Genomic DNA, 288,358 nt, shown 5'->3' with positions numbered 1-288,358 from the left:
GCGTACATAGGAGCCAGTGCCAAAATTAAGACCAGGGAAAACCTGATCTTAACTGGGCAAAACAAGGAGAAATGCATTATTTCTCCACGTTTTTGCTTTTTCCATGTGTGCTGCACAAAGCAAACTGCTATGGATTATTTATGTACAGGAAGGTCACTATCAAATGGCTCAAGAAAGTTCTCTGGCTGATTCCTTTGAATACCCAAAGAACGGTTTTACAAACCTTGATAACGTCCAGATTGGACTATGGAAATGTTCTATACCTGGGATCAGATAAATCAGTGATCCATTGCATAAGATCATCCGGAATGCGGCTGCCCGCCTTCTCCTTTGACTGCCTAGACATACTTCTGTCTCTCCCTTGCTCCATGAACTTCACTGGCTCAAGGTCAATGAACGTATTAAATTTAAGGCCTTTTGTTACATGTTCCGAGCTAGGCATGGCCTCGTCCTTACATACATCCAATGTCTGGTGTTACTTTATGTCCCCAATAAGCCACTGAGATCAGCTAACCTTGCCCTATGCACCATGCCCAGGTTTCGCTTGGCCCGCATGAAGGGTCGCTCTTTTGCATATTTGGGCAGAAAACTCTGGAACTTCCTTCCTTTGGCTCTTAGGAACTGCCACTCTCTACTCTTGTTCTGCATGAATTTGAAGACTTTGCTCTTCAACTGCTCTTAATGGACCAATGGATTCGTTCTGGGCTAATGCACCCTGTGGCTGTTTTGCTCTAGTGCCGGTAGAGACCCTTTTGGGTAGCTGCGTGCTCTATAAATTCACTAAATAAATAAATAGAGTAGATTTACCACACACACCAGTCCAAAGTTTCAATTTTGGACTTACTCACTTTTTTGGTTCTTAAAATCCTTCAGCTGGGAAAATCTGTATGCTGTAGCTGGGCAGGCTTTATACTTATTCTTTTTCTTTGTGGCAAAAATGTTAGGGCACAACAAATCTTGTTGTCTCGCCCAACGAGAATGCACTTTCCCTGGGGAAGGATTATCACCATGTCCCTGTCCTGGAAGTGGAAAACATGATTTGGTCCCAAATTTCATCAACTATTGAGAAATTTCCTCATAACCACTTCTCCCGCACTAGGGTCCTCCAGGCAGGCTTCTAGGCACTAGGTCTCTCGTATTGCTCTTGAAGCGTTCATTTCACAGTTGTCTGCTCAGCATTCTGGGAGTCTGGAGTCCTACTTTTTGTGTTCTGGTAGCAGCAACAGAAGGTCAACCACATGACCCGTGGAGAACAGTTCCAGTCCCTGGGGCCAGTAAGATGCAGAATCCCTTGGGTCTTCTTCCAGCTTCCAGACAGGGTCTTCTTTCTTCAAGTATTTTTTTTCAGGGGTAGTAATGTTCGGAGGAAGTGGTGGTGAGGTGAAAGTCTTATCCCGTGCACTAGGCAGTGATTGGAAAATTTCTTCGACACAATACTGGCAACTTTCTTACCTCAATATTCTTTTGCACCCTTATTTTCTCAGTTTACTGCAAACTGTCCCAGAGTCCCTCAGCAAAAGTGACCCCAGCCTTGCTCCAGCTGCCTCTCCTTGTAGGTATAATTATAACACTATGGGGCAACCCAGTATCCCTCAGAACCTGGGCAGTAATTCACTAGATACAAATGATTCTGTCGGGTGCTAGAGTAAACTTCTTGAGGTAATAGGAATACTCAAAAAGACTATGCAAACAATGAGAAAATCAATTGTAATACACACACAAACCATATAGGGTATTTAGGAGCTTTTATAAATTGCTTCATTTATAGAAATACCCATATTTTATATTTGGAAAGCTGTCAGAAAATATATACATTGTGACAAGTAAAATGTGATAAAGGTGACATTGGTGCTCAGTGCTGTGGTGATTGGGGAATATATACAATGGTGATTGGGGAATGGAGGTTTAGGGGTTGTGGCCAGAAAAAACACTATTTCACAATTCTCTGCGGACTGGATTAATGTGTCTCATCGCAGGGTATCTCAACTGGTCCACGATTCAGAATGTCGACGTTTCAACCCAAGGTCTGCACTAATTGGGTGTCAGTGCGGGTCTTCATCAACAGCCATATGGGGCACAGGAGGGCTCATGGAGTGCCAATGTGGACATTCACAATGGTAAGGCTGTTGTCCTAGCAGATGTCTGTAGTCTCCTTCACTAAGTCGCACTATATATAGAATATGTAGAGGCTGTATGATTCAGGTCTGAACAAATGATCATGATTCAGGTTGAAGTTCAAAAAGGGAGATGAGGTACTGTGATTCAAGTCTCAACACTTGATCAGGATTCTGATCTGTAGTTATTTTCGATCGTGACTATCAATTCCTTCCTGTCACGGTAGCGCTGAAATCCGCTACGGCTTAGTGAAGGAGACTACGGGCTCCTGCTAGGACAACAGCCCTACAATTGTGAATGTCCACATTGGCACTCCATGAGCCCTCCTGTGCCCCATTAGGCTGTCGCAATTCTGTCCAAGCCTTGATGAAGACCCGCACTGACACCCAATTAGTGCAGACCTTGGGTTGAAACATCGACATTCTGAATCGTGGACCAGTTGAGATACCCTGCGATGAGACACATTAATCCAGTCCGCAGAGAATTGTGAAATAGTGTTTTTTCTGGCCACAACCCCTAAACCTCCATTCCCCAATCACCATTGTATATATTACACAATCACCACAGCACTGAGCACCAATGTCACCTTTATCACATTTTACTTGTCACAATGTATATATTTTCTGACAGCTTTGCAAATATAAAATATGGGTATTTCTATAAATGAAGCAATTTATAAAAGGTCTTAAATACCCTATATGGTTTGTGTGTGTATTACAATTGATTTCTCATTGTTTGCATAGTCTTTTTGAGTATTCCTATTGCCTCAAGAAATCTCCTTGTAGGTAGTCCCCTAAGTAGATGAGGTTTCTTTTTGTCTGCCAATGATAGAACTGCTGCTCCTTTCTGTAAGAGCACAGTCTAGGGAGGCTGTTGGCATGAATTGTATCAATTCTTTCTCCCAGGCATTTCGACTGCAAAGGAAGAGCAATGAAAGCTGCTCTTTGTGATGCCAACTGTACCTCTTCTCAACCCAGAAGACTACTCCCTGCCACCTAGCCACTGTTAACACCACGCATGCCTCCCTGGTGCTGTAAGCCAAGCCATTATCTTTCAGGAGATGGTTAACAGCCACCCAGGGATGTGTATTCAGCCCTGTGGACCAGGACTGTGAGTAAACCAGTTCTAAACCAGTTTACTCTTAGGCACCACAAAGAACAATTTTATAATGTTACTTCTCAACTAAAGGTATCAAAAATCTACTTTCACCATTGAATTACATTTTTAATAATACATGGAAAACACCTTTCATTTACTGTTCTATCATTTTAAACAGACGAAGATATGATAAAAATTGCATTTTTTCATAACTAGCCCTGTTCATGGAAAATATAGCTTTACGTACACAGTGAGAAAAAGCATTTAGGGACTATTCACTAACGGGCATGCTTTTTCTCAATACCTAGCATGTCTCATTTTATCTATTAAGTAACACACTTTAGAGATGACTAAGCTAACATATAAAATAGGTTTTCCTACTTGGCAAAATCACCTTTCTCTGGTGTGTGTCACTGCAGTGCTTACAAACTGCAGTCCAGACAGAGCACAGTGTTGTTCTCTGAAGGCATACACTTCGACATATATAATTAGGTGTTAGAAATGACCATCTTTTGCATGGTATACCCCCATATATTTGCTTTCACTACCCTATTTTTTTTAATTAAACATTTTATTAGGTTCAGCAGTATATATACATTCATGTTCATCAGTTCAGCATTGTACAATACAGCGTAAAGGGGAAAGTAGCATTTACATAGTCACAACATTCTGAATTCTATCACGTCTCATTTCTAATTCTATTGATGGGGAAATACACATGCTGCCCCTGTAATCGTTCTACTTGCCCCATTTCTTATCCCACTGCTTCGGGCACCCTCGTATTGTGAACACTTCCTTCTCTGCGATCATACATTTTTCGAGTTCTTTCATCCACGTCCGAACACTCGGCACGTTAGCTGCCCCTCATCCCCTAGCGATCTCTCGTTTGACAAGGGTGTACCCCAGTGTGGCCAGTTTTTGTTCTGTCTCAGTAAGGTCCATGGCCACCCAGATGTTCAGTAAACCCAGCCCTGGAGTGAGATTCACGTCTTTCCCTAATGCCGTCTGAAGATGGGTTGTAGCCCCCTCCCACAGTCGCAGAAGCGCCGGGCACTCCCAGACTGTGTGATAGAAGGTAGCCTTTTGGGCGCAACCCAGCTGACAGAGTGGATCAGCTCTAGCACCTATCTTCACCAAGGTCACTCCTGTGAGGTAGGACCTATGAAGAATTTTAAGTTTTATAAGTCGAAATCGGAGGGTAATCGCTGCGTCTTTAGGGGACATCAATGCCGCCTGGCAGTCCTCGTCATTTATTGGTCCTAGTTCGTTCTGCCACCGTTCCCTAAGTTTGTGGAATGTGTTTGGTAGGTTATTACATAGTTTTTATAGGTTAAGGAGATTGTTTTTGATTGTAGGGGCCCATCCAGAAGCCGGTCTTCCAACAGGGTAGACTCCGGTATATTCGTAGGATCGGGGAAGGCTGTGGTGAGTGCATGTCTAATTTGTAAATATCTAAACAGTTCTCCATGCACCATCTGGCTTTGACCCTGAAGGTCCTCAAAGCGAAGGATCGACCCCTTTTTGATCAAATCCCCAACTGTCGAGATCCCTATCGTATCCCACCTGCCGAAGCCGGGCTGATGACAGAGGGAACCCAATCCCTGTGCATACCACAGTGGTGACGCCTTTGTGAGGATATTAGACCAACCCAGTCAGGAGTTCGCCTGATGCCAAATCGCCACTGTGTGGGAGAAGGGCCCAAAATATCGCCCCTTCTTGACCTTCGAGTACAGTGCCCCCAAGTAACCAGCTCTACCTGTTTGATATTATCTAATAAGTATGCAGGGGCATCAGGGGATCGATACATCCAGTGGTTCACCACAACCAATTGCGAGGCCCAGTAGTAAAGTCGGAGATCCAGGAGGGCGATTCCCCCATCATACCAACCTTTCATCAGTTTTTTGGTAGCGATGCGGGGAGCCTTGCCGTCCCAGAGCAGAGTGCGAATCTCACCCTCCACCGCCGGAAAATAGGCCTCTGTGATTCTGTAAGGGCAATTCTGAAGGATGTACAGGAAGCTGGGAAGGGCCAGCATCTTGAACAAGGTCGCGCAGCCCTCCAGTGATAAGGGCAGGGATCTCCAATGTTTGGCATCTGTCCTCAACCGAGCTAATGGAGCGGCCAGGTTACAGCTATAGAAGAGAGTTGCGTCTGGTGTTGCAAATATTCCTAAATAGTGGAAGCCTTCCGCTGCCACCTCCACCCTGCAGTTTAACGGAAGACGAGGAGTTGGGCCCTGAAGTACAAACAGGATAGATTTGCTCCAATTGATCTGGTAGCCTGAATATTTCCCAAAGTTCGTAAAGATATCGAGGACGCTACATATGGATTTATATGGGGAGGCTACTGTGAGAAGGTGGCCTGATATGCAGTGCTCACTATTCTAGTGAACACTATGTATCAGTCCAGCAACCCTTATTGATGATTGGTTGTAAGTCAACCTTATAGACCAGCTATCCTAGTAGCGTGGATACGAGCAGTCTAAGGCTAAAGACTCGAGAGGGCGCGTTAAGCCAGCTGTTTACCACACATATACCCCTTGAATACCAAGTGAAAGGACACCACACAAGTGTTATGAAAATAAACAGTTATTTATTTAAAGATCACAACAGCCCTGTACTCTTTATGAGGACAGGGTACTAAGCACAAACCAAAACTCTTACAAAAATACTTAAGTTAGCACAGTATATACAAATGCCCGAGGGGCACGGAAAACCATAGACTCTGAAAGTGGAATGCGAAATTCCTAGCAGGTAAGTACAGTACTAATAGCTTTTGGAATCGCTAGGACTTGACTAGGGAATCGTTAGATTATGTCTAGGAGGCCTAGGGGACTCGGGTGCAGTGTGTGCACTCTCACGCGAGATGCGGGACAAAAGTCTATGGTAGCTAGGAATTAGAAAGTTAGTGTTCTCGGGCGAACCCGACCTGGTAGGGAGAAAACGAAAGTAGATTCTGACCCTTGGATAGTGAGGCTATGCTGGGGCACCGAAATGCCGAAGTTACCTAGCCCAGGGGCTGCAGCTGCATAGGTCTGAAAAGACGTCGGGAATCCTCGTAGACGGACCAGGAGCCGGAAGAAAAGATGCTGGCCGGTGACCAGTGAAGAAAGTTCAGTCGGATCCAAGCCTGGATCTTGAAGATAGATGACACCTGAAAGCAGAGGGGACCAAGTTCGAGACTACTAGCCAGTAGTCAGTGGGCACCAGGAGGGCACCGGATGGTAGCCACCTCGACAAGGTGAGTGGGTGACGCTGTAGCTCGAAGATCTCGCGGACCAGGAGGCGTTGTCGGCGACCAGGATGGAGGATCGAGCTGTCCCACGAAGATGGAAGCTGTCGGCGTCGCTGGACCCAGGATTGGGCAACAAAGCCTTGGCAAATTCAAGCCCACGCGGTGGACCTAAAATGGCGTCTGGAGTGGACCAGGAGGGTCCGGGGTGCCTCTCTTGAACAAGGAAGCAAGGGCCAGCCTGGAGCAACCAGACCAGCAGTCGTGAAGTCGTTGGGCGTCGTTCAGAAGGCCACAAGCCAGCCGGCTAGTAGCCAAACAACGCGGTGCACAGCAAACAGCAGAAGGGCCCCACGCCGATCGTGGAGATGCAGGGGGGCTGATCTTGGGTGCTGGAGCTGCGCAGGGTCGGGGCTTCTCGGACCCCAAAGCACTCACCAGTGGAGGACACGGTGGGCTTGCAGTAAAGATGTCGTGCAGTCTTGGCGATCGTCGGTCCCTTGAGGTCTCGTCGCACTCACGGTTCTCAGCTTGGCTGTAGAGGTGAGTAGAGGTCAGAGGTGCCAGGGAGCCGGGTCTCGTCGAGCTGGGTCGTCGGATTCGTGATGAAAGACTTGCAGCAGACCGCAGTGTTCTTTAGGATGGTGCCCGCTTGATGCAGGGTGACTACTCCTTAGCCACAAGGGAGAATCTTGAAGAAGAAATCGTGAAGTCCTTTCGAAGAAAGTGGTATCTTGATTCCAAAGATGATCTAATTTTAACAGGGGGCCCGCTCCCATCTTTATACTAAAAAAGGGGGCTGACCCGGTGACTAGGTCCTGCCTATGGGTGGGACTAGGTGGGGGGTGGTTACACCCCTCAGCCATGCCGGACTTCCCCAGGCCAGGGGCTGGTGTGCCCCTGGAACTGGTTCAGACCGGCCTATGCGTAGTGAGCACCGGGGTGCCACTCAGCAGTCACCTTCCTGTAAAGCCCTGCCTACCCAGGATACACAAAACCATGTCTGGGACGGTGCTAGCACCGCCCCTGACAGGAAACCCTTTGTCCAGGCTCCCCTCACTGGAAGGACTCCCAGCTGCAGGGGGTCAGACTCGTGTCTGTGGTGGCAGCATCCATTTTGTGGAGCTGAGGCTTCAGTTAACTTTAACCGGGGTTCACAGTTACATACATGTCGTGTCCCTCTAGAAGGGTGGAATGCTAACCCCGTCGCCAGAATTGGCGAGGGGTTAGTATTCCAATTCGTATGACACCTTACTCGACATGTTTTGATAAAGCAATACCAAAGATAGCATTTAACCGCGAGGATTATAATGCACTTAAGAGTATATGGTATGCGATATCATGGAACAGCTATTAGGACTTGATTCCGCAAGCTGCAGACAGGCTCAGCTCATGCCAGAGCACCATCTCACACGATTCCAAGCACTCTGCCTTCAGGATTGTCAAGGCCTGCCATAGGAGTGACTGATAGGAATCTGTGTGTCCATTTTAGGGTTAGGTATAGGTATACTATACCTACAGCAAAGGGTGATTACACGACTTTGCCCCAGCTGTCATGCAGCCAGTTGTGTCAAATTTAGGAGGCCAGCCAGGGGTGGCACAATACGTGCTGCAGCCCCTGGCAGCCCTGGGTACACCTATGCCCTGAGTTACAGGGTCTGATAAGGTGGCCCAGTACCAATTGGTAGATGCACCTAGGGTACATGAGGTAATTTAGAAAGAGAACAGCCAGGCTGTGGGTCTGATTGGCAGGCCCACAGCCAGAGAAAGTCGTAAACCAGTGAAACAAAAGCAAAAAATCTGGGTGATCATAGGATTGCAGACCCTACTCTCCTACATGACCCCCCCCCAAACTTTGGGACAATAAGCTAACCTTGACCAGGTGAGTCTTCTTGTTCTAAGTGGAAATATCTGGAGAGCCCATCGGCATTGCCATGATCAGTACCAGGTCTATGTTCCACTGTAAAGTCCATCCCCTGTAGGGAAATGGACCACCTAAGCAGTTTGGGGTTTTCACCCTTCATCTGATTTAGCCACAAGAGGGGCTTATGGTCGGTCTGAATCTTGAAGTGAGTGCCAAACAAGTATGGCCTCAGCTTCTTCAGGGCCCAAACCACAGCAAAGGCCTCCCTCTCAATAGCTGACCAATTCTTCTCTCTGGGGGTCAGCCTTCTGCTTATAAAAGCAATGGGCTGATCCTGACCATCAAAATTCAGTTGAGAAAGAACAGCTCCCACACCCAACTCAGAAGCATCTGTTTGGACAATGAATGGTTTGGAGTAGTCTGGACTCTTAAGGATAGGTACTGTGCACATGGCCTGCTTTAGGTCATCGAATGCTTTTTGACAGCCTGCTGTCCACTGAACCTTTTTTGGCATTTTTTTACTTGTCAGTTCATTTAATGGTGTCACAATGGAACCATAGTTCCTGACAAATTTTCTGTAGTATCCAGTCAGGCCCAAGAAAGCTCGAACCTGAGTCTGGGTGGTTGGAGGAGCCCAGTCCCTGATTGACTGTATTTTGCTCTCCAGTGGCTGAACCTGGCCTCCACCTACAAGGTGGCCCAGGTATACAACCTGTGTCTGCCCTATCTGGCACTTGGTGGCCTTGATAGTGAGGCCTGCTGCTTGCAGAGCCTCTAACACTTTCCTCAGGTGGACCAGGTGATCCTCCCAGGTGGAGCTAAAGACAGCAATATCATCTAGATATGCTGCACAGAAGTCATCCAGCCCAGTAAGGACTTGATTCACCAACCTTTGGAAGGTGGCAGGTGCATTTTTCAGACCAAAGGGCATTACCACAAATTGATAATGCCCACCAGGGGTTGAAAATGCTGTTTTGGGTTTGGCATCCTCAGCTAACCTGATTTGCCAATACCCAGCTGTTAAGTCAAATGTACTTAAGTAGTTGGCAGAAGCCAATCTATCTATAAGTTCATCTGCCCTTGGTATTGGATGGGCATCAGTCTTAGTGACTGCATTGAGACCCCTGTAGTCTACGCAAAACCTCATCTCTCTCTTACCATCTTGGGTGTGAGGCTTTGGCACTAGAACTACTGGGCTAGCCCAAGGGCTATCTGAGGGTTCAATGACTCCCAATTCCAACATTTTCTGCACTTCAGTTTTTATGCAGTCTCTAACATGATCAGGCTGCCTGTAGATTTTACTCTTGACTGGCAGGCTGTCACCAGTGTCAACCTCATGGGTACACCAATTGGTCTGACTGGGTGTCAGAGAGAACATATGTCTGAAAGACTGAAGAACCTGTTTACAGTCTTTCTGCTGATGTTCAGAGAGGCTGCCACAAAAGACAACACCATCTACTGACCCATCATCAGGATTCTGAGTGAGCAGGTCTGGGAGAGGGTCACTCTCTTCCTCCTGTCCCTCATCTATGGCCATGAGCAAGCTCATGTCCTTCCTGTCGACATATGCTTTGAGCCTGTTGACATGGAGTACCCTATGGGGACTCCTGGGAGTTCCAAGGTCCACCAGGTAGGTGACCTCTCCCTTTTGCTCAAGAATTGTGTGGGGCCCAGACCATTTGTCTTTGAGTGCTGCTGGGGCCACTGGCTCCAGCACCCACACCTTCTGTCCAGGCTGATAAACAGTCAGGACAGCCTTTTGGTCATGCCAAGCTTTTTGAAGTTCTTGACTGGCCTTAAGGTTTTCTGATGCTTTCTCCATATACTCAGCCATCCTGGAGCGGAGACCAAGTACATAGTCCATTATGTTGGTTGCAGGCTTTTTGAGAGGTCTCTCCCATCCTTCCTTCACCAAACACAAGGGGCCTCTCACAGGATGCCCATACAAAAGTTCAAAAGGGCTGTAGCCAACCCCCTTTTGTGGGACCTCTCTGTAAGCAAACAGAAGGCAGGGCATCAGGACATCCCATCTACGCCTGAGTGTTTCAGGTAGTCCATGAATCATCCCTTTTAGGGTCCTGTTGAACCTTTCAACAAGCCCATTGCATTGTGGGTGATAGGGTGTAGTGAATTTGTAATTGACACCACACTCCTTCCACATAGCAGTTAAATAGCTTGACATGAAGTTTGCACCTCTGTCAGAGACAACCTCCTTAGGGAAGCCCACTCTGGAGAACACTCCAACTAGGGCCCTTGCCACCACAGGGGCTGTGGTGGTCCTAAGTGGAATAGCTTCAGGATACCTGGTGGCATGATCCACTACCACCAGTATAAACTTGTGCCCTGATGCTGTCTGGGGTTCCATTGGACCAACAATGTCAATCCCCACTCTTTCAAAGGGCACCCCCACCACAGGCATGGGTATAAGGGGGGCCTTTGTTGTGCCACCTGACTTACCACTGGCTTGGCAAGTGACACAGGAGCGACAAAACTCCTTGGTATCCTCATTCATGTGAGGCCAGTGAAAGTGTGAGACAAGCCTGTCCCAAGTCTTTGTCTGGCCTAAGTGTCCTGCCAAGGGAATCTCATGGGCCAAGGTAAGTAGGAAACCTCTCTGAGACAAGGGTACAACCAGCCTCCTGGTCATGCCAGGCTTGGGGTCTCTTGACTCAGTGTACAGGAGTCCATCTTCCCAGTATACCTTGTGGGTACCTGTGGCGTTCCCAGCAGCCTCAGCAGCAGCCTGCTGTCTGAGGGGTTCAAGAGAAGGGCAGCCTAACTGGTCCTTCCCCAGGTCTTCCCTTGAGGGTCCCCCTGAACCCAAGAATTCAACTTGATCAAGTTCAAACTCTCTAGGCTCAGTTTCCCTCAATTCCTGCAGGTCAGCCTCCTCTGAGACTTGATCCACGACCTGGGGCAAGGGGGAAGGCACAGCCTTAACCCTACTGCTCTTTTTCTTGGAAGGTGTCTGGTCCATTGTTCCAGGATCCAGCACCTGTTCAGTGGGGCATCTTCTGGCCTGTGACCTAGTCACAGCAAACACATGTGCTGGCAAACCTAACATTTCCAGATGAGTCCTCTGCTCCACTTCTGACCATTGTGATGACTCCAAATCATTGCCCAACAAACAATCCACTGGGAGGTCTGAACTAACTACAACCTTCTTTTGGCCAGTTACCCCTCCCCAGGAGAAAGCTACAATTGCCATACTATGATTGGTAGTGACATTGCTTGCATTGGTCACCAGGAATTCTGTACCTGGCATGATCTGTCCAGGGTCCACAAAGCTAGGTGTCACCATTGTGACACTGGCACAAGTGTCCCTATAGGCCTGAGCCATCTTTCCATTAATGAAAGGTGTCTGTCTGTATTTGCCCAAAGTATTGGGACTTATATCAGGGGACATATCCACATCCCCTGTACAAACAAGGACAGCCTGAGTGAGTGTACCAACTAAGTTGTCACACCCCTCAGAACCCAGGGTTAACCCTACTAAACCCTTGGGAGGTGCACTACCACTGCTGGCTGTACTAGGGGGCACAGGTGCCTTAGGGGCTGCAATGGCAGGAGTCTGCCCTCCTCCTTTCTTGGTGCACTCACTAAACCAGTGAGTTTTACTTTTGCAGTATTGGCACCACCTTTTAGATTGGCCTTCTTTCTTCTTTTGGGGAGCCTGACCCCCACCCTCTTTGGGTTGTTGGGGACCTGTCGAAGACTTCTGGTCATTTTGTTCCCCCTTAGAATCTTTACCCTTCTGGTCTGCTTTCTTCTGACCACCTTGATTCTGGCCCTGGTTCTGTTTAACTCTTGTTCTAACCCATCTGTCTGCCTTCTTTCCCAATTCTTGGGGAGAGGTCAGATCTGAGTCAACAAGATGCTGATGCAACAACTGGTTCTGACAATTGTTTAAAATTTGCTCTCTCATCATCAAATTGTACAATCCTTTATAATCAGTAACCTTACTGCCCAGCAACCAGCCCTCAAAAGCCTTAGTGGCACAATCTACAAAGTCAGCCCAATCTTGAGACTGAGTTTTCTGGGTATCCCTGAACAGCACCCTGTACTGCTCAGTGGTTAGGCCAAACCCATCAACCAGTGCATTTTTCAAGACTTGGTAATCATTAGCATCCTCCACCCTTGTGGTGAGGAGCTTGTCTCTTCCTTTACCCTCAAAGGAGAGCCACAAGATAGCTGCCCACTGACTTGGGGGAACACCTTGCACAGTGCAGGCCCTCTCCAAAGCAGTAATCCATTTGTGGATGTCATCCCCTTGTTTAAAGGGGGGCACTATCTTACCAAGGTGTTTTGTATCAAAACTCCTTTCCCTATTGCTAGGTACAATGCTGCCACCAGTGGGGACTGTCCCACTCAATTGTTGCTCTCTAGCAAAGGCAAGCCTCTCTTTGGCCAGGGCAAGTTCTTCCCTTTCAATCCTCAGATTGGCTGCCTTTTCCTTAGCTTCATACATTCTCCTCTGGGGAGATGTCATTCCCCTTTGAGAGGAACGTTGAGAGCCATTGGTATGAAGGGATCTGATAGAGCCTCTTGATAGAGATCTATCTCGTCCATTCCCAATGTTAAGCTGACCTGAGAGTGGCCCCAAGGGTCCCCTAGTGCCCATCTCATGTCTGCTTAAGTTGGACCTGGTTAGTCTGCTGACTTCTACCTGTTCCTTTTCTGCCTCATCCCCTGATACCAAATCATCATCCTCATCATCAGCATCATCTGCTTCCTGAAGAGGATGGTCCTGGGCATCAAAGGGACCCTGTAAGGAGGGCATGTTGCCATCTGAATTAGAAGGGTCTGGGTTACCAGCCCTCCTTGCATCATGAGTCTCTAAGAGACCAATCAGAAAGGCAGTTGTGGGGTTAGACCCCTGCTTAATCTTCCTAGAGGTACACACTTGTCGTAACTCATGGAAGCTAAGCGCAGTATATCTTGAAGGGATGACCTGTGGAGGGTCAACTGACACAAGGGGAACCTCAGTGTTTCCTCCTTTGTCCGACATACTGTTTCTAGTGTGGTGTAAGTGATGCACCTACCTACACTATGTGTTTACCTACTGATCCCTTGCTAAGAGTTGCAGCCAAGGTGTGCTAAGCCTTGAGGAGCTACAACAGCTGGTTCAGTAGAACTCAGAGTATTCTAAGCTTTAGTTATATGTACCTAACAGTACTTATGTGATCTTTCAACAAGATATTCTTAGGATACGTGTGGTAAAACAACAGCAAGCTCAAATCCCAACCGCTGCTCACCAATGTGAGAAGGTGGCCTGATATGCAGTGCTCACTATTCTAGTGAACACTATGTATCAGTCCAGCAACCCTTATTGATGATTGGTTGTAAGTCAACCTTATAGACCAGCTATCCTAGTAGCGTGGATACGAGCAGTCTAAGGCTAAAGACTCGAGAGGGCGCGTTAAGCCAGCTGTTTACCACACATATACCCCTTGAATACCAAGTGAAAGGACACCACACAAGTGTTATGAAAATAAACAGTTATTTATTTAAAGATCACAACAGCCCTGTACTCTTTATGAGGACAGGGTACTAAGCACAAACCAAAACTCTTACAAAAATACTTAAGTTAGCACAGTATATACAAATGCCCGAGGGGCACGGAAAACCATAGACTCTGAAAGTGGAATGCGAAATTCCTAGCAGGTAAGTACAGTACTAATAGCTTTTGGAATCGCTAGGACTTGACTAGGGAATCGTTAGATTATGTCTAGGAGGCCTAGGGGACTCGGGTGCAGTGTGTGCACTCTCACGCGAGATGCGGGACAAAAGTCTATGGTAGCTAGGAATTAGAAAGTTAGTGTTCTCGGGCGAACCCGACCTGGTAGGGAGAAAACGAAAGTAGATTCTGACCCTTGGATAGTGAGGCTATGCTGGGGCACCGAAATGCCGAAGTTACCTAGCCCAGGGGCTGCAGCTGCATAGGTCTGAAAAGACGTCGGGAATCCTCGTAGACGGACCAGGAGCCGGAAGAAAAGATGCTGGCCGGTGACCAGTGAAGAAAGTTCAGTCGGATCCAAGCCTGGATCTTGAAGATAGATGACACCTGAAAGCAGAGGGGACCAAGTTCGAGACTACTAGCCAGTAGTCAGTGGGCACCAGGAGGGCACCGGATGGTAGCCACCTCGACAAGGTGAGTGGGTGACGCTGTAGCTCGAAGATCTCGCGGACCAGGAGGCGTTGTCGGCGACCAGGATGGAGGATCGAGCTGTCCCACGAAGATGGAAGCTGTCGGCGTCGCTGGACCCAGGATTGGGCAACAAAGCCTTGGCAAATTCAAGCCCACGCGGTGGACCTAAAATGGCGTCTGGAGTGGACCAGGAGGGTCCGGGGTGCCTCTCTTGAACAAGGAAGCAAGGGCCAGCCTGGAGCAACCAGACCAGCAGTCGTGAAGTCGTTGGGCGTCGTTCAGAAGGCCACAAGCCAGCCGGCTAGTAGCCAAACAACGCGGTGCACAGCAAACAGCAGAAGGGCCCCACGCCGATCGTGGAGATGCAGGGGGGCTGATCTTGGGTGCTGGAGCTGCGCAGGGTCGGGGCTTCTCGGACCCCAAAGCACTCACCAGTGGAGGACACGGTGGGCTTGCAGTAAAGATGTCGTGCAGTCTTGGCGATCGTCGGTCCCTTGAGGTCTCGTCGCACTCACGGTTCTCAGCTTGGCTGTAGAGGTGAGTAGAGGTCAGAGGTGCCAGGGAGCCGGGTCTCGTCGAGCTGGGTCGTCGGATTCGTGATGAAAGACTTGCAGCAGACCGCAGTGTTCTTTAGGATGGTGCCCGCTTGATGCAGGGTGACTACTCCTTAGCCACAAGGGAGAATCTTGAAGAAGAAATCGTGAAGTCCTTTCGAAGAAAGTGGTATCTTGATTCCAAAGATGATCTAATTTTAACAGGGGGCCCGCTCCCATCTTTATACTAAAAAAGGGGGCTGACCCGGTGACTAGGTCCTGCCTATGGGTGGGACTAGGTGGGGGGTGGTTACACCCCTCAGCCATGCCGGACTTCCCCAGGCCAGGGGCTGGTGTGCCCCTGGAACTGGTTCAGACCGGCCTATGCGTAGTGAGCACCGGGGTGCCACTCAGCAGTCACCTTCCTGTAAAGCCCTGCCTACCCAGGATACACAAAACCATGTCTGGGACGGTGCTAGCACCGCCCCTGACAGGAAACCCTTTGTCCAGGCTCCCCTCACTGGAAGGACTCCCAGCTGCAGGGGGTCAGACTCGTGTCTGTGGTGGCAGCATCCATTTTGTGGAGCTGAGGCTTCAGTTAACTTTAACCGGGGTTCACAGTTACATACATGTCGTGTCCCTCTAGAAGGGTGGAATGCTAACCCCGTCGCCAGAATTGGCGAGGGGTTAGTATTCCAATTCGTATGACACCTTACTCGACATGTTTTGATAAAGCAATACCAAAGATAGCATTTAACCGCGAGGATTATAATGCACTTAAGAGTATATGGTATGCGATATCATGGAACAGCTATTAGGACTTGATTCCGCAAGCTGCAGACAGGCTCAGCTCATGCCAGAGCACCATCTCACACGATTCCAAGCACTCTGCCTTCAGGATTGTCAAGGCCTGCCATAGGAGTGACTGATAGGAATCTGTGTGTCCATTTTAGGGTTAGGTATAGGTATACTATACCTACAGCAAAGGGTGATTACACGACTTTGCCCCAGCTGTCATGCAGCCAGTTGTGTCAAATTTAGGAGGCCAGCCAGGGGTGGCACAATACGTGCTGCAGCCCCTGGCAGCCCTGGGTACACCTATGCCCTGAGTTACAGGGTCTGATAAGGTGGCCCAGTACCAATTGGTAGATGCACCTAGGGTACATGAGGTAATTTAGAAAGAGAACAGCCAGGCTGTGGGTCTGATTGGCAGGCCCACAGCCAGAGAAAGTCGTAAACCAGTGAAACAAAAGCAAAAAATCTGGGTGATCATAGGATTGCAGACCCTACTCTCCTACAGCTACGTACAATAAAATGTTATCCACATATAAGGATATCCGGTCCTCCTGACCCTCCGCCCACCTCAGACCTCGCACCCCAGCATCTCTACGGATTCAGGCAGCCGGTGGTTCCAACATAAAAGAGAATATCAGAGGGAAAAGAGGGAAAAGAGGGCAGCCTTGATGAGTTCCTCTCCTCAATGTAAACACCCGTGAAGTATGGTTATTAACTCTCACTTGGCCCAGTATGTCAGTATATAAGAGTTTTACCCACCCCATATATTTCGGGTTCACTACCCTATTTTTGCTGAGATTCTTTTTGTTGGCTTTGGGACTCTTCTACCCAATGGAAAAGTGATTATGCTCTCCCTTTCAAACATGGTTAAGTTGGTACACACCTGATTGGATTATTTCATGTTTGCTAATAAGTCCCTATTATATGACTCTAAGTGTACCCAGGGCTTGTATGTTAAATGCTACAAGTGGATTGCAGCACTCATTGTGCCACACACTAAAGTAGAACTGTAAAAACATGTCCCACTTCCTGCCACTGCAGCCTGCAGTTCAGTTTTTAACTGCCATTTTGACCTGGCAAAACAAACCCTGTAATAGTCCTACACCTTCAACCCTAAAGTAGGCCTTAATTACTAATAGGGCAGGATGCATGGTATTTAAAATTTAGCACATGTATATTTCATGTTTTACATGTCCTGACAGTACTTTTTCGCTGCGGCAAGGCTAGCTCGCCCATAGACTAACACTGGGGTGCCTTATTATATTTAATGTGTGATAATGTCAGTTTGGGAACAGCTGGAGAAACACTTCTTCCATTTATTTGTTCTATAATTTAAAATCCTTTTTAACCCGTTGCAGGTGTCGGACAGCCCCCGGCCGTCCGACGTCACAGTGGGCGTGTGCGGAGGATGGCCAGGGGCAGTCCGAAACAAGTCCACTCATGAATTCCCCAGCACAGCGGCGGAATTTGCGCCACAGTTAAGGGGTTAATAGTAACACAGCATTTTTATTTACCATTTTGAAAATGTCACTTTTAGAAAGTTGGCATTTTCCTGCCTAAACCAAAAGTACCTTTCTGCCAGGGTCATGTGATTGTTATTTTCACTCCTGTGGTGTGCTGTGTATTCATCCCGGACTTTTGACAAAGGGCCCAGGTTTGGGGAAGGGTGTTGCTCTCCTAAGATGGATGGGCAGAGGGGGTTATACCTAGCCCCTTCCTGACTTGAGAAGATGCCTACCTGTCACTGACAATTGCAGCTCACACCTGGGCTTGTGTGTCCTATGTGTCACTAGACACACTGGAGCCAAACCTATGGAAAAGGGAAGAACCGACCAGAACCAGTTTGAGGGTTAGACAAAGGGGGTGACCCCCACCTAAAGGCTGGCACTGGGTAAAAATGTGTCACCCTCAGAAGAAGCCCTGCCCTGCTGTGTGAAGAAAGAGAACTGAACTTTCTTACCTTGAAGGCAGGACTCCAGAATTGACTATAGGGTCAGTTGGAGGACCCAGTTGGAGGACTCCTGTTTGAGATACAGGACACAACAAGCTTTCAGAGGTTTTTCCAGCTTACCAGACCTCACCTGGCCCCTCAGCTGGCCTCTGTGGGAGTGAGTCCTGACCACCCAAGTGCTGCCCTCAAGGTCCTGGACCCTTGACTGGAGTCAGAGTCTACAAATCGATAGGGTCTGTTCAGCCTTTCGATTAAAAACAAGCGCGTATTGGACACGCACGTATTTGAAACCAAGGTTGTTTATATATAAACATGCACTACTGTTGTAAAGTGAACCAACTCCTCCCTCCACCCACTTCCCGGTCTGCCACCCTGACACCAACTGTCCATCCCAATATATGTAGACTATTGTCTCTATGCGTCCTTTCTTAATGTTGCCAAGTGAACCAACGCCTTCCCCCTCCCTCCACCCACTTCCCAGTCTGCCATCCTGACACCAACTATCCATCCTAATATTTGTAGACTATTGTCTCTATGCGTCTATTGTAGTTGTTGCGCAGCAACCCAATCGATAGGGTCTGTTCGTCCTTTAGATTAATAACACGCACGTATTTGACATGCGCGTGTTCGAATCCAACGTTGTGTATATATTATAAACATGCACTTATTCGAATTCAACGTTGTGTCAAAATTTCAAATCAGTCGATGAAAAACTTTCGTAGATTTAAGATTTTTATCAAAAGCACATTGACATTTTTATGTGTCTGTTTGTGCTTTCGATTAAAAACACGTGCGTATTCGAACATGCGCGTATTCGATTCCAACGTTGTGTATATAAAAACACTCGCATATTCGAATGCAACTTTGTGTCAAAATTTCAAATCAATCGGTGAAGAACTTTCAGAGATTTAAGATTTTTATCAAACGCACATTGGCATTTTTATGTGTCTGTTTGTGCTTTCGATTAAAAACACGAGCATATTTGACACGCCCGTATTCGAATCCAACGTTGTGTATATAAAAACACTCGAATGTTCGAATACAACGTTGTGTCAAAATTTCAAAGCAATTGGTGAAGAACTTTCATAGATTTGAGATTTTGAACAAAGGAACAGTTACATTTTTATATATATATATATATTCACTGAAAAAACCATAGGTTTCACACCAGTTATAGTTAGGTGGAAACTTTGCTCGCATAAAACCATTGAAATTCCCACGTTATAGTTAGTTGGCCTCACTATAACTTGCGCGTGCAATGCACTGCTGATGACGTCACATATTACATCACTCATGACATGGTCAGTGACATCACTCATGACATCACTGATGACATCTCAAATGACATCACTGATGACATCATCCAGTGAATGTGTATCTTTCTGAAAAATAAATATTTTTTATATATGTATATCTAAAGGTTGATGAAAGAATAAATGGGTAAATAAATGTCTAAATGGATGCTTTTTTTGTGTAAAATTGATTGGTTAACTGACTTATTAAATGTATCTTAGTGAATACATACCGCTTCTCGCTATATATAGTTTCCATGCACACTACTGGCAATCAAACACCCAAATCTTGATGGGATGAATGCTTGCACATAGTTTAACCAGTGGCAATCCCTTGGGGTAGCATTACAACCAGTTACTTTTTGCCCACTCTGCCACTCTCGACAGAGGCTCAACTAATGCAAATCAGTACTGACCCTGTTGGTATGTTATGTTAAAATTAATTTCTAGAGCGCACGCTCACCAAATGGTTTCTTGGCGCTGTTCATCATGGAACCAGTCCATCCCGAAACTTAATCATCTCACCCTTCCACCCCTTCATGCTGCTGCCCACTGTTTCTTTAGTTGGAAAATTTGAGATTCACCCCCGACTCACAATGACAAAATGATTGCCCTGTGTCCCTATTCCAATAAGCGGTGTGTGCTCCATCCAAGCCAGGTTGAACTTGTAACATTGTCCAGGTTCTGCACAACTAGATTCTCACAGTTGGCACCTTTTGGCACTACTTTTTACCTTAAACTCTAAAAACCCAAAACTTTGGTACTGCTAATTGGATTGCTGTTATTGTGGTGTCATTTTATTTATTGAAATATCCTTTATGTTTATAAATTAATTTGGGATTCTTCTTGTGTTTTGTTGTCACTTAATTACTGATGGCGTTCAGCGTTAAATACTTTACGTGTCGCCTCTAAGTTAAGCCTGACTGCTTTTGTGCCAAGCTTCCAGAGGATTAAATACAAGTTTATTTAGTGACTTTTTTGGTTCACCCCGACAAGGATTGTGAGTAATCTAGGACGTGGCTTCTCACGCTCTTCAACAAATAATGCAATTTCCTACAGGAGGTGATGTAAACATATACTTCTGCACACATATGACACTTAATTTTCACACCACTAGCACATTTTATGCACCACCATATATGCCTTACTGGAAAGAAAAAAGCAACAATTCGGAACTCAATTTTTCATCATTGATTTAGAGACAGAGCACACACACTGTGGCACTTAATGACAGTGTCACAGTGCACAGAGTCATTATACCACAAAAATAGAATTCATGAAAGAGGAACAAAATTAGATGAGACCGTGTACAAAAGATGAATGTAGTGCATGGTCCTTCGATTATTCAGTGCTGCTAAGATGCCTACGTTTATATTGCTCCTTTGGGGTTTGGCACTCACCCCCATTCTGTTCAATATCTATCTTCAGCCACTGAAAGAGATGATTCTGACCCTTTCCTTTATGGCACTCCCCTATGCTGATAGCATATAAACAGGCAGCTGCTACTGAGGTTTCCCACTTAACCTCGGACAACAGTAAAGCAGAGAATGTGTCTGCACCATTCAAGGATTAGACAGATTTTCCTAAAGCTGAACAGTTATAAAACTGAGCTCCTGAATATTTGCAGAGACCTCACAGTTTGGTCAGAGAGGCTTTAGTTAGTTCAGTTCAGTAAATCTTTATTTCGATGAAAAATCATCATAAAAAGTACATAATACAAAAGGCATTATACAAAATACAAACATTCATTATGAGTCTGAACCGAAGAGTTTAAAAACACATTAAAAAAGGAGATTTTAAAATATTTCAAAGTTAATTCATTATTATTCAGTCTCGGGTTTTCCTGAGTCTTACTGACACCTTCAGAAAATTTACAATCGAGCACAAAGTACGCGTATCAGCAGCCATTTGCAAAAAGGTCAGGGCAATCGGCCTGGCGGATTTTAGCCTCCTTTAAAATGTCAACCAGAAATCTACGACGGGGCATTTGATAAAAAGAACATAAAAGTACAAAATGAAAGGTGTCCTGCGGAGACCTATTGTCGCAGCCGCGGGCACCCTTCTGCTCAACTGTCACTGTAAAACCTGAAGGATAAGCTAAAATGTGATGTAACAAGTTAAGCCTAAAACAACACATTAAAAATCTATCCTGGTGATTATACATTAAAAATAAATAGGGCTCCATACCTGCTCCATTACTCACTTGGCCATGTGCCACAACCGATTTCTTTAATGAGTCGGAGCTTAATCTTTGCGATTCAAATTTATCTAATAGCTCTCTTTTAATTCGGTTTTTACATGTAGGGGTGATGGAGGTCGGATCTCTAAAGAGTGATGAGTAGTTGATGGATTCCAAAGTCTCTTTAATGTACCTCAACCACGGAATATGGAGGTGATTGTCCTTTAGCAAGCAGTCACTGACTATTTGTCTACTTAGTTCCGCTACAGGGTTCACCCATAACCTGAGCCATATCATAATAGGCCTCACCTTCACCAGGTCAGTGATATATGGAATCCCCAGTTCTGTGTGTGTTATTCCTGCTGGGGTGCCCTGGGGTAACTTCAGAATCCTCCTTAAGAATGTATCTTCCTCCAGTTGTAGGAGCCTAACATCCCTAAAGACCCAGACCTCTGCCCCATATAAAGCTTTTGCGGTGCTTACCGCTACATATAAATTCATCACCTGTTCAGGAGACCACCGCCCCAGTCTACGAGCAAAGTTGTAAATCGCCCAGTTTGCAGATACCAGCTTTCTGCATCTTTCATCAATTAAAAGATCGAACTTTGTATCCCTGTCAAACAAAAGGCCCAAATAGGAGAAAGAGCTTACGGTTTCTAGTTTATGGGACCCTATTTTAAATGCAAATTTCCTACAGGGCTTCTTGCCGGCTATCATGACAAAGGATTTGCTCAAATTCACTGACAGGTCTAATTTGTCCATGAAATCCACAAACCCATCGACAAGATGTTGTAGGCTCAGGGCAAGCAGGACGGCGTCGTCTGCATACAGTAAAACCGGTATGTGACGGTTTCCTACTTTGAGGCAATCCACATTTAGGGCAACCAGACTTCTCTCCAAATCATTAATGTAAAGGGAAAACAAAAATGGATTAATGATACATCCCTGCCTCACTCCGCCAGAACACGGGAAGGGATTAGTACTCCCCAACCCCCCGTGTTATAGCGGACCTTGGCAGTGGTGTTCCAGTGAAGTTCCTTTAAAATGATAATGAGTCCAGGCTACTCATCAACTCCCAAAGTTTGCTCCTATTTACATTATCGAAGGCTGCAGCCAGGTTCATAAAGCCCATAAAGAGCGTGCCCTTACTAACCCTTGTATATTTTATTGTTAGTAGATAAAGATTAAGGCATTGGTCACTCGTTGATTTACCTGGCCTAAAGCCATATTGGGTGTCTGCTATGATGTTGTGCTCTTCTGTCCATGACGTCAGGCGACTTAAAACTGCCCTGCCCAGCAATTTGGCTGAGACATCTATCAATGATATTGGTCTACAGCACTGGGGATTGTCCCTACTCCCTTTTTTGAAAATAGGGACAATCAGTGCCGTAGACCAAGATCGTGGCAGACCCGACCTGATAGCTGCGTTTAAAACCCTAGTCATGATGGGGGCCCAGAGGTCGGTATTACTCAGATAAAGATCAGGTGGCGTATCATCAGGTCCTGGCGCTTTATTGCGTGTTAGCCCTCTAATTGCTTGAGTGATTTCTTGAAGTGAAAATTCTCTTCGTCAGACCGACAACCATCCCAGTCCCCTGCGGGCACAGCATCACGTTCGTGGTTGTAAAGACTCTTAAAATGTGCCACCCATTGCTCAGGAAGGATGTTATTGCTAATTGCTGGGTAATTTCTCTCATTGAAGTCCCTGTGTTCCCCAGCTTCCCTCAGATCCGCCCACACTTCTGCTTGGAGCGTGATCTTCCTCTGCTTTACCTTGGTCTTATATAGATTTCTGCATAATGCAACTTCTTGCTTGTCCCTGGGATGGGTTTTAAGGCATGACTTTAGGGCCCTAAGTCCCCTCGCACATTCAGAATCAAACCAGCGTGGCTGTGTTTCCATTTTTACAGGCCCAGTTACTTTCAAAAGTTCACCTACCATATTGGTTAGCGACTCAAAAACAGAGACCAATACCCCACAATCTACTGATGCGTCAAGACAATCTTCAATCTGACTTTTGCCTTTTATTACCAAGGTTCTATAGACCTACTCTGCATTAATTTAAGCCCATCTGAGCCTCCTCCCCTGGTCCGTTGGGCACAGTACAGTGGTGGGCGGTTGATTTCTTCGGGGTCGGGCGCTATATACTAATTCCATGATCAACGGATTGTGATCACTAAAGGGGCTCCAGTCTATTCTAACCTCCTTCACCCTATCCTTTGCAAAGAAGGATATCATCATGTAGTCAATAATAGAATGGCACCCTCTACCCTTGAATGTTGGAGTAAGGGAGCCATCCCTCCCCGGAGTCACCATATCGATTGTGTGGGTCAAGGCATAATTATCCAAAATCTTCATCAGGGTGTTTCCCTCCATGGTATGCTCAAAGTGTGGCCCACTCTCTATCGGGCATGACGACCAGTCTGCATTTACGGGGATCAATTTGGGACAAAGGTGGCAATTTAGATCACCCATGATCAGGACTGCTGGTTCACCACCCCTTCTCTGTAGTTTAGTCTCGTAATTGAGCCTATTGTCTAGTTCCTGGGTTACTGATTGTTTTCCTTCCCCTGAAACGGAATTGTAGATATTAAATATCAGTAACCTTAGCCCCTGCCCCTGGAATTCAGCCGCCTGAATTAGGTGTGACGACCATGAGGGTTGTGACCACGAGCCTTCCAACTCTAGATTGACATACAAAGCTAGCCCACCCTTGGCTCTAGCAGATCTTGCTTCGATTGCTGGGACAAAAAAGCATTTATAGCCCTCTATTTGATAGGGAGATGGGTCTACCGCCCATGTTTCCTGGAAGGCTATAATATGATAGTCATAAAGATTATTTTTCCAGTCGACATTATCAAATTTCCCCGCCAAACCAGCAACGTTCCAAGATAATACCCTCAAGCCTTCCCTTGCTGCTTTCCCGTCCTCTTTGCCCTGTATTAGTGTTATTGGGTCTGCCACCCTACTCTGGGTCACTCCCTGGTCCCCTTTGCCTATGTGTGTTAGGGGTACATCCGTCCTCTTTGCTAGCTTGCTTTCCGGGCCCCTCTGTACCCTGGATTTGTTTCCTGCCAGCTTGGTCGCCCTTTCGTGGGGTGGTTGGGGTAGTCATTTGGTTCTTCTAGGGATTGTATTGGGCTGAATCTATTTTCCCACTGTGTAAGATCCTGCCCTCTCTGCACTTCCCCTCTTGGCCAGCTACTTGCTCCTACGTATCCTGGTCTATCATGGGCATAGTACAGAGGATTTGGGGCGCGTCTCCTTGGGTAAAAATATCCTAGTGCTGAGGGACATATTGTGCTGGTATGATTTGTGTTGTGACCACCCAATATATATTTCACCAAATCAGTGTCCCTAAAATTTGCCACAATACAATCTCCTGGAACATCCTTCCTCCTACTGCCTACCCAGTTTGTTCTTCTTACAAGCAAAATCTCCCCACATTCTCCTCCCCTCAGGGGCCTGTGTATGTTTAGCCACTTTATTATTTTAGTTTTTAGCTCAGCATGCGACTCTCTCTCTCCCGCCCTAAGTGCCGGGACCCCCGTGAAAACAACAACGTTGGGGCAGGCTTCAGGTGGTAAGTTAATGCGTGATGGTACATAGTCAGTGGGAATGTCTGAATGCACATGCCTAGTTTGGGCTTTTTCTGACCAACCATGACTTTTTGCAATTCCTGGTTGTGGAAGTGTGGGATTTATACTCTGTGATGTCTTTTCCCAGACATTTTCTCCCCTTGGTTAGAGTTGCCACTTTCTCCTTGTGCTGTGACCATGGGTATGTCATGTACTTGTACTATACTACAGTGCTCGTTGCTCACACAGTTATTTCTGCCCACTACATGGTCCCCTGACCTAATCCCTACTACGGGGTGATTTGCCATTTGCTTACTATCAGTTATACCCTTGCCTTTACCCTGCTTTGCTAGTTCATTTATTGCTTTGTCTAGCTTACTTATTATTGGTTTTAGTTGGTTCACGATGAAAGTTTCCATGCGTTTTTGAAAATCTCCCATTACCTCCTCCAACCATCCCGGTAGGATTGCAGCCCTGCTGGCGTACCTTCGAACTCTTCAATCACTACTTCTCCCCTGCTTTTAGTCCCCCCTGCTGCTCTACTTTGCTTCTTTTTGTGCACTTTGCCCTTCCTGCTGGGCCCTCGTTTTTTTTCCTACTACCTACTTCTTTTACCACCTGGGTGCAAGGGATGGTATCAGCGGGGTTTTCTATAGAGCCATTTACAGACATTTCTGAGATGTCTACAGCAATAGGTTGTATGGGTGTGTTTGGGGTAGACAGGCTTCTCTCAGTTCGTTCTATCTCCCTGTTCACTTTTTGCAGCATCAGATCAATTGTGGTGGGTTGTAACACCCCATTTAATGCCACACCTAAGGGATTCTCAGTGCGAGATGCGTGGGTTTTGCTCGTAGCAGAGCGTGTTTTTCGGGTTATTAGACATGGCCGGTACTTAAAGATAAGGAGTTATGAGCCTAACCTACAAGTAACTGCTTTGAACTCCCGGCTAGTTTGATTGCTCAGATATTGGGTAAAGAGCTCCGTTTTACCCCTGCCGAGTATATGAGTGTGTGCCTTCTACCAGTATCACACTGTTCTATAATCAAAGTTAGTGAGTATCATACATTTTTGAAAGTATAAACAGTTCACAATAAAGTCAAAGTCCGTATCGCTCTTAGATTAGGGGTAAGTTCTCTTATACCTCTTTAGCAGACTACAGGGGGGTGGCCCAGCCCAGCCTCTTCTGGCCGCTGATGGTCGCAGATGGTCCCGCCCTTCTCCCGGGCGCGCCTGCGCGCGTCCCACGGGTCAGGAGGCGCTCCGGTGTTTGTAGGAGCCTCAGGGCGCACCCTGCAACGTCCCAGGTGCGCCTCTGCCACCGGAGCACCTGGGAAATGGAGTCCTGTGAGCTGGGAGCTGTGGTTGCCCGCCCGGCCGTTCCCCTCACGGCGCTCGGTGGGCTGAAGGATGGCGGTAAGGCAGGAAGTGTGGGGCTGTGCAGCTCTCCTCACGAGCTGCCAAGCAAAGTTCTGTCCCCCACGGAGCTATCGGCGCTCCGGTGTTTGTAGGCGCCTCCGGGCGCAGCCTGCAACGTCCCAGGTGCGCCACTGCCACCCGGGCACCTGGGAAATGGAGTCCTGTGAGCTGGGAGCTGTTGTTGCCTGCCCGGCCGTTCCCCTCACGGCGCTCAGTGGGATGAAGGATGGCGGTAAGGCAGGAAGTGTGGGGTTGTGCAGCTCCACTCACGAGCTGCCAAGCAAAGTTCTGTCCCCCACGAAGCTATCGGCGCTCCGGTGTTTGTAGGCGCCTCCGGGCGCAGCCTGCAACGTCCCAGGTGCGCCTCTGCCACCGGGCCACCTGGGAAATGGTGTCCTGTGAGCTGGGAGCTGTGGTTGCCTGCCCGGCTGTTCCCCTCACGGCGCTCGGTGGACTGAAGGATGGCGGTAAGGCAGGAAGTTTGGGGCTGTGCAGCTCTCCTCACGAGCTGCCAAGCAAATTTCTGTCACCCACTTTAGGAAACCTACACGTTCCTGACACCAAGGCTAACAAGCATTTGCAGAGCTAAAAGGTCTGGCTGTCAGCCTTTTGGGTTGGTATGGTTTGTCATGGTTTTTGTAAAACATTATTTTTGGAGGAGCTACCAGGCGCTCGCCAATATTCAGAAAAAAAATACACTAAAAGCTAAAAATGTTATGGTCACACATTGCCAAAGTAGCCCTGGCACTGAAGAAAGCTACTCTGTGTGCTGATATACAATTTGCAAAATAAATACAAAACACACTTTAGCCTCCTGTATTTTGTTTCAGTGGAAGAAGGAACTGGTCCCATAACCAGCTTTGAGTGAGAGGGGAATACTCATCATGTTAAACACACCCCTAACTTTCTCCATGGGCAGAAATATTTTGTCATGCTAGATTTTACTGAGAATGGTGCGCTGTGGGACAGTGTTTCAACCCTTATGTGTTGCAAACGTGGGAAGGGTTGCCCTTGTGACGAAGTGTTCAAGAGTCAATACTATCCACTGGCTACTAAATTGAACAAAAGAAGCACTTCACCCCCAGTTTCTGAAGACACTTTATTGACCTGTGACAGTACAGAATAAAACTGGACCTGCTCTCTGTAACCTGTGAGGAGACCCAAAGGGTTGTACCGGCTCCCACTTGTTCCCATTACTAAGAAGTCGACTTGCAGGGTCAGTTGGCTGATTTATTGTATGGCTACAGGGGCATAAGCTAAAAGAAACCTTTTTCCTAGAGCATCCAATGGATCATTTACACCGAGAGCTGGCCAGGGCCTTGCTGGTGGCCTCTGCTGTATATGACCAATACAACGCGGTCGTTACAATGACCGCGTTCTTAGAATGCATACCATTAGATCATTAGAACCATTAGATCGTAAGTCTTTAGAACGACTTGATGGACGGGCGCTCGCTGGAATAGTATTATTTACTATTTCTACCCCAGTTCGTGCAACAGCAGGGAAGGTGTTGGATTGTAAATCCAATACCAGTGCGCCCCCTACAGCAAGTCATTGAAATGACTTGAGATGTAATGGTATCCGTGGTAACAACGCGGTTGTTGTAATAACCGCGTTGTAATGGTGCTGCCGTTGTGGAGACAGCGCTGTAAACGCTGTTTCCCCCTCTGCTAGAGTGTGTCTGAGTCCCTAAGTGTTGTCTGTGAGGTCCTGGGCGCCTTAGAAGTGGGTAAGTGGAACTACCTCTGAAAGTCTGAAAATGTTGGACTTCTGAGACCTTTTAGAGCTTCAGTATGACCTAGCACCAAATATATCTGACTTTGATGCAACTTTGTCACCTAGAGCTTCAGTCTTGCCCAGCTTGAGTATATTAGGGTCTATAAAAAAGACCAAGTCGAAAGGCAAATATTTTGACCTGGTAAAGGGGTAAAAAGTATCCGCCGGATGAGTGGACATCGTATGCTGTGAAATTTTTAATTATTTTTTTCTGAGCTCTTCCTGTCGAAAACAGTGACGTCTGTGGGGGCTCATCAAGTGGTTATTCAACTTTAAAAGCACTATGGTGGATACAGCCTTCAACCTTGCCACAGTGGATGATTTTGGCTTGCATAAAAAAGACTAAGCTAGAAGGTAAAAACTTTGACCGGGGTACTGCTTGGTGCATCCAATTTACGCTCCATCGCGGTCGGTCTGAAATTGCACCTAGGCCCTGGTCAACCACAAACCGGGATTTCTGGTTGATCATTCATTTTTTCTTGGAGCTTTTTGACATCATCTTTAAAAATGTATATCACCAGTCCAACTTATTGAATTTCTGTTGTCTTGGTGTCAATTTTTTCATTACATTTTTCAGTTGATTTGTTACTTTTAATTGAGTTGTGTTTTGATTTGTTGACTGTTTTCGTCTTGCTTAATACTTTGCGCGTTTTCCTAACTTAAACCTATCTGCTCTGTGCCATAGCTACCAGGGGTTGACGCCAGGTTTAAATTATTGAAACTGTGTGTTTAAACTTACTGGCGTTTGGGACTTGTTTCTGGGAGGGACCCACATCCTCCCCATCTAATAACCTATTTTATTACAGCATCGAATTGTGGGGAGTGGTATTGGAAGTTGGTAGTGCCCTGAGGTCCTAGTGTGGTGCTTTTGAGTTTGTAGAAGTATTGGACGAACAGTGCGGTCCTAGTACATGGTGGTGAGTGGTGGTAGTATGGTACTTTGGGCTGGAGGTGCAGTTCTACTGGAATGGTACTGTTACTATGGCGTGTGTTTGTGTGTATGGTGCTCTCAGGGGATATAATATGGCAGTGAACAGGTGAAGTTTAGTGCTGGTGCAAAGTACTTTGGTATTGAGGGTGATAGTGCAGTAATGGGTTTGGGATGTATTGCTCCAATGCGACTTTGTGGTGCTGGTGTAATGTCCAGGAGGGATGTGGAAGTGTGCTGCTGTGAAGTAGTAGGGATTTACTGTGATGATATAGTGGAAGTAATGTGGTAATTGTGGGACTGTGTTTGTGGTGATACTGTGGCGGTGTTCAGTGTGGTGCTGTTAAGTCGGGTGTGTTGGCTCAGTGGACTAATTTATCCACTGCAGGGGCCTGTGTTTGACCTCATGGTCAAAGGTTCAAATCCAGGCGGGTCCACTCAGCCTTTCACCCATCTGAAGTTGATAAAATGAGTACCATTTAGTTAGGTAAAAATAAACATCTGTTATTCCGTGCCAAGATACCACGTTGGGGTGAACGTGCATTTTACGAATACGCATGTTATGTTATGTTAGTGGAGTAGAGTCCTGTTGGAGAAGATAGTGTGATGCCATTGGGGTAATATAGGTGTTGGGTGACTGTAATAAAGTGCTGACAGTAGTAGTGCAGATTGGTTGGTTGTGTGGGGCTGCTAGGTGATGGTGTAGTGTCTTTGGTGATTAGTGGTGTAAGGTGGTAGTGCATCAAGGGCAGTGGTGGTGATTGTTTTAGCTGTGTGCTGGTGAGGGATGGCAGTACTTCAGCACTGTGAAGGTTAATTATTGTTGAAGTCCTAGTGCAGTGCCTGGGAGGACAGCACACAACTAGAAGGTGATAGTTTGATGATGCCAGTAGGGTAGTGTAGAAGCGTTGTGTGTGGTAGTGTGGGTAGGGTTGCCACCTTGGTTGGTATTACCAGCCTGGCCAGTGCCTTTCTGTGGAGGCCAGCAGTAGTGTTGGTCATGTGTAGTGCATAGTCAGGGTGGTTGTGTGCCGTTAAATAACTGTAGTGCAGTGCTGCAGGTGGTAGCTTGGTGCTGTGCGGGGTTAATGAGGTGCTTGCTGAAGGTTGGAGTGCGGTTATAGTGCAGTGATATCATGGTAGTCCAGTTAGAACTGCGACACTTCCGGATTTTGACCAGATTAACTCCAGAATATGGCATTTTAGTCTGTTCCTTAACATCAATTACAAAAGTAGGCCCAGTAGTCCGCTTTGTCTTGAAAAGCAATCAGTAATGCATTGCAGCAGATGTATGCAGTGGTTTGTGTGTAATTACACCAATGCAGGCCATTTATGCAACCCTAAATGCAAAATGAGTTATTGATGAGATAGAATAATAGATGCCCAGGCCCTTTTATTCACGTCAAGTAAGTTTAAGTTAGCTCTCCAGAAATGCACGCGTGTACCATGTTGGTTACATGCAGATGATTGCCTTAGGTACATAACACACTGAACTATTTTCCAAGATAGAAACTTGAAACGAACATTTTACACAACGATCACTGGTAAAATGCTGGAACCCACTGTGCAATCTTTTTGGTTTAAAAGTGTGGTTTTCGAATTGTACGCGGTGCTCTTCAGTAGCCACACAAAGCCTCTAGAACAGTGGTTCTTAACCTTTGACTTCTGTGGACCCCCACATTATCATTAATTGGAATCTGGGGACCCCACTGTATCATTATTTGAATCTGTTGAAACCCCTGCACTCCCACCCCACTGCATCATTATTGGAATCCATGGACCCTGGCTTAAGCAATTTAAATGATTCGAACTGAAAAACAATACACAATAATAAGCCTTAAAATAAATACATAAATGATTAAATATTTTATTGAATTCACAAACAGATATAAAAAACCATAATGTAAAATTTACTGGGAAGGTTGGAGCGTTACTAAATTCAATTGGGGCCATTCATAACACATATTTTATATATAATTTGATACCCGTGCACTGCTTCAACTAATCAATCTGAGGATACCAACTTAATTTTTAGCCTCCAAGTTCAAATTCCTTCACATTTACAGAAGGTTCTAAAATGTTTCAATTTTGCTTTTTCATTTATACAGACTTTATACTTTTTTTTACATAATTTACTTTTTTTTAACAGCGGTTTAAAAAGTTGAGTAGGCCTGGAGTAGGCGTCACAGACCCCAAGTGGTCCCAGGACCACAGGTTAGAACCTGCTGCCCTAGGATATATTATGATGGTTCAAAACTGTGACCAACTCTTTGTATATAGATTATTATAGCAGGTGCATTCACCTTGCCAGGATTAAAGCAATAGAGTTGCTGGGTGCAGCTAGAACTTTAAAGAAGGTGCCTTAACCTTACAAGCTGCCTTACCAGCATATAGACTGGCCCACTGATATAGACACCAAGAAAGCTGTATGGTAGGGTGACCAGTATTTGAAAGACAAAAACATTTCACAAAAACAGAACGAGGACTACAATTTTACCTCAACCGAGCGCAGAGAATGAGAGCGCTCCTCAACAGAGAATTACAGAGGAGGCATAAGAACATAAATAAAATGCCTTTTTTAAAAGCCAGTAGCATGCCTGTTAATTAAATTGCTTTCTTATACCAGCTGCCAACTATCCCTGCTTTGGCAAACCTAAAAAGGCACCTCTCACCGTTTTCAGATGACCCTCTCTAAAAACAGGGACGCCTGGTCACTACTCAATGGTGGCACAGTATGACTTAAAGGCCTACTTCTATAAAAGCCCTAGCAGCCCGTCCCGACGTTGTCCGGGTATGAATTGCTGCCGGCCAGTAGTATATTGTTTTGTAGGATTTCGTTTAGATCGCATTTCTTATCTGTGACAGGCCTGTGAAACGCTCAGATTCACAGTGCACTGCTGACGCACTTAAGAGTGCGCGGTCAGTAGTGTGTGAACTCGAGTTTCCCTACTTTATTTTTCCTTGCAATATTATATAGCGCGAACTCGACAACATGGCATGAGCACAATTTACATTACAGAAGAACACATTCATTTGTGGTAGGCACGGGGAGACAAAGCGATTTGCCTGGAATCACAGGATGTTGAGCTGATGCCGAGATTCAAACGTAGCTCCCCAGCTCTAAAGTTCGCAATTCTAGAACTTGTGGCGAGAGGTGTGTCTAAAAGTGTATGTCGTGCTGGCCATCAATGAGAGAGGCCTGTGCATTTTTCAAATGGGTGGTGAAAAAATATGAGTATGTTGCTGGAGATGTGGGCCGCAGTGCCACCAATGTACTTACCGGGGGAGGGTAAACACCCATTATTCCGCAACTTTCTTTCCGCATACCATCACTCCGCATACTTTCATTACGAAAGTACCATGACTACGCAATGCCATTATAACGCGTGGCATTACATTTTATATGCGTTTACCACGCATACATTTACAACGAAATTCGTTGTCAATGCATGAATGGTAAAAGCATGTTGTTTTTTTAATGTTTGGATAAGGTAAGTATGGGTATAGGGGTATATGTTTTGGGGTACTGAGTTCTATGTTTTGAGGTACAGGGGTATTTTAAGGGTTCGGGGCTAGGTTTGGGTTTTGGGGTACAGGGGTATTTTAGGGTTTAGGGGTAGGTTTGGGTTTTGGGGTACAGGGGTATTTTTAGGGTTCAGGGGTAGGTATGAGTTTTGGGGTACAGGGGTATTTTAAGGGTTCAGGGCTAGATTTGGGTTTTGGGGTACAGGGGTATTTTAGGGTTCAGGAGTAGGTTTGGGTTTTGGGGTACAGGGGTATTTTAAGGGTTCAGGGCTAGGTTTGGGTTTTGGGGTACAGGGGTATTTTAGGGTTCAGGTGTAGGTTTGGGTTTTGGGGTACAGGATTATTTTTAGGGTTCATGGCTAAGTTTGGGTTTTGGGGTACAGGGGTATTTTTAGGGTTCAGGGGTAGGTATGAGTTGTGGGGTACAGGGGTATTTTAAGGGTTCAGGGCTAGGTTTAGGTTTTGGGGTACAGGGGTATTTTAGGGTTCAGGGGTAGGTTTGGGTTTTGGGGTACAGTGGTATTTTTAGGGTTCAGGGCTAATTTGGGTTTTGGGGTACAGGGGTATTTTTAGGGTTCAGTGGGAGGTTTGGGTTTTGAGATACAGGGGTATTTATAGGGTTTAGGGCTAGGTTTGGGTTTTAGGGTACAGGGGTATTTTTAGGGTTTAGGGATAGGTTTGGGTTTTGGGGTGCAGGGTATATTTATAGGGTTAAGATGGGTTAGTGTTTAAGGGTGTTGGGGTATTTTAAGGAGTAAGGGTGGGTTATGATTATGGGGTGCTGGGGTATTTAAAGGGAGCAGGGTGGGATAAGCACACGATATGAGACATTGCATGAAGGGCGGAACGTACCACACGCCCCCAGCGTTCGTCACGCCCACAGCACGCGCCCACAGCACAACGCAGACACGCCCACAAGGGACTACTTTGCTGGCACGGTTCTTTCACCTTTTAAATGTATATGGTGGTCGTCTGTATAGCCTATGTCCTTCTGCTGCAACTGCCCTTTCCAACGCTGTATTGGGTGTTGTGATTTGTGCTGTGGTTCCTGAAATTGCCCGCCTCAAAGGTTTGGGCTCTCTCTTTATTATATTAGGATGGATATGGATAACTGTGATTGTGCATGAGAAAGTGTAAGACTGTGACACTTACTGGGATATTTACCGGTTATACCTACTCACAGCAGCAGATGGCAGCACATGCTCATATATTCTGGTTATCAACGCTTCATTTTATGAAACCTACAGCAGAGCGGTAAAAGTCTTTGGTTAAAGTTTTAATAAACGTTTAAAGGTTCAGTAAAAACCAGAAGACTTCGAAAAATGGGAATAATTTAGACAAAGGATCTGATAGATTTTTTAATCGTGTCTAAAGTATAACTTCCAGGTTTGGCGCACTGGACGCATCCGTGCCCAGTTCACCTCTAGCTTGAATGTCCTTTGACGTCCACCTGGGTCCCTGCTTCCTTTCCCTCTGCTTAGATTCGACCTCTTCGGCATTCAGTGGCCCAATATGCAGGAGAAATCTGGCGGGCACTTTGCCTACCTAATGACTGACACGATTTATTCATTTAATCCCAGATTTTTGTTCAGGCACTACATGGAACAAAGGTGAAAACTTCTAGGCGTGAAACTGTGTGGCTTTCTTTCCACACTTTTAACTGGTGCTGTGACTATATTCGTCATTGAGAGTATAGTTTAGCAGTCCACAAATACTAGTTTATAATGTTGAATGCAGTGACATAGGGTAAAATATAATGGGCCCTTATTAAGCATGGAACGTCCACCCTCCAGCCCCCAAACGCCCACCCCTTTGATGGGAGCTATTATATAGATGCACACGATTGGTCCCCAGTGCCACTTTGCCTGCAGCATTAATGATAGCTCCGCCCCCTGTGGCTGTCACAGCCAACCAGAAGCCAGCAGGATATACAGTCTCCAATCTTTAGTGTTTGATTAAAATCCAAAATAACATAACATATATTTGTAAAGCCCACATTCAACCAAGGCTAGGTGCTAAATAACAGCTGTTTATTTTAATCCAGCTCAATCGTACTCATTTTATCGACCTCAGCAGGATGAAAGGTTGAGTGGACCCGCCGGGATATGAACTTGTGACCATGAGGAGGAACACAGGTATATACAGTGGCAGCATTTGTCCTCTAGGGGATGTATGATGTAACAACACGATCATTTAGATCGCGGTACATTACATCACTGTTTTTACAACGCAAGTCATTACAACTACTTGCGCTGTAGGGCGCTGGACTTAGGAATAGTATGATTTACTATTCCAACTCCAGCCTACGTAAAGTAGGGAAGGTGTTGAAATAGTAAATCACACTATTCCTTAGTCTAGAGCCCCCTCCAGTGCAAGTTGCGGTGACGACTTGCGTTGTAAAAGCAGCGATCTAAATGTTCTATGGTGTTTTGACCGCGTTGTTAAGGTTGTTTCCCTCCACTAGGCCACCAGAACTTGCAAAATGGCTGCCAGGACCTGCAACCGCTGCCAGTGGTTACTGAAAGAGCGTCTTGTATAGTCTAAGTGGCCTGTAAACTTCATGAGTGTGGAATATATTTCAAGTGAGTGTCAGGAGGTGAGAAGCACTGATAGTGGCAGAGGCAGCACAGGGCTGCTAAGGGGGTTGATGTCAGCTGTGCCACACTCAGCCAGACTTTGCTTCTTTTCAACCCCACTGAGCCTGAAGGAATAGAGCTCTTACTTACAATGTTGATGACTGTAACGTCAGGACTAGCGAGTGGGGTCACACACATCCGGGGTCATTTGTACCTTTGATGACCTAGAGGGACAGAAAGGTGACTGCATCATAGCGGCCGAAGATGCTTCCACACTAACATTTACTGGAGATCTTAGCACTTTAGAGGTTAAACAACCCCCGGGTGAAAGACATTCTGATCAACCTGCAATGACATGTAATCATAGTACATTGTTTTAAGAATGCAAAGATGCAAGACTGTGGAGGCACACATGCATAAACCCAGAAGCCATGGCAGCACTAGGCAACATCCTGTCATGAGGTAATATAGGCTCGTGCACAGAGCACCTCCATTTTACATATTCACATTTAAAGCCAACAGCCCTTTTTAAACGACGACTTTTAAAACACATTTGCTTGGGCTCCTTTATGGGATAATGTTCTCAGAAATACATTTTCTTACACTTACACTTCTTCGTAAGCATATTATCAGGCCCTTGAACATTCTGCAGAAGGACTGAGTTCACTTCGCAAAATGTTGTTGTCCGTTCGGCGACAGCTCTGCAAAGGTAGAATAAACAATGGCAGTCAGACTAGAACTGTAGCATAGAGAGAATGGATGAAGTTTTGTAATTAAATTGTTGCCAGCCCTTTGGTTAGACAGAGGAGCATTTCGATGGGATTGTCGAGGTTGCCCATGCTGGAATTCCGGCCCAACTGAATCTCTTTAACACCCTGGTAAGTACAGCTGCCTGCTCTACACCAAGACGGGCTCCCAGTGACACATACCCTCAGGTAAATGGGGAGTTAGATCACTCTAAGGTATTCTGGCAGGTGTGCACACACTATGCATGTTAGACTAGGAACGCTAGGTAGGAGTATAGATACAAGAAAGTCCATGGGTCGCACACTACTCCACCCACCAGCGGGTATACCCCAAGAGCATCACGGTAAATGCTGTTCTTCAAAGCGTGTGCGATTTTCGTACATTCTGAAGTGTAAAAGCAAAGTTGCAGCACCAACTCTGGACACCGGTGTTTCAGGATTATTTTCCTTCATCAGCAGAGTATAGGTAGTTTTCGGGGGTTTGCTGTGCAGGCTGCCAAATATTATCGGGTGTGGTACCTCTCACGGCGTGTAGGTGCGTTATCCGAGCTAGTCAGCCCAATGGCTCGAGGGAGCCATATTTAAATGAAAGTCCATGGGTCGCACACTACTCCACCCACCAGCGGGTATACCCCAAGAGCATCACGGTAAATGCTGTTCTTCAAAGCGTGTGCACTTTTCGTACATTCTGAAGTGTAAAAGCAAAGTTGCAGCACCAACTCTGGACACCGGGGTTTCAGGATTATTTTCCTTCATCAGCAGAGTATAGGCAGTTTTCGGGGGTTTGCTGTGCAGGCTGCCAAATATTATCGGGTGTGGTACCTCTCACGGCGCGTAGGTGCGTTAACCGAGCTCGTCAGCCCAATGGCTCGAGGGAGCCATATTTAAATGAAAGTCCATGGGTCGCACACTACTCCACCCACCAGCGAGTATACCACAAGAGCATCACGGTAAATGCTGTGCTTCAAAGCGTGTGCGCTTTTCGTACATTCTGAAGTGTAAAAGCAAAGTTGCAGCACCAACTCTGGACACCAGTGTTTCAGGATTATTTTCCTTCATCAGCAGAGTATAGGCCGTTTTCGGGGGTTTGCTGTGCAGACTGCCAAATATTATCGGGTGTGGTACCTCTCACGGCGCGTAGGTGCGTTATCCGAGCTAGTCAGCCCAATGGCTCGAGGGAGCCATATTTAAATGAAAGTCCATGGGTCGCACACTACTCCACCCACCAGCGGGTATACCCCAAGAGCATCACGGTAAATGCTGTTCTTCAAAGCGTGTGCACTTTTCGTACATTCTGAAGTGTAAAAGCAAAGTTGCAGCACCAACTCTGGACACCGGGGTTTCAGGATTATTTTCCTTCATCAGCAGAGTATAGGCAGTATTTGGGGGTTTGCTGTGCAGGCTGCCAAATATTATCGGGTGTGGTACCTCTCACGGCGCGTAGGTGCGTTAACCGAGCTCGTCAGCCCAATGGCTCGAGGGAGCCATATTTAAATGAAAGTCCATGGGTCGCACACTACTCCACCCAGCAGCGAGTATACCCCAAGAGCATCACGGTAAATGCTGTTCTTCAAAGCGAGTGCGCTTTTCGTACATTCTGAAGTGTAAAAGCAAAGTTGCAGCACCAACTCCGGACACCGGTGTTTCAGGATTATTTTCCTTCATCAGCAGAGTATAGGCAGTTTTCAAAGGTTTGCTGTGCAGGCTGCCAAATATTATCGGGTGTGGTACCTCTCACGGCGCGTAGGTGCGTTATCCGAGCTCGTCAGCCCAATGTCTCAAAGGAGTCATATTTAAATGAAAGTCCATGGGTCGCACACTACTCCACCCACCAGCGGGTATACCCCAAGAGCATCACGGTAAATGCTGTTCTTCAAAGCGTGTGCACTTTTCGTACATTCTAAAGTGTAAAAGCAAAGTTGCAGCACCAACTCTGGACACAGGTGTTTCAGGATTATTTTCCTTCATCAGCAGAGTTTAGGCAGTTTTCGGGGGTTTGCTGTGCAGGCTGCCAAATATTATCGGGTGTGGTACCTCTCACGTAGGTGCGTTATCCGAGCTCGTCAGCCCAATGGCTCGAGGGAGCCATATTTTAATGAAAGTCCATGGGTCGCACACTACTCCACCCACCAGCGGGTATACCCCAAGAGCATCACGGTAAATGCTGTTCTTGAAAGCGTGTGCACTTTTCGTACATTCTAAAGTGTAAAAGCAAAGTTGCAGCACCAACTCTGGGCACCGGTGTTTCAGGATTATTTTCCTTCATCAGCAGAGTATAGGCAGTATTTGGGGGTTTGCTGTGCAGGCTGCCAAATATTATCGGGTGTGGTACCTCTCACGGCGCGTAGGTGCGTTATCCGAGCTCGTCAGCCCAATGGCTCGAGGGAGCCATATTTAAATGAAAGTCCATGGGTCGCACACTACTCCACCCACCAGCGAGTATACCCCAAGAGCATCACGGTAAATGCTGTTCTTCAAAGCGTGTGCGCTTTTCGTACATTCTGAAGTGTAAAAGCAAAGTTGCAGCACCAACTCTGGACACCAGTGTTTCAGGATTATTTTCCTTCATCAGCAGAGTTTAGGCAGTTTTCGTGGGTTTGCTGTGCAGGCTGCCAAATATTATCGGGTGTGGTACCTCTCACGGCGCGTAGGTGCGTTATTCGAGCTCGTCAGCCCAATGGTTCGGGGGAGCCATATTTAAATGAAAGTCCATGGGTCGCACACTACTCCACCCACCAGCGGGTATACCCCAAGAGCATCACAGAAAATGCTGTTCTTCAAAGCGTGTGCGCTTTTCGTACATTCTGAAGTGTAAAAGCAAAGTTGCAGCACCAACTCCGGACACCGGTGTTTCAGGATTATTTTCCTTCATCAGCAGAGTATAGGCAGTTTTCAGGGGTTTGCTGTGCAGGCTGCCAAATATTATCGGGTGTGGTACCTCTCACGGCGTGTAGGTGCGTTATCCGAGCTCGTCAGCCCAATGTCTCAAAGGAGCCATATTTAAATGAAAGTCCATGGGTCGCACACTACTCCACCCACCAGTGGGTATACCCCAAGAGCATCACGGTAAATGCTGTTCTTCAAAGCGTGTGCGCTTTTCGTACATTCTGAAGTGTAAAAGCAAAGTTGCAGCACCAACTCTGGACACCGGTGTTTCAGGATTATTTTCCTTCATCAGCAGAGTATGGGCAGTTTTCGGGGGCTTGCAGTGCAGGCTGCCAAATATTATCAGGTGTGGTACCTCTCACGACGCGTAGGTGCGTTATCCGAGCTCGTCAGCCCAATGGTTCGAGGGAGCCATATTTAAATGAAAGTCCATGGGTCGCACACTACTCCACCCACCAGCGGGTATACCCCAAGAGCATCACAGTAAATGCTGTTCTTCAAAGCGTGTGCGCTTTTCGTACATTCTGAAGTGTAAAAGCAAAGTTGCAGCACCAACTCTGGACACCGGTGTTTCAGGATTATTTTCCTTCATCAGCAGAGCTTAGGCAGTTTTCGGAGGTTTGCTGTGCAGGCTGCCAAATATTATCGGGTGTGGTACCTCTCACGGCGCGTAGGTGCGTTATCCGAGCTCGTCAGCCCAATGGCTCGAGGGAGCCATATTTTAATGAAAGTCCATGGGTCGCACACTACTCCACCCACCAGCGGGTATACCCCAAGAGCATCATGGTAAATGCTGTTCTTCAAAGCGTGTGCGATTTTCGTACATTCTGAAGTGTAAAAGCAAAGTTGCAGCACCAACTCTGGACACCGGTGTTTCAGGATTATTTTCCTTCATCAGCAGAGTATAGGCAGTTTTCGGGGGTTTGCTGTGCAGGCTGCCAAATATTATCGGGTGTGGTACCTCTCACGGCGCGTAGGTGCGTTATCCGAGCTCGTCAGCCCAATGGTTAGATGGAGCTATATTTAAATGAAAGTCCATGGGTCGCACACTACTCCACCCACCAGCGGGTATACCCCAAGAGCATCACGGTAAATGCTGTTCTTCAAAGCGTGTGCGCTTTTTGTACATTCTGAAGTGTAAAAGCAAAGTTGCAGCACCAACTCTGGACACCGGTGTTTCAGGATTATTTTCCTTCATCAGCAGAGTTTAGGCAGTTTTCGGAGGTTTGCTGTGCAGGCTGCCAAATATTATCGGGTGTGGTACCTCTCACGGCGCGTAGGTGCGTTATCCGAGCTCGTCAGCCCAATGGCTCGAGGGAGCCATATTTTAATGAAAGTCCATGGGTCGCACACTACTCCACCCACCAGCGGGTATACCCCAAGAGCATCACAGAAAATGCTGTTCTTCAAAGCGTGTGCTCTTTTCGTACATTCTGAAGTGTAAAAGCAAAGTTGCAGCACCAACTCTGGACACCGGGGTTTCAGGAGTATTTTCCTTCATCAGCAGAGTATAGGCAGTTTTCGGGGGTTTGCTGTGCAGGCTGCCAAATATTATCGGGTGTGGTACCTCTCACGGCGCGTAGGTGCGTTATCCGAGCTCGTCAGCCCAATGTCTCAAAGGAGTCATATTTAAATGAAAGTCCATGGGTCGCACACTACTCCACCCACCAGCGGGTATACCCCAAGAGCATCACGGTAAATGCTGTTCTTCAAAGCGTGTGCACTTTTCGTACATTCTAAAGTGTAAAAGCAAAGTTGCAGCACCAACTCTGGACACCGGTGTTTCAGGATTATTTTCCTTCATCAGCAGAGTTTAGGCAGTTTTCGGAGGTTTGCTGTGCAGGCTGCCAAATATTATCGGGTGTGGTACCTCTCACGTAGGTGCGTTATCCGAGCTCGTCAGCCCAATGGCTCGAGGGAGCCATATTTTAATGAAAGTCCATGGGTCGCACACTACTCCACCCACCAGCGGGTATACCCCAAGAGCATCACGGTAAATGCTGTTCTTGAAAGCGTGTGCACTTTTCGTACATTCTAAAGTGTAAAAGCAAAGTTGCAGCACCAACTCTGGACACCGGTGTTTCAGGATTATTTTCCTTCATCAGCAGAGTATAGGCAGTATTTGGGGGTTTGCTGTGCAGGCTGCCAAATATTATCGGGTGTGGTACCTCTCACGGCGCGTAGGTGCGTTATCCGAGCTCGTCAGCCCAATGGCTCGAGGGAGCCATATTTAAATGAAAGTCCATGGGTCGCACACTACTCCACCCACCAGCGAGTATACCCCAAGAGCATCACGGTAAATGCTGTTCTTCAAAGCGTGTGCGCTTTTCGTACATTCTGAAGTGTAAAAGCAAAGTTGCAGCACCAACTCTGGACACCAGTGTTTCAGGATTATTTTCCTTCATCAGCAGAGTTTAGGCAGTTTTCGTGGGTTTGCTGTGCAGGCTGCCAAATATTATCGGGTGTGGTACCTCTCACGGCGCGTAGGTGCGTTATTCGAGCTCGTCAGCCCAATGGTTCGGGGGAGCCATATTTAAATGAAAGTCCATGGGTCGCACACTACTCCACCCACCAGCGGGTATACCCCAAGAGCATCACAGAAAATGCTGTTCTTCAAAGCGTGTGCGCTTTTCGTACATTCTGAAGTGTAAAAGCAAAGTTGCAGCACCAACTCCGGACACCGGTGTTTCAGGATTATTTTCCTTCATCAGCAGAGTATAGGCAGTTTTCAGGGGTTTGCTGTGCAGGCTGCCAAATATTATCGGGTGTGGTACCTCTCACGGCGTGTAGGTGCGTTATCCGAGCTCGTCAGCCCAATGTCTCAAAGGAGCCATATTTAAATGAAAGTCCATGGGTCGCACACTACTCCACCCACCAGTGGGTATACCCCAAGAGCATGACGGTAAATGCTGTTCTTCAAAGCGTGTGCGCTTTTCGTACATTCTGAAGTGTAAAAGCAAAGTTGCAGCACCAACTCTGGACACCGGTGTTTCAGGATTATTTTCCTTCATCAGCAGAGTATGGGCAGTTTTCGGGGGCTTGCAGTGCAGGCTGCCAAATATTATCAGGTGTGGTACCTCTCACGGCGCGTAGGTGCGTTATCCGAGCTCGTCAGCCCAATGGTTCGAGGGAGCCATATTTAAATGAAAGTCCATGGGTCGCACACTACTCCACCCACCAGCGGGTATACCCCAAGAGCATCACGGTAAATGCTGTTCTTCAAAGCGTGTGCGCTTTTCGTACATTCTGAAGTGTAAAAGCAAAGTTGCAGCACCAACTCTGGACACCGGTGTTTCAGGATTATTTTCCTTCATCAGCAGAGCTTAGGCAGTTTTCGGAGGTTTGCTGTGCAGGCTGCCAAATATTATCGGGTGTGGTACCTCTCACGGCGCGTAGGTGCGTTATCCGAGCTCGTCAGCCCAATGGCTCGAGGGAGCCATATTTTAATGAAAGTCCATGGGTCGCACACTACTCCACCCACCAGCGGGTATACCCCAAGAGCATCATGGTAAATGCTGTTCTTCAAAGCGTGTGCGATTTTCGTACATTCTGAAGTGTAAAAGCAAAGTTGCAGCACCAACTCTGGACACCGGTGTTTCAGGATTATTTTCCTTCATCAGCAGAGTATAGGCAGTTTTCGGGGGTTTGCTGTGCAGGCTGCCAAATATTATCGGGTGTGGTACCTCTCACGGCGCGTAGGTGCGTTATCCGAGCTCGTCAGCCCAATGGTTAGATGGAGCTATATTTAAATGAAAGTCCATGGGTCGCACACTACTCCACCCACCAGCGGGTATACCCCAAGAGCATCACGGTAAATGCTGTTCTTCAAAGCGTGTGCGCTTTTTTTACATTCTGAAGTGTAAAAGCAAAGTTGCAGCACCAACTCTGGACACCGGTGTTTCAGGATTATTTTCCTTCATCAGCAGAGTTTAGGCAGTTTTCGGAGGTTTGCTGTGCAGGCTGCCCAATATTATCAGGTGTGGTACCTCTCACGGCGCGTAGGTGATTTATCCGAGCTCGTCAGCCCCATGGCTCAAAGGAGCCATATTTAAATGAAAGTCCATGGGTCGCACACTACTCCACCCACCAGCGGGTATACCCCAAGAGCATCACGGTAAATGCTGTTCTTCAAAGCGTGTGCTCTTTTCGTACATTCTGAAGTGTAAAAGCAAAGTTGCAGCACCAACTCTGGACACCGGGGTTTCAGGAGTATTTTCCTTCATCAGCAGAGTATAGGCAGTTTTCGGGGGTTTGCTGTGCAGGCTGCCAAATATTATCGGGTGTGGTACCTCTCACGGCGCGTAGGTGCGTTATCCGAGCTCGTCAGCCCAATGGTTCGAGGGAACCATATTTAAATTAAAGTCCATGGGTCGCACACTACTCCACCCACCAGAGGGTATACCCCAAGAGCATCACGGTAAATGCTGTTCTTCAAAGCGTGTGCGCTTTTTGTACATTCTGAAGTGTAAAAGCAAAGTTGCAGCACCAACTCCGGACACCGGTGTTTCAGGATTATTTTCCTTCATCAGCAGAGTATAGGCAGTTTTCAGGGGTTTGCTGTGCAGGCTGCCAAATAATATCGGGTGTGGTACCTCTCACGGCGTGTAGGTGCGTTATCCGAGCTCGTCAGCCCAATGTCTCAAAGGAGCCATATTTAAATGAAAGTCCATGGGTCGCACACTACTCCACCCACCAGTGGGTATACCCCAAGAGCATCACGGTAAATGCTGTTCTTCAAAGCGTGTGCGCTTTTCGTACATTCTGAAGTGTAAAAGCAAAGTTGCAGCACCAACTCTGGACACCGGTGTTTCAGGATTATTTTCCTTCATCAGCAGAGTATGGGCAGTTTTCGGGGGCTTGCAGTGCAGGCTGCCAAATATTATCAGGTGTGGTACCTCTCACGGCGCGTAGGTGCGTTATCCAAGCTCGTCAGCCCAATGGTTCGAGGGAGCCATATTTAAATGAAAGTCCATGGGTCGCACACTACTCCACCCACTAGCGGGTATACCCCAAGAGCATCACGGTAAATGCTGTTCTTCAAAGCGTGTGCGCTTTTCGTACATTCTGAAGTGTAAAAGCAAAGTTGCAGCACCAACTCTGGACACCGGTGTTTCAGGATTATTTTCCTTCATCAGCAGAGCTTAGGCAGTTTTCGGAGGTTTGCTGTGCAGGCTGCCAAATATTATCGGGTGTGGTACCTCTCACGGCGCGTAGGTGCGTTATCCGAGCTCGTCAGCCCAATGGCTCGAGGGAGCCATATTTTAATGAAAGTCCATGGGTCGCACACTACTCCACCCACCAGCGGGTATACCCCAAGAGCATCATGGTAAATGCTGTTCTTCAAAGCGTGTGCGATTTTCGTACATTCTGAAGTGTAAAAGCAAAGTTGCAGCACCAACTCTGGACACCGGTGTTTCAGGATTATTTTCCTTCATCAGCAGAGTATAGGCAGTTTTCGGGGGTTTGCTGTGCAGGCTGCCAAATATTATCGGGTGTGGTACCTCTCACGGCGCGTAGGTGCGTTATCCGAGCTCGTCAGCCCAATGGTTAGATGGAGCTATATTTAAATGAAAGTCCATGGGTCGCACACTACTCCACCCACCAGCGGGTATACCCCAAGAGCATCACGGTAAATGCTGTTCTTCAAAGCGTGTGCGCTTTTTGTACATTCTGAAGTGTAAAAGCAAAGTTGCAGCACCAACTCTGGACACCGGTGTTTCAGGATTATTTTCCTTCATCAGCAGAGTATAGGCAGTTTTCGGGGGTTTGCTGTGCAGGCTGCCAAATATTATCGGGTGTGGTACCTCTCACGGCGTGTAGGTGCGTTATCCGAGCTAGTCAGCCCAATGGCTCGAGGGAGCCATATTTAAATGAAAGTCCATGGGTCGCACACTACTCCACCCACCAGCGGGTATACCCCAAGAGCATCACGGTAAATGCTGTTCTTCAAAGCGTGTGCACTTTTCGTACATTCTGAAGTGTAAAAGCAAAGTTGCAGCACCAACTCTGGACACCGGTGTTTCAGGATTATTTTCCTTCATCAGCAGAGTATACGCAGTATTTGGGGGTTTGCTGTGCAGGCTGCCAAATGTTATCGGGTGTGGTACCTCTCACGGCGCGTAGGTGCGTTAACCGAGCTCGTCAGCCCAATGGCTCGAGGGAGCCATATTTAAATGAAAGTCCATGGGTCGCACACTACTCCACCCACCAGCGAGTATACCACAAGAGCATCACGGTAAATGCTGTGCTTCAAAGCGTGTGCGCTTTTCGTACATTCTGAAGTGTAAAAGCAAAGTTGCAGCACCAACTCTGGACACCGGTGTTTCAGGATTATTTTCCTTCATCAGCAGAGTATAGGCAGTATTTGGGGGTTTGCTGTGCAGGCTGCCAAATATTATCGGGTGTGGTACCTCTCACGGCGCGTAGGTGCGTTAACCGAGCTCGTCAGCCCAATGGCTCGAGGGAGCCATATTTAAATGAAAGTCCATGGGTCGCACACTACTCCACCCAGCAGCGAGTATACCCCAAGAGCATCACGGTAAATGCTGTTCTTCAAAGCGAGTGCGCTTTTCGTACATTCTGAAGTGTAAAAGCAAAGTTGCAGCACCAACTCTGGACACCGGTGTTTCAGGATTATTTTCCTTCATCAGCAGAGTATAGGCAGTTTTCAAAGGTTTGCTGTGCAGGCTGCCAAATATTATCGGGTGTGGTACCTCTCACGGCGCGTAGGTGCGTTATCCGAGCTCATCAGACCAATGGCTCGGGGGAGCCATATTTAAATGAAAGTCCATGGGTCGCACACTACTCCACCCACCAGCGGGTATACCCCAAGAGCAACACGGTAAATGCTGTTCTTCAAAGCGTGTGCGCTTTTCGTGCATTCTGAAGTGTAAAAGCAAAGTTACAACACCAACTCTGGACACCGGTGTTTCAGGATTATTTTCCTTCATCAGCAGAGTATAGGCAGTTTTCAGGGGTTTGCTGTGCAGGCTGCCAAATATTATCGGGTGTGGTACCTCTCACGGCACGTAGGTGCGTTATCCGAGCTCGTCAGCCCAATGTCTCAAAGGAGTCATATTTAAATGAAAGTCCATGGGTCGCACACTACTCCACCCACCAGCGGGTATACCCCAAGAGCATCACGGTAAATGCTGTTCTTCAAAGCGTGTGCACTTTTCGTACATTCTAAAGTGTAAAAGCAAAGTTGCAGCACCAACTCTGGACACCGGTGTTTCAGGATTATTTTCCTTCATCAGCAGAGTTTAGGCAGTTTTCGGAGGTTTGCTGTGCAGGCTGCCAAATATTATCGGGTGTGGTACCTCTCACGTAGGTGCGTTATCCGAGCTCGTCAGCCCAATGGCTCGAGGGAGCCATATTTTAATGAAAGTCCATGGGTCGCACACTACTCCACCCACCAGCGGGTATACCCCAAGAGCATCACGGTAAATGCTGTTCTTGAAAGCGTGTGCACTTTTCGTACATTCTAAAGTGTAAAAGCAAAGTTGCAGCACCAACTCTGGACACCGGTGTTTCAGGATTATTTTCCTTCATCAGCAGAGTATAGGCAGTATTTGGGGGTTTGCTGTGCAGGCTGCCAAATATTATCGGGTGTGGTACCTCTCACGGCGCGTAGGTGCGTTATCCGAGCTCGTCAGCCCAATGGCTCGAGGGAGCCATATTTAAATGAAAGTCCATGGGTCGCACACTACTCCACCCACCAGCGAGTATACCCCAAGAGCATCACGGTAAATGCTGTTCTTCAAAGCGTGTGCGCTTTTCGTACATTCTGAAGTGTAAAAGCAAAGTTGCAGCACCAACTCTGGACACCAGTGTTTCAGGATTATTTTCCTTCATCAGCAGAGTTTAGGCAGTTTTCGTGGGTTTGCTGTGCAGGCTGCCAAATATTATCGGGTGTGGTACCTCTCACGGCGCGTAGGTGCGTTATTCGAGCTCGTCAGCCCAATGGTTCGGGGGAGCCATATTTAAATGAAAGTCCATGGGTCGCACACTACTCCACCCACCAGCGGGTATACCCCAAGAGCATCACAGAAAATGCTGTTCTTCAAAGCGTGTGCGCTTTTCGTACATTCTGAAGTGTAAAAGCAAAGTTGCAGCACCAACTCCGGACACCGGTGTTTCAGGATTATTTTCCTTCATCAGCAGAGTATAGGCAGTTTTCAGGGGTTTGCTGTGCAGGCTGCCAAATATTATCGGGTGTGGTACCTCTCACGGCGTGTAGGTGCGTTATCCGAGCTCGCGGGCCCAATGTCTCAAAGGAGCCATATTTAAATGAAAGTCCATGGGTCGCACACTACTCCACCCACCAGTGGGTATACCCCAAGAGCATCACGGTAAATGCTGTTCTTCAAAGCGTGTGCGCTTTTCGTACATTCTGAAGTGTAAAAGCAAAGTTGCAGCACCAACTCTGGACACCGGTGTTTCAGGATTATTTTCCTTCATCAGCAGAGTATGGGCAGTTTTCGGGGGCTTGCAGTGCAGGCTGCCAAATATTATCAGGTGTGGTACCTCTCACGGCGTGTAGGTGCGTTATCCGAGCTCGTCAGCCCAATGGTTCGAGGGAGCCATATTTAAATGAAAGTCCATGGGTCGCACACTACTCCACCCACCAGCGGGTATACCCCAAGAGCATCACGGTAAATGCTGTTCTTCAAAGCGTGTGCGCTTTTCGTACATTCTGAAGTGTAAAAGCAAAGTTGCAGCACCAACTCTGGACACCGGTGTTTCAGGATTATTTTCCTTCATCAGCAGAGCTTAGGCAGTTTTCGGAGGTTTGCTGTGCAGGCTGCCAAATATTATCGGGTGTGGTACCTCTCACGGCGCGTAATTGCGTTATCCGAGCTCGTCAGCCCAATGGCTCGAGAGAGCCATATTTTAATGAAAGTCCATGGGTCGCACACTACTCCACCCACCAGCGGGTATACCCCAAGAGCATCATGGTAAATGCTGTTCTTCAAAGCGTGTGCGATTTTCGTACATTCTGAAGTGTAAAAGCAAAGTTGCAGCACCAACTCTGGACACCGGTGTTTCAGGATTATTTTCCTTCATCAGCAGAGTATAGGCAGTTTTCGGGGGTTTGCTGTGCAGGCTGCCAAATATTATCGGGTGTGGTACCTCTCACGGCGCGTAGGTGCGTTATCCGAGCTCGTCAGCCCAATGGTTAGATGGAGCTATATTTAAATGAAAGTCCATGGGTCGCACACTACTCCACCCACCAGCGGGTATACCCCAAGAGCATCACGGTAAATGCTGTTCTTCAAAGCGTGTGCGCTTTTTGTACATTCTGAAGTGTAAAAGCAAAGTTGCAGCACCAACTCTGGACACCGGTGTTTCAGGATTATTTTCCTTCATCAGCAGAGTTTAGGCAGTTTTCGGAGGTTTGCTGTGCAGGCTGCCCAATATTATCAGGTGTGGTACCTCTCACGGCGCGTAGGTGATTTATCCGAGCTCGTCAGCCCCATGGCTCAAAGGAGCCATATTTAAATGAAAGTCCATGGGTCGCACACTACTCCACCCACCAGCGGGTATACCCCAAGAGCATCACGGTAAATGCTGTTCTTCAAAGCGTGTGCTCTTTTCGTACATTCTGAAGTGTAAAAGCAAAGTTGCAGCACCAACTCTGGACACCGGGGTTTCAGGAGTATTTTCCTTCATCAGCAGAGTATAGGCAGTTTTCGGGGGTTTGCTGTGCAGGCTGCCAAATATTATCGGGTGTGGTACCTCTCACGGCGCGTAGGTGCGTTATCCGAGCTCGTCAGCCCAATGTCTCAAAGGAGTCATATTTAAATGAAAGTCCATGGGTCGCACACTACTCCACCCACCAGCGGGTATACCCCAAGAGCATCACGGTAAATGCTGTTCTTCAAAGCGTGTGCACTTTTCGTACATTCTAAAGTGTAAAAGCAAAGTTGCAGCACCAACTCTGGACACCGGTGTTTCAGGATTATTTTCCTTCATCAGCAGAGTTTAGGCAGTTTTCGGAGGTTTGCTGTGCAGGCTGCCAAATATTATCGGGTGTGGTACCTCTCACGTAGGTGCGTTATCCGAGCTCGTCAGCCCACTGGCTCGAGGGAGCCATATTTTAATGAAAGTCCATGGGTCGCACACTACTCCACCCACCAGCGGGTATACCCCAAGAGCATCACGGTAAATGCTGTTCTTGAAAGCGTGTGCACTTTTCGTACATTCTAAAGTGTAAAAGCAAAGTTGCAGCACCAACTCTGGACACCGGTGTTTCAGGATTATTTTCCTTCATCAGCAGAGTATAGGCAGTATTTGGGGGTTTGCTGTGCAGGCTGCCAAATATTATCGGGTGTGGTACCTCTCACGGCGCGTAGGTGCGTTATCCGAGCTCGTCAGCCCAATGGCTCGAGGGAGCCATATTTAAATGAAAGTCCATGGGTCGCACACTACTCCACCCACCAGCGAGTATACCCCAAGAGCATCACGGTAAATGCTGTTCTTCAAAGCGTGTGCGCTTTTCGTACATTCTGAAGTGTAAAAGAAAAGTTGCAGCACCAACTCTGGACACCAGTGTTTCAGGATTATTTTCCTTCATCAGCAGAGTTTAGGCAGTTTTCGTGGGTTTGCTGTGCAGGCTGCCAAATATTATCGGGTGTGGTACCTCTCACGGCGCGTAGGTGCGTTATTCGAGCTCGTCAGCCCAATGGTTCGGGGGAGCCATATTTAAATGAAAGTCCATGGGTCGCACACTACTCCACCCACCAGCGGGTATACCCCAAGAGCATCACAGAAAATGCTGTTCTTCAAAGCGTGTGCGCTTTTCGTACATTCTGAAGTGTAAAAGCAAAGTTGCAGCACCAACTCCGGACACCGGTGTTTCAGGATTATTTTCCTTCATCAGCAGAGTATAGGCAGTTTTCAGGGGTTTGCTGTGCAGGCTGCCAAATATTATCGGGTGTGGTACCTCTCACGGCGTGTAGGTGCGTTATCCGAGCTCGTCAGCCCAATGTCTCAAAGGAGCCATATTTAAATGAAAGTCCATGGGTCGCACACTACTCCACCCACCAGTGGGTATACCCCAAGAGCATCACGGTAAATGCTGTTCTTCAAAGCGTGTGCGCTTTTCGTACATTCTGAAGTGTAAAAGCAAAGTTGCAGCACCAACTCTGGACACCGGTGTTTCAGGATTATTTTCCTTCATCAGCAGAGTATGGGCAGTTTTCGGGGGCTTGCAGTGCAGGCTGCCAAATATTATCAGGTGTGGTACCTCTCACGGCGCGTAGGTGCGTTATCCGAGCTCGTCAGCCCAATGGTTCGAGGGAGCCATATTTAAATGAAAGTCCATGGGTCGCACACTACTCCACCCACCAGCGGGTATACCCCAAGAGCATCACGGTAAATGCTGTTCTTCAAAGCGTGTGCGCTTTTCGTACATTCTGAAGTGTAAAAGCAAAGTTGCAGCACCAACTCTGGACACCGGTGTTTCAGGATTATTTTCCTTCATCAGCAGAGCTTAGGCAGTTTTCGGAGGTTTGCTGTGCAGGCTGCCAAATATTATCGGGTGTGGTACCTCTCACGGCGCGTAGGTGCGTTATCCGAGCTCGTCAGCCCAATGGCTCGAGGGAGCCATATTTTAATGAAAGTCCATGGGTCGCACACTACTCCACCCACCAGCGGGTATACCCCAAGAGCATCATGGTAAATGCTGTTCTTCAAAGCGTGTGCGATTTTCGTACATTCTGAAGTGTAAAAGCAAAGTTGCAGCACCAACTCCGGTGTTTCAGGATTATTTTCCTTCATCAGCAGAGTATAGGCAGTTTTCGGGGGTTTGCTGTGCAGGCTGCCAAATATTATCGGGTGTGGTACCTCTCACGGCGCGTAGGTGCGTTATCCGAGCTCGTCAGCCCAATGGTTAGATGGAGCTATATTTAAATGAAAGTCCATGGGTCGCACACTACTCCACCCACCAGCGGGTATACCCCAAGAGCATCACGGTAAATGCTGTTCTTCAAAGCGTGTGCGCTTTTTGTACATTCTGAAGTGTAAAAGCAAAGTTGCAGCACCAACTCTGGACACCGGTGTTTCAGGATTATTTTCCTTCATCAGCAGAGTTTAGGCAGTTTTCGGAGGTTTGCTGTGCAGGCTGCCCAATATTATCAGGTGTGGTACCTCTCACGGCGCGTAGGTGATTTATCCGAGCTCGTCAGCCCCATGGCTCAAAGGAGCCATATTTAAATGAAAGTCCATGGGTCGCACACTACTCCACCCACCAGCGGGTATACCCCAAGAGCATCACGGTAAATGCTGTTCTTCAAAGCGTGTGCTCTTTTCGTACATTCTGAAGTGTAAAAGCAAAGTTGCAGCACCAACTCTGGACACCGGGGTTTCAGGAGTATTTTCCTTCATCAGCAGAGTATAGGCAGTTTTCGGGGGTTTGCTGTGCAGGCTGCCAAATATTATCGGGTGTGGTACCTCTCACGGCGCGTAGGTGCGTTATCCGAGCTCGTCAGCCCAATGGTTCGAGGGAACCATATTTAAATTAAAGTCCATGGGTCGCACACTACTCCACCCACCAGAGGGTATACCCCAAGAGCATCACGGTAAATGCTGTTCTTCAAAGCGTGTGCGCTTTTTGTACATTCTGAAGTGTAAAAGCAAAGTTGCAGCACCAACTCCGGACACCGGTGTTTCAGGATTATTTTCCTTCATCAGCAGAGTATAGGCAGTTTTCAGGGGTTTGCTGTGCAGGCTGCCAAATAATATCGGGTGTGGTACCTCTCACGGCGTGTAGGTGCGTTATCCGAGCTCGTCAGCCCAATGTCTCAAAGGAGCCATATTTAAATGAAAGTCCATGGGTCGCACACTACTCCACCCACCAGTGGGTATACCCCAAGAGCATCACGGTAAATGCTGTTCTTCAAAGCGTGTGCGCTTTTCGTACATTCTGAAGTGTAAAAGCAAAGTTGCAGCACCAACTCTGGACACCGGTGTTTCAGGATTATTTTCCTTCATCAGCAGAGTATGGGCAGTTTTCGGGGGCTTGCAGTGCAGGCTGCCAAATATTATCAGGTGTGGTACCTCTCACGGCGCGTAGGTGCGTTATCCAAGCTCGTCAGCCCAATGGTTCGAGGGAGCCATATTTAAATGAAAGTCCATGGGTCGCACACTACTCCACCCACTAGCGGGTATACCCCAAGAGCATCACGGTAAATGCTGTTCTTCAAAGCGTGTGCGCTTTTCGTACATTCTGAAGTGTAAAAGCAAAGTTGCAGCACCAACTCTGGACACCGGTGTTTCAGGATTATTTTCCTTCATCAGCAGAGCTTAGGCAGTTTTCGGAGGTTTGCTGTGCAGGCTGCCAAATATTATCGGGTGTGGTACCTCTCACGGCGCGTAGGTGCGTTATCCGAGCTCGTCAGCCCAATGGCTCGAGGGAGCCATATTTTAATGAAAGTCCATGGGTCGCACACTACTCCACCCACCAGCGGGTATACCCCAAGAGCATCATGGTAAGTGCTGTTCTTCAAAGCGTGTGCGATTTTCGTACATTCTGAAGTGTAAAAGCAAAGTTGCAGCACCAACTCTGGACACCGGTGTTTCAGGATTATTTTCCTTCATCAGCAGAGTATAGGCAGTTTTCGGGGGTTTGCTGTGCAGGCTGCCAAATATTATCGGGTGTGGTACCTCTCACGGCGCGTAGGTGCGTTATCCGAGCTCGTCAGCCCAATGGTTAGATGGAGCTATATTTAAATGAAAGTCCATGGGTCGCACACTACTCCACCCACCAGCGGGTATACCCCAAGAGCATCACGGTAAATGCTGTTCTTCAAAGCGTGTGCGCTTTTTGTACATTCTGAAGTGTAAAAGCAAAGTTGCAGCACCAACTCTGGACACCGGTGTTTCAGGATTATTTTCCTTCATCAGCAGAGTTTAGGCAGTTTTCGGAGGTTTGCTGTGCAGGCTGCCAAATATTATCAGGTGTGGTACCTCTCACGGCGCGTAGGTGATTTATCCGAGCTCGTCAGCCCCATGGCTCAAAGGAGCCATATTTAAATGAAAGTCCATGGGTCGCACACTACTCCACCCACCAGCGGGTATACCCCAAGAGCATCACGGTAAATGCTGTTCTTCAAAGCGTGTGCTCTTTTCGTACATTCTGAAGTGTAAAAGCAAAGTTGCAGCACCAACTCTGGACACCGGGGTTTCAGGAGTATTTTCCTTCATCAGCAGAGTATAGGCAGTTTTCGGGGGTTTGCTGTGCAGGCTGCCAAATATTATCGGGTGTGGTACCTCTCACGGCGCGTAGGTGCGTTATCCGAGCTCGTCAGCCCAATGGTTCGAGGGAGCCATATTTAAATGAAAGTCCATGGGTCGCACACTACTCCACCCACCAGAGGGTATACCCCAAGAGCATCACGGTAAATGCTGTTCTTCAAAGCGTGTGCGCTTTTTGTACATTCTGAAGTGTAAAAGCAAAGTTGCAACACCAACTCTGGACACCGGTGTTTCAGGATTATTGTCCTTCATCAGCAGAGTTTAGGCAGTTTTCGGAGGTTTGCTGTGCAGGCTGCCAAATATTATCGGGTGTGGTACCTCTCACGGCGCGTAGGTGATTTATCCGAGCTCGTCAGCCCAATGGCTCAAAGGAGCCATATTTAAATGAAAGTCCATGGGTCGCACACTACTCCACCCACCAGCGAGTATACCCCAAGAGCATCACGGTAAGTGCTGTTCTTCAAAGCATGTGCGCTTTTCGTACATTCTGAAGTGTAAAAGCAAAGTTGCAGCACCAACTCTGGACACCGGGGTTTCAGGATTATTTTCCTTCATCAGCAGAGTATAGGCAGTTTTCGGGGGTTTGCTGTGCAGGCTGCCAAATATTATCCGGTGTGGTACCTCTCACGGCGCGTAGGTGCGTTATCCGAGCTCGTCAGCCCAATGGGTCGAGGGAGCCATATTTAAATGAAAGTCCATGGGTCGCACACTACTCCACCCACCAGCGGGTATACCCCAAGAGCATCACGGTAAATGCTGTTCTTCAAAGCGTGTGCGCTTTTTGTACATTCTGAAGTGTAAAAGCAGAGTTGCAGCACCAACTCTGGACACCGGTGTTTCAGGATTATTTTCCTTCATCAGCAGAGTTTAGGCAGTTTTCGGAGGTTTGCTGTGCAGGCTGCCAAATATTATCGGGTGTGGTACCTCTCACGGCGCGTAGGTGATTTATCCGAGCTTGTCAGCCCAATGGCTCAAAGGAGCCATATTTAAATGAAAGTCCATGGGTCGCACACTACTCCACCCACCAGCGGGTATACCCCAAGAGCATCACGGTAAATGCTGTTCTTCAAAGCGTGTGCGCTTTTCGTACATTCTGAAGTGTAAAAGCAAAGTTGCAGCACCAACTCTGGACACCGGGGTTTCAGGATTATTTTCCTTCATCAGCAGAGTATAGGCAGTTTTCGGGGGTTTGCTGTGCAGGCTGCCAAATATTATCGGGTGTGGTACCTCTCACGGCGCGTAGGTGCGTTATCCGAGCTCATCAGCCCAATGGCTCGAGGGAGCCATATTTAAATGAAAGTCCATGGGTCGCACAATACTCCACCCACCAGCGGGTATACCCCAAGAGCATCACGGTAAATGCTGTTCTTCAAAGCGTGTGCACTTTTCGTACATTCTGAAGTGTAAAAGCAAAGTTGCAGCACCAACTATGGACACTGGTGTTTCAGGATTATTTTCCTTCATCAGCAGAGTATAGGCAGTTTTCGGGGGATTGCTGTGCAGGCTGCCAAATATTATCGGGTGTGGTACCAATCACGGTGCGTAGGTGCGTTATCCGAGCTCGTCAGCCCAATGGCTCGGGGTAGCCATATTTAAATGAAAGTCCACGGGTCGCACACCAGCGGGTACACCCCAAGAGCATCATGGTAAATTCTGTTCTTCAAAGCGTGTGCGCTTTTCGTACATTCTGAAGTGTAAAAGCAAAGTTGCATCACCAACTCTGGACACCGGTGTTTCAGGATTATTTTCCTTCATCAGCAGAGTATAGGCAGTTTTCGGGGGTTTGCTGTGCAGGCTGCCAAATATTATCGGGTGTGGTATCTTTCACGGCGCGTAGGTGCGTTATCCGAGCTCGTCAGCCCAATGGCTCAAGGGAGCCATATTTTAATGAAAGTCCATGGGTCGCACACTACTCCACCCACCAGCGGGTATACCCCAAGAGCATCACGGTAAATGCTGTTCTTCAAAGCGTGTGCGCTTTTCGTACATTCTGAAGTGTAAAAGCAAAGTTGCAGCACCAACTCTGGACACCGGTGTTTCAGGATTATTTTCCTTCATCAGCAGAGTATAAGCAGTTTTTGTTGGTTTGCTGTGCAGGCTGCCAAATATTATCGGGTGTGGTACCTCTCACGGCACGTAGGTGCATTATCCGAGCTCGTCAGCCCAATGGCTCGAGGGAGCCATATTTAAATTAAAGTCCATGGGTCGCACACTACTCCACCCACCAGCGGTTATACCCCAAGAGCATCACGGTAAATGCTGTTCTTCAAAGCATGTGCGCTTTTCGTACATTCTGAAGTGTAAAAGCAAAGTTGCAGCACCAACTCCGGACACCGGTGTTTCAGGATTATTTTCCTTCATCAGCAGAGTATAGGTAGTTTTCGGGGGTTTGCTGTGCAGGCTGCCAAATATTATCGGGTGTGGTACCTCTCACGGCGCGTGGGTGCGTTATCCGAGCTCGTCAGCCCAATGGCTCGAGGGAGCCATATTTAAATGAAAGTCCATGGGTCGCACACTACTCCACCCACCAGCGGGTATACCCCAAGAGCATCACGGTAAATGCTGTTCTTCAAAGCGTGTGCGCTTTTCGTACATTCTGAAGTGTAAAAGCAAAGTTGCAGCACCAACTCCGGACACCGGTGTTTCAGGATTATTTTCCTTCATCAGCAGAGTATAGGCAGTTTTTGGGGGTTTGCTGTGCAGGCTGCCAAATATTATCGGGTGTGGCACCTCTCACGGCGCGTAGGTGCGTTATCCGAGCTCGTCAGCCCAATGGCTCGAGGGAGCCATATTTTAATGAAAGTCCATGGGTCGCACACTACTCCACCCACCAGCGGGTATACACCAAGAGCATCACGGTAAATGCTGTTCTTCAAAGCGTGTGCGATTTTCGTACATTCTGAAGTGTAAAAGCAAAGTTGCAGCACCAACTCTGGACACCGGTGTTTCAGGATTATTGTCCTTCATCAGCAGAGTTTAGGCAGTTTTCAAAGGTTTGCTGTGCAGGCTGCCAAATATTATCGGGTGTGGTACCTCTCACGGCGCGTAGGTGCGTTATCCGAGCTCGTCAGCCCAATGGCTTGAGGGAGCCATATTTAAATGAAAGTCCATGGGTCCAGCGGTGTGCGGTCCATTGCGATTGTTTCTAGGAGTATAGATACAGTTATATGTTTTCATATAATTAATGTCCCAGTACAATGTTAATTTTCTTTACCTTTCTCATTATGTGGATTACTCTGTTTTGTTTCCTTCTATTAATCATTTCATCACATACATTTTACACAAGAATCCTATTGCTTCAATAAATGTTTGGAATGCCAGTTTGTGTATTTCTTGCGTCTTCCTTTGGGCATGCTGGAATCACCTCGGGCCATAAAAGTACATTAATACAATCATAAAAAAGAACAAGCAAGTTAATAAATAGCATAAAATGAAGCAATACAATTGTGTATTCTACATTCTTTACAATTTAAAAAATATGATTTAACCATCCCTGAAATCAAATAAAACAACTTCAAAATTCATTGAAAGTTATCGATGTTAAAAACTAAGTTAATAGGTAATACAAATAACCACGTTATTTGTGCCTTCATGAATTTCTTCAACAGTCAGGCAAACATAGGGCTCTACACACAATTATTTTACAAAGCTCCTGCGCTTGCGCCACATCCCATTCAGGAAGCGCGAGACAGCAAAAACAATAGGGGGATGGGTATCGTAGTTTAAGATCCTAAAGGCTTGAAAACAGTGTCTAAATCCTAGGTTTCTACAGATTGGAATTATCCATCTTTTGCGGGACACAAGATATGCAGGGCAGAGGAAAAACACATGAATTACAGACTCTATCTCATATTTACACGCCGGGCATTCTTCATTCTTTGCATTATCCCATTTGCTAGTGAACGACATAAGTGGACGAGTCCCCAATCTAAATTGAATGTATGGTTTCAATACCTGGAGAGGATAGATCAAATCTTAATTTTTATATTTTCCCCAAAAACTAACAATTCCCCATATGTTTGAATAAATAGACATGACCCTCACAAGTCTATTATTTTCGACATCCCTGCAATTGTCTAAGCGCTAGGATATTGTTGTGGCCTGATCAAACTTGGGACTGCTGCATGGTTGAAGTCTCTCTGTGCTATTAACATTTGCGTGACGCATACATACATCTTCCATCCTGTTCTGAAGTCATAATGAGAAGTTGCAAGCCATTGCCGTACCCCAGAGCACCTGATTCTGTGTGACTGTGTTGTAGAACTTGCCCTGTCCTAATAACACATTCATCTTGGGTGCAAATTATTTCTCTATTCGGAAAATTGCGTCTTTAATAATGAGCTGCGCGTCATCATTCTCTTGCTGTGCTACTGACACACTTCCTGCCAGTGGAAAGAATGTGGGTATTAATTAGGGGTGGGCGTAACGTCTATAATTCCATGTAGCATAATCAAGCTGAATTAAGCACAAATTCTGCGAAATTTTGCAGAATTCGTTGAGAAGATTAATTCTTCATTTACTTTGTTTTCTTGCAATAATGACCCCTCTGGTCCAAAATGGATGCGAGGATGTGTTTTCTGCAAAGAAATAGCACTAAATGCAACAGAACATGAATAGCGTGGGCGAGCAGCAGCTTGCGCTCCCAAAATATGCACATGGGGTAGGATTTTCCGAATTTACATTCAACATTTAGCAATATTTTCTCTGTGCAAATTGCACCTTCACGTCCAAAATGGTTGCCAGGATGCATTTTGTGCTAGCAGCTGCTCATGCTTGCCAAATGGGCCCTTGCTGTGGGATTTCCCCCCCCCCCCCCCCCCAATTACTCTTAATCACGTGAGCGGGTGTAACCACTTTATTATTAGTAATTCTGCGTCAAAGAGGATCGCTGAGTTACCAAAATTACTCAGATTAATTATACACCTCAAAGACATCACCTGCAGTGGTCTTCCTCAACATAACATACTGATTGGCGCTTGGACGCCCCCGGGCAGCAATCGCGCTCTACAAGTCAACATACAATACAATTGATTAACTGGATAAAAAAAATGATACATTGAACAGAGTAGTGATTGGAGAGCGTCAAAAGTAACCGTGAGTCACAAATGAAGCATTAATAGTTGATGGATAGGACTGTGGCAAGATTTTAATCCCATAAATACACTTTGAAGTATCTCTATTTCGATTTAAGGTAAGCGGCCAAGTACTATGATTGCATCTCTGTCTCCCTACCAAGGTTAGCTATGGAGGGACAATGTGGGTAAATTAGCAGGTGAGAACTTGCCTCAAGAAAAATAACAAAGACACTAAAATAATCCTGTCTCAAGGAGTGTACATAAGGAATTGATGAACTCTGCCCCACCTGCAGCCAGGACCATTCCCTCTAAGAAGCCTTTAAAAAAAGAGACGAAATGTGTTCCTTTAAAAGTCATTTTCACCTATAGAACAACTTCAAGATGAAAGGATGAATGAAATCTATTATCTTACCATAGATGAACTGAAAACATCATACATATATTGTTTTTCTATGTGACATCAAAATTATTTATTTCCCCTTGTTAAACGAAAGCATACTTTGTTGAATGTATATGTTTACATTATAGTTACATCATATGTAATATGTTTACATTATGTGCAATTTACACCACTGCTTTATTTTTAAGCACTCTGCTATCCATTCGGGTCTTTTTGCTGTTACATAAAACCGCAAAATAAATTAACACGTAGATTTAACTTTCTCACCAGATATTTGAGAGGGATTCTGAAAAGGTAGGGTTGTGCTATGGGTTGGGCCGTGTGTTCTGCTGATTTTTAGCGAGCCTGGCATTTGAACGTAAGAACTATTGTTTACTATAGTAAATGGCTGTGATGTGGTTATCTTTGCCCAATCCATTTAGTGCTGATAGTATGGACGGGGTCCAGCCGGTCTTTCCCAGATGCAGGCACTCAGGGAACAGCAGGTAACTTGGAGGTGACGAGTCTCCTGGGTTTGGGGCCAGACACACACACACTGTATATCATTGTTAAACTCTGCTTTCCTTGGCACCATAATATGTGCCTCGAGGCAAGATTTGTGGTTCCCTCGCCGAGAAGCCGTGCATGATTAAATAAACCACAAGATTATAATTTATTTTTTGTGTCTTTAATGGATAGTCACACTTTTTTACAGTATGTGGAAAGTTATATATAAAAGAGTTGGCTGCTATTAAAAAGAAAGCATGCCTTCTGGGAAACTCGAACAGGAATGTATGGCGGGGAAGGTCATTGCTGTGTTTAGCAGGGATCAAAGAGTTTGATGGGTTTACCACTTGGCAGCCTCCCTGTACAATGTTTATGGAAGTCATGAGTCTGAAGGCATGAGAGGCGCGGACTCCTCCTCACACACATGGGAAGCTTCACAAACAAAGGCCCCATCGCTGCCATGCCCAACACACATCCCAAACACAGATCAGGAGAGCTTAATATCGTTAGATAAAGCTGATTGGTTTAAAAATAAACAAGCCACCGTCACTCTTCTCAGCACCCACGGGTGGGCGTGGCTTCCAGGAGGACAATCAGAGGGGGCTTGGAAGTGCTCTCATCTCCATGCAATGTTTGGCTGCTCATTAACATTGTCACCAAGACCTTTCCTGACGTAAGGGTGAATGTCACCTGGAAGAATCTCAGGATGCGTGCATGGTGCAAGAGTGGACGTGCAGCGTCCTCGCGTAAGCGCGCGCTTCTGTAAACATCTGTCCCTGCTGACGTAGGTGTCATGCCCCTGCACGCGCTCCGGGCCTACGGGCGCCGCACCGTTCTTCTCCAGGACAAGAATGGTTATGGAGCTCTAATAAATATAACATGGAACATAAAAATAATAACAGGTACGTCCAAATGGAAGAGTCGTGGACTGGCCAACAAAACTCATGCACACCAAGTTTTTGTCACACAATCAACCTTGTGAAATACTAACAAGTATATAATAGTGCACTAAGTTCTCGCACCAGACTCACACCCGAATACATATGGCGTAAGAAGGGCTTGAAGTGTGGTAGAGTGAGCCAATCAGCGCAGACAGCTGAAAGTATGCACAATATGTTCCACGCACTGAAAACGTGCAGTATATTGAACTCACTGATGTGATGCTTGCATCAGTCGTACATTTATGTGCTTGCATTGGCATTTAACAGTGATAATGTATGCACATGTATATATGTAATAGATACAGTATGTATTCTGTGCATTTACAGGTGACGTGGGATCCAGCCAGTAAAGAATGTCTCTCTCATATCATGCTGTTGGCTACTTGGTGTATCCTTCCGCCAGCTGTACAGTGCTTGCATTGAAATGCACGAGGGACTATTTTACATCTGAATCATCACACTTAATAATCGTTATGAGACACATGACATAAACCAATCATTTTTTTTCCGCCGCAGCAGGCTTTTCAATGTTTTGTTCAGGAAACTTGTGAGAGTCACATATATGTTCACCCACAGACACAAACACACACATATCAGGGCGTACACTCCAGCTGCTTAAAATAAAACAAGCAGTGGGAAACAAATAGGCATAGTTTTTAATGTGACAACACATGAAAACAAACACAGGCATGCACAAATGGTCAAAAACCAATTGTGGCCAATACCAGTACTTACAATGGGCTACTGTTCAGCCCACTGCTTACGATTGGTTGACTTTCTCGTCAATCTCATTTGCTGTGTTTTATTCACTGCCTTTCTTTCTTCTTCTGTTTGTTTATCCCCTTTGGAGGATGACTTCTACCCTTCCACTGCTTAGCTCGAGCCTGCCATACAGGGCGAGTTGTCTGGTTGCAAAAGACATATCGCCAGCTAACCAAGATCTTACATGTGCTCAAAACACGCCCATTGCGCACCATTGGTTGGCTTTGTCACTTTCATTTGCTTCCTTCATATTCAATGGTTTTCCTTGTCCATCCTGTGCTTGTCCCTCCCCTGGAGCATGGCCTCCTTAGTTGTATCCTTCTACTGCTCTCTTTTTGGCAACTACTTTTTTATTTTTACTAAAAGCACTCCACAAGCATGCATGTATTCTGCGTCCCTCCTGTGCTTCTCTCTCTCCCTCCTGCTGTGTTGCTCTCTCTCGCTCGTTCGTCTGCCTTTCTTTCCCCATGGAGTTCTCGCTCATTTTTTTTGATGAAGCACTCCACAAATTCATCAGATTTATTTTCCATCTATCTCCAAGTGCTTCTCTCCTTCATGCTGCTCTATGTTGCTCTCTTTTGTCCAAGTGCTTCGGAGAATACGAAATTGCCCAAAATTTTGCGTTCTGTGCCATCGCGTTCACAAAATGCGTGTTTGCAACATATTGCCCCCCGAGCACGCAAACAGCGATTGCGAACAGTAAAAAAGCATTGTGAACAAGCAATTCCACGCGTTTGCGAAATTTCTGCGTGTTCGCAGAGATTTTTTACAGTTTCGCAGAGATTTGTGTAACGCGATTAGGCGAATTCCGCCCACCCCTACTTAACAGCTAAGCGGTTGACAGACAATTATAGTCATAGACCAGACCTATTGGCTTTGCCAATGCTTGCTCTAACAATCTCCTCTTTCTGAGCGAACTAATTGGGCAGCATAACATGAACCCTTCATTGGGGCTTTGGCACTTAATTTTAAAAAAGTCATGTGATTCTGGACTTTTTTTGGGGGGGGGGTGGGGTGGGGGTGTTTTATATAGAGCATACTAGACCCGAGAAATCAGGTATCAGAGCACTTTACATAGCATACGTTTCAGTTCACAAGGACACATTCATTTTGAGAGGCACAGTTTTGTTAGGGGAGATTAAGTGATTTGCCCAGAATCGCTGGATGTTGAGCGTCGTAGCTGAGACTCGAACTCGGTTCCCCAGCTTCAATGTCGACCGCTCTAGCCGTAAGGCTACATTCTCTCCCAAATCCACTCCCCAACTTTAATAATATCTCTAACACTGTTCTTCTAATTTAGGTTCGTACTATATCAGATATTTCAAATCAAAATATTTTTTAAAAATCTATACACTAGGCCGTCCTGCCTGCCAAGAAGAACTAGGGGGTGCTTGTAAAGGGTACTGTGTAAATATACCATGATCAGGTGTACTGCGCAAGTCCACCACACACCAGCGTAAACAACCTTTGGCCAGCCATAATCCGGTCCTCTCGAAAATTACTTTGAGTAAACATGTTGTAATGTCTGGAGTGGAGCCATAAGGTTCATGGTTTGTTATCATTTCTCATGGTGCATGTGATAATTAACGCAAACGTGTGTTGTTCTTCATGCTAATTCTCTAAAATGTGACTTTGACCTGATCGATCCAACATCAGGGGCGTAGCTTCCATTGGTGCAGCAGGTGCTGTAGCACCAGGGTCCAAGCGCTTTAGGGGCCCACTGTGCCATGATAATTGCTATATTTCCCCTATCAAACAGAAGCCTGGAGGGGATTTCCTTCCTGGCACTGATACCAATGACACATGGTTACATCACTGTCCAGCACTGCTGATGTAAACAGATGTTGACATACATGCTTAAAACAAGGGTGTGGGGGATTCTGCATCACCCCCAAAATAGCCATGCTGGAGGTCAGAAGGTGAATGAGCAATAATGCCTTTAAATGTTATCATGCCAAAGTTCAAATGTCAGGCTCTGTCTTCTGACAAATTGCTGCTTATTCTTTTAAAATGGAGATTGTGTTTATTTTTCTTTCTCTGGCTGGAATGTGAGATGATTTTGTATTGTGAACTATGTGACAATCTTGCTGAGTGTTAAAGGAAAGGCTGAAGGATGTTTATTTCTTTCCTAACACACAACAAAGCATGAACTGTAGAAACTGTACAAATGTTTAAAAATATATCAGCAGTTAGGAAAGCACAAATGAAGCACGTTCTTTTGTAATTAATTCTAAAGTGTGATGAAAGCAAATATTTTGACAGGAACAAAACAAATCAAGACATTTTTTCTTGGTTATGTGTAAATGATAAATATTCACTGAATCCTGATTTCTCCTCATTACCATTTGTGCCCCGTATAGTGTTATATGCAAAAGTACATGTCTGTACAAATTTTGACCTGAGAGGTCCTATAACAATGAGACACGCTGTTTCGGCAGTGCATACGGATGGGTGGATAATCTCCACTAATTGGTGCATTTCTGATCGTGATTTGCATATTGATGTCATTCTCTTCAATCGGACAATAACGCCTACATGTCGTGTTTTATTTCATCGCCAATTGGGAACTCGCCTATATTTATTCTTCATGTTTAGGACTGCCAATTAACACAGTCCTTTACCGAAGCCTCATTTTGGCATACAATTTGGAACTGCGCCTTGAACTCTGGTGCAATTTATTTTGAATTGACATAGGCGTTTGATGCATTTACTGCCCTGAAGAAGTCCAATTTTAAATGGTCGAAACGCGTTGGCTGATGTTTTTTATAAACTGAACGCAATAAAATAAAGGAAGAAACTACAACCTTCTGACTGTATAGACACAGTTTTTAAAAGGAAATGCCATATTACACTGTTTTGTGACATTTTCTGAGTTAATTTCTTTGTCTGCATGTGGTGCAGCTCCAACTGTGTATTGTTGTTCTATACACCCTGTTGAAGGGAGGCATCACAGGGCAGGGGGTGCATATGGACATTTGCACACAGGGACATTATATTTGGTCACAAATTACAAAGGTGACTAACAATTGGGTGCTGCGATTATCTTTTGGCCCACTGCCCACATTTCGAGTAATTGTGCTACCACACTATGCTTAAGTAATATATTTGCAAAAGTACATACTGAAATGTCCCACTGACTACATAACACACGCGTACCACTCTCTTGCTGTCTCATTTGCTACACTTGCCCTTTGTTTGATGTGACTGGCTAGTTCCAAATTGAGGTGGCGTGTTGTGCAAAATACCAATGGGCTGGGATGCGGTGCTAGGTAATTACAAGTGGCTAAGATTAGTTCAGGCATTCCATCGATGCCTTTTTTATATACTTATTTGATATGATGGCAGTGGAAAATCCAGCACATATAGTTTTGTCCCTGAGAGTGCTTCTTGGCGCTAGAGGTTAGAAAAACTGAAAATATTGCCCAGATATAAGCAGAGTTAAGTAGCCGGGCCTAATAAAGGTGATTAGTTTACAAAGGTCTTCACCAGGAGTGGCATGTCAAGACCTGGCTAACACAGTGTTCCCAGGAGAAGAGGTAGCTGAAAGTTTTTCAGACCGTGATATCCACTGTGACTCAAGGTAATTTTATTTCCAGAGGCGTACCGTGATCACCTCACTCCAGGTCATTTTGGACGCAGTCTACAGTCCTGAACTTTTCACCTACAAATCACTGTTTCGAGGTGTGTCAACATGATTAGTTCAATGGAAGCAAAAGAACACTACAATACCCAGAATGCTTCAGGTTATAACAGAAACAGTCCAGGACTGAAAACAATATCTGCAATGACCTGAAGAGAGGGAGCCACTCCACAGAGGTGCCAGAATTTGCTTGTTGTACACAGAAAAAGAGCGACAATTTACAGGCTACAGTTCTTTAGAGGGACAGGCAAAAGGGTTTGAGCTTGCCAGGCAGGTGGGCACTTTGAAGGTAGACAAAACAGGCAGGTGCTCTGCAAAGGACTGTAATATCCACCAGAAGACACACTTTGTTGCTTTGGCACTTTGCTTTGGCCCCAAGGCTGAATTTTGGAATTCTGAGCCCAAACCTCAACCCAGCCCATGTAACTAAATAATTTTTGATTGACACGTGTAAGAAGTTTGAGTGCAGGCTGGCAAAGGAGAGGGTTGAGCACTCTTCATTTGGTTGCTTTAACATAGTTTTTTCCTCTATTTTTGGTTATCAGATTCTTTTCCATTGGAATTTTTTTTCTTTTCCATTGGATTGTTTTCTTTTTTTTTGTTGTATGCCAGAATATTGAGGTCAATTATATTGACCCGCACATATGTCGACAATATATCTTCAAAGTAATCATTCATAATTTGCTTGTCTTCATTTCACATCTACTTGCCCTGATAAATTAGTAGTTGATATTTGGATGTCTGTATAAATGAAGATCGATATTAAGAGCTCAGGAATTTGGTAGAACTCTGTCCTTTTATGCCATACTTATTTAAATCCAAATAATTACTTCATGAGCATCATAGCAAAGCCAAAACCGCAAATTATTCTATTACAGAGGTCTCCAAACATTTCTGTAATAAGAGCTACTTATGTTTAATGTAAACCACCTTGACCCATTAATATTATTAAGTTGTAATAGAGACCACATTAGATTTGTAGCAACTACATATAAGATTACTAGCAGATATAACCCCAGTGCATGAGGCACAACTGCAGGCATTCATGTAAAAAATGTTTGTTAAATGTGGAATACATATTAACCATAGCTGCAGTATTAGTATCTCTAAGGCCATACTATTTATCACTCAAATATAAGCTTTAAATGCGGTTTGTAAATGCAATCTTTTCTTTTTAAACATCATCTTAAGAGTTCTAAAAATACATACTACTTCGCCTCGAATACACACTTTTCAATTTTCATATATTAATTCAACCATGCAAAAGTTTGTAAAGTAGAGGCTGGACTGGACTCTGGAGAGTTACTTACAGGTGGAGAAGCCTGTTCTAAATTATTATTATATTATCAATCATGACTTCTACATTATGGTGTGGTTTCAAATGCTGATTTCATTTGTAATTAGTTATAATTCTGAATGCCATTAATTCTGAACTAAGGTCGACCCCTTGGTAGCTTGGCACAGAGCAGCCAGGCTTGACTTAAAGGCAATGTGTATAGCATTGGTGCAACACTTCAGACAGTAACACAGTAAAAACACCACACAGAAAGACCCTGCACCCAGTTCGAATACTAGAACAGAATTTAATAAATAAAACAAGCCTGAAATGACAAGAATCCAATCAGTAGAACATGAGTTATGCATTTATTTGTGACTAAAACAGAAACCCCAACTGTGACAATTTAGTTGTGCTGGACCGGGTCAAAGTCAAAATTTCAGTTGATCACAATGGAACGTGTCAGTCCTGTTGAAGGGTTTCTGCCTTGAGTCCCGTTCGTGTTGGGGAGGGTCGCTGGGAGGAAGGAGAGCGTCACAGGTGGTTGCCGGCGTGGTGCGAAGGGCGGGCCGGGCATCACGGATGGACAGGCTGGTCCTTCGCGGGCGATCGATGCTCGCTGTGCAAAGAGACAGGCTGGAGGCGGCTCGCTGTGCAAAGAGACAGGCTGGAGGCGGCTTGCACTGAATTTCAGTGCGAGTGGCACGTCTCGGCTCAAACTGGTCCAATTGCAGTTGAGAAGAACCCCATTGCTTGCTTTTGAGAGCCTTTGAGCCCAAACAAAGGACCAGGACCTGGAAGGCACCACTTGGGGGTCAGGAACTTGCTGCAGCTGGGTCCAGGAGCTGGCTTTTTATCCCTGAGGCTCAGATCTGGAGGCATGAAGACTATCCTCTTCATTCACTCTGAGCTCCTGGGTTCAAGGTGAAGTTGTGGGTCCAGTTCTTTTACCCCAGGCAAGAAGGCAGAAGTCAGCAAGTCAGTACAGAAGGCCTGCAGTTCTTTTAGAGTAGCAGTCCTGCAGAGTGTTAGTCCTTGGAACAGCACAGTGGTCCTTTTCCCAGCAGAGTATTCACAGGGCCAGAAGTGTACTGAAGAGTTGGATTTTGAGGTCCAGTTCTTATACACAGTTGTGACTTTGTAGTGGGGAAACATTTCTAAAGGCATGCCTTTGAGGTGCACAGATGCCCCACCTTCATGACCCTGGCTCCAGACCAACTGCAGGGTGTATGCTGCCTTTATGTGGCGTCATAACACAGCCTATTTTGGTGCAAGTGCGGCTGTAAAGAGCTCCTCCTTACCGTCCTGCCAGTGATGGCCCATCTAGGCACACCTAAGCTCCCAGGTAACCATTTCCTACGTACACCAAGCAACACTGGGCATTTCTATACAGTGTGCAACAAAGACTTTTCAATGCGACCGCAAAGTCTGCATTTTCCATCAACCAAAGTGCATTTCCAAGCAGGGATAAAATATTTTGATGGAAAGAAGAATTTATTCTACAAGGTAATTGAAAAATTCATTTTTAGATATAGTTGTGAAACCAATAAAGTATAGGAATTTAAAACAATCCAGCCTTGAGCTTTTTTGGCTAAAACAGCTTTATCAAATAGTTGTGAGGAAAGTTTGACACTTTTGTTTACCATCCATTGGAAAATGGCGAGGGAGGCAGCCGTAGACCAAATTTTATCCTGACCCAACTCAATTAATCAAGATTCAAAATATTTGCACCAGGACTTGTCCAGTCTAGGATGTACCATCTCCTGCCATATGCAACAATCCAATGTACATTCTGATGCCTCCTTCACTCTTTTGCAGAGCTTAAAATATGCACCTTGCTGGGCTAACTGTTGAGACGCAGGCCCGAACTCCAGGCATACTTGGGCTGGTGAGGTGTTCCTTGGTAATCTAAATAGATACTTAAAACAGACACTTGTATAGAATCAAGCAATTGTTCACCTTTACCTTTACAGATTTCAAATCCGTATGTAAAAGATGAAAGAAGCTTGACATTAATAAGTCTAACAATAGGTTCATAAGAGGGGTAGATAAATGTCTTTAGACGCCTAGCAAAACTAAACCACAAGATTTTATACTACAGCTTTACTCCTTGCAGGTGTAAATTAAAAGATCCCCGATTATCAAACTTAACTCCTAAATAAGTGTATCTGGAGACTGTTTCCAACTTTCCATCTAAATAACATATTGCTTGCTTTTTATAACAGTTAGCAAAGTTCAGCACCTTGCTCTTTTCCAAATTGATGACCATTTTCGCCATTGGCTACCTAGCCCAAAAGCACTGCCGGGGTGCTCTGCTATTACCACTTTTGAAGCTTCCATTTTATGTCTGCTCAGTGTGTCTCAGTTACGCCCAGTAGTACCCAAACTCCCAAAATCGGTTCCCGTTGTTTTCATCCCTTCACCAGCATTGGCTCCACTGGTGAACTACTGGATAGACCACCCCAGTATGGGCAGGGGCGGCTCTTCCATATGGGCGGAGGAGCGTCGCCCCACTGCTTTCGCGCAGTGTGAGAAGCAGAAACATAAAAGGGTATTATGAATACCATTTGATGTTTCTGCTTCTCGAACTACTGAGTTACCTTAATGGAATTCTAGCACAGAATAATACACGCACATCACATCAGGAGGTGTATTGACCTTGTGATACAACTCATTTGGACTAAACCCTGGATGTTGCTCATGAATCTATACAGGTTGTATTCTAACCTAGTTTACTATGTTACTAGTGACATGTTACCTACAGATCTCTGTAGTATATTTATTAACCAGGTGTATTTATCTTATAGATTTTGTAAACTATCACCTGCAGGGTATACACAGTTTTTGTAGAAGGAGCACTAACCGCCGGAACTACGTTACAAATGTTTATGTCTGGCATTAAATAGGAACTTTTTAATAAATCCTTAAAAATACATAGATATACATACATAAAGAGACTTTCATTCAGCCGTCTTCATCTATTTGCCTACTGTGGTGTCATTCACATTTTGCTTCCACCCACCACACTATAAATCATGGGGCAAAATATCAGCCGAATTCAGCCATTGGTTGAGTGTTGGCATTTTGTGTGTGCACATTTGCCATACAAGTAATTCCTTTAATGCCAGGGACTGGTGATCTAATTTGTCATTTTTATTTTAAAATAAACATTTTTCTCTTTTCTACCACTTTGTTTTTTCTTTTCAAGTCTTCAGCAGATCTGTGCACACTCCTACTTGCCTTTTCTGCCACTTGGAGTGTGCCACATCTCATGCGTGCTTGGCTAGTGGCTCCCATCTCGGAAACTATTCCAAGAAGGCTGCCTGCACGTGCACAAATGTGCACGTGCATGGGTAACCATCTTTGAATGGCTTTGTTATACTTTGTCAAAAGGATTTGTAAGATGGCAACCCATGCAAGTGCATACATGCCCACTTAACGCTGACCAGCTTTTTGGGGTTTATTTTACAAAAATCTATTGAAGGGAAACAAGCACTGGTAAAGCCAATAACTCAGCAACCAATATTGGACCTTTTGACTTTGTCACTGCTTGTTGAATATATATAATCTGCATATTACACATGAATCACTGGAGTATGTGCATCAATGTGAAGTACCTTACTTTTCCAAATAATTGTATAATCAATAATTAATGTTTAATAAAAAATTACTTACAATTTCAGGTGAAATATTCCTTTTTTACATACACACAGACACACACACATTAATATATGTATATAGACACTGCAGAATTCAGCAGTGTGCGATGGGGGGGGGGGGGGGGGGGTTGGCCTGTAGCCAGCCGCTGGCATGCTGCCAATTCCACTCTGCACAAGGCTGAAGGGTTGGCAGAGGGTTGGCGGAAGGGCCTGGCCTGTGGCCATGCCCCGCGGCCAACCCTCCCGAAAGGTAGTCAACCCCATGCTGAGCAGGGCCTATGGCCATGGGCAGCCAACCCCACACCATGAACAATCTTTGGCTGTGTGCAGCAGAGGGTTGGACAGAGGCCTGGACGGTGGCCAGGCCTTGTGGTCAACCTTCCCGAAGGCAGGCAACTCATCTTACAGACTGTCAACCCCACGCCCAGCACCTCCTTTGGCAACACAGCACCCCTCGTCAGCCAGGCTAGCTTGAATCCAGTGGGCCCTGGTAGGCACTGGGGGTGGGTGTTTTACGAAGGTAGGGGCCTGAGCTTTTTTTGTTCCGGATGCCTTGTATATTTTAGTGCCAGTGATTATGCCCGACATATTGCCACATTGTGCAGAATTATTGGTATTAGCAACACTCTTGAGTGCTAGGGAAATTCATAAAGCAAATAGCTGCACCCTGCAGTATTTGAGCAACATTCACATATACACTGATGGTAGGTTATTAAATGTATATATTATTTCCTTCTTATATATAATTCATTAATAGAAAAACATACAACTTACAAATGCTAAACAGAGTAAAAAATAACTACACCGTAAAGCATATACCCAGAAGAAATAAAAACAGACATCAGTCTTTAAAAATGATCACATAGCCCTCTCTACATTCAGGGTTCAGGGCCTGACTATGAGGTGTTCATATTATTCCGACCCATGTGTAAACTCCTGTTTAGGCGTGGGTCTGAATGACGAGTATGAAGGTATTTAACCCACTCGATAATTATCAGATACGTTAAATAACCCAACAGTTGTTAAATTTCGGCAGGGCAAACCTGCCAAAATCTAACAGGAGGAAACATACAGTATTTACAGTATCATATGGATTTTGGGGCATTAAACACCAAAATCCACATGTTATTTCCCATGAACTCGTAATAGTGTTATTTATTGCACTCGATAAATAACCTACCCCATGGTCACGGTATTTGTCAGTGGCTATAAATAGTGCCTTAAGTTGTAATCAGGCTGTGATGGAGTAGGCAGATCCAGGTGCACGCTTCCTATATCCAAACATTCCAAACTAGTGGCAGTCCGTCAATTGTGAGTCTACAGAAATACACTTTTGAATTGACTTTATGGTATTTTTACATGCTTTTTGTTGCGTAATATATACAAGCCACATACATTCATGGCTCGGCTAGTGCATGCACTCTTCGAGCCAACCCAGACTCTATGCTCAACTCTCTCTTTAATTTCTTATCTTGCCCTCCTCTCCTCGAGCCCACCCAGCCCCTTCCTCGTCTCTGTTCACTTCTTGGCTCGCCCACCCATGTCTGTCGCAGGCTCTCGGTAGCTGAAGTCCTGCAGAAGTCCCTCCAGGCTCCTCTGCCTCTCTCGCTTCAGTGCCCAGGAGATGAAGGGTTAAACGCGCTGGAGACGCATTCTCTCGTCGACCAATCAGCGGAGGGCTGGGCTGGGATATTCCCCGCACTGAGACAACAGGTGCTCTGTTGTGTACCTGGCTGCGGGCAGTGCCTCTGCGGGCGCGGGGCTTCGTGGCGCCTCCTTCGCTACGGAAACCAAACACGATGGGGACCGGAGTGGCGCAGGTAAACCGCTTCTTTTATGACTCACGGCGGAGCTTCTGTTTGAATGTGTAACTTACAGCGAGAAAGCCATCCCGAATGTCCTGTGCAACGTTTGCCAGCGCCCAACGTACTGCGGAGGGGAAAGAGCTTCGAAGCGCTTAGGTATTGGAGCGAGTGCCAGCCGCATTGTATTGTAACACGAAGTAGTGCAGTTTCACAGCAGCACACCCGGCACCCGGTGGACCTGTGCGCGCCACCGTGTCGTATCTGCTGGCGCTTGCTCTTTTACCGAATTTTGGTTTATTGCTCGTTTCATTCTTGGAGTCAGAGACGCGGATAATCGCCCAACTAACAACTGTCGCTTTTTGTTTAGAATTTCATGCATTTGTAAAATGACTAGTTACAAATGGTGCGCACTCGCTCCGGCTGCTAACTTGATCTGTTTTTAGACATACTTTGGTCATCTTTAAAGTTTTGGAACACACTGCGATGTATGTGGGACAGTTTGTATTTTTATATTTGCTTGGATAATCCGATGTTTTTTTTAATCTACGGTCTATACACAGAGAACGAGCTTAAAAAAAACACGGAGTGGAAAGTTAGAGATAAGAATTGGAACTGATGGCTAGGTAAGGAGGTGTGGTGGGCGCTAATGGAACGGATCCTGGCATCCCGTCCGCGAGGCAGGGGGAGGCTCTTACGAATGCACACTGACGTCACAGGAGGCACTCTTGGAGCGGGTGCTGACGTCACAGAAGGCGATAGAACCGGTACTGACATCATAGTAGTGAGGCAGGAGGTGGAACTAATGACATCACAGTAATGAGCTGGAGTGGGCACTATTGGAACCCACTCTGACGTCACAGTAGCTAGGCAGAAGTAGGCACAATTGGAGCAATGGCGAATACTGGAAAGACTTACAGTCAGTCAATCGGGGATTTGTGAAGCGCACTACTCACCCGTGAGGGTCTCAAGGCGCTGGAGGATGGGGTTTTGAGCAGCTCTGTCTCATCCGAAGAGCCAGGTCTTGAGGCTTTCCCTGAATGCTTGCAGTGTGGGGGTTTGTCTGGTGCTGGGGGGGGAGTTCGTTCCAGGTCTTTGCGCGATGTAGGGGTAGGCTCTTCATCCAGTTCTGGCTCTGCGTATGCGCGGGATTTCGGCCCGGGCAAAGTCAGCGGAGCGGAGGTTTCTCTTGGGTGCGTAGAAGGAGAGTCTTTCGTTGGGGTATCGGGGTCCAGTGTTGTGGAGGGATTTGTAGGCGTGAGTGCGCAGCTTGAAGGTCACTCTCTTTTCGACGGGGAGCCAGGGGAGGTCTCGTAGGTGCTGGTTGACGGGGTCTTGTCCTGGGATGCCACAGTGCATCTTGGAGGGAGGCGTGCTGGTTTGCCATACTCTGTGCTCCCTTTCCCCTTTTTGATCCCCCTAAATTAGGTGTTGTTCCTACCCCTCTTTTAACTTTGCCTGCGTGGATAATCTAATGCATTTGGACCAGACAGTGGCAGGTCTTCTAAGAATTGTAAACTTCCTCGGGAAGGTTTTTGCTGTTAATAAATTAATAATGAATACCACAAAAAACAAAATTTATAATTTTGAATAGGTTGGATAAACCTTTCTAGTAGGCAGCAGGGGAATAGAGTGAGGTGATGTCAAAGTATAAATACCAGGGTTGAGGTCATAACTATTCCATATCTATAACGTACTCTTAAGAAATATAAGATCCCAAACATATGAACAATTATTGAGGGTCTCTGTTGGCGAAATAGTAGCTAATATACTTTATTGGGGCCTGCTGTGACGCATTGGAATGGACTGTTCTTCGGTAACTGTCGACGTTGATTCCCTCTACTCTGCAGTGTCAGATTCGGTTGGAACTGGGCATAGCATCTGTCACTAACAGAATAGACTTGGCGGTGTCTCACTACCTAAAACTAACCCATCAAAGTCCAGATAATACCTTGACTACAATCATATGGAAATAAAGGATGACAGAGGAAGTGAGCAATTTTATATTTAGTCAGTGCCTATTGTGTTATGGCTAGGCCCGGCCGGAATTCGCTGAGTTCCGCTTCCGCGAAGTGACCAAAACACTCTGCCATGCTACGCAGAGTTCTGCAAGCGACGAAGTGCGTTATGTTGCGATGTTCGCGCTGATTTTTAGAGCTGTGTGTTTGTCCCGCACTGAAAAATCAGCGCAAACGGCACTGTGCGCGGCGCAAGAGGGCGCCACTTCCTTTTGCCGCTCGAGTAGATTTTCTACTCGAGCGGCTGCTTCCTCAACGCAAGCGGATGGTTTCTTAACAAGAGCGCTTGTGACCATCTGTGACGCCTGCTTTTTATACACAGAATATCCCAGCACTCTACTGTAGTTGATCTAGGTCAGTTGTATATTGGATTCGAAACAAGTAACAGAAATTACTAAATTGGCAAAAATTCATGTACTACCAACAAATTTCGTTCTCGTAGAAATGGAAAATTAATTTTTGTACCAAGTTTGAGTTGTATCATCAAAACAACACATAAGTCATTTCATTATTGACAAACAAGCAAGGAATTTGGCAATCAATTCGAAATATCCTTAATAGATAGAGGATCGTTGTTCAATATTAGCAACAGTTGTATATTCTCCTCTCGCAGGTTCGCAAACGACAACAGCCGACACGTGTTTCGTCACGTCATGTGACTTTCTCAAGGCTGTAACGATAATCATAATTTCTCATTGTTCATACATATAAACATGTTTGGACATCAGCCAACAATTTTTTTAGATTTAAACATGTGACGCCTGCGTTGAGAAATCTTGCTGGGAAGGTGCTCTAGCGTTGCATTTTCCTCGCTCGTGCTCCTCAGCCTAACATTGGTAAGGGCGAGCGAGGAAAAAACTGCAACGCTTTGCGGAGAGGAGTTTTTCAGAACTCCGCGTGCTCCATGGAGTGCGCAAAACTCAGAGAACGGAGAGCAGTTCACCGTCCCAGGCCTAGTTAATGCTTGGAAGCAACTTGGGGGTTGCTGATGACAAACTGAATTAAAAAAAAAACCTGTTAGGCAAAATGTGATTATGGTGGGATTTAAAAAGGACAATGCCTTGTTGGAAAATGTAATGTTTGGCCCTATAATAAAACCAAATATTTGATCAAGTCTGTTTGAGAATATGGTTTAATCAAATCGCCATTTTGGATATTACATCAATGTGAAACGGGTAAGAACCCAAAAGTAGAGTTGTTGTTGTGTAACTTAGACCCTGAAACCTTGCTTCCTCTTGTCACCCTGTGGCCAGGGCTACAAATATTGTGTTATTTGAGGAAAACGTTATCCAGCGATGATGCAATATCTGTGTTAACAAAACATGACTTCCTCTACCAAGAATTAAGGAGTGCTGGAACAACACCCCCTGTCCCAGGTCAGATCCCCTCTGACGTCATAGTTGCCCTTACTGAGATAGCCCTCAGGGGAAATTATTTGAGGAGATAGTATCTTAAAGTGAAGGAGACTTCAGTGGGTGCTTGCCTCGCCCCGGATTTGCAGGAAGTGTTTGTTGCCCAATTTGAGGATACATTTCTTGACACTGATGCCTTCAGAGCACAGATAAAAACCTGGAAAGGCCTAACTGGCGAAGTTTCGATTTGACCGTTAGGAAGAACTTCAATTGTACTTTAACTAGATTAACACTTTGAGAAGTGAATTTAAATTCACTTTGCAGTAATGAAAACACCCTCTATTTGTTTTTGCATAGTAAGATTGTTGATAGTAAATTATGCACTGCTTTAGACAATAAACCAACTCAGAAAAATCTTCTAATTCTCTATCAAAGTAACCACTTTGGGGTCTTTGGGGGCACCGTGCCCTATGGACACTTTTTGTGTATCCGCAGCAATTGCAAATACAAGGAAAATAACTTTCCACAAGCTAACATTGTCACTGAAAGTGTGCGGTCCAGGGGTTACCCAAAGAAGTTACTTGCAGGGTATTAACAAGTTCGTGGTACCCTCCCCCCTCCACCTTCCTACCACCCCCCGCCCTCCCCAGGGAGGGTGTACTGATGCCTAGACAGAAGCCGGTGCACGTGTGTCTGACGCATTCGTGTGTGTCTCCACTCTGAACTCCCAGAGCAGCAAGGTCCAGAAGACAGTGATAGCCCCGGCAGGCACGTGGTCACCGCAGGTAAATGAACAGAGCGCATTGTTCGCTTTCAAGAGGGCCCCTAGCATTAGAGATCACATGCTGGAGGAAAACCCAGCAATGGCGTCAGAACCCTCCATTACCCCCGCGTGGGGCCTGCTGTAAATTACAGGGCACTGCAAATAAAGTACTTGCAATGCACGTGTTTTGAGTTTCGCATACAAAGGCTTCAACTTTGGTTTGAAGGAACATACCAATTGGAACAGCAAAGGTGTTGTTAATGGTGTACCTGTCTGGAAATATATATATATATATATATATATATATATATATATATATATATATATATATATATATATATATATATATATATATACATACATACATATATAAATACACATATAGTCCAAACCATGCAGCAGGCCAAGTACAGAATGGTACACTGTAACAGTAGGATTAAATACAGAATTACTAGGGTTTAATTCCAAATGTACAAGAAAGATTTGCACTTTTTTGCCATTATTTACCTGCATTGTACCAATTTTTCCTTCATTCACATTAGATGGTTAGTAACCTTATTAGAAATGGCTTCTGACCTCGTATACTTCTTACTAATTCTTTGTCATTGGTGTATAGCTATTTAAACGTCGTTGTCGTTGCCTTGTCCTTCGTATTTACCAGCCATGGCACAATAAATTGTTTACATTGTGAGGGTTATTGTGTTTTTTTAATCTCTGAAATTAAGTATTTACGGAGATAGAGTTGAGCTATTTTCTGTGATGCTCAGGCCCTTTAATAGTCTTTCTTCCCTTTCTTATGGAAAACAGATTTTTATCACTTATAATGCAAATCTTGTTAGAAACAATATTTTCGTCAATTTATACAGTTAAACTCACTTTTAAAGAATATTAATATTTTAAGTTATTGTTTTCAGAGACAGGAGCCAGAGATTTTTCTTGGCACACGCTTGTGATCCTCTTAACTTAAAATGGTGACCTTCTGCACCAAATGCCAGCATTAATCCCCTGTCCACTGAGTACAGATGTGCTAATGCCTGGTATGCTCCACACATGCTTTAAGGGTGTTGTAATTTAGTCTAGTTTACCAATTTCTTTAATGATACGGAGCCCTAATTTTTGTGGTATTCACAGATTGATGGACTTTTGCGCCTTAAAATGTGACTGCTAACTAGAACTAACAAGAACTATTAACAATTCCCTTTACCCTTTATTTGTCACTTTTAATTTTCTTTTGCACTCCGGTATTATTTTCTCTCTTGTCTAATGACTGGCTTTTCCTGTGTCGTCTTTCGTCGATGAAATCTTGTAAGCCTTTTCTAAAAAATACTTTTAATCCACTAACAAGTCACGTTTTTTGACCACTCTTACACAATTGTTTGTGTATTTTTGTGGGTTTAGATCAGTTTGTAATTTTTTTTTATTCTTTATTTCTAGAATTTCTTTATAACCTTTATCTAGTCCTGATGGTGACCTGTGGATGTCTCACCTTGATGTGTTGAAATGTCGACTTCCTGCAGTGGGCAGCAAACACTTTACAATCCCCCTAATGGGGCATTATCACAAAGGCGGGACCGAAAAACAAAAACCATTGTTCCTAGTTTGAATTGTTTCTTTGACCAATATCTTTTTGATTCTCAATGATTATTTGTGTCATTGAATGTCACTTTGATCACACAAGCACTTGAGCACTGTGCCACTTATGAGCTGTTATTTTATAATTATTACCTAACAGCAACATATTGTTCTAGATTCTCTACTTTGTTTAGTTTCTGATTTATTGATGTGCGCACTTGTGGCCAGATACCTTTAAGCCTTGCCAGAAGAAACACTGCCTTTGTCAACATATCATTCGCCCAGCTTTACTGTGTTAATGGGTAAAGCTAGAATTTTCTCTAATTATGTTTATACTTGTACAGTCTGACAAGGTTGTTTAATTCACGTTAGAGCATTCAAGCTCTTAAGATCAACATCTTTTGATTGGTAGCATCAAGGGGGAATGTAGGCAGTCACATGTTGTGCTGGTGATGATTAACAGCGTTTTAATTTTTGCAAAACCGTAGGCCCCATTATGCAGTGGGGGCTACGCTCACTACGGTCGGCCACGCCCACCCCTCCTACGACTACTTAACGCGCTGACTGCTAGCGCGGCGGTAAACAGACTCCACTCTCCTGAGGCACAGCCGGGAGATAGGCTCTAGACATTTGTTTTAATTAAAATTGCTTGTGTTTTTAAAATCGTCCTGCTGCTTAGCCTCATTTGTGCACAGCTGCGCCACTACCAAATTCCCGCGTAGCGGATTCAACGCTGCCCGCGGCCCCTGCTAATTGCCAGTGACGACACTGACGGGGACTCCCTGAGGCCACGCCCACTACGGTCGGCCACGCCCACCCCTCCTACGACTCATATCCCCTATAAACATGTGCAATCACCGGACGTGCAGCGGACGAGCGCAGCGGGCACGCCGTTTGCGCGCCTAAGGCGCGCCTAAGGCAAGCCCATCTGCGCCCGTCCGCGCCGGTACCGTGCCTAGTACCAGAAACCCTGCCCGTTTTTCCTACCCTCAATATTCTAAACCCGACCTATATAAACTTGATCAATGCCCCTGCGACCAACCTACTAAAATGGATCCCAGAAACATCTATAGTCCCTTTACATGTCCCTCTTGTGGCACTCAAATACCAGCCTTTCCACTGAGCCTCACACATAACCCACCCAAACTTCCCCCTACCAAACCTCGCAGCCTGGTGGGAGTAACCCACTACTAGCTACCCCCTCTACCTCTAACAACAGGTCCCATATTATGCCCCACAAAAATAGGTCGCTTAAATGCATACTTCTTAACCCCTTCGATGCTCATGACGAGCTCAGCTCGTCATGATGCACGGTTGAGCTGTGCTGATGACGAGCTGAGCTCGTCATGAAACAATGGTATAGCTTGGGTTGCAGCACAGGAGGGGAAAACACCTAGCAGCCAAGGTGTTAATGTAAGATCTATGCCCAAACATAAACATGAGATTGAAGCCTTACTCAATGACAACAGCATTGACCTCATGTTCTTAACGGAAACCTGGGCCTCTTCGACCTCCGGACCTGACTGGAACACCGCCACACCCATAGGCTACTCGGTTGAATCCCTGAATCGTACAGGAACTACCGGAGGAGGTATTGGGATAATCCACCGATCGCACGTCAAAATAACCTCCTGCCCCCAACTTGAACTCGAAGCAGAAGCAATGACCTTTAAGATCAAAGAAAACAATCATTTGATTTTTGAGGGACTGCTGGTATACCGCCCTCCCAGACCCAGGACTCCCTTCACCAAAGCTCTACTCACCTTCTTAGAAACCACCTTTGATGCAGCCTTCTATACCATCTTGGGCGACTTCAATTTTCATCTAGAGCTAAAGAACGACTCAGACTCCGCCACCCTCATTGATAACTTTCTCAGCTTCGACATGAAACAACTGATCGACAAACCTACCCACACAGCAGGGCACACCCTTGATGGGATCTTCTCCAACTGCCACTCCATCAAAATCTTATCCATTACTCCCATACCCTGGTCGGATCACAACGCCATCTACTTTAATTTACAAATAAAAAACTCTGCAATTCAGCGCAGAAGCTACTTACCCCCCGAAACCTCCCGCCCCTGGAAAAAACTCGAATCCAACCAACTCGCCGAGACTCTGGGAAATACCTCTCCCGAATTCGACCACGGAAGCAGTGAAGACTGGGCTTCCAACTTTAATCAATGGATTATTGATGCAATGAACGAGCTGGCCCCACTTGAATTAAAGAAACCCAGAAAACGGCTAGTTACCGCTCAATGGTATACGGCTGAGGTAAAAACTGCTAAGATTAAGTGCCGACGCGCAGAACGTAGCTGGCGCTCTGATTATAGCCGTGAGAAAAAACTTGAATACTCAAATACTTTACAGGAGTACAAATCCATAATAGTTCAGGCAAAGGCCGCTTACTTCACAGAAAAAAACCAGAAATCGGCCAATTCCTCCAGGGAACTTTTTAAAACTGTGGCCCACCTAACAAAAACCCCGCGAGACACAGTATTTAACCCTGATCAGAGTTTCGTCGATGAAATGGCCACCTTCTTCCAAGAAAAGGTACAATCAGTATATGATGACCTTAGCACCATGGTATCCACCATACCTCCTAACACAGATGGACATACCGACATAACTCCCACCTGCTTTCCCAGCTTCCCTGTACTTGAAAAACAACAAGTACACGATTTACTAATCCAGATAAAATCCGGCTGTCCTTTGGATCCATGCCCCCCCTATGTGCTTCATCAAATTCCCGAGACCATCGCAAACACCCTGACTCCTCTGCTCAATAAAATCATCTCCCAAGGAGAATTTCCCAAAAACTGGAAAATGGCCTGCATTAGGCCTATCCTCAAGAAAGAATCCCTTGATCCTTTTGAACTCAAACACTATCGGCCCATTTCCTGCCTGCCCCTACCTTCAAAAATTTTGGAAAAAGCTATAAATCAGGAAATAATGCGTCATGGGGAGGAAAAAAAGCTACTTGATCCGTCTCAACACGGCTTCAGACCCCTACACTCTACAGAATCAGCCCTCATTATGGCCACTGAAAAAATTCGCAAAACCATGGATGAAGGTGGGCGATCGGCCCTGATACTTTTAGACCTTACAGTGGCCTTCGACACTGTGAATCACGCCGTCCTATTAAAAAGACTCACGTCACTCGGCTTCACCGGTTCTGCACTGGCCCTTATTGCCTCCTTCCTAACCAATCGTACTAATCAACTGGTCTGGAATGGATTGCAATCCGCTGAATTCTCTCTTCCGGGCGGAGTCCCCCAAGGCTCAGCACTGTCTCCAACTCTTTTTAACCTTTACGTCACTCCCCTAGCTGCCCTGATCAGATCCCACGGCCTACAATTGGTGTCTTACGCCGACGACACACAAATCATAGTGTCCATCTCCCAATCTATCGACGCCACTGCAGAACGATTCAGGAACTGCCTCTCTCAGGTTAAGAACTGGATGTGCAACAACTTCCTAAGACTGAATACGGATAAAACCGAAGTCATCGAGTTCGGCCATAAAACTTCCATCTGGAACGACCTATGGTGGCCCCCCGAAGCAGGAACTTGTCCTCTTCCCATAGACAAGGTCAGAAACCTTGGCTTCTTATTTGACAAAGAACTCTCCTGCAAAGCCCAGGTGAACCAGGTGACCTCAGCTTGCTTTCATAACATCAAGCTGATCAGGAAAGTTCTTCCCTACATCCCAGACACCCTTAGGAAAACGGTAATGGGAGCCCTGGTTTTATCCCGTATTGACTACTGTAACTCCCTCTATTTGGGAGCAGGAGAAAAACAGCTGTCTAAACTTCAGGCAATCCAAAACGCGGCAGCCAGAGCCCTACTGAACATTCCCAGACGCCACCCCACGTCCAAGGCTATTCGAGAGCTACATTGGCTCCCAGTCAGGCGCCGCATCCACTTCAAAGCTCTCTGCCTGGTCCACAGATCTCTCCACGGCAAGGGACCCGACGACTTCAATAACCTACTGCCCCGATACATCCCCCCGCGCGCACTGAGGTCATCCACCCTTGACCTCGTCTGCCAACCCTGAATAAATAAAGCTCGGTGGGGGGGAAAGTCCTTCTCATACCAAGCGGCAAAAATCTGGAACTCGCTACCCCCATCACTTCGTGCCCAAAAATCTAAAACGAGCTTCAGAAAAGATCTAAAAACCTGCCTCTTTGTCTAGATCAATCTGCTCCTCTGCCTCTCTCTCTTCTGGATCTGTTAGCGCCAAGACGCCGCGGCATTCGTGCGCTCTACAAATATTTCAGTCAGTCAGTCAGTCAGTCAGTCAGTCAGTCAGTGGGGTAGGGGGGTGCTGCTACTGATCGAAGAGCCAGGTCTCGAGGTGTCTTCTGAAGGCCAGTAGGTCTTGGGTCTGCCATAGGTGAATGGGGAGGGTGTTCCAGGTCTTGGCGGCAAGGTGGGAGAAGGATCTGCCGCCGGTGGTCGTTCTTCGGATTCGGGGGACTGTGGCGAGGGCGAGGGCGGCGGAGCAGAGCTGGGTGGGTGTGTAGAAGCTGAGTCGTCTGTTGAGGTATGCTGGGCCGGTGTTGTGGAGGTGCTTTGTGTGCATGGATGAGGAGCTTGAAGGTTATCCTCTTGTTGACGGGGAGCCAGTGCGGGTCTCTTAGGTGGGGTGTGATGTGGCTGCGGCGAGGGATGTCGAGGGTCAGACGTGTCGAGGCATTCTGGATGCGTTGCAGTCGTCTCAGGAGCTTGGCAGACGTTCCTGCGTAGAGGGTGTTTCCGTAGTCGAGCCTGCTGGTGATGAGGGCCTGGGTGACTGTTCTTCTAGTTTCTTCTAGTTTCAGTGGGGATCCACTTGAAGATCCTGCATTCCGAGGGTGTTGAAGCAGGATGAGGAGATGGTGTTGACCTGTTTAGTCATGGAGAGGGTGGAGTTGAGGATGACCCCTAGGTCGCGTGTGTGATCGGTGAGTGTCAGGGCTGTTCCTAGTGTTGTCGGCCACCAGGAGTCGTCCCAGGCTGAAGGGATGGAGCAGAGGATGAGGACCTCCGTCTTGTCCGAGTTCAGCTTCAGTCGGCTGTTCCTCATCCATTCGGCGACGGTCTTCATGCCTTTGTGGAGGTTGGTTTTGGTGGCGAGGTGGGAGGAGGATCTGCCGCGGCCGGTCGTTCTCCGGATGCGGATTCGGGTGCGAGGATCTTTGGTGAGGGAGAGGATCACCTGGGTGTCGTCGGCGTAGGAGATGATGTTGAGGTCGTGCTGAAGGGCGACGTGGGCAAGGGGTGCCATGTAGATGTTGAACAGCGTTGTGCTGAGGGAAGAGCCCTTGGGGTCCGCCTTGGGTTTCTTGAGTAAGGCGTTGATCTCGGCGTCCTTCCAGCTTTCCAGGAAGGTTGCTGTCTCGAAGGAGATGTTGACTACTTTCCGGAGATGGGGTGCAATGGCTGTGCGGGCTTTGTTGAAGATGTGGTGAGGGCATTGGTCTAACATGATCCGGAGTGGATGGTGTTCATGATCTCGCTGGTGTCCTCGTCATTGATGCTGGTCCAGGAGAGCAGGCAGTTGGTGCAGGTGGTGGTCGTGGGGGCGGTGGTGGTCAGGGCGGTCGTGGCATTGAAGCTGTCATGGATGTCGTCAAACTTGGGGTGGAAGAATGTGGCCAGCGAGTTGCACAGGTCTTGCGAAGGCGGGATGTCGTTGGTGTTGGAACTGGGGTGGGAGAGTTCCTTCACGATGTTGAAGAGCTCTTTGCTGTTGTGTGCGTTGTTATCTAGGTGGTCTTTGAATCAGGCCCTCTTGGCGGCTCTGATGAGTTGATGGTGTCTGCAAGTGGCGTTCTTGTGGGCTACGCAGTTGTCCGGTGTTGGTTCGTGGAGCCAGTTCTTCTCCAGTTTTCAGCATGTTCGTTTGGAGGCCTGGAGGTCAGGGTGTTGGAGTTGGTGTCGTTGTTGTTCTCGAGGTGGAAGTTCAGGTCCCCAAGGAGGATGTAGTCCGTGGAGGCGAGGGCGTGTGTGCTGATGAAGTCGGGCGATGGAGTCGCTTTACTGTGGTCAGGGTCCGGGGGGTCTGTAGACGAGGGTTCCTCTGATGGTGGTGTTGGGGTTGGTGTAGATCTGGAAGTGCATGTGTTCGGCGGTGCTGAGGGTGTCGTCGGTGTTGGTCAAGACTCTGAGGGTGTTCCTGTGGACGATGGTGATTCCTCCTCCAACGCCGTTGGTACGGTCCCTGCGGGTGATCTTGTAGCCTTCGCAATGGCTATGTCGATGTCGGGAGCTGAGGTGGGGTTCAGCCAGGTCTCCGTCAGTTAGACGACCTCTGGGGAGGTAGAGTGTAGAAGGTCCCAGAGTTCGACGGCGTGTTTGCGGGTGGAGCGGGTGTTGAGGAGGATGCATCTGAGGTAGTTGGGTTCTTTGGTTGGCGGTTTAGTGGGACGGATGCTGGTGAAGCTGCAGTTCCGACAGGTGAAGGGTCCTTGGGTGCGCATCGGGGAGACCTGGTGGCAGTTGTGATCTCGTCCGGGGTTGAGTGCGTGGAGGGTGCTGGTATTGTTGCGGAATCATGCATTGGGGTGTTCGCGGGGTCAGGGGTTCTGGCGCTTGGCGTGGTCCAGGCTTGCCTTAGGCGCACCCGCTGCGTTCGGCTGCCATAAGACGGGGAGGAGGGATTTGTCAATTCACCAAGCATCCTAGAGTACTTGGATTTACCACAGATACCAGCCTCACCATCAAGTAACAAACTGACAACAAACAAACAAGAGCAACCTTGTGCCAACTCTCTCTTCTAGAGAAAGCGAAAGCGAAACAGTTGATTTCAGAAAGCAGCTTCATAACTTGTGTTCAAGTGCTTCCGCTCTCACTCTTGGATGCTGGTGATGCTGTGCTTCCTGGCATCCCAGTCTCCACATGGATTCCCTTATGGGAATCCTACACACTGACCAGGTGAGGTAGAGTAGGCTCTGATGGAACGGATACTGACATCAGGCCATTATCATCGATGCACCCAAGATCGGGAAGACGTCCCAGTATTCATCAGGACCACCCCAAGGCTGCTCCATTTTGGTAAAGAGTTGAAGATGCGCCATTTTAAAGAACACTACATCACAGCGCAGTAACAGTTCACTTCTGATCCGAGGATCCAGCTTCCTTTCCTATCACTCATTGACTGTGTGCTTGCCTTTGCCGCTGTGCAGTGCCAAGCTGCCTTTGGGTTAGGTTCCACCTACACAGATACCACAAACATACAGTACTCCAGACTCACCAAGCATCTCAAACAACACAAGACTTACCGAGTACTGCAAAGTACATCTAGACGCACCGGGAACATCAAAGCCCTCATCAAACACCTCAAAGTCCTTTTGCATTTACTGAGCCCTCCACATTGGTTCTTTCCAGCCCTAGCACTCCACAGTGGTCCTGTACTCTGCAAACAATCCATGGTGGTTGAATGTATGACGTTACAACACAAACAATTACAACGCATGATTTTACAACATGGTTTTTACATCGCAAATACCATTACATAGCAGGATTTTACAACGCATGCCATTAGAACGCATTTTTTAAAAACTACCATTACAGTGCATTCCATTACAACACATTCCATTACAACGCATACCATTACAACACATGATACTTTTAGGGCAACAGTAGGACAAGTGTTGGATAGTGTAGGGGTAAAATTACTATTCCCAATCCAGTGAGTGCAACAGTAGGTAAGTGTTGGATAGTGTAGGGGTAAAAATTACTATTCTCATCTACCCCAAAACCCATACCCACCCTAAAAGTAAAAAATCTCTATTACTTACCTTATAATGCGTTGTAATGGCATGCATTGTAATGGTATGCGTTGTAGTGGCATGCGTTGTAATGACTGCGTTGTAAAAGCAGTGCAATGTACTGACTGTGTTGTAATGGATGTTTCCCATTGTGGTTCTGTGTTCATCGAGAAGTCCGCAGTGATACTGTCTTTACCAAGCATATGAAAGTCATTCTACACTCCCCACACACTCTGCAACATAGTTCCACTTACCAAGAACTCTGCAGTGCATCTGCACACAAACCGAGCGATCCGCACAGTCTAGGCTCTTACTGGGATTCCAACTCCTAGAGAATTTCACAGCGGTTCTGCTTGTAATAAGCATCCTTCATTAGTTGTAATCTCTCTGCAGTTCTCCCACACTGCACTTATGTACACTCCAAGCACTCAGCAGTGGTGTTTCTGCACTGCCTGAGCGAGCTCTTGTGTTTTATTTATCACACTGAGCACCCGGCCGTGATTCACTAACCCTCCCACACTACTCACAGAATTTGTTCTTGCAGAGTAATTGCAATTGCTACGTATTCTACAGTGGCCGTGCAACTCACCGAGCATTACGAGGAGTGCCCTAGACCTCCTGAGCACTTAACTGTAGTTCTGAACCCGCAGAGTCTTCCCTCATAGCTCTGCAGTGGCCTAGTAAGCTGTGGCAGCTACAACTAAAAAAAATATGGTGGGTGCGACCGCGCTAAACCCACCATATTTACTGCTCCCTCGGGTGCAGGACTTCTCTCCCTATATCAGCGTCCTCGAGCATGGAAAGGGAAGGACTTCCTTCCTGCTCAGGGGAACACAACAACCAATCTTGGAGCTGCTTTCAGCATGAGAGCAGCTCCAGGATTGGTGGGAGCAGGCTAACCCAGCGCTCATTTTGAGGATGGGGGCCTGTGCCAGCAAACCCCCGGCTGTTTCACAGCCATGGGATTGCTGGGTGCACACTGCGTATGTCGGGCTGGCCACCAGACGGCCAACCTGACATGCGCACTGCAGGGGCAGCTCAAATCTTGTAATCGCAGGATTCAGTCCACTCCCGGCACTCACACTGCACTTGTAAGTAATATAGCATGGATGGGCCATTTTAATTATTTGTGTGTGTCTGCTGCGCTCGCAGCGGGGGGGGGAGGGGTGGCGACGGTCCTTTGCTCTTGAGGAGAAGCCACCCCAGTTTGAGCAACAGACAGCTGGTTTGCGCTCTCTGCACACTTTACAGTTTTTCCGCATTCACTGGCACATCAAGGAGGTCTCTGAACTTTCTGTGCAATATTTGCTTTCAATAAGTAATAGTTATGCACTCACTTAATGGCCTGCAATGTTTGTTCCACCCGCCAGCGTATTCTTAACCCTCTTCATTGAGTGTGTACTTGCGAGCACTCTAGAAACTGGAGCAGTTAGAAATCTCTGCCACCTCTCAGTATGTTCAGCTTTCAAACAGGACTTTCTGGGGCTCCCCACACATTAACACCCTGGAAACATGAGGCAGTTAGTAATGAATAGACGATGGAAAATCCCATTCACTGGGCAGCATGCAGTAGGACTGAAAGGGCCCCGCGTCAAGGCCGGTGCCTTCAGCTAGTGGTGCCTTTTTGAACACTGGACTGCGGGGACGTGTAGACAGACCTATAAAGGAACAGTTGTAGCTGCAAGTTATACAGTGCAAAGTGCTGCAACTGACTGTCCAAGGGTGCCTCTAGGAGCTAAGTTTGAGACATTTCCCAGTAACAAAATCAGGGTTATAGGTCCCAAAGTAAAAACCAAAAGGTTGCTGAAAAAAAAATGGTAATAAATAAACTATATCACCATTTTTTTTTTCAGCTCTGGGTCTCGTGGGACGACTCTTCTCGGCTCAAATAGTGGAGCCGCTCCTGCTCCCGCCACAAGGGTGACCACCTCACTCACGGTCATTATGGACACTGTCTCTAGTTCTGAAACGTTCATCTACAAATACTTGTTTTCAGGTATGTTTGTCTAATTAGGTCAATTGAAACAAAACTACAAGATCCACAATGCATTAGGTTATCACATGTAGGCCCAGGACTTTAAAAAGTGTCTGTGATGAACTGGAAGAAAGTGGCCACGCTACCTGCCACGGATGGCCGCATGTCATGAAGGTCGTCTTCAGCCTGTACTGCACTGTCACTTAACTTGTACTTCTTGTGGGGAAGGTGAAACTTCTAGTCCCAGAATCTAGTGTGTGTTTGGCTGACCAGACAGGTGCACTTATGGTAATTGATTCTCTTATCGTTACCCTTCCTTCTGTTTAGGCATTATCTGTTTGTGTTTTGGGTCTCAGCACTGTTGAGCTGTATAAGTAATAAAATAGATAAACAAGTAAGACACCCCTCCGGTTCTCTTTCATTATAGGCCCGTCTCGTGGGGGTCACATTTAGCAAGTCCTGGTATTTTAGCATGCAACTGTTGGATTTGGCCCTTTTGGCAGGTTCAACCCTAAACCTTTTGCCTTTTCTTTGACCCGATATTGGTAGTTTTTGTCCTCTGAGCACTTTAGCACTGTGGACCAGTGTAAAGTGCGTGCGCGCTCTGAGTGCGTGTGGTGAGATTGGCCTGCTCTCCCATGGGAATGCATGGGGGATACGTGTATCTATGGTATTTCCTGGTATGAGAGGAGTGCAGGGGCGAGTTTAGTATGTGTGAACTCGGGAGAATAAATGCTGCGTAATGGTGTGCGCAGATTTATGGTGACTGGTGGGGAAATGGCACTTTTAGAAGTTGGCATTTCTGTGTGCTGTGTGTCTGCCTGCCTGATGTGAATTGCATGTCTGGCTTGTGATTGACAGGAGCTGAGAGGTGTGAGTGGCTCCAGGAGACAGGGGGAGTCAGCCCAGTGGTGAATAGAGAGATCTGCATGCAGATGTGAGGGAGGTGTTGCACCTGGGACCTGAATAAGACTGTGCCATCCCTCCACAATGCTGGCGCCGCTCCCTGTGGTGTGTTTGATCACTAAGCCCCCCACCTGACAAAGGGGAGAGGAGCTGGGCAAAACAAAGTGCACCAAAGCCCCTCTAAACCAGTCCTAACTGGTATCCCCAAGCCCTGTGCTGTGACACAAAGGAAAAGGGTGTATAAATGAAGGTGCTGTGACCCCATGAAATTGTTCTCTGGTGTGCTGGTCCTGACTTGTGGGGGGCCTGCTGCTGCTGCTGGGCTCCAGGAGGAACCGCCACTGGGGACTGCCTCCCTGCTGGAGGGCCCTGTGAGCTGGCCTACAAGGGGCCCAGCCCTTTGCCCCCCGCCCTTCCTCCTAAAGGGCCTACTCTGGACTTTTTATCCCTGAAGAAGCGCTTTACTTATTTTTGGCAGAGCGCTTGACTTTTGCCCTTGTGAGCCCTCTATTTCTGCCCAAGAGGACTGCTGGTGGCCTGCAGCGTGAAGCTGCCTTGTGTGGGATTCCTCCTACTTGGCGTTTGGAAAGCAGGAGCCCACCCCGCGTTATTGCTGCCGTCAGTAGTTCATTTACCAGTGGGTGCCCACCACGCTAATTTATGCTGGAAACCGAGCGGGAGCCCACCCCATATCGGTACCTTGAAGGCGGGTGCCCACCCCGCATTTGTGCTAATTCGTGGGTGCCCACCCCGCATTTTCGCCACTTGAATCACGGGAGCCCACCCCGTGTACTTATATTTTATTGTTGTTTAACCGCGCCCACCCCGCCAGTTCGTGCCCCTGCCTGAGAGTCGTCATGCTGCCCACAGAGACCCGGAAGACAGGCAGGAGCCAGTGCCTGATTCTGGCAGAGGCCTGGTGAGCTCGACTTCCGTTCCCCCTGCCTGGGGGAAGCCGTGCAGTGCCTCCCGGGTTTCCTGGTCAAGTCCCGGTCCCAAGAAGGGGGACCGGCTGCACTGCCCTTGTGGCGGAGCTTCCATAGGGGGAGGAGAGCCCAGCAAGCGTCTACTAGCTGGCCAGGAGTCCTGACGTCTTCAGCCTGAAGAGGCTCCTAGGACCGCGCATGAGACCGGCGCTGGAAGAAGAACCCGAGAGGAGAAGGGCCCGTTCTGAGCCTAGAGAGCTCCCAGCACCGAGTTTCCCCAGCGAGAAGGGAAGAGACTGCCAGGTGAGGAGAGGCCTGGGTGAAGTCAGGAGACACTGCAAAGCCTACGTCCTGGCACGAGCCCACCCCGCCTTCCTCAAGAGCCCGGTGAGTGGAGCTCAGTTGTACAGTGGTTGGGGGGGGTGTCGGGGCACATTGCCGGTGCCAGCCCTCTTTGACCGTGCCTAGGGCGCTGTGGTGCCTGCACTAATTTTCCAGCTGCCTCACCTGACAGTGGGCAGCTGCAATGTTGGGTATACGGTTCCTTGGAGTCCCAGTGGGGCTCGGAGGGCATAGTGAATGCCCTCACGGATGATGCCTTTACCCAGCTGCCCAGCTTGACAGTGGGCAGCTGCAACGTTTGGGGCACAGTTATTCTGTTAGAGTCCCAGTGGAGGACAGAGGGTGCCAGTGCCCATCTTTATGATTCCACAGCTGCCCAGCAAGTAGTGGGCAGCTGCCACGTTTAGGCCAGCATTCCTTAAGGGCATTTCTTAGCAAGGTAGGAGTGAGATGCACTCCTCTGTCCGGCGCAATTGTGCGCTTGTGGCTTCTGCTGTGTTTGCAGCTAGGACCTGACTATTTGGGACAGAGGACATTGGAACCCCAATGGAAAGTCAGATTGGCCTGGGGTCAGATGGGTGATGTTAGGCACCGTGATTTATACGTAATGTTAGGCCTAATGTGATGTCTACTGTGCAATGTCTTTATGCCCTGATCTATGCCCCTAATGATGTTTATGTAAATGTAAATGTATGAAACTTATATAGCGCAGGATTTACCCTGGGGCATCTCCGCGCTTGCTTAGGGAACCCGTCCTGGTATTCCCCTGTGAGATAGCCCTGGAAGGGTATCCACAAGGTGAAAGCCAGGCATCCCGCCGCGAAGGGCCAATGTGGAGATTAAGCAAGCTGTTGCCCAGAGTCGCAGAGTGTGAACCCGTGAGTCGAGAAGGCACCGGAGCGAGAATTATCGAGTCCGTGGGATTATTGAGCCCAAGACCCGCCGAGGCAGGGAATTGAACCCTGGTCCAGGGCCGAAACTCAAGCTCCAGGTCTGCCGCCTCTAACCCCTGAGCCACACTTCTCCGTATGGTTATGAGGTTAGTGCGTAGTATGGTTATGCTAACGTGTTTTATGCCTAATGTCATGCAAGGATATGTTAGGATGGTGTCTAACACTTAGGTCATTATTTTACCAGTAGTTACTGGTTGTGCTCTACATTTACTACTTACCTGTGCTACATTTATCATTTGTGATTTGTGCTGGTTTTGACAGTGGCCCACTGGGCCCTGTCATGTGTAAATAATCCCCTGTAAATACTGCCTAGTGCACAGTGTACAGGGTGTGATTATGATCTAATGTGTTTATTATAATACAAAGGCTATTTTTATATATAACCTTGTGTGGAGTTCCTTTTGTGGTGTGCCTAGTGTGTTGCTGCTGTGTGGGTGTTGCGCAAATGCTTTACACGTTGCCTCTGGGATAAGCCTGACTGCTCGTGCCAAGCTACCAAGGGGGTGAGCAGGGGTTATGTTTGGCGTGTAACTCCCTTGCTCTGACTAGAGTGGTGGTCACTGCCTGGCTTTGGCGTAAGCCTTAGCCAACCGGAGATCCCATTTCTAACAGCAACACTGTACATGCTGGGTCTTATAAGTGTAGGCCTGAAAGTCCAGTTATGCTAAACTTTGATATATGAAGGCCTCTCTCATGGAATTTGTTCAGGATGTTGAGCATAAGTCACAACGTTTACTCTGGCTCTCTCTCTGTGTAACAAGATATACCTGAAAGTATACTCAAGTAGGACAAAATGATATTAATGGTGTTGACAGATCTAGGAAGCGATACTTACTCTTGTGATCATTCCGATTGCGTCCCTGTCGGATACATGTGTACGCCTTGTTTGGATGCCATGCGCGTGTTAAAGCTTTAACTGCACAAGGTATTTCTGTTCAGTCGGCTCTAGTTGTAGACACCATCCACAGTCTGAGCTCCATCATCAGACCAAATTTTATTGAATCAATTTCCAATGGCCCTCCCATATTACGGATTTTCTGGACATCAGACTGGATGAGATACATCTTCATTCTAAGGAAATCTGAATATTGAGGAGGTGGAATGGCACCTTTGTGTCGCCAAACCTTGGGCAAAGAGCCTGACATGGACAAACTAACATTTACCCATCCTTGCCAGAGTTGGACCCACTCTCAGAAATTCTGAAATCCAGAGTAATTTTGACAATTTTATTAATAAACTGCATGATTACTTAAAATCTTTACAGTATAAGATAAAAAAAAAGAAAAAGCTTTATGAACGTCCCGACTCCCCCCCTCACATGTCCCATCCACTCATAAAAGTGAAAGTCACTTTAAGTTAAAATACTAACATATTAGTCCTGATTAGCTGTCCAAAACAGAGTTCTTTTAAAAGGAGTGATGTATAGGTTGCACCAGTGTTTCTCAACTGATAACGGGAGGCACATGAAAGTTCGGTTGAGTCAATTCATGTACCAAGGGCTGTTGACGAAAGATGGATTCTTCGTGGAACTTTAAACCAGCCCAGGTTGGATAACTGGGGCCGAAGGATTCCAGTTACTTTGCAGACAATGCCGTTAAGTGGGAGTCGAGTGCCATTTTTACTTGGTGTATGAATATCCCAACTCTGGCTATCAAACAGGTCGTGGAGACTGAGAGGCACCAGTCCGAAGCCTCTCCACAAATTCTATAGTCCGTGTTCCGTAAAATCGGAAGCAGCAAGCGATGGCGGTCATTGGCCAGCTTTGTGCAGCAGCACAACAAGTGTAGCCAGGATTCTCTACGTTAATTGCATAGACGACAGGCTAAGTGCCATCCGTACGGGCCCATTTGGGGTTGAAGTCCATGATCCTGAGGGCCAAAAGTCGAAAGTACAAAATTTTCTTTCTCGCGTAAGTGGATACTGGGTCTTGCAGGTAAGGTTGGGGTTTACCTGGAATATATGATTTGTCCAGGGCCTGAGTTAATGGATTTTGCCGAAGAGATGCAAGGTCAAGTCCAAAGGAAATGATCCGGACTTGGCGCTTAACTGCTTGGGCCCAGGCTGAGAATGGAATTTCGTGCAGGGGCAAACTCCTTCTTTCGATTTTCAATGCTGCAATAGCTTGTCCTACCTTTGAGTGCCAGGGGGAGCCCACCTCTTCAAAGATTGATTTCAGGGAGTGCTTTAGCGAATATTCAGGCGCTTTCAATACTCCAGAGTAGGGATCCACTGTATCAGTCAGTGAAAAACTGGTCCCTCTCCCTGCGTGCCTAGCCCTGGCGTCCTGGGATGTTAGCACACTGTACCGGGTTGTGGGCCGAGGTTGTTCATCATTTGACTATCAGATCTTCAACAAGAAGTGCCCTGTTGAGGTAAATGGATTCCCATGTACAGAATGTCTAGCTGGAAGAGGAGCCGTCCCATGGTGAATCCGCTGCAGACTCTTGAAGCTGGAAACCTGTTGTCTTAAGTACCATCTTCCACACCAGATCACACCTTTAGTTCCTGGGCACTTTGCCTCAATTCCACTGTCTGCCCAGGTCATTCTAAATACATGTTGTCCACAGAGAACCTGCTCCATAGATGTTGGCCAGCCATGAGAAGGCGCACCTTTGCCCTCCCTGGTCTGGCACAGTGCAGTAAGGCATGGCACCTTCTACCATATATTTCTACCAAACATCATTGTTAGCTTAGTCATAAAACCGACCCTATATGTTCCCACTTCCCTATGTCAGCATGTTTGAAATTCATCATGGCTAAAAGTATAAAGACAGAAGCTGAAACATTTATACTGGGGATTGAACAAATTGTCAAATAGATTTTGTGTTTGAGCTCATGGTAAGTTTTGAGAGTTTTATTTGGCTGGCGAGAAGACGTAGATCTGGTGTACGTGATATCGTAACGTTCTTGTGTCACATAGTGACGGCTCTTTAGCTTTTAGCTTTAGAGCTGAGCTGTACGGGATATTGTAATGTTCTTGTGGGCCGTCAAGATGGCGACTTGCTTTTAGTGCTGAGACCACTTGTGACTGTGTTAAGGATTGTAATTGCATTTATTTAGCGCTTATTACCCCTGACAAGGCATCGAAGCGCCTTTCGGCGAGTAGCATGATATTCCGGAACCCAAAAAGGATTAGTAGTGAATTAGTACAAAGAAATATGAAATTAATTTGAGTGGTGGACATGTGAATCTGTTATTTGGATTGAAAAAAAGGATAATGGAGTGAATAGAAGAGGGAAGGGTTTGCATTTATATATCACTTGTACCTCTGATGAGGTATCTGAGCGCTTTTTGGTGAGTAACTTGCTACTCTGAAACCCAAACTGGATTAGTGGTGAATTAGTGTAGGGAAAAATGAAATTAATTTGAGCTGTGGACATGCGAGTCTGTTAGCTGGATTAAAAAGGATAACGGAGGGATAGAAGAGGGAAGGGTCTAGAAACTGTGTATTTGGAGATCATAGCAGCAGGAGTAGTTTTGGGATGAATAGAGGAATGGGGGAGAGTCAGTGGAAAGGGTTTAGAAAGGCTTGTTTGGGAGATCTGAATAGGAGAAGAGGTTTAAGATGATGCACAGAGAGGGAGAGGAGAGAAAATCTAGAAATGGTTATTTTGGGGATCAGTTAGTAGAATGGGGTTTGGATTGAGCCAGAGAGTGGAGGTAGAGGATATATTGAGAGAGGTATGGGGGCGATATAGGGTAGTGCATTGGAGAGGCTGAATTATGAGTAGAGTAATAAATATAAAGATACATAAGTACATGGAAGGTATATATGTTTAAGTAACATGATTTATCTAGATTTAAGTTGTATTTAATAAACTCAGGCTTTCAAGTGTTGCTGTACTAAAAGCTAATTTATTTATTTGTATAAATATTTTATTTTTGATTCAACCGTGAAGCAATTGTAGGTGAATAGTTATGAACAAATATAGGGCTAGATGTAGGTAAATAGTGTTTACCGATTCGTAAATACCGAATTCAGTAAAAGGGGGAAAACATTGAAGGGCGGCAGGGTGTCACTTTGACACCCTGTTGCACCCCTCAATTGTTTATGGGTGCACATGTTGCAGACATACATGCCCTAAGGGCATGTGTGTCTGCAACATGGCACTGAAGCAATTTGCATTAAATTGCTTTTTGTTTGTTTTTTCGTTATTTACTACCAACGTATAGTTGGTGGTAAATAACGAATCCTAACATGGGATAAGCACTCATTTAAGTGCTCCCTACATTAGGAATTCGGTAATTTACCGAATCGGTATTTAAGAAATCGGTAATTTACCGATTCCTTACATTCCCGATCCGGTATATTACCGAATCCTTAATTCCGGCCCCCTACATAAGAAAAGCTTATTACCGGTCAGTAACGGTCGAAATTCGTTAATTTCGGCCGTTACCGACTGGTAATGGGCCACCTACATCTGGCCCATACTTATTTATGTATACATGTTAAACATCGAATAATATAGCCAAAAGTAATATGTACATTTGTTAAGCTGAACTAATGAATATATATTTATAAACATGATTATTACACACATTTATACAAAGGAGTACACCTATCTAGCAACACACATTTAATCCAAATAACTGCTTATATACACAGGGATATGCTGCATTTATGTTTGAGTATGGTGGTTATGTGGGAAAGAGCCTACTCTTGAGTAGACCTCTGAAGATAAGGTAGTTATCCATTGATCTTAAGTTCGGGGGGGTAAAGAGTTCCATAGTTTGGCTGCTTTAACAGAGAAAGATGTGCTACCTATGGTATTTTTCTTGTATGGTGGGATTTTGCGGCGAGGTGTCACTCTAGAGCGGAGGTTTCTGTGTTGAATGTGTTTGGTGATTTTATTCCTGATGAAGAGCGGTCCTGTTCTATGTATCGCCTTGTGGGTGATACAAAGTAGCTTCATGCTGCTGCAGAGGGCCTGTTCCTGTGTGCATGACTGCCAGGAAACAGTGCCGCGTGCAGTGGCCTTTCCAAGACTCGTGCTACGAGAGGAGGTCACTTTAAAGTTAAAAAGCACTTGGTTCAGACGTGGGCATATTTTGCACAGGGTTCGCTGGTTTTCTTCTCTCAGGAGGGAGGGAGTATTCGCCTGAACTGGTTAATTTGTAACCTGGTCAATTATTAATGGTGGATAATTCCTTCTCTGGCTGGAGTTTTGTCCCTATGAACAGGACAAACATGATTAAAGGTTTAGCTCTTCTGAGAAAAAAGCACGGTTTGTTGTAAGGCGCGGAGAAAGAGAAGCGTGTTAAGATTTTGTAGAGCAGTACACGCAAACTGCACCAAACCTGGCCAGCAAAATAGTCCCTCAAAATGACTCCATTTACTACATGACTCATACAGAAAGTGAGTTGTTCCAATTATTATTATATCATCTTTATAAGTAGCATATTTGCATTAATAATATTTGACTAGTATTCTTTGCTATTTTTATTATAATGAAAATCATTATTATAATGATGAAAGTCAAACCACCGAGCCCTAAACATGGCTACAAAACATGTCCTGCACTTACATTTAAAAACAAATTGTCTGTCCAAAGAAATCATAACGCAAAAACAGGACCTCGGAGAGCACATAGCTATAAATCTCTCCATCCCAGAGACTATGGGCCAGTAGTAGGTACACCCCAATGCAACAGTGAACCCCTACAACTGAATGGGTGGAGTCAGCCACGTGTGAGGAAAGGAACCTGTCATACACCTACAGTGTCCATTACACCGACAAGACCCAGAGTACCTGGCCCAAGACCCTGGATCCTCGCACACCAAAATACAAATCATACAGAAGCAGACCGCACTCAAAAAACTGCCATAACCACAAGAAATAACCATTAGACAGGTGGAGCACCATATGGCAAGCAGTGCGTCATCGTCTCGACGGACCCACATTGGAAGAATATATGATGATACCATGCATATCATTACAACGCAGTATTTTACATCGCGGTTTTGACAACGCAAGTCGTTACATCGACTTGCGTTGGAGGGAGCTGGATTTAGGAATAGTGTGAATTACTATTCCAACCCCAGTCTACGTACAGTAGGGAAGGTGTTGGAATAGTAATTCACACTATTCCTTAGTCAAGAGCCCCCTCCAGTGCAAGTCGATGTAACGACTTGCGTTGTTAAAACCACGATGTAACCATTACGCGTTGTAGTGGTTGCGTGGTAAAGGATGTTTCCCGATTGGAACCATACACCACCAAGCCAGGCATAAGACCCAGACCCCTTACTGAGAAGGACAGTCAGTAAACAAAACACCATAGCCAAGATGGCGCCCAACGGAGCGCGAAGAACAGAGCCCTACCCTCGGTCTCAAAAGACAATGCAAAGACCTAATGACAGGAAACACACAGAGCGGGTGTCCTTCCCTAAGCGGAAGCTGTATCTGTTAGAGTTTGATGCTCCTCAAATAGGCCACCGTACAGTGAGCCACGGGCCACATACCCCTCCACCCTCCCTACCCTCCCGCCCCCAGGGAGAGAGGACACTAAGGTGGCATGAGAGTAGGCCTGGGCAGGAAATTTCGTTCCGCTTGCGGAAATTGCGATAATTTGACATTTTCGCGTTCCGCGGAGAGCACGAAAATGTCAAAACTTTCGCAATCTGCTGCGAAACTGAAGTTTTTTTCTTGCTCGTGCTTTAAAAATGCGTTCTCACACCCGCTAGCGTCCCTGCGCTCGCCGACGAGTTTTCCTATGTTGGACTGTTGGTAGCCTGTCGCGCTATCCAGCGTGAGTTTGCGATCGTGAACGCGTCATTCGAGACCCCGAACAGGAAATAGGCATCGCGAGCGGGCGGGACAAGTGAAAACAAGATGGCGAGCGCATGGGCAAGTTGGCGAGACATTTTTCAACGCGATCACGCAGAAAATATCGCGAACAGGCAGGGGAAAAAAACTTCTGCATCTTCGCGATATTTCCACGTGTTTGCAGAGATTTTTGACATTTTTGCGATAATTTGAGAAAGTGAATTTTGCAAATTCTGCCCACCCCTACATGAGAGTAAAAAGATCATGCTACCCTAGCAACGTCATCAGGCTTCCAAGCTGCCAAGGAAACTCTTCAATGTCATCTGCAAGCAGACCAATCCAGAGATACCAAGTATTGCCCTATGGGCAACACAACGCCATTGTGAGGACAGGCATGCATGCTTCAACTTTAAAACAGTCAAAATAAGGAAGGTCAGAGGAGCACTCTGGAAGCACTTCCACACACTCTTTGATGCACCAAACCTGCAGGTGTAACAATGTTAGATCCCCTGGAAGAATCCGATATCACCTGGCTACACCTCAAAATTAAATCATCAGACCTGATGGTCCACCCGTGCATACCCGTATTCATCAACACTCGCCCTTTACCTCAAGAGGTTAGAGAATACAGCACTCCTCGCGGGCAGATTCATGGAACTGATGAAACATGCCACCATGGTCACGCCCACTCTTGAAGGTAGACTGCACAGGTCTACAACAGACCGAACTCGGCCATCACTTCTCCGTTTAAGATCTTGGAAAGCGAGATTGTGGATAAGTCTCAGAGTCTATGGAACCCATTGGCACACTTCTGTGTCAGAACTTGACCTTTCTGCCTAGGGAACTCTCTTGCCCCCCAAACAAAAGAATGGGGGTGTTGGTGCAAGTAGTTGTGCTGGTATGCTGTTGTACCGCTGTGCACACTCACTCTCTCTATGTCAGAGTTAGACTCTCCCGCCTTGGGGGCTCTCTAGCACTTCAAACAAAAGAATAAGAGTGCCTATGCGAGTCTTTACACTGGCATGCCATTGCACCACCAGCCTGCATACTCCCTTATGCCAGAGACCTCCCTCCTAGGGAACCCTCTGGCACCCCACACAAAAGAAGGAATGTTTTTGTGAGTGTTTGTACTGCCATGCCATTGCACCACCAGCCTTCATACTCCCTCATATCAGACCTTGGCATTCCCTCCTGGGGAGCCCTCAGGCAGGGCTGGCGCCTCCAGCATGGGGCCTCGCACTGGTGATGTGTCCTGTTGGTTCCCTGGCGATCCATTTCGCGCCCTTCAATTGAAAGAAGACCCATTCGCAGACACTGTGGGAGGCCCATTGTACATCATTTTGGCGCCCCCATAGTTTTAACTTTTAGCCCACAAGCAATTCTCACACCTATAAGACTGAAGGTGTGAGAAATGCTTGTGGGCTCAAGTTAAAACTGTGGGGGGCGACAAAAGGATGGACAATGGGCCTCCCACGGTGTCTGTGAATGGTCTCCTTGCAAGGGGCCACTTATCTACATTAGAGGGGCCTCGCACATTCCTTTTTAGTCCAGGGCCTCTCAATTCCTAGAACCGGCCCTGCCCTCAGGTGCTCATACACAAAACATGTGAGTTGTAGAGTCATGCCATGGCTCCACTAGGGCCGCATACTCCCTGTATGCCAGCGCTCCACCCTCCCTCCCGGGGAACCTCCGGCCGCCACACAAAATAATTGGGGTGTTGGTGCAGGTCTTCCTGCTGGCATTCTGGTCCACCGGTACCCTGCATAGCGCCTCGATGTCAGAACCTGAACCTTCCTCCTAGGGAGCCCTCTGGTGCCCCACACAGAAAAAAATGGAGTTGTATTGGCATGTTATCACTCCACCAGGCCCACATACTCCCTCTATGTCAGAGCTCAAAACGCCCTCCTGGGGAACCCCCTGGCACCTCACAGAACAAGTGGGGTGCCCCGTTCCACCACCAGCCTGCATCCTCCCTCACATCAGAGACCCCCCTCCTAGGGAACCCTCTGGCACCCCAGACAACAAAGTTCGGAAAAATTATTTTTCCCGATCGATACGAGTTGGCTGGAAGTTTTTTCATGTGTAAAATATGTTCCAAGAGAGAGAGAATAAAGTATTGAACCAGTTTGTTCAAAGATACATCGTCTTGAATCTTATTGGAAAGAAATAGATTAAAACCCTCCTGTTGCACCAAAGTATCAGTTTCTATCTGCGATCCAGTGGTACCGAACAACCAGGGCACAAGTCCTATAAAAAGAAGTGGGGGTGGGGGGGGGGCGGACAATATGCAAATGACCTCGTGACATCACGTGCTGGCCGTCTACCGGTGTCTAAAAACTACACCAGGACACGTGCAGCATACTTCTGTGGGTCCCAGCCTCTTGGCAGGGGGGACGGCGTCCACCCTGTGAAAAGAGTGGGGGGACACCGTGTACCTGCGTGTACCTGCGTGTACCCCCGACTCGAGCCCTACGAACAACACACAGGAATTGCAGTGCACCGACCTCGCTTTACTGAAACGTGGGAAGAGGTGCGGGGTCTGAGGTCTGCCGTTGGTTCCTTGGATTTCGTTGACTTTTGACACATTTTATACCTTGCTGGTAGCACCTCTATATGGACAACATTGTTAGACAGAAAGATGGTTCAGTGATCTGACGCTCGCTGCTGACATTTGCCGTGGTTTGCAGGACACAAGTGGACTTCCAACAGTGCCTTGGCGTCCCCACATCAGACTAAATGCAGTACCATTAAACTGAGTAAAAGCAAGAACGGTTACTTACTGCTCGTAGAAAAGGCAGAAGCGCTATGTGAATCGTTCTATAGAAAGATTTTTTTATATATAAAGTTCCCTTGTATTTAGAAACCAATATCCTACAGAGCGTCGTTGTGACCAAAGAGTGTTGGTTTTTGTGACCAATTGGTGTTGTTTGACGTGCTTTGATGCCCACCACGTGCACTGAATACCGCTTTACTCTCACTACACGGAGTACAGCAGGTGCAGTGGCACCGGGGCTCAGAGACCTAAGGACTCTACGTCACCCCTGTTTTAGCTGTTTTGTACTTTAAAACCAGCAGTTGGGGTGGGGAGACATTTCCCTTGCTCATGCCAGGGCCGGAGCTCCGTGCGCTAGTCTCGTGAACAGGCCCCGCGCGCCCGGTGAGGTCATGAGCGCATCCATCCCTCTGAGGCCGGCCTGGGCCCGAGCCAGTGCGGGCCCCGCGCGCCCGGTGAGGTCATGAGCGCATCCATACCTCTGAGGCAGGCCTGGGCCCGAGCCAGTGCGGGCCCCGGCGACGGCAGACAGTAAACAGAGGATTTAATGAGGAGCCGCAGCCGCGAGGCCGGCCGCGGAGAGAAGGCCTTTTGTTTCTACTAACCCAAACCGCGCCTTTCTTGGCTAGCCTGGCGCAGTGCGGTTTAGTCAGCTATTTTCAGGGCTCGAGTGGGTGGACGGCGTCCCCCCCCCCCCCCACTTATTTTATCGGGAGCTCGTTAACTGGAGCAAATGGAGCCACACATTCACTCTTTGGCCTCTCTAGGGCGAGATCGGAGCCCATTCAGAACGCTGGTCACGCGCTGGCTTCTCTGATGCAATCGCATCTAAGGGGTGAGCGAGGGGAGGCAATGAGTCTGATGGTGCAAGCCACCTGTCATGACGTTACTTCCTATTGTGACGTCAGCGCCCCCCCACTTCTTTTTTTTAGGACTTGTGCAATGCCTATTTTCGCAGAATGTACAGATAGTAGTCACCGGGTGGCACACACCATGAACTATTTCGCTGAGCCAGTAAAGGCCATTTCCAGGCGCCCTTGTTCTGTTCTCGGCCTGGTCATCCTTTATGTTATGTTTTTTTTATGTTATGGGGATTTGTATAGCGCTCAGCTGCCCCAGCCAAGGGGCGTCCCGGCGCTGTATGGAAGACTGGAGGCAGAAGGGAAGGACACAGAAGAGGGAAAAGAGAAAGGTCATTGAAAGAGGTGAGTCTTGATGGCCTTCCTGAAGGCCAGAAGGTCCTGCATGCCACGGATGGTTTCCGGTAGGCTGTTCCAGAGTTTGGCGGCCAGCAGGCTGAAGGCTCGGCCGCCCATCCTGGCTAGTTTAGTGCGGGGAATGACCGCAAGATGTTGTCCTCCTGAACGAAGTGACCTCCTGGGAATGTACTCTGTCAGGAGGGGGCATAGCATAGGGGGGGAGGCGGTTTTAAGGATTTTGAAGGCCAGACAGAGTGCCTTGAACTGAATCCTTTTGCCCACCGGGAGCCAATGTAGCTTCTTCAGGACTCCAGCCACTGAGGAGTGGCGGGGAAGGCCAACCAGAGCCCTGGCGGCAGCATTCTGCACTCTCTGAAGTCTAGTAATCTCTGCTAAGTTGGCACCCAGCAAGAGGGAACTCGCGTAATCCAGCCTAGAAAGGATGGTAGCTTGGACAATTAGCTGGCATGTGTGGCAATCAAAAAACTTAAGGATGGGTCTTAGGTTGCGCAGGATGCCAAAACAGGTGGCTGCCACTTTTTTGGTGTGGTGGGTGTATTTCAGTGTCAAGTCCACCCAGACTCCCAGATTTTTGACACATTCTTTGGGCTTAGGGGGTTGGCCTAAAGTTTCAGGCCACCAGCTATCACCCCAGGATTCTGTGTTTTTACCCAGGAGCAATATCTCTGTTTTCCCGGCATTGAGTTGGAGGAAGTTGGTCGTCATCCAGTTGGTGATCTCAGTGAGGGTCTGTTTGAAATGATGGGCCTTCAGACCGTTGTTATCATTGAGAGCTACCACCAACTGGGTGTCGTCTGCGTAGGATACTAGTGTCAGCCCATTCTTTTTGGCCACCTCTGCTAGCGGCCGAACATAAACATTGAACAGGGTGGGGCTCAGTGCTGACCCCTGGGGCACCCCCTGTCCAATATTATGTTCTTTAGAGAGGTAAGGAGGGGTGGAGACTTTAAAGGATCTGTTGGAGAGGAAGTCTCTGAACCAGCCCAGGGCATTTCCCGAGATTCCAATTTCCTCCAATCTAGTCAGAAGGACCTCGTGTGACACCGTGTCGAAGGCAGCACTGAGATCCAGCAGGATCAGTGCTGCCGTTCCGCCGGTGTCAAGAATAGCACGGAGGTCCTCTGTAACACCGAGCAGAGCTGTCTCAGTGCTGTGTCCAGCTCTAAACCCGTGTTGGGAGTTGTCCAAGATGGTGTTAGTTAAAAGGAAATTGGTAAGTATGGTATTGACATGTGTCTCTATTATTTTGGCTGGCCAAGGAAGAAGTGAAATAGGCCTGAAGTTTTCAGGAAGGGTTGGGTCCAAGGTGGGCTTTTTTAAGATAGGGGATACCCATGCCTGCTTCCACTTGGAGGGTATTTTAGCTGAGGAGAGGGACAAGTTAATAATGTTCCGTAGGGGTTCAGTGACCAGGTCACTAGCGTTGCTAAAGGTTTCAGGTTTAAGGGGATCAGCCGGGGAGCCAGATTTGATTTTATTACCAATTTTTTGGAAGCTCTCACGGTCAAGTGTTGGAAAGGAAGAGAGACAGGGTCTGGTAGGGTCCATTGTAACAGATCTGGGGAGAATTGGGGAATGTATCATAAATTTTCTTTATTTTGTCGGTGAAGAAATTAGCCATGTTATTGCATAGATCAGGGGAGGTGGCGGCGGTGACTGCCGTTTTTTTTGCAGTTAGTTCTTTTAAGATTTTAAAAACTGCTTTAGAGGTATTGGTACTGCTGTTGATTTCGGCAGCATAGTACGCTGCCCGGGTTCTGCAGACATGACGGTGATAGGTTTTTTGGGATTGGACATATATCTGCTTAAGGTTGGTGTCGTAGTTCTTTCTCCAGCCTCTTTCCGCTTTTTTACATTCTTTTTTCAGAGTGGCTAATTCTGAATTGTACCAGGGGCTTGCAGCGTGGGCGCGGGCCTTAGTCCATTTAAGTGGGATCAGGGTGTCCAATGCTTGGGTGATCCAGTGACAGAACTGGTCGTACCCTAAGTCGGGATCACCGCTAGGAGGAGGAGGGTTAGATATCAGGAGATTGTAGAGGTCTTCTAGGCGGAGTTTCCTCCACGGACGTTTTTGGACTTGAGGGGTGGGCGCAGGAGTGGGGGCAGGGCTGCAAGGGATAGTCATGATCACCAAATGGTGGTCCGTCCATGCCATGGGGGTGGGAGTTCCTACCACTCCGTTTGTTAGGTTCGAGAAAATGGGATCTAGAAGGTGTCCCGCTCTATGGGTGGGGCCACTCACGAGCTGATTAAGCTGGAGAGCAGCGAGATCTGCTAAAAAGGCAGAAATTTTAGGCACCATGTCCCGGTCGAGATGTATATTTAGGTCACCTATGATCGTAAAGTTGGAGGTTTTGGTTATGTTGGTGCCCAGGTACTGTAGGAGTGAATTAATAAATGGAGTGTCGGCGCCGGGGGGTCTATAGATTAAGAGGCCTGTCACACAAAATTGGGAATTGGCTTTAATAGAGAATCGTGCGCTTTCGCTGCCCTTAATATCAACTTTAGTTAGCTGGCAGGCGAGGTGTGCTTTGGCTAGAAGCGCTAGTCCGCCTCCTCTGGAATTTCTGTTCAGGGTGTGTGTAGTGAATCCCATAGGGGTGGCCAGGTTGATAACCGATTCCATGTCCTCGTGGAGCCATGTCTCAGACATAAACAGGACGTCAAGAGAGTGATCAGCCAGGAGATCATGTATGTCTAGGTGATGCTTCTGCATCGATCTGACATTAAGATGTCCCATCCTGAGGGCGATCTGAGGGGCTTGAGGTGCTATAGGCTTTAAGTTGAAACGGTTGCAGAGTTGGGAAGGGTGAGGCAGTGGATTGGAGATGTGTGCTGGGTTCCTCCTGGTGCAAGTACAGTTGTGTTGTCGAAGCCTCAGCAATTCTGGCTTCGAGTAGGATATCTTACCGCTCATGGTATGGCCACGTGTCGGCAGGGGTTCTGGCGCCTGGCGCTGCCTTGGCGCGGGCGTCTTCGGTGCGCCCTTCATGCGCCCGCTGCGCTCGTCCGCTGCGCTCCCTCTCCCCTGCCGGTAAATATACTTCCGGCTGTCCAGGTTGGGGCGGAGCAGCTAGACCGCTCACCCAACCAAGATGGCGGTTCAGATCGGGGCAGTCAGGAAGTGAGTGAGAGGCTCTGTAAAAACGGGCTGTCCCCGGAGTCTCCCTCCACTTCGAACAGTCAGCTGACTGGCGTTGGAACGAGGAGTCTGCGGTTGCCGAGTCACTCAGGGTAAGGTGTGCACAGTTTTAAAATCACTGCAGAACACAAACACAAGTATACTCAAATCTATACAAATGTTTTTTTTAAAAATATTCACCGAGTCAGTTCATCCCCTGAGATGGATTAAAGTGCAAAGTGCAAATTAAAAGGTTAAAATACACAGCAGCAAGTCGGGCCGGAGAGCGAGAGAGTATGTCCCACTCCTCCGCCTAGTCATCCATCAAATCCATCCATCAATCCATCCAGCCCGGGTTTGTTATTTATTAGATTTTTTTGCAGTTTTATATAGCCCGAAATTGACCCTAAGGTATTGGAGCGCTTTATATGAGCCACAGTTGCGTTACAGACGGACACATTCATTTTTTGTAGGCATTTAAGTGATTTGCCCAGAATCACAGGATGCTTGAGCCTTTCACCAGACTCGAACCTGGTTCCCCAGCTCCAAAGTCGGCAGCTCCTCTGACCATTATGCCACATCCTTTTCCCAGTTCACGGTTAAGTTCTGCTTGTCTCTGAAAAAGGTGGCTATTTCCCTTACTGGAGCCCAGCAGCACATTTAGGGTTGACAGATCTTGGCACTGAAAGGAGACAAGACGCTGTGGCAGCCAGGGTGTGTGGGTGACACGTTGGCACTAGAGCGTGCACTCGTGTCGAGCAGACCCTCTTTGAGCTATCTGGCGGCTTGTGCTAGGACCAGCTGGGGTGATGAAACTTCACAAGGCAGCGCAAGGGCATCCCCGAGTGATCGTGGACACCTCTTAAGGCACCCAGGGCACTCAGGTTGTAGACTCAAGGCGCTAGCAAACAGTGGTACTGGGAGGGGATGTGCCTACCAGGACATCCCTCACCTCATTAGTAAACAGCTCTGACCTGGTCTCAGTGTGTGGGAGTGAGAGTGTTTCTTGGCGCTCTGTGACTGCGTCTCTGGCTCCATGGGGTTGTTGGGGACAGCCACGTGGCACAGACATCAGAAGCAACGGGGCAGCTGAGCAGAGTATACCCTGTTGGAACTGGGCAGGGAGCATCTTTCTATCCAGGAAGGATCTCGGGTTGGAAGCGAGGTCCATGCTGGGCTTTGTTGATGGAAGGTTTTGAAAGGCTGGATTGGCGCTTCAGTCTGAATTCAGTGCTTGGTAGGCGGGCAGAAGCCCCTTGCCAGCCAATGCCAAGACATCTGAACAGTTTGAAATAACAACTACCCAGGTTGGGGCAGCATTCCCCTTCCCCGACATGCCGGTCTTCTCCCATAAGGCACTATGGGTCTGCTGCCCACGTAATACCAGGCAGACCTAATCTGCAGGAGCCTGTAGGGACTTGAAATGTGTTTATTGCCCTCAGAGAAGATTTGGAGACAAATGAAGGTGTTGGATGAAGAGGTCGTAGAGTGGGGGGGGGGGTTATTGGTGTTTCTTTGTGGTCTCTAACCATCTTCCTTCTTGTTCTCCTTGTTCTTCTGAATAACAAATAGAAGACTTCGATTTGTACCACTAATGTCAAGTGCACCAAGAAACAAGGCCTTGGTATAGTTTGGTTGCACCGGAGGGCAGAGGTCAGATGAAAGCAGCATGAGGCTATTGGGGATGGACAGCGCGACATGTTTTAGATCCATTTAAGCAAAGCCTCCGAGCCCCACTCACTGATGGTCACTCAGACCCTCAAATATTCTACATACTTATGTGCATTTAGTAGCCACAAGTGTTGCTATGGATGCTCGCCATGCAAGCCTTGTAAGAAATGTGCACAGTATTTGGTGATGCTATCTGTGACGTGCTCTGTCAAATGGTGCCTTCCAGAAAGGGGTGGTGTGTCCGACTTCCAAGGAATACCTGAACCCCTGCAGTAGTGTCCGTGTGATTCACGTAGGGATTCTAACCAGCGGATACGAATGTTGCAGTCCACAGGGGTGTTGACCATGATTCGGTTGCAGAAGATTTGTACGCGGGCCCAACCACGGCATTAAGAAGCGTTTTCCTATTGTTCGGTTGTGGTCTTTGTTCCTGCCGAGGGGATGGATTCTGGATTGGTGATCACTTTGGTTGTTGAGTTCCAAATGGGAAGAGACCTGCAAAGCAAAAGCCACTTCCAGAATATTCCCAGTGCCTTGACCTGAGGTTGCTGGCAACTCTCTGATCTGCCTACACATTGTAGTGGCGGAGATGTTGTAGCTGCTGTGTGAGTCTTTCAGTTCCTTGCTCCTAATTTTGAATTTCTGGACCTTTGCATGGACCAAAAGGACCCGAGGGAAGGATTGGACACAATACCTGAGGCAGGTAACTCTTTTTCTAGCCAGACTATGCAGGAGAGTGTAGTAGTGTGACGTAGCTCTCAGGCTAGACCCTGCACCGCACTATACCGGTGCCCCGGGACCTGGGTGAGCCATGTAGCGCACAGTGGCAGACAGCTCTGTGCCTCCTACTACGTATAGGACAGAGTAGCAGTCGTGTGTACTTCTGTCTCTAGATCCAACATACAAGGAACAGGGACTGCCACTGGTGTCTCCGTGTCCGGCTTCATGGTGCAAGGCACGGGAACATCACTCATTACTAAATCTGGTCGGAGTCAGGGGTGAAATTGTTCACTCTACACAGGTCAGGCGTGAAACTGTTCACCACAGATATCACTCGAAGGCAGCGCCCTTTGGTAGCCACAGTATATTTATGAAAAGTTTCAGTGCAAACATTCCAGAAGACATTTGTCGTAAATTCCAGGGTGCCACTAAGGGCGCCACGCCCCTAGGAGCGGGTGGCGCCGCTCAGTCTGTCAACTTGGCCAGGTGCACCAGTGTCTCAAAATATTAGAGTCCCCTCTCCACCCCATAAGGGACTGAGTATAGGAAACCACTCAAGCTACAGACCATGCCCACTTCTTGGCTACTCACAATGACATTTAGATATGGGATGATATTAATAAAAGGCTATTCGAGCAGATCTCTCCGCCACCACAACCTACGCCGCTCAAGACCCAAAACTTTACACAAAATATCTCAGCATGGACAACCCAGTGGAGTAACCAGCTAAGTGGACTGTGATCGTATACATATTGTAAAAGGGCCTGTAGAACTGCTATAAGCTGCCGGCTTACTGAAAACCACAAACTGCACAACTCCCTTTCACACTTCTTCTCCCATCACACTGCTAAACACTGCATCCCATAACACAATACCCGCACCTCGGTGGTCATCACACACGACATGGAGACATTTCCACATAGGATGAAAATAAAGACAACACACTGACACTTCCAAACACACTATATATGAAGCAGTCTGCCACTCCTGAAGGCTAGAGCTTCGGTGCTCCTAATCGGAGTAGTAAGCACTATATAATGTTGCAATACAGTGCAACACAACAAAACAAGCAAACTCCCCTTTATAATAATATTTGACCAGAGTGTCATACAATATTAAAACCCTTCGTTATTTTAATTGCTGTGTTTGGATTCTACAATATACCAGATGAAGAAAGTACGTGTATTGTACAATTTGATAAAATGATACAATATGCAATATGTTATCATGTGTACTAGCGTTTATGCCTGTATGTTTCTGATTTTTATATAAAAAATGCATTTTTAAATATTGTTAGATTTGAAATAAATTGTTTAATTTTTTTATGATATATGTGGTCATTTTGTAATACACAGTTCTTTACTATGATTAGAGATATTCAATATTCTATGGCACATTTTGCTCAAATAATATTATAAAGCGAAGTTTGTTAGTTCTGCGGCCTCAAAACCACAAGACACATTTTTAATGAAGATTCATTATCCGCTTCTTGAGTTGAACGTGGTGATACCGTTTATTTGGATGATGCAAACAATACATCGAAGATACATATAAATGCTCAGATGTTTTCAGGACCCCTGAGATGTTTGCACGAGTACAGATGCGCCGCAGTAGTGAATGGCTGCCGTTCATATCACTGCGAAATAGTAAGATGTGAGTGAGATTTAGAAGAGGGGGTGGGATCTGTTGTACTACTTTATGGATGACCATACACTCCTCTACTCGTCCACGTAAACAAACTATCCACATTTCACAAATAGCTCCTTCTACCTTTTCAGAACTCTCATTTCTGCTGGTGATGCAAACCTCATCCTTTTACTAAGTCTGGGCACTCAACAAGGTTTCATGGCTCAGTGGACTAATGCACCCCCTGCAGGAATCTGTCTTTGGCAATAGTGAGTCCACTCTAGCTTTCATCCTTCTGTGGTCGATAAAAGTGACAAGCATCTATAATCCAGCTCCTAGATTACCACAGTGAATGTGTGCTTTACACATTATAATCACGCGTTATGTACTGTGTAAAGACGAGTGTGCTGAGATGTGTTCCATGAAAGGCTGCATCACTGGGACAGAATTTATCGTTTGTTTTCCACACTAACAAAACTGAAACTTTCTTCTCTGCAGCTTGTAACACATGTACATTTTCTATTGTCCAGTGACCAAACCTTTCTGTGTGTTGCATGGGAGAGAATCATCTATGTCACCCAGAGCGTTGACCCTCACACCATCTCTTTGTTTTCAGTAAATGGAACATTAACCCTGCCCCCCTATGTATCTATCTATTGCTCTCACACAGTGGGAGCGGTCACTTCTTTACTGCTTCAGGGCGGTCTCTATATGTGGGTCCCTGTATTTTAAAAGTGTCCTAGATTTAGAGGGGGATATAGTATCATCTTGCCCACGTGACAATCAATCTGCACAAACACTATTGCACTTTATGTTTTTTTTTCAAATTGCTCAGTTTGCCACATAAGCACTTTTTGAAACCCTTGCTATGAAAATTAGGATTTCAGCGGTGTAGAGTAGCTTTCCTTCATTTACAGTTTTGAAGTTCGACTGAAATTTGTTATTGTTTCTGGGCCTATTTGAAATCAGCTATTCAGGCAAGAAAAACCATGACAGGGTAATTGCACACTGGTCTTTGTGTTGTCTTATAATATTTACTTGCAATTTTAAGCTGAATGTATGTTTCAGGCTTTAGCACGTTTTAAATGCTTAAAGCAAGTGTATTGTAGAGTTACACTTGCATCCTGCTGTTGTTTTTATCCACTTGTATTTTTATATCTGTATCAATTCCTGTGGTTTTCTTTTATGACCTATATAAAGGTCGAATAAAGATTCTTCAATGAATGATAACTCTGCTCCCAGCTGCTATTCCCAATCTTCACCACCAACTCTGCTATGGGGAATGTAGAAACGTCTGAAAGAGTAAGGGGGGTGGGGGGGGGTGAGCATCAGGAATTCTTCTTTATTGGCAAAAATCAAGAACCTTTTGGCTCCTTTTGCCAAGGAAGTAGTGACACTTGAATAGAAGGTGGAGGGTGTTGACTGATTCAAACTACTTTCCCCTTAAAGCATTATGTATAGTTGACCAATCCCCTGCAGGCACAGGTGCTAGCTGCTTGCCTAATGCTTTCTGAACTGTATTTTCTTCTGTTCACTGGACTTGCCTTCATTCACTTTGAGTAAGATCATCTTAACAAGAAGTTCTTGAGCTGGTAGCAGTTACACTGTTCCTAAGCAGTTATCAGCTACAATGGAAACATATAGAGCCTGTTATGGAACAGGTGGGTGGTGAGAGTTTAACAGAAGCATAACAGTACAAAAAACAAATAGCACATGGATCCAGATGTGCAGTGCCAGAGTTGGTCTGGAATTAAGGTTAAAGCGTGGTTAAGTTTCTTGTTGTGTGAGTTGTTCCTTGAGAGTGTTCTTGGAGAAAGGAGCAGAGATATTTAGCTCACATTTCTGCCAAGAGGGGGCAGTGCTGCCAGTAAATTGGACAGACATTTTGAAGCCACTCATGGTGGTTTGGGGGTGACGAGCAGTTATGGTTGACTGAGCTTATGATACAAGTAGGGGCGTACCCGCTTAGAAGGTAGGAAGGTCCAGGAGGAGGCATGTATGGCTTTGGGTACCAGGATTAATAACTTGCTAAGAACTTAATTTCAAGCCGACAGACAGCAAACTAGGTGATGCACGTTAGGGGTAGGCATGGGTTTTAGGCGATTATACCGTGTCATAGTGGCTAACCTTATGGGCTCAGCGAATGGGGTAAAAGAGTCCAGTGGAAGACCCACAAGAAGACTTTCACAATGGTCAAGTTTGCTAAGCGCAAGTGAGAAGCTCATAGGATAGATATAGAAGGATAGATATTTCCAAAGTCGGTAATTGGATCCAGTTGCTGTGGCAGGTTTAGTTTTGAATATTCATTGAATGGTTGAATTGTACTCTTAGGTTTCCTGCCTGGGGTAGGATATAGAGAATTAAGTGGATTGGCCAGGAGTGAAGCAGTTGCCCAAGTGGCTAGAAAGTAGAATATTTCTGCTTTGAAGGAGTTCATGCAAAGTGATGTTTGTTGATGGACAGCTGTGAGACACTGGGATGTGGGACAAGAAAGAAGGATTGGTGTACCATCCACATAGATATGATAAGAAAAGACATTGGAAATTATGACAAAGCTGGAGGAAGAGGTATAGAGCGAGTTATAGGCCACCAGTCCGATGACCAAATCTGGTCATCGGACTGGTGGCCAGACTCCCTTGGTCCCTGCCCCGCCCCTAAGCCATACGTCAGGAACCTGGGAGTAATTCTAGACAACAAGCTTACCATGTCTAAACACATAAAAAAAACAGTGGGAAGCAGTTATGGCCAGATGCGTAGCATGAGGAAGATCTTTAAATGGATCCCACTCTCAGCACGCATGCCCCTAGTCCAGGGACTCATTGTTAACAGGATGGACTATGGGAATGCCCTGTTCTCGGCCATCAACCTAACACTACTGAACCAATTGCAGGTCCTCCAAAACACAGCTGCTAGGCTGGTATTAGATCTACCTCCTCGCACCCCCTCAGCAGCATGCCTTAGATCACTACACTGGCTCCCCGTACAAAAGCGTATAAAGTTCAAGCTCTGCTGCCTAGTCCATAAGGCAGTAAATGGACATGGACCTGCTTATCTTGAACAGAAACTCAAAACTCACGTCCCAAGCAGGACGCTACGCTCCTCCAGTAAAGCCTTTCTCTCCGTTCCCACAGTCCGAACAGTAAGAAACGGAGATAGAGCCTTCAGCAAAACCGCCCCAGAAGCATGGAACTCCCTCCCCATCCCACTGAGAGCAGAGCCAGATCATATGAAATTCCGAAAACAACTAAAAACCTGGCTCTTTTAATTTCTAGCTTACCGAGCCCCCCGACCTCCTGAATATGTTGGTTTTAAGGATCCTTGTCAGCTGCCAGCACTCTGAGACCTTCGGGTGATTCACGCGCTATACAAGTGAAATAAAATGTAAATGTAAATGGGAGGGATAGAGGGAGTGAGAGCCAAATGGGACTTTTTTTGATAGATATCGGTGAATGGGGAGCGGGGAGCAGCGAGAGGCAGCAGAAAGAGTGTTAAACGAGATAGGATGAAAACACTTTAGTGCTGAGCCTCTGAGACCAAGTGTGGTTAGTGTTGCTGCTCGAGTTGGGTGATCAACTATGCAGAAAGATCAGGACATGTGAGAGGGGAGGTGATTGTGACAGCAAGAGGTTAAAAAGTTGGACACATGGGAGAGGGCAGATTCTATAGAAAAGGTCACAGGCGAAACTTTGAAGTCAACCAGATGTTTATCTCTCCACTCCACTGGACAACTTTTTGTGAGGTCCAGCTGTGGGACAAGGAAGTCATCCTAGAGGCAGAGGACCTCACTCGAAGATGCGAAAAGAGAGAGAGAAATAGACACACACATCATCATCCTTGTACGCTAACCACACACTATCATGTTGTCTATGACAATGTAGCTGTTGTAAGTAGATTAGGTAGGCAGCAGGACACGTCTTCAAGTTATTAAGATAGATTTATTAAGTTAGTACAAGATAGGACAGCAGAGCAGTAAACCTCACAGCTGGCCAGACCATCTACTGCCAAGGCTGGAATCCTCACATACCAGATAGAACACTCTTAGGTTAGACGATAGAAACACTAAGAAAGGACTGCGGACACCGAGTAGCCATATTGAAGAAAGTATGAATATACAACAGTAGCTTTAGTTCAGTTTTTCATTTTCGGAAGTCAAGTCAAGAAATTTATATAGCGCACTACATACCCATAGGGTCTCAAGGCGCTTGAGGAAGGGGAAAATTACTTGTCGAATATCCAAGTTTTAAGTTGCTTTCTGAATGCTAGGTGGTTCTGAGTAAGCCGAAGGTGAGTGGGGAGAGAGTTCCAGGTTTTGGCTGCCAGGTAGGAGAAGGATCTACCTCCCATGGTGGCTTTGTTGATGCGGGGAACAGTGGCCAGGGCTTGGTTGGAGGAACGTAGTTGACGGGAGGGGGTGTAGAAAGACATTCGTGTGTTGAGGCATTCGGGTCCGAGATCGTAAAGTGCTTTGTGTGCGTGGGTTAGTAGGCGGAAGGTAATTCTCTTATTCACAGGGAGCCAGTGGAGGTTTTTCAGGTGACCAGAGATGTGTTCTTTACGTGGGATATCAAGTATGAGCCTGGCTGAGGCGTTCTGGATGCATTGGAGTTTTTTCTGGAGTTTTGCGGTGGAACCGGCGTAAAGGGTGTTTCCGTAGTCCAGGCGACTCGTAACAAGTGCGTGAGTGACCGTTTTTCTAGTTTCGGTGGGGATCCAGCGAAAAGTTTTTTTAAGCATGCGAAGAATGTTGAAGCAGGATGAAGAGACAGCGTTGACTTGTCTGGTCATTGAGAGTGAGGAGTCCAGGATGACGCCCAAGTTCTGTGCGTGGTCCGTCGGGATGGGTGCTTTTCCAAGGGCCTCTGGCCACCAGGAGTCATCCCAGGCGGAGGGGGAGGTTCCTAAGATAAGGACTTCTGTTTTGTCTGAGTTCAGTTTCAGACGGCTGTGCTTCATCCACTCGGCTACTTCTTTCATTCCTTCGTGTAAGTTGTTTTTGGCGGTGTTAGGGTCTTTGGTGAGTGTGAGGATCAGTTGGGTGTCATCAGCGTAGGAGATGATGTTGAGATTGTGTTGGCGAACGATGGCTGCGAGGGGGCTCATGTATACGTTGAAGAGGGTGGGGCTGAGTGATGATCCTTGCGGCACGCCGCAGATGACTTCAGAGGCCTCTGATTTGAAAGGAGGGAGCCTGACTCTCTGAGTTCTACCGGTGAGGAAGGAGGTGATCCAATCCAGTGCTTTTCCTTGGATTCCGATGTTACTGAGGCGCTGTAATAGGGTGCAATGGCAGACTGTATCGAATGCTGCGGAGAGGTCAAGGAGGATGAGGGCGACTGTTTCTCCATTGTCCAGTAGGGTTCGGATGTCGTCTGTTGCTGCGATGAGTGCGGTCTCAGTGCTGTGTTTGGCTCGGAATCCGGACTGTGAGGGGTCGAGGGATTTGTTGCTTTCGAGAAAGGCGGCAAGCTGGTTGTTGACAGCTTTCTCGATGACTTTGGCCGGGAAAGGAAGGAGCGAGATGGGGCGGTAGTTTTTGAGTTCGGTGGGGTCAGCTGTGGGTTTTTTCAGAAGGGCGCTGAGTTCTGCGTGTTTCCAGCTTTCCGGGAAGGTGGCGGAGTTGAGGGAGCAGTTGATGACGTCTCGGGGTATACACCTGTTACAACGCAACTTTTACAACTACCTACTGTTACAACGCAACTTTTACAACGCATACCATTACAACGCATTGCGCTGGGGGGCGCTCTAGGATAGGGAATAAGTATAATTTACTATCCAACACCTTCCCTAGTGTCCACGGGGACTGGAGTTAGAATAGTAAATTATACTTACCACTATCCAGCACCTCAAAGCGCTATGCGTTGTAATGGTATGCGTTGTAATGGTCGCGTTGTAACAGTAGGTAGTCGTAATGGTATGCGTTGTAACATGGTACATCCACGTCTCGGAGGTGTGGTGCTATGATGGAGTCTGCTTTGTTGAAGATGTGGTGAGGGCATGGGTCAGTTGGGGATCCTGAGTGGATGGAGTTCATCAGACGGATGGTGTCCTCAGTGGAGATTGGGTTCCAGATGTTAAGGATGTTCAAGGGGGGAGAAGGTCCTGCAGAAGAATGGGTGGGTAGGTCTTCGAGTCGGTTGTCGAAGCTGTTGTGGATGTCTGCAATTTTGTTGTGGAAGAAGGAGGCTAGGGAGTCGCAGAGGGCTTGAGAGGGGGAGATGTCGTTGGAGTTTGCTGATGGGTTGGTAAATTCTTTGACGATGTTGAATAACTCCTTGCTATTGTGGGCGTTGTTATCTAGACGGTCTTTGAAGGCGGCTTTCTTGGCGGACCGGATTAGTTGGTGGTGTATGCGGGTGGCGTTTTTGAAGGCGTCTCTGGTGTTGGAGTTTGGGTCTTTTTTCCATGCTTTCTCGAGGGAGCGGCAGAGTTTCTTGGATTTTTTAAGATCATCGTTGAACCAGGAGGCCTTCTTGCTGTTTAGTTTGTTTTGATGTTTTTTCAACGGTGCTAGGATGTCGGCGCTTTTGGATAGCCATTGGGTGAGGTTAATGGCAGCTTGGTCGGGGTTAGAGGAGTGGACAGGAGGGGTTTGGAGGAGCGATGAAGAGATCTGGTCGATGGTGATTTTGTTCCAATTTCTACGTAGGATGGGTTGAGGGTGGTGGTGAATTGTGGGCTTATTGAAGAAAAAGTGAACGCAGCTGTGGTCCGTCCAGTGAAGAGCTGTGGTGTGGCTGAAAGAGACGTAGTTGCTGGAGGTGAAGATAGGGTCGAGTGTGCTTTCAGGTCTAAAATACATTATTGTACTATCAGGCTCTAATCGGATTTCCACCTCATAGAGTCGTCTTCAGAATACTAAATCCATGTGTATTTGCCACAATCTGGTAATTGTTTTTACTTTCCCCATCACTGTGTCAGTGTTCAGACTAGTTTATAGTCCAAAATTTCAGGGGTCCACACGTGGCTGTGTTTGTCACTATCACAGCTCTTTCAAATGATGAATTGGTAAGTTTGACCCACCAGGTTTTGTTTTCTGCATTAGTACTTCTGTCCAGCATCATATCATGTTGTATAGTTGCCAAACATAACGAATTGTGGTAAAGCAGTAAATCACTTTTCTGATCCCATTTCCTCACTCACAAGTTTGTTTTTTTTCTTTCAGGGTGCAGATTGTAGTTGCTGAGAGTCTAGTAGAGTACTGCGCCCTACATCTCAGGAGCCATCTAGCGAAGTGTGTGCCGCTGTGGCCAAAGCGCTCTGCGTGGAGGGCACCATCGTCTTCGAACAGGTAAGATTGTAGGGTCACTTGAGCTATGCCTAGATGTAGGCAATGTGTAGTCATTTTAGGGGGTTCACATGACAATGCAAAAATCGAATAGGAAGAGAACAGGCTATTCTATCCTCCTCGCGGATACCATTCTAAAAGACACGCCCCCTAGTCTTGTCTGTGATGACGCAATGTCTTACAACTGTCTCAGTAGGACAGACTGACTCTTTAAATGACCTTAAAGGCTGTCACGTGACTTCCCAATAGGATTATTGGCAAAGACCTTTGTTTTGTTGCAGTGAAAAACCCATTGCAATCATTAAATGATGGTGCAAAAATAACTAGTGAAAAATTCAGCAGTTTTTATAAAAGATGCAGAAGACCCAGTTCATTCACGTTTGGGTGTACATTGTATGTATTTATTTCAGCTGGTATGTGGTTGTTGCTGCTTTTTGGCATCCAGTCATGTCAGGAAATGTGTCCACTTCTGCCACATTTGCATACAATTGTGCCAGTAGTTGCTGCCTGCAGTGCTGCTGAAGGCAGATTAAAAAGCAGTGCAGATAAGGCGGTGCTTGGGAACAGAACATGAATAAAGAACCAGTGTGTCCTGTATTTCAGTGCTGCAGTGGGTCTGAGCCCTGGTGTCGAGGGTTGACACCAGAGGGGCTGGCAGCATCATCATGGGAATATTGTGATACCCTTAGGAAGCCTTCTGCTTTTGGATTGGTTGAGACGCAAGCCTATCCGACTCCAACTCTACCAAATCTGACTGGTCATGCAGAATTGACTTTACCTCATGACGGGTCACCACCTTGCAGTAGCTGCTGTCTTTTTACAATATGAAAGTATAGATATGTTGGCCCTCTATTGGGACTCTACCCGCGCTGTAGAGACATGCACAAAAAGATCCCATAAGTATTCATTACTTGTAAATCTGCAGTTGGAATTCTCTCTCTTCAGCTCATTTAGGACATGGCGCGTGCATGCTCGTCTGATGGATTGGTGGAGGCTTCGGCCTCTGTCCGCTTGGCGGAGGACAACCTGCAATATTTACAGATCGCCATCTGCTGGCAGGGATTAATATAATGGAAGCAGATCTGCTGGTGCTGTTGAATGAGAGGCGAGCCGCCATGTTTGAGCCAGGCGCGCAACACCCATTGGGCTCATGGGGCTTCAGCCCCCCCCATTGTGTGTGTAAGCCCGGGCTGACACAGCTTCGCAGGCTGGCGACCATCAAATTGCAGCCGCACCCGAGTACTTAACAGGTCTTTAATAGAACATTTACTTGTAAATTAGGCTTTTGTTGTGTTTTCTCCCGTTCTTTAGCCACTGTCTATGGTTGGAAGAATTAGCCCCCCCGAAATATTTTTAAGCCCCCCCACCCCCGAAATTTGGCTCTAGTTGCCCGCCTGGTTGGAGCCACCCGCTCAGGACTTTTGCATTGAAGGAACTAACCCCCAAAGGTGGGGGTTGTTACTGCAGAGCGACAGACAGACAGATTTTTCTTAAGTCCAAGAGTTTTCATCCTGTGTGTCATGGACATTTGAACATACTGGACTAGTGGCCATAAGGAGACACCTATGGAAAAATACTAATACTGGCATACTGGTGGTAATTTGTTGCTTGAGAGTGGGCAGCCGCGGCATTTTTGGGGCTGGAATACTGGAGGTCATTTCTGACATACGGCCCATCATAGCATATGGACAGTATCAATAGAAAAATTCTAGCACTGGAATATTGTATGAAATCCATGAGACAAGGGCCTACTGATAACAAAATGCTGGCTTTGGCACAATCAATGAAGGTAATTCATGACATAGGGAGATCTCTCAAAGCAAATTTTGAAAAACAAATTGGAAGACCTCCTGGCAGGTATCATGCCTCACCACTGTCAAAGATCACCAGCCGCCACTGCTTACTGACTATGAGCCCTGGTCCATCCTCACCTGCTGCACCATTGATAGCTACACCCCAGACTCACTTCCACTCCCTCTCACAATATCCAATCACTCGCTCCTTAATGCACTCACGTTTCTTCAATCACTCCCTCAGACTCGCTTTCACTTATCCATTCACCCTCTCAAACGCAGATTCTCACTCATGTTCGCTCTCTTTAACACTGCCAAACACTCACACACAAACCTTCACTCGTTCACTCTCAAACCCTCATATAAACACACACATGCACAGAGAAACTACATTTTTTGTACTTACCTTGTCTCCTCTGCTGGCTCCTCTGAGGCCCCATGGCAGCAGCAGAGCAGGACTCTGGCCTCTGAACACTGAAAGCAGCAAGCCACGATTCTTAATGAGGAGCCAGCCATAGCAGCAGGGCCAGGTTTGAAGAGGGTACATGTGTTGCTGGGGGTGGCTGTGCACCAATATATTTTTAATTTTTAGAATGAGTGATATGATTAATAGAGGTGAAAGATGGTACGTAAGAGCTGGTTGTACATGGCACCCCATGACGTCTCTTCCTTTTACACAGCATATCTTTGGAATCAGGTTGTGAAGGAGGGGAGATGTTAATACCTTGGAGATTCGGAAGTCAGGCTTGTAACTTGTAAGAAACATCATAGATTACTTGAACCTTGCTCTTGTCTGTTGCCCTTACTTGGAACACCTGGCCCTAAACAGCATGTTTTTAACCCAACAATCACCTAAAACTCTTTGGGCCATATGTAGGAAGCCTAATTGCGCTCGCAAATGCTGAAATTCGCAGACTGCGATTCCTTAAATGCAATGTAGGAAGCACCCAAGTTGTGCGACTTTTGGCTTAAGGAATCGCAAAATACCACCAACTTCAGGTTGGTGGTATTTTGCGATTTCTTTGAAAAATTCACTTTTTGGCAGTTTTCATAGTGCCATGTGGGTCACATACATGTCCTTAGGGTATGTATGTGGGCCACATGTGCACACATGTCAATTTCAGGGATGCAAAAGGGTGTCCTATTGACACCCTTACAACCCTAAAATTGCATTCTCAATTTGCGATTCTCTAATTGAGAATCACAAATTGAGAATGTCTTCCCACTCATTCCTATGGGCCTTCTAGCCCATAGGAATGAATGAGAAGGTATTCCTTATTTGCGAATCGCAATTTGCGATCCGCAAATAAGGAATAAGTGGGATTCGCAATAAAATGTGCTAATCCTACCTACATTTCGTTTTGCGATTCTCTAATTGCGATTCCCTGAAAATCGCAATTTGAGAATCGCAAAATGAAAATTACCTACATATGCCCCTTTATCTTTTTAATTAAAAAAATTCTAACATTTACAGATGGCAGGTAGAAGCAGAGAAATAGATAGAAGAAAGTTAGAAACTGAATAGTACTTTTAGGCACTAAAGAAAGGAGAGAAATGGAGTGCTCTACATGTTCATGTCTGCTTTGACAGTCACCACTTTCTCTGAAAGGAGATTACCCACAAAGCCCTTTGTGCAATGTCACGTGGGTGTTAAAAACCCCTATTTTTTTTTTTAAGTTTCTGTCCTGCTGTAGCATCAGAATTCTCCCATGAAACCCACAATACATGTTTGAGATCAGGGGAAAGAACCACTCATTTTATTCCCATGTAAAGCAGCCACTTCTAGAGGTGGGCGCACCACTGAAGGCTCGAGCCATATGCCTTGCCCTGGCCACTTTGAACCCTCCAGCTGAAGACGAGCCGAGCCTGTGCCCACCGTAAAGTGGTGTTAAAGTGCTCGGAAAGTGGCGTTGTAAGATTAGCCCATCTGCACTGACCCGATATCGAACCTGTGCCTCCAGAGTTGGATTGGTATTCAAAATCGGCCCGGGCACCCTAAAAAAAGTTGCCCACGTTTGTGTATTGCCTTTCCTCAAAACACTGCTTCTGTGTAATTTTATAAAAAGAAGGGGGGAGAGATACAGCAAAATGCACGGATTCTTTTACACTGGTGACTGAAAACAAGTGAGGCCACTTCTGCTGAGGCCCCCTGCCCCGCTAGGTATGCATACATTAATGGGCCGACCCTGCGAGAGAAAGAAAGTGCCACCTCTGCCTGTTGCTAAACGTGAGGTAATGAGCGCCCATCTGCCTCCTGAAAGGCCACTCAGACACCTACTGGGCCGCTGGCTGTATCCGAACAACAGCGACACCGCCCAAATGTGCCCCCAGACTGCTCCAAAAAGCAGCTAATAGTTGGAAATAGTCACCGGCCCCTCGGGCATTGCCAGAGTGCCCGCGTTACCAATCCGACGCTGTGTGCCTCCACCACATACCAAAAAAAAGCAAAGTGTGAGCTCTTTGTTGAAGTCTGGCTGTAGTGAACTGTGCAATTCACTTTGACCAGGTGGAGACCTCTAGTGCGGGATCTCTTGGCGATCTTGTTGCTTTGCTAATAATTCAAGTAACGGCCTTCACTGGAGTGTTGAGCGTCTCCTGCACCCTGCACTCCTTCAGTTTGCATTCATTCTCTTTGTAAAGTCAATGGAAGCCATCAAGTCAGCATAAAAATACAGGTTCCTTGGTGGCATGGCGGCGGCCCTGTTTTGGGGGCAGCGGAGATGAGCAAGTTGTGTCTGTCGACTACCACCACCACCACCCTCTCCCACCCAGAATAAGTCCTCTCTCGGCCACCACTGAGGTTCCCGCCTTCCCTTAACTTTGTACTTTTGTCTAGAAGGACTGGTGGGTCAGCTTAGATTGAGGTGTGATTATTTAACCCAGTGCGCTGACGAAGCTCCACACAAATGAAACACAAAGCACTGCATTTGGGTGTTAAACAGTGGAAAGGTGGAGATATCCATCCAGTGTCTGAAATGCAGAGTATTTAACCAGAAAACCTAAGCGCAATCCCGGCTTTCCCGCCTGAACAAATATCGCGATCCAAGTGCCTTGCATAACTTCACTGCGCTTCTCTTCTTTGATATTGACATTTGAAAGCGCCTTGAAACAACTCAGTTCAGAGGACCTGCTGTACAAACACCTCTCTTGTCTCTGCTTCAATAGACTATGGCCTCATGTACAAATATATTGAGCAGCTGCCAAGTCTCAAATCCACAAAAACAAAGCCTTTTTGACCACAGAATACCTTTCACAGATGCACCAGAGCTCCTTTGCAGGTGGGAACGCTCTTTCCTGCCTGTAAAGAGCTTTTGTGATCGTTAGGAATCACAGATAGGAAAGGAGAGGCGAACCCCTCCCCCGCCCCCTCCAATTGAGATTCGAAAAGGATTGTATGAATAAGGTGTGACCATAGTTGAGGTCACAAACCATTGATCAGTTACCGACCCCTCACCAAACCCCCCAACATGGGAATCATGTCAGCAATGTCCCGGGGAGCAAACTCTGGAGGGGACCGCAGCTTCCGCTGCGCTGGTATGTTCCCAAAAAGAAGACTTTTTTTCTTAAAGGAGTAACTGTCCCTGAAATGGATATGGATTTATTTTAAACAAATGTCTACCATCTTCAATGCAAATGCAAGGAGGTCTGCTGTCCCTTGCAGGTCACTATCCCACATTTGCAGCCAATCACAGAGAGTCACACATTTCGACCTGCCTAATTAATAATATTCATTAGGCAAGGCCTTTTGAGTCTCTCTGTAAATATATAATTTGCAGTGCAGTTTATCAGTACATGGGTCAGATTGCAAATTGCATTCCCATTTGTAAGGCAGTCTCAGTGCAAACCGCACATCCTTGGTTTGTGGCCGAGAACTGTGCACCAGGCCCAAAAATGTTGCTACATTTTAACAAGCCATCCATAGAGAGCACAAATAGGACACATGACAACTGACTAATGCCTTGACTCATCGCCTCTCTGTCGGGGCGCGGGGACTCATGAATGTTTCTTGGAACCATCACATCTGAGAGAAAAAGCACATGCAAAAGTGCAAGGGGTCTGAGGACACTTCAAGCACATAATTGAAAGTTGGGAAAACTGACAGGTTATGTATACTATCATATCTGCACACAAAATCTGCAAGTTTTTTTAGCACGGCTTTTAGATATAAGAGTTTTATTTATGTACGTGATCGTTTTTAATTGAATATATTTTTTGTATTGCAACGGTTTTAATTAACTATGCAAATAAAAATAAACTTGAAACTTGAACATCTGAGAGATGACATGCAGCGATATAATCAAACATACTAGAGTGGATTGATTCCCCATATTAAAAGCATACACAATTTTAGAAAGTTTGTCATATTTTTACTTTGTTGCACGATGTACATGACAACTTATTTGCTGGCTCGACTTGTGCTCTTTAAACCTATCCAGACCACTGGCTCGGCTCTCCCTTTTAATCTAGTGGCTGTCCGCCTCTGTTGAGCCCAAGAAACTAAGGGGCATATGTACAAAGAAATGATGCAGCGCTGCAAGCAATTCAGCTGCACTGTCATTTTAAAAACGCACAAATGTGCCATATTTACGAAAGTACAGCGCACCCCTATTTTTTCCCCTAGCACTAAAAAAGTTGCCTAGCACCAGCGCAGGCACCATTGTACCATGGTGCAAGGGGGCCTTGTTTATGTGCAGGAAGGGACGGACACCTTCCTGCGCATAAACAATCTTTACCTGTGCTTTGCTTCTGTTTGTGCTTGGAATGCAGCATACGTAGAAAGAGAAAAAAAAATGTATAAAAGAAAATTATTTCTCCTTGGTGCGCCATTCTAATGCCGCCCTTTCATTGGCGTTAGTTTTTGGCGCTGCCTCGCGAATAAATACAAAATGGACAAATATAGGAAAAAAAACAGGTGTGCACTTCGTCACTTCCTTTAGCTGCCCCCGATTTAGTATTTGTTGTAAATCTGGGGTAATATCAAAAAGCAATTCATGCTGAAGCAACCCCCATTGCACGCCCCTTTGGTGTAGAAAACTGCAGGAAAGGCTACCATATTAACAAGGCATCGTTTAGCAACGTAAAGTGGCTTAGCGCCACCTTGCAAATATGGAGAAATGCGTTGCGCCACCGGAGTGTTGGAATAAGTTACGCTGGCTCTGTTGCGCAACCCCTTGTAAATATGCCACTTAACGCAGCTCTAGAAAAGGAAGTTAGTGGCATGTTTTGCAACCAGTCTGTAGTAACTATAGACCCAATATTGCTTGCCCTGAGCACAATTGGGGAAACCCTCGGATTTCTTTCTCTCGTGCCCGCAGTGTCAGTGGTGAAACGTGAGCCCAGGCGGGCAAAAGCCTGGCCTGCCTCCCACGGCGTGCTGTGCACGGGCCGCACTCTGCACGTGAGGCTGAAGCACCGCTCCAGCCCCACCCCTGCCCGCCCGTCCCTCGCAGCCTGGGCTGCTGCAGAGCAGTGGGCGCGGGGCAGCCGGGATTACAGGTACGTGTGGGGGTTCACTTGTAGCCCCCCGAAACCTCCTCACCTTACCGGCGTTAGTGCCTAGTGTGGCTGCTGAAAGGACCTGCTTGATTCTTAACTAGCCCACGCACTTATCTACAGGGGTTTTGTGTGAGTCATAGCTAGCTTCTAGGCGCATTTCCACGTCCATTACGAGGGGGTGTCGGGTTTCCATGTCACCTGTGTGAGGCTTAAAAAGTGACGTCATTCGGAAAGAAAAGCGCAATGATTCCAGACAGTAGAGGAAGGGGTATGCCGATTAAATGAGCACATGCCAACGCAAAATAAGGTTGTTGAGAACAAAATAAAATAATAAATTGACCCGGTAGGGGAGGAGGAGACGGAAAGTTGTATTAAAAAGCGAACAACATTTGTAAAAAAAATAAAACAAAAAAAAGAAGGTTATTTTCGCTCCCTGCAGAATGTATGGTCGGGATTCTTTTTCTTTACCATACCCAGAGCAGACGTAAGCTTTGCACACAGACGTGTAGCCTGCTGTCTAGAAGGCCTGGCACTTTGCACTCTAACAGCGTTTTGTATTTACATTTCCCGAATTTCTCGGAAAGTATTTGGATGACTCACGGCCCCCCACATGCCAGCTCGGTATCTCGTCTGCGCGGGGGGAGGTTTGATCAGAGAATCGGGTGTTGAACCGAGACCAGCGGAGAGTGCGCGGGTGAGTGCCGTCGCCGGCAGAGGCCTTAAAGTGTTGGGGTCTGTAAAAGAAGGAGCGCTAAGTGTGAAAAGAAAGGCAGTATAAAGTGCTAACTATGATAGTGCCAATATCGGCCCACTCACCAGCCCGCTCCCCGTAACATGCATGTCGCAGAAATAACCAGACAAGACAACTTTTTTGTTGGGAGAAAAGTAGCTGCAGGTTTATTAGCATATACACATGCCAACATGGTGGGTTATCTTACAGGCGATCCAAAAGGCAAGCCGCCCCTCGCGACCTACCACCTGATGGGCCAATTTGCAACATGGCCTTAGCCAATCGTTGCTTAGCGGTAATGGGAGGAGATAGCCCCTCCCAATTCCGGTGAACCATTGGTCCACCCTCTTGCTCACGCCCCCCCCTACGAGGGGCGGAGCGTTCAAGCAACCCCCGGTTGTACAGGTTTCCAACCGCCCGTAGGATAGCGGGGCGCCGTCGTACCCCCAGGGTCCACCGCACAGACTTCCTGGGGATAATAGGCCTCAGCATCCTTTGTGCTCCTGAAGAGGGTACTCCCGGGTACCTTTCCGCCTCTGGATCGCCCTGTAACTCCGCCTGCAACACAAATAAGAAAAGATTAGAAACATTTCCCCCCCACCACCCTGAAAATGCCGGGTATGGTCCCAAAGAGCTAAAGAGCTGGGCTGCCCCGTGTGCCTTCCTGTGGCACTACGGTGGCCGCCCTCTTATTAGTGTCCCCTGCGGGGACGTGTCGGTCGGCCTGCAGAAGCAGGGAAGGAGGGGGCTTGAGGAGCTGTAGGAAGGGAGGGGGGGGGGGTGCAGGCTGTAAGAGGTACTTAAACTTTATTTTGACAAATAACAATGTTTTAAGATCTTTAAAACAGTGACGAGAGTGCGTGTGTTCCCAAGTGAAATCCGACAAACACCTCACTATACTCGGCTTAAAGCACCTGCACCCAACTATTTAATACAGAATACATTTATTATTGGTGTCTAACTACCTAAACACCCCCCTGCACCTGGGCGAGGCCACAGTCTGGCCCTGTAACTGGGGGCTCCCACCTCTGCGAGCGACCCCCCAGCCTCCCTCTGATACTCATGGCTGAAACCTTGGAGTGCGGTGAGCCCCCAGACTGGCCCTGTAACTGGGGGCTCCCACCTCTGCGAGCGACCCCCCAGCCTCCCTCTGATACTCATGGCTGAAGCCTCGGGGCGGGTGACCCCCAGGCTGGCCCTGTAACTGGGGGCTCCCACCTCTGCGAGCGACCCCCCAGCCTCCCTCTGATACTCATGGCTGAAGCCTTGGAGCCCGGTGAGCCCCCAGACTGGCCCTGTAACTGGGGGCTCCCACCTCTGCGAGCGACCCCCCAGCCTCCCTCTGATACTCATGGCTGAAGCCTCGGGGCGGGTGACCCCCAGGCTGGCCCTGTAACTGGGGGCTCCCACCTCTGCGAGCGACCCCCCAGCCTCCCTCTGATACTCATGGCTGAAGCCTTGGAGCCCGGTGAGCCCCCAGACTGGCCCTGTAACTGGGGGCTCCCACCTCTGCGAGCGACCCCCCAGCCTCCCTCTGATACTCATGGCTGAAGCCTTGGAGTGCGGTGAGCCCCCAGACTGGCCCTGTAACTGGGGGCTCCCACCTCTGCGAGCGACCCCCCAGCCTCCCTCTGATACTCATGGCTGAAGTCTCGGGGCGGGTGACCCCCAGGCTGGCCCTGTAACTGGGGGCTCCCACCTCTGCGAGCGACCCCCCACCCTCCCTCTGATACTCATGGCTGAAGCCATGGAGCGCGGTGAGCCCCCAGACTGGCCCTGTAACTGGGGGCTCCCACCTCTGCGAGCGCCCCCCCAGCCTCCCTCTGATATTCATGGCTGAAGCCATGGAGCGCGGTGAGCCCCCAGACTGGCCCTGTAACTGGGGGCTCCCACCTCTGCGAGCGACCCCCCAGCCTCCCTCTGATACTCATGGCTGAAGCCTTGGAGCGCGGTGAGCCCCCAGACTGGCCCTGTAACTGGGGGCTCCCACCTCTGCGAGCGACCCCCCAGCCTCCCTCTGATACTAATGGCTGAAGCCTCGGGGCGGGTGACCCCCAGGCTGGCCCTGTAACTGGGGGCTCCCACCTCTGCGAGCGACCCCCCACCCTCCCTCTGATACTCATGGCTGAAGCCATGGAGCGCGGTGAGCCCCCAGACTGGCCCTGTAACTGGGGGCTCCCACCTCTGCGAGCGCCCCCCCACCCTCCCTCTGATACTCATGGCTGAAGCCTTGGAGCGCGGTGAGCCCCAGACTGGCCCTGTAACTGGGGGCTCCCCCATCTGCGAGCGACCCCCCAGCCTCCCTCTGATACTCATGGCTGAAGCCTTGGAGCCCGGAGAGCCCCCAGACTGGCCCTGTAACTGGGGGCTCCCACCTCTGCCAGCGACCCCCCCAGCCTCCCTCTGATACTCATGGCTGAAGCCATGGAGCGCGGTGAGCCCCCAGACGGGCCCTGTAACTTTGGGCTCCCACCTCTGCGAGCGCCCCCCCAGCCTCCCTCTGATACTCATGGCTGAAGCCTTGGAGTGTGGTGAGACCCCAGACTGGCCCTGTAACTTTGGGCTCCCACCTCTACGAGCGCCCCCCCAGCCTCCCTCTGATACTCATGGCTGAAGCCTTGGAGTGTGGTGAGACCCCAGACTGGCCCTGTAACTTTGGGCTCCCACCTCTACGAGCGACCCCCCAGCCTCCCTCTGATACTCATGGCTGAAGCCATGGAGCGCGGTGAGCCCCCAGACTGGCCCTGTAACTGGGGGCTCCCACCTCTGCGAGCGACCCCCCACCCTCCCTCTGATACTCATGGCTGAAGCCATGGAGCGCGGTGAGCCCCCAGATGGGCCCTGTAACTGGGGGCTCCCACCTCTGCGAGCGACCCCCCCAGCCTCCCTCTGATACTCATGGCTGAAGCCATGGAGCGCGGTGAGCCCCCAGACTGGCCCTGTAACTGGGGGCTCCCCCCTCTGCGAGCGACCCCCCAGCCTCCCTCTGATACTCATGGCTGAAGCCATGGAGCGCGGTGAGCCCCCAGACTGGCCCTGTAACTGGGGGCTCCCCCCTCTGCGAGCGACCCCCCAGCCTCCCTCTGATACTCATGGCTAAAGCCTTGGAGCGCGGTGAGCCCCAGACGGGCCCTGTAACTGGGGGCTCCCACCTCTGCGAGCGACCCCCCAGCCTCCCTCTGATACTCATGGCTGAAGCCATGGAGCGCGGTGAGCCCCCAGACTGGCCCTGTAACTGGGGGCTCCCACCTCTGCGAGCGACCCTCCAGCCTCCCTCTGATACTCATGGCTGAAGCCATGGAGCGCGGTGAGCCCCCAGACTGGCCCTGTAACTGGGGGCTCCCCCCTCTGCGAGCGACCCCCCAGCCTCCCTCAGATACTCATGGCTGAAGCCTTGGAGCCCGGAGAGCCCCCAGACTGGCCCTGTAACTGGGGGCTCCCCCCTCTGCCAGCGACCCCCCAGCCTCCCTCTGATACTCATGGCTGAAGCCATGGAGCGCGGTGAGCCCCCAGACTGGCCCTGTAACTGGGGGCTCCCACCTCTGCGAGCGCCCCCCCACCCTCCCTCTGATACTCATGGCTGAAGCCATGGAGCGCGGTGAGCCCCCAGACGGGCCCTGTAACTGGGGGCTCCCACCTCTGCGAGCGACCCCCCAGCCTCCCTCTGATACTCATGGCTGAAGCCATGGAGCGCGGTGAGCCCCCAGACTGGCCCTGTAACTGGGGGCTCCCACCTCTGCGAGCGACCCCCCAGCCTCCCTCTGATACTCATGGCTGAAGCCTTGGAGCGCGGTGAGCCCCCAGACTGGCCCTGTAACTGGGGGCTCCCATCTCTGCCAGCGCCCTCCCAGCCTCCCTCTGATACTCATGGCTGAAGCCATGGAGCGCGGTGAGCCCCCAGACTGGCCCTGTAACTGGGGGCTCCCACCTCTGCGAGCGACCCCCCAGCCTCCCTCTGATACTCATGGCTGAAGCCTTGGAGCGCGGTGAGCCCCCAGACTGGCCCTGTAACGGGGGGCTCCCACCTCTGCCAGCGACCTCCCAGCCTCCCTCTGATACTCATGGCTGAAGCCTTGGAGCGCGGTGAGCCCCCAGACTGGCCCTGTAATGGGGGGCTCCCACCTCTGCGAGCGACTCCCCAGCCTCCCTCTGATACTCATGGCTGAAGCCTTGGAGCACGGTGAACCCCCAGACTGGCCCTGTAACGGGGGGCTCCCACCTCTGCGAGCGACCCCCCAGCCTCCCTCTGATACTCATGGCTGAAGCCTTGGAGTGTGGTGAGACCCCCGACTGGCCCTGTAACTAAGGGCTCCCACCTCTACGAGCGACCCCCCCAGCCTCCCTCTGATACTCATGGCTGAAGCCTTGGAGCCCGGTGAGCCCCCAGACTGGCCCTGTAACTGGGGGCTCCCACCTCTGCGAGCGACCCCCCAGCCTCCCTCTGATACTCATGGCTGAAGCCTTGGAGCCCAGTGAGCCCCCAGGCTGGCCCTGTAACTGGGGGCTCCCACCTCTGCGAGCGACCCCCCACCCTCCCTCTGATACTCATGGCTGAAGCCATGGAGCGCGGTGAGCCCCCAGACGGGCCCTGTAACTGGGGGCTCCCACCTCTGCGAGCGACCCTCAGCCTCCCTCTGATACTCATGGCTGAAGCCTTGGAGCGCGGTGAGCCCCCAGACTGGCCCTGTAACTGGGGGCTCCCACCTCTGCGAGCGACCCCCCAGCCTCCCTCTGATACTCATGGCTGAAGCCTTGGAGCCCGGTGAGCCCCCAGACTGGCCCTGTAACTGGGGGCTCCCACCTCTGCGAGCGACCCCCCAGCCTCCCTCTGATATTCATGGCTGAAGCCTTGGAGCCCGGTGAGCCCCCAGACTGGTCCTGTAACTGGGGGCTCCCACCTCTGCGAGCGACCCCCCACCCTCCCTCTGATACTCATGGCTGAAGCCTTGGAGCGCGGTGAGCCCCCAGACTGGCCCTGTAACGGGGGGCTCCCACCTCTGCGAGCGACCCCCCAGCCTCCCTCTGATACTCATGGCTGAAGCCTTGGAGCACGTGAGCCCCCAGACTGGCCCTGTAACTGAGGGCTCCCACCTCTGGGAGCGACCCCCCAGCCTCCCTCTGATACTCATGGCTGAAGCCTTGGAGCACGTGAGCCCCCAGACTGGCCCTGTAACTGGGGGCTCCCACCTCTGCCAGCGACCCCCCCAGCCTCCCTCTGATACTCTTGGCTGAAGCCATGGAGCGCGGTGAGCCCCCAGACTGGCCCTGTAACTTTGGGCTCCCACCTCTGCGAGCGCCCCCCCAGCCTCCCTCTAATACTCATGGCTGAAGCCTTGGAGTGTGGTGAGACCCCAGACTGGCCCTGTAACTTTGGGCTCCCACCTCTACGAGCGCCCCCCCAGCCTCCCTCTGATACTCATGGCTGAAGCCTTGGAGTGTGGTGAGACCCCAGACTGGCCCTGTAACTTTGGGCTCCCACCTCTACGAGCGACCCCCCAGCCTCCCTCTGATACTCATGGCTGAAGCCTTGGAGCCCGGTGAGCCCCCAGACTGGCCCTGTAACTGGGGGCTCCCACCTCTGCGAGCGACCCCCCCAGCCTCCCTCTGATACTCATGGCTGAAGCCATGGAGCGCGGTGAGCCCCCAGACTGGCCCTGTAACTGGGGGCTCCCACCTCTGCGAGCGACCCCCCAGCCTCCCTCTGATACTCATGGCTGAAGCCTTGGAGCGCGGTGAGCCCCCAGACTGGCCCTGTAACTGGGGGCTCCCACCTCTGCGAGCGACCCCCCACCCTCCATCTGATACTCATGGCTGAAGCCATGGAGCGCGGTGAGCCCCCAGACGGGCCCTGTAACTGGGGGCTCCCACCTCTGCGAGCGACCCCCCAGCCTCCCTCTGATACTCATGGCTGAAGCCATGGAGCGCGGTGAGCCCCCAGACTGGCCCTGTAACTGGGGGCTCCCACCTCTGCGAGCGACCCCCCAGCCTCGCTCTGATACTCATGGCTGAAGCCTTGGAGCGCGGTGAGCCCCCAGACTGGCCCTGTAACTGGGGGCTCCCACCTCTGCGAGCGACCCCCCAGCCTCCCTCTGATACTCATGGCTGAAGCCTTGGAGCACGTGAGCCCCCAGACTGGCCCTGTAACTGAGGGCTCCCACCTCTGGGAGCGACCCCCCAGCCTCCCTCTGATACTCATGGCTGAAGCCTTGGAGCATGTGAGCCCCCAGACTGGCCCTGTAACTGGGGGCTCCCACCTCTGCCAGCGACCCCCCCAGCCTCCCTCTGATACTCATGGCTGAAGCCATGGAGCGCGGTGAGCCCCCAGACGGGCCCTGTAACTGGGGGCTCCCACCTCTGCGAGCGACCCCCCAGCCTCCCTCTGATACTCATGGCTGAAGCCTTGGAGCGCGGTGAGCCCCCAGACTGGCCCTGTAACTGGGGGCTCCCACCTCTGCGAGCGACCCCCCAGCCTCCCTCTGATACTCATGGCTGAAGCCTTGGAGCGTGGTGCGCCCCCAGACTAGCCCTGTAACTAAGGGCTCCCACCTCTGCGAGCGACCCCCCCAGCCTCCCTCTGATACTCATGGCTGAAGCCTTGGAGCGCGGTGAGCCCCAGACTGGCCCTGTAACTGGGGGCTCCCACCTCTGCGAGCGACCCCCCAGCCTCCCTCTGATACTCATGGCTGAAGCCTTGGAGTGTGGTGAGACCCCAGACTGGCCCCGTAACTTTGGGCTCCCACCTCTGCGAGCGACCCCCCAGCCTCCCTCTGATACTCATGGCTGAAGCCATGGAGCGCGGTGAGCCCCCAGACTGGCCCTGTAACGAGGGGCTCCCACCTCTGCGAGCGACCCCCCAGCCTCCCTCTGATACTCATGGCTGAAGCCATGGAGCGCGGTGAGCCCCCAGACGGGCCCTGTAACTGGGGGCTCCCACCTCTGCGAGCGACCCCCCACCCTCCCTCTGATACTCCTGGCTGAAGCCATGGAGCGCGGTGAGCCCCCAGACGGGCCCTGTAACTGGGGGCTCCCACCTCTGCGAGCGACCCCCCCCATCCTCCCTCTGATACTCATGGCTGAAGCCTTGGAGCCCGGTGAGCCCCCAGACTGGCCCTGTAACTGGGGGCTCCCACCTCTGCGAGCGCCCCCCCACCCTCCCTCTGATACTCATGGCTGAAGCCATGGAGCGCGGTGAGCCCCCAGACGGGCCCTGTAACTGGGGGCTCCCACCTCTGCGAGCGACCCCCCAGCCTCCCTCTGATACTCATGGCTAAAGCCATGGAGCGCGGTGAGCCCCCAGACTGGCCCTGTAACTGGGGGCTCCCACCTCTGCGAGCGACCCCCCAGCCTCCCTCTGATACTCATGGCTGAAGCCTTGGAGCGCGGTGAGCCCCCAGACTGGCCCTGTAACTGGGGGCTCCCATCTCTGCCAGCGCCCTCCCAGCCTCCCTCTGATACTCATGGCTGAAGCCATGGAGCGCGGTGAGCCCCCAGACTGGCCCTGTAACTGGGGGCTCCCACCTCTGCGAGCGACCCCCCAGCCTCCCTCTGATACTCATGGCTGAAGCCTTGGAGCGCGGTGAGCCCCCAGACTGGCCCTGTAACGGGGGGCTCCCACCTCTGCCAGCGACCTCCCAGCCTCCCTCTGATACTCATGGCTGAAGCCTTGGAGCGCGGTGAGCCCCCAGACTGGCCCTGTAATGGGGGGCTCCCACCTCTGCGAGCGACTCCCCAGCCTCCCTCTGATACTCATGGCTGAAGCCTTGGAGCACGGTGAACCCCCAGACTGGCCCTGTAACGGGGGGCTCCCACCTCTGCGAGCGACCCCCCAGCCTCCCTCTGATACTCATGGCTGAAGCCTTGGAGTGTGGTGAGACCCCCGACAGGCCCTGTAACTAAGGGCTCCCACCTCTACGAGCGACCCCCCCAGCCTCCCTCTGATACTCATGGCTGAAGCCTTGGAGCCCGGTGAGCCCCCAGACTGGCCCTGTAACTGGGGGCTCCCACCTCTGCGAGCGACCCCCCAGCCTCCCTCTGATACTCATGGCTGAAGCCTTGGAGCCCAGTGAGCCCCCAGGCTGGCCCTGTAACTGGGGGCTCCCACCTCTGCGAGCGACCCCCCACCCTCCCTCTGATACTCATGGCTGAAGCCATGGAGCGCGGTGAGCCCCCAGACGGGCCCTGTAACTGGGGGCTCCCACCTCTGCGAGCGACCCTCAGCCTCCCTCTGATACTCATGGCTGAAGCCTTGGAGCCCGGTGAGCCCCCAGACTGGCCCTGTAACTGGGGGCTCCCACCTCTGCGAGCGACCCCCCAGCCTCCCTCTGATATTCATGGCTGAAGCCTTGGAGCCCGGTGAGCCCCCAGACTGGTCCTGTAACTGGGGGCTCCCACCTCTGCGAGCGACCCCCCACCCTCCCTCTGATACTCATGGCTGAAGCCTTGGAGCGCGGTGAGCCCCCAGACTGGCCCTGTAACGGGGGGCTCCCACCTCTGCGAGCGACCCCCCAGCCTCCCTCTGATACTCATGGCTGAAGCCTTGGAGCACGTGAGCCCCCAGACTGGCCCTGTAACTGAGGGCTCCCACCTCTGGGAGCGACCCCCCAGCCTCCCTCTGATACTCATGGCTGAAGCCTTGGAGCACGTGAGCCCCCAGACTGGCCCTGTAACTGGGGGCTCCCACCTCTGCCAGCGACCCCCCCAGCCTCCCTCTGATACTCTTGGCTGAAGCCATGGAGCGCGGTGAGCCCCCAGACTGGCCCTGTAACTTTGGGCTCCCACCTCTGCGAGCGCCCCCCCAGCCTCCCTCTAATACTCATGGCTGAAGCCTTGGAGTGTGGTGAGACCCCAGACTGGCCCTGTAACTTTGGGCTCCCACCTCTACGAGCGCCCCCCCAGCCTCCCTCTGATACTCATGGCTGAAGCCTTGGAGTGTGGTGAGACCCCAGACTGGCCCTGTAACTTTGGGCTCCCACCTCTACGAGCGACCCCCCAGCCTCCCTCTGATACTCATGGCTGAAGCCTTGGAGCCCGGTGAGCCCCCAGACTGGCCCTGTAACTGGGGGCTCCCACCTCTGCGAGCGACCCCCCCAGCCTCCCTCTGATACTCATGGCTGAAGCCATGGAGCGCGGTGAGCCCCCAGACTGGCCCTGTAACTGGGGGCTCCCACCTCTGCGAGCGACCCCCCAGCCTCCCTCTGATACTCATGGCTGAAGCCTTGGAGCGCGGTGAGCCCCCAGACTGGCCCTGTAACTGGGGGCTCCCACCTCTGCGAGCGACCCCCCACCCTCCATCTGATACTCATGGCTGAAGCCATGGAGCGCGGTGAGCCCCCAGACGGGCCCTGTAACTGGGGGCTCCCACCTCTGCGAGCGACCCCCCAGCCTCCCTCTGATACTCATGGCTGAAGCCATGGAGCGCGGTGAGCCCCCAGACTGGCCCTGTAACTGGGGGCTCCCACCTCTGCGAGCGACCCCCCAGCCTCGCTCTGATACTCATGGCTGAAGCCTTGGAGCGCGGTGAGCCCCCAGACTGGCCCTGTAACTGGGGGCTCCCACCTCTGCGAGCGACCCCCCAGCCTCCCTCTGATACTCATGGCTGAAGCCTTGGAGCACGTGAGCCCCCAGACTGGCCCTGTAACTGAGGGCTCCCACCTCTGGGAGCGACCCCCCAGCCTCCCTCTGATACTCATGGCTGAAGCCTTGGAGCATGTGAGCCCCCAGACTGGCCCTGTAACTGGGGGCTCCCACCTCTGCCAGCGACCCCCCCAGCCTCCCTCTGATACTCATGGCTGAAGCCATGGAGCGCGGTGAGCCCCCAGACGGGCCCTGTAACTGGGGGCTCCCACCTCTGCGAGCGACCCCCCAGCCTCCCTCTGATACTCATGGCTGAAGCCTTGGAGCGCGGTGAGCCCCCAGACTGGCCCTGTAACTGGGGGCTCCCACCTCTGCGAGCGACCCCCCAGCCTCCCTCTGATACTCATGGCTGAAGCCTTGGAGCGTGGTGCGCCCCCAGACTAGCCCTGTAACTAAGGGCTCCCACCTCTGCGAGCGACCCCCCCAGCCTCCCTCTGATACTCATGGCTGAAGCCTTGGAGCGCGGTGAGCCCCAGACTGGCCCTGTAACTGGGGGCTCCCACCTCTGCGAGCGACCCCCCAGCCTCCCTCTGATACTCATGGCTGAAGCCTTGGAGTGTGGTGAGACCCCAGACTGGCCCCGTAACTTTGGGCTCCCACCTCTGCGAGCGACCCCCCAGCCTCCCTCTGATACTCATGGCTGAAGCCATGGAGCGCGGTGAGCCCCCAGACTGGCCCTGTAACGAGGGGCTCCCACCTCTGCGAGCGACCCCCCAGCCTCCCTCTGATACTCATGGCTGAAGCCATGGAGCGCGGTGAGCCCCCAGACGGGCCCTGTAACTGGGGGCTCCCACCTCTGCGAGCGACCCCCCACCCTCCCTCTGATACTCCTGGCTGAAGCCATGGAGCGCGGTGAGCCCCCAGACGGGCCCTGTAACTGGGGGCTCCCACCTCTGCGAGCGACCCCCCCATCCTCCCTCTGATACTCATGGCTGAAGCCTTGGAGCCCGGTGAGCCCCCAGACTGGCCCTGTAACTGGGGGCTCCCACCTCTACGAGCGACCCCCCAGCCTTCCTCTGATACTCATGGCTGAAGCCTTGGAGCACGGTGAGCCCCCAGACTGGGCCTGTAACTGGGGGCTCCTGGCTCTCAGAGTGGGTAGTCCCCAGACTGATTATGCAAGCAAGATCTCCATGTATGAAGAGTAGTGAACGTCTGGGGGGCTCCCACCTCCAAGACTGGCCAGCCACCAAAGGTGGCCTGTAACTGAGGACTCCGCCCTCCTTTAGTGCCCATCCACCAGTTTGACCCTGTCATTGGGGGCCCCCACCTCTCACAGTGGACAGCCACCTGACTGCCCCTCAAAACGGAAAGCTCCCGCTTGTCAGAGTGGCCACCCACCAGTCTGACCCTGTAACTGATGGCCTTATCTCCAAAGGTGCGCAGCGGAGCTCGCGAGAAACCACCCATTGCCGTAGAATGTCGGAAGGGGTCAGAAGTAGCTGGCGTTGTCCATCCCTTGTTGACGTCCAGCCTCTCGGTGTTAACATGAGAGCACGATGCTTTGTAAAGGGAGGAGTCTGATAACAAAGTGCAGAAGGATGTTTGTGTTAAAAGAAAACCATAGCAGACTTGATAGGTTCCCAATCCCACTGATGAACATTCTCACAATGCGATGACACCGCCCAAGTAGGGGCTTGAACTGGCGACCATTCATGTCTCTACCGTACGCATCTAGTACATTTGGTGAATCATCTTTCTTGTGTTCAATGCAGAACTGTAGTAATGTTAAGTATATGTATATACGTGCCGTAACGCTGGTTGTAGGGGAACGTGTAAATCTCCTTAGACTATTTTTATCCCCGAGGGTTCCTTCCTACAAGTTCTGTAGAAACAACATCCGTGTACTACCGGTACAACAGCCTGTAAACCAAACTTGCAAACCAAGTAGAATTCAGTTTTCTGATCTTGATGAGCAGTAGTAGGAAGAATGGGAGACAGTCGCAAAAAATCGGTGCCGGGCCAGTTGTGTTTAAAGACAAGCGGCGTGGTCGATGGTTTACAGATGGACCAGTTAAGGCCAGTTGTGTTCAAAGAGAAGCGGCGTGGTCTGCACCGCGATGGTTTACAGATGGATCAGTCCAGGCCAGTTGTGTTCAAAGACTAGGGCCGTGGTCTGCACCGTGATGGTTTACAGATGGACGAGTCCAAGCAAGTTGTGTTCATACACGAGTGCCGTGGTCTTCGCCGTGATGGTTTACAGATGGACCAGTCCAGGCCAGTTGCGTTCAAAGACGAGGGCCATGGTCTGCACCATGATGGTTTACAGATGGACGAGTCCAGGCCACTTGTGTTCAAAGACGAGGGCCGTGGTCTGCACCGTGATGGTTTACAGATGGACGAGTCCAAGCCAGTTGTGTTCATAGACGAGTGCCGTGGTCTTCGCCGTGATGGTTTACAGATGGACCAGTCCAGGCCAGTTGTGTCCAAAGAGAAGCGGAGTGGTCCGCACCGTGATGGTTTACAGATGGATCAGTCCAGGCCAGTTGTGTCCAAAGAGAAGCGGCGTGGTCAATGGTTTACAGATGGACCAGTCCAGGCCAGTTGTGTCCAAAGAGAAGCGGCGTGGTCGATGGTTTACAGATGGACCAGTCCAGGCCAGTTGTGTCCAAAGAGAAGCGGCGTGGTCTTCGCCGTGATGGTTTACAAATGGACCAGTCTGGGCCGGTTGTGTTCATAGATGAGTGCCGTGGTCTTCGCTGTGATGGTTACAGATGGACCAGTCCTGGTCAGTTGCGTTCAAGGGCAAGTAGCGTGGTCTGCACCGTGATGGTTTACATATGGAGGCTGTTGGAGTTCTCAAGTTTCCCAGTTCATGTGTGAGTAAACCTTCTTGGAGCTGTTGGCCTCGTTTTATAATCGGTTAAATAGGACTAGAAATCCTAATGTGCAATGAAAAAAGCCTGGACTAGATTCACTTGCACTGGGAACTTGAGTGTTCCAGGCTATTGTCGCTGCTGGTAACGCAATGTCTGCCTCATAGTTAATCCTAAAAAGTAAGACTTAAGAATAAAATGTAAAACATTGATAAGATGAGGCCAATGATGCAATAACATTTGCCAGAATACTCTGGTGCAAACACCATTAGAGTTGGGTATCTGCTGTGTTTTTGCACCTTAATATGGTTTCGGTAGTCCGTAATCACGATGGTGAACCAGCGTGTTTTGTACCTATTTTGCCCATTGTTCTGTACAGACATTAAAGACCAGATACAATCTTACAACTTTACAAACATTTAAGACCAGATGCAATCTTAGTGGTGAATCCTTGTGCTAAAAATGTGCAAATACAATTTGCGCGATGCTGCGAATGGCGACAGGTGTCACATGAGACGCAAATGCTATTGGCGGCCATGTTTACATTTACTCACCAGACTGAATGAACTCATTGTCCCTAGAAACAGTGTTGCTGGGCTGGTGATAGTTAGATGACTGTGGCCCCTTCAGAATGACGTGCATGTGTGTTTGTATTGCATTTGTATAGTGCCTCTTACTGCTCACGATGGCCTGAAGCGCTTTCATGTGTTCCAGAGTTTACTCGCTTTGCTGTGCCTGGTATACACAGTGTGGGGTTGAAGAGTAGCCTACAAGGGAAGAGTTTGGGTGTTGTGTCTGTGATTTGGAAGGTGCTCTAGTTGACCTTGTGGCAGTGCCTAAGCAGGGGGGTGGGGTGCCAGAAAGATGGCAGAGGCCCTGAGGTGCACTTGGGGACACCCTGCATCTTGAAATAAGTGACTGATGTCCTGACATCTTCGAATGTCTTGCAGGGCTCCTAATTAGACAATGCAATTATAGCCCCCGTGTGTCTGGGGTGTAAGCAGAACTTGGGGTTCACGTCACCTTTGGGAGTGGGATTCTGTTTCAGGCTGGTTTGCAGAGGATTATTCTCATATTGAAGGAAGTGGAACGGGGTGGTGATTATCCATAACACTTATTTATGGGACGCGGTCAGTGCATGAGGCCTCCACCGCTGAGCACCAGTGCTAGCTCCTTGTTACGTCTTCTTGCATTTATCTGTAGTTGCTTTTGGGCACGCGCACGTTATTTTCGTCACTCCCAAGCTCTGCATTGAAAGCTGCAGGGACAGGATAGGAGACCTTGCACTGGGTTTCCTTTCCAGCTCCTTTACCGTAATCTTCGTATCACAAGCGTCTCATTTCTGCCAGCATATTTGTTTTCTGAAGAAACGAAGCAGGCGCACTCTTCTCTGATGTCTCACAGTAAGGTCACCAGTTCCGGTGGCAGGGGATAACTCTGTAAGCTTTGAAGAAAGAGTGCATTTGGATTCCAGTCTGTGCTGCGAAGGGGTTGGTCAGGCTGCAGAGCAGACTGCCAGCCGAGGATCACACCGAGCAGGGTCTGTAGCACTGCACAGCACGTGGGAGAGCTGTTATTATTCTTGGAAGAGACGCGGCATTGGTGGAGGGCGTGGGGGCGCCTGGGACAGCAGTGCCTGTGTGTGTGAGTGCTGCACTGAAGCATTGCACAAGCTCACACAAGCAGCTGCTCCTGCTCTCACAATGGGGCCTTTCTTCCCTCACGTGCGACCGGTGTTTACCTGTGCGTGCTGCTCGGTGACGTCCCACGGGTGCCACTGCAGTCCACATGCAGCCCGGGCGGTGTGGGTTCATCGAGATGAGAACACACCGTGCATTATTTCACCTCACCTCAGCCGGCGTGCCTGCCTGCCTTCCCTCTGGCATGGGCGACCCACAGTAGAGATGGTTGGATTGCGTTTTTTGTTGTTACCCTAATAATATGCAAATTCTCTGAACCAGATACACAAACCCAGCTTAGAAGCATCGAAATTACTCCCATGGGTTTCCTCCTCCATCTGGAAAAGAGAAGTGACCTCGTGGGAATCCACAAAGATCCGAGTTCTGCTCCTGGAAACAGTTGTAGCTTGTTAGACGTAATCCGGGCTCCAAAAATGTTCTGACGGGTTTTCAACAAGGGGAAGGGAGTGCCTGCACGAGTAAAGTGTGCTTAGATGTGCATTGGTCAGGGCAGGGCACACGTCCTATGAAAAGAAGTGGGGGGACTGACAATATGCAAATGACCCCATGACGTCACGTGCTCAACGTGTCTGAAAATGACACTGGGACACGTTCAGCTTATTTCTGTGGGGCCCAGCTTCTTGGCAGGGGGGACGGCGTCCACCCTGTGAAAAGAGTGGGGGGAAGCCGTCCATCCGCGTGTACCCCCGACTCGATACCTGGGTCAGGTTACCTGGTCCTCAACGAGGAAAACACCTTTCCTTCTGCAGAACCTCCTATTCGGTGTAGTAGTGGGGTCGGTAGTGGGGTCTGCTCTTTCTCACTTTTGTAAGACCTGCAAGACACCTGCATTTAGCAGGAATGTCGAGACTTGGGATAAGAGAGGAAACAATGAATGTGGAGTAAAGGGGAAGACTTCATTAAGAGATACAGCTCCAGAAATGTCATAGGCTACCAGCCATGCCCCCTTTAGCGACCCACTCGCCAGCTGCCCCCCCACCTCCCATTCCCCCTGCCTACCCTCCCTCATCACAGCCCATATTACACCTTCAGTTACTTCCACTCACCACAGAGTGCATGGAGTGACTGCAAATGAGTGTGATTGCTGTGGTCTGCTTTCACTTCGGATCAGTGCCGGTGGGCGTAGCTTTGGCCCGAGATGGTGAGATAAAGAAACTAGGGTATTATGTGAGACTTATACATTTGTTTGAACGTTTGATATATCATAATATTCTCAATTTCACTATTGCTTTCCTGACAGAGATGTGCCCAAATAAAGATGTTTATCAACATGGGAGAGACAGCTTTGGGTTCCCTTCCCAGGACTGTCTCTCTCCAGGGGATCCCTGCTTAGAGATCGCAACAGGCACATGATCCCAAGCATGGAGGCACCCCACTGGCCCGCAGGGATACTGTTTGAGGGGGAGCCGCTCTCCTGAGCATGGTCCTGTGCACCCCACCTTCCAGCAGGGCCGGACTAGCCGTAGCAGACACCCGCTGTTTCCCCGGTGGGCCGCCAGGGAGGGGGTCGGTTTTCGACCACTGGGGTGTTGTTTTTATTACCAGGGGCCTTTTTGCAGCAAAGCTGCAATATCGGCCCGCTGTAACAAAAGTGGCCAAAACTGTCCCTGGAAAACAGCTCAGGCCCCCCAACCCACAGGGGGGCCAACCAAGCTATTTGCCAGGGCCAGTTTCGGTTCCCAGTCCACCCGTGCCTCTGAGGCATCGCAATCTATCTTGGCCCCACCCAGGCCACCAGAGAATGTTTACGTTTACTGTTTGGTGGAAGCTGGGCATACATACATCTATGCTCCCTTTCACCCCCAGGTACAACATTTCTCCTGCCCTTTAGGGACAGATAGAGAGTGTTTACTTCCAAATAATCACCGATGGGATGCAGGAAGTTCATTAGACACAAGGGTAAAATTATCAGAGAATAAAAGTATGGGGGTGGCTCGTCCAAATATCGGGCTGTGCCTCCAGACCAGAATATACCTCACAGTCTTTCGCCCTCCCCCAATACCCCTTCTCCCCTGGGTGAAGATTGAGTACGTTTTTCTCGAATCTGCCCTCAGGCAGGTAAAAAGGCAGGAAATGATGGTCAGGAAAAAAAGCATAAATGTGGTTGGCCCCCCAAGGCATCGGGCTGTGCCTCCATCCCAGAATAAGCGGAAGTCTTTCTGCCTCCCCTAGGCATGGGGCTGTAACCCTAAACCCTGGGGGGGGGAGAGTGGGGGGTTGGACGGTTACCACTAAACTATCCTCAGAAGGGCAGAAAGCCTGCTAGTCACCAGATATCTATCTATCTATCTATCTATCTATCTATCTATCTATCTATCTATCTATCTATCTATCTATCTATCTATCTATCTATCTATCTATCTATCTATCTATCTATCTATCTATCTATCTATCGTGTGGGTGGGCGGCCTATCCTCCACCCTTAAAGCCCCAACACTCTTTCTACCTGCTTGGGACCTAGAACTTCGGTATCACCAGGGCAAGTGAGAGGAAATGTAGATTATTTTAGGCGTAGTTGTGATGTACGTCTGGCACAGTGGGGATAAATCCTAGTTTCCTCTCGTGCCATGATAAGTGGCTGCATTATTCAGGCCATGGTTCAGACACCACCCAGGTAGACCTACCAAACCCGACATTTCTGAAAACTGGACACCCAGGGGAGTCCAGGGTGATTTGCTTGCATGGATCACGCTCTGCTACATTTCCTTACCCAGAATGTTCTGCAAACCTCAAACTTTGGAAAAAATCACACATTTTACTCACATTTCTGTGAGGGAAACTTCTGGAATCTGCACAGAATCACACAATTCCTACCATCTAGCATTCACACATTCATCCCGATAATAATGGTTCCTCACTTGTGTGACTGGGCCTAGAGTGTGTTACAGGAACAGTGATCCTCACATGAAAAACTGACTAGCGTCTTCATACAGCCAGTTCATCTTTTGCTAATGTGCTGTTTCCACCGCAGGCACGGGTTAGTACAAGCACTCACAACAAAACATGCATTGTGATACAGCACACTGCCCCAGTCTGCACCCAGTGCACAGACTTAGGAAGGCACCCCGGTGCAGAGTGGGGTAGTGCACATAATCCATAATCAAGCACCTGCTGAGCTGGTTGTAAAAACATACTTTGCTAATCCAAAGTAAATGTTTAGCTTTTATTCATTAAAGCTGTGCTTTTCCTTTTGCCGCCACGTGGAAAAGCCGGCTGCCGAAACAACACTCTGAGCTATCTCGGAGCTTGTAGAATAGATGGGCACATGCTTACCATAATCTTATGGTAATTTGCAATTAGGTTACTTATAAAGCTAAATAGTGTGTGTCTTGCTGGGAAATGTAGGCGGTCTCTGAGGAGTTGTATGTGATTTCATAGAAAACAATTTCATAGAATAACATTACTTAGAAAACAGTTAACCTAAACTGTTTAATGGGAAATTTTCTGGATGAACAGCATTTACAATTTCATAGAAACCAATTTATAGAATGTCTTTTAGTTATAATTGGCTTTTGCATGCTTTATGTTTTTAAGGTGTAAATATAATGGTTGCAGATGTTATGATCGGAAACAGTTGTGTCAAATGTATTTATTTCAGTTCTTTAATTCAGGGGACATTTTTTCAGATAAATATCTTTTACATTGTCAATCAATTAATTTGTTTGTGTTTCATATGTTGAACCCTGACCACCTCTAAAGTCCTTCATAACACCCAAACTCCACCTATCCCTGAACCATAAAATCCCTCACTGCCCTTAAAAACTATCCACCCATGACTCCTAAAAATCCCCTCACCCCTCCTAGGCTCTACCTATCCTTAAACTCTAAAAACTATTTCTACTTCTAAACTTCACCCATCTCTGAATCCTTAAAACCCCTCGCCACCCTAACCTCCACCCAATCCTAAGCCCTAAAAACTCTTCAACACCCCTAACCTGTACCCATCACTGAACCTTGAAAATCCTCACCAGCTCTAAACTCCACTCATCCATGAACCCTAAAATCCCCCCAACACCCTCCACCCATCCCCGAACCCTTAAAACAACTCACACCCATAAACTCAACTAATCTCTGTACCCTAAAAACCCCTCACTAGACCCAAACTCCATCCATTCCTGAACCCTAAAAATCAATTTCTATGTCTGAAATCCACTGATTCCTAAAATCCCATGATCACCCCTAACCCTTACCCATCCCTGAATTGAAAAACCCCTCACTAGTCCTAAACACTACCCAAGTTTAATGTAATTTTATATTTTTCCATAACATTTTCTTTCCTTTAAAATATTTCCTTTAATTTTTCAGTTTATTTGTATTTAATTAAAATACCTTTTTTTATAATTGGCTTTCCATGATTTGGTTTCCTTCTTTGTGTTTTTTCAGTTTAAATTTTTCCTTTAATTCACATTCATCACTCTGAAAGTTTGAAAACTCAACTATATCCCCTTGTGATTAAAGTTTACTCCATGCAGAGATCGAAGTGGGTAGGGGAACCAGGATCCCAAGCTTTATTAATTTGATTAAAACAGGTCCCATACATTTTATTTAAAAAACAACCACTCCAGGATGGTTGAATTTCCACTGGTTGAAAGGGGAGAAGAATGGACTCCTTTACCATGATGTGAGGGAACAGTAAGGCAGCTAAACAAGAAACAAGCCTACTCTTCATGGTGCCTGCTTTCTGAAAACATTTTAAATATATGTTATTGGTTAATCAGCAAATCTAAAGGCTTGGGAGCCAGTTCAGACTTTAATTGGTGGAATCAGGAATTTGCGTTTGTGAAAATGTAAACAAAATCTTTTTGCCCATTTTGTGATAGCCTATTTACACTACAATGTGATAAGCGTGGCTCAAATCCACCGGAGTGACTTACCGCACTCACCTATAGTCACTATATAGGAAGTCAGCCGGACAGTGGAGAAGAATGAACAAAAGCTTTTATTAGGCCAAACAACACTCATATGAGAGGGCCCTGTCCGACCTCACTCCTAGGAGTGCGAACGAGAGGACCGACTCTCTGCATCACAGCAATACATTATAATGCAATACAGTTAGTAAGGGTACGCCCCTTGTGGAAAATTACCGAAAGCCGGACCAGTGAACAATGCCATCATACAGCAGGCATCTGCACCTGCAAGGGATACATCGCTATCTCTACTCAAGGCCATGGAGCTAGGCTTCGGCGTCTCTGGGCATGAGAACATTACTGATAAAGAGACTCGTTAGTTTCGGCCACAGCAAGCCGAGAAACGAAAACTGCTGTCTTAGTGAATTTCTGTATTCCTGCGGGAGGGGCATATGAGCGAGCAGGGCCCGCAGGCACAGAGGGATACACAAAATGGTGGCACACAGGCTAAGCTAAGAAACTAATATGGTCACACGTACATTTGAATATGAGTAAAGGAGCAAGTAAAATAATTCAGCATAGGTGCATATACGAACTTCATCAGTTAGCCATATGATGCTAACTCACATATCATCAATGTGTAATTGGGGTATCGAAAAGTGAATTCTATCAGACCCTCCTTTTAGCATCATTGGCTAACTATGGCCTCATTTATTTGCCAAAAGGTAGTGCCGGCACATCCATTCTAGGGGCAGAACACCTTTTTTTTTCTTTTAATCTAAAACATCTTCTGAAATAAACATCAACCAACTTGCATCAGCAGGAATTTCAGTAATCATTGAAGTAGCATATTGACCCGACACCTTCTTTTGTGGACGCAAATTCGTGGCACACATTGAACAGCAAGGAGGGAGGCAATATACACAAAGGCAACATGTCAGTATGACGCTCACTACACCTACCAGACCCATCAATGTTTTCCAACCCCATGATGAGAAGGCACCCCAGAGCCACCCCTGTAAGGACCATGTCCCATTATCCTGATGTAGTTCAGTCGCTAATCTATGTAATTTCTGTACTGCTAAGTTAACAGTCGGTGCTGAGTCAGGAATGTACACGCAACAAGATGTCCCGATGACGCGGCAGGCCCCGCCCCTATCTGCCAGGATGACGTCAAGCACCATCCTGTTCTGGATCGTAAATAATCTCATAGCCTGAATCTCGACAGATATGTTAGTCGTAATGTCAACTTCAGTGAGAACTACTTTTTCCATTACCCTGGACAGTCGCCGAATAGCCCTGCTGTTAAATATCGGACCCCAGAAAGGTAGCAAACCCTTAGAAAAATCAGTCCATTGTTGGTACGAGGTGTCCGTCTGGTCAACGTCATTTACCTGAAGCTCCCTCCTTTTACGCTGGTCTTGCGGGCCGGGAAATCTACGATGTGTTCTGTGATAATCAGAGGGTGCCACATATACAGGAGGAATCATATAAGCCAAATAACACACCCCACCCCAGCCCTCAGGTAACCATAAGTATCCATTATCTCCGCACACAAAGTAGATGCTAGGGGGTGTAACTAGGGAGGGACTGAGAGGTAGGCGTATCGATGCCGTTACATTACAAGAACTATTACCAACCTTAATGGGGCCCCTTCCCTCTATACAAAAATACGGTGGAGGACCCACCACAGCCAGGGGTATCAGAGACTTGGCACTGTTATTTCCCTTTGGGGGGTGTCTATAAGACAGGGATGAATTTAATTTTAGGAAACTTTCCCTAACTTTGTCAGTATCATTTGGTATCAAAAACCGGCCCAACTTTTTCTCACATGTCTCTATAAATTTCTGGTCAAAACGTCCGTCAGTATATACTCGTCCAAGGGAAGAGGGAGGCAAAGGACGTACTCGCATTGTCATTGTCGACCCCCTATTCTGCAGTCGGGGAGTCAAGAAATCTGGCTGTTGAAAATATTTAACAAGACCTATGAGAGTATACCACCCCACACAACTATTCACGGGTGTCAAGGGAAGTGCAAGGAATCTATCTTTTTTATAGGCAGCAGAAGGCAAAAGCCCACAGACCCAGCAGTCAGTTAAATTGGTGGTGGCATGTGCATGGTGCAAAGTCTTAATAAAAACATTTTCTTTGTAACCTTTTCTCAACATTCTTTCACCATAATCCACAGTAATCATGTTATGTTCAGGAACGGCAGTGGGTGTGGGTGCAAACACATGAACAGGGTAGGCTTTATCCAGGAAAAACAATATTCCAAGAGTCACTATAAAGGCAATTAGGACTATGATGATGACCACAACTTTTCCTTTTCGGGGAAGGGCCAACCAGGGGGAATCAGGCACAGGTCTCGGAGGAGCCGCAAAGGGCTGCTCCTCATCAGGGATGGGCCGGCCAAAGGGATACATTCTCAAAAGCGTCCAAAAATATATCAAAAGGGAAAAGGGAAACACAACAAAAAAAAACTTCTATTACAAAAAAAAAATAGTCCCAGACAATCCTCAACCGGCCAGAGGGGTTCTTCAACCCTTAAAAAGGGATCTTCTCCGTGTGTCCTTCAAAGCCTCACAGGCAGGCTTTTACCGTCCATACCTTATTCCAACGTCGCTTAACACACAGCAATTGAAAAACAGGAGCACTGAATCTGGGCCCCGCAGCACTCTATAGTCTCATAGAACACAATCTTCAGCTAAACACCAGGGCTCTTACAAGTCCATCCCTACCACTAAATCTTCGTATTCAGAGAGTTCACTAAGCCCTTCTTCCAGTGTTTAGTCCATCACAATTTCACTCTTTCTCATTTTCTTCGGGGCCGCAAATTGTAACGAGTGCTCCCTGGCACTTCGGGGTCAATGAACAAAGCAGGTGTATCTGCGGCAAATGCTGAACTCTCTGATGGCTCCTCACTAGTGACAACAGGAGTAGTAGAGCTCACTGAATTCTCAATTCCACTTCGCTCTCCTCCAATCAGTGAAGCATCCGAGAAGGGAGCGTATCTTGGTATTTGCTCATGCTCCTCGTCAGCAATGCCGTCCTTTACCCACTGGTCATAGGGCAACGGCAGCGGGACCCTCTTCACATGTGAGGCGTGGGTCCACGCCTTCCTTCCTTCCACCCGAAGTGCCGTACGTGTGGTGAGGAGCACCTGACGCGGCTCCGACAACCTGGGCTCCAGACAGGACTTCCGCTGGTATCTTCTGATGACAACCCAGTCCCCTGGGTTGATGGAGTGTCCAGGCCCCTCCGGCAACGGCTTCAGAGTGTCTGCTACCTGCTGATGAATAGAACGAAGATCTTTAGTCAAAGCATACAAGTAGTCTGTCAACAAAGGGTATTGAATCTCTGAAAAGCATTTAGGCCTGGGCACCCCCCAGACATTGGCCGGACGGCCGAATATCACTTCGTGGGGGGAGATGCCCGTTTTCGAATTTACTGTTACTCTTGTAGAGAGCAAAGCTAAGGGAAGGGCGTCTGGCCAACGGAGACCTGTACTCTCCTGTATCTTGGCCATTTTTAATTTTAGCGTGCCATTAAACCGTTCCACCAGACCCGCTGCTTGAGGGTGCAGTGCCGAGTGGAACTTCTGGGAGATCTGTAATCCTTTACATATTTGCTTAACTAGTTCTGCATTAAAGGACGTACCGTTATCACTCCAGATCACCCTAGGTAATCCAAAGCGAGAAAAATACTCCTTTATCAACATTTTTGCAGTGGAGATGGCCGTGCAGTCCTTCGTTGGAAAGGCCTCCACCCACCTGCTAAAAGCACATACAACCACAAGTACATATTTCAAGTTGTTGACCCTCTCCATTTCTATGTAATCCATCTGAATCACCTCAAAAGGGAAAGAAGGAGGTGCAAAATTTCCCACCGGGACAGGGGTACCCTTTCCAGGATTGTGCCTCAAACACACCATGCACTGTCGGACCAAGTGAGTTGCCACTTTAGAGATGTTCTTATTGCTCCACACTGGGTCCAGCAATTTACATATGCCCTTGGCACTAATATGTGCAGGGCCGTGAGCCATCGTCACTACTGGGAGGACATATGCATTTGGGAGTAACCATCGTCTCTTATCAGTCACATCTGTCCAACATTCATCCGCATCCAATCGCCCCTGCCCCTCCCTCCATGCTCTCAGTTCATCTTCAGTCGCTTTCTCCTGTATATTTTTTACACTCCGTACAGTGTCTGCAAACATGTTAACATCTGGGACCCATCTAGCTGGTCCCGCTACAAACATCCGTGGTAATTTTGTCCGAGCAGTCTCTTTTGCTGTTTCGTCTGCAAAGGCGTTGCCTCGCCCTACGTCATCCACTATTGTCTTGTGTGCACTACACTTGATCACAGCCAATCTTCTAGGTAACGTCAGTGCTGCTAACAGTCGTAGTATCAATGGGCCATGTTGTATGCGTTGACCGTGAGAAGTCAGAAATCCCCGTTCCGCCCAGAGTCGCCCATAATTATGAGCCACGCCAAAGGCGTATTGGCTGTCAGTGTAAATATTTACGTCCAGTCCCTCACTCAACTCACATGCTCTCAGTAAGGCTACTATCTCAGCAGCTTGGGCCGAATTGTAAGGAATCCTCGATGTCTCTACTACTGTCTGTAATGTTGTTATTGCATATGCTGCTGTCGATGTACCGTCTGGCAATTTAAAACAAGACCCATCCACATACAACTCCCCGTCCGGTTCGTCTAAGGGCCTGTCTGTCAGGTCCACTCTCCCCTTTGTCTCCTCCTCCGTCCTGAACAGACAGTCGTGTATGTCATCGTCCTTTATGTCCGTGGGGATGGGTAACAATGTGGCGGGATTCAGTGTAGCGCACTTCTTTATTGTCACATGAGGTGCAAAGAGGGTCATCTCATAACCAGTAAGACGAGCACTAGTTAAATGCTGCGTCTGTGTTCTGTTTAGTAAAATGTCCACAGCATGCGGTACCATTACTGTGAGGTCTGATCCCAATACGATCCCTGCCGATTGTCTTATAGAGACCGCGGCAGCCGCCGTAGCTCTCAGACAACTCGGCAGTGCTCTTGCCACATTGTCAAGCATTGCAGAGAAATAAGCACAGGGTCTCTGCTTCCCTCCGTGCAATTGTGTTAGAACAGACAACGCGCAACCTTCCGCCTCGTGTACGTAAAGAACAAAAGGCTTCTGGTAATCAGGTGTCCCAAGAACAGGCGCAGAACATAAAGCGTCTTTTAGTGACTCAAACGCTTCTTGACATGCAGGGGTCCAGGGTAGGGGTTCGCGCACTTCTTTGGTAGTCTGATACAATAGGGGTTTTGTTAGTAACGCATAGTTAGGTATCCACTGGCGACAGTACGATGTTATGCCCAGAAATGCGCGCACCTCTCGCTGCGTGTTAGGTACCTTCATATTAGTAATAGCTTTTATGCGCTCTGGTGTCAATCTCCTCCCCACTTTCGAAAGGAGGTGACCGAGGTAGGTGACCTCCGTGCGACAGTATTGAAATTTTGGAAGGGACACTTTATGCCCTCTTTTCGCCAAATGATGCAGTAACTTCACAGTAGCATCCCGACAACCCTTTTCGTCGTCTGACGCTATCAGGATATCATCCACGTACTGCAACATGACGTTGCCAGGTGGAAGTTCCAGTTCATCCAATTGTGCCTTCAGAGTTTGACTATATATGCTCGGACTTTCAGTGTACCCCTGGGGAATTCTCTTAAACCTGAAGCTTCGGCCAGCCAATGAGAATCCGAAGAGATATCGGCTGTCCTCATGGACTGGAATACTGAAGAAAGCATTCTTCAGATCCAAAACAGAGAAATATTTGGCAGAATGGGGAATCATCGTCAATATCGTAGTGATGTCCGAGACCACCGGGTATTGTGGCTCCACTACTCTATTCACATGACGCAAATCAATCACGAACCTATATACATCAGGAGTGTTATCAGTAGCATCCGGTGACCGTCTCTTAAGGACAGGCAAAATAGGGCTGTTACATATGTTCGAGTCCATCTCTTCCACTACACCAGACTGTATTAAATCCTGTATTATCTGCAACAGGGCCTTCTCTCCCTCCCTGGGAATCCTGTACTGCGGGACCCGGGGTAATTTCGCACCCACCTTAACTCTTATTGTCACCGGAGCTATATCCATTTTTCCTACATCTGTGTCATTGACAGCCCACAGACTGTCGGGTATTCCTTGGAACTCAGGTGGTAATGGGTCATCCTTAGAAAAACATTGTAATGGGCGGGCGACATTTGGGCCTAAAGTAATGTACACGCCATCTGGGGAACAATAGATGGTGGCGTGCAACCTTTTCAATAAATCTAAGCCCAACAAATTTTCTCCACAATTCGATGTCAATAGAAACGGTGAATCAACAGTGAAAGGGCCAATCGTCAACGTGAGAGGGTTAGAAATGGGGCTAATCACCGGGGTACCCGCAAAACCCACAGAGATGTTATTTTTGCCAGACAGAGTCGCCCCTGGGACCCGAGAATGAGCCACCGAACTTTTCATTGCACCCTTATCCACTAGAAATTTTTGTTGAGACCCCAATAAGTCTGCCTCGACATAGGGTCCCCTCTGATCAACTTCCACAGGTACTGGTCCCATGCTCTGTCCTACGCTGTCCTAGTTGTGAGAGAACCCTGTCAAATCGTCCACGGAGTAATCATCGTTATAGTACTGACCACCGCCCCTCTGCAACTGTTGCCTGTCCGCACTATTGTCGAAGTAATTACCACCTGGTCTCCCACTTCCATCCGACCGTGCTGTCTGCCTTCCAAAATCACCACTACCTCTGCCTCGTCCTCGCCCTGGGCCGGCATTCGATTGAAACAGTGGGCAATCTCTCCACCAATGCCCCTCCTGCTTGCACTTCGCACACTGATTCGGTCCCAACCTTTCCCTACTCTCACCCCTTCCAAAACCGCCACCACGACCCGGCGCTGCACCTCTTCCTCGTCCCCTTGCCACTTGCTGCAACAAAACCCTTGTCTTCAAATCTTTAGCCTTTTTTTCCTGCTTGTCCTTACTCTCATTTTCTCTGTGCTCATAATACTGTGCCATACTGAGGATACCAGAGGGAGAGGATGTGGTCCATGTGCTCTCCGACGCTTGCAATCTCGCTGAAATTTCGGGCAATAAGTTCATAACAAACCTATTTACAAAAAGTCGCAACCCTCCATCCTGTGACACATCCTGTCCACTGAAATCCATAAACGTCTCTTCGAACCTCGTGAAGAAGTCCGAGACCGCCTCATCCTTTTTCTGCTTGCAAGCCGTCAACTTGTCCCAGTCTACCTTCTTCGGGGGAATGAGAGAGTGCATGTATTTTATTATGCGCCCCGGTAGAGCTAATATCTCAGCTTTCGGCTTTTCCCCCGGCTTACGTTCTTTATCCCAATCCTGCAACTCCTGCCACGTACCTCCTAACTCTTCCGAATGATCTGTACCTTTCACCTGCCGCCATACATCGACTGGGACCAAAAGCCCAAAAAACAATTCAACATCAGCCAAAGTCATTACAGTGGAAGACGCAGCTTCCGTTAGCTCTTTGTAGTATGCGGTAGGGTTCTTCCTAGAATCTGGCAACTGAGCCTTCAATGCTAATACCTCACTTCTCTTCCATGGCGTATACACCTATTGCTCCTGAAAATGTGCGTCCACCCTATTTCTGGTGACAGCCCGCGTGACTGGATCCACTACCTCGGGGATCTCGGGATGGAAAATGGGATGTACCTCACGCATGGGATGTATACCTGGAAAATAGGGCGTGCCTGCAGAGGGCAATTCATTTCTGTACTGTAATAGAGCACGTAAACTACGCATCCCCTCCTTCACCCCAGTATTCGTTCTGAAAGCTCCGCTCTGTATGTCTCGCAAAGTCGCCGGAGCCACACCTCCATACCCCTGCTCCCATAGCGGTATCAGTACATTCGACATATGCCACAAAGCGTGCTGCTGCATCAAAGGCTCAAAATCTTTCATTGTGGACCAAATATCTTCAAACGAGTAAATATTATTCCTTGCCCACCTGCATGCCTGATTAGCCACTATACTCTTCTCATCCAAACCAACTGTAGAACGCGTAAGCAACTTCCGTACCTGTGAGAGTAGTCCGCTCCCTGCGCCTCGGATCGGCGTTAACATCTCCTGACTGGGGGTGGTACTAGCTGAAACAGTAGGGAGAGCTAAAGAGAATTGGGAAGGTGCAGGTGAAGTGGTCTGGAGTAAGGAAACGAGAGGTGTCGAGGGCGGGGAAGCAGACGCTGCGCTATGTTGAGGGGCACTCGCTGATGGACCCGGAACCCCACTAATGGAGGCCGGAGCTGGCAAGGAGGGGTACAAGGACTGCGGGGCATAAGGGGGAGGGGGTCGGGTATTCAAAATGTCTTCCATCTCATCAGGGTCATCCTCTCACACTACATAACTCTTATTTTCTTTCAACCTGCAAAGCCTATCTGCGCGCTCCAAACGCTGCTCATTCTCATTCTTAGTATGTTCTCTCGCTTTCTGTGCCATAGTCTGCGCGGACTTTTTAAAAGCCTCTTTCTCTTCTCTCAACTTACGTTTCCTGGCTTCTTTCTGCCACAGTCTTAAAGAATCAAACATGCTTTGACGACTACGCCTAGCAAACAATTTGTCCTGCAAATAATCCAATTTTCCTTCTTCAAAAGAACCCGTCAAGGGCCATTGTAAATCCACATTATCAGCGGTGTACCGGTGACATAAAGTGCCAAACAAAATCGGGGGCAATCCATGCTTGATGTACATATCAAAGCTTGGAGTGCCCTCAGGGGGTGCAGGTTGGCTCTCGGCCAGTCTGGTATCTGAGGGTCGACAACAGCATCCAAAACATCGTAATTTACTAAAACACGGCATTTTCAAAACACTTCTCTGTCAACAAACTTCGTTACCTTGAATCACTAGCTCGAGCTCGTTCACACACACATATAATTATACATTGGGGAATCACACGCACACACATACAATACCTCCAAACACGTGTTACCAAATGAGACAAGGCCCGTCGACCAAGTCCTGGGGAACCTGGACCCTACCGCAGACCGAACAGTACACTAACTGTTCTGAGGATGGGGAACAAATCCGCCACCGTGCGGCACTATGGATCACTGCGCACTTTACCATGGGAGACCCAGATCTCACCTCCACTGAACCACCACTCTAGGAGTTCAGGGTAAGCACCGGAGTCCACCCGCAATGAGCCACGCCTTCACCACAGTACCACCCGGTCGGATCACTACAAACAATATATCTAGATATTCCCCCAACCTCGTCAAGTCTGTCAGAGCGCCTGCTCGCACTCTGAGTTCCCCGGAGCACACTAGCCCCAGAAGCACACCGGCTCCTCAAACCACTGGAGACACTCTAGTCTCCCGGAACACTCCAGTTCCTGAAACAATCACAGGTGGACCACTCACCTTCCGTAGGCGGCACCGACCTCTACCGTTCTCCACCTCCGGCTGCCAGGACCAACACGGTCAGCTTCGAGTTCCGCCTTCTGGACCCCGGCGTAAGATCCGAACCGGGACCTCTCCCGATCAGCAGGGTGGGGCAGCGCTGCGAGAAGCAAGTTCGGCATCAGATGGGTACCCGGGCCCACCGTGCCGACCAGCGGGTCCCCGGTCTTCTGCTACCCACTTACGGGTGAGAAAGATCCTTATCGCGGGGTCCCTATTCGGGCGCCATCTGATAAGCGTGGCTCAAATCCACCGGAGTGACTTACCGCACTCACCTATAGTCACTATATAGGAAGTCAGCCGGACAGTGGAGAAGAATGAACAAAAGCTTTTATTAGGCCAAACAACACTCATATGAGAGGGCCCTGTCCGACCTCACTCCCAGGAGTGCGAACGAGAGGACCGACTCTCTGCATCACAGCAATACATTATGATGCAATACAGTTAGTAAGGGTACGCCCCTTGTGGAAAATTACCGAAACCCGGACCAGTGAACAATGCCATCATACAGCAGGCATCTGCACCTGCAAGGGATACATCGCTATCTCTACTCAAGGCCATGGAGCTAGGCTTCGGCGTCTCTGGGCATGAGAACATTACTGATAAAGACACTCGTTAGTTTCGGCCACAGCAAGCCGAGAAACGAAAACTGCTGTCTTAGTGAATTTCTGTATTCCTGCGGGAGGGGCATATGAGCGAGCAGGGTCCGCAGGCACAGAGGGATACACAAAATGGTGGCACACAGGCTAAGCTAAGAAACTAATATGGTCACACGTACATTTGAATATGAGTAAAGGAGCAAGTAAAATAATTCAGCATAGGTGCATATACGAACTCCATCAGTTAGCCATATGATGCTAACTCACATATCATCAATGTGTAATTGGGGTATCGAAAAGTGAATTCTATCAAATGTCTAATACATTTTGCAATTTAATAACTTTCTTCTTACACATCAATGTTTCCCCAGTGCCCCAACCTGGATTCCAATCAGTAAGCATCTGATTACACCCACAGACACCTGGAGTGATTGCATTAACCAACCAAGCTGTCCCACTAGAAAAAAAAAATTCCTACAGATTCTAGGTTGCATTTATTTTTCATATAAGGTGTGTGCATTTCATGTTATATGCAATTATCTGAAGGTGAAAAGACAACAAAAAAGTTACAGAATATTTTCTTCTTTTCAGCCACATCTCTGACCCCTCCTCCACACTCTCAGACCACGCCTCCATTGCACCCTCTTGCACCTAGGATCACAGTTCTTTACATACTTTGACCACTGACTCCATGTCATAAGTTGCACCCTGTTATAGTCCTGGACGTTTATTACCTGGGAGTTGTAGTCCCCCTTCTCCTAAATTGAAAACATTATGTAAATTTGGTTATGGAACTGGATTGCCAATGGTGTCTCATGACCTGGACTTATCTGGTACTATTACCTGTGAGGCAAGGCCAGACTTGTGGCATTGTTGCTGCTGAAAACCTCTCTTTTATCTTTGGTGAGTTGCAGACAGTTATTATGCACCAGTGGCATATTGTCATCATACATTGGTGTATGTTAGCATTGGGTTTAGTGTCAGGACTATAGGTTAATGTTAAAGATAAACTTAGGCCGAGGTTTAGGCTTAGGTTCAATGTTAGCATATGGCTAGATCCTGGGCTTACGACCAGAGTTTTTGGCGAAGCCATGGAATGAGGGTTAGTTTGAGGCAATCATTATGCTTAGTGTAATGGCTGGAGTAATGGTTTTAGGCAGGGGGCGGGTCCTCCATTAGGGCGGAGGAGCGTCACCCCACTGCTTCCTCGCGATGCGAGAAAGGAGAATGGTATGCCTGGTTGGGGGCATGCGGGAGGGTATGCCTGGTTGGGGGCGTGCAGGAGGGTATGCCTGGTTGGGGGCGTGCAGGAGGGTATGCCTGGTTGGAGGCGGGCAGGTGGGTGGGTTGAGGAGGAGTGGCTTGCCTAATGCTCTGGGGCCTGACTGTTTGGCCCTCTGGGGCTGACCAAACCAGTCATGTGCACTCTACCTTTTCTCTATGTAGGCTGCCGGCAGCCTACATAGAGGAAATGGCATCCATACAGTCGCCGACTGGGCGCCGTCCGAACTAATCACAACGCTGCCATTGCAGCGTTGTGATTGGCTGAGAGGAGGGAGGATGCCTGCTTCCTGTTCTCCTGAAGCAGCAGGAAAATGTGGGACCCACCCGGCCAGCAGTGGAGGTACTGTGGACCCGGTGAGGTACGTTTTTATTTTTTAAAAATGTTTTAATTAATCCCCCACTTCCAGCGTGAACCCCCAAGCGACCAATCCCCCCCACCGTGAGTCATGCGAGCCATGACTAGTTTTAAAGTAAGTGTTAAACTTGGTTATAGCAATGTTTCCATTATTTTTAGGTATGGCCTACAGATAGCTTTAGCTGTCTAGCAAACCTCATTTTTAGGTCTCGCCTGTCGATGCGCATGCGCATCGAGCAAGGCGAGAGTATTGGGACTTATCTACTCTTTATCCACACTGCAAGGAATCGTGGCGATTCCTTGCAGTGCCCGTGACTTTTAAGCTCAATGCGCATGCGCATTGAGCTTAAAAGCGCGTTCACGTCCGTCCTTGTTTACCCGCTCCGCCCCCTCCCCTTCCCGCCGTGTCGCATTTCTCCTCCCCTCTCCCCTCTCTTCCCTCCGCCCGCTCCGCCCCCTCCCCTTCCCGCCGTGTCGCATTTCTCCTCCCCCCTCCCCTCTCTTCCCTCCGTCTTGTTATTTCTCAGTCTCTCTCTCTCCTTTGCTCTGTCTTCTAGTATGCGTCTGTCTCCCGTCTACGCCTCTTCTTCTTTTCCTGCCCCTCTAGTTCTTATTTCCCATTCCCAATCCATACCGCTCCACCTCACACGGCAAAAGCCCACCTCCCCCATTTTGAAGCTCTCTTTGTGTGGCAGCCCTTGTACTCTTCCGAGTTCCATCTAAAAGCATCGCCTGCCTTGCATGTACCGCTCGGCCCTTTGAAGTCGGTACTAATGCATCCCTGATTCTTACACCAAAGACCCCCTGTTAACGGGGGGCCTTTCCCGCCACTAATCCCCTCGCCCAGCTCAGCCTGCTGCAGGGAGCTGCTAGCACCTAAGCCTGTCTGCTGCCAGAAACGCAGCAGGGGATGCTAACCATCACCACCCTGACCGGTTGGAGTGTTTACACGGGACACTCTTCAGCTCAGCTGTTCACAGAGGTTTGAGTGAAAATCATCCTCCGCCCGCTCCGCCCCCTCCCCTTCCCGCCGTGTCGCATTTCTCCTCCCCCCTCCCCTCTCTTCCCTCCGTCTTATTTCTCCGTCTCTCTCTCTCCTTTGCTCTGTCTTCTAGTATGCGTCTGTCTCCCGTCTACGCCTCTTCTTCTTTTCCTGCCCCTCTAGTTCTTATTTCCCATTCCCAATCCATACCGCTCCACCTCACACGGCAAAAGCCCACCTCCCCCATTTTGAAGCTCTCTTTGTGTGGCAGCCCTTGTACTCTTCCGAGTTCCATCTAAAAGCATCGCCTGCCTTGCATGTACCGCTCGGCCCTTTGAAGTCGGTACTAATGCATCCCTGATTCTTACACCAAAGACCCCCTGTTAACGGGGGGCCTTTCCCGCCACTAATCCCCTGGCCCAGCTCAGCCTGCTGCAGGGAGCTGCTAGCACCTAAGCCTGTCTGCTGCCAGAAACGCAGCAGGGGATGCTAACCATCACCACCCTGACCGGTTGGAGTGTTTACACGGGACACTCTTCAGCTCAGCTGTTCACAGAGGTTTGAGTGAAAATCATCCTCCGCCCGCTCCGCCCCCTCCCCTTCCCGCCGTGTCGCATTTCTCCTCCCCCCTCCCCTCTCTTCCCTCCGTCTTGTTATTTCTCCGTCTCTCTCTCTCCTTTGCTCTGTCTTCTAGTATGCGTCTGTCTCCCGTCTACGCCTCTTCTTCTTTTCCTGCCCCTCTAGTTCTTATTTCCCATTCCCAATCCATACCGCTCCACCTCACACGGCAAAAGCCCACCTCCCCCATTTTGAAGCTCTCTTTGTGTGGCAGCCCTTGTACTCTTCCGAGTTCCATCTAAAAGCATCGCCTGCCTTGCATGTACCGCTCGGCCCTTTGAAGTCGGTACTAATGCATCCCTGATTCTTGCCTATAGCTGGGACCTGTCGAGAACTTGTCTTGCACACGTCACTTTCCCCAAGTCCTGGCTCCCCCCTGCTCAGCTTCTGTGCAGTAAGCCTTCGAACATATTTTATGTCTCTTCTTTCGAAAATCTTCTTTTGAAGATCTTCCCCTGCTCCTGCTGTGGCGGCTGACAAACTAATACACCAAAGACCCCCTGTTAACGGGGGGCCTTTCCCGCCACTAATCCCCTCGCCCAGCTCAGCCTGCTGCAGGGAGCTGCTAGCACCTAAGCCTGTCTGCTGCCAGAAACGCAGCAGGGGATGCTAACCATCACCACCACCACTCACCCTCACCCACCCTCACCCACCCTCACCCTCACTCACCCTCAACCCCTCACCCTCACACAGTGCAATAGGTCTCGGAGCATTTGAGTTAGAGCTTTTAGAAATGTTTATGGCTTTTTTTTTTTTATTCTTTAGCATTGGCTACAGGAAACAAAAATGCTAAAGATTTACAAAAAAACCCATAAACAATTCTAAAAGCACTAACTCTAATGCTGCGAGACCTATTGCATTTCCAATGCTTGTTTACCAACCATCCATACCAAAATGCATACCTATATTGATGGAGGGCTTACCCAAAGCCCCTCTATAAATGCTAGCATTTGTAAAGCACACAGCTACGTCCGGAGAGGTGTCCCGATGCTGGAGTCCCTCTGGAAGACTAAGAAAGCTATTGCCCAGAGTCACATTGTGCTGGGCTAACCTGCGCCGGGGATCAAACCGTGAACCCTGTGGTCCGGAGTCAGGTACCCTGGCCGCTGCGCCACACCTCTTCCATATACACATACACAGAGTGACTTTGGGTCAGCCCTCTTCTTCATCCATTGGCCTTTCCAAGTGTCAGTCATATTTTGCTTCCGCCCACCACAGCATACAGCATGGGCCAGTGGGTCAGCTCACTACATCCATTGGCTGTCTTGCTCTGTGAGTGATGGCATTTTTCCCGGTTACATGTTCACAGCTGTTTGTAACAAAGAGAACTTAACTCCCAGGGCTGGAACCTTTATTTTGGTGTGTCACTCCTTTAGATTTATATTTTTGTCATTGTTTTTGCGTCTATCATGTTTGTAAATAAATACAAATAAACAATGCACATTTTGACAAGAATCCTGTGCGCACGTTAAGCGAGGTGTATACATGTATAATGCTTAATCAAAAGAACACAATAGGTAGTAAATGAAACAAAGTGGACACAATAGAAAGTCTTTTTGTTCTTCAAAGGATTGTATTTGACCTTCCTTTGTTGAAAGGTAACTTCAAAAGCAAATGACCAGCTGATACATGTATACACTTTGCTTAACGTGTGCACAGGATTCTTGTCATAATTACCGAGTGGGCCCTGGCCACTCTCTGCAGAGGTTTCGGGGTCTCCTCTGACCTTGCTGCACCGTCTTCATTATTGTTGTTTTTTACCTAACACACACCACTACCAGTTAAGGCGCCACACTTCCTGTACACATCAAAACCCTCCACAGAACACGCTAAAGCAATGCACATTTGCCTAGGCCAGAAAGAATGGCTTTGTCAATGCTTGATATATATATATATATATATATATATATATATATATATATATATATATATATATATATATATATATAAATATAAAACATATAATATAGTGCAAAAACTCCTCCAAGAAAGAGCAGAGGCCGCATATGGGAAACCAGGAAACATCTTTATTTAGCTGTCCTCTATTTCGGCGGATGCACTTCGGCATGAGTATTGCCTTCTTCAGCGCCTAGAGTCATGGGGGAGGTGTGGGGGAAAGCATGATTTTTAGAGTGTCCTGCCGCACACCGATAGGATAGCATCTGACTCCGCCCCCTTAGATGTTACTTTGGCTCACCTGCTGCTGGGAACCTGCTGTGTAGACTACAGGTCCCAGAATGCCGCACTGTGACACGGTGAGTATTGCGGGGATCATCCGATGCTGGTGGGGACTGCTGGACTTCTTCACAGTCGCTCACATCAATGTCCCACATGTCGCTTAAAATAAATTGTCCCCTTGAGTCCCCTGGAACGCATCAACCCCAGCAGCACAGGAATCGGAATGGTGGGGGTAAGTACGGGAATCCAGCTCGCCCAAGGTGGAGCACCATCGCTCCAACACCGCTCTCTCTTCTTTCCCAGCTTCGGAGGTGGGCCTGGGAAAATTCAGTACCCTGGAACGAGAAAACCGCCGAAGCAGAAACCAGCAAGTACCAGGCCAACTTGTGATGCGGGGGGCCCCTGTAACGTGCTACTGGCATGCGCTTACCAAATTGTGCAAAAACTCCTCCAAGAAAGAGCAGAGGCCACGTAGGGGAAACCAGGAAACATCTTTATTTAGCTGTCCTCTATTTCGGCGGATGCATTTCGGCATGAGTATTGCCTTCTTCGGCGCCTAGAGTCATGGGGGAGGTCTGCGTCTGCGTCTTGTCTTCTCCTGTCAGATTCCTTCTGACAGTGGTGGGTTTTCGGATACCGAGGCAGTTGCCTCATTACTCCATATTCATTTAGAATTTTTTAGTCGCTGTTTAGGTTGCCTTATTGATGTGTGACCCTTTGTCACAGTTGAGGTTGTATCACATGGTCAGCTCAGTGATGGGAGTCATGGGGGAGGTGTGGGGGAAAGCATGATTTGTAGAGTGTCCTGCTGCACACCGATAGGATAGCATCTGACTCCGCCCCCTTCGATGTTACTTTGGCTCACCTGCTGCTGGGAACCTGCTGTGTAGACTACAGGTCCCAGAATGCTGCACTGTGACACGGTGAGTATTGCGGGGATCATATATATATATATTTGTGCATTTTACAATCATATTTTCCATATTATAAACATAACCGTTGTAGATTTTGAATTCGTTTTCGGTGTAATTGTTTTAGACAGGTGAGGTAATGTGACATTTAAATGCTGCCAAGATATGCGTCAAGTTGGTTGATGGCTTCCTACAGGGCAGAGAACACCTCTGCATCCTGCTATCATCCTAATACCGCCTGACTCATGAGTTAGAAGACAACAGGGGTTTTAGGTATTACAGTGGAGATGTTTGGAGGCGAATCCTCACAAATATCACCCAACAGATGCTGAATTGTGCATTTCGAAGACATTCTGAGCACATTTATCTCAAAACAGACTAGGTTTCACCGAGGTAAAACAATGTGAAAAGATATTTTTCAAGCATGGATGAAAATGTACATTATCCCTGGGTTTCATGCCGTTTCTAGCGTTAGAACAAGACATATTTAAAAGTGAAAATGAAAAAGGTAGTTTATGAAAAATCTCGTATAAAGGCGTTTTACAAACACAGGGCAGTGATGCCTTTGGAAAATAATTCAGGGCCAATGTACTGTCTGCAGGATAAGTTTGCCATTGTGAAAGCGCCTATGAAAGAATGAACTAAAATTGATCATTAAAAACAGGAGGGTTGATTAAGTAATTGATTACCTAAAGCAAGCATATGTACCTTGGTAGTGAATCTCTTATATACATTAATTGCTAAATAAATCATTTCTATGCGGGGTGACCTACATGTTATTATAATCAAAAATAACAGAAAGAAATGTCAGTAGGAGACATAGGCGACAAACTTCTGATGTTGGAGGTCATACGAAGTACAAGACCATGTAGTTTCTCTACAAAGAAAGTTAAAATAAAAGTCACTCTTTTCTCTGCATGAGGTTGACGTGAATAACACCTCATGTAAATGAAACCTCCTTTTACCCTCTGACCCAGAGCACTTTAAAATAAGGCCTCTGGATCACCAGAAGTAGTTTGCCCTGCAGATATTTTCAAACTCCTGTTTTGTCTCTGGTTCTCTCTAGTGCAGGCTTCTCCAACAAGTAGCTCGTGATACACAGGTAGCTCTCCAGCTACCTGTAAAGAGCTCTTCTATATGCAGCCCAGCATACCCTACTAAATTAGAAGCTTTTGCTAAGTTGAATTAATATATGTACACCAAAATTGAAAAGAGTTTATTCGAGATGAAAATGTGTGTATTTTCAGAACCCATAAGCTGATGTTTTAAGAAAAATGATACATGTTGTAAAATATATTTGAAAACGATATTTAAGTGATAAATCGCACAGCATTGAGGAGACGTATGACTCATTTTATTACCTTGGTACTGAGGGTATTGCAGCTATGGCAGTTATTATGTGTACCCATGTAGAGGCCTTTCAAATTGATAAAGCCTTGTTACGTTTCGCCTGCACTGCGCTTGCACTGTGCATGTGAAAACTACTATATTTAATATATTTTAAAAGGGCCTTCCTTTCTTATTGCTCTGTGTTTTTGTCACTTTACTTTTCCTGCTTTCCATTGATTGTAGATGTTCTATTTCCTGTTGTTCCATGTGTCTTTCTCTTATCAGTATCCTACATCCTAACTACTCATTCTCATCTGCTTCTCATCAGCTTTTATGGCTGAAACTGCTTTTAGTGATGGATTTGAAGAATTATTTTTGTGGCAGCACGCGTTTCACTACTTTATTATGCCTTTACTTCACTTCCCCTCGCTGCGCACTAAACTTTCCTTAGCTCCGATGCCCAGGTTTCCTTTCAGCTATTGAAAAAATAGCACGTGCTGTGCTGGTGGCGTCCTTGTGATCCCAGTTCTGGTACGGTCACTCACCAGTCCCCCTGGGGCAACACGCACTATCCCCAGGGGCCGAAGCAGGCACCCACTCTAGTGCTCCCTTTTGTTGCTGAGGCCGGTGCTTGCTCAAACCCCACTCTGACCATGTCAAGGGCATTTGTTCGGCCGGAGATCCATTTGTCGATCCTCATACTCCACACTGCAGGGTCTGGTGGCTCAGTGGACTAATGTGTCTACTGCAGGGGCCTGTGTTCAACCTCATGGTCACAGGTTCAAATCCCGACGGGTCCACTCAGTCTTTCATCCATCTGAGGTCGATAAAATGAGTATCATTGAGTTTGGTAACAACAAACATCTGTTATTCAGCGCCAAGATACTCATCGCGCTTTGCAAACACACATGTTATGTTATATAACGCCAACATCACACAAAAGTACAGGAGCGCTTTATATTACCACCAGATACTGCACAATAAAGTGCCTTTCACAAAAAACAAGCCATAACACTTTAACGGAGTTTCTTTAAATAATATTGCACAACAACTTATCAAGCTAAAACTTGCAACAACAAATAAAACCATTATTAATCACATAGGCGAAACTGGATGAATTTACCAATGCTTGTTTAAATCGCTGGTGATAACCCTGCCTCTGGCACTGAGGCGATCACTGCTGCTAATCTTGCATAGGGTGGTCGCATAGGGTGTCTGAGATGCTCAATAGTACAATGGTATTAATAGTAGCCCAGGGTGATATTCATTGAACATAAGTAGCTCTTATTACAGAAGAGGTTGGAGACCCCTGAAGTAGCGTACCCTGAACTTCCAATTAAACCTCCGTAAAGGTCCCTACAATGTAAAATACTCTTGCCATTGTCTTCCTAAAGAACCCATAAGTCGTTCCATTGTAGATGAACTGAAGACCTATCCTTAACTTGCCAAATTTGTAAATTGTTGCACCCGACACAACTTCTCCAGGAGACAGTCAAAATTCAACAACAGGCATTTGTCAAAACAAAAAAACCCTCTCCATGTTCTGGACTCGGTCCAGGCCACAGAGTAGGATCAATGGTTACCGCAGTCCTTGCAGCAGTTGGCATGAAGGTGGATGGCGCCTGGTGTTAAAGCATTGATTCTTCTTGATTTCTTTTTATGGCACCTTCAGCCGTACCTCAGTATTGCGAAAGCTTGAAGCTCACGGCAATCAGTAGGGTAGGTCAATTCTTTTCTGCAATCCAGATCCTAGGTTGTCTCCCTTGCATTTGGGTACAGAACATGTGCTAGACCTGATGCAGACACCTATCCACTATTGCAAAGGGCTGTGCGTGGCGCGAAGCAGCCTGGTTGTCTGCCATGCTCTTTGGAGAGAGCAGGACAGCGCCATATCTAGGTAGACGTAGTGCTTTCGTGCTCTCTCCTTCACACGCAGCTCAGCACAGCCACGTTTGTTTATGCTCTGCATTGCATGGCATCTTTGTTAACTGCTCTGTGTAAGCGTTTCTCGGGTGCTTATGTCATTTTTATCCATGACTTTAAATGGGCCGGGTCTTGCCGGTGCTCAGTACCAACAGCTCTAACAAGCAGGTGCTGAGACGGGTCCCTATCGGGCTCTTCATTGCTGCCCTCACCCTCAGGATGAAAAAAAAATCTTAACTCTGCAGCAGCACCACCCTTCACTGCCTTTGATGTAACTTCAGACACACTCGTTATAGTGCTTTTACAATCTTATCATTTCAGAACTTTTTGGGGGAAGTTTTTTATAGCACGAACTCGACCCAAATGTTTTGCAGCTCTTTACATAAGCACCAGCTACATTGCACAAGGACACATTCATTTTTTGAATCACAGGATGTTGAGCCCACACCGAGGCTCGAACCTGGTTTAGACATTGCGCCACAATCTCTCCCTCAAGAACCTAGGCATTTTCAATTTTCTATACAACGAAGCCATAGCTGTTGCTTATTTATCTTATGCAACTGCCCAACGATGAGCGCGGGATTTGCCGTCATATTTGAGATGGAAGCAGAGATGTCAGTGTAGCAAGACTGTGCCCACTGTTGGGATTAGTTCCCCTGCGTCTTCGACCCAGTGTTGTTGATGGTGGATAATGACCCCCGGCATGGAGAGAGCGAAGAAGCTGACGGTATCTGCGACTCTGAGGAGGTTCAGCATTGAGGCTGCGGTGATTTGTATCAGTGTGCACATGATCTACTCTGTTTGTGCGTGAAAATAGTACATTTAACCCTGTCCTGAAGAAGCAAAAGAAGATCTGGCTGAAACGTGGTCACTTCGACACATCAGTGGAGGATTCTCGGAATAGCTGCAACTTTTGAGATCTGTGTTAGGTTACACTTGAGCTTGGCGAATTTATAGCCATTGAGTGTGACACTTTGAAGATTTCCTCCTAGTGGTTCCTCTATAATTAGAGGGAGAAACTAGTATATATATATATTTTTGTAGGGTTATCATTTGGATGTTTCATTCTTGTATTATTATTTTTATGGTCTGAGGTCATATTGTTGAATTTTGTAATGTAAATATTGGATCATTTTTGCCTTATGTTATGCTTTGTATAGACGCCTCTGCCCTGTGTGTGTAAAAGATTGATTAGTTCTGAACAAACGAGGTTGTATTGAGAAGGTAATTAAAAGTACTCTTCTCAAAAAAAGCGTTGAGTATTGTTTCCTTTAATACCTATTGTTGAATGTATTAGATTACGTCCCATAACCAGGTATTGAAGGGTTAATTGGGTATACCCCTGTTGGTTATACATGCTCTTTACATAAGCACCAGCTACATTGCACAAGGACACATTCATTTTTTGAATCACAGGATCTTGAGCCCACACCGAGGCTCGAACCTGGTTTAGACATTGCGCCACAATCTCTCCCACAAGAACCTAGGCATTTTCAATCTTCTATACAACATAGCCATAGCTGTTGCTTATTTATCTTATGCAACTAATAACCATTGACAAAGTCAATAATCCTGGCTTGTTGTAGGTGTAATGTTACTTGTTGTATTTTATACCTGGATGTAATGACAGAAGCAGCAAAATACCAGTCAGACGGCACACTATGCTAAGCACAGATTTGTAGCTTACATGTTTTAAGCCTTGCCCTAAATACATTGGCCACGCCCCTTTGAGATACCTCCCAGTTTCTTCATCCCACTTATAGTCCTGTTTTTATCCATATCTCATCCATGCTTGAACTGATACTCTGATATGAGTTTCTTGGGGTAGGGGTCTGCACCGGGGTGTTCCTCCTTTGCTGGAACTGGTACTTGAGTGTTGGTTGCAGGGACAGTGGTCTGCACCGAGGTGCTGCACTGTTGCAGCTGATACTTGGGTATTGGTTGCAGGGACAGTGGTCTGCACCGAGGTGCTGCACTGTTGCAGCTGATACTTGGGTATTGGTTGCAGGGACAGTGGTCTGCACCGAGGTGCTGCACTGTTGCAGCTGATACTTGGGTATTGGTTGCAGGGACAGTGGTCTGCACCGAGGTGCTGCACTGTTGCAGCTGGTACTTGGGTGTTGGTTGCAGGGACGGTGGTCTGCACCAAGGTGCTGCACTGTTGCAGCTGATACTTGGGTATTTGTTTCAAGAGGCAGTGGTTGCTCACTTTCTGTATCTGGTACTTGGGTTGGACTTCTGGAGGCCATGTTCTGCAGCAGGTGTTGCATCCTTGCTGAACCTGGTACTTTGGCATGCTGCCTTCGAAGTGCTGTGCAGCATTGAAAGTCAGCAGCACTTAATGACGTCATATTCCTCTGAGGAGCTCTACTGGAAGACAAACAACATGATGCCAGGGGATTATCTCAGTGAAGACCGAACTATTCTTAGCTTAAATGAAGGAAGATGACTTAATTGTATAATGATCAGCATTTTACTGCTGAGTAAAGATAAAGAATAAAAAATGAAAGACTATATCTCCCACGGTGCTGTGTAGCCATCCTAAAAGCAGTTTTCACAGACCTGCAAAATGTGTTGCTATTCTTTGAGCACTACCACAATCTGTGTTTTTTTTTCTTTTAAACATGCACATTACTCTGTTGACCTGTGTAATGCTCTTGTGTTGCCTAGGACTAGATTGTGTTCAATCAATAAAGTTCTTTAAAGAAAGGTGTAATAGAATCATTCAGACAGACATCCAAGATGCACAAACAACTGGGTAACCTTGGAAAATACTGATGCTTTAGCTTAAAAACCAGCATCTACAGGAAAAGAAACTGTAACTATTAACACACAGCCCAAACAACGCCCACACCCATGACCAGAAACACAAGTGGTGCACAAACCCTGAATTCCAAGAGTAAGCCAAAAGTAGTCCATGCTTTTTCCTGGAATTCAGTTGTAAGACAGGAAAACTACAAGTTTAGGTCATCCTTGTATATCAAGATCTCGAAACCACCCAGAATTGGCAGGGACTCTGGGAAGGAAATGCAGGGACACATCACCTTCTGTCAGAACTCCCAGGCACCCAGTGAAGGAACTTCCAAGGAGTACCTAGTCAGTCCTATCGCAGACGCCTGGCGCACACACGCTTCAGTGTAGTCAAAGATTTAATGTCACTCTAGAAGTCTGGGGATAAAAAAGTATCCCTGTGTGGCAACTGTCTGAACTCATCCACCAGCTTTTGGTGCCTGCCCTCCTCCCACGTGGTATGCACTACATGTGTTTGGGGGCAGTCTTTCTGTCTACCTTGTGACCTTTGGATTTAATTCCAGATCTTGGCTGCCTGACCCACTTCTATGGTGCAGTGAAGAGTGTCCCCTGTCTGTGGGAGCTGCCTAGACCTAGTGGGCTCCTGGGATGGTGACCCTCGTGGCAGATACTAAGATGGGAGTGGTTTATTTACAGCCCATTCCCAATGCCGAATGAGAGACACTGATTCCCACACTATGGAAAGCCCTCTTTGATGAATGTGAGTATTGGACTATGGATATTCTAACAAAGATGCACATTGTATGTAACATACTTGAGTCATGTATGTAACAATGTAAAACACAGCGTTGAGCATCAAAAGCACCACATGCTCAGTTTTTCCAAAGCATAAGAGGAACACGTCTACAAGAAAATCATTCAGGAATAAATGGATCTATTATCATTCCTTTTTCAATTCATGACTTGTAAATCAATTCAGAATCTGTGGACAACTGATCATTCATTCATCATGTTCCTGGATAGGTCGTGGAAAGTTAAAATGAGAACATTTTCAGAACCACTTGACAATGGTAGAGAGGAACCAGTCTCTGTTTTAAAGGCTACTTTTTAGTCGCAGACACTATTGACATTAAAACACCTATATCTTGTTTGTATGCGATGGCAGATTACTTACCAGAGTTCACCATCTTGTAAGTACATGTTGCATGTATGTATGTATGTATGTATCACATGTCCTTGTGTTATCCCCTCAGTGGTTGCACATTAATGCTCTTTATACAAATGGCTGCTTTGACATCTTGATATGATAAATGCTGCACCGCCTTAAATGGCCTGTGCACCAGTTGTTCCCACCCCCTTCCTGTGTAGGAGAAGGGATGCTCCAGGTGGCTCTGGTATAGTGCACTGATGGACAACCCTTGACGGCTGGGAGCTAGCTGGTCCACTGCCACCTTTCCTCTGCCCCTTGGCTGCCCTCCATTCTGCAGCTCCTCTTTTATCCTGTTCTGCCCCCCACATATTGACCCTGCCCCCTTCTGCCCTGCTTTTATGCCTGTGTTGTGCCCGCTGGCCAAGCATATGCCCCGCTCTGCCACTTTACTTCCATGGTGCATGACCCCGTCAACATCTCCACTACCCCTGTCATTCTACCCCCAAAGCCTGGGTCCCACCCTTGTATGAGCCACCACCAGTTCAAATGGGACATTTGAAAGCCCTTATCTGGGTGTGGCCTGGCATGGACATAAAAAGAGGACTTCCATGGAAATATCACACCCAAATACTAGGCAGCTATAGCGGCCATGTTTGAAGGCTATTATGCACATTTATGGGAATGAATAAAACACACATAAAATAACATTAACATGTTTTGGCAGAAAAAATAACTTAACTTCGAATTTAATCAAACATAGGGTTATTGTATTTGTAGTTTAAATCAGAAAATGTGCTTCAATTTAATTTATTGCATAATTAACAAAATGAGATATAAATGCTGGTGCTTGCAAGTCTAATAATTTGCGGCTACATGACACATTATACCATTTAAATAGCCCGGAGTGCAGACCATCACACCAACACATACAAAAAACACACCGTTACACCTACTACCACATCACACCATATCAACACACACCTCAGACACACCTTCACACCCATGACACCAACCAGAGAAGTCACACACGCATCAACGCCACAAAAACGGACGCACCAACACCATCTCACCCTGAGGACTGCTTGCACGCCCAGGGAGTCTATTACTACTGACTGATCTGTGTATGTGAGAGAGGCTTACATTGCTCCTACACGTGCTGTGTGTGGGAGGAAGAATGCACTTTACAGTTTGGGTATGTAGAGGACGCTTGCATCACTGCCACACATGTCCTGACTGGGGGAGGATGTGTGTGTGATCATGCAGTGTGTGTGTGCATGAGTGCGTGTGTGTGTGTGTGTGTGCGTGTGTGTGTGTGCGTGTGTGTGTGATGCCTTGCACTGATGCTGCAGCTGCTCACACTTGTCTTGTACCTGTTTATCATGTTTGGGTACCGTGCACTCCTGCTGTCCGTCCTGTATCTGTGCTGTGTGATAGTGCAGCTTGGTAACACCCTTCCCCCTTACAAAAGCCAGAATGATTGGCTTTGTCAATACCTGGCTTCCTTGTTTCTGCTCTGTTTGAGATTGCTAGTCGTAAATATTTCCGGCCCTATTGTGCTGCGTTCCTAATTGGACTGTGGGAGTTTCCCTTTTCTGAAGTGTATCCAGCCATTTCAACCCACCCCACCCCACCCCACCCCGCCCCACCCCACAGGCATGTTTTGCTTGATTCGCTTCCAGAGAGGGCAGAGTCTGTGGTGCGCTTCAGGGCTCTCCTGCCAGTTCTCACCATTGTGGCTCTCTGGAATGCCATTGCCTTTTTGGCCTGGTGTTTAGAGAGGTGGCTTTGGCACGGCGGGTGTCTGCATGGTTTAGAAATATTAATGTTCTGCCAGTTGTGTTTTCCAAGCACACCGGTCTACTGGAAGAATGTCTGCACAGCGTGTTCCCGCGGGCGACACACACTCCATTCCCGTGTCAGAAGCACAGACTGCAGTGCTTTATGGATGGCCCATACTGTGAATGAGGCTCCCGCTCGGTTCTGCGAGCTCCCTTTAACACTCTACATTTGTAACCCCCATACATCGAGAGGGTAATGCTGGTTCTAGAAGTGTGCGGTAAACCTCAAGGGCTTGGTTGACAAGAAAATACATACATTTATGCATCATAGACTTATGCGATTTTGAGAATCGCATCACCTCGTAGGCGCCTTCCAGATGTGGTACTCCAGCGAGACTACACCACTCCATGTTTACCCCCTGGTGAGAGCATGTACATTAGCGCATTTTTCATTTGTTTTTCTCCCACCCCCCAGAGAGATCCCTTGCGCTACATCCTTCTTGCACCCTGGGGTACAGAATCCTGTTCTTTGTAGGAGTAGCTTTCTGGTCACGGTAAAGGGCATGTAAAAAAGTAACGAGTCCCCACACTCTTGCTACTTTGTGAGAACGCACCCATTCCTTTCCCTGTATGTCATTAATCCAACAGAAAACATTATTTGGAGAAAAAAATCTTAAATGTAAATGTAAATTGATACTTGTATAGCACACTACTCACCCGCAAGGGTCTCAAGGCGCTTGTACAAATACTGCTGTGGAACCCATCCTGGCTTTCCCTGTGAGGCGTCCACCCCTGGGCACCCCCAAGGTGGAGGCCAGGCATCCTTAGCGTTGTGGGGGCAGTTGTGGAGATTAAGCAAGCTATTGCCCAGAGTTGAAGAGTGGGACTCCATGATTGGAATAGGCACCGAGGCGAGAATTATCAGGTCAGTGGAATTTTTGAGCCTAAGACCCGCCGACGCGGGGAATTGAACCCTGGTCCCGGGCCAGACCTCTGCATCAGGGTCTGCCGCTCTAACCATTGAGCCACACTTTTCCACATGTAGCCAACACGTCTGCTGATCCTGAGTCGATGAGTCAGGATCCGCCATTTTCCGCCCACTGATTGGTTTTTGAGCGTTTAAGTTGCATTTACAGTCACAACAATCTTGATACTTTTTTCATTTCAACATATTTTTATTGATTTTGACACATATATTCGTCAACGTTTTGTCCATTTATTATCAGGAGTCTTTCTTAGCCTCAGGAATGAAATCATTTTATGGCTCAAGGTTCAGAAACATCTTGTCTCTTTTTTTAGGTCTGGCTGAAGAACGCAGCTGACCTAATGTTACCACTTATTTAAAATATACATAGAGTGGGCTTTGACTCCAACCAGGGAAGTATTCCCATTGGTCATCATGTTCTTGCGGGTTGGTGGTTAATTCCTTCCTCTATAGAGTGCTTGCATTGCACACTACATCATTACACAGTTCATTATTTATGCCACACGTGCATTGCCTCATGACATCAATCCTTTTTTTGTTTTTTTTCTTCATTGCAGCAGACTCTTTTTATTATTTTAGTCGGGCTAGTGGGCATATTTTCCTTGTGTGTTTTGGTCATTGTTCTCCTCCTCTTTGGCTTTCCTATTCACGTTCTATTTATTTACCATTGTTTGTTCCTCTCTACCAATGTCCCTGTTGCTTTCTCTTTCCGTCTCTTATCCAATGTTTCTCGTCCTCTATTTCCACACAAAAGCTTTGCCCAAGTTAATAAGCGTTTATAAGCTAAGACACGCACATACAGACATGCATAAATGCTGTTTCCTTATGTTAGCATGTTAAACACAGACCTAGTGGCTTTGCCCATGCTTGTTTTAGTTCACTCTTCAATATAACTTTACAGAAACAAAATGTGTAACCTGTAAAGTTCACCATCTAACAATCTTTAAAGGAGTCACACCTACAATCAACGGGCTCCTTTGGCAGACTGGTTACTGTTCAAAGCATTAATACATGAAAGGAACGAGTCCTCTTTTCAGGGTCTTTCCTTGAAGAAAAGCTGATCTAGAATGAGATGTATTGTTTCGCAGAGCCTGCTCCACAGAGGATTGTGTGTGTTTTGAAGTTTATTTTGCTTTATGGGATTGTTCGAGAGCCGGGGAATGTGGGCTCTCCATAGGGGAGTCAGGTGGCCAGGTTTGCATCCTAACTTAACTCATTGTTACTAACCAAAAAACAAACACATTCCAAAGGAAGCCAGTATCTGCGGCCAATAAGCTCTTGGAGAGTGACCTCATAGCTGCGAGGGCTTCAGCTCGGCTCCACCATGCACAAACTCTTGTCTAAGCTCTCAAACAAACTCTCACCTCCGCAGCTAAATAAACATACCAGGTGTCAGCACTGCAGGCATTTATCACTTTTAAAGGCTCTCTTTGTCCCCAAGTGCAGACAAGTAAGTAGACGGGGTGTTCTTGGAATCTGCACAACTGTGAGCATGTGAATCCGAAATGGATAAACATACCGCACATATACTGCCCCTGACAGTCAGGATCACGTGATGCATCAGGCAGGAATGGCCACAGCTGGGTGCTCACCTGCCTGCATAATACTCCAGAGATTTAGAGATGTTGTTATCTGTACTGGGATTTGGCACACACCAAGGCATCTTTGTTCAGACATTTTCCATAGCCGCCTGCATGGGAGTAGATTTACCTAGATGTACTGGGATTCCTCTCTTCACTTTAACGGGGTTTAGTGTTGTGTGTGGTTATGTGTGGTGTGTGGGGGTGCAGTAAGGTGGTTAACTTACGCAGTCTGAGACTTACGTCCCATCCTGTCGTTCGGAGCACCGTTGGTGTGTTTCTAACCTTTTGCTGATGTGGGCGAATGTTAATGAGGTTCCTGTGAAGTATAAAGACTTCCTGGCACTGGGGTGAAGTTAAGGCGGGAGGTCCACGCAGTGGCAGACTGATGTAGCTATCAAGGCTTTGTTAAAAGTTATCAGAGTAACCATGATTCTAAGACTCTGAGGGAGGGGGTTTCATAGGGTGGGTGCAAGAACGGGCGGACCCCCCCTCCCCGCAAGAAGATATGAATATGACCATAACCCATTCTGTCCTTAATATGAAACCAGAGAAAGGGAGCTAAGACCAGTATGACATGACTCAGTATGGATGAATTTATCAGCAATCTAGAAGCACCATTCTGGATTTTTTTGAGAATTTATAACAGTTGTTTGGGAAGAATTAAATAGCGTAGTGGTGCTCCAGATAGGAACCTCTGATGGGAAATATGAAAATATGACGAGCTGCTTGCCATTGTCATTAGCAAAGGAATCATTGTCCTCAGTCAACAAATATGAGACAGGACCTACAGTCACAAACATTTGACGGGTGAGAATAAGGTCAGACGTGCTGACCAGCCTCAGATTGCAAACAGTGCTTTCGGGTGGTGGGACGGGTGGGAGACAAGGTCCCATCTCTTGTCGGCCAGGAGGAGGCAGACCAGGGGTCCCTGTGATCCACCACAGGAATCTCAGTTTTATCTGAGTTGAGTTTAAGACGAAGGCCACCCCTCCCTTCCCAAACCTGCCTCATGCAATGTTGGTGAAGCTCAGCTAATGCGAGGCCTCCACCCAACAAGATGGTGAGCTGACGTTGCGTTGTTGTCATAGATGAAGAAGGGCACGCTGTGCCAGCTAAGACGTTTGTGCAGAGGGTCAATGGAGATGTTCGTAACCAAAAGTCTTAAATTTTGGATTTTTCTCAGTTTACAGAGTAGTAAAGTTAGGACTCCTAACTTTACTACTCCTAAATTGAGAGAAATCTTAACTTTAAGACTTTCAATATTCACAGAAGGCATTTAGGAGTCCTAAAGTTAGGACTCCTAACTTTAGGACTCCTAAACTGAGAAAAATCCTAACTTTAAGGCTTTTGAAATTTACAGAAGGCTTTTAGGAGTTCTAAAGTTAGGACTCCCAACTTCTGTGAATACGGAAATGAGTAAGTGCCTTCTGTGAATACCAAAGTGGTAGTAAGTTAAGGATGTTGTCTTCAGTTAGTTTTGTGAATCTGGCCCACTGTATTAATTAACCATGAATACAAGTTCAAAGCACATTAACATATGGACACAAATATTTCCTTAACTGCACACAATTCTCTTTCCTGATCAAAAAAAGTGGTACTGTAATCTGGCTGCCAAAGGGTCTGTGCTGCAGGGGGTTGGGCTTACTTGTCCTCAGTACAACATAAAACATTAAAACGTGTTGTCCTTGACCCCAAACAATATGTCCTGAGCATTCCATACCCCTGTATCTAAAGCGTAGATTATGCTCTTCAGAGGGTGTCTAAATGCTTGGCCTATTGCAATTTCGCTAACCAATGTGGGGTCATGTCCAATCCAGTAATCATGGATGAGAAGGCACACATTCATCACTAGTGCCGCAGATTTCTGCAGTGAACTCAAATAGGTGAAGATGCCAAGATTTCGTTTTTACCTTCCTTCTCATTCGAGCAAGACACGCTTGAACCTTGAACAGGTTAAGTCCACACCAGACTATGCGCACAGCGGCTGTCTTTGCTTCCTTAATAATTAATGTACATATTTCAAAGACTTGCAGTGACTTGTCTGATTTTGTGTTTGATCAGTGTTCCATCTTGCCTATTCTTAGTTTGTGAAAAAGGGGTGGTGATGAACAGAGTGTCTGAATTAAGCAGACCACTCTTACCCAGTCCAAAGATCAGGGCTTGATCCATCACCGTTATTTATCTCACTGCATCATCCCAGCTCAGAACCTGGCTATATGCAAATCAGTCTGTCCCTGGCCCAGTGCATCATGGGAACAGGGCAGACTAAACTACCAAGCCAATTCTTCACCAGAAAGGAGACAAGCTACCGGGGACCGGTTTCTGGCATTTCAGCCGTCTTCGGCCCGGCTTGCTTGAATCCTGATGATGCAGTGAGAAAGGGACTCATGTCTGAGTATACCCTGCCACACCTATAGTGGCCAAAAACGATTCAGAAAAAGGGGTGGTGATGAACAGAGTGTCTGAATTAAGCAGACCACTCTTACCCAGTCCAAAGATCAGGGCTTGATCCATCACCGTTATTTATCTCACTGCATCATCCCAGCTCAGAACCTGGCTATATGCAAATCAGTCTGTCCCTGGCCCAGTGCATCATGGGAACAGGGCAGACTAAACTACCAAGCCAATTCTTCACCAGAAAGGAGACAAGCTACCGGGGACCGGTTTCTGGCATTTCAGCCGTCTTCGGCCCGGCTTGCTTGAATCCTGATGATGCAGTGAGAAAGGGACTCATGTCTGAGTATACCCTGCCACACCTATAGTGGTCAAAAACGATTCAGAAAAAGGGGTGGTGATGAACAGAGTGTCTGAATTAAGCAGACCACTCTTACCCAGTCCAAAGATCAGGGCTTGATCCATCACCGTTATTTATCTCACTGCATCATCCCAGCTCAGAACCTGGCTATATGCAAATCAGTCTGTCCCTGGCCCAGTGCATCATGGGAACAGGGCAGACTAAACTAACAAGCCAATTCTTCACCAGAAAGGAGACAAGCTACCGGGGACCGGTTTCTGGCATTTCAGCCGTCTTCGGCCCGGCTTGCTTCAATCCTGATGATGCAGTGAGAAAGGGACTCATGTCTGAGTATACCCTGCCACACCTATAGTGGCCAAAAACGATTCAGAAAAAGGGGTGGTGATGAACAGAGTGTCTGAATTAAGCAGACCACTCTTACCCAGTCCAAAGATCAGGGCTTGATCCATCACCGTTATTTATCTCACTGCATCATCCCAGCTCAGAACCTGGCTATATGCAAATCAGTCTGTCCCTGGCCCAGTGCATCATGGGAACAGGGCAGACTAAACTACCAAGCCAATTCTTCACCAGAAAGGAGACAAGCTACCGGGGACCGGTTTCTGGCATTTCAGCCGTCTTCGGCCCGGCTTGCTTCAATCCTGATGATGCAGTGAGAAAGGGACTCATGTCTGAGTATACCCTGCCACACCTATAGTGGCCAAAAACGATTCAGAAAAAGGGGTGGTGATGAACAGAGTGTCTGAATTAAGCAGACCACTCTTACCCAGTCCAAAGATCAGGGCTTGATCCATCACCGTTATTTATCTCACTGCATCATCCCAGCTCAGAACCTGGCTATATGCAAATCAGTCTGTCCCTGGCCCAGGGCTTCATGGGAACAGGGCAGACTAAACTACCAAGCCAATTCTTCACCAGAAAGGAGACAAGCTACCGGAGACCGGTTTCTGGCATTTCAGCCGTCTTCGGCCCGGCTTGCTTGAATCCTGATGATGCAGTGAGAAAGGGACTCATGTCTGAGTTTACCCTGCCACACCTATAGTGGCCAAAAACGATTCAGAAAAAGGGGTGGTGATGAACAGAGTGTCTGAATTAAGCAGACCACTCTTACCCAGTCCAAAGATCAGGGCTTGATCCATCACCGTTATTTATCTCACTGCATCATCCCAGCTCAGAACCTGGCTATATGCAAATCAGTCTGTCCCTGGCCCAGTGCATCATGGGAACAGGGCAGACTAAACTACCAAGCCAATTCTTCACCAGAAAGGAGACAAGCTACCGGGGACCGGTTTCTGGCATTTCAGCCGTCTTCGGCCCGGCTTGCTTGAATCCTGATGATGCAGTGAGAAAGGGACTCATGTCTGAGTATACCCTGCCACACCTATAGTGGCCAAAAACGATTCAGAAAAAGGGGTGGTGATGAACAGAGTGTCTGAATTAAGCAGACCACTCTTACCCAGTCCAAAGATCAGGGCTTGATCCATCACCGTTATTTATCTCACTGCATCATCCCAGCTCAGAACCTGGCTATATGCAAATCAGTCTGTCCCCAGTGTAAGAATTGGCTTTTGTAGTTTGGTTTGCCCTGTTCCCATCATGCACTGGGACAGGAACAGACTAATTTGCATACAGCCAGGTTCTAAAACTGGGATGGTGCAGTGAGCTAAAAAACGGTGTTGGATCTAGCCCTGATCTCTTGACTGGGTGAGAGCTTTCTGCTTAATTCAGAGACTCTGTCCCTCACCACCCCTTGTTGTAAATATTTTTGTCCACCCTAAGCGTGGAAGGGTATTCTCAGATGTGAGACCCTTGCTCATTGCACCATCAGGATTCAAGCAAACCGGGCCGAAGACGGCTGTAATGCCAGAAACCGGTCCCCGGGAGCTTGTTTCCTTCCCAGTGTAAGAATTGGCTTTTGTAGTTTGGTTTGCCCTGTTCCCATCATGCACTGGGACAGGAACAGACTAATTTGCATACAGCCAGGTTCTGAAATTGGGATGGTGCAGTGAGCTAAAAAACGGTGTTGGATCTAGCCCTGATCTCTTGACTGGGTGAGAGCTTTCTGCTTAATTCAGAGACTCTGTCCCTCACCACCCCTTGTTGTAAATATTTTTGTCCACCCTAAGCGTGGAAGGGTATTCTCCTGATAAGCGTGGCTCAAATCCACCTGAGTGACTTACCGCACTCACCTATAGTAACTCTGTAAGAAGTCAGCCGGACAGTGGAGAAGAATAAACTATACATTTATTTAGGCCACAAACTCCCATATGAGAGGGCCCTGTCTAATCTCACTCCTAAGAGTCAGATGAGAGGACTGGCTCTCTTCATCACAGCAGTACATTATATTGCAATACAGTACATTAGGGTACGCCCCTTCTGGAAAATTACTGAAACCCAGACAGTGGAACAATGTTCTCATACAGTAGGCATCTGCACCTGCGAAGGCAACACTGTTACTGTTATCAGCCCTCAAGGACACAGAGCCGAAGCTATGAGGAAAGAAATGCTGAAACAGGGACTTTCTGCTCATAAGGGAGGGGGGAAAACTGTACCATGAGACATTGGAACTGCAGAGCAAATGTCAGCATTAGAAATCTGCCTGTCATAGGCAAGCTTCTTGTTATTATAAGAAAGTATACAAAATTATCAACAATGGGACCCTAACAGATAGAAGGCAATGTACTACAGCAAGTCTTCTAACTTAGAAGGCAAAAATAAAACAAAAGCTTAACCATTACAGAAACAGTTCTATCCAAATGAAGCTTGCATATAAAGGAAAATAGCTCAGTGGGTTGCAGCACATGAATAATAGGCTGTAACTGCATATTAACTTATGACACATTAGGCTAACATATGTACAACATCATTAGCAGGAAAATTACAATCTATCAGACCCTCCTTTTAGCCTAATGTGGCTAACATAAGTGCATCCTTTATTGCTCAAAGTAGGGACTGTGCAATTCTAAAGGAGAGAACGGGAACGGCATCACTCATCAATCAAATGTCGGGAAAGGAAATACTAGGATGAGCATAGTCATAGAGGTAGGGCAGCATACTATAGGACAGGAAGTGCAGAGGCAACTAGTAAAAGAACAACCCCTGCAATACCTACTAAAACAATTATTATTCTCTGGGTGTGAGGCACTCTCCTTTTGACTAATCTAAGCATATTCTCCCGGTGCATCATTGCTCTATAACATTATGTCATTATTGGACAACTTAAAAAGACATCACAGTTCAAGTCATGAGCAGGAAGTAATGCAATAATATTGATCAGAGAAAACACCCTATTGAACCATATACTCAGTGTTCACTTGCATCTAGACTACTCAAAGTATACTAACCCTGACAGCTACTTCCATAGGGCAAGAATAAAAGCAACATTTTTTTTCACCCTTGTGTGTTTGAAGGCAACGACCCACACCCAATAATCTGCAGTACTATAAGTAACAGGTGTCTTGTGCAACAATAGAATACTACATCATCCTAATGAACTTCCCAAAAACAAACACATTATTACATTTGTAGACCATGTGAACCAAATATGGGCAGGGGCATCTGGACAAGGAGCCGCAGAGGCAGCTCCTCCTGGGGAAAAGGAACATTCAAAGGGACTCATTTTCCTAGCTAAAAGACCAAAGTAAACTAAGGAAAAACAGTTCACACTGAGGCCAACCAGGGGGAAGCGGGCTCAGGTCTACGAGGAGCCGCAAAGGGCTGCTCCTCATCGGGGATAGGACGACCAAAGGGAACGTAACCAAAAATCCAAAAAGCAAAAAGGAAAAATGGGAAAAAGAAACTAAACTATAAAAAATTGTCCCAGACAGTCCTACAACCGGCCAGAGGGGTTCTTCAACCCTCGAAAGGGATCTTCTCCCTGTGTCCGTTAAAGCCTCACAGGCAGGCTTTTACCGTTCATACCCTAATCCCACGTCGCTTGTCACACAGCAGTTGTAACAGAGGAGCACTTAATCTGGGCCCAGGCGCAGTCCTAGTGTCTCACCTGACAATGTCTCAACAGTGCACCAGGGCTCTTCCAGCAGTCCATCCCTAACACTCTCTTTAGTCCTTCCCTACTTCCCTTACTCAGCCCTTCTTCCGGTGCCCTGCTCTCCTTTCTTGGGCCACAGATTGTATCGAGTGCTCCCTCGCACCTCTGGATCTGTGAACAGAATGGGGGGCTCATTTTGCAGGGGACTTATCTGCTGATCTTTGCTCACTGTTATCAAGAGAGACCTCACCACTATCAATCAGAGGTGGCCTCTTATCCTTTTGATCAGGCTCGTCACCTCTCAATAAAGCATCTGAGAAGCGTATTTGTCATCAGCGACGCCCTTTCACGCCCACTCCCACTCATAGGGTAACAGAAGCTAGACCCTTTTTCATGGGTGCCCACTCATGAGCCAGGATCCTGAGTGCTGTTTGGATGGTAACAGCACCTTCCTCTATGTCGACGCAGTCCTCATGTTGCTGTGTCCAGGCCCCTCCGGCAACGGCTTCAGGGTGTCTGCTACCTATTGATGAGTAGAACGAATATCTTTAGTCAAAGCATACAAAAGGGTCAAAACATTTTGGTCTCAAGACACCACAAACATTTGCTGGGCGGTGTGGATTCGAATGGAAAAAAACATTTCAGGCCTATCAATAAATTTGTGCTAACAATATGTAATATAGTAAATTTTTGACTTTTCCACTGTATTACCTGTGGTCGGACGTATGCGTTAATTCTAAGAGAAGAGAAAAAAATAAAACAAAACAGACATGTTGTATTCCCGCAAAACATTTTCTTGAGAATCCTCAAAAAGGGAATTTCAAAACGCTATTCATATAGCATGCACACAGCGTCTACTTTGTGAACCCTCCCTATTGTGCAAAACATCAAACACTTCTAATATTCACTTTTTTTTTTACTCATGACCATGCTCATGTACTATGGGAAACAGCAGGAAACTAACTTCTACAAAGCTATAATTGCAACAGAAAAAAATATTTTGCTGAGGATATTTTGCTGATGTTTTTGTGAGAATCACATAAGTGTCTTTCACCTATTTCACTATGTAGACCATGTCTTGTGATGGTCGGGTGGCAGCACAAAATGTCAAAACACATCAGGAAGAGGAAACTTTGGTACACATAATGAGAGAAGAGAATTCCAAGCTGGCAGGTAGTATGGAAAATACTTGTAAATACACATGGCGTTAAGGTGGCCTCTGTTAACATATGTGGACTGAATAACGGAGGGAAAAGGCAGACGGCTGCAGCTATGCTAAGGACGTTAAGGTTGGACGTGGTATGTCTCCAATCATATTATGGGGAAGGATAACTTCATGCTGGAACAGATGGGGTATGATGTTCTTGCTCATACACATCAGGATAGTAGGACAAGAGGAGTAGCTATCCTAGCTAAAAAAATATTTCACTAATACAAAGCCATTGAAATTCCCCCGTTATAGTTAGTTCAGCTAACTATAACACGCGCGCCTGCAATGCACTGCTGATGACATCACATATTACATCACTCATGACGTGGTCAGTGACATGACAAAGTACAGAACTATTGTTCCCTTCAAAGGTCAAATAAGGAAACATTAGTCTGGGGCGTCTTGTCTAATAAAGACTATCAGTTTATTTTCACAGACTAGCTAATAAAGAACTAGCAGTGTGCCCGCATGACTTTAAAACCCAACACTTGTAAAACAAAACTACCAACATCAAATTCCCTTTTTAGAGCAAAGCAGAACAGGCTAATAAAAATTGGAGAAGAGGAGGGAGCAATATACATGTTACCTATTCCTAATTTATAGCATTACCTATTTCTAGTTCATAGGAGAGCTAGCGGAACGCTAGCTACCACCCCCATTTTTGACAGAAGGAAATCTGAAACGTATTTCTCTTCAGTCAAAATCATCAACCCCCTCTGCCCCCCTGAGTGTAGCACTGGGCAGAAACAAAATTGTAGGAGATACATAGCACTTTTGAGAGGGCTAGAAACACATGTACAAATGTCATTGCCATAAAATAATGTGTGTGCCTATTAATATCGAGAATTCATTCTTATCATTTATCCATTGCAAAACACACAACCTCTATTGAGACCTTCTATTCCCATTAAGGAGTAAGGACAAGGGAAAGTATAAAAAAAATCCCCCATAACCAGGCACTATGCGCCATTCATTAGGGAAATGGCGGCAAAAGGGAAATCTATAAAGGAACAACCATGTAACAAAATAGACGTACACTGCTAAAAGTGCTGTCTGTGAAATTTAAGGACCAGAACAAATTCCCCACAGAGGAGCTTGCACTAGTATCTAAAATATTATTTTCAAAACAATACAAAACAGAAACAAGCATACCAAGGCAGCAGGTATACTGGCTGTGCTAAGCACAGAAAGCATAGACAAATCCCAGCAACACATGCAAAGGAGCTGTGACACAGAACACAATACCATGCACAGAACACAATGCCATGCATTTCATGCACAGTGAAACTGCAGCCCAAAACCCAGTATGCTGGCCTCCTTAATTTGTCAGCCTTAAGATCGATCAGCATACCTACCACGCAGAACAGAACAAACAATGCACAATAAGCCAAAGAAAACATAAAACACACAATATTTACATGCGTATAACATAAAATAATACGCAATAATATATGTGCCAAACACAAAAGCCACAAAAAGGGAAACACAATATTAGTTACTCAAAGGACTATATCTTTCTCATGCATGTCATGCATCATGCGGTGTCAGTGCACATGTAATCCGTCTATCACAAAGTTGCATCAATACTCACCATAACACAGAGATAATATTTCCCATTGCACTGAAATGAAACAAATCAAACCACAAAAAAAAAAACAACACACAAAAATATTGGACCAAAAAGCAACCACTTAGTAAAAATACCCTGTATAAATACTCACCCTAAACCCATTCTCTGAGCTCATTCACACCCTCACATCCTTTCAATGTTAAAAAAAAAAAACCTATTTCTTTGTCTTAGACAGGACGAATCCCCAATGTCCAGCCAAAAGAACAAAACATATAGCAACCATGAAAATCACATGACTAAGCTATAATAACCTCTAAGGCAGCATCAAAAAGAAAAAAAGATATACATTTACTGTCCATGCGCAAGACTTTTATTCTTCTTATTAAATATACCAAACCCTTGTTCTGCACAGACCTCTTACTTCTGTATAAAATAACAGCTCTAAATGCGTCATGTTAACATTTTGACATTTGCACAAACACACTCTGCACCTCTACTCAGCGGGTGGGGCACTGGGCCATGGTGTCCTATGGACAAACCACATACAAAGACTTTTATACGAATCCAATATATACATGCATATAGACATTCCCACCAGACCATTCTTATGAGGGACACAATCAATATTATATATGTACCCTTGCATCTACTGTTCTCTCCACTAGGTATTCACTAGCAAAATACTAACCAGTATGCCCATCAGAGACCCCCCTTCAACTCAATATCTATTCAAATAGAAAACCTGTATACTATGACATGGACCAACAGTGAAACAGAATATCGTGTAAATTAATTTTTCTCAAGACAATCCTTTTTTTTTTTGACTTGTCCAAATGGAGTAACCTGTGGAAAATTTTTCATAATTTGTTCCTTATACTAAATCACATGTATTCTCATCAACTCCTTCATACAAATCCATGTTGCACTAATTATTATGCAAACTCGCTCTAAATTCACATTTTACATGGCTCCAACTGTGTATCTCTGCCTGTCCGTGCCAATAGCTGGGCCTCCTAGCCCCCCCCCCATAATCTTCTGTCTGTGCTCTGCGAACCCATTGGAATGCTGTTATCACACAAGGTCACTGCTGCTCTGCTCGTCTAAATGTTCACAATAGCCTGCTCACATTCTCTATTTTTTTCTATTTAACCCTTCCAGAACGGAATAGAATTCACACACTGCCATAGTAAATCTTCCTAGCCCAGAGTCCCAAATTCATTTTCAGTCTTCCTTTGTCGTTCAGAAAAATGCATCTCACACTCCACCCGACCATCTTCCAAGAGCTAAGAATTCTGGGCTGCTCGCCAGCCTTCCTAGCCCTCCCCTGGTGTTCAGCACCAAGGGCAAATTTGCTTCGCAGTCTGTGCTCGTCGCTCAGGCGCTGACAAAGCCAAGAAGCCTTTCCTAACTTTTTCGACATGCCATATTTTAAAAAATACATTTCTCTTCCTCCTAACTTTACACATTTTCTACATTCTTATTAATATACATTCTAATTTCTGGTAATCAAATCCTCATTCTTTTCTTCATCTTCTACTGTTCACAAATTAAGGGGATGAAAGAAACCAACATTTTTTTCATAGAGCACAGCCCTGCATGCACTTTTACACTACATAAAAAAACACACTGATAGCCAGGCGCAACCATCTCAGGTAACTCACAAGGACCAGACAATTAACTCATGCAAAAAGATGCACTCACTTCATTCAAACAAACATTTACACAAACAAAAGGCAACCCACAGACTGCTCTCAAACCGGGCCAATTTTAACCAAATCATATTACATGGGATACACAGTGGTGCAGCCATGCGCTTTATAAATGCTCTATTATTATTATTATTATTTACCTACCCACTCCTCTTAATCACTACTCACATTGCCCCTGAGCCAATACAAGCACATTTAAATAAGAACACCTTGCACCTTCAAATGTACACATTTTTCTCCTTTAAAACGTAACTGTTGATCAGTCCATATTCTAAGCTATCATAAGTCCTCATATCTGTCCTTGCTGAACCTCTCTCGGCCACAACCCTTTCTTTTAGGGCCAACTTAATTTCCATACGTACTTTCTTACAGGCTTTTTTTTTTCTCAGGAAGCCCTCATCTTCACCCTTAGGAATTAAACATGCTCTGACAGCTGTACATAGCGAACAGTCTCTCCTGCAAGTAATCTATCTTAACTGCATCAAAATATTAAACAAATTCAGGATAAATCCATTTACACATACATCTCAGAATTAAAAGAATCTTTCACAGGAGCGCGTTGGCTCTCGGCCAATCTGACATCAGTTGAACTGCAGCAACACCTAAAACATTGCAACTTACTGAAACGCGGCATCTTGCACCCTCAATCAAACACCACCAAACTCACATACATCCTATGCATTAAGTCCCTGCCAAACACGTGTTACCATAATGGGACAAGGCCCGTCGACCAAGTCCTGGGGAACCTGGACCCTACCGCAGACCGAACAGTACACTAACTGTTCTGAGGATGGAGAACACATCTGCCGCCCGGGTGGCACTAAAGATCGCTGCGCACTTTACCACAGGGGACCCAGGACCCACTCCCGCCGAACCGCCACCCTAAGGGTTCGGGGTGAGTTCCGGAGCCCACCCGCAATGAGCCACGCCTCCACCACAGTACCACCCGGTCGGATGACCAAAAACAAATGTCCTCCCAACCTCCATTAAGTCTGTCAGAGCACCACTCGCACCCTGAGTTCCCCGGAGCACACTAGCCCCAGGAGCGCACCGGCTCCTCAAACCATTTGAGACACCCTAGTCTCCCGGAGCACTCCAGCCCCTCAAACAATCACAGGTGGACCACTCACCTTACGCGGTACCGACCTCTACCGTTCTCCACCTCCGGCTGCCAGGACCAACACGGTCAGCTCCAGGTTCCGCCTTCTGGACCCCGGCGTAAGATCCGAACCGGGACCTCTCCCGATCAGCAGGGTGGGGCAGCGCTGCGAGAACCAAGCTCGGCATCAGATGGGTACCCGGGCCCACCGTGCCGACCAGCGGGTCCCCGGTCTTCTGCTACCCCCTTACGGGTGAGAAAGATCTTTATCGCGGGGTCCCATCTGGGGTGCCATCTGATAAGCGTGGCTCAAATCCACCTGAGTGACTTACCGCACTCACCTATAGTAACTCTGTAAGAAGTCAGCCGGACAGTGGAGAAGAATAAACTATACATTTATTTAGGCCACAAACTCCCATATGAGAGGGCCCTGTCTAATCTCACTCCTAAGAGTCAGATGAGAGGACTGGCTCTCTTCATCACAGCAGTACATTATATTGCAATACAGTACATTAGGGTACGCCCCTTCTGGAAAATTACTGAAACCCAGACAGTGGAACAATGTTCTCATACAGTAGGCATCTGCACCTGCGAAGGCAACACTGTTACTGTTATCAGCCCTCAAGGACACAGAGCCGAAGCTATGAGGAAAGAAATGCTGAAACAGGGACTTTCTGCTCATAAGGGAGGGGGGAAAACTGTACCATGAGACATTGGAACTGCAGAGCAAATGTCAGCATTAGAAATCTGCCTGTCATAGGCAAGCTTCTTGTTATTATAAGAAAGTATACAAAATTATCAACAATGGGACCCTAACAGATAGAAGGCAATGTACTACAGCAAGTCTTCTAACTTAGAAGGCAAAAATAAAACAAAAGCTTAACCATTACAGAAACAGTTCTATCCAAATGAAGCTTGCATATAAAGGAAAATAGCTCAGTGGGTTGCAGCACATGAATAATAGGCTGTAACTGCATATTAACTTATGACACATTAGGCTAACATATGTACAACATCATTAGCAGGAAAATTACAATCTATCACTCCGATGTGAGACCCTTGCTCATTGCACCATCAGGATTCAAGCAAACCGGGCCGAAGACGGCTGTAATGCCAGAAACCAGTCCCCGGGAGCTTGTTTCCTTCCCAGTGTAAGAATTGGCTTTTGTAGTTTGGTTTGCCCTGTTCCCATCATGCACTGGGACAGGAACAGACTAATTTGCATACAGCCAGGTTCTGAAACTGGGATGGTGCAGTGAGCTAAAAAACGGTGTTGGATCTAGCCCTGATCTCTTGACTGGGTGAGAGCTTTCTGCTTAATTCAGAGACTCTGTCCCTCACCACCCCTTGTTGTAAATATTCTTAGTTTGTGTCACTGTGTGAAGGCCCGTTGTAGGATCCAGTTTTAAACCCTTTTGTGCTGCCCCTTTTGCCTTCTGTTGCTTGACCCAGTCTTCCATGTTCAAAATCTGATTGAGAGTGCACCCCTGCAGTCCCACACCCCCCCTTCCCACTGTCGTCACTACTATAGCGTAACAAAAGAATGTTCTTAACCTCTTCCGTGCTCGCGTCGGCCATTGGTCGACATGAGTACTACCTTCTGGGTGCTGCGCACGACCATTGGCCGACGCAACCCCACCCACTCCGTAGAACGCCCACACCGTGGCGAAATGTCCGCGGCAGTAAACGGGTTAAGAGGCACTGCTTTCTCTGTAGTGTCAACCTCTCTTTGGAACGGTGCTATTACAGGTCCTCAGGCTTCCTGAAGATCTTTTAAGGCTGTTATTTACCAACACTCATTTCTGAATTGCTCCTGTTGTGTTAGGTTCTTCCTCTTAGCACCACTGGTCCGTTTGTAATCACAAGATTATACAAGACACAGTTCACATAAGATAACATAAGAGGTATAACAGGTCTGTAGGAAGAGGTAATATCACCCATGGACCAACTCTGAAGGACTGTATGGGCACATTAACCTTTCTCTCAGCTGATGGATCAGTGTCCAACAGTGTTGGAAAGTGGGTTATTAGTAGTGGCAAATATATATCTGCCCCTGGCAATAAGGCCACTAACACTATCTAGGGCTCAGAATAGGTCTAAAAAAATTATTCCCAGGCTCAACCCTTGCATTTAAAAACACAAGTTCAGTGAATATTGAAGACAAATCTCACAATAAAAATCCAAAACTAATTTATAAAAAACGGAAATATGTTTTTCTTTAAAATGACACCAAAACAGCAAAAATCCAATGTAGGGAACAGATGTAGTACTATATAGCACATAGAAACCAATAGCGCCTATTGGGACATCTGATTGTGCTAGACTGGTACAAAGACAAAGTTTCAGGCCGACTGCGATGGAGCCCTGCCTGGCTACCCCTTACAGTACTTCTCGGCGGTGAGCAGCCTTTACAAGCGGGTATTACCACGCACTGCCATTACTACGCTGCTTTTACAATGCAAGTTGTTACAACGACTTGCGCCAGAGGGCGCTGTTGGATAGGGAATAGTTTAATTTTCTATTCCAACACCTTCCCTACTGTAACGTGGGCTGGAGTTGGAATAGAAAATGAAACTATTCCACTATCCAGCGCTTATTGCGCAAGTCGTTGTAACGACTTGCGTTGTAAAAACAGCATTGTAATGGTACGCGTGGTAATAGCCCGTGTTGTAGTGACATACAACCTTCTCGGCCAAAGTTTACCTTCTGACTTATAAACTTTTCTGGAGCTTTTCTTCCCAGGGTCCCTCGAAGCTCTCAGCCAGTCTGGAACCGGTGAAAGTTCGCCGACTTGCCTTGCGACGAGCTCCTGGTCAAACTTGTGGAACTCATACCTCCGAAGCGTCCCAGCAGGACGAACCAGGGATCCAGGCCCAGCTCACAGTTGAAGATGGGCGACTTGGCTCTCGCGGTTGGTCCCAGTCACCTCTCCTCCATTCGGACTTAGAAACTTTTATAGCGCTTTTTCTTACGGGGTCCCTCTCTGCTCTTCACCAGGCCGGCTTCTGTAATGGTTCTCTGGCTTGGGTTTCAGCCAACTCCCGGTCAAACTCTGGAAGTCGGACCTCCTGAGCTTTTTTAGCGGGATGAACCTGGACAACAGGCTGGCTCGCGGTTGAGGCTTGGCTACTTGGTTGGCCAGGTCGAGTCAGTCCACTTATGGAGCTATTTTTCAAAGTTGCACCAAAGTTCTCCAAATTTCCGGAACTTCTTCCTGAAGTTCCTCAAAGGGCCCCAACGTTTCCAAAACATATTCCAAGGATCTGAAAGCTCCAATATGGTCCTTGAAGGTTTGGGACTTCAGTTCCCACAATCCACTTGGACACAACACATACAAATCCACTGCTAGTACTCCAGGCTGGGAGTTCATGGAGGCGATGGTCCACGTGAGCTCTGTTAACCTGTAGCTTGCAAGAAGTCCCCTCTTTAGTCCTTTTGAAGCAAGGTAGTCCACAGGGCTGTAGTTCCAGGCTGTGCAGCAGGCACAGTCTTCAGAGTGCAGGGCTTGGTGGGGCAAATCTAAATCTCAGCATGGACCCTTCTTCTTACTTTAGTTTCAAGCAGCAGATCTGAGAGGCTCTGCCCCTCTCAGATATGTATTCCATGTTCTCTGGGTCAAGCAGGAGGGCACTTCAGTCCAGTGAGATGCAGGACATCGCCCAAGGGTATGACCATATCCTCCAAAGTGTGGCACTACAGTCTCTCGGAGAGCACCATTTCTCCAAACTTCAACATGGCTGGTTTTACAGCAAAAAGACAAGAGCTGGCTAAGCCCACCTTCAGGATGGATGGTTCACCTCCATGTTCTCCCTTCTCCTCCCATTGGCTCATTCCGTCCTTAATCCTGCCATCTGGCTGGGTACAAAGAGTAGAGGTGTAAATTAAACTGGCCTCTCCTGCTTGTCTCCTCCTTCTATTTAAGATTATTGTTTACAACCCCTCCACTGCTCTGGCATTCCTATGTAGCAGAACCCTGCCCTCCCAGAATGGCTCTTTAACCCCAGGGACTACTTATCACATCATTAACGCTGCCTGGCTAATCCAATGAACTCTGACCAATCAGGGCAGATCACTGGAAGACTGAATTTTGGCTTACAGACAAGAAAGTCTTATAACTTCTTGGCTGTACATTGTAGGATACCTTCAACAACAGCATATTGTTGGATTTAGCAATACCATTCCAGGAAGTCCTTGAATTATATGTGTATGACCTCCTTAACATTAGTTATTATTTAATAACTTCTTGCCATATTAACCTATGTCGCTGGTGATTTGCAATGGGAAAAGTGAACGGGGCAATTTCTCAAACACCATGGCTTTTAAATATTTTCTAAGGACCCTGCGTATATCTACAGGACACTTCACCCTGGAACACGTAGGGGAAACTTTAGGGGTTCTTTTATATGACGATTTTGGGAAGCACTTTACTACAATGTGGGGAGTGAAATGTGTAATTTCACTAACCCCATGGGATATAAAACCTATTTCTTAAGAGTACTCCTTATAATTAACTGACCCCTAACCGCCATGGAATACCTAGGGTAGACCCGTGGGGGTACATAATATGACAAAATATTGTAGTTTATTAATTCGTAAGTTCCCCAAACACCAAAGTCGAGTTTGGGCCCATTTTTCATTTTTAAACTGACCTCAGGCTTCAGCAGTGCACACATGCAAATGCAGAAAAGGCTGCTAGCCTCTAAACTGACATGCCCTATTATATACTAGGGACTTACAGATAGTTTCAATCCCCCTGCCCTGTTATGTACTAGGACCTTTTAGGGGAGGCCATGTCAATCATAGGGGTACCCTAAGCCATAGTATACCCAGTGTATGTAGGTATTTTCACTGTATTCTAAGTGTGTATTCAGCAGGACACTGGTTAGGCGGAGCCCAGGGTCAGTCAGAGTCAGTTACCACCAGGACCAGTCAGCAGAAAAGTTGGGTGCCCAGGGCACAGGATGACTTTGCAACAAACAGCTTCTATGATAATTAATTGGAAATAAAACTTTTCAGGACCCCATTTTCTCCATCACTTCGTTAATTACGCTACTCAGGCATGGCAGAACTTGGATGCAAGAAAAACGTTTTGTGATTTCTAGAGGTTCAGTGGATGACTCAATTAATCACATCTGTTAAGTACGTGTGTAATATCCTTGTCTGAAGACACAAGCACCTGATGAAGCTAAGAACAAAAGACATTTTTAGAAGAAGTTGTGATAGAACTCCTTTAACTTTGGGGGCATTTAGCAGTATGTGACCACGTCCCACCCAAATAAGCATCTACCAGGAGTCCCTGTCGCACTGTTCTCCAAAGAAGAGAAACATTTATTGAAAGATTAAGTTTGAAATGTCTCGACAATGTTCAGAATGTGAACATCTACTCCTGTAGAAGCTCTGAATGAATAACACAGATCTTAGTTGTTAGATCTAACATCCTTGAAGGTGTATTCCCCCAAACCTTTTGCCTTCACTCCTCCTATTTGGCTGAATGTGTTTGTGTTGGCTGTATGGGTCTGTGCACTTTACCACTGTTAACCAGTGGTTACTCCCTAAAACAAGGTAACATTGACATACACTTGCTTAGCATATTTAATTTAAGTCCCTAGTAAATGGTATACCATATACCTAGGCCTGTTAAATTACATGCTACTAGTGGGCCAACAGCACTATTGCCCCACCCACTTAAGTAGACCCCTTAAAACATGTCCCAGGCCTGCCATTGCAGCCAATTTGTCTTGGCAAAATAAACCCCTTGCCAGGCCGAAAACTCCAATTTTTATTACATGTGAGTCATCCCTAAGGTAAGCCCCATGCTGCTCATATGGCAGTGTGCATTGTATTTGAAATGTTGGAAATGTTCTTTACTGGAAGTTTGTCCTGGAAGTGAAAAACTCACAATTTATTTTCACTACTGTGAGGCCTCCATCTTCCATAGCATAACATTGGGTTACCTGGCTACATTTAATAAGTGATAACGTTTGTTTGGGAGCAGGTAGAAGTGTCATGGTTTGTGTCTAAGAACGTGTAATTTAAAGTCCTCTTTATTGTTAAAGTAGGATTTTAAGTAACAATTCTACAAAAAAAATTAATTTTTAGAAAGTTGCCATTTTCTTGTCCTAACCATTTGCTGCCTGCAGCCAGTTTCCTGGGTCACATGACTAGATGTGGTTGGCAGTCAGCCTTTTTGGTTTCCCCCCTGAACTGCCACACAATAAAGAGTCTGGGTGTTGGCAGGATGATCCGTCTAATGGAGCTGTGCACAGCCCCCCTTGCACTTCAAAGCCTTTGCTTCAGCTGGCACACAGAGCATATCACACTCACCTGTTGGGCCTGCAGAAAGGCTGGGACCACTGCAGGGAGGCAGGAAATTCCAGACACTTCTGTATGGGTAAACTCCAAAAATGTCTACCCCTTCAAAGGGGGCACCAGCTATAAAAATAGGACCCCCAGACTAACACTTCAGTTTACTTCTGGACCTGTGGAAGGACTCTTAGAGGACTGCCCTGCTGTCTGTGCCCTGAAGTGTGCTTCACATTACCGGCCTGCAGCACTAAGAGGACTGCCCTGCTGCCTGGAGCCTGCCTTTTGCCCTCAGAGGCAAAAAAAACAAAGGATGGACGGGATGCTGAACAATGTCAAACACTCGCCCCAGTACAGAGATTTGGGCCGAAATCCATTGGGTTCATTGTATTGCTCACCACGCCATTCCAGATTGGACCCAGCCATGTACAAATCAGTCTTTGACCCAGCTCCCCATGGGAACAGTCCTGCCCGAACTGCCAGGCTTTCTCCGGACTGGAAACATCATGCCACTGGAGTCAAGCTACCCTGGCTGATGAGGGGTGAGCCTGGGGTTTGAGTGTTTGACATTGTTCATCATTCCAGCCATCAATTATTCTTTTTTGCTTTTACTCTCAGAGGGCTGCCCTGCTGCTTGAGACCTGCTTTTCTGCTTGTACCCTGGATTCCCAGAGGGGCTCAGGGGGCTAGCTCTCTGGCCTCCTGATGAGACCCTCGGAGACAGAAAAGGATCCAACCATCTTGAACCTACACTTGGATCTAGCCAGACCCTCCAAGTAGTGCTCAGCCAGTCCTGGACCGATGGAAATGGTGTTGAAGGTGCTGTACCAGCCTAACTGAAAGTTTCACCAAATCCGACACAAAGCGACGTGAAGCCCTGCAAATCAACGCAGCGCAGGACATAAAGTGCAATCCTCTGTGCCCTTCCTACACATGCATACGTGCTTGTGATTTCTTCCCGGTCCAGCACGACCAGAAACCCTTAGTTGGCACGAATTTTGTATCTAAATCTTTACAACTGTATATCTTTTAAATGTTACTCTTTGTTTCTAAATTGGTTTGTTTGTCCATCTACAATGAGACTCCACTCCAGTTTATGCTACTCCACTCCATTCTACACCACTCCACTCTGCTCCACTCCACTCTAGGACACTCTACTTTTCAGCACTCTACTCCACGACACTCTACTGCACTCTATACCACTCCACTCTAGAACACTCTACGCCACTCCACTGTACTCCACTACACTCTACTACACTACTCCTCTCAATGCCACTCCAATCTACTACAAGGTACGCCACTCCACTACTCTGTCACTCCACTCTACTGCACACCACTCCTCTCTGCTCCACTTTTATGCCATTGCACTTTACTCCATTCCACAACATTAATTCATTCTATGCCACTCTACATCACTCCGCTCTGTACCCACCCCACTCTACACCACCCCTCTCTACTCCTCTTTATGCCACTCTACTCTTATATGTTCCACTCTACACCACTCAGGGCCAATCGACTCTCCTTTGCTGTAAAAAACTCTACACAACTCAACTCTACGCCAATCTACTCTGCTCCAGTCTATGCCACTCCACTCTACTGCATCCCGGTGTCTGACACTCTACTCCATTTGATGCTGTGACACTCTGCAACACTCTATGACTCCGCACTCTACGATACTTCACCTACGAAACTCCACGCCACGATATGAGACTGTACTCTACTCTACGCCACTCACTCATCTCTACACCACTCCACTCTAGGCCACTCCACTCTACTCCACTCCACTCTACTCCACTCCACTCTATGCCACTCCACTCACCTCTACACCATTCCACTCTAGGCCACTCCACTCACCTCTACACCACTCCACTCTAGGCCACTCCACGCCTCTAACCTTTAGACACACTGAGCAGCAGCCACACTGGTGTACAACATGACTAAAACACACTGACAAAGCTAATAACTCTGGCTTAGGCAAGACCTATTGGCTTTGCCATTGCTTGTTCCTACTTGTATGTGCTTAACAGAAATTGATGTATTTAATGTCATTAAGTCTATGTTAGCGTTTTAATTATTTTAGTTAACAAATTATTGCAATATGTAATATATAAATCTGATATTTCAGTATTTTATGGATTTCCCTATTGAATTCTGTTGTTTTATTTTTGTTACATCCCATTACTTTTTGTGGAAGCCTTGAAACTGACCTACCATCTAGAATCTGACATTTTTGCCGGTGATGTGACACTATGAGAGCTGTTACCCTGATAATGTGGCTCAGAGCAAACCACAGAGCCTTCCCTCGTTGAGTCCCTGCTGGTGTGAGTGAACTGACTTACCTGTGACAAATGGCCTCTAGAACTAGGTCTTTGGGTTGAATCATGTACAAAAGGGTTAAACCAGGGGTGTCGAACATGGGTCCAGGAGCTGCCGTTCCATTGTGCTCCATTGTGACGTATTGTGAACAAATAGATTACATGTGAATGTCTTTATAATATTACATGTCTCTAGTCCTCCTGGGCCTAAGTTGGACACTCGTGCTTTGAGCAATGCTTGAAAGCAGCTCTTGAATGGAATGCATCATCTCTCCTGTTGATAGAAAACGTTAGAACCTAGGGGAGCAGAGGAAGAGAGAGAGTGCAAGAGACAGTTGATCGAAAATCAATACTATCATGTAGTATGTTGCTCTTGCATGATCTTAAGGCACCAAAGGCCCGTGGCAGACGATTGTTACCCCGTGTTTGTATTTTTTTTGTGCTTGGTTACAACAGCCGAGGTGCACTATCTAAGGAGGGTCAAGCGTTTAGCTAGTGTTATCAGTAAGGTGGATTTCAGGACACTTTAAATGCACTTTGGCTCGCGTTAAAAAGTTGCACTTGGGGATTGAGACACGACGTTTTTACAGGCGGGAAATTGATTTAGAAAGAATGATAGTTCACACCAGGCGCGCACACCCATTGGGCTCACGGAGCTTCACGTGTGTGTCAGCCCGGGCTGACACGTCTTCGCGGGCTGGCGAGCATCTTAATTTCAGCCGCACCCGAGTACTTCACATGTCTTCAAAAGACCATTAATTGTAAATGAGGCTTTTGTTGTGTTCACCCCTTCTTACAGCCACTCTGTCTGTGGTTGGAAGAATTAGCCCCCCCCACCCCGAAATATTTTTCAGCCCCCCCCACCCCCCTCCCCCGAAATTTGTCTCTAATGGCCCGCCTGGTTCACACATGTGTAGATTATACGTGAGTCACATAAAAGATTAGATGCACAAAGTATTCGTGTAAATGTGAATTCGTGTAAATGTGTGTGTATATTGCACTCAATATCTTTTTACATTATGTAAGTGCAAATTTTGACATGGATGAGGAAAGTAGGTGTGCCCAGGCCTTGGGAGGGAGGGGTGAGGGGGGGTGAGCAGACACCAGACCAAATTGAGAGTGTGCAAAAGGCCGCTTTTATTGAAACAGGTGCATATTTACAACAATACAAACCTGGCAACCGCCTCACAAAACTAGTCCTCACTAAATAAGATGTTACCTTACAACCCCAAACGTCAGGCCCGCCCCTAACACGTCACAAACCCCGCCCCCACCCAGCACAACATAATTACAATTCAAACAATACCAAAACCTGATAATCATTTAAATATCATCCCAACCCACCGCAAAACATCACATTGCAAAATTTACCCACCAACAACTTACATTGCCCAAAACCTTGTAACCACCCCACGAAACAACTATTTAAACTTTTCCAGCCATAGCCCAACTTTATCAAAAACCCAACAACCTTCATGTCCCAGCTGACCAAGAACGCCCAACTTCCGCACAGCACCTGTTCCAAGCGACAATGAACAACATGTTGAGTTACCCCATATCCACCTGTTCCGACAAAAGACCTTAAAATTATGGAGATAAAACAAATAAATAACGGAAATAAATAAGTAAATAAACCCGGGGAAAACAAGAGAAAGGGCCAACCGAGAATAGGGAGGGAGGGAGGGAAAATTTTCAAATTACTATGAAGTCCCGGCCACCAGGTCATTCAACCTAAAATGGTGGCCGGGAGGCGGGGCCAGGGGATTATATAGCTGGGCTCCCTCAGTAGGAACCGAGGGAGCCCAAAACCAGCCCAAAACCAGCCCAAGGCTGGCGCTCTGACGCAACCCCCCCCCCCCACTAGCCCCTCCCAATCAGCCCGGGGGTGGGGACCTCCCTGCGGTCGGCTGCCCCCCCCCCCAAGCCCCCCTTGGGAGGGAGGGGTGAGCAGACACCAGACCAAATTGAGAGTGTGCAAAAGGCCGCTTTTATTGAAACAGGTGCATATTTACAACAATACAAACCTGGCAACCGCCTCACAAAACTAGTCCTCACTAAATAAGATGTTACCTTACAACCCCAAACGTCAGGCCCGCCCCTAACACGTCACAAACCCCGCCCCCACCCAGCACAACATAATTACAATTCAAACAATACCAAAACCTGATAATCATTTAAATATCATCCCAACCCACCGCAAAACATCACATTGCAAAATTTACCCACCAACAACTTACATTGCCCAAAACCTTGTAACCACCCCACGAAACAACTATTTAAACTTTTCCAGCCATAGCCCAACTTTATCAAAAACCCAACAACCTTCATGTCCCAGCTGACCAAGAACGCCCAACTTCCGCCACCCAGAAAAGAGGGGGAAAGGAATTACCCTCCTCTCTTTCTGCCCCCCAAAACCGACCAACCAAGGAACCAGAACCTCAACCCAAGAAATTTTGAATCTTCAAACACCTGGAGAGCACCTCTCGCAATTCCAAAAGATATAAATCCATCCCGATACGAGATAAGTGAACACCATCGCCGCGAAAGAATTCCACATTGTCATACCGGATGTCCTTATGGGACACCCGCCCAAAACCCAGATCTCTACAAAAACGGGAAACCTCCAGATTCAACTTCCGTCGCGCCTTATCAACCGCCCTAGGCTTGATCGCACCCCTCCAGGTTCTTCTAGGGACCAATTCTGTCCACAAAACATGGCAACCCACCCATTGTTGACGAATAAGAGAAAGATCCTTCTTCATTGCTCTCAATAAAACCACTCCCTTCACCCCACAAAGGTCATTCTCCCCAAGGTGCAAGAGCAACACGTCAGGACAAACACCTCCCACCAACTAAGAATTCAAGGCTGGGATAAGCTCCCTCCAAATCATACCTCCCTTCCCCTTCCACACAACATTAAAAAGACGAGAATTAAAACCAAGAGTGGAACCAAAATAGCTTCTTATAGCTTGATCTTCCGCGCGCCTAATGAAGGAATGTCCCACTATCCAGATCGTCATGACAGTAGAACGGGGGCCGGCCACTGAACCTGTAAAAGAAAAGCAGCATCAAACTCAAGAAAAATTACCATCCGCAGGCGCCACAACAGGATCAGTACGCACATAGCGCCTAAAACAGTTGGAGGACCAACGCCCCAAAGACATAATGTCTTGCTGCGACCAACCCCTGTTATGAGCTTCTGTTGCTGCCCCAATCCTGAAGGAATGCGTACCATACTGTGTCTCATCCAAGCCCATGAATCGCAGCGCTTTACGCAAAACCATGCGCAGTTGGTACTCAGTCACCCTGGAACCATCCATATGTCGGAAAACAGGGCCCTCTAAGGCGGCCCCCGAACAATCCCTCAAACGCCAGGCCCACCTCAAAGGACACATCTCAGAAGGGGAAGAAGCTTCCAGCCAAATGCCCCTCCCTTTGCTGTGTTGATCAGTTTTTCCCCGAGCCAACCAGACGTGCAACCCCGTCTCCAAAAATCGAACATCCTCCCACCTCACCCCAAGAGTAACTTTCGACCCCAGTAACTCAGAAACTCTGAAAGCCCCAAAAAACAACCAAACCATAAGAGTAGAAAACAGACAAACCTCAAACTCATTCAAACAAACTGAGGGCAAAACCTGCAAAACTCGGGCTAACGTCTGCCAAGACAAAGGTCGGCGAACCATATGTTCCCTACCCCTCTCCCTAGACCAACCTTCCAGCATGCGCTTACCCACCTCCCCTGCCGAAGGAGAATAGCCCCACAGTAATTTGCCCATGAACGCAATACCAGCCAATTTTCCAGCAATCGTCACACGTGTCAGCCCCCTGTCTATCAAGTGAAGAATGAACTGTACCACATCTTCAGATCGTCTCCAGCCCGGAGCGCGCCAGTCGGCCCCAGATTCTAAAAACTCTTTCCAGGCCAATTCATACGCTGTCCTAGTGGAAACTGCAAGCGAACCTACCACCAACTGCAAAACCCTGTCTCGCCTACAGCCCACAGATGTTCTGGCATGCGGGTCGGCGTCCTGTCCGCCTCCGAGGCTAGCCCATGGAATCTCTCCCACTGTGAACGAGACAAAGCATCCGCAATGTCATTCTCCACTCCAGGAATGTGTAAGGCCTTAAAACTGATGTCATACGTCAAGCACCCCAACACAAAGACTCGCATGAGCTTCAAGATGTGAGCATCCCTGGCCGACTGCCGATTGATAATGTCCACTACAGCCTTATTATCAATTCGAAACAGCACTTTTTTGTGAGCAAGCTCCCGACCCCACAGAGTCAACGCCACCACCACAGGGAAAAGCTCAAGGAAGGCAATACTCCTGCCTCCGTTCTTCCACGCAGCAGGCCACTGTTCAGCACACCATCTGCCCTGCCAGTAAAGACCGAAACCATCACTGCCTGCAGCATCTGAAAAAATTTGGACGTCCCAAATCCAATTCTCTTCTCTGTACAAAGGAATGCCATTGAAAGAGTGTAAAAAGGCTACCCACATCCGCAGATCCTCCTTAACACCGGCTGACAAGCGGACGTGATGGTGAGGTAAAAACTGACCAGACAGAGCTCTACCCAAACGCCTGCAAAAAGTTCGACCTGCCCTGACCACCCTACAAGCAAAATTAAGATGGCCCAGCAGCACCTGAACTTCCTTCACTGTCACCTTTGCCTTGTTCAACATCACATGTAAGAGGTCCAACATTTTTGCTTTTTTATCCACCGGTAAGCGTGCCTCCATAACAGTAGAGTCAATTTCGATCCCCAAAAAAGACATGGTCGCGCAGGGGCCCATTGTCTTTTCGGGTGCCAAGGGCACACCTAAAAATTCCATCAGAGTTTGAAATGTTCGCAAAGCATTCTGGCAAGCTGAGGAATTAGGAGCGCCAACAAAAAAGAAATCATCCAGGTAGTGGGTCACAAGCTGGTGTCCTGACGTGTCCGTGAAAAACCATTGGAGAAATGTGCTAAAGGTCTCAAACAGCGCACAGGATATGGAACAACCCATTGGAAGAGCCTTATCAACATACCACTTGCCTTGAAATTGAATCCCCAAAAGATCCCAATCCTCAGGATGTACAGGCAATAAACGAAAAGCAGATTTGATGTCACACTTTGCCATTGCCGCACCAGTGCCGGCAGATACAACCAGGGCCATGGCCACATCCACTGAAGAATAAGACACGGAAGCGGCCTCACCATCAATGAAATCGTTAACTGATGAGCCCTCCGGCCATGACAAATGTTGAATCAAACGAAATTGCCCAGGCTCTTTTTTAGGTATCACACCAATTGGGGAGACAATAAGATTTTCCAAAGGCCAATCATCAAAAGGAACCGCCATCCTCCCCTCACGCACTTCCTTATCCAATTTGTTTTGTACCACCTCTGGATGTTCACTGGCTGACAAAAGATTCTTTGACCACCGCCGCAACCGCGGCCCTGTGTAACCAAGACGAAAACCCTCCCGAAAACCAACCAACAATAACTGAGCAGCTTCAACATTCCCATAACCCTTCAGAGCCACAGCCAAGTGAAAAGGATTAACTGGCGTATGAGCCTTTGGGCCCAGTTCCAGAAGTGTTTTTCCCTCCCCTGTTAGGTTGAGGCTGTTGTGCAGGAGCAGGGGCGTTGGCTGCCTGCTGTGACCACTGCCTGCCCCTTGTAACTCGAGGCCCCCAACACCTGGACAGTGGGTGCGTTCTACCACATTGGGAGCATTCGTGCCTAAATTTGCAATACTCTCTCGGGCAGTATCCTCTGTTAAAATCCCAACAGGTCCCATCGGCAGGTTGAACTGACGCAGCTGCACCCACCCCTCCCCGAGTGGGCTTACCCTGAAAGGGCCGTGAAGGTAATGGATACCCACTAGCTGTGAAAATCGTCTTACCACCCACTGATGCTCCCATAGTGTGTTGCCACAGGTCATTATCTAACTCCCCCCATTTCGCTTCAGGATCCCAAGCCATCCGAGCCCGGAATTCCTCATCGTACTGTGACCAGGCATAACCACTGCCAGTAATCTGCACCTTTCTGATCACATCCATATACTTAAACAGGGCCACACAGCGCTCAGGGAATTTCTCACAGTACACACTAGCATATATAAGAAATGCCGCAGTCCAATTTTCGATGGTCAAAGGAACCTTAGGGCGCTTGGCCAACTCGTACTCTTCCTCCTTAGACCCCTCCTTAGACCTAACTTCCCTATGTAAGAGCTTCAATAATTCCACGTACTCCCCTTTCCAAATCCTTTCCTTAGTGGACAGCATTAAATGAGCGCCCAACGGTTTCGTGACGCCCATGTAAGGCAATTTCTTTATTTTAAGCTCCTTGCTGTGTGGGGGATCCTTACCTACCTCCATGGGCTCTGTAACAGTCCCGGAATCCACCTTAGAACCCACACCCCCGTCACCTGTGCCCACTCCCTGATCCTTAACATAACGACCTTTATGGAGCTTAAGATCCACACCCTCTGCAGGAGGATCCCCCCCGTTCCAACAGAAACCATCAACGGCTTGTCCCGTGGACCAGCCAGCTCACCTGGATTCAATAAAGGCAGTTGGGCCGGCCTCGCTCTCCATGCCATCTGTTCAACATCGTCGCCTGACCGAGGAACCCCCACCGCGGGGCCGCTCTCCCGGGTTGGTCTGGAGACTGTAGTTCTCGGACGCACCACCACCGGTGCCTGCAAAACATCATCAGAAGCGTGAAAAAGCCCCCCCCGTGCACCCTCAGCACGTATCTCGCCCTCCTCAGGGCTCTCCTCATCATAATCTAAAACCAACGATTCCTCCAACCTAGGAGGGGCCAACACCTTTGGCGGACTTCTGAACCCAACCTGGGCCTTACCAGCCCGTACAGACACCTGAGGCGGGGGAGCCGACTGGACCCGTCTGTACTCCCCCGAACGTTGACCAGTTTTATACACTTTAACCAACGATGAATCCCTCTGTTGATGAGAAGAAACATGTGGGGCCAGCGAGGACGCGCCGGTCCTGCTTCTGCCAACCCCGCCGATATCCAAAGAACCTGACAATGGGGCCAGCGAGACGCGCCTGGTCCGCTTCTGCCAACCCCGCTGATACCTGTAGCAAGAGAAGTTGGGGCCAGCGAGGACGCGCCCGACCTGCTTCTGCTGACCGCGCCGAGATCCTGAAAGGAAGACGTTGGGGCCAACGAGGTCGCGCCTGACCTGCTTACGTTGACCGCGCCGGGGTCCCTCGCCGGTACGGGGTATGCCGCGCCAGGCTCCACCCTCCCTTCTCCTCGGTGCAACTGGGCCGCACTCCACCCTACCAAGTCTGCCTCTCCACGACGCTCTCTGACCTGCAAAGAAAAAGGCTGAACTGATGTGCCGGGACCCTTACTACCAGAACGGACAAAACTATCCACACCACTAGCCATACAAAAACCAGAATCCTGAAACTGCACCTGACCAACCTCCCGAGAAACAGACCCCTTAGATAGAACCGACAACCCCCGCCGAGGAGGGGAAGGCTCCACGTCCTCACCACCACTACTCCAGTTCAACAACTCCTGAACAATCTTAGACGCAGGTCCCGAAGCCATTCCACCCTGCCCTCCCTGCTGAATATCCGAGCGGGGCGGCACCATCCCCCCAAACAATCTGCCCCCAACAGGCAAACCCGGAAAACTCAAAGTGCCCCCAAAACCACTCCGCATATCAGTGCCCTGGACAGGAGCAGCCCTGCTCGCATCACGAATCCCCTCTGACCAGGAAGGAAAAACATCCAAACCCTCCCAAGATCTAACACCCACCTGCCTATCACCACTCACCTGCAAAAGAACATCAGCAGTACCACCCCCAGAAGGCCCAACAAGCCCCTCGCCAGCCTCCTGTGCATCACCCAACACAACACGACCAGACCGTTCACCTAACAAACCTGCCCCTGCCCTCCTTTCCATTTGCGCCCACTCCCCCTCCCCCACAGAACCACTGAGCACAGAAAATACCTCCCCCCGGGTTGAAGCAGGGGGGGAAAACAACAGGGGGCTATAAGGCACAAAAGCCGTCTGTACTGTACCACCATCCACATCACCGACATGCACAACCTCCCCAGAGAAACGGACAGGCGTCGAGAAGCGATCACCACCAGCCCCTGCGCATACAAGCGGGGTCCCAGCCTGTCCACCCCCCCGAGCCCCCAAATCCGCAGGGTCAATACACTGTACACTAGGCCCAACAGCCGGCAACACACCCTCACCGCCAGCGCGAGGCCCGGGTAAGACAGCGTGCGCATGCGCGTCAACCGCCAACTCCCCCCTCAGCATGTCCGCGTCATGCGACACGGAGGCAGAAGCCGAGCGCTTCCTGCCTCCGCGCTTACCGGCCCGCTTGCCTCTGGCAGCGGGGACCGAAAGCGACCTTACCGGCAGCCCCACAGACACCAGGGGAGCCGGCACCACACCCTCCTCCATTGCCGCCTCGCTCAGCGCGACCGTCTCCACCCCTGCATGCGTCACGGTACCAGGGGCCGCTCTCCTAGAGCGCGGGTGGCCCCTCTCACTCACCACCTCCCTCCGTGACTTCTTCGGCGATCCACACGCCGCGACCACCGCCGCCACACGCGCCAAGGCCTGTCGCCGAGGACGCGCCGCGCCAGGCACGTCACCTAGTACCAGGTCCAGGCGTCCAGCCTCACTGAGAAGGCGGATCGCCTCAAGAACTCGGTAATCCTCCCCAGACATGTCGAAGAATAACACCACAAAACTTGCACAATTATCTAATAAAATTTTCAAATTACTATGAAGTCCCGGCCACCAGGTCATTCAACCTAAAATGGTGGCCGAGAGGCGGGGCCAGGGGATTATATAGCTGGGCTCCCTCAGTAGGAACCGAGGGAGCCCAAAACCAGCCCAAAACCAGCCCAAGGCTGGCGCTCTGACGCAACCCCCCCCCACTAGCCCCTCCCAATCAGCCCGGGGGTGGGGACCTCCCTGCGGTCGGCTGCCCCCCCCAAGCCCACCTTCTCAGAACAGTATCAGGGGCAATGAGGAATTCGAAATGTGTAGGGTTGTGTTTTTCGCACCTATCCAAGCAACTAACGTAGACCCAGAGAAAGGTCGAGCAAATGCAGAAAGTGTGGGGGAAACTGCACCAATCTGTCCACTACGACTTTACGTCTGAGCCACAGTGGGGGTTTGGGGGCGAGTGGGGGGGGGGGGGGGTAGGCTTTTTTGTCTATGCTGTGTTACAGGTGCTTTGCTTTGGCGGGTATTTGAACAGTTTGAAAGTTATTTCCAAGGCAACAGGGCAGGTTAGTACACAGTTGTGAAACCCGGAGTGGGGGCGGGGAGGGGGGGGGGGGGATGGGTGTTCTAGTAGGGTGGGGGGGCATTTGGAAACGAAAGCGGAAGGAAGTGTTTGAAGGTCACGCAGGAGGTTTGGTCGCTCAAAACCTGGAGTGAGAAGAGACCGGAGAGTTCGTGCTTGGCATTGGGTATGTGATAGGCTATTTAGGCTAGGAGGAGGTGGATGGTTATTATATGAGATCTATTTTTATGACGTTTTGTGTCTGCTTGAAGAGTCATAGCAGCGTGGATACGAGAGGTCTCGCTTGTTAAAAGGCCAGTTCAGCAAATGTTAGTGATTATAATGTTCTCTATAAGTATTTATTCTCATGGCACTGTTAACAAACAATATATTTTACATTTAAATATGTAATCGATTTAGCAAAAAAGAATGAAAGTATAGTTTGAAAAGCTGGTAAAGTTAGCCTTCTAAATGGTTAATGTAAATGATAACAAGATGGTTGAAACGGATTCTTTTGGAACTGTTCAATATTCATAAACATGCATTTTACGTTCACAATGTAGATTTATCTGGAGCCTTCTCTTCTATAAAAGTTTTCCTCCTGACAAGCATCAACAAAACCTATCTCAAACACGTATTTGGAAGTATGCACAAAAACAAAGCACTAATCCTAATTTACATATCTACACTACCTAGCTATAAAAGTAAACCAGGTAGAAATGTTTATTATCCCTGAGTAATCGGAGTAATTTCGGTATTTTGCTTTACTCTTGTGATGGGAAATTACCAAAAATTACGCAAGTATGCCCGTTCGTGGTCGTGTAATTTGGGGCAAAAATGTCTACCCAAGAGCACAGGGACAGAGTTCAAGTTGCTGCTGGCTACTGCTCTTTCTGTTCTGTTGCATTTAACACTATCATGTTAGCACAACATTCATTTGTAGGTTCGTTTTGAAAGAAAGGGTGCATTTTGCTACAAGAAAATAGTGCTAAATGCAAAGTTATTATAATGTTCTCTAAAAAGTGCTTGTCTAAGAAGAAATTTGACTACCTGCTCTTTAAAAAAATGTTTTTAACAAATAGCTTTCTGTGCAAGTGATGCTCACTGCGCTTTCCTTTATTGGGGACTGTTCAGTGACGGCTTGTTTATTATATTTTTCTTTACAGGCCGGGTTGTATGACATTTTCATCTATTACTTTTCTGAAATGAAATGGCGGCAAAGTAATATGCTAAACACTTTACAAACCTGTAAATAAATGAATACATTTTGCTTTGGTTTAAGGGGTCAGTACACCATGCAGTGCTCTGGTATAAGCGCCCTTTAAAAGTGCCTGCTTTTTCACGTTTGGTTGAAGCCTGGTCTGTCCAGTGTTCATTCAGTTTTTCTTCAATGGTTCTGTTGATGGAGGGGTCACTGACTGCTTGTTTCGTGAAAGCTTTTATCCAATAACGAGTGGGTCATTCCGAGCAGGGAGAATGTTTGTGTGTGCGCAACGGATGCATAGCTATCTCCAAGTTACTGCCTGTGCTCCAGGTTTCTCTGTGTCATGTACCGTGCTGTGTGCATGTGTGGGGGCAAGACGCAATTTAAACCGAGCAGTGCTCCGTGCATGCACTGTAGATGTGCTGGGTTTGTGAAAGTGACCCATTGCTGTACTGCACTGATGTTAAGATGTGTTGAACTGTGGGGACAGGTTGCTGTGTATCAGTGTTAAGCTCTGCAAAGGTGCTAGATGAAAAAAGTGTTGTTAATTTACATTGTTAGCTCTACCGTTACTCTTGTGCTGAAGTGCTGGTAGTTGTATTCATTCCAAGTATGGACAGCAACATTATTTGAGTAACAGACGTACTCCGATTAGAAGCAGAAGTACGGCTGCAGCAGAAATACGTCTGTACACTCACACACAGACTGCTAGCCCAACTCTTGTTTAGCTTGAGCACGTCAGCAGCAGAGTGAAAAGGTCCTGCATGCACGTGGAGAGAGGTTGTGCATTTGGAAGACATGCGTTTTTCTTTATTTTAATTTCTATCAGTTTAACAGTTGTGTTTACAGCTACTCCTGGCTGGGGGCATTTATCCACTCTTTTTAAAAAAATGTCTCCGGGGGAACCCCCAGCCCCCCCATAGGTTGTTCGGTCTCGCTCTCTACGCTTGCTCGCCGAAGGTGTAGTACGACAAAATGTTTACGCCTCGCCACGTTCAAATGTCACCAGCCGCCACTGGTTATTGGTTAAATAGTTTCGGGCAGATTTACAAGCGTCTTGCCCCACTTTTGCGTCACTTTTAACATGGGAAAAGTGACGCAAAAGTAGCGCAAGGGTCTTGTAAATCTGCCCCTTTGTATGGCTAGATGCCAGAGTTTGTATCACGTGATTTGCGCCCGTCTCATGAAAGCGGCCTTTCCCACACACAGTCTCGCCCGAGTGCATGTAGGTGGGTGGATACAAAAGACCTAAGGAGGCCTTCATGTACATGTGTGAAGCCACCACTCTGCTTCTAGGTTTGCTTAAAAATGGCATTGATGTGTCGGTGATTATCAGACAGTGGGCGAGCTTACAGGGCTCCAGTGTGCAGTGATAATAATCCACTTGTGTCTTACTGCGCATGCGTCATCCTGCCGCTCACCCCTCAGCTGCTTATCAGTGCATTCCTGGTTGCCTCCCCAGCTGCCATTCCAACCCAGCGACACCCCTACACATTCTTTCCTACTTCCCGACACGTGTTTCGACGCCTCAAGTGCGCTCTCTTCCGGTCCACTTATCTTGCTGTCTTAGTACAGAAGAGTGTCATGCCACTTGTCACACGCCAGTGCCAAACTGCATCCATCACAGCATGTTCCGATGCCCCCCCCCCCCCCCACCCCCCTCCTTCAGTAAAGTTCTGTATTATTTTATGAACTGCACCTGGAACTTGCATTTACTTTTATCCCCGTGACAAAAAACTTTTATAACTTTTAAGTTCACCATGTCAAGCAGTGACGTTTCCATCACGAAGGACGTGGCTCCTAAATTCCGGGCTTGTTAAAGAGCCCAGCACTTTCTTTTTTTGTGTTATAATTTTTTATTAGCATTTCATAAATACAGTACAATTAATATATGAAAACATTGTATATCTTAAAATACATTAAAGTAGAGAAAAAATAATGAATACATTTCAAAATATAAAAGCAAATGTATCAAAATCCATAGATAACAGAAAAATAAATAAATAAGGAAATTAGGGGCAAAACATATATCAAATAAAGGAAATACAAACATCATTAAATATTAAATAGTGAATATAACATAGTAAAGCTTTAATACATTAATTTGACAACAAATCAATAAAAGTGGGAAATGATAGAATGTAAAGCTAGTAAAACATAAGTTACATATTTAATTAAAAGAATTCATTTGGAATATTACAAGGGAATGCATTATAAAGAAGAGCCCAGCACTTTCTTATCACGTAGAGCGTGTCTTGTTTGGTGATTGATGGCTGCTTTTCAGCCTGACATTGTCAGAAGTTTTTTTTTTCTCTACGAGTAGTTTTGTATTCGTTTAAAATTTGCATGTGGGTGTGGCTCAGGTGTGTTATTTTTGTAATTAGTCCCTTTAATGCACAACTTTGAGGTTAGAGTATTCATTATAGTGTGGGTGATAGTGCACACATGCGACTCAAGAAAACTACAGTGTACACACCTCAGCTGCTCACGTATGGATGACTCCATCACACATCAGAAGCTGAATATTCTTTTGGTTATTTGACTTCCCAAACTTTCCAACTGATAAGAACACCCAGGCATTCCAGGTCACATTACTCCATAACACAAGGACAGCACAACGCAAGGACCCTTCCTCAGCCCTATTCATGGTGGCGCTCTGGATATGAGGGCGTTTGGTCTTCCATATGAAACAGAGAAACCAGTGCTGTTTTGGACATCAACCGTGCCCGAGACCAGTGAGTTGAGGAAACCTTCTACAGGACCAGTGAGCCGGGCAAAGGTTCCACTTGGCAAGTGAGCCGGGGAAAGAAAGGTCCCACAGGACCAGTGAGCTGGGCAAAGGATGAACCCACAGGACCATAGAGCAAGGGAAAGAAAGGTCCCACAGAACCAGTGAACTGGGGAGAGAAAGGTCCCACAGAGCAAGGGAAAAAAAGGTCCCACAGGACCATAGAGCTGGGGAGAGAAAGGTCTCACAGAGCCACTGAGCCGGGGAAAGAAAGGTCCCACAGGACCATAGAACTGGGGAGAGAAAGATCACACAGGGCCAGTTAGCCGGGGAAAGAAAGGTCACAGAGGACCAGTGAGCCGGGGAAAGAAAGGTCCAACAGGACCAGTGAGCTGGGGAGAGAAAGGTCCCACAGGACCAGTGAGCCGGGGAAAGAAAGGTCACAGAGGACCAGTGAGCCGGGGAAAGAAAGGTCCAACAGGACCAGTGAGCTGGGGAGAGAAAGGTCCAACAGGACCAGTGAGCTGGGGAGAGAAAGGTCCCACAGGACCAGTTTGCCAGGCAAAGAAAGGTCCCTGAGGGCCAGTGAGCCAGGGAAAGAAAGGTCCCACAGGACCAGTTTGCCAGGCAAAGAAAGGTCCCTGAGGGCCAGTGAGCCAGGGAAAGAAAGGTCCCACAGGACCAGTGAACCGTAGAATTGTTCTTTAACACCAGTGAGCTGGGGAAAGCATCCATTCGACATGTAAGCTGCTGGTAAAATCAGCAGGACACAGCGAGCTGCAGGCAGTTTTGATAGGAGCAGAGAGCTGGAGAAAAATTCCCTAAAACCAATGAGCTGATGAAAACCATCCACAGGGTGTGTGAGCCACGGAACACCTTCACGGGATGAATGAACTGAGAAAAGCTTTCACCGGGTTGGATGAAAGCGCCTGGTGGAGCTTCCACTGGAGGAAGCTTCCACAGGACCTGTGAGTCAGGGAAGCTTCCACAAGATAAGTCAGTCATGTTAGACGGACCGGGAGGGTCGGCCGAGATTACGGGGAGAGGTCTCCAGGGAGAGCCGTCTCCAACGACTGTACAGACAAGTAACTTCCCCCCCACAGACGGACACCACACAAGGTTGAAGGTTAACGAGACTTTATATGCAATTCTTAGGTTACGATGGTATGATACAAGGAGGTCTGGACTCAGGGGTCCCCTCGGTTCTGATCTCGGGCTGAGGAAAAGGGTAGCGGGACAGTCTTAGTTACCAATGAGTACAAAATAGCTCTCAATCCTCGAGCTCGGCGTTCTAGATGATCGGGCCGTGGAGGAGCCAAGCAGGTCCCGAGATGGATGAAGGAAGGACGACGGTCCGCGGCGGAGCCTGCAGGTCCCGGTGAAAGATGACGGTTACAACGGTCCGCGGCCACGCCAGCAGATCCCGACGACGATGAAAGATGAAGGTTACGACGGCTGTGGCAGCGCCAACAGGCAGGACGATGGTGCACAGGACAGAGCTACGGCAGCGCCAGTAGTCCGTCCAGGATGAGTTCCTCTTTACGTCTCTCGACTCCAAGATACAACTGCCTTCCTGCTCTGGAGCTGCCCCAGTTATAGGGCTGGTGTGCTTTGATGTCCGGACCCTCGCACTTGGAGGTCGGGAGGTCCGGAATGAGGGAGTCCAGACACCCAGCAGGGGGGTGGAGCCAGCGCCCGGGGAGGCGATGGGCGAGCGGCACTGGGCGGGGGAGAGCCATCGGCACCTCTTTCTCCCATTGACTTGCCAAGTAGCCCGCTCACCTCCTGGGTGGAGGGTGGTGCCGGAATGTCTGAGGCCGGGCTAGGCCCAGGGTTGAGGTCGATCGGGGGCCAGGCGGCCTCGTGGTGAAGTGTCCAAGATGGCGGCCCGGGCTGGGCGCGTGGGCCGGCAGAGGATCGGACCCACGAGGTTAACATGTTCGAGGGCAGGGGTCCCTGAGGGGACGGAGGACGTGCAATGGTGGTGTGTGGTACTTGCGTGACTGGGCTCGGGCCTGGTTGAGCCGGGGGAGAGCGGCCCTTCATGTGGCCTGTCCAACATGCGTCCCCCCCAGCTGAAGGCGGGGAGAGTTACCCATCCTCTTGGGGACTCTCCTCGTCGAGGCGGAAAAACCGGGACAGGCCATCCGCGTTGGCGTGGTCTGACCCAGGCCGGTGTTCGACTGTGAAGTCCATACCTTGCAAGGAGATGGACCAGCGTAGCAATTTTGGGTTTTCCCCCCGCATATGCATCAACCACTGCAGGGGTCGGTGGTCAGTCTGTACCCGAAAGTGGGTGCCAAAAAGGTAGGGCCGGAGTTTCTTGAGGGCCCATACCACAGCGAAGGCTTCCCTCTCTATGGTGCTCCAGCGTTGCTCCCGTGGTAGGAGTCTCCGGCTGATGAAGGCCACCGGTTGATCAAGGCCTTCGGTGTTCACTTGAGACAGGACCGCCCCAATGCCCTGGTCGGAGGCGTCCGTCTGGACGACGAACTCCCGGCTGTAGTCTGGGGCCTGGAGCACAGGAGCGGAACACATGGCGGCCTTCAACTGTTCGAATGCCGCTTGACACTCTGGGGTCCAGTTCACCTTCTTGGGCTGATTCTTTGACGTGAGCTCGGTGAGAGGCCCCACTATGGTACCATAGTCTTTCACGAACCTTCGGTAGTAGCCCGTGAGGCCCAGGAAGGCTCGCACCTCGGTTTGGGTGATAGGGGGCTGCCAGTTCTGGATGGCGGCAATTTTCAGCTGTAGAGGGGCCACTAGGCCGCTTCCCACCTGGTGTCCGAGGTAGGTCACAGACCCTTGTCCAATTTGGCACTTGCTGGCCTTGATCGTAAGGCCAGCTCGCTGAAGGGCTTGCAGCACTGCTCGGAGGTGGTGGAGGTGCTCGGTCCAATGGTGGCTGTACACAGCGATGTCGTCCAGGTAGGCGGCGCTGAACTCTTCGAGCCCCGCCAGGACCTGATTGACGAGCCGTTGGAAAGTCGCTGGGGCATTTTTCATGCCGAAGGGCATGACCGTAAAATGATAGTGGCCATCGGGGGTGGAGAAGGCAGAACGTTCTTGTGCTCGGGGTGTGAGGCCGATCTGCCAATAACCTGCTGTCAGGTCGAAGATGCTGAGGTAGCGGGCAGCTCCCATTCGGTCGACCAGTTCATCTGCCCGGGGGATGGGATGTGCGTCCGTTCTGGTGACTTCATTCAGGCCCCGGTAGTCGACGCAGAACCGGAGTTCTGGTGTGGTTCCGGGGGCGGCTGCTTTGGGGACCAGTACGACCGGGCTGGCCCATGGACTGTCTGAGGGCTCGATGACCCCGAGCGTGAGCATCTTAGCTACTTCCGCCTGGATGCAGGCCCGTACCCGATCAGGTACGCGGTAGGCCCGGTGGCGGATAGGAGGGCTGTCTCCGGTGTCCACATCGTGCACACACCAGGAAGTGACACCTGGGGTGAGGGAGAACAGACTGGCGAACCGTGACAGGAGGGCTTGGCACTCTTGGCGTTGTTCTCTGGTGAGGGTCTCCGAGAGTCGGACCCCATCCACGGAGCCGTCTTGCTCCTGGGTCCGCAAGAGGTCAGGGAGAGGCTCGGAGTCGTCTTCAACCCCATTGTCTGTGGCCATCAGTAGGCTGAGTTCTGTTCGTGCAAAGTGGGGCTTCAGTCTGTTGGTGTGGAGGACTCGGAGTGGATTCCGGGAGGACTCCATATCGATCAGATAGGTGGCAGGACCCTTGCGCTCGATTACTTTGAAGGGTCCCGTCCATTTGTCTTGGAGAGCGCATGGCTCTGTGGGGGACATTACCCATACCTGTTGCCCCGGCTCGAATTCAATGGATGAGGCGTTCTGGTCATACCATTTCTTCATGTCCTCTTGACTGGCCTCTAGGTTGGCTTTTGCTAGGTCTCTGAACCGCCGGGACTGGTTGCGGAGGGTGAGGAGGTACCGGAAGACATCTGGAGGACTCTTGGCCGGAGGCATCTCCCAGCCTTCTTTGATCAGGCTGAGCGGCCCCCGCACTGGGTGCCCATATAGCAGTTCGAACGGGCTGAAGCCTAGGGACTTCTGTGGGACCTCCCGGTAGGCGAAGAGGAGGCACGGCAGCAGCACGTCCCACTGGCGACGGAGGGGCTCTTCCAATCCCCCGATCATCCCTTTTAGCGTGCGATTGAACCGCTCAACAAGTCCGTTTCCTTGGGGGTGATAGGGGGTCGTGAAGTGGTAGGTGACCCCACACTGTTGCCAGAGGGACTTCATGTATTTAGAGATAAAGTTCGTGCCTCTGTCGCTGACGACTTCTCGGGGGAACCCCACACGGGAGAAGATCCCCATCAGGGCCCGGCCGACCACTGGGGCTGTCACGGTCCGGAGAGGAATAGCCTCAGGGTAGCGGGTGGCGTGGTCCACTAGTACCAGGATGAAGCGATGGCCTTGTCTTGTACGCGGGTCCAGGGGTCCCACAATGTCTATTCCGACCCTCTCAAATGGGGTCGTGACTACTGGAAAGGGTTGCAGGGGGGCCTTTAGTTTGCGGCCGCTCTTTCCACTAGCTTGGCACGTGGGGCAAGATCGGCAATGCTGGTGCACATCGTTTCTCATTTTGGGCCAGAAGAAGTGGGTCACTAGGCGGCTGTAGGTTTTATCTTGTCCCAGGTGCCCTGCCAGGGGGACATCGTGGGCCAGATTCAGCAGGAAGTCTCTAAAGCGGAGGGGCACTACTAGTACTCGGTTGGCCCCCAGCTCGGCGATTCGTTGCTCGCTGTACAACAGATCATTGTCCCAGTAGACCCAATGAGTTCCGGAGGTATCCCCTGCGCTTTGGGCGAGCGCTTGTTGTCGGAGTCCCTCGAGGGAGGGACAGGTCTTCTGTTCCTGACGAAATTGTTCTTGTGTGGGTCCCCCTTCTTGAGCCCACTGGTCAAGGTTAGCGAGGTCGGAAGGTTGAGCAAGTTCGAGGGGGATGTCATGGTCGGGGGTCTCGGCTGGGGCGACCGGAGGCGGTGGCGCCGGCCATTCTGGTTCTTCCGGGTGATGGTTGGCACGGGCGGCCATGGACCGGGTGGTGACGCACGCCCAGTCCGGGACGCCCAACATCCCCAAGTGTTCTTTTCGCTCCACGGCTGCCCACGGGGAGCTTTCCAGGTCATTTCCGAGGAGGCAGTCCACGGGGGCGTCGTCTCGGACCGTCACTTTCAACATGCCGGAGACCCCTCCCCACTCAAAGGGGACGCAGGCCATCCGACACAGACTTTCCGAGTTGTCGGCTGATCGCACAGGGCAGAGAATGTTCGGTAGATATTGTTCTGGGGTCACCAGATGACAGCGGACGGCTGTCACACTGGCCCCGGTGTCCCGAAGGGCTTCGGCCCGTTGTCCATTGATGCTCACCCATTGGCTGTACTTCTGGGTGTTAGCGGGTAGGGGGACCCGCGGGACCATGTCTCTTCCCCCTAAGCACGCGAGAGTCATGGCGGCTGGCTCCCACTCTTGATACTCTTGCTCGTCTGTTTCTTGTTCCTCGGAGATCTGTTCTTCCCCTAGTGCCGCGGCGGCCACATGGCGGGGTTTTGGACTCTGATACTGCGGGCAGCTTGGGTCGTTTGCATAGTGGCCGACTCGTTGGCATCGGTGACATGTAACATTGGCTCTGTACCCCGGTCGCGCCGGGGTGCTGCCCCGGTTGGCCGGGGGGGTGGTGCTGGTAGCGGGGGCGGCCGGAGTGTTGTCTCTTCCTCGTCCTTGGCCCCCTCCTCCTCCTCTGGGTCGGTGGTGACCATTGTTGTTCCGGTTCTGCTCGTAGGACCCATTCCGGCCCACTCTGGTGATCTCCCACCGGTCAGCTTCGGCTGCGAGCTGCCGGGGATCGGTTAACTTGCTGTCGAGGAGGTGTTGGCGTAGTTCAATGAAGCAATTGTTGGACAGATGCTCCCATACCATCAGATTGAACAGCTGCTCGTAGGTCGTGACGTTGTTCCCTCTGATCCAGCCTTCGAAGGCTCGGCTAAAGTACGTTACATAGTCCACCCAAGTTGTACCCGGGATGCGTGTGCAGTCTCGGAACCTCTGACGGTACATCTCGGGCGTGAGGCCATAGCGGGTGAGGAGGGCCGCTTTCATATGGTCGTAGGAGGTCATCTGGTGGTCTGGGAGCTGTAACAGGGTATCGCGACCCTCATTGAGGAATTTGCCCCATAGGCCGGCTCCCCAATCGTTTCTATCGATCCGGTGCGCAGTCATCGCGATTTCATAGGCCTTAAACCATTGCTGGATGTCGTCTTCTCGAAAATATTCTCGGACAACATCCTTGGGGATGTGTACTTTTTTCTCCGTGGTCCCTGGGGTGTGTGGTCTGTCGGGCACCCCTAACTCTTTATTCTGCTTGCGCAGGTTGATCTCGGCTAGGTTCCGTTCGTGCTCGTACGCTAGTTTCTTTTCCTCGAGCTCCCTTTGCCTCTGTTTCTCCTCTCTTTCTTCTCGGAGACGCAGGTGCTCTAAGTTTATTTTTTGTTCGGCCAACTTGAGTTCTACGTCCATCTTGAGTCGGGCCATTTCTAGTTCGTGTAGTCGGGTTTTTTCTCTTTCTTGGATCTCGTCTTGCGAGAGACTGGTTCTTTGCCCCTCCGGGGCCGTGTTGGTATTTTTCGCGGTGCTTTGCTCGGGGGCTTCGACATCCCCGGTCTCTGCCCAAGATTCTAGGGCATGCTTAAAATCGTCCTTGGTGCTTAGTCCGGTGGTAGCGATACCTAGTTCGATGCAGAACTGCTTTAGTTCACGATGGCTGTACTCCTCTAGTTTTTCCATTTGGAACTTCTCAGTTGATCCGCTCTCTTTAGTTGACATTGTGGTTCGTTGTGGGGTGAGCTACTCTCTGTACGTTATGCGGTGATTCGGATCGCGCCGCTGGCCACCAATGTTAGACGGACCGGGAGGGTCGGCCGAGATTACGGGGAGAGGTCTCCAGGGAGAGCCGTCTCCAATGACTGTACAGACAAGTAACTTCCCCCCCACAGACGGACACCACACAAGGTTGAAGGTTAACGAGACTTTATATGCAATTCTTAGGTTACGATGGTATGATACAAGGAGGTCTGGACTCAGGGGTCCCCTCGGTTCTGATCTCGGGCTGAGGAAAAGGGTAGCGGGACAGTCTTAGTTACCAATGAGTACAAAATAGCTCTCAATCCTCGAGCTCGGCGTTCTAGATGATCGGGCCGTGGAGGAGCCAAGCAGGTCCCGAGATGGATGAAGGAAGGACGACGGTCCGCGGCGGAGCCTGCAGGTCCCGGTGAAAGATGACGGTTACAACGGTCCGCGGCCACGCCAGCAGATCCCGACGACGATGAAAGATGAAGGTTACGACGGCTGTGGCAGCGCCAACAGGCAGGACGATGGTGCACAGGACAGAGCTACGGCAGCGCCAGTAGTCCGTCCAGGATGAGTTCCTCTTTACGTCTCTCGACTCCAAGATACAACTGCCTTCCTGCTCTGGAGCTGCCCCAGTTATAGGGCTGGTGTGCTTTGATGTCCGGACCCTCGCACTTGGAGGTCGGGAGGTCCGGAATGAGGGAGTCCAGACACCCAGCAGGGGGGTGGAGCCAGCGCCCGGGGAGGCGATGGGCGAGCGGCACTGGGCGGGGGAGAGCCATCGGCACCTCTTTCTCCCATTGACTTGCCAAGTAGCCCGCTCACCTCCTGGGTGGAGGGTGGTGCCGGAATGTCTGAGGCCGGGCTAGGCCCAGGGTTGAGGTCGATCGGGGGCCAGGCGGCCTCGTGGTGAAGTGTCCAAGATGGCGGCCCGGGCTGGGCGCGTGGGCCGGCAGAGGATCGGACCCACGAGGTTAACATGTTCGAGGGCAGGGGTCCCTGAGGGGACGGAGGGCGTGCAATGGTGGTGTGTGGTACTTGCGTGACTGGGCTCGGGCCTGGTTGAGCCGGGGGAGAGCGGCCCTTCATGTGGCCTGTCCAACAAGTCAGGTAAAGCTTCCACAGGACCTGTGAGTCAGGGAAGCTTCCACAAGACAAGTGAGCCAGGTAAAGCTTCCACAGGACCTGTGAGTCAGGGAAGCTTCCACAAGACAAGTGAGCCAGGTAAAGCTTCCACAGGACCTGTGAGTCAGGGAAGCTTCCACAAGATAAATTAGTCAGGTAAAGATTCCACAAGATAAGTGAGCCACCAAAAGCGTATAGGGCCTGCAATTCAGGTAAAGATGTCAGAAATGAGCAAGGGAGTTTAGTGCATAAGGTATTTTTAATGAGGAAAAGGGTAAGAATAAAATATGGGAAGGTATAGTTATTGTACAAGAATGCATAGCTATGGCACTGGAAATTATGGGAAGATTTATACAACAAGCCTTCCTAAATCTGGGAAATTGATGTCCACTGTGGACCTAAATAGAGTTCTTCATATGTTTCCATGGATATTTTGTCAGCACGTTATGAATATAAATCTATGCACAATGGTGAGACAGAGGAAGTGTGTACAAAGTTACACGGAGAAGTCCACCGGAATTTTACGGGCATTTCTATAGAATTTCAGTGGAAACATCATCTGTGATCTCAGTGGAATTGTTAGGCAAAAAAGAAAAGCTATAAAAATGTGCACTTCCCTTTTCGACAGAAATGTGCACCCATCTTCCAATGTGTACAAACATGTGGTTTCAATTCGATCAATAGTTTCACGGAATGCAGACTTCCTAGGTAGTACAAATTGGTTTTTGTATCCATAACAGAAGAAATTTGCCTAGGGCAGAAAATGCAAATCCCTGCATTTCACAAATGCAGCATTGTGCTAAAGGATCATTGTGAAGTGTAGGATATTACGAGTACCCTTGTTGTTCCCGGCCTCCTCAAGGCCCTGCTTTGTGCTTCTTCCTACACAGTTGTCTGTAGTGTGATTACACACTGCTCATTAACATGCCAGACCTTTTACCAAGAAACAATTAGATCTGAGTTGTGTCAATAAATTAATACTTCATTAGTCTTCAATAACTCAATGAAAAGCCACTGTAGTGCAATGATTGATGATATTACACGTCATAACACAACCTTCTTCATATTCCACTGCTACCATACGCCAATAAAGTAGGTGCTTTCCAGCGCAAGCGCCGAGAAGCCCAGTTCCTGGCTGATATCTGGAGATTGTACACTCAGTTCATTGTTAAAAATCCAGTCCAGGATGGACAATGCTTACAATATCAAAGCGTTTTCTTTCAATCGCGGTCATGGTACCAGTTGTTCTCTTTCTGATGGAAGGGAACCATGTACTGTATACAATATATGACCCCCCCTACCCCTAAAGACCCTCACCTTTTGCCAATTGAGGTCAAAGCTCCAGGACCTCTTTAACTAGGACGACCAGGATAGGCAGCAATATCCAAGTTACGTTTGTTTGGGGGTAATTTAGCTAACATACTTTACTGATAACCCAAAGCTCAATCTATTTTTGTAATAAAATATTTTAAAAGTTATAGTGGGTCGAGCTGAAAGATTATAATTCCCTCAAAATGTTTTGTAAAAAAATGTAGGGGCATATTTACAAGGAGTTAACGCCACTAGAATGTCACTTTTTCTGACATACGGGTGGCTTTACGTCCTTCGCCCTATTTACAAGTCGTTGGTAAGCCACTTACTTGGCTTACAACCACCTTATAAATAATGCTTCTATTCACGCAGCACTTAGTGTGAAAAGAGGGTGCAATGGGTGTTGCTTTGGGCATTCCGCTGCAACACCCATTGCTTTTTGATGCTGGCCTGTATTTACAAGGCAAAATATCGCCAGGAATACCTGGTCTTAAGCAGGGGATACAAAGAGAAATGTTTAATTTCTCTTCGTATTTAGTTTTTTCCATGTGGGCAGCACTTTACAGCACACATAGAAACAGCTAATTGCCTGTAAGGCGACACCTTCCTGCACATAAACAATGACCCCTATAGAGCAGGCACCCTTGCCTCATGGCGCAAGGCAGCTTCTTTAGTGCCAGCGCTAGGGGAAACGCAGGGGTGCGCCGCATTCTTGTAAATATGGCGCATCCCCGCATTTTGAAACTGACGGAGTGTGGCGTAACCTATTTTGGCGTGACACTGCGCTCCACCAGTGTTTAGAAAATATTCCCACAAGTCATGGATTTTTTTTTTAAATTATAAGTTGTCTTTACTCTTGAAAATCAATTCTTGTGTCATAAATTTTATTATTTCACTCTCATATTGTGCCACCTTAGTTGCTAGTATCTTTCAGTTCTGTGCCCAAATATCTCGGAGACAGTGTCTAACCTTCTTTTATTCTCTTTTCAGTACCAGTGACCCATGCCTCATCGCTAACCTTGCATTGCCATGGCCAAACTAGACAACCGGTTCGTTCTTAGCGACTCGCGATACCAGAGCCAGGAGTCCTTCCACTCGTTCTCCAGCCGTTCATCGGACTCCACCTCCCAGAACACCATGGGAAGTGTCGGCAGTGGAGTCGCCAACGAACAAGAGTTTGCGATGAAAAGTGTGGGGACCAGGACTCAGAACAGCCTGAGACAATCCGAGGCGTCGCGAAACGGGTACGCCTCTCGGGAGAACTCAAATCGGTACTCTGGCGAAGAGAAATGCTACAAATCCGAGAAGAACTCCAACTCCATGTACATAAATGGGGACTCGCACAAAACAGAAAAATCTAAGGCAGACTTGAGTGGAAATGTGACTGCAAACAATGAGAAAAACATGCCTGCCCCACCCCAGTACAGAGATGGTAGCAACCCACCCAAGATATTACCAGTCTCCGGGAAGTTGGAACAGGTAAACCGCTGAAGGAATGTGGCAGTGTGTGGTGTTCTTGGGCATGGTGTTTACCTTTTCCATGCTTCATGTGCTCTCTGTGTAAAGAGCTCACAGCCAGTTTTGTTTACTAAGCAGATCTTTGCTTTTAGAAGTTTGTGATCGTATCACTTCAACAGGAGGGCTTCAAGCTTCACAGTAGTTCCAGCTTCGTGTTTTAAACAGATTTTAAAGTTACTAATACTTTCAATTTTAAAAGATTGGGTCACTCACTGTTCTTTAGAATTTTACTTTCAATATGATGCAGTCGTGTTCAATGCATGCAGGAAAAATGTCTCACACTACAAACAAGAAATTAACAGTAAAGACCCTGGGGACCTTCTCATCAATCCCGCTACAGCACGGTTTAAGATAGAAGGGAAGAGCGAAATAGAAATTTTCTTCTCATGAATATTTAATTATTTTTGTTAGTTCAGGCACTGTTAAGTTTCAATTGTAACTTTTTAGGTCTGGCGTTAGCCAATACCTTTTCATTTTTATTAAAAAATATATGTAAATATGCTTAAAATTAGGGGATTTCAGCCACATCTCTTCCTTCATCGGTCTGTTCTTGTGTCATTCACATTTTGCTTCTGCCCACTGCAAACATACAGCATGGGCCAGTGGGACAGCCTACTTCAGCCACTGGTTACCCTAGCTTTGAGTGACTGCATTTAGCGCTTCCACAAGGTGTTCATCCACACATACGTATTTTACTTCAGTGCCAGTGGTTTTTCTTTTCTTTGTTATCACTGTAGTGTTGACTTTGTTTGTGGAGCCTGGTGTGATAGCAGGACACATTCTACCAGATTAGAGCACAGGGCACATTCCAGCGTTCTCAGTTCCTGTCTCCTGCCAATGTTACCTTTCTTTCTTTCCTTTATCGTTCTTTCTTGTCTTCCTATTTGTTTCTGATCTTCACCTTCCTTCCTTCCTTTCTTTCTTGCCTTCGTTTTTTGCTTGTTTGTTTCTCTCTCTTTGTTTTTTCTTATTTCTTTCTTTCATTCATTCTTTCTTTCTTTCTCTCTTTGTTTCTTTCTCTATTTCTTTCACTCTTTGTTTCTCTCTTTATCTTTCATCCTTTCTCTTTCATTCTTGCCCTTTCTTTCTCTTTCTTGTCTTTTTCTTTCTGGTCTTCCTTTTTCATATCTTTTTCTTTCTTTTCTTTTTTTATTTTTTCTTTCTTTCCTTCCTCTTTCTTTCCTTCCTCTTTCTTTCCTTCCTCTTTCTTTCCTGTCTTTCTCTTTCTTTTATTTCGCTCTTTCTTTAGTTTCTCTTTCGTTCTGTCTTTTTCTTTCTTGTCTTCTTCTTCTCTATTTCACTCTATTTCTCCCTTTTTATCTTTTTCTCTCTCTCTGTTTCTCTAATTTTGTCAATGCTTGTTTATGGATGCAGCTCTCAAAAGCAACATATAATAGACTGTTCTGGTCTGAAAGAATATGTATTAAAAAATAGAATAGCACCATGGTCTGACCTGGGCATCCGTGGAAGCGGACTCTGGGGCCATTTGAAAGTTAAAAGGACCTTTGCAAATCTTTACTTTTGCTTTTACCTGCTGTGCGATGAAGGCGTGAAACAGTATGTCCCCATAGGGCTTGCAGTTTGAATGTTGCTTCCGGTGAACCTTTCACATTCTGCACCAAGACACCCTGTTGTGAATTCATCTGCGCTTTGTCATTATACATGACTCTTTGTTTTTCTTTTGCAGAGCATCGAGCCCGTAGTTCGGCCTTCGGCATTTAAACCTGTAGTTCCTAAAAACTTCCATTCGATGCAGAATCTTTGCCCACCACAGAACAATAGCTCGTCTGAAACTAGGAAGGGCGCGAACCACGCCAACAGCAATAGCCCATCCGCGGTGAAAGGTGGGCTTGAGAAGGCCAACCACAACAGGACTACAAGCCAAGTGGGTGGTCTTTCCGATTCTGGCCGTAACTCGTTAACCAGCCTGCCCACCTATGGGTCAGGCTACAGCCAACATGTTGCCCCTTTGAGCGCATCAACCAGCCATATAAATCGCATTGGGACGGCGTACGGAGAGAAGAACATTGTGGGATACAATGGTATATCTACCTCAGATAGTGGGCGAGCATCTAGCAAAAGTGCTTCATCCTTCACCCGGCTGAACCATCTCAATGAAACCATGCCCTTTCATTCGCCATCGAGTGATGACATCATCCAAGACCTGGAAGACAGACTCTGGGAGAAGGAGCAAGAGGTCATTCAGATGAAGAGAAACCTTGACAAGAGCGAGGCGGCCATTTTCCAAGTGTTTGAAGAGAAGCAAAAGATCTGGGAGCGGGAAATGGAGGACCTCCGACAAAATTATGCAAACAAACTGCAACAGGTATCCAAGAAAGCGCAGCGAGCGCAACAGGCGTTGCAGCTGCAGATTTTTAAGCTACAACAGGAAAAGAAAAAGCTGCAAGAGGATGTGGGCCAACTTCTTCAGCAGCGAGAAGAACTTGAGAAGAAATGTGTGGTGTTCAAAAAAGAGCAGTCAGAGTTTCTGCCAAAGATTGAAGAAACCAAGTGGGAGGTAAGTCATAAATTGACTTTCTGCAAGGGTAGGTTTACATTTTGATTGAGGGATTATAAAAACATAGACGGTTCAATCCACACTCTAGATAACAATGACGGGTAATGTAAAGGCACAACTCAGTAAAAATAAAGATTAAAAAACAAATGGTAAATTTGCCTTTGCACTTAATAAGCACTGCAAAAATGGGCTGGCTGGTTAATGACTTAGAAGTTATAGTAGAAGAAATACTTAAGTCTTCAGATTAGGTTATCAAAGCTGAATTAGTTTTGCAAATGGATGTCTGACTAATATTTGCAACTAGAGGACAATTGCACAGCAGTGAAGTCAGTCACCAGTCAGATATACCAAAAGCAAAAGATAAACAGATGTATAGAATTTGAATTGAATTTAAAAGTATTTATTAAGCGCACGACTACCAGGCAGTTTCTTGGCGCTAGGACTCTCTGGTATAATTACCATCCGCTTTCAAGTGAATTTTCGGAGTGTAACAGACTGCAGATCTCAGAGGTAAGACCATGAATCAACTTTTAGGTTACTGTGAATGCAAAGGTACAGATTTAGGCACAGTACAGTGGGTTGAAATGCTTCTTAAAGGTACAGGAATAATATAGGTGATATGTAGTTTGCTTTAAAGTTAATCCCACTTGTATGTTCTGCATCAGGTATTTGAATACTTGACTGTTATTGTGCTGCGCCATAAATGTAGCATTAAGCATCATATTAACTGAGGACGGCCCTTGTAGCACTAGTCAGGAGCAGGCCAAATTGTGCATTAAAAATAATAAACATTCTAGCTTGGAACTTAGCTAGAGTAGATTTGAGCCGGCTGTTGGTTAGTCAGCGGTGGCTTGCTGTTCACAAGCAAAGGGGCTTATTTACAAAAGGTCTGCTCCGCGGGAGCGTCACTTTTTCTCACGCTGTGGTGGTGCAGGCCTCTCAATCATCCCTATACGGTGACGCCACCCTGCATCGCTTTGCGTGGCCTCATAGATATGGAGTAAGGTTGCATCAAGGAAGTGTTCCAGGGGGCTCGCGGTGGGTGCTACCACGCAACACCCATGGATTTTGACGCTGCACCAGATTTACAAATGCCATAAACCTGAGCCAGCGACAAAACCATACGCCTCCCCAGAGCAGGCATAACGAGGAGTAATGTTTTCATTTTGCCTCATATTTTCCTCTTTCCATGCGTGCTGCATTCTGAAGCACACATAGTTCCAGGAAAACGCAGGAAAACGCCTCCATGGATTGTTTTTGTGCAGGAAAGTGCCCCTTCCTGTAAATGTAAATGTATTTGAGCTTATATAGCGCACAGCTACCCGCAGTGGGTTTCCCGGCGCTTGCTTAGGGAACCCGTCCTGGTATTCCCCTGTGAGATAACCCCAGGCAGGGTATCAACAAGGTGAAAGCCAGGCATCCCGCGGCGAGGGGCCGTTGTGGAGATTAAGCAAGCTATTGCCCAGAGTCGCAGAGTGTGAACCCGTGAGTAGACACCATACCTGCAAACAGCGCAGACACCCGTGCACCGTGGTGCTACGGTGTCTGCATTGGCGCTTGGCACCAAATTGTGTGCCGGCTGAAAGGACAGGAATGCACAGTTTTGGCATTCCTGCACTTTCAAATTGGTGTAGGTCAGCGGAGCAAAAGACTTGCAGCACTGCCCAACGCCAATCTTTTCTAAATTATGCCATAAATACGGCCATGTAGAGGTGCCTGGCAGTTTATCCTGGCTTTAAGGAATGAACATACAAATATTCTGGGTTAAACACCTCGAGTCACCAAAAAAAACGTCAGAAAACATCTGAATCACCCTAAAACTCAGTTGATTCGGGGTTTACTTGAAGTTTTCATCCAAGCCCAGCTCTGACAGGGATTTTCAAAAACTCAACGGTAAATGAAGGCAAAGTAAAAATGTATATGGATGTATGGTGCTGTCATGCATTTCTTTGTGGGTTCACAAATTTTGTCTTAATTTTGTATATAAAATTTGATCTATGACTCTATAATTTGCGATTTTCTTCCCACAACCATCCTAATTAGCAGTAACTTGTCAGTTTACTTCCAAATGCATCAGTGTGCAGAGCGCGTCAGGGTTGGCAGCCTACATGCCTCCTTTGGCGTCGTTTACACCCAACCTGCTTCTCTATTTCAGGTTCCAATGTATTACCGATGTGAGACTCACTACTGGTTCAATACCTACCTGAGAACATACATTCAGGGCCATCGCACATAATGGGGGCAGGCCCTGGGGGCCTTATGGCCCACGGCCTGGCTTTCCAGGGCCCGCTAACCTCGGTAAAAATTTAAAAAATAGATTTGCATGTATTCAGCCATATTCAATTAATGACAAACCACATTCAATTAAGGATAAACCAGCTTTTGTTGCCAGACCACTAGATGGGTCCAGACGCCACGTTTTCTCTTTCCCGCAAGTGCATGTGTTTATAACTCTTAGAAACATGTGCTGCTTGCACACCTGCCCAAAAGGCAACAAGCTTCCAGTTTTTGTCCCAGGCCACGCGCTAACTTCTGACAAGCCTGGTTGCAATAGGCCACTGGCGAGGCGCAGCCTGGTATATTTTCTCACTTTCTTCCAGTGCTGCTTGGGAATGTTTGAGGAGCAATCCACTGTTGACAGTCCATTTCCTGTACACTCAACCTGCACAGGCCAGCAGCTCTCTGTGTGTTTCAGAACACTGAAAGACCCACTCACATTGGCATTTAGCCCCTTCACTGCGGGGGTAATTCCCCCACGGTGCGGGGGGGCATGGAGGGGTGAGCGCGGCGCTGCGGTGCTCGTGACGAGTCACAGTGGAGCTGTGCTCATGACGAGCTGGGCTCGTCACAACCCCGCCAACTGATTAATTCTTCTGCACAGGCGGGGAATCAATCGTGCATGGACAGCGGACAGCCGTTATTTATTTATTTATTTGCGAGTTTGTACCACGCTGGACTCGACTCCCGAAGGAGTATCTCCGCGCCTTTGGCTGCTACAGCATAAAAGAGGGGATAGGCCACTGAGTGGCAATCAGATAATTATTATTTTTAAAATAGGAAAGTTTTAAGCTGTCTTCTGAAGGGGAGGTGCTCTCTGCATTGTCTGAGAGATTGAGGGAGGCTATTCCATAAGGAGGGTCCTGCCACAGATAGAGCTCTGGTACCATGTCTGGCTTTCTTAGCCCTGGGTACACCTAGCAGGCTCTGCTCACTTGACCTGAGAGAGCGAGTAGGGACATAGGGGATGAATTTATTTGCCAGATATACAAGCCCTAGTCCATTTATGCTTTTGTGAATTATACAGCATATTTTAAATTTGGCTCTCTGTTTGACTGATAGCCAGTGTAGTTTCACCAGCAGGGGTTTGGATGGAGTTCGTGGGGGGGCATTCAGTACCAGGCGGGCAGCGATATTTTGAACCACCTGGAGTCTGGCCATCACTCCATCATTTACAGACAATAGTAAGCCGTTACAGTAATCTAGTCGACTTAGGACTAGTGCCTGTACTAAAGTCCTTCTGGTGGAGTCCGGAAGCAAAGGGAACACTATCCGTAGCAAGCCAATGATGTGAAAGCAGGAACCCACCACCTGATTGCCATGTTGTTTCAGTGAGAGTTCCTGGTCCAATCGTACTCCCAGGTTTTGTACTACCTGTTTGGGCTCAGGGACTGGGCCCAGATCTAAAGGCCACCAGTCCGGAGCCCACAGGAGTTTGGCCTCACCGAACAACATGACTTCCGTCTTTCCAACATTGCATTGCAAATAGTTGGACGACATCCAGTGTGCCACCATTTTCATACCCTAGGAAAAGGAGTTCCTGACCTCAGTGGTGAGAGATTTAAAAGGAAAGAGGAGTTGGGTATCATTCCATATGATACCGGGATGAAGCCATATGATCTCATGATGTTAGCCAGGGGTGCCACATAGATGTTAAAAAGGGTCGGGCTCAGACACGAGCCCTGTGGCACCCCTTTGGAGACCTCCACCTCCTCTGACCGATATCCTCCCATAGTCACACATTGGGTACGGTTAGACAGGAAACTCCTCAACCAGGCTAGTGCCTTATGTCCAAGGCCGATGTTGGTAAGCCGGGTAGTCAGGATGTTATGTGACACAGTGTCAAATGCCACGGACAGATCTAGTAGCACCAGGATCACAGAGAGACCTCTATCCTGGAACATATGTAGATCGTCCGCGACTGAAATCAGGGCGGTCTCTGTGCTGTGCCTAGGCCTGAAACCAGACTGGGAGTAGTCCAATCCACCTGCTAGTTCAATATAATTTGACAGATGTCGATTAACAAACTTCTCAACGAGTTTGCTTAAGAAGGGAAGCAGGGAGATGGGCCTAAGGTTTGACAATTCTGTCCAGGGGGTTGCAGCATTTTTCCTTAAAGGCCTAACCAGTGCCCTTTTCCACGTTAAAGGAACCTCTCCTGTACTAAGAGAGAGGTGTACTACTTTCTGGATCCCAGGACCCAGATCGGCAGCAAGCATTGGCATGATACGTGCGGGGATGATGTCCGTTGGGCACCCACTCATAATCTGGGTGATTAATGACATCACTTCCTCAACGGAGATCGGAGGAAATGTAAGGGAATGGGTGGACTGGGGTTGTTCTTCCATACTCCTTAAGGGGGTCATAGCTTCCCCATAAGATTGGTTGGCACTGATAATTTTATCGTAGATGCCATCTATTTTTTTCAAGAAAAATTGGGAAATGTCATCACATAATTTCTGCGACGCCGCTTCTGCAGTTTCACAGGCTGCAGGTTTGGTGAATGTCTGCGGGATTTGATATAATATTTTTGGGTTGTTCCCAGCCGCAGACAGTTGTGATGCAATATGCCCTTTACGTGCGGCACGAATCGTTATGACGAGCACAGCTCCACTGTAACTCATGACAAGCTGGGCTCGTCATGAGCACCGAAGGAGTTAAGGCCTTGTAAGAGCACATCATTCCGCAGACAAGAGATGGAGTGACGTGCGAATAGCTCTTAATGTTGACAGTGGGCAGTCACATGTTTCCGTTTTTCTCTGATGCTGTTTGAGCTGAAATTACCAACTTATTGGTATATTATTGAGCAGTAACCCAATTTAATTAGCCCAGTCAGTTCCATTCTTTGTAGGGGTGGTTTAGAATTGGTGTGGCAAGGAAACGGGCATGTTTAAAACCTAAACGTGTTGTTATTTATTTAGCACTGGGTACTGTGGTACAATGGACAATTCAGACACTCACCAGGTGTTAAGTATAAAATGCACTGGTAAATCGAATTGTCCTGGCTTTAAAGTTGTAATGCATGCAAACACAGATATGCACAAATTCAGTTTGCATGTGGTGAGCGGTTGTGTTTCATTACCAAGCATGCCTTTACCATGCATTCCTTTACCACTCAAATCAGATCAAATCAAATCGAATTTTAATCGGTTGTAAATAGAAACATTCATAAAAGCACAGTATATTTACAAGTAGATAAAAAAGGTTACAATTAAAACAGATCTAACCAAAATCATAAAATATCATAATAATGACAAAGTTAAATTAACTTAGCAGCTTTTGGTTTTCTCAATCTTCCGTTCCTCCATTAAAAAAGCAGTTTTAATTTGAATTTGAATTTAAAAATACTTTTAGAGCGCACGTATACCAGCGGTTTCTTGGCGCTATAGCTAACGGGATCTGAGGTTTAAAGGCAGGGAGGGCAGAGGGAGCGTTTATTCGAAGGACTTCGTGAATAGGTGGGTCTTGAGATGTTTACGGAATTGTGGGTAGAGGGGAATGGTACGAAGTACAAGGGGAAGGGAGTTCCAGAGGGTAGGGGCAAGGGTGGCAAATTTAGAGCCTCCCCACTTCTTTCTCCGGAAGCGTGGGATGGTGAGGAGGGACTGGGAAGACGAGCGAAGATCCCTGATGGGAACATATGGGACGATCTCGAGGAGATGAACGCTGGTGCCAGGCCAAGTCGGGCTAGGAAAGTAATGGATGCGAGCTTGAATTGGATTCTGGCTCGCACGGGGAGCCAGTGTAGAGATTTCAGAAGTGGGGTAGAGTGGTGAAATTTTGGAAGATTGAAGGCCAGGCGGGCCGCCTGGTTTTGTATCTGTTGTAGGCGACGCAAACTGTATGCAGGAATACTGGCATACAGGGGGTTCCCATAGTCCAGGCGGGACACCACCATGGCCAAGATGATAAGTTTTAACTCCTCACATGAGAGCTACGACAGGTAGGGTGAAAAATGCAGTATAGCTATACATATAATCAATACAATAAGCTTAAACAACCGACAGATTAAAAGAGAGTGTATAAAAATTCAATATATCAAGATTGGTGCAAATATGCAGCGAGTTAGGGGCATTAACAGTTAAACCAGCAGTGTAGGCGGGAGAGGTGCAGCCCATTTTTTACTACAAGTTCTGCCTGTGCTTTATCGCCAGTTTCAAGAAATTTGCTATAGATTTGGCAAAAGGTTCAGCATCTAAAAATTGGAGGGCGAGAAATGCAGGGCGACACCTACGTAACCCATGGCTTTTAAGATGGGAATAAGCCAGTGTTTCCTTGGATCCTGGTAAAATTTACAAAACATTATTGTATGGATCGTTGATTGGGGAGAGGTGTCATCGCAAGGGCAGGGGTGGAGGGATTTTTCCCAGGTGTTCGTTTTAGGGAAAGTGACCAGATGGTGAAAAATGTTTAATCTAAGCCTGGTTAGCAATAGTCTTTCATAACCCGAAAGATTAAAAGTTAAATATGGCTGGACCGTCATTGATATTTTAATTTGTAGTGAGTGTTGCACAGTAACTTTAGAGACCTCACTAGACAGTCGTAAGGATTCTAGGTGAGCCAGACAGGCCTTTTTAAGTTGCTTCCTTGGGATTGCCGCAATTAGAGTGGGAGAAAAGTAATACTGAGACATACCCAGATCAGTAAAGAATTTCCTAATATAGGCAATCCAGGCGATCTTGTGTGCCTTATCGAGGGAGATACAGTCCTCTATGAATCCCCGGCAGAGAGTGGTTTCACTGGACGACCATATACGATGCCACAGAAGGAGGGGTTCGATCCTTATCAGGTCTGTTATGTAGGACAAACCCACTTCCAGCTGACAGGCATAGGTCGACGTGCCCTGCGGGAAAGCCAGGAGAAATCTCAAGAAACTATTTTCTACCGTTTGCACCTCCTCGACCTTGGCAAAACCCCACACGCCCGCCCCGTATATTGCACTTGAAATGCATTTTGCCCTGTAGATTTCAAGAAGTTCTAGCGTGGGTCGCCTGCCTAATTTAATTGCAAAATTAACCAGGGCTGCTGTTGTTCTCTTAAAATTGATTTTCATGGACTCGATTGCAAACTTCTAGGAGGATTTATGGTCAAATACGATACCTAGGTAAGGGTACGTGGTAGTACTCTCTAATTTTTGATTTTCAATATACATGGGCTTAATATTCTTTATCCTCGTCCCTGCGGACATGACAAACGTCTTTTTGATGTTAACATGAAGGTCCAAGTTAGCCATGAAAGCGTGGTATTTTGCTAGGGCACGCTGTAGCTCCATGGGGGTACGGGCTAAAATTACAGCATCGTGCGCGTAGAGCAAGATCAGAATTGGGCGCTTGTTTATAGTGGGGAGGTCCTGGCTCCCCATTACCATGGCTTTTTCCAAGCCGTTGGTATAAAGGTTAAATAGAAACGGGGCCAGGACAGAACCCTGCCTTACCCCACGATCTACTCTGAACGGCTTTGTTAGCTCCCCCCTACGCTGTATCTAACTCTTGCTGTGGCACCTGAGTATAATTTGCGCAAAAATATTAGGAGGGGCGTCTCTATTCCCATCTCGGCTAAGATGGTCCACAGCTTGTTATGGTTGACGCAGTCAAATGCTGCTGACAGGTCAACATATGCCATATAGAGGGCCCCCCCTTTCGCATTTACATATTTACCTATCAATAGGGATGAATTAAGGGCTTGCTCTGTTGTACCCAGGCCCTCTCGAAATCCAAATTGAAGGTCAGACAGAACTTTATTATCTGAGGCCCACTGCTGGAGGAGCTCTAGAATAACACGGCCGCCCGCTTTCCCCAGGGAGTCTAACAGAGAAATGGGGCGGTAGCAAGATGGTGATTGACCTTTTTAAATATGGGCACAAGGATTCAATGAGACCACGAGTCAATAAGACCCACGGCACATGATGCCTGGAGGACCCTAGTTAGAATTGGCGACCAGAGTTCCATATTAGATTTAAAGAAATCTATTGGAACCCCGTCGGGGCCTGGTGCTTTTCCGCTTTTACTGGCCGTTAGGGCTAGCTCCACCTCCTCGTTTGTTATATGGATAGGCAACGGAAAAGATTTTGAATTTAGCCCAGATAGGGTCGATTGAGTTGCAGGAGGGGGAAGGCTGAATATCCGCTCAAAATATTCAACCCACGACTGTTCCTCGATTGCAACATCAATACTGGGATTGGTCGTTGCGGTTGTTAAAAAGGGGGACTTCACGACCTTCCAGAAAGCGGCACTGTCCCTCAGGGAACATGATCTATGTAATTGGGTCCACAGATCTTTTTTCAAAGTGTTCTTTCTAAGTTTTAGAGCTTGTTTATAGGTTTTCCTGAGTGCTGCGATTTCCTTAGGAATTCTGTCCTTTTTATTTAATGCTAGTTTTAAGCTCTGGTAGGCTTTGGTGCAAGAGTTATCAAACCAGCCCTTTTTCTGGTTTTGCCAGTTTTTATCTTAACAAATAAGATATCCCTAATTGCTGTTGTCAATATCAAAAAATTAGCCATGATTCCCTCACTAGTGGTGGCTGGGTCAAGACACTTGTCGAGCATTGGTCTTAGATTTGAGACCAGTTTTGAGGTAATAGCTAGGGGGTCCACCTTTTCCCACCTTAGCGAATAACCATTCAATCTATCTAAAGTGAGTTTGTTTTGGGTTAGGGCCGTCTTGATGTTAAAACTCACACGGTTCTTAATAAGTTTTAGGGTGATACTAATTGGGTAATGGTCGCTAATGGTAGTATCATGGGTTTTATAGTTAAGTAGATCCTTTTCCGCTAACAGTGAGATAAAAATAAAATCAATTGCGCTTGGCCTGCCTCTACCATTAAAGGTAGGTGTGACAGGAATAGACGGTTCCAGCAAATCATTAGCCAGGGCGAGGCCTAAGCCACAAAAGGTGTCGTTCAAGCAGTGCCCGACTGTGGTGTGGAGAAAATGGGCTACCTGGTCACCATTTTCATCAACAATACCACAGACTGTATTAGTGCTCTGCCTGGAGAGGGTCTGGTTGAAGTCCCCGCCCCAAATTATTGCCAGCTCCTTTTGTGCTTTATTTGTTAAGTCATGAAGACAGGTGTTTATTTCCTTTATGGTTTTTATTAGGTCATCTGGCGAAAGGTTATTATAGAAGTTCACAATTACAAGGGCGTTTGTGTTACTCTGGTGCAAGGTGAGTATTTGGAAATTTTCCTCCAGTTTAAAGGGGACTATGCTTAGGAAATGGAGGATGTTAGATACAAAAATGGTCAGTCCACCCTTTCCTCTGCCAGAAGAAGAGGGTCGTACTGGAGAGAAGAACGTTCTGTATCCTTCAATATGTATCTCAGATGGCGCCCATGTTTCCTGCAGGCATAGAATGCCAAAGTTGCGAACAAAATCTAACCAGATGTCGTTCATGACCTTTGCACGCAGGCCCGCTACGTTCCAGAATACTATTTCAACTGATTGGTCGACTTTATTCGGGATAAGCTATGGGGCCGTTCCTAATTTTTCTTCTTGGCAGCAGGCCTTACTGGTAGTTATGGAGAGTTCTTCATTTGTTACGGCACCATGATCTAATTTAACCAGATTTCTGGGGGAAGTGAGTGCGGGGTTCATCATAACTGGAGGGGAACCCTTGCAGTGAAGTCAGTCCACCCTTTCTAGTTCGGAGAGTTTATCAAAATAATTGAAAGTTGGGATATTGTATCTGATGCCCGTTCCCTCTTCCAATTCCCAATTTACAAACTCCCTTCGACTCATAGTTGTTTGAAGAGGGGGGAGTTAAGGGTAGAAAAAACTCAGATCTCTTGTAAGTATCTTAGACTCACCAAGCTGATAAGGCCAATTGCATATATGCTGTACCACCCGCCTGTCCCCTAAATTGATGACGATGCAGTCCCCAGGTCTTTTCTCCTGTGCCCCAGCCATGTTATCCTTCTTGCGAAAAGTATTTTCCCTGAAGAATCAGGAGGGAGTGGCCTGTTCTTATTCAGCCACTGAGCCAGTTTGTTTCTTAATTCGGAATAAGATTCAACTTTTCCTAGGGGGAGCTCCGGGACACCAACTAACACTACCGTATATGGCAGTGATTGGAGTGGTAAATCAATACGTGTAAATATCCTCTTTGGTTTGCCAGGCGAGGAATGGACTTTAGGTGCGCAGGGGCTATTTTCCACCTGGCCCGTATGCTCTGTGGGCTTTCCCGGGCTACCCTCCCCTGTGACCTGGCCGTTAGCTTCCGGCCTGATTGGAGCCCTCTGTAAGGGCCTACCCTTTGTTCCCGTGGATTTTGTTATTTTAACGGGTGTAGACCGGGGATCTCTTGATGGCTGGGAGGTACGTCTAGTACCTGTTTTTTGGGTTAAGGGGGGCTGTTGTTGTTCGGTATGCTTTATATTTTCCCCAGCCATGGGTTGCTCTGGGATAGACAAGCTGCTTTTCATTATTTGCTCCAGGTTGTCTTTTTTATCTCCCAATCGCCTTAGCCTTTCAAAGAGGGGAGCCATGAAAGATTTCATAAGAGATTCAATTTTGTCGAAAAGACCCTCATTACGTAAAATGAAAGGGTCGAATGGTGGAAGAGTGGCTGGCTTTTCCTTGTTTATAACATGAGGGCCAAGATCGTTATTAGAGGTGGATGCAGTTACAGTTGTAGGGACAGTGTTCTTATTAGTTTTCCCCTTTGTTGCATTGTTTTTAGCAGCTGGTTCCTTATGTTTACTGCCCCCTGCAAGCCCCTTATCTTTTTTGACCACTGGTCCTTGTGTGTTAGCGTGTTTTGACTTGTGCTTGGCCTTCTTCCCTCTTGAAATTACCCTCGAGCTATCGCTGTTTACACTCTGAGGTGAGGCAGAGATCAGGATTGGACTTAGTGGTGAATCAGGGGACTCATGGGCTGTGGGAGACTCTAGATGACGTAGGGGATCGGGAATGGACTCATTTAAAAAAGAGGTAGGGGTCATAGATAACCTTGTTGGGATTGGCAGGGACTCAGAAAGTACGTTGCCCCTGCTAGGGGCGATGTCTTGAGTTGCTGGAAGATGACTAACCCCAGGGAGAGCTGGAAAAGAAGGTGCCATTAGCGAATCCTGGGAATTAATAGTAAACGTTGATGTATTGGTACTGGGGATAGGGGAAAGAGCTCCGGCTGGGAGGGAGAGGCGGCGTTCGGTGTGTTCAATAGCGTTAGCCACCACCCCTATGGTTTTCTGAAGCATGCGGTCAATAGCTGTCAGGCTAGGTAGTGGATGGTTTAGCAATGACTTTTGCTTTAAGGCAGAGACAGGTATCGCACGGTTATTCTTCCCCATTCTTTACTGTTGTTTGTACGGGATGGTTAATAGTATCCTGTGTTTTGAAGTTGCAAGAAATTACAATATATACAGATCTATGATGTTGTCAATATGTGGTGGTAATAGTTAGTAACCAGTACACGTGTTACAGGTTCAAACCCGAGACACCAAGTAGGGGTCGGAGAAGCAAAGAGCAGAGACCCAAAGGGGGTGGCCCGACCCGGCCTCTTCCGGCCACTAACGGTCCCGCCCTTGTCCCGGGCTTCTCCTGGGACGCTCCCGCGCTGCGGAGTTAAGTGCCCAATATATGGCGCCCGCAGGGGGGCGGTGCTCGAGCCACGCTGCAGGTGTGGGCTTGAGGGAGGATCCTGAGAGATGAAGTCCTGCGTGTGGGTAGCGCGCCTCTCACTCGCGCTTGGTCCCACAGGCTGTGGCGATGTGGCAAGGATTCCTCTAAGTGCAAAAAACAGTTCCCAGCGACAAAGAGCACTTCGTTTTGGCAAGAGTCAGGCTACACCTAGCGCTGCGGCACCCGCGAAGCGGGTGCGGCAAGGTGTTTTATGGTGCCAGCAGGGGGGCGGTGCTCGAGCCCCGCTGCAGGTGTGGGCTTGAGGGAGGATCCTGGGAGATGAAGTCCTGCGTGTGGGTAGCGCGCCTCTCACTCGCGCTTGGTTCCACAGGCTGTGGCGATGTGGCAAGGATTCCTCTAAGTGCAAAAAACAGTTCCCAGCGACAAAGAGCACTTTGTTTTGGCAAGAGTCAGGCTACACCTAGCGCTGCGGCACCCGCGAAGCGGGTGCGGCAAGGTGTTTTATGGCGCCCGCAGGGGGGAGGTGCTCGAGCCCCGCTGCAGGTGTGGGCTTGAGGGAGGATCCTGGGGGATGAAGTCCTGCGTGTGGGTAGCGTGCCTCTCACAGGCTGTGGCGATGTGGCAAGGATTCCACTAAGTGCAAAAAATAGTTCCCAGCGACAAAGAGCACTTCGTTTTGGCAAGAGTCATGCTACACCTAGCGCTGCGGCACCCCTTTGCCACTCAATGCCTTTGCCATGCATTGCCTTTACCGCGCAAGTATTTACCACACAATTCTTTACAATAAAAACACCCCTACCACCCAATACCCCTACCCATCCCTAAACCCTAAAAATACCCTTACTACCCAATACCCCTTTCCACCTCTAAAACAACTTTACCACCCAATAACCTTACCCACCCCATAACCCTAAAACACCCTTACCACCCAATTCCCTTAATCACCTCTAAACCCTTAAAACGTCCTTGCTACCCAGTACACAGTGATGTATTAGTATGTTTTCCATATCTATGAAAACGTGTTGTCTCTTCCAAGACAAATAAATCAGTGTGCCTGCATTGCTCTGCCGCCTCCTCTTTTCCCTGCATTTATATGTGTGGGAAAATGTAGCGAAAAAGGATCACTTTCTGTATAAACTGCATAAAAGAGATAAAGAATTAAATGTAAGAAACAGAGCGATGATTGGATGTGCTTTTCAGCTGTAAAATAGTCACTTATATATTCCAGTTTAAGCACATCAAAAAAGAAAACATTATACACCAAACAGTCTCTAGCATGAGGGGAAAGAGAAATATTCCTCAAGGTGGAGCCAAAGTCCACTCTATGTATTTTAAAGAATTGGTTAAACCGGTCATGCAATCAGGTATGTTCTGAAGTCAGACTTAAACAAAAGACAAGTTCTTTTTAGGGAAATGCAGGTTTACGAGATCACATGTCGATGTCCCAGAAGCATAGCTATTTTCCACCCTTCTCGTACTGAAACTCATAATTAATAGTTTCAAACTGCACGAAGAAACAGCTTTAATATGAATACACTAGATGTATGTAAAACGCTGTTGGGATTTTGATTTATAATAGGTTCCTGGTTCCTGACATCAGCAATAACAGAGCTTTAACGTTGCATTTTAGGCATGACATGTAATGTATTGTAATCTAGTCATACATAAATATAAGAACAAAAAGACCCATTTGGCAAATGTTATTTTTGTTTTTAGGTCTGGCGTTAGCCAAGACCATATAATTTGAGTGATTGGCTAACTTCACTGTGGCCAATGGCATTCTGCCCTTTCACAAGTAGCACAGCCGTACAAAGTGGCTCACATAAGTGCCGGGAACTACTATGGCAATGGGTGCTTTTTTTAGCGCCACAATAATTATGTCAGAAACAAAGTACAAAAATAATGACAAAACAAACTCTGGTAAAAAGCCAAAAGAATTGCCAATGCTTTTTTTCTTGCTTTATCGCCTCATATTTATGTCAAGCTGAGTCCCCTGAAACCCCACACGATGGCGCTCAAGTATCGTGAAGCGGTTAGTGGGAGCTCAATAACAATAGATGCATTTCTAAATCAGGAGATAGAAGCGCTCCTTCTAGTTGCAGCACCGCCGACCTTTTATAAATTATAATATTTGAAATTTAAAAAGCGCTGTGATACCCTCCCGGGTGATAAACCGCGCTCTACAAATCCGAGTTGATTGATTGATTGAAAATTAAATAAATTGTTAAAAAATGCGGCTTAAATCGAGTGAGAAAAATGGCTCTACTGCGCAGCTTACTGTACACAAACAGCATTCTTATGAAGCTTCAACCCAGAAGGAGGAAGCAAGTGCGGGGATTAAATATTTACTGAAAAACTATCGAGTACCAGCAAAGTAGCTGCCTCTTTCGCGTAAAAGGCTGTTTGGAGTGGTGAGTTTCCAAAATTTGTATGTTTGTTGTTGAATCGGGTGATTTTATTTTGACACCAGACATTTTTTTCTTGTGTGGAGTTTTATATAGCACGAACTAGACCCGAAGGTATCGGAGCGCTTTACATGAGCACCAGTTACGTTACAGACAGACACAATCTTTTTTGTTAGGCCCGGGGAGATTACGTGATTTGCCCAGAATCACACAATGTTGAGCGTCCCTGCGATACTCGCACCTGGTTCCCCAGCTCCGAGGTCGACCGCCCTGGTCATTAGGCCACATTCTCTCCCACATTTTATTTCATAGTCAGCGAATATTTTCATATCCTTCCACAGCTCCGTGGGTCGGACACTAGTGTAGGGACAGCAGTCATGCCTAGGTGCACATGAATGTTCTGGCCGTCACCTGGTACCATTCATTGCCTCCTCCGATATTTCTTTGGACACTAAATAGGCCCCGGGACTCTGCTCGTTTATAAAACGTAGGGGCATATCAACAACAAGGGCCTTATCTCCGCTTTTTTGGCTTTAAAAGCCCAAAAAGCGGAGATAAAACTATCGCCCTATTTACAAGTGGGTGCTAACATGCTTTAGCGCATGTTAGCACCCGTTTCCCCGACGCCTCACTTTGCATCTCCAATGAGATGCAAAGTGGGCGTCACTGGATAGTACTGCTTGTAAATTATCGCTGATGTGCACATCGCGATATTTACAAGGAATCCCACGCATTTTAGCAGACGTTGGTTTTTGGCGAAAACCACGGTTTTCGACAAAAACTAACGTCTGCTAAAATGCTGATTTACCTATACTTTACATTGGGGTGGATTATGCTGATACGACCACAGGGTCGTATCAGCAAGGTTATCGTCGTTTTCCATGGAACATTGCTGGAAAACCAGGGATGTTACATGGAAAACACCGCTATTGCTGGAATAATTATCGCCATTGCGCTATGCGTCGTTAATACAGCGCTAGCATGGTGATAATTTCCAGCGATAGCCGGTGATAAAAAAATCTCATGCTAAGCGCTGCCAGCGATAATTATTGCTGCCGCTTGATAATATGTCCCGTAGTACCTCTGCATAGGCAAGAATCGGAATCCATACAGTTTCTGATTGGGCACAGCTCATGGGTCTCATTGGTTGTTTGAAGGTCCTATTTTCTGCTGATTGGCTGGCCCAAAGATGGGAATACTGTGTGTTTCTGCTAGGCCCCCCCCCCTGCATGAAAATGTGAGATGTGCAGGTGGCCTCAGATACCAATCCCTTATGTCCTTTATTGTAGGGATTCTAGGCATTGCATTAGGGTTCTAGTGTGGACCAACACCTGCAATATTCATGACAAAGTACATGAATAAATAAATGTGGTTTGTAAAGCGCAAGGCTAATCAAAGAGTGTCTCGGCACTGAGTCTAAGATACACAGATGTACAAATAGGAAAATTCTAGTAAGCATAAGAGAGGAGACAGATTTTCAGCCTCCTTCAAAGGAAGCATCTGGAGGTCTAGCAAAGGCTGATCCGAGGCTTTAGCTGCTAAATCCAAAAAATCTCTTCCTCCCCTCCTCATGAGCTTAATGCAAGGCAATACCTACAAGGGGGAGGACGACGCTCACAAAGGTCTGGTAGGGTAATAAGAGAGGAATCTATGAGAGAGGTAACCAGGGCTGGCCTGAACACCGCATGAAGGATCAGAGAAAGTGATTCAAAACGGATCCGTTTCTTGATAGGAAGCCAATGCAGAGATTTCAGAAAGGGGGAGATCGAAGTCCGTCTAGGCAGCCTCAAGATGAGCCGGGCAGCAGCATGCTGCACCACTTAGAGATGACCTAGTGAAGCTTTAGACACTCTTAAGCAAAGAGTGCTGGCATAATTCAGCCGCGATGTAGCCAATGCATGGATCACGTCTTCCTACAATGTAAGGGAAGGAGATACAGAAAGTTCTTGAGGATGCAAAGCAACCCAAAGCGCATACCGGCTACCGCAGAAATCTGGGATTGCATGGACGGTTGGTTGTCCACTTTGACTGGGTGAGCCAGCAAAGCAGACGGCCAAGCAGCTTCCCACCAGTTGTCCGAGTGGGAGCCAAAGAGAAGAATTTCATTTTTCTCTGAATTGCATTTGAACTGGCTGCTCTGCATCCAATCAGAGACCGCCAACATGCAATCCTTGAATGACTTTTCTTCCAAGGAAGAGGATCCCTCAAAAGCGAAGAGCAGCTGGGTATCATATACATAGGAAACAATGTTACAGCCAAATTACTCGACCAATGAAGCCGGCTGAGACATAAAGACATTAAAAAGGGTACTCACTCTCAACTGTCTTCATCTTATATCTTATAATCGGCTTGCGCCTCTTTTTCCTCTCTCTGGCTCGTGACTCAGTCCAATCTCTAACTTTTACTGGGCCTTGGACTCTTCTTTCATCAGTTGGGTTCCTTGGTGCACTCCTCTTTCTTCTGTCCCCTCCTCTCGTTCACTTTCTCTCTGGTCCAGCGAGTGCCTTGACCTTCTCTCGTGTATCACGTTTGGACCCACTGTCTCATCCATCTTCTGCACCTTGCCCCATGTTCAGTGATCACCTTTCCCCTAGTCCAGTCACTCATCCACCTTTTGGCATTGTCCCCTCATTGTCCCCTCTGTTGTCCATTCTGTGCCCCAGTGTCCTCTCTACCTGCCCTACAAGGAGAGCTCCTTCTCATGTTTCTTATGCTTTGTTTCACTCTTGTACTCAGGTTGTGCCAGTCTCCTTTCTCATCTACTGTGCTCCTTGCTCCACTCACTAACTCAAAAGTCCTATGTCTCATTTCCCTTCTCGTGCATTATGTGTCTGGGTCACTAATGTTCTTTCTCAACTCGTGCCTTTCTTCCGTCACTTAATTACCTTACGGCCCTCTCATCCAGCTTCTGCCCACCTATGCGTAAAGTCTAATTTATCGCTCATGTGTTTGGTCCCCTGTCCTAGCCACTGTGTCCCCTGATTCCTTCACTTGTCTATCCGAGCCTCAGTCTGAGTGTTATTATTATTGCCTTGCATTTAGGACTTCGTCACCCAGGGTGTGAAGAAATGCACTGAAATCAAGACGCGCAAATATCATACAGGTTTATAAGTATCCAAAGACCTAGACAGCCCTGATTTTTCCTACCCACGAAAGGTCTTGTGAGTGAGACATTGGCATTTAAATTGCATTGTTTCCTGAATGTCTCACCAGTGAAGATATAAATGGTGGTGTGGCACATCTTAAGTTTTTAGTGTTGCTTCAAATGGGTAATCCTAAATAGTCATTTAGCACGTTTCTGGGCGCCTCAGGAAAGGTCCCTTCTGGCTAAGGGACTCTTGATTGAAAACTAGTGTAGACGGAGTGTGGGAGATTCCCACACTGAATCATGTAGGTGCTCCTCTGGAGGTATAACAAACCTCTAAATCTCCAATAATATTTGAGTTCAAAAGTCAGTGAATTTCATCAAGATTTTATTCAAGTAGTCATATATTGCTTTCATATAGACTTAAGTGGGGTTGTGGAATGTCTTATCCATCACAAACGTTTTCAAAAATGCAGAAAATCCCTATGCATTTCGGGACGAAAGTCCCTTCATCAGGGGACTCGACTTTATCTAGAAAGGAAACAAACACTGTTTCAGGAAAGGGACTGTAACCTCAATCTAATTATAAAATGACTGAAAAAAAGGTGCCAACTAGAGGAAGAATGGTTACAGAGAAAACATAAGTGCAAAAAAGGAGTCGGTGGGTTGGTCGAATACGCTAAAACAGTGCACTGAGAGTGTAAAATGGTAGGATGAAAAACGGAAACTTCAAGCAGTGGTTCGTTGGTTTAAAGTGAATTCGTGCGTGAAAGCAGGTCAAACTGAAGAAACCTTAATAAAACAACTGAGGAACCCACAATAAAGAACACCCGTAATTGTGCGAGTTAATGTGCATGGCGGGAAATAAATCAAATCAAAGTGACCGCGCGAATGTTAAAAGCTTACCGAAACAAACGGGATATCGCGTTCAGAAGTTGGGTGCAGGAAACGTTGTGTGCGAAGGGGAGTGTATTAAAGAAGAAGGTCATGTGAGGTGAAAAGAGAACTTATGTTTTCTCTGTAACCATTCTTCCTCTAGTTGGCACCTTTTTTTTCAGTCATTTTATATTTAGATTGAGCTTCCAGTCCCCTTCCTGAATTCAGTGTGGGAATCTCCCACACTCCCTCTACACTAGTCACCAGTGAAGATCCCTGCGGGCACAAGAAATGTGATAAAACTCAAGACTATTTGCAAAGTTTTGTACTCACTGGAAGGATGCCAGCTTGATGCCTGCAACATCATGATACAAACTGGTACAGTATCAATCCAAAATGGCCACCAGGAAAGCTTGATTGAGTTCAGGAAAGAATGTTAAAACTGTCTTCAAGAACCAGAAGAGGAAACTGGATCTAATCGCGTAGTCTTCTTGTTTCCTTCGTGTTATACTCCAAGGGGTCTGACATGATTTGCAGGATTGGATGAAGTTCCTACGCAGGTAGGCAAGAGTGTGGTGAAAGCACAAAACCGCAAACAATTCCTTTTCGGGAAATACTCCCAAGATTTGGAACGCCCCGACCATATCAGAATGACCACCTCCTTCCTTAAATTTAAGACATACACAACGCCCTCTTCCGAGAACGTTCTCTGGCATAACGACATTCTCATTCTATCTGGGGGCAGGTCAGATACCCTCCTCTCCCGAAACTGGGCGCTCTCGAACTATGACCCTCGTTGCTCTCAAGTGGACAGTCTGCAGACTTTTATTTCTCTTATTGTTTTCGTGTTCTTGTTTACCGCAAACTGTACATTCTGTGAAGCGCTCTGATACCCTCGGGTCTAGCTAGCTCTATACAAAACTTCAATAAATAAATAAATAAATAAACTACGTGAACCTTGGGATGATGACATAGGTTCCCCTATGATAGACGGAGATTGGGCTAAAATGTGGGAGGCAGCTCCCAAAATATCATGTAATGCCTGTGTCAAGCTTATTCACTACAATATACTGCACCAAGCTTATCTCACACCCCAAAAGCTAAGTATCTACTTCCCATCGGCTTCCCCTGAGTGTCCTTATTGCTGTTCTGATACTGGGGATCTCATACATATGTTTTGGAGTTACCCCAGCTTAATCCCTTCCTGGACAGAAGTGGTGCACCTGCTATCTGAGGTCACCAACCGCTCCCCGACCCTCTCTCCTACATTCTGACTACTAGGCCCCTACCAGATAAACATAAAATCACAACATGGGTCATAAATGAGGCCTTGTGTTGGTTAAGCGCAGGATCACCATGCACTGGCCGACGGATCCTAACATCGAGCACTGAGATGGGCGGACTGGGAGGGACGAGTGCTTATGCTGGAGGCACACCAGGGAAAAAAGAATATGGAATCCGCACAAGCTTGGTGGATACTTATGGCTGACCTGCAGTGAAACTCGGCCAACACTGTTGGCTCTCTGTCTGTAGAGGGGTGATGAATGGTGACCATTGTATGACCCAGGACTGAAACTCTCCCTGACCCTTGGAAAGACGGAACGCTACGGTCCTGGCCTACACCCCAAAGATCTGAGGAGGCACCTGGCCACTGACTGACCCCAGGTGGGCTTGGCGGACTTGGGAGACGGGCCTACCTACACTTAGTTCCTTCCTTTGAAATTATAGGGGGAAAAGAGCATACACCTTGGAAGTTGGGGAGCGGCAGGGGGTAAATGAGGACCCATCCGTTCGATACTGTGACACTGACCACCCTTTTCTTCTGAGATGACAGCTGGGTACTCCCCAGCATCACTGGAGGGATTGACATGTCCTAACATGTGTACCCCGATTTGATCCCCTCAGATGCCTCTGCCTAACTGGTTGTCCTCCGTCACTGTATTAAATACTAATAAAGTTTGTTGACAGAAGAAATACTGGGAATGGGCTTTATGGTGGAACACCGTACTGGCTCAGACTACCCCAGTGCTGCTGGTCTGTCCAAATTCTTCTGCCTTTGTGATGAGAACTCCCAGAAGGTTGGGTAGTTCTCCCCACTTTCAGCTGAGGGACATGTGTTAGACCAGTCAGTCTTTGGGTGGTCTTCCTCCAAACATTTTGCCTTAAACCAGTGCTAAAGTGCATCTGCTCTCTCCTTTAAACATGGTAACATTGACTTACACCCAATTGTCACGTGTAAGTTACTTGTAAGTCCTAGTAAATTAGTACTATATGTGCCCAGGACCTATAAATTAAACGCTCCTAGTGGCCTGTGCACTGATTGTGCCATTCACTTAATTATCGCTTTAAACATGTCGCAGGCCTGCCATTGAAGAAAGCTGCCTGGCTACAATTTTCTTATGTATTTTCTCAGTGATGGAAGGAGGGTTAGAATCATGTCATTTGGGTCGAAGCTGGCTTTATTTTTCAAAAGTACAGTGACAAAGCTTTTCTTGTATTTGTCTGGCTCAATCCCTATGGAGAGGCTGATGTTATTCTCTATCAGTGATTTGACTGGGATGTGTTCTGTTAAGGCCTATATAGGGAAAAGTCTTCAGGGGAGCCAAATTTATTATACCTTTTAGAATTTTATCTAGATGGGCAAGGCAAAATATCTGCCAGCAGCAGTTCTCGTCTGATGGATGGTGGTTGAGGAGACAGTTCCTCTATTAAATGATCTTTATTGATGACTTCCTGTTTATTTTTGATTTATTGAAATAGTTGTAAGCTTGTCATAGAATTCCTGTCACTCGACAAACATGCATGGTTGGTAAATGATTTCAGGGTAGCAAACAGTTGCCCAAGAAGATTCTTGACTTTCAGTATTCTTGCTAGAGAAAATGGGACTTTGCTTCAATTAATACTTTTTTATAACTCTTTAACTTCTATTGTGCCTTGGTTTACTTGGTCTACTTTCTCATGCATCTTATGGCCTAGTCCCTTCTTTCATCTAGCATCGACGTCACTTTTCTTTCGTGTTTCTAGTGCCTTAGTTCCATCTATCTGCTGTGTGTTTTGGTCTTCTCCATCATCTTTCATGTGTCCTAGCCCACTCTCTCATAAACCTCACCTATCTGTCTTGTGCATCACTGTCTTCTTTCATCCAGCTTGCACCTGGTACCATTCTCGTCCATGTAAGTGTAGCTCCTTGTACGATCCGCTTTTATACCCCTACTTTTTGCCTGGTGCTATGCTGTTTATGACTAGTCGGACTGGGATCCTGCTAATCAGGACCCCAGTCTCTCTGCTTTCTCCCCTAAATTGTTATGGTAAGTACTTAGGTACATACCAGATTGGATACTGAGGTACCCTTATCAGTCTCTAGTATATGTTACTAAGGTACCCAGGGCATAGGTACCTAGAGCCCCCCCATAGGCTGAAGCATGTATTATGCCACTCATGGGAGACCATTCAAACTATCTCTACAGGTCTGCCATTGCAGCTTGTGAGGGATGGTGCTGGCACCACTTACGAGCAATATAGGTTTCCCTATATCTAAGGTCTCTGCACTTAAAACCTATAAGTCACCCCTATAGCAGGCCTTTGCAATCCTGAAGTCAGGATGCTTGTTTCTAAGTGTGAAGGTGCACCTGCATGAGCAGGACATCCCTACAACCTTCGGGTTCATTCTCTCGGGTTGTAAGTGAGACAGCCATATAACATACAGAGGGGCACAACGTCATTACCCGAAGACCATCTTGAAACTGGATGTAACTAACTCTGTCGTGTTCACACCGTTTGTAACGGCCCTCCGCTAGGATCTCAGTGCACCCAGTATCAGTCTTCTACACCCTGACATCACAACGGGCTGCTGCCGACCAGAGACACGATTCTGCTCTCCTGCAGCTGAGCTGAGCTTGAGCTCAGGAAGGCAGAACTATAGGCATCCTGTCACAGGGAGGTGCGACCACCTCCCAGACAGAGTTGAGTGTATTGGAGCAGGGTCGGTGCGCTTGCCTGCGCCACATAGTCTGCAGGCCACATTTGGTTCCCTCCATGCATAGTCCAGCTCAAACTAGTTCAGGGATCCGTTGGCTCCGCGCTGGCACGAAACTGGACAAAGGACAGGGGAGTATCCTCCCCTTGTCCAGCCCCTCCCCCTCCCATCGTGGGACACAATACTATTCAGAAACCACTTCAACTTCGACCGTCTGGGCACTTCTGGGCTTCGCTGGATTCCATTCTGGGCATCAAGGCTGCAACCGGGAAGACTCCTGCTGCTCCTGATCTCTGCTCGTCTGCTGCAACGTCCATGCATGGGATCTATACAGGAACCCATCCAGGGCCTGTGGACATCCAAGACACCTGAAGGAATCTCCCTTGAAGTGAAGGAGTCACTTCCCTGCTTCCGTAGGCACCGCAACTAATCTGACTGTTTTGCTGAACCTGGGTTCCTACAGACTCTGAAAGGTTCAGCAACACAGATGGTGGTTCAACACATCCTCGAGGCCTGATCTGCCCTCTCACCAAGTTTAAGGCCAGCATTCCTCGTCAGAGCCACAGGAGCCGAACCCCTGTGCACCGCAACGACTTGCAGTTGCAAAGGCTTGTTGGTTTCCTTCCACCAAAATCTTTGTGCTCCAAGTAGCGTCAACCTCCAGCATCCTCCTCTCTCATCTAGCTTGTCCCCTACTCTCCTCTTGTCTCACTCCATTACCCTCTCTCCAATGTGTTGTTCCTTGTTCCAGTCTTGTATATTGTCTCATTCCTCCTTTCTCAACAACTGTGCACTTGTTCCTCTTGCTCGTATGCATTGTGCACCCAGCACTCATTTGCCACCTGCCTTCAACCTCTCTCTCTCTAGTTTATGCTTAGCTTCTGTCTCATCTTTTTGATATCTATCTGCCCTCTCTTATCCATATTGGGCCTTGTTATATTCTCAAATATGTACTGTTCCTTGGTACCCTGGCTTGGTCCTTGTTACTGTAGTTCCCAATCTCATCTCGTTTGGGCCTAAGACCATCCTCTTTCCACTCTGTGTTGGTTTCCTTTCTTATACATAATGGGCCACCGTGCTCTCTCTCACTTTGTACTCCACTTCTTTATCATCCAACTCACTGCTTTTTCTCATCTGTCCGGTGACCTTTGCAATCTCTCATCCAAAGGTTTATAGTGACCATTACTTGTCAGCCTCACTACATATTGACTAGACTGACCACACCACCATTCCCTTCAACACCTGCCATCCAGATCCTCTTACCAAGTCCAGCAAGTTTCACCTCTCCCAAAACTCCTTAGTCAGTGGCCTCCATGTAAACCTGGTCTACCTCACAGGAACATCTGATCCCTTCATTGGTGTCAGCGCCATACCCGCCGCCCCCAACTGAACTCTCCAGAATCACTACACCAGCATCAGGAAGATCACAAAAGACAGAGCACCACAATAAATCGACATCATTAATGCGGCTTCATCTGACAAAACGCCCTTTCAAGCCGATTGATATCTGCAGCCACGGCCCGTGGAGGGAGTTCCAGTTGGGCAGAAAATTGTTTACTTACCTCCAATTATCCATATTCCGGTTTTTAGCAGCCCCCCACCCTGCTCCTCCCCGCCCCGCTTTTCTGCCCTACAGGAATGACTCCATGGGCCGCGGATGGATATCTGAATGCCCTAGCTTTGCAATCGGCATCCAATGGGAGCGATGTTTGTTTCTACACTTCTCCAAACAAATGTTGGTTAAACGAAGAACAGGCAAGTTATTAAGAGTAAGAAACAGAGAGACTGAATAACATTACTCTGCTTGGTCTCACAGCTGGACTCAGTCTGCGCGGCAGAATCCTCGATAGCCAGACAGGAGGAAGTCTTTAGTGATCTTATAGTTCTGACTCCAATACTGATTCCCAATATTGCATTTGGGTCACATTTTGACAATCTCTGTCTTTTTGACTCTACAGTCTGCTGAAACTCTGTCTTCCTAGAACTTTAATACAATTAGAATCTATGTAACATATGCAAAGATCATTCTGAAATATGTGTTTATTACTACATTCAATATAAATAATACATTCTGTGGTTTGAATTTTTTTCAATTGTGACAATTTCATAAGCTGCAAATTCACATTAGTAATCTAAAGTTCACCTAACAACAAGCCGTCAAGACACTGCCTAGGCTAACACCTTCATACCCTATGTGTCTCAAAGGAAAAGTTACTTACCTTTGGCAATGATCTTTCTGCAGATTCCTTCCCTTTTCAGTATTCCCAGTTGCTAGCCTGGATCTGGAAACTTTGCAGTACCTGTCCTGTAGTTTTAGAAGGCCCTAGCTCTCTCTCATCATTGGTGACAGCTTAGATGAGACTTCACTGGATCTATGTAGCACCACTCTGGCTTCTTGACATCAGTTCCCCATCCATTTTTTCTGAGCCTTTGTTGAAAGAGACAAGAACAGCATGAGATCAACCGTGAATATACAGTTATTAGTTTCAAAGTGTCTGCCCAGCCTTCAGAACATGTTAGCGTGCTGGATCGGTGAGGAATCTGCAGGTAGACCGAGTATCCATCACACAAGGATGATTACTGTAGGGGAGTAACTTTACCCTCCGACAACTACTTCTACCTGCAGATTCCTCACCTTTTGAATAGATACCGCAGAAGAACCTCTTCCAGGTGGTGGGACTCAAGGAGTGGTTAGACTAGGAAGTCCTGCTGCACAAAACAAGTGAAATGGTTATCCATTCTCCCTCCTGAATGCAAGCAATAATGCTTTGCAAATGTGTGAAGAGAGGCCCATGTCGCCACGCAATACACCTCTACCACAGGAACATTGGCCAGTGTTGCAGTTGATAATTTTGCCCTCTTAGAATGAGCGTAGATTTCTTCTGGTGGTTCCTTTCAAGCAAGGGCATAACAGATTTTAAAGGATGATCCATTGTAAGCTCTCTTCTCAACCACCTTGCACCTCTTGCTTCTCACATAGATACCCCAAAGGAGATGCTGGAGCTGAGAACAGCAAAGGAGCCTACACCGACAGTGCAGACAAATAATTTATTTTACTTTAGGGGAGAGTTAGGGCCCCATGTAGATAAAATTGATTTACTGATTTTCAATTACCGAATTTTACTGATTCGGTAATTGAAAATCGGTAAATCAATGTGGTGGACATGTAGGTATTTTCAGATGTGCAAATACCGAATCTGTCACATTCGGTATTTACCGATTCTGTAAATACAGAATCGGTATTTACCATTGATTCCTATGGGCTTCAAAGCCCATAGGAATCAATGGGAAATACCGATTCTGTATTTACAGAATCGGTAAATACAGAATTTTGCAAGGGTGCAGGGGGTGTCACTTTGACACCCCCTGGCACCCCACAAATAGGCATGTGCGCCATGTGGCACACAGACATGCCCTAAGGGCATGTCTGTCTGTCACATGGTTAGGTGTGCATGCACACATGTGCATGCACACCTGAAATCGGTATTTTACCACACAATAGGATTGTGTGGTAAAATACCGATTTTGTAGGGCCTTTGGGACTCAGAAGAGTCCCACCTACATCTGCCATTTATCGAATCGGTAAAAATACCGATTCAGTATTTTACAGAATCGGTAACTTTACCGAATCGGTAAAGTTACCGATTCTGTAAAACTATGCCCCTACATGACAAATCATGTATACCGGTCGGTAACGGCCGAAAATACCGATTTTCGGCCGTTACCGACCGACCTACATCTGGCCCTTAGTGTTTTAATTGAAACTTCAGAATTTTTTTTTATTTTTTATTTAATATATTTAAATTGAGCATAGCTTTAATTGGAACTTAAGTTAATTATGCTGTAGCATTTTGAAATTTGTTACATCGAAGAGGTGGATGTTGAGACTAATACTCGCAGGTTTGTGAATACTATTTTGTAGTACTTGTGAAGTAGTATTAAAGTACTGCAAAATGCAGTCTGTCAATAGGTCGCTAAAAGTTCAAGTTGTAAGTCTTGTGAGACTCCTGTGGCTCCATGAAACATTATGGGGTTATTACGAGCCTGGCGGTCCACAGACCTTCAGACTCGCCCTATTGCAACCAGGGTGCTTGTTCCGCCCTGGTACCACTGCATCCACCAGAGATCTCTGGCGCGGCGGTCTTGAGGCCACAATCTGCTTGGCGGGCCGTTGCAGCCCTGCCAAGCATATTACGAGTTTCCTCACCACCACACTTTTCATGGCGGTGCGACCACCATGAAAAGTGTGCAGGTGAGAAAACTTAGCCCTACAGGGCTCTCTTGTGCCTCACACCATGCAGATGTCTGCAGTGGGCATGCACACCAGTGCCTGCACGGCATGGACTGCAGCAGTCCATGACGTGCAGGTTCTGATTTTGTCATTCTCTTTGTGGTGCCTATTTCATAGGCACTACCCTAGGACGCCAAAGAACCTCCCGCCAGAAGGAAAAAAATCCTGATCTGGTGGGCAGTTCATACATGGGTTTGGCGATGCAGGAGCGGGGCTGTCCCGCTCCCGCACTGCCAAACTCATAATAAGACCCATAGTCTTTTTCGACTTAGTCATGTATCTGGCAAGACCAGCGTGAGTAGGTAAGCATGTCCCACACATTATGACTATCAAGTATTTTCTTAACCCTTCGCTGACACACTGGGTGAACACAACACAGGGAAGTATACTACCATCAGACAACCTTTTCATATTTATCATGCTACTACCCACCGGATTTAATCTCTAAGTAGGCAACTAACTCATCTCATTGAACAGAAAATAAAGAGACCCTCTTACATTAGTCCTGTATGTACCTGATCTCCTTATATATATATATATATATATATATATATATATATATATATATATATATATATATATATATATATATATATATATATATATATATATATATATAAAAATAGGTTCATATTATATACAATCATATCTGTATACTTTGTCTTGGATCACTCTCCCTTCAGCTGCATGTCTTGCTTCCCTCACTCATCCATCTTCTGCCATTTCCACTTAGATTATGTGCTCATTGCCTCACTTCCAGCTATTATCTTTCTTGTATAGCAGGCCTGTCTCTCATCCTTTGTGTCTCATGCCCCTCCTCTAGCTCTTGAATCTTGAGCACAACCATCATCCTCTATTGCCTTGTGACTTTGGGTGAAGTCGTTTAAGGCAGTTTAGTTCTATCTTTGGAGTACAAGACCGCTTACATTTTGTAGCATGTAGCTACATACCTCATATCAGTGAGAAGATGACTTTGAATCTTGGATGAAAGACCTGGACGACATACCCCTGAAATGCAGGTTAGGGTTCAGCATTAGGTTTATCAAAAATCAATTGACTGAAGTTTGAAAACATCAGTAAAATGTGATATCTGTGAGACTTGAATGAAAGGCTTCTTCATACCTTCATCTAGAATTGACAAACCTCTTCAATATGTTTTGATGTCATTGAAAATGAGTTATTCTGGTAAAAAGGCCTATCTGTTCATGATGTTTTTTCTTTTTTGATTTAGGTTTGCCAAAAGGCTGGTGAGATCTCCTTACTCAAGCAGCAGCTGAAGGACTCCCAGGCAGACGTCACTCAGAAACTGAATGACATAGTTGGTTTGAGGTCACAACTAAAAGAGGCCAAAGCCTTCTTAAGGGAGAAAGAAGAACAGATAGCATCCCTGAAGGACACATGCAGCACCAAAAGTGTCAGTCTGGAGATCTGCGAGACTGAGCTGCAGAGAAAAACGAATGAGGCGCAGCACATGCACGAGCAGTTGAACCAGTGCGAACTTGAACTCTCCGGACTGAAGCAGGCGCTTTCTAGTTTGGGCCATGGCCAATACAGCGCTGACCTCACTGAAAAGTTGAGAGACACTCTATCCTGCGAAAGTGACGAGGCAAAAATGAAGCGACAAAATGAGGACGGCGTTGGTGTGCTGAAGCAAGACTTTGAGCGACTCCAGGTTGAGCTCAAGATGGAGCGTCAACAGAGAGATCAACAAATTGTGGACTTCGAGGAGGAGCGCCGTACCTGGCAGGAGGAAAAAGAGAAAGTTATACAGTACCAGAAGCAGCTACAGCTGAACTATGTGGAGATGTACCAGAAGAACCAGGTTCTGGAGCATAAGATGAATGAAATGGCGACCAAGGCGTCGTCGCCACAATCGGAAGACAAGAAATCATGGACTCCATCGAGACTAGAGCGAATAGAATCGACTGAGATATAACAAGGACTTGATTCAGAAAATGTATTTATTACTGTGCATGTGCTAACTACTTTAGCCAGTGCTCTTCCTAAGCATAATATGCTGTTATTGCTGAAGGTCTGAACCTGCTTGCACCCCAGACCCTTACTTTGTTGGTTATTTAACTGTGATATCATTGATGTACAGTATGTTATATCGCAGGTACGTCTTTTTTTCTAGTTCCGCTGATTATGGCCCATCAGCACTTTAAATCCGATGTGACTGTTAAATATCCTTTTCATTGGGATCTACAGAAAGAGGAAGTAAATATTGGTATATTTGGCATTTAGCCATATTGGCTAATTAGATGGGGCTTTGATATGACTGCTGACTTGGAATATACATTGTGTATACGTCAGCGTCTCGGATTCGAGAGACAGGTGATTGTCATACGCAATGATATAATCCCAAATGTGTGTTTTGTTTACTAAATGAAGAAATGAAGAAAACTTGCTCAGAGGATGATTAGCGAGAGAAGAAGCTAAACAATTATGTTTTGTTATTGAAATGAAGCATGAATCTACAAACCTATGTTACTCTTGAACATCTGGACTGCTGTGTTATTTGTATGGCACAGAACATGCTGCTTGCTGAACATGTGTTAAAGTGTAAGTACTGTATTTTCCTATTCCATGTGAGCCACAGGCACATGTGCAAAGTGGTCTCATTGCTGACTGTTAAACTGCTCAATGAATTCCTTGATTTTTAGGTTGCCTATTGAATCATCCACTTATGTGAGTTGTTGAACACAATGCATAAAATCTCATAAAATTAAGAAAAAGTGGGCCTGATTCACAAAGGTAAACTTACACTTTTGTGTAGATATACTATTTTTTGTTATCCACAAAGTAAGAGTCCCATTATACTAATAGTAATTTTACAACTGTTGAGGGATATCTTTTTATGTGCATAGTCTCCGCACTCATACAATTCCTATTAGTAAAATTAAACCTGTAGTTTGTGAATACCAGAAAAATAGTAAACTCACACGAAAGTGTAAGTTTACCTTTGTGAATCAGGTCCCCTATGTAAGCATACCAGGAGGTTGACTATGTATGATGCATGTATTGTTTTTGCAGTAGTTGTCATTGCTATTAAGTTATCAAATTTCTTTCTCAGCTCAAAAGCCCCTGTGGTCATGTCCTGGAGTCCACAGCATATGCAGTACAAAAGTGCTGCTTTGCCCACGTAAAAATGCTGTGTTCGAAATAGTAGATATATTTGCTTACCCAGAGAGCAACTATGCAAGTCATGGAGGTAGGACTAGATTTTAGGGTAACAGATGGAACCATCCTAATAGGCAAACTGCATGCGGTGGTGTACTTAAATACATAATGTTAATGACAACTTTGAGAATTAATTCAAAGTAGATGTACTTACATAGATGGATTTTCTCTACAGATTCCTCTGACACATTTGAAAATATTTCAAGAAAATATAAATGTTTGCAAAATGTGAATAATTTCATAGAACCCAAATATTAAACATTTGTAATGGCAAGTAGAAGATGGATACAGCACTTTACTAGTCAAATTCCTAAGTTAGGCCTTCGGTGCTCGTGACGAGACCAGCTCGTCATGAGTCACGGTGGAGCTGTGCTCATGACGAGCTGGTCTCGTCATAACGGCACTGCTCCGCCCACGTGCGGTTAATTCCCTGCCAGTGCGGGCAAATTAATAAGTGGGCAGGGTCGTGACGAGACCAGGCCGCCATGAGCACAGCTCCACCGTAACTCATGACGACCTGGTCTCATCCCGAGCACCGCGGCGCCGCGCTCACCCCCCCCCCTTTGACCCCACCGCACCGTGGGGTAATTACCCCCGCATCGAAGGGGTTAAAATGGCTGCTCTACTTAGACAGTTGTGCATTTATCCTGATGTTCTCATATTGTCGAAAAGATCAGCTAAAGTGTTCATTCAGTAAGACAAGGAATAGGTGTGAGCAGTGTTGGATAAAAAGAGGCCCGTATGCGTAAATTTAGAATTCAGGAGATCATCTGAAATTCTTATAGCAATGGCAACTACTGTGTATTGAAAAGAAGCTTTTATCGGCACCAAAGGGGGAGTGTTATGTAACTGGCCATGCAGTATTGGCCACCACAGCAAGTTCTGACCTTTGCTATGGTCTTTGGTCTGGTTTTCAGGGCATGATTTCACAGAGATGCTTGTTAGCTTACTCGGAGGGGCTGCAATAAGAAAAATGGGAGGTTGCAGGGGTCTTCTTGTGCCTCTCCACAAATTATTAATCCAGGATATCATTTTACATTTGAGAACTGTGTGTCGGATAAGGTGTGTTCATTAAAAGGCTGGCCTGTTAGGAGATGTTACTTTTTTAAGATTGTGTATTTTTGCTGCTTGGAAACCTTCTCTTGTTGTCAATGTGTCTGAGTTAAGAACTTATTGAAATTTTTGCAGGTGTGATTTACAGACACATGAAATTGTGTGTGAGTATACTCACAGAGATGCACATTGCCACTTTCCCATCTTTGTCTAATTTCAGGTTATCTAGTGTATGAAGAACATCAAAATTGTTACTTATCCCAAAAGAACATGATGCATTATAGGGTAAAGAAAATCTGAGATAATTTAACATTTGTGTATGCTTATCTACCTTCCTAGGAACAGAAATATATTATTTATGCTGCTAAATTCTACAGATACAAGTGTACTTGGATGTAAATAACAGTCAAGTTCTGTATATATTATTAAAAGAATATGTGTCTTGTATGAAGTCAGTAGTCACAGTCTGCAGTTGGTGCAGACAGTACTTTCACAATTTGTGTTCTCTATTGATGCCATCTAAAAAATCTTTAAGGGGTCACTGGAGGATTGCTTTTCAGAGACTCTGATTATCAGAATATTTTGACATAAATCTATAATGTAAAAATAAAACTTTAAGAACGCAGGCTCTGTGTGGCCCAGATTTGTCCCATCCTTCTCAACCTTGGTATGGCTCCACAATAACACTGCATTTTTTAAATTTAATTGTATATGAATGAATGAATGAATGAAATGAAAAGGGATTTCTATAGCGCCTGGCTGCCCGTGAGCGTCCCAGCGCTGAGATTGCATTGACAACTGAGAGGAGAAGCAGAGGGGAAGAAAGGGGAGTCAAGGTTATTGCGGGAAAAGGTGGGTCTTAAGTAGCTTCTGGAATTTCATGTAGTTAGGTTCAGCGCGTGGCTGGGTTGGCAAGGCGTTCCATAGAGTTGCAGCTGTCACCGAAAAGCGACACCCTCCAGTGCGGGCCTTCTTGACTCTGTGGACAGTAGCCAGGTTACCTTGGGAGGAACGCAGGGACCTGTTAAGTTTATATGGGTAGAGCATGGTCTTAAGCATCGGGGGCCCTTGGTCTTGCAAAGCTCTGTGGGTCATACATATGGCCTTGAATTTGACCCTTTCACCGATCGGCAGCCAATGGAGTGCCTTTAGGGCTGGTTTGGCTGATGCTCACCGGGGGGTGCCTGTCAGAAGCCTTGCAGCAGCGTTTTGTGTTCTCTGAAGAATATTCAAAGTGGATTCTGGGGCCGCCAAGAAGAGGGCGTTGCTATAGTCTAATCTGGATAAGATTAGAGCTTGAATAAGCAATTTTTGTGACTGTGCGGGGAGTAGTGGGAGAATCTTCCTGGCAGAGCGGAGTAGGCCCACACAGGTACCAGCTGTTTTTTTGGCCTGCGTTTTCAGAGAGAGGTCTTGTTCCAACCAGAAACCCAAACTTTTGAGTTCAGTCTTGGGTTGCGGAAGGGTTCCTAAGCATGATGGCCACATAGCGATGGGAAGGGATGATGTTTGGTGTCCCAGCAACATGAGCTCGGTTTTAGAGCCATTTAGTTTAAGCCTTGAGTCGCACATCCAGTTATGGATTCCTTCTAGACAGTCATGGAGGTTTTTAAGTTTGTCACTTTCTAAGGAGAATGAGTCAACTATTTGGGTGTCATCAGCGTATGTGACGGCTTTTAGCCCAAAGGGAGTGACCACATCCTCCAGGGGGGCCATGTATATGTTAAATAGTGTAGGGCTCAATGAAGAGCCCTGAGGAACCCCACACTGGAGGGGGAAAAAGTCGGATCGCACACTCCCTTCACAGACCTGGAAGGTTCTGTCCTTAAGGAAGGATGAAAGCCAACAAAGTGCCGTGTCTCTCACTCCTAGGTTAAGTAGTCGCTGGATCAGGATCTTATGGTCCACCGTGTCAAATGCAGCGCTTAGATCCAGGAGGATCAGTAGGACTGATCCTCCTGAATCCAAGATGCATCTGGCTTCCTCGACCACTTTCAGAAGAGCGGTCTCGGTCCCCTGACCTGGCCGGAAACCTGTTTGTGAGGGGCGAAGGAGATTGTTGGATTCAAGGAAGGCCGACAATTGCTGATTGACAGCCTTCTCTGCGATCTTACTTATGCCGGGCAAAAGAGAAATTGGGCGAAGGTTGGAAAGGTCTAGTGGGTCAAGACCTGGTTTTTTCTTTAAAGCCTTAACTATTGCGTGTTTCCAATTAGGGGGGACCACTCCTTGGCTAAGAGAAGCATTAATGAGGTTGGTGGCCAAGTGTGAGATGGTAGGTCCGACTTGTTTGAGGATGTGAATGGGGGCTGGATCATTTGGTGAGCCACTTTTCATGCCTGATAGAGCTTTCAAAAAGTCTTCATTGGACAGCTGGTTAAAACTGTCCAGAATCGGGCCAATTGTTGAGGGTAGCAAGGCAGCAGGGTGATTGTTATCAGATTTTGGTGGGAGGGTTTGTAGGATGTTTGTTATTTTATTCTGGAAGAAGGTTGCTACTTGGTTGCATCTGGCAACTGTAGGTTCCTGAGTTGAGGGGGGGTTGGGAATTTTAAGTAGTTCTTTGACTATTTTATAGGTCTCCCGGGACGAGTTAGATGCAGATTTAATTTTCTATTCAAAGAAGGAAGCTTGGGCTGATTTTCGGGCTGATTTATAGGTCCTCATTGCTTTTTTGTATTCTTCTTTGATGAGGGGGTCCCATTCTTTCCTCCATTTCCGCTCTTGGATTTTCAAATTTTTCTTAGGTTCCTCAATTCTTGGGAATACCATGGAGATTTGAAAGTATTGCTTTTTTTCTTTCGATTTTTCTTAGGAGCGACTAAATCCAGGGTGGAGGTGAGCCATCTAGTAAAATTTTCATCTGCTTTTACGGGGTCAGGGTCTGCGGGAGGGGCAGAGTGTGTTAATTCCTGGGTCCAGTTCTCGAATGAGAGTTTGGACCAGATTCTGTCCTGCTCTCTGGAAATTGGAGTTTGGGGGTGTCTAGAATGGTTTGCCAAGTGAATGGGATGAGGGAGTGATCCGACCATGGAAGAGGGAGTGAGGGTAGAATTTCTATTTTAGGGAAGTTGGCGAAGAGAGGGTCTAGAAGGTGTCCCTTGGCATGTGTTGCCTCTGAGTTTTGTAAGTGAAGGTCGAATGCCTTTAATTCTGAAATGAGGTCACCTGCAATTTTGTCTGTGCTGTCCTCGAAATGGAGATTTAAATCTCCTAGCAAGATGAAATTGGAGGTAGAGGTACAGGAGGAGATTGTGGACTCTAGCAATGAACCGACAAAATTTCCTAGACTGCCGGGCGGCCGGTATATAAGAATACCCGAGAGGGATTTATTGGGAGTTATTTGGAAGGAAAAGTGGACGCTTTCGCAATCTTCAATTCCTCCCTCTTGTATCCTGCATGTGAGGGTGTTTCTGTACACAATCGCTAGACCACCTGTATCCTGCATGTGAGGGTGTTTCTGTACACAATCGCTAGACCACCTCCTTTTCCCTTCGTTTTATTCTGGTGCTGTATTAGGCTGTATTATATGACTCAGGTGTTTGTTTTTATCTTGAATAACAGGCAAAGCCAAATGAATAGGGTTAAAGTTTGTGTTTGTACAGGGTTTAAACTATGAAAATTGTGAGAATTTATAAAATCAGTATTAGATGGAAAACTGTAAGGGCCAGATTCACAAAGGTAAACTTAGCCTGAATTCTAAGTTTAGACCTGAAGTCTACGCTTAGACTTGCTGGGCCCGATTCACAGAACTAACTTAAGACAAAATCCTAAACTTAATGCCCTTTTGGTATTCACAGAAGGCACTTACTCATTTTGGTATTCACAGTAGTTGGGAGTCCTAACTTTAGGACTCCTAAATGCCTTCTGTGAATACCGAAAGTCTTAAAGTTAGGATTTTTCTCAATTTAGTAGTAGTAAAGTTAGGACTCCTAACTTTAGGACTCCTAAATACCTTCTGTGAATACCGAAAGTCTTAAAATTAGGATTTTTCTCAACTTTACTACTACTAAACTGAGAAAAATCATAATTTTAAGACTTTCGGTATTCACAGAAGGCATTTAGGAGTCCTAAAGTTAGGAGTCCTAACTTCTGAGAATACCGAAATGAGTGTCTTCTGTGAATACCAAAATGAGTAAGTGCCTTCTGTGAATACGAAAATGTTAGTAAGTTTAGGATTTTGTCTTAAATTAGTTCTGTGAATCAGGCTCCAGGTCTTTACCTAGATTTCATTTTTAAACTTAGACTTCAGGTCTAAACTTAGATTTGAGGTCTAAACTTAGACTTCAGGTCAAAGTTTACCTTTGTGAATCAGGCCCTATGTGTTTGCAGGTAAATGGAGGTTAGGTCCCTAGTCAATAAACAGTTCTCTGGGCAATCAAAATGTAAGGAAAAACTATTCACCATAAGGCATGCAATAAATGATGTTATCACCAGATGTAACAAAGATAACCAGATTCAATGGTAACAAACACTTCATGTGGTGCCAATGTGTTACTTATGTGAAAAGTACCACATACCAAATTAAACAGTAGGATAAGTCTATTCTATTTCTTCTAAAAGACAGTCCTACAACACGCCTGGAATAGTTCCTTTAAGAAAGTAGCCCAAGGCAATACAACAGAGGAATGTGATAGCAACCCCTAAAAAATATCAAGGCAGAAAAAGTCTGAAATCAACAGGAAACCACTACACCTGAATATAAAAGAACATGTGCCCATAATTTGGAAAGCTTTCTCTTAGGAGGCTCACGCTTGCAACCTAGTTCCATTTAAGATGCATTTTGTGCATTGCGCCATTTGTTAAGCCTGTACACAGAGCCATTTCTTAATAAAGTCACATGCCTACGGTATAATAGCCAGGTTGTGAAATTGACTAGCCTCTTTCGACATGTTGATTGTGTTGATCAAATATTAGGGACAGATGGGTGGGATGGAAGATACTGGGTTGTTTACCATTTAACATATAAAGGGCGATCACTATCCCAGTTGTAGAACTGATCCCCATATCACCGTTTAACCCGTTGCGTGCTCATGACGAGCTCAGCTCGTCATGAGGCGTGGTCGTGCTGTGCTCCTGACGAGCTGAGCTCGTCATGACCGTTTCGCCACGCCCACGCGGGGATAATTCCCCTGCTGTGCTGGGCATTCCATTGGAATGGGCGTGGTCATGACGAGCTCAGCTCGTCATGAGCACAGCACCACTGTGCTGCATGACGAGCCAAGCTCGTCATGAGCACCGGGGCGCTGCGCGCGCCCCCCGCCCCCCAGCACAGCGGGAATTTGCCCCGCACGGGAGGGGTTAAAGGGATCCTACCGTTCACCTTTGATACTCAGTGGATAAGTTAGGTCAGTGAGATAAGCCTCGTTATCAGCCGGTAAGATGGCTCTGTGAGTGAAACATACAGTGGCTGGTAACACAGCTGAGTGAGTTAAATGTTCAAAGCTGAGAATATGTGCAATCTACATGTCACAGGTTTGAATCCTGGCAATGGAGATTCAGCAATGTTCCCTTCCGAGGTTGAGAAATGAAGTACCACATGCTTTTATCTGCAGGGGCACAACATTTCTAAACGTGTGGCATGTGTTATATTAAATGCAAAAAAGTTGCTAAAGTTTTTTTAAAGTTATTATTTTAAGTTTAAAGTTTATTAGGAAAGGAAAATTAATACATAAATGAAAAAAAATATCATACAAAAGAAATCACAATGTAGTAAATTAACAGTCCATATCTGAAAAGGGGGATAAGAGGCGAAGGAAAGAGAGGGAAAGGGAAAGAAAAGAGGGGGAGGGGAGTGCCATATATAACAGTGCAAATTAAAGCATTACCTGAATCTTACTTCAAAATCATCATGAAGAAAATAGTTAGGAATATCATGAATCATAAATATGGAAATGAAATAATTGGAAGGGAATAGTATCATAAAGGAATATATTTGGAATATAAAGTTAAAAGACAATCCAAAAATTTACGGAGGTTTCCTAACTTCATCTGGAGTATTAACTTTGGTAGATGAGGTTGTAGCAATATCTGTCAAATAAGAGGTTAGAGGGAGCCATAAAAGGTCTATTTTAATGTGTAGAGATAAGGGGGTGACATTGTGTGTATCCAATCTATGATGAAAACAAATAGCATTCCACCAGGCTTTGAAAGTAACTTTGTCATCTTGTTTCCAATTAAAAGTTATTAAATGTAGGGCTATCTCTAGTAACAAGTCGAATAAAGAGGGAGTAGGGGTAGGATGTGGCCAGGAGGGTGATAAGGAGCCTAGAAAAATATTGGAAATGGAAAAAGGGATCTGGGTATGGATTTTTTTTTAAATCTGAGACCAAACTGAGAACCAAAAACGAGAGAGGGAGGGGCAGTCAAAAAGCATATGTTTTAAATCAGCTGGATCGTTCTTACACAACCAACATGCTGAAGAGAGGTCTGTGGAGAAAGAGGCTAATTTCATTGGGGTAAACAGAAGGCGTTTGTAAATAAAATATAGGGTTTGAGATGTATTAGCTGCTCTTGACGTTTTATGACTTTTTAACCATAATTTGTCCCAAAAAGGAATAGACCAACACTCTACAAGATCCTTTTCCCAGGCCAACTCAGATTTCTCCTTAGGTCTATCAGAGGGGAAAAAGAGATTTTTGTATAAAGAAGAGGCCGAAGTAGTAACAGAGAGTAGAGGGAGAAGAGTAGAGGATCTGAAAGGAATACTGGAATTAGAAGGTAAAGAATGAAGATATTGTATAAGGGAAGGAAGGAGTGAATCATATTGGGATTTACAAGAAGAGGGAAAGGAAAAATTGGATTGAAGTGCGGAAAAAGAAAGGGGAAGGGAACCAGACAACAATTGTGAGATCCAAAGTAGACCTTTGAGTCTCCATTTCTTCCAATCGATGGTACGACCTTTGATACGTAGTAAACGATTATGCCAAATAGGTTGGTGTTCTAATGATGTAAGGGCAGGATAGGAGGATGGGAGAAAAGGTTTTAATATTTTACGTGTATGAGAGATCACTTGAGGACAGAAAGAATAAATAATTTTTTGTAAAAGTCAGAGATTCACTAAAGTGGAAGGAAGCTATAAAGTATTTCTCGATAGCCAACCAAATAGGTTGATGGACACATGGAGTTTGATCAAGCCATCGAGAGGATTGTCTCAGGGAAAGAGCAAGATGAAATCAGGTAATTTGAGGCCTCCAGAGATTTTATCAGCTTTGAGAGTAGTAAGAGAGATACAGGGAGATTTATTTTTCCAAAGATTTTTTTTTAGTAAAGAATCAATTCTCTTAAAATAAAAACCAGAAATGTGGATTGGAATCATGGATAAAAGATAGAGAACCAGCGGAGATAGCATCATTTTAATGGAATCTAAGCGCCCCCACCAGGAGAGAAAAAGCGGATACCATCGATCAATGGATGCAGACAAAGCCTTGGAAAGACTATCAACATTTTCCTTTAGAGTTTCCGGAATAGTGGAAGAAAACCTTAAACCTAAGTACTTGATTTTAGAAGTTTTCCAAGAGAAGCCAGAGGAAATAAAATCTTGCTTTAAACAAAGAATGTTTATGGGGAGAACTTCACATTTATCTGAATTGAGACGATAGCCGAATAACTGAGTAAAAGTATGAACTTGAGAGAGAAAAGCTGGTAGAAAAATAGAGGGATTGGAACAATAAAGAAGAATGTCATCAGCATAAACAGACATTTTAACATGAGTAGTATCGAGCTTAAAGCCAGAAATTCTATCATCAAGCCGAATTTTTGTTAAAAAAAATTCTAATGCTATTATAAATAAAAGAGGAGATAAAGGACAACCTTGACAAACCCCCCTAGAAAGAGAGAAATAATCAGATATTTTCCCATTAATAAAAATAGAGGCTTTGGGGCTAGAATATAATAAAGAAATGAAAGATATTAATTTAGCAGGAAGACCAATCCATTTAAGAGCTTGAAACATGAACTCCCATCCTATTCTATCAAATGCTTTCTCAGCATCGAGGGCTATAGCAGCAATGGGATAATCAAGGGAAGAAGCTTTGCTTAAAATATTATAGAAAACTCTGGAATTGTCGGATGATAAACGACCCTTGACAAAGCCTGATTGTTCCGGACCAATAATGTTCGGGAGAACGGGATCAAGACAAAGAGCAAGAATTTTAGCAAAAATCTTGTCATCCAAATTGACTAAGGAGATCGGACGATAATTTTTACAGGAAGACGGATCTTTATTTTCTTTAGGGATTAAACAAATCAAAGCTTCGTGAAAAGATCCTGAAGAAGAGCCTTTTGCTACAAAATATGTATAGAGCGATAAAAGATGAGGAAGCAATAAAGAGGCAAAGTGAGTATAAAATTCGATAGCGAAACCATCAGGACCAGGCGCTTTACCTTTTTTCAATTTATAAACAGCATGTTTAATTTCAGATAAAGTGATGTCTGAATCTAGTGAGGTAAAATCTGTGTCATTAATGAGAGGAGGGTGAAGAGAGTTAAAGAAAGAACAAAGAGCATCTGGGAACGGGTGTTGCTCCGGTGTGTATAGATTTCTATAAAAGGAGACAAATTCATTTAAAATATCATTATCTTTAAATAATGAAACTCCAGCATTATTACGAATGGATTCAATTTTAGTTCTTTCCCGATGAATCTTTAAGTAATTTGCAAGTAATTTGCCCATCCTATTCTGGCCACCATAATAACGGGCACTGCTTTTTAAAAGATAGGAAGAAGCAGCTTCCGTAGATGACTTATTGAAAGCAATTTTTGTGTCAATGAGATTTTTAGTGAAATTTCGGAATTGGAGCGGTAATAAGAATATTCAAGGTGTTTAATTTTGGTTAATAACTGAGCATTTTGGGCTTCAAAAAATTTCTTTTTCCGTGAAACAAAGCTGATTATAAATCCCCTAGCAGCCGCTTTAAAGGAATCCCATAGCATTACTGGAGAAGAGTCTGGAATAGAATTAATAGAAAAGAATTCAGACGTAAAAGAAGTGAATTGACCTGTGAAATTGGGATCTGATAATAATGAATTATTGAAACGCCACCTGCCTGTAGGAGGGGTAAAAGGTATAAGGTCAAAATCCACAAAAACCGGAGCATGATCTGATATTAGAATCGAACCAATCTCGGCATGGGTGACGAATTGGGATAGGGGTTTACTGAGGAAAAGATAATCTATTCTAGATTGTGAATTATGAGGAGGAGAGTAAAAAGTATACTCCAATAAGTCTGGATTACAAAGTCTCCATATGTCAGTTAAGGCCTTGCGACGTATAGCAGAGGTGAATTGTGAATGCATCTTGGTATTGGAGAATTTTACAGAGGAGTACCTATCGAGAATGGGGTCAAGGATCTGATTACAGTCAACTCCAAAGATAACGTAATCATCAAGAAACATAAGGAGTTTATCAGAAACCTGGTTCCAGAACACATTATCAACGCTAACAGGGGCATAAACGTTAAACAATCCTAAGGGTATTTGATCAACAAGTAATTTAACGATTAACCAACGACCCTCAAGATCATTTTCTTGATGGACCACCGTAAATTGATGTTTTTTATGACACAGTATAGATAAGCCATTTTTCTTTCCTAAGGCTGGAGAGGAGAAAACATGAACAACCTGACCTCCTTTCAGTTTGATCGATTCAGCATCTGATAAGTGGGTTTCTTGAATGAAGGCAATATCTGTATTTAATCTAGCTAAATGAGTTAACACGCGTTGTCTTTTTATAGGGTTATGAACTCCTTTAACATTCCACGTTAAGACTCTAAAACGAGAATCATGAGAACAAACATGTACAAATATTATAAAAATAGCATCAAAATAATATCTATGAAATAGAACAAATAAACTAGTCATTAGAATGTAAATTGTCAAAGAATCTAGGATTATATGATGAATAAAAACATGCAATTTTCTTATAAACACAATTAAAGAGTATCTGTCAAATAAGCTGTGTACAGCTAAAATGCAAACAATATAACAATGCAACATCGTACTTTCTAAAGAATATAAGGGAAAGAAGAAAAGAAAAAGAGATAGATTCAGGATTAAGTCAAGAAATAAGAGAAGATGAGGTGATGGAAAGGTAATAAGAGTAATATAGGAGTGGAAAAAAGAGAAGGTAAATAAGGAAAGTAAAGAAGAGGGAAGAAAACCACTGCAAAAGAAGGAAACAAAAAAGAAAAAGAAAAATGAAGGGTAACATATGATAATGAAGAGAAACATTAAAAGGACATACCACCAGAAGACAGTGAGACTGGGGGTGGTGGAGCCGCATGAGGGAGGTAGCACACCGAACCAGAGAAACCACAGGGACGTGTGCAGGGGGAATGATCTCCAGGTGAACATGAAGAACAGACAAATCAAGTAGTCACAAAACCGTGTCTGAAAGAAATCAAAGAAATATTGTTAACAAAGTAATATGACAACAGAATAATAATACAGTATCCAAATGGAGTACATAAAACAGGGCACAAAATACAAAATAGAAAATGCAAAATACGAATGTTAACGTCCTCTAACATATAGAGAGGTTCCACAGAATGCTTAAGAATGGGGAATTTCCATCGATACGTTTGCACATGAGTCCAGAAATTGCTGAAGCATAGCTGGGTCTTCATAATTTGTTGTCTTATTGTTGTAAGTCACTTTGAAAAGGCATGGGTGGAATAAGCCATATCAAGCATTCAAAGAGCGAAGAGCAGGTCTCATATCTAGAAATTTCTTGCGACGATCTGCATTACTATTGGCGTAATCCTGTGCAAAGAAGAGATTGGAACCATTCCAACTGATTTTTCCTTTTTGCTTGGCCGCTTGAAGAACCATGGGTAGATCAGTATACTCCAAAAAGTACAAGATAACTCCTCTGTGCTTAACTATCGAAGATGAGGAAGTAGAGATCCGAGACAGTGGACACAGGCGATGAGCACGTTGGATGTTTAAGATTGGAGCACTTGGCAGATCAAGAAGAGTAGGCAAAAATGATTGAAAGAAGGATATGGATTCCGACCCCTCAAGTCCCTCCACAAGGCCGTAAATGCGGAGATTGTTGCGTCTGTTTCGATTTTCTAAATTTTCCACCTGTAGCTTGAGGGCTTGAATCTCTTTGTGCATATTAGGAACTTGATCAGTAACAACTTGGACTGAAGAAATGTTTTTTTCAAGGTGTTCCACTTTTTGCTCCGTATGCGACCAATTAACTTCAAGGCTTTGAAGGCGAGCATTTGTATCAGTTATATAGGGTTTGAGTGAACAAATCTCCTCCATGTAGGGTTTGAGTAAACAGATTTCTTCTAACAAAAGCTCCATAGAAATAGAAGAAGCTGTATTAGTAGGAGAAGGGGTATTCGTTTTAACTTGTTTCCCTGTAGTAGAGGCAGACGCAGAAGGCAGTTTAGACGTATTTTTGATGTTCAGACGAGAAGCATGAGAAGGGGAACTCTTCATAGAAGAAGAATCAGCAGCTGAATCTTCCATATTTTCTTGCAGAACAATAAAGGGGTTAACATCCTCTAAAGACATGTTGATGGTGTTAACTTGTTGAGAGGAACTACGATTGTGTTGTGCTGTCGCCATCGAGAAGGTGAAGAAAAAATACAATAATGCAACAATAGTCAAAAGTTCAAGTAAGTATTCTGACTAAGTGTGTTGAAAGCGAGAAATAATGGTGCAGCAATAAGATTTTATATGAATAACAATTCCAGAAGAAGGATTAATCCAGAGTTGTAACATCCATATCACAGGAGCACAGGAGCACAAAATGTACAGGCTGGCAAAGGAGCGACAGAAAGAGCAAAACACACAATTTCTTAAAAGGCAGTCATTATCTTGAAAGCATTTGCAGATGTACGCTGTATATGCACTATATCAAAGAAAAAATAGTGGCTCCAGTGAAAGAAAATAAAAATATCAATACGTTGGTGAGGTAAATCCCCACAAGAAAATGGCGGTAAAGGAGGACGTTGGGTTGCAAAAGCGAAGAAACCCAGTCAGAAATGAAGAACAAAGTGTCCAAACTTCATATTGGGTTGAATAATCCACAAAAACACCAAAGCAGAGATGCACAAGCCATCGTATAGGGTTTGTAAGAGAAAGATAAGTAGGGCTTGTCAGAGCGTCAGAGGCGACAAAATGGTGGTCGCGGCGCAGATTCAGTCAGTTTATGAAGAGAAAGTGGAATAAAAGCATGTTGTTGCTCACTCCAGTCAAAAAGGAACACACCAATTTTGGCAGCAAGTATTCCGACATCCAAATATGCTTGTTTGGGGACAGTGAAGTCGTTGGGAGCACTCAGAGGCTTCATGTGGCGACTACGTCCCTGCGGAGCTCCTCGGACCAGCGGCCATCTCCGTCAGCGTCGATACCACGCCCCCCGTTTTTTAAAAGTTATGATGAACAGCCACTGCTATAAATCATTGTAAGTGTCATCCTATTTCTAAGTCCAATGACTGATAGGAAATAGGCAGTAAAATCTCCAATTTCCTGCACTATTGAGATTTACCATAGAAAATTCACATCATTTTGTTCATGTGGTGCTTACAGCAGCAGTATAAAATTAAGAAACAGGTAAATAACCTCTTGAGTAAAAAGGGTGGGGTGTGTGTGTGTGGAGTTGGTGTCTTTTGCCTGCTTCTCCTCCAATGTTGTACATCTTAGATAAATAGTACAGCTCTTACATACAACGGATGTTGGAAGTCTTCTATCTCCATCCTCGATTGCGGTGTTCGGTTGAAGCGAGGCATTCACGATACCAGGGCCTTGGTCGCTCTGCAGTCGAAGAACAATTGAAGATGACTTTAATCGTCCTCAATGAAGATGTTCAGTGCAGTACCGTTCTTGGTGATGACACTGACACAATGTTGCAAAACCATCCCAGGATCAGGCGGGACATTGCATACCGCCATCTTGGAAGGACTTGACAAGTGTATCGCCATGGGCGTCCGCAGGGGGGCAAGGATGGGTGTTTGCCCCCCCCCCCCCTCCCCCTGGAGCGTCCCTCCTTGCTTCCCCTTGCCAGGGCTGGCTCTAGGGCTGTGCTTTTAAAAGAGCCATCCTTTTGTTACTTGCAATTTATAACTTAAAGTCCTAATATAAAATAGTGAGGTATTAACTTTCATCATAGAAGTGCATGCACTCTGCTAAGTATAGAACATTGATTAATGTTGCAAAAAGGGTTAATTTGGGTAGAAATGGATTCTTATTATTAAAGAAAACTCCCAACTATGCTGTTTCTTTTTCGACTCTGAGTTTGTGCTTCTCCACACCAAGCACTCCTAAACTATACGGCCTACCAGTATGGATGACATGTGACTCCTACACTTTTAATCCTTTGGCTTATGTAACATTTCCTATACACTGATTTACACAAGTATGATTGATTGTCTGTGTATTGTGTGTGTGATGCAAGTGCTCTGACATACTTTAATGGTATGAGTAGCGCTATATAACAAATTCAATGCATCTGAGAGAGAGTGGTTATGGAGACTTAGTCACTGTTAAAGGGTGCTAGTGAGAGAATCCGTGGTGGGGGTGGTCATTGGGGGCGCCAACTAACATTGTCGCACTGGGTGCCACCAGTGCTAAAGCCGTCCATGCCCCCCGCGGACGCCCATACTACTATGCATTACACATGGTGCTCCAGCCACTGTTCCTCTCCAGCTCGCAGTCTCTGTTCTAGTCTGAAGCTCCTCTGCGTCCCAGGGCTTAGTAGGACAAGACGCAGGCTTCATTTTCCTGCACCGTCCCTTTGGCACTCTCTTCTAGGTGAACTCCTGTGCATTTTATCGCATGTCACATCTAGACAACACCTGGAGACTCTGCTCTTTTTTAGATCCTTCTGATTACCCTTTGCTCCCCCCCTCCATCTTATAATTTAGTCAGAAGCGCCAGAAGACCTCGGGCTTTATAGCGCACTCTGACACAATAACAAGATTGAGGCAAAGTCTTTTCAAATAATTATTGGATTATAGTGATGGACTGCCTAGAACAGTTGCTGTTAAGTAAATTACTAAGCAGAAAGAATAGTCACATTTGAATAAAAGAGTATATTTTAATGTAGGCACCGCTCTGACATAAAATGGTGGACATCAATGGATGATTTTTGATTTAATAAATTGCATTTATCAAGAAGATAACACAAACAGAAAACGAAAGTAAATGAAGTGTTAGACATAAGTCAGTACGGGGGGATATCCAGATGGGCTAGGAAGCGTGGATGCTAAGAGGAGAGGGGCTGAGTCCATGTGTAATCACCACTATGGTCCAGAGCAGGGAGGAGGCGCAACAAGCAGGCATATGTAAGAATTATCCATGAGTATAAATGATCATACAGCCCTTCCGAGTCTTACTCATTGAGGGTTAGAGCAACTTGTTCTGGGCACTGGCCCGCATTGCCGCAACATTACAGATTTCTCATGCAAATCAGGGGTGTATTCTTTAAAAAAAATGTTTTGGTCCCTTAACGTTTTCTTCTGCCCAATGGTATAGATAGCTAAACAGCAGAAAGTTTACATCCATGTGACTGATAGGCAGGGCAACTGGAATTATGGAATTGTGTGGCGATTTTTGCATAGTTGTATATTTGCTGCATTTGTTACATAATCCAACATATGCCGCATAATCTGCCGAGTTTAAGAAAAAAATTGTTTCTAGCTCAAACGGTTCAAAGTTAGTAAAAACGCAGTGACACATGTTGCCGGGCAGTTGAAAGTCCTATGCAAAGGCTGACTGAACAACTTTCTGTGGCTTGATGCTCTATTTGGGTGTTTAACTAGTACTAATGAGGTGCAACTCATACATAGACCTTCTAGGCAGGAGGAGCCACAAGTTGTAACTAACACCCCAAACCTCAGGACAGGAAGATTTCCCAGATAGCACAGGTACTGGTCCAGTGCCCAAAGTAAAGAGCAGCACAATGGACTACTTATTAAAACTACGTTGGTGCCCTGAGGATAGGAAATGTTGTGCCTTGATCCCTGTTAGAAGCCTCTGGCGAGGTAGTCAGTTTGTAGCGCTTAATATGGCTGGCTGACTTTTTTCATTTGAAAATAGAGAAGATTTTGTCTTCGCTGCCTGCGACCTCTCAGATCCCATAGATGGACTTTAGCCCAGTAATATGCCCCGCTGAGCTGTCCACTTTTGGCCCTTTTTCAGAGGAGGAGGTCGTAAAAGTCCTTAAAGGGATGAAGAGTGGGTCTCCTAGTGACCCGGTGCCTATGAAATATCTCAAACAAGTGGCAAACACTCTGTCCACTCCGCTTACTGACCTCATTAACCTTTCACTCTCCCAGGGCACGGTGCCTCAGAGATGGAAAAATGCAGTTGTCAAAGCACTACTGAAAAAACCAGGATTAGACTCCTCAAATCTGGCCAATTTTAGGCCTATTTCACTTTTGCCCGGCTTCTCAAAAGTCGCAGAAAAGATGGTTAACCGCCAGCTCTCTTATCACCTAGAATCCCATCATCTGCTGGGAGACTCCCAGACGGGCTTTCGCCCTGGTCAGGGGACGGACACAGCCTTATTGGCAGTGGTGGAGGAAGCAAGGAGCATTCTTGATTCAGGGGGGTCAGTGGCAGTGATCCTCCTGGACTTGAGTTCTGCCTTCGACACCGTAAGTCACCAGGTGCTCCTCCAACGACTGTCAGAGGTTGGTGTGACAGGGATGGCCTTGAAATGGCTCGAATCCTTCCTCTCCAACCGCTTCTATCAAGTCTGGGAAGGGGCAGAGCAGTCGACCTTGTTCCCTCTTCAATGAGGAGTCCCTCAGGGCTCATCTTTGAGCCTTTCCTTATTTAATATTTATATGACTCCTCTTGAAAGAGTGGTCTCCCCTTCAGGAGTGAAGATCATCAGCTATGCTGATGATACTCAGCTGGTTGTAGGCCTCACCCAGCTGGCGGAACAACCCGAAGTCCTTCATGACTGCCTCGCCAATGTTCATCGTTGGATGTCCTACTCTGTCCTTAAGCTCAATGGAGAGAAAACTGAGCTTATGTTGCTGGGAAAATCTAGTCACTCACTCATCGCTAGCTGTTGGCCTCAGAAGAAGGAGATCAAGAGCTTGGGAGTTTGGTTAGAGGAAGATCTGTCCTTCAGGACGCATGCCAGGAAGACCGCGGGGGTGTGTTTTGGCCTGTTGCGATCAGCTCGCAAGGTGCTACCACTGCTCCCTAATCCATCTAGGAAGCTCTTGATTCGTGGTTTAATCTTGTCGAGACTTGACTACGGGAATGCGCTCTTTCTTGGTGCTCCCGAAGCGACTTTTAAAACCCTTCAACAGGTGCAGAATGCAGCCGCTAGAGTGCTGATGGAGGTTCCTAGAAGACATTCAGCTGCCCTGCCCTGAAAACGCTTCACTGGCTCCCCGTTAAGGAGCGGGTGAAATTCAAAGTGTTATGCACGGCTCATAAAATCCTGCATGGTAGGGGCTCTTCTATCCTGTCCATTATGGCACGCCCCTATAAGCCCACACGCCCACTGCGTTCGGACCAAAGACATCTTTTGCATTCAGCCAGAGTAAAAAGAGCTCGCTCTGGGGGCCGGCGTTTTTCAGTGCAAGTGGCGGCACTGTGGAACTCCTTGCCCTTTAAGATTCGTTCAGAGCCCAATATCCTGCACTTTAGGAAACTTTTGAAGACGCATTTGTTTCCGGTGTAGTGACTGAGTCTGAGCTTTCCCTTTTCGCTCCTTACAGCGCCGGGATGCCCCTGGGTAACTGAGCGCGTTATAAATTTTATATAATAATAATAATTAATATTCAGCCTGTTCCTTCACCACTTGAAATGCCCTGGTTGAGAAATATGCACTCCTCAGGGGCTTCCTTGCTTCTACTGGCCCCTCTGCTGCCTTCTGCTTGTCGAATCCAACATTAAGTTAACCTAGAAGCGCAGCAGGTGCTTCAAGTACCTCAGGTCTGTGAGGGAACCAATCAGATGTTCCAGGGTCAGTGTTGCGCACAAAAACCATTTCCCAGTGTAGCTGGAAACCGAGGAACCAGCTGATCACAACATGTAAAATGGCTATTGCATACTGAAGCGCTGGTGGTTGTCAGGTCGAGGAGGGGCTAGCTTTGCAGGAAGAGGGTGTGGGTGCACACAGTCCATATCATCCTTGTAGAAGGAAACCACCCTTTTTTCTCTGGGAGAAACTTACGAGGACAATAGCTGCATAACGTAAAACAGAGATATTTTTCATTTTGTCCGACAACACATATTAGTCTACACAAGACAGTGAGGTACATGGGGGCGGTCAGAGTAGCAATCAATAAGGAATTCTTCCACGCTGGAGTTACTGGTGACATAGTAAGTATCAATAGGGCACAGTACGAGAGGACCTTCATAGTGTCTGTTACTGCCTTAGTTTGCTGCTCATCTTTTTATTCACTCTCAGCTGTGCATTGATGGGAGATTTATATATTGATAGTGTTCTGGCGTGTGGTGCTTTCATCAGGAATTGCCTTTTGCTAAAGGTGTAAATTGTACTTCCAGGTTTCGACGGCAGTCGTCTGTCTCTGTCCTTTGTTGTTTTCATGACACCTCTGGTTTCTCCGGTGGGTGCTGTTTACTTTGTTCGCGATGGGTCAGGTTCTTGGCTCTAGTGAAAGGCACCCTTTGGCTGCTTTGTAGTGCTAGGAAGTGTACGGTATTTCAGTTTACACCAGGCTCCCCACGTAGCGTCTGCCTCTTGCTCTGGTGTTGTTTTTGTCCTCAGGCTGCTCCTCGCCCCTTCTCACCTCTCTGAGAGCCAGTGCCCGCTTTGACCCTCTACCTGCCGCCCACCCCTTCCCCGCCTCTTCTCCCGGTTCACACCTTGGTGCTTTCACACTTAATGTTACCTCCAGCTCGCATTTTCAGAGAGGGCCCAGGGCTCCCTATCACCGACATGAGGAAGAGGAAGAGAGGGGGGGGACATAGGACGACTTGGTGGGGTCGGGGAGATGGATACGGTGGGGGGTTAGAGTGAACGAAGGGGGGGGAGAGAAAGAGAAAGAGAAGCAGTGGGGAAAGAGAGACCGAGAAGTGGGGCGGAAGGAAGATGAGAGAGCAAGTGGAGGGGGAGTGAGGGGTCTGGGTGAGAGAGAGCAGCTTCGGAGAAGTGAGACCTGTGTCCTAACTCCGCCAGTGAAGACAGCGGATCCAAAGGAGAAAGAACCTGGCCAGACAGAGTAAGTCCAGGCAGTGTGCACGGACGCAGGCTCGGTGGGTCCGAAGATCGACAGGGAGAGCAGAACCGGACCAGGGCAAGCAGATCCTAACCAGCAGATCCTCCTGAACAGGGAGATGGCGCGATACACAATCAGTACAGCTTTTGGGGTGCAGGGGGAAACTTTAGGGTTCAGGGTGGTGTGGGTTTTAAGGTGCCAGGGAGTACTTTTAAGGTTCACGGTGGGTTAGGGATTGGGGTGCCAGGAGGATCATTTTAGGATTCAGGGCGGTAATGGGTTTTGGGGTGCCAGGGGGACAATTTTAGGGGTCAGGGCGGGTATGGGTTATGGGGTGACAGGGGGGTAATTTTAGGGTTCATGGTGGGTATGGGTTTTGGGGTGCCAGGGGGACAATTTTAGGGGTCAGGGTGGGTATGGGTTATGGATTCCAGGGGGGTAATTTTAGGGTTCAGAGTAGGTATGAGTTTTGGGGGGGGGGCAGGGGTAATTTTAGGGTTCAGGGTGGGTATGGGTTTTGGGGTACTAGGGGGTAATTTTAGGGTTCAGGGTGGGGATGGGTTTTGGGGTGCCAGGGGCATAATTTTAGGGTTCAGGGAGGGTATGAGTTTTGGGGGGGGGGGGGTGGGATAATTTTAGGGTTCAGGGTGAGTATTGGTTTTGGGGTGCTAAGGGATAATTTTAGGGACCAGGGCAGGTATGGATTTTGGGGTGTCACAAAAGAAAGAGATGGCTGTGGCACAACAACCCTATGGTGTATGAGATCATATGCAGCCTGCTTCCTCCCCCCCATGGCTCCTCCTGCGCCCCAGTGTTTCTTGTGCCCCACCTGGCACACATCATGTCGGATGATGGTGATGACGTTAACATTTTGCCCCCCCCCCCTGGAAAAATTTCTGCGGACGCCCATGTGTATCGCTTGACTCGCGTAAGCCTGAGAAGAAGGCCATCGCTTTTTACATCAGCACCCAAATAAGTAGCTGTTATAACCCGCAGCAGCACAACTGCATGCCAAGCCAGCTAACTAAGTGTTGGTGCAGTAATTAAAATGCATCAGTAACTATAGCAACGCCATACTTGTGCGGTGTAGCTGAAAGCCGATGATGAAGTGCTGCATTGAAGGCTCAGCAGTTCTTAGAATCCTAATTCTGAGTAAAATATTTGAAAATCCTTTTTTCAGTGCCAGAGACTGTTGTGTCTATATTTATTATTACAAATTGTCTCTTGGTCACAATCAGACAACTGACAGTGGTGGCAACTTTATTTATTTGGCTGTGACTATTCTGTACTTTTGTTAGATCATGAATTTACATTAGATTTGAATAACTTGGGAATACTTTATATAATGTTACTGGTGGGGTCGCTATGCTCACCCGTGCACAGCCGCAAGTATCAAGGGGACTAATAATGGAATAAGCAATTTGGCAGGAAGAGTTTTAGCATATGGCCAAGTCCTGGAAGTTACAAATTACTAAGATCAGTGGAAGTTTTCACAGTTGAGACATTGTCTTGGAGAGAGTGTAAAAGAACTATAGAATACCAAAGGGCTGGGCATATTTAATATGCTGTCAGATGAACATTATGGAAGGAACAATAAATACACCTATGTAGAAGGACCTGTTCTACTCCTGGAAAGAAGATGGGAAAACAATTGATAAAAAAAATTGCCACATGCTTAACAAATATTTCTGGTGATTAAATCGTAAGCAAAAAAAATACTAATGGGAACAAAGAACAAAAAGGTGCAAGAAAGGTTGTCGGTGGACCCTTACTTTATTGAATATCACCTTCAACATGGGCAGAGATATTACATGTGTTGGTGGTTTATGCAGGAAGTTAAAAACCACTGGCAGGCCTCGTGGAAGCACAGGGTATAGAATAAATTGAGCTGGGTACGTGTGGTCAGGCATGTATTTTCATAGTAATGTCATTGTTAATTTTGAGTAATTCACTGGGCAAGCCTTTCGTGGATTGGGTAGGTGAAGGATGTAATGTGGTTGTAGGTTTGGATGCGTCCAAAGGGGATGGCTGGGATAGAAGAATGTACAGACAAAATCTGGAAGGTTAAGTGGAGAATTGAATGTGATCAAAGGTGAAGCCGACGACTGCATTAGAGAGAGTTTTTCTCAACTAGTAGAGGTGTAGAAGTATAGCGTTCCACAGGGACGCTGATAGGTGGAGACACGTTGCTGGTAGTTGTAATAGTAGAAGTTGTGTTGAGTAGGTAGTTGTTTTAGGGTTTCTTGACTGTCTTGTGTGAGAATCATTAGGGTTTGACTGTATGTGTGTTGGGTATTAAGGAATGAGGTGTGTGCTAAACTCCTTTGAGTTGCTTGTGGAATGCAAGCTTGGATTGGTTGTAGCTGAGAGTTAGTTTTGTGCTGTAATGTTCTTTTCCCTGTTTTTCTTGTTGTATAATATAGTCTTATAGCCCGCCGTAGCGGGATATACCGGCTATTAAAGGCCGCTCCAGCGTTTAACAAGGGAGCAGGACTTTAATAGCTGGTATAGCTACGAAGGGCTCTAAGGCTATTCGAACATTGTGCCACTAGAGGACAAATAAAACAAAGGCCTCTCCGAGCCTGAGGGGGTTTAAATCCCCTTGGGCTCCGAGAGGCCTTTGTGAAAACATTGGAATGTTGCTTTGCGGGCCTTTACCGGCCCGTAGAAGCACGGAGCACTCCATTGTCTTCAATGAAGTGCTCCACATTCCAATGTTCTAATGATAAATATTGCTGTTCTTGCATACCACTTGTGTAGTATCTCATCTTATTCCAACTTCATACATCTCCTGAGACTTTAAACAGAAAGCCCTGGCCTCTATTTTTTCTTTCTTGTATCTTTTTGTCTCCAGTCGGATGATGTCATGGCTCCTGGTGTAGTGCTTTCAGCAGAGGTGTTAGTTTCTTGGAAAGTAAGTCTTAAATCATTTGTTAATGACATTGAAGGTGTGATGTAGCTGGGTCTGAAAATCACTCAGGCCTGAAGTGGAGTCTATGTTATTCCGATGTAGTTCATTTTCTTCAAGCCCAGATGAGGCCTTCTCAGGTGTGTAGGACATCTTGAGCAGTGCCAGCATGGTGTGGGGAGTAGACTATTTCCTCTATGCAGGTGTGAGTGGAAAGGTCTCACTTTTTCCATTATGGAGGGCTGCTGCCATGTGTTTCGTTTGTTTTTTTTGGTAATGTGTACTTTAAAGATGCAGCCTGCATTAACGAGGAATCCTAGTGATTTTGAAAATTGAGGGATGAACGTTGTCAGCCCATGGAGTCACTGTGGGGTCCTGGGTTCAACAGATGCAAGTACAGACCTTACACACAGTCAAAATGGCAGAAGGTAACAGGTCAGCTCAACTGGGCAGCAGTCCTTCAGGGCAGCGGTCCAGCAGAGAAGCAGAGTTTGCAGGTCCAGAAGTGTACTGAAGAGTTGGCGTCTGAGGTCCAATATTTATACCTGATGCCCACTTTGTAGTGGAGGAAGCTTCCAGAGGTTTCCACGTCCCCTCCCTGAGGTATCAACCATCCCTTTCCTCCCTGTCCTGGCCCCCGCTTGTGTGAGGGCACAATGGACTAGTGGTAAACCCTTTGTGAGAGCGCCCAGACGGAGCCTTTGTGATGTGTGAGTGTGGTAGGAGATAGTTACTCCCCCCTCAGCAACTCGGAGTGCTGCATTCTGCCAACACCTATCTACCCTCTGTTAATGTTTATGTTAATTGCGATTTGTAGAACGCTTAAAACCGGTGGGTCTCTAAGCACTGAGAGAGAATAGCCACAGTCCCCACGAGTGAATGTTAACCCTTGATCGGTTTCGTTATGCCCAGACCTCAGTGTAGAGGAGGGTCTTCAGTTTCTTCCTAATAGGGAAAAGGGCTTTTTCGAACAGGAGGAGACCTGACAACATATTCCAAAGTTGCGGGATGAGGACAGAAAAGGCTTGTCCTCCTTTGGTCATGTAGTTAAACTGTGGGCAGGCTAGCTGGCCACCCATGGATGACCCACTGTTTGGGAGCAATACACAAAGACCAACTGCCAGCTGCACTCAGTCATGTAACTCAGGAACAGGCTGCAGACACCAAATGGGTAGGACTAGAGAATGACAACTTTCTAAAAGTTAAATTTTCAGAATTGTGACTATAAATCAAACCTTGCCATTAAATAGGGCTTTTAATTATGATTCTATAGACACAGAACTCGACCTGTTTACCTGTTCTCAATTGGAAGTAACTCCGACACCCCCGCACCCACCGCCGAGACCACCACCCTTGCGACCTCCACCCGCACCAGTCACCTGACCGCCTGGTCCACCGTTAACGAAGAAGACACCATCAAAACCATGAACTCCATCCACTCCGGATCCCCATCCGACCCTTGCCCTCACCACGTTTTCAACAAAGCCAGCACAACCATCGCACCTCACCTCCGGAAAACAATCAACATCTCCTTCGAGACAGCAACCTTCCCGGAAAGCTGGAAGCACGCCGAGATGAACGCCCTACTGAAGAAACCCAAGGCAGTCCCCAAGGACCTCAAGAACCTCCGGCCCATCTCCCTGCTCCCGTTCCCAGCAAAAGTGACAGAGAAGATTGTCAACAAACAGCTAACCCGCTACCTTGAAAACAACAACATCCTGGACCCTTCCCAGTCCGGTTTCAGCAGCAACCACAGCACCGAGACCGCCCTCATCGCCGCCACCGACGACATCAGGATCCTGATTGACAAAGGAGAAACAGCCGCCCTCATCCTCCTGGACCTATCAGCAGCCTTCGACACGGTCTGCCACCGCACCTTATCAGCACGCCTCCATGACGCAGGAATCCAAGAGAAGGCCCTGGCCTGGACCACATCCTTCCTCTCTGGCAGAACCCAGAGCCTCCGCCTCCCACCCTTCCGCTCAAAAACCACCGAGATCATCTGCGGCATCCCACAGGGATCCTCCCTCAGCCCGACACTGTTCAATATCTACATGGCACCGCACGCCCACGTCGCACAATATAACCTCAACATTATCTCCTATGCCGACGACACCCAGCTGATCATATCCCTCACCAAAGACCCCCACACTGCCAAAACCAACCTCCACAGAGGAATGAAGGCCGTCGCCGACTGGATGAAGGACAGCAGGCTGAAGCTGAATTCAGACAAGACGGAGGTCCTCATCCTCGGACCCACCCCATCAGCCTGGGACGACTCCTGGTGGCCCACATCGCTAGGCACAGCCCCGGAACCCACCGACCACGCATGCAACCTGGTGATCATCCTAGACTCCGCCCTCTACATGACCAAGCTAGTCAACGCCGTCTCCGCGTCTTGCTTTAGCGCCTTCCGAATGCTCCACAGGATCTTCAAATGGATCCCCCCCGACACGAGAAAGACCGTCACCCAGGCCCTCATCACCAGCAGACTCGACTACGGGAACGCCCTCTACTCAGGCACAACAACCAAGCTCCTGAGACGACTACAATGAATCCAGAACACCTTGGCACAACTGATCCTCGACATCCCCCGACGCAGCCACATCACACCCCACCTGAGAGGCCTACACTGGCTCCCCGTCAACAAGAGGATCACCTTCAAACTCCTCATCCACGCACACAAAGCGCTACACAACACCGGACCATCATACCTCAACAACCGGCTCAGCTTCCACACCCCCACCCGAAGCCTCCGCTCTGCCAACCTCGCCCTCGCCACAGTTCCTCGTATCCGGAAAACCACCGCCGGCGGCAGATCCTTCTCCTACCTCGCCGCCAAGACTTGGAACACTCTCCCCACCGGCCTACGACAGACCCAGGACCTGCTGGCCTTCAGAGGACTTCTCAAGACCTGGCTCTTCGATCAGTAGCAGCCCTCCCCCTCTCCCCCAGCGCCTTGAGACCCTCGCGGGTATGTAGCGCGCTTTAGAAATGCAGTGATTGATTGATTGAATGCAGCTTATTAAATCTAGTAAGCTAACTCCAATGTTATGGTATGAGAAAGGTAGGCGACACATTAGTAAAAAACTAATGTAAGAGTTTTTGCTACCAGGACATGTAACGTTTAAAAGTACATATCCTACTTTTTAAACACACTGCACCCTGCCTTCTGGGCTGCTCATGGCCTATGCTAGGAGTGACTTATATGTATTAAAAAAAAGAGGTGAGGGCCTGGCAAAAGGTTTATTTTGCCAGGTCGAAATGAACACCTGGCAAAATAAACACACACAGGCTGCAATGGTGGGCCCTAGATATGTTTAAGGGGCTACTTTAGTTACAGGCACAATCTGTGCTGCAAGTCCACTAGTGTCATTTAATTTAGAGGCCCTTGGTGGGGTAGTACCAATTTTCTAGGGACTTACAAGTAAATTAAAGAGGCCAATTGGGTGTAAGCTAATCTTACCATGTTTTATGGAAGGTACACAAGCACTTTAGCACTTGATAGGTGTGGTAAAGTGGGCAGAGTGCTAAAAGGAAACAAAACCAGGTTCAGGAAACAGGAAGGTGTAGGCAAAAAAGTTTGGGAATGACCCTGCAGAAAGGGCCAAGTCCAACACTGTCCCCAACTACTATAGACGTAAACACAATCAGATATAAGCATATATTTTGATTCCCCATGCTGATAATGCACCGGAAGCCAGCATAAGATTCTGCCAATATGTTTTTTTGTGAATGGATGCCAGGATGACTGATTGACTAGAGGTCAGAACCTATCCTCTGCAATAACAGCATTAAACATTAACATTAAAAAATAAACACCTGGGTAAGAGTCTTGGCACAAACCTAGACTTAGAAAATACAGCCGCGGCCCGTGCAGGTGAGAGCGGCGGGGCCAGGTGGGGTATAGACGACAAGGGAAGATTATATATTTATTTAATTTTCTCTCGTCATCGTCTGTCGAAAATCCCCTCCCCCACCTGGCCCCACCACTCTTACCACCATGGGCCGTGGCTGACTGAATATAAATAGGGAGCAATTACATCCGGGCCTGATGCTTCTTTCCTTGTCATACTGAGTATAGCTCTTTCCGCCTAAGGGGCGAGAATCAATGTAGCCCCTTTTTCACCTGCACAAATCTTCCTGTTCACTGCAGGTATGCTATTATCAGATCGTGAGCTGGTATATTGCTGCTTCAATGACCTACCCATTCGTCTGGACCAGTAGGGCAAACAAACATAGGCGTACAGTTAATCACATCAGAGATAATTCTACAAAATATCCTCACGTCTTTCATCTCAGTTACCTCTATTAGCTCCAGCCACAACTTTTGTTTAAAATTCGCTTTTTTTCTTTTGCTCAAGTTTTTCTAAACTTTTTCAGTGAATTTCTAAGGCTTTTTCAACTTAAGAAAAAAATCTTACTACCTTCCTCATGTATATATAACCTCAAATTTAACTTTGTGGCTGCTGAAATGTCACTACGTGAAGCCCACAGAGCTGCAGAGTAATTAATACATTTGAGATCCTTTTTTTTTTTTAACAACAGGGCACTCTAGGTCAAACCAGCTAATATGTTGTGGTTTAATCTTTGGTGCAGCTTCCTGACTGGATGTAACCACAACAATTTCATCTGTTCCAGCATCGTTAGGAAGGAACAATAATTCCAAGGCTTGTGTTGCCGAGGTTTCGGGGTAATGGAACACTATTAAAACTGAATACCATACTACTAAGGAGGCCCACTTCTTTCCAATATTTATCAATATTCCTGCTTGTCATTGGACAGCACCAGTTCACAGGCATACTGAAGAGGAACCCTCTCCCGCTTCCACTTGCAGGCCATCAGCCGCAGTGCGTGCAGCGGTCAGACCGCGTGAGGGGGTTTTGAGGGACGATGCAGAGGTAAAATGTATTATTTATTTAATTTTCCCTCTGCATCGTCCCTCGAAATCCCCCCTCACGCGGCACTACCGCCCTACCGCTGTAACCTGCACGGACCGCCGCTTCTGGTCACCACTGCCTTCCACAAACAGACTATAATGGGGTGATAGCCGCTCTCCCTATTGATAAAACTTACAAATCAAATACCTTTACCCAGTGCTTAATTTGTAAAAAATATAAGTGCCAGGGCACTCATCAGGGGGCCACGTCAGCTTGCACCAGCCATTACAGTTGCCAGTGACAGCACCAACACAACTACTAACCATCACAGTCTACATGTGTGACAATCCAGACTATTGCAGGCCCCCAAAGCTATAAGAAAGGCCCCAGCGGCAGGTATTAGTAATTTTTAATGCATGTTTAATTAATAAACACATGTTGTTGTGCTCATCTCTAAATAAGACAAACAGCGCCACTCTATGGTAGAATGTTATAAGTGCTGGTGTTGACAGTTAAGTGCTGGTGCCGAGTACGGGAAACCACAGGCTCAAATTAAGCATTGCCTTTACCCAGACTTTACTATTAATGATACAATAGTCAAACACCAATGACGTGGAACCCTGGCTAAATGTATTACTAGCTGGGCAATCTGACGGAGTACGGTTATTTAAGAGTCATAGACATTCTTTTAGCAGAAATAAATAAAAGGCTTTCCCATTTTTTTTAGGCCGCTTCTACTGCACATATGGTTTTGGATGCTATATCAGCTGTCGTCCTCAAGGATCTCACTATTGGCTATTTCACAAGTGGAGAAGGTATTAAAGTCACCACAGGTAGATAATATATGACTTGTTAAATTCCAAATGGCATTAAGGGCCCAATGTAGGTAATTCCGATTTATCGATTCTTAAATACCGAATCATACCGATTCGGTATTTAAGAGTAGGTAAATTGGAAGTAGGCAGATGTAGGTAATTTTCATTTTCCAATTACCGATTCTGTAAGATTCGGTATTTACCGAATTGGTAAATACCAAATCGGTATTTCCCATTGATTCCTATGGGTCTTGAAGCCCATAGGAATCAATGTGAAATACTGATTCGGTATTTACCGATTCGGTAAATACCGAATCCTGGCAGGGGGAACGGGGTGTCACTTTGACACCCTGTAGCACCCCAATTGCAGGCTTGTGTGCCATGTGGCACACATGTCTGTGTGTCACATGGCATAGGTGTACATGCACAGATGTGCATGTACACTGGAATTCGGTATTTTACCACTCAATAGGATTGGGTGGTAAAATAAGAATTCCTAAGGGCCTGTGGCACTGCAAACTGTGCCACCTACATCTGGAATTACCGATTCGGTAAATATACCGAGTCGGTATTTTTCTGAATCTGTAAATTTACCGAATCGGTAAATTTACAGATTCTGTAAAATTCGGGCCCCCTACATCTCAAAAACCAATTACCGGTCGGTAACGGCCGAAATCGGCCGTTACCGACCGGTAATTGGCAACCTACATCTGGCCCTAAGACTTTTAACATAATCTCCCAGCCCATCCCATATAGCCTGAACTTCCAGATCCCAAAAAGGGGGAAGGGGGATTAAGAATATCCATACTAGCAAAATCACTACCAATATTCAATATTCTTGCAAGATGTTTGAGTGACAAAGCTCCACACCTTTTGCTGTGATTTATAATTCAACGTGCAAGAAACACAGATTGAGAGTCCCCACTCGCTCTGCCTTTCCGAAAGCAAACTGCTGGTTGGCCAAATCCCATAAACCATCCCTGGGGTTCTCCCTTTGCCACCACGTTTCCTGTAAGCAGAAAAGATCAGGCTCTTTCATAAAGCACAGGTAATCCCCATCATCCAGTTTACAATTCAGACATGCAATATTCCATGATAAAATACAGAGTGAAGAATCCTAGTTCTGTCAGGGGAAGGGTCTCTGTCCTGATTAGGCAGAGACTTAACATGGGACGAAATACAAAGTGCCTCATTTATGAGAAGTGACGCATCGCTGCGTGAAAGCAGCGATACATCACTTCTCAGTGCGCCCTCCTTACGACTTGATGGATGCGTCATATTTACTGTATGACGCATCATGTCGCAAGGACTTACAGATACGTCAGTATTTCTGGCGTATCTGTAGGCGCAAAAGTGACGCATTGCTGGAGTGTGTCACAAAAGTGATGCAACTCCAGCAATGTGTCCTTTCACATGGGGATTTCGGCCTGCGTCAGTCGTACGCCTGCTGTGAGGCAGGCGTAAGATATTGACAAATTTGCACCCTAGAAGTGGTGCAGTGAAATCTCGTAGATTTCACTGCGTCACTTCTACGAGGCTTACTTACGTGGGAACTCTCACCCTGCATACATTATACCGGACGCAGGTATAATGTAGCGCAGGGGTTTAAAAAGTTATGCATTTGCTTAGATGCGTCACTTTGTAAATAGGGCGCAACAGGAGGCATGTTTTACACCGCCGATGCGTCACAAAAAGTGACGCAACGGAAGCACAAAACTGTCGCAAGGTCTCATAAATAAGGCCCAAAGTTTTCGGTCCATCACACAAACGCAGAATCTCCTGTCTTCTTTGCCCGAGCAGTGGCCAGAGGCCCTACCTCTTGGTCAGCCAGCCCTGCTTGTTAAACTGGGCCCCACCCCTTGAGGTAACAACCCATGTCTTGATTGGGGCCCTTTAGTAATGCACAAGTTCTGCATGTTATCTCCAAGGGCATTCTCGGTTCCACAGGTTACAGGGGTCGTGGATCATCAGTGCAAGGTTTTTTCCACCCACGCTCGTTCATAGGGGTGAACATTTTTCCGTTGAGAAAACGGGAGTTTCACAACAAATAACAAGATATTTCCTTGAAAAATTGTGAAGCAGGATGGCCTCAACCCTCATAATGCAACGGTCATCCAAGTGGCCTGAACTCACCCTTAGATGCTTAGGGAAAGACTTCACCTCAAAAGTGCACAAACATGACCGAACTAATAGGCTGGTCGATGAACTGCCATCACAATCTTAGGCAATCCACGGCAGGCAAATGTGCACACAAATACACAAATGAGCAAGCAAACCTGGATCTTGTCGCCTTTGTAAAAAAAATTTTGTGCCAGGGCTCTCGTCAGGAGGCCACTGCAGCTTGTACCACACTTTGCCCCTGCCGTGCTGCCAATGATTGTAACAACCCAAATACTAACCATCACACTCCTACAAGTGAGACAATTCGTACTATTTCAGTCCCTCAAAGCTAAAAGAAGGTAATCTTCATTTTTAATGTATATTGAATTGATAATTAACTGCTGTTGTCATCTCCAAATTGGCCAGACAGCGCCACCTTGTGGTAGACTGTCACAAGCGCAGGGGTTAACAAGTGCTGCGGCACCTTAATACCCACTAGAGCAGCACACTACGGCCATACCACTGCTGCCACTTAAATACAAAATGAGAAGGGGGAAAAGTGCAGCTGCGCATTTTATTTTATTCTATTGGTATTTATATAGCACTTTTCATACCCCTTGAAAGGCCTGAAGCGCTTTCTTGAGACCAGTGTAAATTGCTACTCCGAATGCATCATTTCTGTAGCACGAAGTGACCCAGGCAGAACAATAAAAGCACTCCAGGATTTCCTGAGCATCCTTCGGGGTGAAAAGGTTCTAGTTGCAGTTGTGCTACGTGGAGGAAAGTCGGGTACCGCCCACGAGGTTGGAAGCAGGCTCGAATGTGGCATAGGATTTTATCAGCACAGAAGCAAGGTTATTGTGGAAAAGTGTAAGATATAAACCAGTCACACATGCAGATAGTAACTCTATGTGCAGAGACAATGGATATAAGGATTTTGCAAAGCAACAGTGTCCAGGAGAGAACATCACGATATAAATAGGATCATTAATAACCAGTAACCAACTATCAATACTTTACGACAGTGTTTCTACCGCAGAGGTCACTCCAGTAAGTGAAAGATAACGCTAGCGGTAGGAGGTTGGCTTAGTATATGGTGGACACTTATTTAAGTGAATCACCTTGCACTAATCCAGAAAACCCTTACGTTGGTTTTAGTGGTCTTACACAACCGTAGAAAGCTCTAAGTGGTAGCTGTAGAGAGCAGCCTTCAGGCTTAGTCCAGAAGGAGTGTTAAGCAGCGTATTTCACCAGATCTAATCATACAGTGTAGTTCAAATGAAAAAGAACCACACAGTGTATATATAAAAATATGTATTTATTACACAACACTTATCTAGTACCTTGGTATATCTCCTGCCCAGAGATATCACCCAAATTCACAAAAATACCACAATTTCAATACTAGCACAAAATACAGAGGTCTCCAGGGGGAGATCAAACCATATATTAAGAAAGTGGAATGTGAACTGCGACCGTAGTCGGGACTGGGACCAGGAGACTTAGAAGAGGTGGGTACGCAAGGCACCACCCAGGGTAAGTACCTCAGGAACCACCAGGGGCTGTCCTGCATGACTGTATCTAGTTCTATACCTAATGATCATGAGAGCATGTATACTTCAGTCCTGCCTTGCATCTTGTCAAGCAACTTGACCTTTTTGCTAGCACAGAAAGGTTTTTGGTGTCAGAGAAGCTCTGGGCGCTCGGCCAAAGGTTGACGCAAAAGAGATTATATCTAGGATACTATATGTAGGTGGTGCAACTGGGTGAGTGGAAAAACCCTAACAACCACTCAAAAGTTAAGCCAGCTAGCTGGTTAAACACAAAGGTTCAAAGAAAGAATACCCTATGCACACACATTCTATATCTAAAAATAACGTATATAGTAAGAAATGCAAAAGTGAAGCAAATAAGGCTGCAGAGAATTAGGGATCTTCTGTACAAATTAAGTTTCCTTCAGTTCTTTAATTTCCATTACCAAGACAGTAGCCAGCCGACACGTGTTTCATCGCTTCTGCGAATCCTCAGGGCTGGGAAAAATAAATCAATTATTTGATATGGAGTATCCCAAATGTTAATACATTAAACTGAAACATATTTTTATGTTACTATACAAATCTTGACAAGTCCTTAATGATATGTCCCCTAATAACACATGTCATATTATTTACACAAACGCTATTCTGGTATATTCCGCATAGCGGCATCTCGACACTTGACCGCTGCACAAATTTCGGGTGCACATCAGGTTTCTTAGATCATCTGGCATCTGTCCCACCAAGTAGTCCCATCCGCGATTCCTGTCCAAGTACTGTTGGAGTTGTTTTCTTTTCTCACATCAAAAGCATTATAATCTGAGTTACGCTAACATAAAGTGTGTTTACAATGCGTTCCTTCTTGCATCGACGTCCCAGTACATCGCTTGACGACTGATACTGTTTTTTCTTGTTCTAAATAAAGAATTGTGAGACTCACACTAATAAACTGAGAGTGTTCCTCGAGATTTGTTCCTGCACTGTACCTAACAAAGGACATCCCAACTCAGTGGCGTCACTAGGGTTGGTGGCACCCGGTGCGGGTAACTCATGGTGTCACCCCCTCACGACTTACCGCATGGACCTCCTCCGATTCCGCCAGTGGACACAGATGGCAAATAACGGGACCATACAGAATCCCTAGTAATGTTTGTAAATTTAGGTCCTATATTTACAAAGGCCATTGAAGGTGCCACCTGGGATATGCAGTTACCATCAGTACCAATTCCGACCCCCAAAGAGTAGAAAGACAGACAGCAATGCACATAAATAATGTAGCGAACACCAGCTCTGAAATAAATCATGGTTAGATCGTTCCTTGATTGACACGTCTTTAAATCTCTCCTTTTTATAGCACTGTGTGAGTGTGACTGTCTTCTTGGGCCCGCCTTGGGAACTGGGGTAATGCGATTGCGATCTGATTGTGTGTGTGGAATGGAATGTGTGTCACTGGAAAATGTCACTGAATTGGAATTTAAATCGAAGCTGCACACCCCCCTTTCTTCTGTCTGAGAACAGAGGGCCATATTATCAAGCCTGGGCGATAAAATTATCGCCGCTTTATCGGCAGGAAACTGCCGTTAAAGTGGCGATAATGGGCTTGATAATAGGCTCTATGGAATTCCAATCGAAGCTCATGCTAGATGTCCTTCACATCTAACATGGGCTTCGATTGGAATTCCATAGAGCATATTATCAAACCCATTATCCCCACTTTAGCAACAGTTTCCTGTCGATAAAGTGGCGATAATTTTATCGCCCGGGCTTGATAATATGGCCCAGAGCCTCTTAATTCAAACCCTTCCAGGCCGTAGGGTCCTGACTTCTGAGAAGACAGGATATTATCAGTAAAATGATATAAGCCTTGTCACCTGCTCACATGCGCAGTGAGTATAAACCTGAGCTAACAGAAAGAGCTTTTAATATCCGCCGTTAAAGGCTGAAATAGATATTTTAATCTGTCAGAAAGACATGCCAGGCTCCTTAAGGAGAGATAGTCTTGCATAGAGGCAGTTAGGACTGTCCATCCTAAATGTGTGGGCCTACCTAGTAGTCTGTGTGTGTGGACATCTTTTACCTCGGCGTTTATTGTTTCTCACCCCTATGGTCAGTAACACTGGAAATACGCGATTCTGCAGCAGAGGCTTTTTTTTGCCAAATTATGGATATGCTGCATTTGCCACATAATCCCTCATCTACTGCATAATCTGCAGATTTTAACACACAAAAACATGTTTCTAGTTTAAACAGGTCAAACGTTGGTAAAAACGTGCGGACGTTCTGGCGCATCGCGGAAGGCCCTTCACAACAGATAACTGGTCAACTTTCAGTTGCTTGTTTCTGTATTTGGATGTTAAACTTGTAGTAATTCGGTAACATATTTAACAAGACATTACTACCTTCTGTAAAAATTAAAAAGTGACAAATTATGCAGCATAATTTGCATTTTCTTTCGCATAATTTTGTCAACCCTGCCGCAAAGTTTGGTGCTCCCCTGGCCCTGCCGCATAATTCAGTGACCCTGCCTATGGTGTGAGGTATTAGTAGACCGGACCGCTAGAAGTTCACTCTGGTGGGTGAGGGTGTCGCTGTGCAAATCTGAGGAGATGGACATCATCATGAAACAAAAAACAAGATAGTAAGAAACTCTGCTTAGTGCCAGAATGGGCATTGGTTTGCAATGCACCTGACCCTTATGAGAGTGCCACATTTTAACTTCAACAATACATTACTTCATTCATATAAATAATATTTCTCGACTGAGTCGACTCTCACCTCGGCCTCCGAGTCCGGACCCAAGCCAGTCCCAAATTTGAAGGGGAGGGGAGGATACGACGGCGCTCCTCGCGAATCGCGTAATCAAATAACGTCTTCAGGTGACATATATATTCATTCTTTTATTCTGGCAGTGCACCCGCCGCACGCCCCTGCGCTGCCGAGACTGCGTCTCCTCCCACAGACGTGGTGCTGGCGCGCGACGGGGACCGCCACGACGCGTCAGAGGAGCACAGCGCGCGGGGGCTGTCCCAGGGCCGTCATTGGTAGTGCTAAAGATTGACGGCCCTGGGACCCACAAACTGCGTACGCCGTCGCCGCCGCGCATCCGCATCGCACGCACCATCAGTATCATCACATCATGACACCAGCCACTATAGGTGGTGCGTGCGTGCGTGGCGACGTCGTGCTGCTGCAGTCTGCACTCACTGCACTGACTGGCACTGCAGTATTTTAATTTGTAAAGCGCAGCAGGTGCGCACCGTGCTTGCACTATAATAAAAGCACTGACTAAGGAGAGGCTGCAGTTGCACTGTCTGTCTGCAGTGCAGAGCGAGCAGCCGGCCAGCGTACGTAACCAGATTGGTGTCACCCCATGATGGGGTGACACCCGGTGCGGTCCGCACCCCCCGCACCCCCCTAGTGACGCCACTGTCCCAACTGTCTCAGGCTATTACCGTACAATGTACCAACTAGCATGCTTGAATAAACTGTGAGAATGACGGACATCCAATTTAATACTACAATGAAAGAATTTCCAAATGTATTCTGTAGTGAAATGTTTCTTCTTGATTGTTTTTGTCTTTGTCTAAAGCCCTATAAAAGGACATGTCACTTTCTGTACCTCGGAACCCATATTCCCCACCTTTAGAAGGTGAATCTATCCCGGAATTCACATAGAACTGTACTGAGTTCTTTGTACTTATGATTTGTGCATCTTACTACTAAACCTTCTGATGGTATATTTCATGTATATTGCCTATTAATTCCTTATATATAAACTACAACTCTTGTCTGTCATTCTTATACCAATGTTTCAGCATTAATTATTGAAGGTGATCATAACTGTATTAGTGACTGACGGCCCCAATCATGGGGCACCAAAGTGCGGATTGGGAATTCACCGCTGCCGCTCCTAGCTCTTGGCGTGCATTGGTATGATCATATTAGGACAAGTTTGTGCTCCAACAGATCTGGTAGCAGAGATGATAGTTCCTATTGGAGCGGACATTTCATTGATAAACTAATTGGCTATCGAACCGTTTACTGCATCTTCCTGGTTCAGACAGTTTTCCCCCGAGGCTTAAATTTACCCAGTCCCAGCCCGATCCTGGTTCTAGAAAGATGAGGTGGCTGAAGAAAGATGATGTGAGCATCAATAGTGATTGCAGGCATGCGCGTGTTGAGAATGGTAGTAGCCATACTGTGATGGAATGCAGAGGACCGATTTTGAGAGTTAATATTATGTTACAGAGCTAAAGTAAAGTACCTCACTGTTAGATTTGGGGGTCACTAGTTAGCACAGGAAGGTACTTGCAACAAATAGGGACCATTGCCTCTAGTCAGGGTATGGGGGTACACTCCTAAAATAACCCCTGCTCACCCCCTAGGTAGCTTGGCACGAGCAGACAGGCTTACCTCAGAGGCACTGTGTAAAGCATTTGTGACCTCATACAGTAATCAAGTGACAACACTACAGATGGACACCACACAGCTGTATATTAAAAATAAGAATTGTTTATATAGACTTAACACAAGACCACAAACAACAAAAATCCACAACACTATACTTAAGATGGTAGTTTTAGCTTAGTTAAGTTCAGTTCTTAAAATGCGACATTTTAAGTCAATGTACCTTATTATGCGTGACGCTTCCACAACAAAAGTGTTGCATCGATGGAAATGCGGCAAAGTTGAACAGAGTTGTGACGACAGTGGCTTTGGCGGCCACACTCTTCTCCCTCGATGCAAGATGCTTCCGCTCGATGCGGCAACTGCAGTTGCGACACCTTTGTTCAGAGATGCGACGACAGCGGCTCCAATGGCGGCACGCTTCTCCGTGGATGTGAGGTGCTTTTCTTGATGCGGTGCAATGCGTCAGCTACAGCGGCGACATCCTTGTTCAGAAATGCAATGGCAGCGGCTGCGACGGCGACACGCTTTTTCTTCGGTGCGAGACGCTTCTCTCGATGCGGTGCAATGCGTCAGCTACAGCGGCGACCCCCTTGTTCAGAGATGCGATGGCACCGGCTGCAACGGCAACACGCTTCTTCTTCGGTGCAAGATGCTTTTCTCGATGAAGGTGCAATGCATCAGCTACAGCGGCGACACCCTTGTTCAGAGATGTGACGGCAGCGGCTGCAACAGCAACACACTTCTTCTTCGGTGCGAGACGCTTCTCTCGATGCGGTGCAATGCGTCAGCTACAGCGGTGACCTCCTTGTTCAGAGATGCAGCGGCTGCGACGGCAACACGCTTCTTCCTCTTGGGTCGCGCTTCCAGCTCCTTGCGACACGCAGTCCCTCAGAAGGCCCAAAACAGCAACAGGCACTTCCCAAGGAACTCTTGGGAGCTGGGGGTTGAAGTCTGTTGTCCCTGAGACTTCAGCAAGAGACAAGCTCTGTTCCAAGCCCTTGGAGATCCTTACAAGTTGATGAAAGTACACATAGTCCCTTTCTCCTTTCTTTGGCAGTCAGGCAACCACTGCAGGCCAATCCCCTAAGCAGCACTTCAGCTTAGGGATAGTCTCTCCTCAGTTTCTTCTGGTTCCACTCCTCAGCAAATATTTCTTCTTGTTGTCCAAAAGTGATCTAATTTCTTGGGATCAGGGTTCCAATTTTCATACCCCCAAATCCTTTGTCCTCTGAAGGCAGAGTGGCCTTTGCCCAGTCCAAACAAACCAGTTCTGGATCACTCTGATGATATTACTCCTTCTTTCCTTTCACAGTGAAGGGCAGAACCATCAGGCGCCCCAAAGGAGGTGGAGCCAGCATTGTGGAGGGAAAGCACAGCCTTGGAGCACTTTGTTGACATGATTCCTTCTCTTCTTTCACTGTGCAGGGCAGAGACATCAGCCGCACCCCAGGAGGTGGAGCCGGCATTGCGGAGGGAAGGCACAGCCCTATGCAGGTCCCAGGTGCAACTTCTCCATCCAATCTAGATGCAGATCTCTCTATTCACCACTGGGCTGACTCATCCTGTCTCCGAAATCCCTCAGCCCTGTCACTCAAACTCCAGACAAGGAATACACAACCTAGCAGAGGCAAGCTTGGATAGTTAGACAACAAAATACCTACTTTCTAAAAGTGGTATTTTCAAACACAGAATGTTAAAATCAACTTCACTAAAAGATGAATTTTATCATTCTGAGTTCGGACGTACTAAACTCAAATTTCTACCATGTTCTCTGAGTCAGTTAGGCTTATAAGATGTAATAATCTAACTGCCCATTCTGGCTTATGGAGAACAGGTAGCCTTGCAATAGTGAAAAACGAAAATGGCTGTAATTCACTATTAGGACATACCACACACCAGGGCATGTCCTACCTTATACTTACAATGCACCCTGCCCTTGGGCCTACCATAGGGGTGTCTGTTATGAAAAAAGGGGAAGGTTTAGGGACTGGCAAGTGGGTGCACGTGCCCAATCAACATGGAAGTACCAGACTGCACACAGGCTCTGCAATGGCAGGCCTTAGACACGCTTTTACAGGCTGCTTCTGTGGGTGGCACAACCAGTGCTGCAAGCCAACTAGCAGCATTTGGTTTACAAGTCCTGGACACACTCAGTGCACTGTACTAGGGTCTGACAAGTAAACCAAATCAGCCAATCATGAAATCACTAATCCATACATCAATTTACAATAGGGAGAGCATATGCACTTTAGCACTGAGCAGCAGTGGTAAAGTGCCCAGAGTCATAAATAGCCAACAACAGGTCAGAAAAAATGTAGGAGGAAGGCAAAAAGTTCAGGGATGACCCTGCTGAACTTGCCTGCTAAGGTGGAGTGTGCTGTGAAGCGCTATCAATTACACAAATATAGGGATGTAATATTTTCTTGCACGATTGTACTAACTGAACTCTGTGGCGGCTCGTTCCTTAGTGCACAGGAGTGAACTCGCCGGGTACAGTGGCTTTCGCAGGTCGAGGGCTCATGATTGGATGAAAGTAGGTAGCATTCCTACTGTTGTAGAGGTTTTTTTGTTTATTTGAAGCAGGCAAACTGTGAAAATCATGTGAAACATGGTCCAGAAGCGGGCTTGCAGTATTTGGGTGTTGCATCATCTAGGTTCCGTGCAGAGATTGGCTGGAGCTGCGCTGTGATAAGGTGACCTTTGACAGAGAAACGTTGTCATTGGAGGACGGATCGTGAAGCAAGTAGTGTGGAATACGAGAATGATTGGAATAGAGAGTGACTGAGAGCTTATCAAAATGGGAAATCCATTGTCAACGAAGGAAAAAAAGGTAAATACGGAGGAAATGTTTCCCCCTGAATGTACCCCAGCTAGAGAAATGGCAGCAAAGAAAGGGTTACACACATGTATGTAGCTTACCCAATGGCATGAATACAGATCCTAGGGTGGGGAACCGCAATTCCCATTGAGCAGGACCTTCCATATCCCGCACATAGAGAACCTGAGAAGTAGAATGTACGACTTAAAACCAAAAACTAGCCCTACACAATTTGAAGCTCTAAGGGGCAGATTTACAAGCCCCTTGCGCCTCATTTATGCTGCTGTTGCGTCACTTTTGTGACGCAGCGGCTGCGCAAATCCTGCTCCATGGTGCGGGGGTACTTACAACGTGACACATCTGGGAGATGCATCACGTTGTAAAGCCCTGCGCCACATGTAGGTGTTCCTGTGCAGGTGGGGGCGTTCCGGTGCAGGAACGCCTCCTAAAAGTGACTGAGTGAAATGTACAAAATTTCACTCAGTCACTTTTAGGCCCATGCTGCGTCAAAACCCTGCGCCTGCTTGAAGCAGGCGTAAGGAGTGACGCAGCATTAACTAGACAGGGCCCCCAGAGCATTGCTGGAGCTGCAACGCAACTCCAGCAATGCGTCACTTTTACGGCACAGATGCGTCACGCATCTGTGCCGTTTTTGCACCATGGTGCGCCGCATTTACAATGCGGCGCATCCATGGTGGCGGAGGCATGGCGCACAATAACTGGCGCATCCCTGCTGATTTGCAGGGATGCGCCAGTTATTGTAAATATGCCCCCATATCTACAGGAGCAAGTGAAAAGAAAAGAAAAGAAAGAAATTTGAATTAAAAATCTGCAGTAGGCTTCAAACACGGAGAAGCGAGCAGGTTGAGGAGCGGCAGAGAAAGTGGAGGGAGGAAGTCATTGATACCGTTGGGGCCTAACCCAACCCTTAATAGAGAACAAAGAAAAGGAGAAACCAAGAAGGGAGACAGAAGCATAGAGTGAGGAGGCAGCCACTGCACCGAGCGCCACAGCCCCAGCAGGAGCCGAGACCGGTACCCAATAGAAACCTGCACACCTCAGAGTTTTACAGAAAACACTGTTTCATCCTATTTTCAGGCCCCCATACCCATCGCAGTCAGCACACTACCTTCAGCAAGCACCATAATTGCTTCCCCATTTAAGGTATTTGTCAGTGCTCTACCAAGTCAACCTATCATGAGCATACCTCAGGACTCTGCACCGAGACCTGGAGAAATGGCGATAGGGTTGCTGCATAATGGGAGTTCAAACAAGTATGGCTTCACCAGTTAACAAGTTAAGCACAGGGCAAGCTCCACAGCGTCTGAATGTCGCCCAACTGGAAATTGAATTTGAAGAAATTGTTAAGGGAAACATGGGAATGGACAAATTAGGACATTACAATGAGAATGAGTTGCTCTACATTCGCGATGCACCAGCAAAAGTTGTAAGAGATGTCCATGCAAGGATGGAAAAGGTGGCTGATGAATGTGGAATTGACATAACTCAGCAAAAAAAATTGCATAAGAATATCGGATGGCACTGGGCGAGAAGGAGCTAAAACTGTTGAAACTTAGGAGGTTGAGGACACATTAAGGGAATTGATAGAGAACATCAGAGAATGGAGTGATACTGAAAAGTTTAGGGAGTTGTCGTTCAGAAAGGAAAAGGTCAAGGTGAGGCAAAAGAAAGAGAGTTCGAATCAAGAGGGGGAGGGAGCCGCCGGAGGGACGGTAAATGAGTATCCCTTGCGAGAAGTACAGAGATGAGCATATGTACACGTCTCCTGGTCACGATCAGACCATTTCCATTGCACAAACTCCCTTCCCAAACTCAAAGAGAATCCCGATAAGTGATACACCCAGATGGAACAGATTGTGATCGGATCTAAGGGAAAATCTGGATGTACTATTTGAGGTGGAGGTCCCAGAGGAACTGTAGTCAGAATGTAAAAGAACAGTTGATTGGCCAATAGAAGAACCCCCATGGGTGGTAGGTTTGAATGCCCCTTCGCCCATAGTCAGAACCAGATATGACAAGGTTATAAAACATCTAAAGACAAAAGTTCCCCAAAAGGAGTTGAATTGGCCCAAGATTTTGTGAACCGCTCATGAAAGAGTCAGCGCGTGCTTACTTTGGTGTAAAAGGACCACAGCAGGATGAACGATCCGTGGCGAGATACTATGGGCGCATTCTTTAACTCCTTTGTACAGGGACTAAAGAGACCCGAAATTAGCAATCAGACCATCCAAGGCAGAGCAAACCTGTTGATGTGACCTTGCAGTATGCAAAATACTGCAGTGACATGTTGGAGGCAAAACAAAAGGGGCTTAAGGCTAAGTACATGATAGGTCAGACACAGTTGGCAAGGAATGAGGGAGGGGCAAAGAGACTTAAATGTCTGCTTCAAGGACCTTAAGTAGACCCCATTGACATGCATGGAGTCTCCATGACCTACGGTGGGAATGTCCGAGGAGTAGGAAGAGGTTGAGGTGACATGTAAAGGACTAGCATAAGCATGCTGATGAATTCCTTAAACCCACTGCAGATGCAGGGAGGTATTCCACATCCCCAGCTGAACAGCAGAGTACTCAAATATCCAATGCTGTCTCAGAATGTTCCAGATTCCAAGATTCCAAGATTTCAACCAGGACCAATGATGGTGCCTGAGTGGGAAGGAGGAGTGAGTACTTGGCGCAGTCCTGGAAGCAAACACGAGTGGACTGTATGTGGAAGGAGAGGTTAACGGACATCCGGTATCTTTCCTAATACACACAGAAGCCACTCGTTCAGTGGTGAGAACAACGGAGGTCCCTGACCTACACCTCTTGGGAAAGGAAGTCCAAGTTGTAGGCATTACTAGTCAACAGTATACCAAACAAATGACTTCCCTAGTTCCAGTAAAAATAGGAGA

The 288,358-nt window shown here is 47.1% G+C and overlaps 1 protein-coding gene across 2 annotated transcripts; it reads left to right on the top strand.

The window, feature by feature from the left end:
* Positions 1-70,684: 70,684 nt before the first annotated feature.
* LZTS3 (leucine zipper tumor suppressor family member 3) lies at positions 70,685-248,439 on the top strand. Of its 2 annotated transcripts, XR_015309795.1 has the most exons (6): positions 70,853-70,952; positions 114,551-114,676; positions 214,049-214,537; positions 216,264-217,094; positions 244,813-247,087; positions 247,145-247,861. XR_015309795.1 is itself a non-coding variant. In XM_086964292.1 (5 exons), the coding sequence occupies exons 3-5, from the start codon at positions 214,088-214,090 to the stop codon at positions 245,515-245,517; spliced, it is 1,986 nt and encodes a 661-aa protein (XP_086820418.1). In that variant the 5' UTR covers positions 70,685-70,952; positions 114,551-114,676; positions 214,049-214,087; the 3' UTR covers positions 245,518-248,439. The 2 variants fall into 2 exon arrangements, 1 of the variants encoding a protein (XP_086820418.1); XM_086964292.1 differs by having other exon boundaries at positions 70,685-70,952; positions 244,813-248,439.
* The last annotated feature ends 39,919 nt before the right edge of the window (positions 248,440-288,358 follow it).

The sequence above is a fragment of the Lissotriton vulgaris genome, chromosome 3_2 (genome assembly GCF_964263255.1).
Source record: "Lissotriton vulgaris chromosome 3_2, aLisVul1.2, whole genome shotgun sequence".
NCBI lineage: Eukaryota > Metazoa > Chordata > Amphibia > Caudata > Salamandridae > Lissotriton > Lissotriton vulgaris.
Note: the sequence above shows the minus strand (reverse complement) of the source record. Positions and strands in the feature narration are given on the sequence as shown.

Bases quoted from the DNA above. Each gene is read 5' to 3' on its own strand.
- LZTS3 (XM_086964292.1), top strand. From the start codon at position 214,088: ATGGCCAAACTAGACAACCGGTTCGTTCTTAGCGACTCGCGATACCAG. The intron at 214,538-216,263 runs GTAAACCGCTGA...TTTCTTTTGCAG, and splicing joins TCTCCGGGAAGTTGGAACAG to AGCATCGAGCCCGTAGTTCG. The intron at 217,095-244,812 runs GTAAGTCATAAA...TTTTTGATTTAG, and splicing joins TTGAAGAAACCAAGTGGGAG to GTTTGCCAAAAGGCTGGTGA.